Source organism: Saccoglossus kowalevskii, chromosome 7, assembly GCF_978046115.1.
Source record: "Saccoglossus kowalevskii chromosome 7, keSacKowa6.1, whole genome shotgun sequence".
Classification (NCBI taxonomy): Eukaryota; Metazoa; Hemichordata; class Enteropneusta; family Harrimaniidae; genus Saccoglossus; species Saccoglossus kowalevskii.
The window spans coordinates 4,427,398-4,715,755 of NC_140647.1; the positions used below are offsets into that span (position 1 = coordinate 4,427,398).

The following is a 288,358-nucleotide window of genomic DNA, read 5'->3' on the forward strand; positions in this document are numbered from 1 at the left end:
AGCGACGATTCAACGTAACTAATGTAATTGTCCGGGATTTGGCACTGTCTCTATCAGTAGTACAAATCTTGAAGTTAATTGTACAGAGAAAATAAAACTACTACATTTCGTACAATAGGATGTTTATTTTTTTATTGATATGTTTTTACTTCAAATCCAACATTCAACATCTCCACCGTGTGAAAAGGTTGCGACTTAAATGCCATTAGCAGCTATATTTTTGGTGTTTTAAGTATATTTTTGTCCAAAAGTGCTGTGTGGTTTAAAGGGAAGGTCAATGTTGCGAATTTTTATAGTTGCCTAATAATATGTGTATGTGTTTTAATTAAAATGTATTTGTTGTTAGAAATTGTGTGTGTGTCGAATTCCAAGGGTTTTAATACATGCCTCCCAAAGGCTACGTACATTGCCATTGTTCTAAATGAAAACGCCCTCACGGGTCTATGACTGACAATTTAAGTGTAGCTCCGTGGCGTAATATCGTCTGATTAATATATGACAACATAACAGGTATTTTTTCACTAGTTCACTAGGCTCATTTAGTTCTCCATTGTCACACCATGTTAATCTTTCTCGGCAATAACTGCTTGTTTATTCCAATAAATACACACTGCACGTTAGATACAGTCTAATGTTCTTGTACAAGTAACAATTTAGGTAAAAGCCAAAACAGCCTTACTTGGGATGCTTATTCAACTACCTAGCAAAACACCCATAATTGATACTTTTGGAAGTCTCTGACATAAGCCTCGTCTTCTAAAATTACACTAACCAATTACATATCATTGACTCATAATGTTTGAATATTTGTTCAATTATATACACTTAACAATTAACATATCATGTCATCTCTGAGGTTCTAAAAGATCTAGTATCGTTATTTAACTCTAATGACATTGTCTGTAATGTATAATAGTGAGACACGTTAGAAGTTACAGTTGGTGCATCACTGGAATAACTTTTTCAAAAACTTAATAAGTGTAATTTATCATATTACTATTTCTTTTTTGCTTATTGTTTTGTAAGTTATTTATATGGACCTTGTCTACAATAAAATAAATACTGATAAATTACAACTGTTTGCTCAGTAAAGGTTCACGTATCTTCGGTTTTTAAATAACCCACACGTGGAAACGTTATTCTTAGTAATGAGCTACTAAATTATAATAAGTTCACAGGATTATCACGAATTTAGCGTAATCTGACGACAGCGCTAATCGAACCTTACTGTTAAGTCAATTGACACAGATATTGTTCATATACATGCAATTGCTTCATCAAAGTGTTGTGACAATCGACGAAACATCTTCAAACTGTGTTTCTATGTGTGAAAAATAAAACGAATGTGGCTTTGACAAGTAACAGGCATGCGAGAATTACCACACAGAGTATTATAATTATCAATAATAATAGTACTTCAATAAATTATATACTTAAATATTAATCATAAGCGCGATAAATTACATTACTGTGAATACAACCAATACTACCATACATTAAACACATCAAAATGCATTGAATATGATTTCTTAAAAACTTATGTGTTTAGGTAAACCGTAAAGTATTCTATAATCTGTGACCAACCACGGTTACAACACTCTACATGGATTATTCGGCATAAATAGCTCCCGCAAATATTGAGGAGCCATTGAATGGGGCGCCTTCTTTATTGCCAATGTCTTAAATATGATGTTGTGTTGTCAAATGTATAAAGGATTAAAATCGCTGCGAAATTCTGAATCCGATGTGGTTTATTCATTTGTATACTGGTTATAACATTAAAAAAAACGATCAATCAAGTATCAACATTTTAAAGGTTTCCGCGAATTCCCAATAGGCACTTTAGGTATATTGAACGTGTGTGGCTTCTCTGCGGTGCAGTTTAGTTGAGAGGGGCGTTAGTTTATTGTAATTACCAACCCCTAATGGCACACGTTTTCTGGTACGATATATTTTATATGCAATTTATCATCCATTTAAAAGCCTTTGAGATTGCTTGTCCCTTGGGATGTTATATAATAATATAATTTGTTGACTCCCGTGTGCGAAGCACAAAAGTTATGTATGTATGTATGTATGTATGTATGTATGTCACTTTTTTTGTTCCACCGTTATCTCAAGAACCGCTAATCAAATTTTGGTGAAACTTGATACATAGATGCTCTGGGATAATGCGCAGAGTTGATTAGGTTTTGGTAAAAATCTATGAATATTAATTACCTATTTTGCATGATAATTAGCTGATTTTTAGCTGTTCCAAGACTGTTCCACTGATATCTGAAGAACCACTCATTGGATTTTGATGAAACTTGGCACATGGATGCTCTGAACTAGTGCGCAGATTTGATTAGTTTTGGGTAAAAATCTATGAATATTAATTATTTAATTTGAATGATAATTAACTGATTTCAAGCTGTTCCATGACTGTTCCACTGATATTTGAAGAACCACTCATTGGTTTTTGATGAAACTTGGCACAGGGATGCTCTGAACCAATACGCAAATTTGATTAGTTTTGGGTAAAAATCTATAAATATTAATTACCTAATTTGCCTGATAATTAACTGATTTTAAGTTGTTCTATGACTGTTCCACTGATTTTTGAAGAACCACTCATTGGATTTCAATGAAACTTGGCACATGGATGCTCAGTGAACTAATGCGCAGATTTGATTAGTTTTGGGTAAAAATCTGTTAATATTATTAATTACCTAATTTACATAATGATTAATCAATTTTCGGCTTTTCCACTGATATCTCAAGTACTAATCATAACATTTCAATAAAACTTGGTACATAGATGTCATATGACACTGCACAGACCTGGTAGTGTTTAGGGTAATATCAGTACATATTAATTACCTAATTTGCATAATTAATTAATTTTCAGCTTTTGATATTTCGAGTAGTAATGATCACATTTCAATGAAACTTGGTACATAGTTACTTGAGGACTTGCAGAGACCTAATTAGTTTTTGGGTAAATATTTGTGCATATTAATCACCTTATTAGCATAATTAGTTAATTTTCAGCTTTTCACCTGATATCTCAATTACTAGTCATCACATTTCAATGAGACTTGCGACATTTTCTAGGACTATGCAGAGACCTGATTAATTTTGGGATAAATAATTGTGCCTATTAATTACCTAATTTGCATAATTAGTTATTTTTTTGCTGTTCTATGGCTGTTGCACTGATGTCTACAAACCACTCATTGGATTTCAATGAAACTTTTAAAGAGTACCCATCACATTTCAATGAACCTAGGACTATACACCATATTAGTTTTTGGTAAATATGTATGCTTCTTAATCACTTAATTAACATAATTAATTAATACTGATATCTCAAGTATTGATCATCACATTTGAATAAAACTTGGTGCATAAATGCTCTAGGACAATAGACAGCTTGATTAATTTTGGGTTAAAATCTGTTCCTGTTCATATTAACTCTCTAATTAGCATAATAATTAATATTTTTGGGGTTCTAATCACATTTCAATGAAACTTGGTACATTGTGCAGACCTTATTAGTTTTACACATAAATCTGTTCATATTAGTTACCTGATTTACATAATTAGTTTTCAGCTATTCCATCAATATCTCAAGTACAAGTAATTTTGAATTATATTTTAATGTGTCTTCAATACTCTCAACACACGGGAGTTCTTTCTAAGCTTTCTTTGATTTTCTGTATATTTTCAGCATCAATTTTGCTTTTGCAACACAGATAAGTTATACGAAACATTCTAGCATTTATTAAACTATTCTAGACTCTATGTACCATCCGGATGGTTATTAATCAAAGTCAAATTTTATTCATTTATAGAAAACAATCCTCTAAAAACAGGCATGGGAACAGGCCATCGTCCGATTTGCACACCTTTGCTAAAGACGCCCCAACTTATTAAAAATGCGCTTGGTGATTAGATAATGTTGAACTATCTGATCGATATTAATTAGAACTAATGGTGATACCGTAATAGTATTCTAACATATGCATTTTGATTCATAACAATATATATTTTTAAAACGCTTATAGGAAACGTCTTCTCGAACCTTATTTTTTACATCGAAATTTATTTGTTTAGCATTGAGTATGGTAAATTTGTCCACGCAGTTGTGTCAAAAACAATATTTCTGTAAGATTTGGTCATATTTACGTTAGTATACTAAAATTTTGAACACCAACAGTATTTGGGATTAGAATCACATACGTTGTAAAGTCAAATTACTCAATATAATGTGTATAACAGGTAAAGGAATATTTAGTGCCTTATTTCACAAAAATCAAATGATGATCAAGCAGGTTTTTCCAAAAAATTCTCTAGCCTAAATCGTTAAAACTAATGTATTTGCCTGAGATTCTACCTATACTATAATATTACAAACAACGCTGTACCAAAGATATCAGTGTGCTAGAATTTCTGATTGAAAACATATTTGTCTAGTTGAAAAAATAAATTGTTCAACAACGTATTGGTATACTTATATCAATGGGACCGAAATGTACTTCTTATTTATTTGTATGAAGAAAAATTTCTGAATATACTGTAAAATGACTAAGTTTCACTGGTTTTAATTTCACTAATTCAACATTTCAGGCTGCATAATCAGTGGCTTTAAATTCACGTGTTTATCATTTAGATAAAGTGTTCTATACACAATTTTACATACTCAGTGGTTTTTAATTTAGCTCATTTTAGATTTCAAATCCTTCAATTTTACATTCATTAAGTTGTTTTTGTACTTTACAACAAAAATCCTAAATTTATTCATTATATTCCAAAGATATATCGAGCTATACTCGAGATTGCGGGGGGGGGGGGCTATTTCTTCTTTTTCATACCTAGATCTACATGCGTTTTAAATTTGACTGTGAAGGACATGGTTGCTATTATACCAGACTGTATAATAGAAGGAGATGAATTAAATATTATTGTCATCAATGGTTTACATCTTCACCTCAATATCCCACTCTCTTCCACATATGTGACATACATTCTAGCTCGTTCTAGACCTATAGAACATACTGTAGTGCGGAGTCTTTAAAGTTGAACTGTCTGTTTTCGTTTAACATGTTTGTGATTAAATGTCACAATTGCAGTAGGGTGATCTGGCGCTTTTCGGAACACCTGACATCACCTGCTGTTTGAAAACCTTTGGATCCATGTACTGACTTGACAGGCTTCAGTATTTGATTATCTATCTATTTTGGTTGTAGTTCCTTTGTCAAATACGATGAACATAAACACGTTGAACAAGGCATTATCCTTTTTTCGGAACCCGATAACTATTGGGAGATAATTATTTTTTTGCAAGACGCTCATTTGCACATATCAATACATGTAAACAGCCATCACCTACTACGATTTGCATTCAAAAGATTCCCATGCAATGCACAGAAATCACACCTAGTCCAAATGCAGTGAATAGTTTTCTAACAATTTTCAAACTAGATGTAGTTCCATAAGATATGGAGATCAGTGAGATTAGTGCTGGTTTAGGATGCTAACTGTCGTGTTAGAAAGACAATAATCAACAAAGCAGATGATGAGATACTTTACTAAGACACTGGGAAGCTATTTTGGCAGTACAGCTACAACAAACCATAGTTCGCTTATGCAGGGTTCACACCGCATCCTCCTCCCTGGGAAAAGGCTATTTTAACTTTTTATGTGTTAAAAAGTGAATGTTCGACCTCAATTTGTAACAGTCAGTATAGTGTGAATAATGCAAAGTGCTATCAAGCCAGACAAGTCAACTGTGAAATGACATAATAATTCGATGTCAGTAACATTACAAAACATTGTTTCAGGCATAACAAAATATATCGAACAATTGCAACATTATATATAGTGTCTGTATACTTAAAATTGGGTTTTCATACTGAACGAGTAATATAGGGTTGTTTTACATTACAACATTATAATCTATGTTGTGGGGTTTTCATATCAAAAAGGAAGCAAATTATCAGTAGACGTTTTCACTAAGTAAGATGTCGTGCCATTAAGATTCAACAAATCCATTCTTATTTCGGTCTTGAATCTACAATTCATCTCACGACGCCAGTAATGAAAGTTTCTTTACACGATGACGCTATTCAAAATGTATTTTAATTCAAATTTATTTATTTTACATAAAAGTGTTTTTCTTTATACTTCAAAGCAACTACGATCATCAAGCAAGATATAATTCAGTAGCACAAACGAGCAGTATATGAATCTTTATCTGGAATCAGCATGTTCTTGAATATTGCTACAGCTTTTTTCACCTCACTAATGCCCGAGGAATGTACCGGGCTCATTGTTCTTGATCGAATCCATAGTTCAACTCAAAACTATGAAATTCTGTAGAGATGTACTCACTCGAAACTGATTCCGGCACACCGTGCCTTTCAAAATGATTAGAGAGTTTTGCCATTTCTATGAACTGCGAGAAATATTCAACGATAAGTAAACGATTGCTTCAGAGGTTCCATTGGGTTTCAGGTGATTCCACAGAAAACACAGTATTATTTACGAGGCCTTCAGTAAAATAGTCAGCCCTCATTAAAATAGACAAAACATTGTCGGGAGAGTTTTTCTTCACGCTAATGATCTGTTGCTGGAAATCCTTCTATGACGACATTTACATGAGCATCCAACTAAAGATACAGTTAAACTTGGGGCTCTTGACAGCACACAGCTCTTTATTCAAATGTCTTTAGGTGCATATGCACTCATTGAATATGCAGTGGTAGTTCAGTGTGTATCTTAGTTCCCAGTAATGCAATGAATATGTTTGTGATCACCTGGCCATTACAGAGTACATGGTATAACTTATAATGGCAGATGCCCTTAGGTTTAGTGACTTGCCAACCGTTCAACGTGGTTTTGCTCATCTGAAACACATTTTTGTAAAAGTCTTGAACTACTCACTGTCCATTTACAAAGTCTTCTTTGAAACCATACGCCCTCAGGCTATTAGCGGGTAGAGTAAAATGCGCCCATGTCGTGGCGTGATCCGATTACTAACTTGTCCGTATTTCATGTATTTGAAAATGAAAACTATAAAATATATATAATATAATGCATTGTTATTTATTTATTTATTTATTTATTTATTTGTTTATTTAGCCAAAAAATAAGTAATAAATGTTGGAGTTTCATGTTTAAATACACGTTTTATACACATGCTTGCAAACCTGTTTCGGGTATTATGTTAATCAGTAGTCTGTGTTGTCATGACACGTTGGAATACATGGAGATCACTATGTAATGAAATTAAATACCCTTCCTAAATTGGTTTTATGACGAACTTTGTCAATACTAAAATGACACGCAAATATGCCAGAGAGCACACGCAGGCAATAAATTAGGTATTGTGCTATGGTGTGTTTACGATGTTAATTACAGTTTATGCATGTAGATATGACTCTAAATAGTGAAGCATTGGATGGATAAATACATATCACAGGTGATAGGTATAATCTATCGATATCTTATATATAGTGTTGCTTAGTGATTGAATATTCTTTTTTCACGAAAAGTTGTGATATGCTGATGTTGGATCACTTCCCCTTCATGCCTTATCTCCTTATGGGTATTCCTACTTCCTGTAATAACAATTTAATAATTACGTCTATAATCTTTTATGAATCTACTGCAGAATATATTATCAAAATTATTTGTCTCTAATCCGCATAATCTGTTGCCCATATATAGAAAAGTGTGTTTATGGAAACATGGTACATTCACACTAGATCCAGTACTTCTTTGTTGAATATGTGATGAAATTACCAAGTCCATTTTTCAAATACAAATACCTGATTGTGTTGTGCGTGTTCCAATATAAGTATTTGGTGCAAATTGCTGTTCACCCTGTATCAAAAATTCATGAATGTGCAAGTAAAAAACTACTATGTATTATTTGCGGATGTCATACAGAAGCCTGGTACAATAAGATGATGACAGAAGCCAATAAGAGATATAATAGATGAGTAACGAACCATATTTAATTGTTTAACTCAACTTGTTCAGGTATACGATATATTTATATATATTTTCAACAAAGAATATTTCTTTGCTAATTTCAATATATGCGCAATATATAATGTATATTATAGTTCCCAATATGAAATTATCGCCGCCATTTTATATACTAAATCATGCAGGAAATATTTCTTTTAAATGACTAAACATGTTCCTTGTATGTAAATATATGGGTTTTTTTATGGTACCGAGGCTCGGATTAATTCATAATTAGAAAAAATGCCTGATAATGACAAATTGTCATCATGCAAAGTGTGTGGTCTCGGGAAACAAAATGCATCAGAACATATTGATTCGGCTCAAAAATCCCATTTTGCTGCCGGACTATATATGCAATTGACCTAACTAGACGACCACGGAAGGTGCAGTAATTAGCATAATATGATGTCAATAAAATCACTATAACCGGGAAATACATGTGTGCTTTATGATGTTCCGACTTTATTCATTCAGTTAGCAACATATCAGTACTATTCCAAGTAAATACATTAGTAAGTGACCTTAATATATTGTTTGTGTTATAACGGTCTGTAAGGGAATCAAAGGCGACGTGTCTCTAACGGAATGAAAATATTGTATGTTGAATTGAATAATTGAAATGTTTAAAACGATTTCAATACATTGTATTGCATATTATATTATACAGCTCGCATATCATATAAAGTAAATAAAATGACCTTAGTGGATTGATTGTGTTATAAGGGTCGTTGTTACTCGAGTTAAGTGACGTAATTGGCTTGGTATACTGTTGTCCCATATCTGTTGAGAGCATTACAAAGTAAGTGTACCATTAACTAGGCTCATCATCATGTTTGCTTTACGTGTTCACCTGTAAACTGTATTTGTAAAACATGCCTCCAAAGAGATCGCAAACAAAACAAAGTATTGACTAATTTTCCTGTAAAAATAAAATACAAATACAGAACAGCACGTTCTAAAATTATGGATCAGATTAACGACTAAAAGCCATTAATGGACATGTCAAAACTACTCGTCCTCTGCTCATCTAGTTTCTAAGCTTTCTAAATTCGCAATGATCATTTCTACGGAACAACAATGTCAAGTTTAATATAAAACTGGTTTAAATTTTTTACTCGAGCAGAGATGTAGGATACCGCAGTGGCGGTGGCATCAAAACGGGTAATCCTGCATCGTAAATACGATTGCTTTTAGCAGGAAGGTCTATATGTATGTATGATAATGAGCAGTGCAAGTTACCTTTGTACGGTGTGTCTACGCCCATGACGCTTACATCGAACATCCAAATTCGTCGTCAGTTCGTAACTAAAAGCATGGCATGACATGAAATGTATAACAGTAAAATATACTTCGTAATGTACAATGCACACGTGGGGTCTGACATGTGTCTCTTTCGGCGTGTTTTATAAAAACATGATAATCATCATATTTAAGTCCACAAGCGGCATCAGAGGGTTCCATGCTGAAGCAGGTTATTGTATGTGACATGTCAAGTGACATGTAGTTACTTGTTGTGTAGTGCCATCAATAATCCATCTCTGTACAAAGTTATTACATATAAGCATACCTCCAAATCTGGAGACCATAACACCTGACTGATCCAAATTATATTATTTGCCGTGTCCATACATGCTATATACAAAATATCATGCAGATTGGTTCAAACACTCAAACAAACAAACAAACAAACGCACACAATTTTTACCATTTTGCTGAATAATCAAGATGGCGGCAAAACACCAAGAGTATACCAAGACTGGTGTGATTTTTGTTCAGCTGTCTGAATGAATTCTATTTCAGAAATACAACGTGACAGATTTAAAAATAATCCCATACGTGTGGCATCAGTGACAAAACCTACATCCTATATAAAAGAAATCCAAAATGTTGGCCAAACCACGTGACAAACCTAACAAATACAACATAAATGTGTTTCATAGATGCTAAATTCCAGATCAATGTACTCGGTTGTTCTGAAGAAGATGCGTTTTTCAGAGAAAATTCCGAACAATTTGACCGCTGAAGTGTTTATTTATTGCATATAAGGTATATGTCATAACAAAATCATATCATCAAGACCCCCCAAAAGTGACCAAATAGCCACTTCTGGTTTGATTACCATTCAATGTGGCTGCCAAACCAGTAAACCAATCACAATTTCCTAATTAGCCCCTATTAGAACGAACAGCTGGAGAAGATTATATTCAGCGGTTTTCTCGACGAAAACGACAGAAGAAGAAAATCAGAACGATAATAATAGGGGTCAAAGCTCCGCTGGCTGGAACCCCGTATACTATGAAATGGCTGATAGAAGGAACTTCGTCGTATGCATGTTTGCAGCATAATCGATAATGGTATGTGTCATTTGTATTCTAAAAGGCATGTAACAAGTATTGATGCAGTAACTGCTAGCTCAATCACAAAGAAACAGAGGGCGCTGTTTTATAAATTATACAAAACGTATACACACCAATGTGGATATGTGCATGTCCTTCGTCAACTCATTCGGATCATGAGATTGCACAGACTCTTGTCATATGTTATGGTGTTAATTCCCACGCTAACACCTACAGCCTAAGTGTTGTTGTCTGAAGCTGTTGCGAATACTCCCCGGTATCTAGGCGACTACTAGTGAAAAGGAAATAATACAGCGTTACACTGTTAATACACTGTTGTTTTTTTCCTGGTGTGTTAATCCCATCAGCATGCGACGTGAACTCCAACTACAGTAGCAGATATGAGAGCCATATGCAAGGGGCTGACGTAAGTGACTTGATTCATTCATCTTTCTAAAATCAATCTTTCGACAATAATATAAGTTCTATGTCGTGCAGTGGAAAAGATACACGTATGCATTTTTTTGTAATTACTTGCACTTGAACTTTCCGTAAACATGTAGTATTTTCAGTTGCCGTTCTGAAGAGTGTGATCATATTGTGTGGGGACATATTAACAACATTGCTTTTGTATATTTCATCTCCAATGGCGTGTGTCGAGCACATCTTTGGGTAAGCCGCAGTCACGTCGAGGGATGCAAGTGGGGATGTTACCCCTTGTGGTTAATATTTCTTTAAAAGCAAACCTATATTTTTCTTTATATATTTATAACAAAAATAAATATGAAAACACAAATCATACTCCGATGTACATACAATAACTGAAATATATTACGCCATGGTATATTGCCTAGTCGTAGAATTTAGCTAAGGTAGAGCTACTCACATCAACGGCACATGGGCTGTGTAGCATGTTTTGCTATTTTTTATTGAGTGACATTCTATAGCATCAGAATGAGAACCAAAAGCTTCCAACCGTGAAATTAGTGAAGTTGCCCGCTATCCTTAACGTTCCCGTGATAGTTCTCCGCCGTGAATGTAAACAGACACAATGCACTAGAGAATATATTCTAAGGGATGAAATATTGCATGCTGCGATAGTGAGAGATACACCACGCTATACTGTCCATTACATAGCACCTATTCAATTGAATCTTTATATTACTCATGACTGGAGTTGAAAAATAGCGATACGTCGATTAATCCATATGTCCAATCTTATGAATATGTCAACTTATAATATATTGAAGAAATTTAATTTAATGATACAATAATCTTGTATCCGACAAACCAGTGTCGTTGTTTATCCATGCTCTCTCTCTCCAATCTAGTAATTTAAAAATAGCAAACCGTCACGCATGGTGACTATCAGGTTACTATAGAAACAAAAACAACAGAGATTATTATGCCATATTAGAATAGTTCCAATTCATTCAAGAACATAATATATCCACGACATGCTTGATGTCCCCGCAAAAATTGTGTCTTTTGAAGTGGGAGCATATATATCTTTAGCGGATTTAGCAACATTAGAACATATGTTATGCTAGAAAAACTAGTGAAATTAGTTAATTCATTATTAGTCAATAGTATGTCGATTTGTTGTTCACTGTTTAAGAAAATAATATAAATCACAAATATCAATGTTTTAACTTTAAACACCATAGAATTATTTGAGGCATTGTGTATCTCTCATTCATTTCCGCCTAAAAAATATATACATATTAATCCTTATAACATTACAAATGCCACATATGTAGAAATAACAAAAATACAAACAGTGATCGCACTGATTGACAGAAATTCTGCGGAGACGCCATACAAGTCACATCGGGATTGGGGTTCTATGGTTGTTGTTATTTTGGGAAAGTTATCTAAATGACATGGTATGAAATCTGAGACATAATGGGATATCTTATGAAGGAAATGGGAATTTGTGATAACTGGTCACATGAATATTGATACGCGATTACAATTTCAGGAAATAGTGTTACTGAGTTATTTAATATTTTTTCCGGTTGGTATAAGCTTATGGTCAAAAATGTAAATGTGAAAAATACTGTATGACACGCGTGTTTAACGCTTATCATTGCATATTTATAGATATGTCCACATAGTATGGGTACATACTGTTAAAAGTAAACATTCCCTGAAACTGTGCTGTAGAGTTTCACCTGGGAAAGTAATTGTATTCTAAAACAATTTACAGTATTGGGGTATGCAAGGGTGGGATATGCTATTACAATCTCACTCAAAATGTATGAAGTCGCGCGAATTACGAGATGATCATAAAAAACACAATCACATTTTTAGAAACATTTTTAATGCAATATATTCATGTTCATTTTATAAGTATCGGTTTTGATAGCGTCTTTGCTTATTTGTGAAGAGTATACTCGTGCGACTTGCGTTTATGAATGTGAAAATCGCGAGAGTTTGCTTTTTGTGAGATCATCGTAATTGTGTGTGAAAGATTTCAAACTTTTTTTTATATCAGCCATGTAATATTAGTTTGTTAGTGTCGGTTGTATATTACTGTAGGGTGCAAGCGTGTATGCACGGGATTTCCCGTCATTATACGTTTCTTTTGAGCCATATTTGACGCATAAGATCACAAATTATCAAGTTCAGTTTAACTTTATACCACAGACTACATATCGTGCTCAGTTATCTATAGTTTTCAAAAAATGTTCGATACAAAATATCAATAGATCGTACAATTGTTATTTTTCTAGTTAGTAGAATAATGTTTATATTTTATTTTGAATGGAGTTACCAGACGTTTATCTTGTATCATAGGATTAACATATTCTGTTATAATAATTTAAAAGCTATCACTGTGTGCATATAATATAATAATAAAACTGGTAATCCGTAAATACTACACAAGATAGTTGATAAATTCTACATACATTTCGTCTCATACGTTGATTATATCAACTTTTGTAAACCTTTCACATCAATGATTGACCTAAAAATAGCAAACTTCCACCCCTGCAAAGTAATCGACGTATGTCAGATCAGAGGTCTGATCAATATTCAGCATAACTAAATTTATTTCCTGATTATCCTGATTGTAACAGACCGCCCGGGGATACACGTGTCCCTATACTCTCCCTAGCTCAGTGGACGAAGGTCTTATTACAAAGTTTTCAAGACAACGCACTGATGGAAATACTTGCTGAAGTAAAATCACTTTCATAACATTTTTGTGGAACGTATGGCATAGGTAAACCACTGGAGAAAGTTTAGCATTATCGGACATATTGGAAGTGACCACCAGTATTCACATGCCTAGTTAGATACATACAACGAGTGTTGATTATCCGATCACCAGTGTTAGAACAGTGTGGACATGATCAGAATGAACGCCATGTTTTAGGTAAGATTGGGGGATATTGTAGTATCTATTTACAATAACCTGAAATCTGTAAAGTAACGGTATTTTCAACATGTATAAAGATGTTATGGCTAAAATATTCAGCAATACTAAATTTAGTGATTACATTTCAATATCGTCGACATTAACTTGAGATTAAGGAAAACAATTTTGTGTGTTCTTGGATATATAAATTCCCTATACGACTTTTGGTCGGTATGTTGGTTGGCTATGCTATTTCTACTTGCCTAGGGGTTTTATTTTACTGAGACTTAGTGGGAATGATGGTGGTTCTAATCAAATGCGCTCTGAGGGCTCTACTACAAAAAAATATTCTTACATATATTAATATTCCACTTCCACTTTACACTTACATTTTCATTTACTATGTCATTGCACATAGTCTTCTAATGTAGTACGTGGCATTTGGTATATTTTATTTTATTTTATACTGTCAAAATATTACCAGCTTGTGTTCATTTCAGGGCAATGGTCACCAGTTTAGTTCTAAATATTAAGTTATGGTGGATTATTGGTACATGTCGTATCTTGAACGAATGCTCGTTGACTGGAGAACATGTATGTGACTGTTTAACAAAGATGCATGTGATGAGTTCATCAATAATGAAGCCACGTATTACTTAGCCAGGCGATAGTAACGATTAACGTACGTAATAAAGGCTATGCCAGTCAGTGAATTGTTCATATATAGCTTGCTTTCCAGTCATACATCATAGGACCTATGGATTCGTGTTTTCAATTATACTTTGCATCAACTCCACTTCCAGGCGCGTTATCGATGTCTTATTTATTCACGTGTGAGGTTCACGGGAGAACGGTTTCATTCACCTGTAACGTCATCAGTTTTCTCCTCGGGAACCACCTCTCCAAAGTGACAAAATCAGTCTCATGGACCTTCTTTGGAGTAATTCTTTATCGCTAACTGTCAACATTCATAAAACGTAACTACCCACAGAAAAGCAAACTTGGCATTGTCATTTGAGTTTAATCCTCCACGGCTTAATTTTGTTCCTGAGCTAATGGCCTTTACTTCTACGTCGACATTGATCCATGTGTCAAGTGTTGAAATCAGAACTTTTCCCGTGAGAAATGTGGTGTTATTCTTCGCCCCTACGCGTGATTACAAAATTATTGCGGGAAGCAGATTTGCATATTTTGACAGTCCTATGCCCTTGTGCTAAGTTATTTCACCTCGGGTTTAACCACAGATTTTTAAATCGTGATTCCATCTTCTGGAATCCTCATTACACCCACCGTTGTAGCTGTTAAACCGGTGAAAAACATCTTTCAGGAGTTGCAATAAAGTCGGAGATTTTGGTAACTTTTAGCTAAACCTGTAGATTCATATCATATATAATGAATGTATATTTCTTATTGACAACGTACTTGTCGAGTAAAGAGAATATATTGTTCAACAAGTATCAACATTCTAATGGCTTTTATTCCAATTAAGGTGAATTTCCAAATGAACAAGTTGAAACCAAAAGCACCCAGAGTTTTCAAATTCAGATACACTGATTATATTATGTAATGATATTACAATTACATATTCAACTGGGATGTAATTCGCTTTTGTACTTCATACTTCATATTTGTGCCTTTAATTTGACTATACAAGCTAGCTTTTTACTGTATGTATGAATGATTTAAATTGTACCATCAACAATTGTCTATACCTTCTCAACAACATTCCAATTACTTTCACATATAGGGTATACATTCCCCAATTTATCTGTTATGCGGGTCTGTAGTATATTTATGCATTTTTTTAGAAAGACGTTGTTTCCTTTCGTCCAAATTAGTAAGCCAAAAGTGTTGTGAAGTTTGTGCTTAGATACAATAATACTGATCTCAAATGGCATCAATCTGATTAAAATCTGATGTAGTATACGGGCTTTAATTATTTTGGCTATGAACTTATTTTAATTTTATTTGTTATTACTTTTGTATTTTATTGTTTTACTTTGATTTTGATTTTGTATTTTTTTAATTTCGCCCTACAAACATCTGATCCGACGCCTATGTAAGGCCCGTTCAAATCTCGCGTAAGTAACAGCCAAACACAGCCCCCCTTTTATACGGGCCGTCGCCTGCTTACTTTCTTTCTGTACATTATATTTTGCCCACTTGACTATACCATTAATAGAAAATTGCTAGTATATTTTCATTTACAAAAGAAATTCCACAGCATTTTACAAGTTTTGTCATTACATTGAATATTTTGTTCACTTCCTGATACATGTTCGCCAGCCAAGGTTCGTTTATTCAGTCGTCGCTTCAATTTTACATCAAACACGGAGCACAATTATCTAGAATGTAAGCAAAAAAATAAGTAAATCGTAATGATTAGAACACTGTAAACAGCTACAGTAAACAATGCAAACTGATTTTAAATTGTATATCGGTCACCGGCCCACGGCATCGACGCAGAAAATTGGAGCAAATCAGCTCAATTACTTTAATCAAGAGTTATTGTATAATGTACAAAATGTTAATACATTTTGATGAATATTTACAGCTACGGCTTCAGTACCGTAGACGATTTTGGCCCGATCGTCAACAAACATCACCCGTCTCCAGGGCAAGCGACTGGAAAAAGACACCGGTGTTCGGTCGAACCGGTGGGAACAAAATCGTCACTTCCAGAATAACTATGCAAAATAACGATTTAAACTCGAACCATTCGAGCCACAATATAAACATAAAAAAATGACTTTCGTTGCATTTGACAGTGATAAACTTACCGAAAAGCCGTGTTTTTCTCGGTCGCTAACGTCGGTATAATCCGCCATATTTTATTTGAGTGTGTTTGCCACCTGACTCTGCCCGGTGACGTCACCATGTGCACTATAGAAGGAGGTCTGTGATTCGTTGACTAAAACCGTCGATAGTGGGTCTCGTTGAAATCTCGTTAAAAAAAATCACAAAATCAAAATCAAAGTAAAATAATATAATAAAAAGGCATTAATAACAAAAGTAATAACAAATTAAAATAAGTTTATAGCCAAAATAATTAAAGCCCGTCCACTACATCAGATTTTAATCAGATTGAAATGGCATCAACGTCTGATGTAAACATTGGGTTTTCACAGAAACCATATGATTATCAAAAAAGTATTAGAGTTTGATATATAGCGCAATCCAAATCATGAGGTCTCTTACTGATTTCACTATGTAGTTTGGTGTGTTCATCAGTCATCTGATTCGTGTTCGTTCTTTATACGACATGTATTCAATGTTCTACGGTTTGGTATGGTCATTTCATTCTACGTTTTCTTTACATCTACAAATAATCAGAGCATTGAACGTATGCAACATGTATTTATACCACTTTTTGTCACGTGGCCCATTGTCATGCGGTTGGCTAGTGCCTTCGTGCGATTTACATGACTCAAACTATGGGGATATACCTCACTGTCACGTGATTGTTTATATATACATATATTGTTACGTTGATTTCCAAAACTTGAAACCTACTTCTACATGTAACATATAAAACCATTCGTTTTATAAAGTGGCGGCGTCACAACTGAATCCAACAACTTTTCTACTAGAAGTTCTTCACTGACATTTTCATGTTATTCAACTGAGCACTAATTGAATATGACGGAATCTAAGGCTTTGTCGGCGTTCATGCCGTCATATGCCTGAACCCATAATAAGTATCAATGAATCTTACTTTTATCTCACGTGACGTTTCTTTTTATTAATCGTCTTAAAAATTGGGGAATAAATCCCATAGATTCCTCTAAATTTGGTCTAAGTATGTTTGATTGGTTTATTACACAGTGCGGTCTCGTTCATACTTCAAACAATGGCCCTGTAACGAGAAAACGATTCCCCGTTGTACCATTACTCTCCTTGTATATTTCACTCTAATTATCTAGGATATACAGTACAAGACCATAACATGATATCTTTGCCATAATTGCTGAATAGTTTTTATATCCTGTATTATGACATTACTGTTATTAACAGGACATCATTGGATCAACGATAATCACTGCAAATCCCGATAGGTAATCAATACCCTTGTGTCTAATGTATGGCGATTGGGAAATACGGTTTTTGAAATAGTTAGTCCTATATTTAAAAAAATTTCGATGCAAGTCATCCACAAAAAATGAACAATAATGGCGGCTTCGTTGCTAACTCTGAATGAAGCTTCAGAAAAAAAAAAAAAATATTGTGTGGCGTTATTTAACCTCAGGCATGCTTCATAGATAAAAAATTTGGCACTGTCGGATTCAAATACTGCTAAAGCCATCGATAATATCAGTTTGCACAGCTGTTGTATTTCAGAAACCCGTTTCCTGTGGTGAGTATAACTGGGACGTGTGTGTTCCGGTGATCGTTATAGTTATCTATCAAGCGGGACGATAGCAGTATTACTTCTTATACGGTGCATTGAATTATACGCGCCAACAGAACGACTCAGATAACAGATGATGTATATACATTAACACATTGTGATAGTATGCTGATTAATGTTCAGGGATTTCTCACACGTATCATCTTTTCCGATATCCAAATAGGGTTTTATTGTAATGAATTGCATTGTTGTGGTAACAACAAAGAACACAAATATAAGGTGCGTCTCCACCACTTCTGAGACATTATCAATATCGAATAAATATTGACATTCAAATACCCAGCATTGGTAATATAATTCGTCACGTGCTAGGAAATATGGAATTGTGTGTTCATTTTGTTATTATTTCCAATAATGCAACTGTCATGACAACCATTTTAACATGCCTTCATCTCCATGGTATTATGTTTTAGTGCATCTGTTTTTGCAAAACGTGGATAGGCCTCCCGTGACGCCAAAGACATGATTGTAATTCGTATTTATATATTAAAGTGGATTTTCACTTGTTCTGTTTGTTGATGGTGTTTTAATATTTCATTTATTCTCTAAGCGAATTCATTTTTTTCAACCAAATCAATTTGTTTTAAGATTAATTGTTTCGTTTGTTTGTTGTTGTCGTTGTAAAACAATTTTTAATTTTTGGGTCACCCAATAATTCACACTTTTGTCTCAATATCAAATTATAGTAAGTTGTTGACAGTGAAAGTAACATGACATGCTCCACTGTAGTTGACCTCTGACATTGCACGTTGCAGGCGGTGACCCTAAACTCGAATAGCTCAAACTACCTGTCAGTCATCTCCTTTCTCTAATGGTCTCAAGAAACGAGAGAGAAAATCCGCAAGTCTGCCTTCCCTCCGGCGATTATCGCCATCCATTAACAAAAAGAAGTTTGTGATGGCTCATTACCAATCCTTCTATCATTGCATTTATAAAATCCTCCATCAAAAAGGAAACTAGTCGGGCATAACAATTTAGTCTGTGAGGACACGTTTGTTCTATGTTCTTCTGTATCTTGAGTTGTTGTAAAAGGTACACAATAATTAAAACAAAACAGGCAATTACACGTTCACACTATCTACTACCTGAAATGTATTAATTGTGCGTTTCACAAAGGCAGTATCATCTACGCTTATGAATACAAATCAGACGGAAATATAAATATTATATTTATATATTCAGTGTTTTTCTCGTAACGTAAACCAGCGTGAGACTGAAATAAGCTCAATTACCTGTTTGTCATAACATTATCCAATTTGTTTAGTTCAAACCATTTGACTTACAGACGATCGTGTACTGCGTCAGAAATGTTTATCTTTGTTAGAAATTAGTGAAAGGTTAATCATGCGTATGCCAACCGACTATAAAATACATGTATGGAATAAACAAATACACAGTGCGCTACAAAGAGGATTCATGGCGCAGTAGTATAAAGCGACTCTCACGTTTTATACAAAGTTCACTTGTGACGTAGTGGCTTACAATATTTATATTTTATGTATAAATCAATATTAATTGTGGTTTCAAATGAAGGTTATGATGCCGCATATTCGGCAGACACTATTTCTAAATTTTACAACTTCGACTTCTCGCCTACGCACGCTGGTCCCCATTATTACTACAGTGGCTTTTCTGCTAACGGTAACGATTTTCGTTTCGGCGTTGAGTAGCTGCAAACCGGATATCCGGCGTCATGAATAGCATATTGAATTCATGACTTCATAAATTTATTAAACCCGTCATGTTATCGTGCCAGTATTTATATGACAACTGAAAAATTCAGTGATGGTGTGTCGTTATATCTGTGAATTCATCTATATATTGATACAATCTACTTTTTGGAAAATGATGAAAATATCTAAGTGATTATGAAAGATGATTATAAGATGACATGGTAATGAGATTCCCGGTAAATCACGGAACAATGCATCGGCGTTAAACTGCCCATTAACAACGATATATCTATAGATGGTGGCATTCGGGACTGCATGTTCGGAAGTAATAACTCGATGTATCGCTGATCTGATGTAGATCGTCAACTTCAAAAAAACATCTGTCGCTGTTTTCAAAATGTCCCTGCACTAGAGCGAAGTTTTATTAGATGAAATGAACCAAAACACACGTCCAATTTTGTTTTCAAATTAGATTCTAGATAAAAATTTATTATATGATTTGCTGTGTACAAGGCAGTATTCAATCATTCATGGTGTTCGAATTCCATCTCGTGTCGAATTCAAGGTCCCTGAACGACACCACAGATATACAACATAAGAATTTGTAGGCTATATCGTGTTATTATTTTGACCTAACGGAAATCTCGTTTCAGTTTATATTAAAAAATTCTTTTTTTAGATTCAAGTTTATTATCCCTGGTTGTCGCGGAGACTGAATTCTGTAATAAAGTGGAATTCGTGTATTCCTTCCACGATGGCGTACGTCATAAATATATTTCCGTCATTACCATTGTTTTGTTTTCGCTAATAAAATGTTTCGTTCGTCGGTGTCACGAGCTTTTCTATCGATGCAATTGATACAAATGTCCAAGTAAATAGCAGCTCAGACAAACTATGCTGTGCGTACATGGTATGAATTTCGTTTTCGTTTTGCTACATGAAAATGCTAGATTAATTGTTTCTTTCAATTTGAAAGAACTACATACTTTAAATTATATTTTCAATAGATAGATTTTAAGTGATGTGTTCAAATCACATATATAAGTTTTTATATGGTGCTATTTTGGGAAACCATTAATCGATTCCATAAAAGCACAGGTGATAAACAGTAGTGACATATTGCGCAGCGGTGACTGTAAAAATAAGTTCCACAAATACCGCGGTGCCTGTTAAAATAAGTTCATCAGAGTTAATTAACGAGAATCTACGCTATTACATACTCAATTACGCGGATAATAAAAAAATTTAAGTATGTTTTTCAGAGGACAGTTCGACATAATGGCATTCTAGTAGCAATATTGCGCAGGAAGTAGAAACGTGTCGAATTTCAGTTTAGCGTGATTCGAAATACAATTAATAATAATAATTATTTCTTTTTAATTAATTAAAATTGAATAGGGCCCGACTTACCTGTTATCGACATTCTTAAAAATTATCAGTGAATATGATAATGGCAAACGTCGAAAAAAATACGGTACCAGGTTCCAGACAAAACGTACGAAGTAATACGTGATATTATTTTTTGGGGGGGGGGGTGACACAATATGTTTAAAAATTGAAATTAGTTCACGGACCATTTATAGTTGAAACTAACATGCCAAACTGTTTGAATGGCTGGGCTACCTTGCCATTGTCATTCCAGCAATATGAAACAGTCTTACAGCGTTCGGCTTATAGAGTATTTCATCTATTTTATTTGAACCATAGGTATTTATAATTATAGACGAGGCGGCAAGTTTTGAGTGCACACTTAAAGTGAACATCCTAGGGAATGTTCCAATTCGATCTATTCCTAGCAAAATTATTGAACACGGGCAAATTATTGGAACAATGCGGACTATTCTACTTGACATGTGTTGGCATATGTAATCACATGTCATCTGAAGTCGACACAATTGCACCAAAGAAACGACCAGCGAGCACTCTTAAACTTAATTAGTGTCATTAGTCCATGCTGTTCTGTTGGGTCAAATGTGTGACTTAATTAGTGTAATTCGTCCATGCTGTTCTGTTGGGTCAAATGATATGTGTTAGTATACGTTGTCAATCTACCAAAGCATCTCCAAGAAATGACCCGCGGAACTCAAAGCGGGAGATTTGTCACCTGCGCATGCGTCAGATGGCTATAGCATGTTATTATTTACAAACACAAACGTCTACTCATAAGCCTTTGCGTTTTTAGCGTGTGTTGTTATCGTCGATTGGGACTCAATTCCAGCGCGTGCGCAGGTGACGATCCTCCCGCTTTAACACATATGGCTGTCAATCAAGCCGTTTCAAAATTTCAAGTTCAAAACATAATGTCGTTAGAATGTTTGTTGTATCTGCATTGCCTTGTTTTAATTAAATCACCCGATATAACGACAGTGGTGTGTAAGAAAATTGGCTAAATCAATGCAATGTAGGCGACACGTTTGATGGGGCAATGCAATACAATGTCTACTGACATATTGCGATTCCTTCAAACTTATACACCTGACACTGAAAAAAATAGTATTCAACATTCCGTCAGTGTTACCTACGCGTTCGAAAGTGTTAATTATTTGGAAATTGTTCTTCAGGATTACGTCACATTCGAACACGTTTTTGTTTACCTCGGACAAAGAAGCGCTTTAGCGTGTTGCGGAAATGTAATGCTGTCACTGAACGCGAAAACAGTTTCTTATTGTCATTCTGTGCTGTTTTCTTTCATTGAATCAGTATTCCAAGCAAGAAAAGGTGTATGAAAATAAGTATATTTCGAGCATACTGACAAGTATGCACTCAGACAGTACCGTGACGTAAACGCCGCTAGGCATCGGTCGATACGATCGCCCTAGTGTCTCCGTGCATATTTTGCGGTATTCTCGTAATAACCTTCTATTATAAAAACGCAAAATGTTTACGATGATCATATGAGAACACGTGAAGTTTTTTTTTAGTTTACGATGAATCATGGTCAATATTGATCATCATCAAACCATGTTTCACAGGTAGGGGAGATTGCGGTGTTCGAATTCCATATATTTCTCACCATTCATTGAAACATACATTTCTGTTGTGTATTCCAACTGCGTACACTGTGCAAATGTCATTATATAAGCTAATAACATGTCGTTAGATCTAATTTACCCCAGAGGAGATCATTTTCTTTAACTGAATTATGTTTAGGTGGGTATAGGCGCTATATTGTCAGACGTGGCGATGGTTCTTGTATGTTATTTTAATTGTGTTAAATGATGCATAATATAGGCTAGTTCTGTTATCCTAAACTAGTGATTTGGTATTTTAAACAGATGGTGATACGATTCAATACAACTATAGGCCAAACTGATTACTACAATTGAATACAATATAACTATAGAGCAAATGCATTACAAAAATCTAATACGTTCTTTAATGTTGTGTGTGAGTAACCTATTAGATGTATATAGGTTCCGATCTCAATTGTAGAAAAAATGGATTGGGTCCGACGTAAGATCACTAGGGAAATAGCTACCTGATGTGGAATTAGCTTGTAGGACACAGTTAGATTGTTGATATGGGCTGTAGTTGTATTCATCAGTACTAAATGGCTATATGTCGAAGGGCTGCAATATCTATCGTCTTGGATTAAGTGAATACTGAGCGACTAGCATCAAATATGCGCCAGAAAAGGTATTTCTCGTCTATTATATATTTCATTTGTTGTTGTCATTTGTATCAAAATCAGGTTACTATTTCTTTTTCTCTTTGAAATTTCGTAAAAACTATGAGAGAGTCTGAGCTGCACAGTCACTGCCATTCTGTAAGGGTGACTATATGTACACTTCCACTTTAGCCTAATCTCACAACAAGTTTACTTTCTGGATTAAAATTACAATGGACAACAAAAGATAGATTAACTTTGTAAACAACATAAACAATAGTTTCCCATGATTTTTTGGTGCAATCCATGGGATTGAGCGGTTTCCCTTTAAAGGCACAGTGATTTGACACTAATGGAAGTCTCTCTAATCGCAAAAAAAACGCTGATTATAATCCGGCCACTGTGGCCTTAGAAGTGGCCTTAGCTGTATCTTTGTCTCTTCAACTTAAAAACGGGTGTTTGAAAGGGATCTTTGCGAGTTTACCACAAATAACGGAAGTGAAGAAGGCAATAATAACAAATTATATAATTATAAGCATACGTTTGTTATTCTCAAACCACATTACGATGTACACAGCAACTTTCCAACTCGGTGTTTCCAATGATGAATTACAAGACAGCAATTAAAATTATAAAATAGGATCAGTTTCACTTCTGACTATCAAACCGTAATTACGTTCCTGTCACGCGCACGATTATTTGATGGCGCTCTTTAAAGGCACTCCTCAAATTAACTCATAAAAACGGTCGTTCACTCAGATGTGATCAGTGTGCCATATTGCGAGTATATATACGTGTCATAGCATCATCGCCAGTCCCAGGGGTTCGTAATTTGTTTGAGCAATGTTTAGTTCCTGTGAGCCGAGCCATGTCAATGGATACGTACATCCCCGAAACAGTCCCGTTGTTTAATAACACCTGGCAAAACAAGAAAGGTAGACATCTTATGCAGACATTTAATAAGTATGTTCATATTTTATTTCAATACATTCCTTGCTCGGTAAAAGTAGTGTTTGTAATCTTATAACATTTATGAATATATCATGATGTCACGATTATTTTAGCGGTGAGGGTTTTTATTAATATAGTATTAAGTGACTTCACTATTACTTGAATCGCGGCGGTTGGTAATGATATATAATATAATATATAAGAATCGAGTATACTCGAATTATTTAATATTGCTTACAGTACGCGTCTCCGGTAATTGAAAGTCGCTTCAGGCAGACTGTAACCGACGACGAGTAGATTCATTCGCTGGTTGAAAATTCCTACAGACAACATATTTCGTAAACCTTGCACCTTTAGTAAATGTGAAATGCCTGAAATTGAAAACTACTGAAAACGTTGCCTAAGGACTGACTACACTATACATTTTTGTATTATTTGAATCATTTTAACACACGTTCAGCGCTGTGCACAGGCAATGCAACTGAAATATATATATTTTTGGTTACACTATGTGAGAGTAAAGTCTGCAGTCAATTGCGCGTTTTTCGTGTGTGTGATTATTTTCCAGGCGTTTTTTTTTTTTTTTTTAAATAATGCTTTCTGATGTATAAGACATTTCGTGTATACATGATGTACCTCTTTACTTCCACGCTGTACGCAAAAAAAAGTTAATTATGATGTCGTTTAAAACATGGCGGTTAACTATTCTAATTGCACCGTTCTGGTTGAACAGGAATACAAATGATACGTCTGTCTAGCTAATGACAGCGTCCACTTTAAGTCACGTACTCCTACTTTTCCCGCCACTTTGAAGTCGTAAAGGGTACATTGACTAAACAGATTATCATTGGTGCCTATGTGATGAATGTGTTTTTTAATACTCCAATTCAACTATGGGTAGAGCTTTTTCCCAAGCACCATCTGTCGAAGAGCGTCCTTCGAGTGCCTTTCAATCGCTAGTTTCAGACCTCTTTTGATCGGACGGGCACGAATAAGTGACATAACGGCAATCTGTTAATTGAATCGTATTTTCAATTACAGGTAAATTGAAATCCAACCAATGAGAGGAAATGCGTGCTGTCTTGCTGCTGAGTTAACAGAACTAACTCATAACGGTTGAACGTATCTTTGGAATCCAGTCAGTCGTCCAGCTTGAAGCGCTTTCACGCACGGCGGGATCGTTTGTCGACTTTCTAAGGTATAGCATATTAATTTTAATCATGTTTAGTGTGTTTCCTTGTTGTGCGTGGTACAATATTATAGACTCTTTGTCGCTGTCGTTCTGTGGCGCCACGTCTGAGGTGAAAGCGGCGTATTTAGTCTCTCAGGCAAAAAATTAGTGCGATGTGTAATATTGTTACAAAGATATGGGTTGTTAAGTTTAGCTACTTTTATTGTGTGTTTTAATTTAAATTAATAGTTAGATGAATTGTTTCATATTGCCGGTATACCATGCAATGAAATGTGATATTGCCACGTGATTGACTCGTTCATGAACCTACCCCGATACATGTGCCCGCAAATATGGAGGTCAAAGCAGATAGCGTGACTCGCACCCTACTAACCGGAGCGGACGGTTGATTTGAAACCTAACTTGAACAAGTACATGTATTTGCGTTCGTCTATTTCTTTTTATTTACCGCTTTGTTAATACCTACTGGTGTTCTTGATGAATAGCATTGTCCCCGGTAGAGGTTTATCGGTGACGCAGGTTGCATGTTTTGTACGTCCATTATACATTTTGTCTGTTATTGTCTCGGCATGTTTGTATCTGCGTAAGTACGTCACGCATTTACATTTTTACTAACAAAAAGACTATCACGAGAATCGAACGTGGAGAAAACGAATCGCTAAGTGCGATAACTGACTGTAATTGCAACATGGTGTTTACAGCGCCCCCAATACTAACAAGTCGATTTCAATTGTTTATGCTAGCAAGTTGAAGTGTTTCTGGTGTATACTATCGACCCAATAAACCCATTCTCTTTATTTTTATGAGTATTCAATAATTTCAATGGTAGTTGAATCCAAGCAGCCAACGATCGATTGCATAATAGTAATATCGTCATATCAAAATGTTATTCCATTAGCCAAAAAAGTACGCTTTTGTTCCGTTTGATACATTTACCAGTCAGCATTCGCCGCGACATGATAGCATTGGCATTCACCATTACATGATTGGCATTCACCACAGCATGATAAACATTCACCATTACATGATAGGCATTCACCATTACATGATAGGCATTCACCATTACATGCCAGGCATTCCTCATTACATGATAGGTATTCACCATTACATGCCAGGCATTCACCATTACATGATAGGCATTCACCATTACATGATTGGCATTCACCATTACATGCCAGGCATTCACCATTACATGATAGGCATTCACCATTACATGATAGGCATTCACCATTACATGATAGGCATTCACCATTACATGATATGCATTCACCATTACATGCCAGGCATTCACCATTACATGATAGGCATTCACCATTACATGATAGGCATTCACCATTACATGATAGGCATTCACCATTACATGATATGCATTCACCATTACATAATAGGCATTCTTCACGACGTGAAAGGCATTCGCAATTACATTATAGGCATTCGCCACAACATGATAGTCATTCACCATTACATGCCAGGCATTCACCATTACATGATAGGCATTCACCATTACATGATTGGCATTCACCATTACATGCCAGGCATTCACCATTACATGATAGGCATTCACCATTACATGCCAGGCATTCACCATTACATGATAGACATTCACCATTACATGATAGGTATTCACCATTACATGCCAGGCATTCACCATTACATGATAGGCATTCACCATTACATGATTGGCATTCACCATTACATGCCAGGCATTCACCATTACATGATAGGCATTCACCATTACATGATAGGTATTCACCATTACATGCCAGGCATTCACCATTACATGATAGGCATTCACCATTACATGATTGGCATTCACCATTACATGCCAGGCATTCACCATTACATGATAGGCATTCACCATTACATGATAGGCATTCACCATTACATAATAGGCATTCACCATTACATGATAGGCATTCACCATTACATGCCAGGCATTCACCATTACATGATAGGCATTCACCATTACATGATAGGCATTCACCATTACATGATTGGCATTCACCATTACATGCCAATCATTCACCATTACATGCCAGGCATTCACCATTACATGCTAGGCATTCACCATTACATGATTGGCATTCACCATTACATGCCAATCATTCACCATTACATGCCAGGCATTCACCATTACATGATAGGCATTCACCATTACATGATAGGCATTCACCATTACATGATTGGCATTCACCATTACATGATAGGCATTCTTCACGACATGAAAGGCATTCGCAATTACATTATAGGCATTCGCCACAATATGATAGCATTGGCATTCACCATTACATGATTGGCATTCACCACAGCATGATAAACATTCACCATAACATGACAGGCATTCCTCATTACATGATAGGTATTCACCATTACATGCCAGGCATTCACCATTACATGATAGGCATTCACCATTACACAATTGGCATTCACCATTACATGCCAATCATTCACCATTACATGACAGGCATTCACCATTACATGATAGGCATTCACCATTACATGATTGGCATTCACCATTACATGATTGGCATTCACCATTACATGCCAGGCATTCACCATTACATGATAGGCATTCACCATTACATGATAGGCATTCACCATTACATGATATGCATTCACCATTACATAATTGGCATTCTCCACGACATGAAAGGCATTCGCAATTACATTATAGGCATTCGCAATTACATTATAGGCATTCACCATCACATGATAGGCATTCACCACAACATGATAGGCATTCGCCATTACATGATAGGCATTCACCATAACATGATAGGCATTCACCATTACATGATAGGCATTCACCATTACATGATAGGCATTAACCATTACGTGATAGGCATTTGCCACAACATGATATGCATTCGCCATTACATGATATGCATTCACCATTACATGATTGGCATTCACCATTACATGATTGGCATTCACCATTACATGATAGGCATTAACCATTACATGATAGGCATTCACCATTACATGATAAGCATTCGGAAATTCTAGAATGCTCATTGATCAACTCAAGACAGGGGGTGGTACAAGCATATAAAATTTAATAAAACTAAACTATAAAACTATGTTCAGTATTAATTTGTTGAACATTTTTTTTTGTTTTATTTATATGTTTTTGCGCCAGGCAACAATTGCGGACTTTGAATGTAACTGTTGTCTTTCCTGACTTTTTTGTATGTGCAGATTTGTTGCAAATTTGTTAAAATCTGTTAAAATAAAAAAAAGAAAGTAAACTGTTCCTGGCACACAGACGTAAATAAACATTCATTGTTTTACAATTTGACTAGAGCGTTCGGGATTAGACAAGCCCGAGGCTGAAATCCGGACTAGCCTGGATTTCGTTATACTCTGCAGCGAAAATAGAATAACGAAATACTCACACAAAACACAGAATTTGTTGTGATGAATGCCAATCATGTAATGGTTAATGCCTATCATGTAATTATGAATGTCTTTCACGTTTTGATGAATGCCTATCATGTTGTGGTGAATGCCTATTATGTAATGGTGAATGCCTATCATGTATTGGTGAATACCTATCGTGTAATGGTGAATGCCTATCATGTAATGGCGAATGCCTATCACGTTGTGGTGAATGCCTATCATGTTGTAGTGAATGCCTATCATGTAATGGTTAATACCTATCAGGTAATGGTGAATGTCTATCATGTAATGGTTAATACCTATCATGTAATGGTTAATGCCTATCATGTAATGGTGAATGCCTATCATGTAATGGTGAATGCCTATCGTGTAATGGTGAATGCCTATCATGTAATGGCGAATGCCTATCACGTTGTGGTGAATGCCTATCATGTTGTAGTGAATGCCTATCATGTAATGGTTAATACCTATCAGGTAATGGTGAATGTCTATCATGTAATGGTTAATACCTATCATGTAATGGTTAATGCTTATCATGTAATGGTGAATGCCTATCATGTAATGGTGAATGCCTATCATGTAATGGTGAATGCCTATCATGTAATGGTGAATGTCTATCATGTAATGGTGAATGCCTATCATGTAATGGTTAATGTCCATCATATAATGGTGAATGCTTTATGTTATCATGCTGTGGTAAATGCCAATCATGTAATGACAACGAGTAGGATAAGACAGTCAAGGCTTTCCATACAAACGCCAGAATGTTTAACGCAGAGTTTTGCTTTGGTCGCAAGTGTATTCCGTTATATCTCGCTGTTATCATTTCCCATTTCAATATTCCACAGTTTCTCGTATTTTGAACCCAAGGCAAATGACTAAGAAACTGAATGTATAACAATACGGATGGCATTAGCAAGGTATCGATCTAAACTTTGAGGCGTATTCCAAAGGGTAATAACATAATTTCATTAGGCGGTTTACTGTAGTGGAGCGAACGGATAGCTTAACACACTGAAAGTTTGGTGGTGGGGCAATAGTCTAGCCAATAGCGTGATGCGCTGAATGTATCAGTCGGCGTTGTCATGGCCGAGCGGATAACGTGATGCACTGCAAGTTAGGGAATGTTGCCATGCGCATAGCGTGACGTACTGCACGTTGAGACGTCATTGCCATGGTACGCTGATATCGTGATGCACTGCACTTAATGATCGGTGTTGCCATAGTTAGCGGATAGCGTGATACATTGCAAGTTATAGGATGTTATGGTCGAGAGCGCATACCATGACGCTCGAGAAGTTATACGCGATGTTGCCACGGCCGAGCGGAGTGTGCGACGTCCCTTAATGTATTGCCATGTTTCCGTTGATAGCGTGACGCACTGCAAGTAACAGTCGGTGTTGCAATGGTTGAGAGGATAGCGTAATGCATTGCACGTAACATGCTGTGTTGGCATGGTCGAGCAAGTAGCGTGACGACCTAACAGTTAGGCGGCGTTTCTATGGTCGCGCGGATAGCGTGACGCACGGCAAGTTAGGCGGCATTACTATGGTTACGCCGATAGCGTGACGCACTGCAAGTAATTGTAGGTGTTGCAATGGTGAGCGAATAATGTGATGTACTGCAAGTGATTGGCGGTGTTGCAATGGTGAGCGGATAGTGTAATGGGCAGTTACCATAGTCGAGCAGAAAGCTTGATGTATTGTACATGGGCGGTGTTGGCATAGGGCATAGTCGAATGGATAGCGTGACGCACTGCAAGTTAAGTGATGTTGCCATGGTCAACACCCATTTTGAATTTATGAATGTTACGTAAATATTTATAAATTATACGCAACCCATATCAGTGGGTAATCTGAAATAAGTGTATCTGATGAATACTTGTTTAGAATTATATTATTACAAGTAGTTAATTAATTAATCTCGGCTGAAATATACGTGTGTTTTGATACGCTTAATGTCGATAAAAGTAAATACTACCAAACTCAACTAGACCGCACAAAGTAAGTTTGTATAGAGATAATGTTATATGAATTGTGTCATCAAGTCCATAGATTTATTAACTCGCGAACTAGTAATATGTTACTAATGTATCCGTAAATATCATGTCGATGGCTCCGAAAAAAATCTTTCCTAATCACATGACGGTAAACTGACGGTCTGTATGCCTGTGTTCATGGACGCTGATTATTTAATTGAGAATGCACGCTTGTACAATTTAATTGACTGTTTCTCGCCATACAATGACAATCAGGGAACAATCCACAGCGAATATAAATAATTGAGTATGCACGCGATGATTAATTGAAACGTTCAATATATTACACTATTAATTCAGGTCATATTCACTCAACGACAAATATTGATACATGTAATTAAACTTCCTAGTAAATGTTGTCCTTGTAATTTACACGTCTAATTAAATATACGATCATCACTATTTGACCTCAGTGTGGTATAGTGCCATGCTTCTGAAATTAGAACATTTAATATAACATGTTTTGAAAGGTGACTTGAAACAAGTCCGATAAACAGTTTAGCAGTTCGTCAGAAAACTGAGACTGGTGTGTATATAGAGACACGTCTTGTATATGTTTTTATTCACTACGAGGGTTGGGTTTCCTGAAAATTTGATAATACAGTCGTATGTTAATTTATGCTAATTATACGTGACGTCATAGTGCGTCTGCAGTTGCGATCGCAGCTGTGGATTGTCGACGAACGTTAAAATTATTATACATCTTTGCTATATATGCTCAAACTAAACTTTCAGTCGTCATAGTTACGAGTAAATGTAATTGTATCATGTGAATAATAGTTGTTATTTGTTTTAAAATCACCATACTGCTGCGATAAACACGGCACCATTACACGGCACATTCACTCAACCACTACCCACACTATACATCTACCCAACAACTGCCCACACTATACATCTACCCAACAACTGCCCACACTATACATTCACACAACCACTACCCACACTATACATCCATACAACCACTGCCCACACTATACATCTACCCAACAACTGCCCACATTATACATCTACCCAACCACTACCCACACTATACATTCACACAACCACTACCCACACTATACATCCATACAACCACTGCCCACACTATACATCCACTCAACCACTACCCACACTATATATTTACTCAATAACTGCCCACACTATACATCCACTCAACCACTACCCACACTATATATTTACTCAATAACTGCCCACACTATACATCCACTCAACCACTACCCACACTATATATTTACTCAATAACTGCCCACACTATACATCCACTCAACCACTACCCACACTATACATCTACCCAACAACTGCCCACACTATACATCCACCCAACAACTGCCCACACTATACATTCACACAACAACTACCCACACTATACATCCACACAACCACTGCCCACGCTATACATCCACTCAATAACTGCCCACACTATACATCCACCTAACAACTGCCCACATTATACATCTACCCAACAACTGCCCACACTATACATTCACACAACCACTACCCACACTATACATCCATACAACCACTGCCCACACTATACATCTAGCCAACAACTGCCCACACTATACATCTAGCCAACAACTGCCCATACTATACATCCAATAAATAACTGCCCACACTATACATTCACACAACCACTACCCACACTATACATCTACCCAACAACTGCCCACACTATACATCTACTCAATAACTGCCCACACTATACATCCACTCAACCACTACCCACACTATATATTCACTCAATAACTGCCCACACTATACATCTATCCAACAACTGCCCATACAATACATTCACTCAATAACTGTCCACACTATACATCTACCCAACAACTGGCCACACTATACATCTACTCAACAACTGCCCACACTATACATCTACCCAACAACTGCCCATACTATATATTCACTCAATAACTGCCCACACAATACATGCACTCAATAACTGCCCACACTATACATCTACCCAACAACTGCCCACACTATACATCCAATCAATAACTCCCCACACTATACATCTACCCAACAGCTGCCCACACTATACATTCACTCAACCACTGCCCACATTATACATCTACCCAACAACTGCCCACACTATACATTCACACATCTGCCCACACTATACATTCTCACAACTGCCCACACTATACATCTACCCAACAACTACCCACACTATACATTCACTCAACCACTGCCCACATTATACATCTACCCAACAACTGCCCACACTATACATTCACACAACATCTGCCCACACTATACATTCTCACAACTGCCCACACTATACATTCACTCAACATCTGCTCACACTATACGTTAACACAACTGCCCACACAATACATCCACCCTACAACTGCCCACACTATACGTTAACACAACTGCCCACACTATACATCCACCCTACAACTGCTCATACTAAACATCCACCCTACAACTGCCCACACTATACATCCACTCAACAACTGCCCACACTATACATCCACACAACTGCTCACACTATACATCCACGCTACAACTGCTCACACTAGACATCCACCCAACAACTGCCCACATTATAGATCTACCCAGCAACTACCCACACTATACATCTACCCAACAACTGCCCACACTATACATTCACACAACAACTACCCACACTATACATCCACACAACCACTGCCCACGCTATACATCCACTCAATAACTGCCCACACTATACATCCACCTAACAACTGCCCACATTATACATCTACCCAACAACTGCCCACACTATACATTCACACAACCACTACCCACACTATACATCCATACAACCACTGCCCACACTATACATCTAGCCAACAACTGCCCACACTATACATCTAGCCAACAACTGCCCATACTATACATCCAATAAATAACTGCCCACACTATACATTCACACAACCACTACCCACACTATACATCTACCCAACAACTGCCCACATTATACATCTACCCAACAACTGCCCACACTATACATTCACACAACCACTACCCACACTATACATCTACTCAATAACTGCTCACACTATACATCCACTCAACCACTACCCACACTATATATTCACTCAATAACTGCCCACACTATACATCTACCCAACAACTGCCCACACTATACATTCACACAACCACTACCCACACTATACATCCATACAACCACTGCCCACACTATACATCTAGCCAACAACTGCCCACACTATACATCTAGCCAACAACTGCCCATACTATACATCCAATAAATAACTGCCCACACTATACATTCACACAACCACTACCCACACTATACATCTACCCAACAACTGCCCACATTATACATCTACCCAACAACTGCCCACACTATACATTCACACAACCACTACCCACACTATACATCTACTCAATAACTGCCCACACTATACATCCACTCAACCACTACCCACACTATATATTCACTCAATAACTGCCCACACTATACATCTACCCAACAACTGCCCATACAATACATTCACTCAATAACTGTCCACACTATACATCTACCCAACAACTGCCCACACTATACATCTACCCAACAACTGCCCATACTATATATTCACTCAATAACTGCCCACACAATACATGCACTCAATAACTGCCCACACTATACATCTACCCAACAACTGCCCACACTATACATCCAATCAATAACTCCCCACACTATACATCTACCCAACAGCTGCCCACACTATACATTCACTCAACCACTGCCCACATTATACATCTACCCAACAACTGCCCACACTATACATTCACACATCTGCCCACACTATACATTCTCACAACTGCCCACACTATACATCTACCCAACAACTACCCACACTATACATTCACTCAACCACTGCCCACATTATACATCTACCCAACAACTGCCCACACTATACATTCACACAACATCTGCCCACACTATACATTCTCACAACTGCTCACACTATACATCCACGCTACAACTGCTCACACTAGACATCCACCCAACAACTGCCCACATTATAGATCTACCCAACAACTACCCACACTATACATCTACCCAACAACTGCCCACACTATACATTCACACAACTACTCACACTATACATCCACTCAATAACTGCCCACACTATACGTTTCCCCAACAAATGCCCACACTATACATTCACACAACCACTGCCAACATTATACATTCACTCAACCACTACCGACACTATACATCTACCCAACAACTGCCCACACTATACATTCACACAACCACTTCCCGCACTATACATTCACGCAACAACTGCCCACACCATACATTCACCTAACAACTGCCCACACTACACATCCACACAACCACTACCCACACTGTACATCAACTCAATAACTGCCATCACTATACATCTACCCAACAACTGCCCACACTATACATGCAATCAATAACTCCCCACACTATACATTCTCACAACTGCCCACACTATACATTCACACACAATCTGCTCACACAATACATTAACACAACTGCCCACACAATACATCCACCCTACAACTGCCCACACTATATATCCACTCTACAACTGCCCACACTATACATTCACTCAACATCTGCCCACACTATACATTCTCACAACTGCCCACACTATACATACACTCAACATCTGCTCACACTATACGTTAACACAACTGCCCACACTATACATCCACCCTACAACTGCTCATACTAAACATCCACCCTACAACTGCCCACACTATACATCCACTCAACAACTGCCCACACTATACATCCACACAACTGCTCACACTATACATCCACGCTACAACTGTTCACACTAGACATCCACCCAACAACTGCCCACATTATAGATCTACCCAACAACTACCCACACTATACATCTACCCAACAACTGCCCACACTATACATTCACACAACTACTCACACTATACATCCACTCAATAACTGCCCACACTATACGTTTCCCCAACAAATGCCCACACTATACATTCACACAACCACTGCCAACATTATACATTCACTCAACCACTACCGACACTATACATCTACCCAACAACTGCCCACACTATACATTCACACAACCACTTCCCACACTATACATTCACGCAACAACTGCCCACACCATACATTCACCTAACAAATGCCCACACTACACATCCACACAACCACTACCCACACTGTACATCCACTCAATAACTGCCATCACTATACATCTACCCAACAACTGCCCACACTATACATGCAATCAATAACTCCCCACACTATACATCTTCCCAACAGCTGCCCACACTATACATTCACACAACCATTGCCCACACTATACATTCACTCAACCACTACCCACATTATACATCTACCCAACAACTGCCCACACTATACATTCACACAACATCTGCCCACGCTATACATTCTCACAACTGCCCACACTATACATTCACTCAAAATCTGCTCACACTATACGTTAACACAACTGCCCACACTATACATCAACCCTACAACTGCCCACACTATATATCCACTCTACAACTGCCCACACTATACATCCACTCAACAACTGCTCACACTATACATCCACCCAGCAACTGCTCACACTATACATCCACACAACAACTGCCCACACTATACGTCCACCCAACAACTGCCAACTCTATACATTCACACAAATTCCCACACTATACATCCACCCTACAACTACCCACACTATACATTTACAAAACAACTGCCCACACTATACGTCCACCCAACAACTGCCCACACTATACATCCACCCTACAAGTGCCCACACTATACATTCACTCAACAACTGCCCATTCTATACATCCACCCTACAACTGCCCACACTATACATTCACACAACATCTGCCCACACTATACATCCACCCTACAACTGCCCACACTATACATTCACACAACTCCCCACACTATACATCCACCCAACAACTGCCAACTCTATACATTCACACAAATTCCCACACTATACATCCACCCTACAACTACCAACACTATACATTTACAAAACAACTGCCCACACTCTACGTCCACCCAACAACTGCCCACACTATACATCAACCCAACAACTGCCCACACTATACATCCACCCTACAAGTGCCCACACTATACATTCACACAACAACTGCCCACACTATACATTCACTCAACAACTGCCCATTCTATACATCCGCCCAACAACTGCCCACACTATACATCCACCCTACAACTGCCCACACTATACATTCACACAACAACTGCCAACACTATACGTTCACCCTACAACTGCCCACACTATACATTCACACAACATCTGCCCACACTATACATCCACCCTACAAATGCCCACACTATACATTCACACAACTCCCCACACTATACATCCACCCAACAACTGCCCACACTATACAGTCACACAAATGCCCACACTATACATCCACCCTACAACTGCCCACACTATACATTCACACAACCACTGCCAACATTATACATTCACTCAACCACTACCGACACTATACATCTACCCAACAACTGCCCACACTATACATTCACACAACCACTTCCCACACTATACATTCACGCAACAACTGCCCACACATTACATTCACCTATCAACTGCCCACACTATACATTCGCACAGCCACTACACACACTATACATCCACACAACAACTGCCCACACTATACATTCACACAGCCACTACACACACTATACATTCACACAGCCACTACACACACTATACATCCACACAACAACTGCCCACACTATACATCCACTCAACAACTGCTCACACTATACATCCACCCTACAACTGCCTACTCTATACATTCACACAGCCACTACCCACACTATACATCCACCCTACAACTGCCCACACTATACATTCACACAGCCACTACCCACACTATACATTCACACAGCCACTACCCACACTATACATTCACACAGACACTACCCACACTATACATCCACTCAACAACTACCCACACTATACATTCACACAGCCACTACCCACACTATACATTCACACAGCCACTACACACACTATACATCCACACAGCCACTACCCACACTATACATTCACACAGCCACTACCCACACTATACATCCACTCAACAACTACCCACACTATACATTCACACAGCCACTACCCACACTATATATTCATACAGCCACTACACACACTATACATTCACACAGCCACTACACACACTATACATTCACACAGCCACTACACACACTATACATTCACACAGCCACTACCCACACTATACATTCACACAGCCACTACCCGCACTATACATCCACTCAACAACTACCCACACTATACATTCACACAACCACTACCCACACTATACATTCACAACCACTACCCACACTATACATTCACACAGCCACTACCCACACTATACATTCACACAGCCACTACACACACTATACATCCACACAACAACTGCCCATGCTATACATCCACTCAACAACTGCCCACACTATACATCCACTCAACAACTGCCCACACTATACATTCACACAGCCACTACACACACTATACATTCACACAGCCACTACACACACTATACATTCACACAACCACTACCCACACTATACATTCACACAACCACTACCCACACTATGCATTCACACAGCCACTACCCGCACTATACATTCACACAGCCACGACCCACGCTATACATTCACACAGCCACTACACACACTATACATTCACACAACCACTACCCGCACTATACATTCACACAGCCACTACCCACACTATACATTCACACAGCCACTACCCACACTATACATTCACACAACCACTACCCACACTATACATTCACACAGCCACTGCCCACACTATACATTCACACAACCACTACCCACACTATACATTCACACAACCACTGCCCACACTATACATTCACACAACCACTATCCACACTATACATTCACACAACCACTACCCACACTATACATTCACACAACCACTACACACACTATACATTCACACAGCCACTACCCACGCTATACATTCACACAACCACTTCCCTTACTACGCACCCTGAATACTTCGCCATTCTACTCCGACGAACACTATACCCATTAACAACATTACATGTGCCTCTGTCCCCATTTAAACTACCCCATATCTCTCAACTTTGCCAAGCCCACCAACCTCTCACCCACCCACAGTAAACCATGTATGTTTTATTCTTCATCACTATCTTTTGCCAAGCACAAATAAATTGCCATGCTGCAGGGACTGCATCTACTAGTCAGAATTTATTGGAACTAAAGCTTTCTCTTTTATACATTCATTTCACTGAATAGTTTAAAGCCCAGATTATCTCCAAAGTTTTCTTCTATTTATTTTCTGCCTATTCTATTTTAATCTCGCATTTGATAAGGTGTAATAATAATTGTTGGTAGATTTAACAGATTGTCTTTGTAGCTCCGTATGTGCAGTCGCGGATGCTGAATTATTCGAGTTACGGACATCAAATGCTGAACATCGAGTTACGAAAACATCAAGTTACATAAATAACCATGCCCACATTTTCGTAACCACTTTTGCAAAACTACGCCCAAATTATAATTCGAACTTGAATTAACAATTAACCGAACTTTGAGTTACGGGCAACAAAGTCATTTGTTGTTCATAACTCAAAGTTCATTCAACTGTTAATCATTACATTTACTAAATGTGGACGTCCAACCAAAAACAAACAATGTATATTGCTCGTAACTCGAACTTTTTAACTGGTTATTTAACATCGAGATACAGTTTGATCGTGGTTTTGAAAAAGTAGGCGTGGTTTTGAAAATATGGACGTGGACATTTTTGTAACTCGATGTTCGTAACTCGATGTTCGTAACTCGATGCCGTAACTCGAACAATTCAGCATCTCGTGCATGCGTATGGCATTAAAGTTCATAAAGTTTCAAGCAGTATACATCAACCCAACAACTGCAGAGTTTAGTTTATTCATTAGTTTTCAATTGGCCTTCACATTGGTCGCTTTCCTGATATCACCGTCAGCTGGCGCATGCGCCAGGTACCACTGTCGATTAAATACGAAGGGGTCACTAAGTCCAATTCATTTAGCACATACATCAAATGATGATTACACCATGGTGATGTCCAGCTGGGGATCTGGTGATGTCATTGTGCCTCTAAATTTAGGTTTCGTGCTATTCGAATGTGTCGTGTTGGTGTGCACGTAGCAAGCAGACACTCTTGAACAAGTTGTTGTCACCGTGTCAGGGCTGAACAGACATATGTATACTGGCGGGAATTTTATGACACTTGTCCTTTAAGTTCAGGTTGTAGTTCAATGCTGTGCATCAAAGCAATGCTTGCATAGATTATCTCACATTTTACCATATGGTAGTAATTTGTAACGTCAACTTGACACTCGTTTGTCTCCTAGATATAATTCGTGTTGTGTATATATAGAATATTCTTTGCAAAAAAAACAAAATAGCAAATATGAAACACATGCTCAGCATTGTGTTCCCATTCCTAGTAAATATGGCTGATAGGAACCATTTTGTTCCCAATCCTAGTAAATATGGCTGATAGGAACCATTTTGTTCCCAATCCTAGTAAATATGGCTGATAGGAACCATTTTGTTCCCAATCCTAGTAAATATGGCTGATAGGAACCATTTTGTTCCCAATCCTAGTAAATATGACTGATAGGAACCATTTTGTTCCCAATCCTAGTAAATATGGCTGATAGGAACCATTTTGTTCCCAATCCTAGTAAATATGGCTGATAGGAACCATTTTGTTCCCAATCCTAGTAAATATGGCTGATAGGAACCATTTTGTTCCCAATCCTAGTAAATATGGCTGATAGGAACCATTTTGTTCCCAATCCCAGTAAATATGGCTGATAGGAACCATTTTGTTCCCAATCCTAGTAAATATGGCTGATAGGAACCATTTTTATCCCAATCCTAGTAAATATGGCTGATAGGAACCATTTTGTTCCCAATCCTAGCAAATATGGCTGATATGAACCATTTTGTTCCCAATCCTAGTAAATATGGCTGATAGGAACCATTTTGTTCCCAATCCTAGTAAATATGGCTGATAGGAACCATTTTGTTCCCAATTCCAACAAATATGCCTGATATGAACCATTTTGTTCCCAATCCTAGTAAATATGGCTGATAGGAACCATTTTGTTCCCAATCCCAGTAAATATGGCTGATAGGAACCATTTTGTTCCCAATCCTAGTAAATATGGCTGATAGGAACCATTTTGTTCCCAATCCCAGTAAATATGGCTGATAGGAACCATTTTGTTCCCAATCCTAGTAAATATGGCTGATATGAACCATTTTGTTCCCAATCCTAGTAAATATGGCTCATAGGAACCATTTTGTTCCCAATCCCAGTAAATATGGCTGATAGGAACCATTTTTATCCCAATCCTAGTAAATATGGCTGATAGGAACCATTTTGTTCCCAATCCTAGCAAATATGGCTGATATGAACCATTTTGTTCCCAATCCTAGTAAATATGGCTAATAGGAACCATTTTGTTCCCAATCCTAGTAAATATGGCTGATAGGAACCATTTTGTTCCCAATTCCAACAAATATGCCTGATATGAACCATTTTGTTCCCAATCCTAGTAAATATGGCTGATATGAACCATTTTGTTCCCAATCCTAGTAAATATGGCTGATAGGAACCATTTTGTTCCCAATCCTAGCAAATATGGCTGATAGGAATCAGTTTGTTCCCAATCCTAGTAAATATGGCTGATAGGAACCATTTTGTTCCCAATCCTAGTAAATATGGCTGATAGGAACCATTTTGTTCCCAATCCTAGTAAATATGGCTGATAGGAATCATTTTGTTCCCAATCCTAGCAAATATGGCTGATATGAACCATTTTGTTCCCAATCCTAGTAAATATGGCTGATAGGAATCAGTTTGTTCCCAATCCTAGTAAATATGGCTGATAGGAACCATTTTGTTCCCAATCCTAGTAAATATGGCTGATAGGAACCATTTTGTTCCCAATCCTAGTAAATATGGCTGATAGGAATCATTTTGTTCCCAATCCTAGTAAATGTGGCTGATAGGAACCATTATGTTCCCAATCCTAGTAAATATGGCTGATAGGAACCATTTTGTTTCCAATCCTAATAAATATGGCTGATAGGAACCATTTTGTTCCCAATCCTAGTAAATATGGCTGATAGGAACCATTTTGTTCCCTTTCCTAGTAAATATGGCTGATAGGAACCATTTTGTTCCCAATCCTAGTAAATATGGCTGATAGGAACCATTTTGTTCCCAATCCTAGTAAATATGGCTGATAGGAACCATTTTGTTCCCAATCCTAGTAAATATGGCTGATAGGAACCATTTTGTTCCCAATCCTAGTAAATATGGCTGATAGGAACCATTTTGATCCCAATCCTAGTAAATGTGGCTGATAGGGACAATTTTGTTCCCAATCCTAGTAAATATGGCTGATAGGAACCATTTTGTTCCCAATCCTAGTAAATATGGCTGATATGAACCATTTTGTTCCCAATCCTAGTAAATATGGCTGATAGGAATCATTTTGTTCCCAATCCTAGTAAATATGGCTGATATGAACCATTTTGTTCCCAATCCTAGTAAATATGGCTGATAGGAATCATTTTGTTCCCAATCCTAGTAAATATGGCTGATAGGAACCATTTTGTTCCCAATCCTAGTAAATATGGCTGATAGGAACCATTTTGTTCCCAATCCTAGTAAATATGGCTGATAGGAACCATTTTGTTCCCAATCCTAGTAAATATGGCTGATAGGAATCATTTTGTTCCCAATCCCAGTAAATATGGCTGATAGGAACCATTTTGTTCCCTATCCTAGTAAATATGGCTGATAGGAACCATTTTGTTCCCAATCCTAGTAAATATGGCTGATAGGAACCATTTTGTTCCCAATCCTAGTAAATATGGCTGATAGGAACCATTTTGTTCCCAATTCCAACAAATATGCCTGATATGAACCATTTTGTTCCCAATCCTAGTAAATATGGCTGATAGGAACCATTTTGTTCCCAATCCCAGTAAATATGGCTGATAGGAACCATTTTGTTCCCAATCCTAGTAAATATGGCTGATAGGAACCATTTTGTTCCCAATCCCGGTAAATATGGCTGATAGGAACCATTTTGTTCCCAATCCTAGTAAATATGGCTGATATGAACCATTTTGTTCCCAATCCTAGTAAATATGGCTGATAGGAAACATTTTGTTCCCAATCCCAGTAAATATGGCTGATAGGAACCATTTTTATCCCAATCCTAGTAAATATGGCTGATAGGAACCATTTTGTTCCCAATCCTAGAAAATATGGCTGATATGAACCATTTTGTTCCCAATCCTAGTAAATATGGCTGATAGGAACCATTTTGTTCCCAATCCTAGTAAATATGGCTGATAGGAACCATTTTGTTCCCAATTCCAACAAATATGCCTGATATGAACCATTTTGTTCCCAATCCTAGTAAATATGGCTGATATGAACCATTTTGTTCCCAATCCTAGTAAATATGGCTGATAGGAACCATTTTGTTCCCAATCCTAGCAAATATGGCTGATAGGAATCAGTTTGTTCCCAATCCTAGTAAATATGGCTGATAGGAACCATTTTGTTCCCAATCCTAGTAAATATGGCTGATAGGAACCATTTTGTTCCCAATCCTAGTAAATATGGCTGATAGGAATCATTTTGTTCCCAATCCTAGCAAATATGGCTGATATGAACCATTTTGTTCCCAATCCTAGTAAATATGGCTTATAGGAATCAGTTTGTTCCCAATCCTAGTAAATATGGCTGATAGGAACCATTTTGTTCCCAATCCTAGTAAATATGGCTGATAGGAACCATTTTGTTCCCAATCCTAGTAAATATGGCTGATAGGAATCATTTTGTTCCCAATCCTAGTAAATGTGGCTGATAGGAACCATTATGTTCCCAATCCTAGTAAATATGGCTGATAGGAACCATTTTGTTTCCAATCCTAATAAATATGGCTGATAGGAACCATTTTGTTCCCAATCCTAGTAAATATGGCTGATAGGAACCATTTTGTTCCCTATCCTAGTAAATATGGCTGATAGGAACCATTTTGTTCCCAATCCTAGTAAATATGGCTGATAGGAACCATTTTGTTCCCAATCCTAGTAAATATGGCTGATAGGAACCATTTTGTTCCCAATCCTAGTAAATATGGCTGATAGGAACCATTTTGTTCCCAATCCTAGTAAATATGGCTGATAGGAACCATTTTGATCCCAATCCTAGTAAATGTGGCTGATAGGGACAATTTTGTTCCCAATCCTAGTAAATATGGCTGATAGGAACCATTTTGTTCCCAATCCTAGTAAATATGGCTGATAGGAACCATTTTGTTCCCAATCCTAGTAAATATGGCTGATAGGAATCATTTTGTTCCCAATCCTAGTAAATATGGCTGATATGAACCATTTTGTTCCCAATCCTAGTAAATATGGCTGATAGGAATCATTTTGTTCCCAATCCTAGTAAATATGGCTGATATGAACCATTTTGTTCCCAATCCTAGTAAATATGGCTGATAGGAATCATTTTGTTCCCAATCCTAGTAAATATGGCTGATAGGAACTATTTTGTTCCCAATCCTAGTAAATATGGCTGATAGGAACCATTTTGTTCCCAATTCCAACAAATATGCCTGATATGAACCATTTTGTTCCCAATCCTAGTAAATATGGCTGATATGAACCATTTTGTTCCCAATCCTAGTAAATATGGCTGATAGGAACCATTTTGTTCCCAATCCTAGCAAATATGGCTGATAGGAATCAGTTTGTTCCCAATCCTAGTAAATATGGCTGATAGGAACCATTTTGTTCCCAATCCTAGTAAATATGGCTGATAGGAACCATTTTGTTCCCAATCCTAGTAAATATGGCTGATAGGAATCATTTTGTTCCCAATCCTAGCAAATATGGCTGATATGAACCATTTTGTTCCCAATCCTAGTAAATATGGCTTATAGGAATCAGTTTGTTCCCAATCCTAGTAAATATGGCTGATAGGAACCATTTTGTTCCCAATCCTAGTAAATATGGCTGATAGGAACCATTTTGTTCCCAATCCTAGTAAATATGGCTGATAGGAATCATTTTGTTCCCAATCCTAGTAAATGTGGCTGATAGGAACCATTATGTTCCCAATCCTAGTAAATATGGCTGATAGGAACCATTTTGTTTCCAATCCTAATAAATATGGCTGATAGGAACCATTTTGTTCCCAATCCTAGTAAATATGGCTGATAGGAACCATTTTGTTCCCTATCCTAGTAAATATGGCTGATAGGAACCATTTTGTTCCCAATCCTAGTAAATATGGCTGATAGGAACCATTTTGTTCCCAATCCTAGTAAATATGGCTGATAGGAACCATTTTGTTCCCAATCCTAGTAAATATGGCTGATAGGAACCATTTTGTTCCCAATCCTAGTAAATATGGCTGATAGGAACCATTTTGATCCCAATCCTAGTAAATGTGGCTGATAGGGACAATTTTGTTCCCAATCCTAGTAAATATGGCTGATAGGAACCATTTTGTTCCCAATCCTAGTAAATATGGCTGATAGGAACCATTTTGTTCCCAATCCTAGTAAATATGGCTGATAGGAATCATTTTGTTCCCAATCCTAGTAAATATGGCTGATATGAACCATTTTGTTCCCAATCCTAGTAAATATGGCTGATAGGAATCATTTTGTTCCCAATCCTAGTAAATATGGCTGATATGAACCATTTTGTTCCCAATCCTAGTAAATATGGCTGATAGGAATCATTTTGTTCCCAATCCTAGTAAATATGGCTGATAGGAACCATTTTGTTCCCAATCCTAGTAAATATGGCTGATAGGAACCATTTTGTTCCCAATCCTAGTAAATATGGCTGATAGGAACCATTTTGTTCCCAATCCTAGTAAATATGGCTGATAGGAATCATTTTGTTCCCAATCCCAGTAAATATGGCTGATAGGAACCATTTTGTTCCCTATCCTAGTAAATATGGCTGATAGGAACCATTTTGTTCCCAATCCTAGTAAATATGGCTGATAGGAACCATTTTGTTCCCAATCCTAGTAAATATGGCTGATAGGAACCATTTTGTTCCCAATCCTAGTAAATATGGCTGATAGGAACCATTTTGTTCCCAATCCTAGTAAATATGGCTGATAGGAACCATTTTGATCCCAATCCTAGTAAATGTGGCTGATAGGGACAATTTTTATCCCAATCCTAGTAAATATGGCTGATAGGAACCATTTTGTTCCCAATCCTAGCAAATATGGCTGATATGAACCATTTTGTTCCCAATCCTAGTAAATATGGCTGATAGGAACCATTTTGTTCCCAATCCTAGTAAATATGGCTGATAGGAACCATTTTGTTCCCAATTCCAACAAATATGCCTGATATGAACCATTTTGTTCCCAATCCTAGTAAATATGGCTGATAGGAACCATTTTGTTCCCAATCCCAGTAAATATGGCTGATAGGAACCATTTTGTTCCCAATCCTAGTAAATATGGCTGATAGGAACCATTTTGTTCCCAATCCCAGTAAATATGGCTGATAGGAACCATTTTGTTCCCAATCCTAGTAAATATGGCAGATAGGAACCATTTTGTTCCCAATCCTAGTAAATATGGCTGATAGGAACCATTTTGTTCCCAATCCCAGTAAATATGGCTGATAGGAACCATTTTTATCCCAATCCTAGTAAATATGGCTGATAGGAACCATTTTGTTCCCAATCCTAGCAAATATGGCTGATATGAACCATTTTGTTCCCAATCCTAGTAAATATGGCTGATAGGAACCATTTTGTTCCCAATCCTAGTAAATATGGCTGATAGGAACCATTTTGTTCCCAATTCCAACAAATATGCCTGATATGAACCATTTTGTTCCCAATCCTAGTAAATATGGCTGATATGAACCATTTTGTTCCCAATCCTAGTAAATATGGCTGATAGGAACCATTTTGTTCCCAATCCTAGCAAATATGGCTGATAGGAATCAGTTTGTTCCCAATCCTAGTAAATATGGCTGATAGGAACCGTTTTGTTCCCAATCCTAGTAAATATGGCTGATAGGAACCATTTTGTTCCCAATCCTAGTAAATATGGCTGATAGGAATCATTTTGTTCCCAATCCTAGCAAATATGGCTGATATGAACCATTTTGTTCCCAATCCTAGTAAATATGGCTGATAGGAATCAGTTTGTTCCCAATCCTAGTAAATATGGCTGATAGGAACCATTTTGTTCCCAATCCTAGTAAATATGGCTGATAGGAACCATTTTGTTCCCAATCCTAGTAAATATGGCTGATAGGAATCATTTTGTTCCCAATCCTAGTAAATGTGGCTGATAGGAACCATTATGTTCCCAATCCTAGTAAATATGGCTGATAGGAACCATTTTGTTTCCAATCCTAATAAATATGGCTGATAGGAACCATTTTGTTCCCAATCCTAGTAAATATGGCTGATAGGAACCATTTTGTTCCCTATCCTAGTAAATATGGCTGATAGGAACCATTTTGTTCCCAATCCTAGTAAATATGGCTGATAGGAACCATTTTGTTCCCAATCCTAGTAAATATGGCTGATAGGAACCATTTTGTTCCCAATCCTAGTAAATATGGCTGATAGGAACCATTTTGTTCCCAATCCTAGTAAATATGGCTGATAGGAACCATTTTGATCCCAATCCTAGTAAATGTGGCTGATAGGGACAATTTTGTTCCCAATCCTAGTAAATATGGCTGATAGGAACCATTTTGTTCCCAATCCTACTAAATATGGCTGATATGAACCATTTTGTTCCCAATCCTAGTAAATATGGCTGATAGGAACCATTTTGTTCCCAATCCTAGTAAATATGGCTGATAGGAATCATTTTGTTCCCAATCCTAGTAAATATGGCTGATATGAACCATTTTGTTCCCAATCCTAGTAAATATGGCTGATAGGAATCATTTTGTTCCCAATCCTAGTAAATATGGCTGATAGGAACCATTTTGTTCCCAATCCTAGTAAATATGGCTGATAGGAACCATTTTGTTCCCAATCCTAGTAAATATGGCTGATAGGAACCATTTTGTTCCCAATCCTAGTAAATATGGCTGATAGGAATCATTTTGTTCCCAATCCCAGTAAATATGGCTGATAGGAACCATTTTGTTCCCAATCCTAGTAAATATGGCTGATAGGAACCATTTTGTTCCCAATCCTAGTAAATATGGCTGATAGGAATCATTTTGTTCCCAATCCTAGTAAATGTGGCTGATAGGAACCATTATGTTCCCAATCCTAGTAAATATGGCTGATAGGAACCATTTTGTTTCCAATCCTAATAAATATGGCTGATAGGAACCATTTTGTTCCCAATCCTAGTAAATATGGCTGATAGGAACCATTTTGTTCCATATCCTAGTAAATATGGCTGATAGGAACCATTTTGTTCCCAATCATAGTAAATATGGCTGATAGGAACCATTTTGATCCCAATCCTAGTAAATGTGGCTGATAGGGACAATTTTGTTCCCAATCCTAGTAAATATGGCTGATAGGAACCATTTTGTTCCCAATCCTAGTAAATATGGCTGATATGAACCATTTTGTTCCCAATCCTAGTAAATATGGCTGATAGGAACCATTTTGTTCCCAATCCTAGTAAATATGGCTGATAGGAATCATTTTGTTCTCAATCCTAGTAAATATGGCTGATATGAACCATTTTGTTCCCAATCCTAGTAAATATGGCTGATAGGAATCATTTTGTTCCCAATCCTAGTAAATATGGCTGATAGGAACCATTTTGTTCCCAATCCTAGTAAATATGGCTGATAGGAACCATTTTGATCCCAATCCTAGTAAATATGGCTGATAGGAACCATTTTGATCCCAATCCTACTAAATATGGCTGATAGGAACCATTTTGTTCCCAATCCTAGTAAATATGGCTGATAAGAACCATTTTGTTCCCAATCCTAGTAAATATGGCTGATAAGAACCATTTTGTTCCCAATCCTAGTAAATATGGCTGATAGAAACAATTTTGTTCCCAATCCTAGTAAATGTGGCTGATAGGAACCATTTTGTTCCCAATCCTATTAAATATGGCTGATAGGAACCATTTAGTTCCCAAAAAAATGTACGTGGCATCTAAAACATGTGTTCAAGTTGTTTATTGAAACTTTGAAGAGTGCGCATGCGTATCATTTTGTTTCACGACACTAATCCAAATGGCCGAATATCAGCTATTTTATTTCAAATATATTATTTTCTTCACTAAGCGAAGTTGTCCAAAGATTAAGACAAGATTGATAGGCCTGTGCATTTATGTGTTTTCTGATCGTGATTCTGGTCATCGCGCAGCGCGTGTTCGAATTTCATGTAAACAATGTATTTACACGCGTTGTGTACGTTGCCATAAATCTCATATCGAGCACGACGTGGCGCGAAGACCACCGACTTTTAACTATTATAATAGGCTAATTTGTGTGACTATGTATTTGTCACATGACAGCTTTTATTCAAACTTCTATGTCTTTCTTCATTACCGTTTCCATGTTCTTTTTGCGATTAAAACATAATAGAAATTTGTGTTTAATTGAGCTACTTATTAAAATTGCTGTGTTATCGACTTCATATGCATTTACGCTTACATGTTTTCAAATTAAATTGGATTGACAATCAATATCCTATTTCGGTTCAATATACAATTATTGATTTTTTTTAGTATTTAAAATATAGTTTTATTTATTCGTGTTAATAATAGTAACACAGTGGTTTAAATGTTATTTGTAGATTGTATAGGTTTAGGTTAATTAGGTCCAAATTTAGTTTACAAAATTAATTAGCCATAACACTAGAATGTAATATAAAAAACAACGACGATTATAGTAAAAAACATACTGTCATTTGTTAGGTGTAATATGACGAATGAAACACCTTCGTTGGCATCTGAGTGAGCGTGATATCTGATGGTTTGGGTTGATGTTCAGTTGGTCATTAAGCTCATTAAACGACACGTCGTGACTTAAATAATCGGCTTACGTGGTGATTAACAGAAGCGTGCTCGTGTTGGGATCCAGATAGAACACTTTTATAGTGCGTCGTTAATTGTTTTACTCGTGACACCCGGCCTCATGTCGTCCGTGTGTTTGTCAGTGCAGGTTTTGCCACTAGCTGAACTCATTGAAGTAGCAACGCTAAAATTAGACTCCTGGGAGATAGATTTATCGCACATAAAGTCAATGATTCAGATATGGACCTTATCTTCTCGGTAACCTCTCGCCTCGTTGAAAATATGCGTATGTAAAATGACCAAATGTGTGGCCGTTTTTTCTAATATTACTCAATGACGAACGTCTGTTAGCATAGGTTGTTAACTTACATGTCACGAAGTGGCCGCCGCATTTCATATTTAGCATTCGTAGTCGCATGACCCTTCAGTTCACGGGTCATGCTTGGTCTATTTTTAGATGTAACTACCGTTTGGACCTGCCATGGTTTATTTGTTCCTTGATTGCATCGCGGGGTTAACTGTTGGTGTAACAGCGTCCAATAGAGAAAGAAACGTCTCGAATTTTCCCGAATTTGACAGATTCGTCATCGACGTCAACAGGTAATGTCTCTCCCAGCTTGTTCTTTAAAATTGGGCTTATGCCTTAATTCGTCGAGTGCGTAATGATGACAACCTCAAATACTCGGTCTTGTTGTTACGGTGACTGTGCTCAGGAGCCAAAAATCATATCGGAATCAATCAAATCGGTATTACAAAACCTATATGCTTTCTTTTATCGTGATCTATTGTATTTTATCTGCATAAGAATAATGATTCATTATACCCAAGGGTATCCATATCTTGCCAAATGTCCCGTTTGACCATCATAAGACCGCCATAAAAAATGCCTGTAAAATAAGTTAAAAATAAATCGGGTGCTACCTGAAATTATATATCTTTTTCCCGCTGTGCTATGTTAACTATTGTCGTTCCTTTACCCAGCTTTCGTAGTCGCTAGAGGCGCTCACGTGAGCTTATGATGTAGGTCGGAGTCGCTCAAACAGTTATCTAATTGTTTCAACGGCAAATTGGACTTATGTGTCAGGAATAGTTTGTAGAACCCTGACATGTCTACGACATACCGCAGCGTACTGGGCATTCCGAGACTATCTGGCTTGTATTTGTCGGATATGCCGACCATGCTCGGTGTTTTGTCTTGGTTATCCAGATATTACGTAAAAGTAAGTTGGAATCACAGTGAAGTCATGGTAGCGACTGTATCTAGAACATTATGTCAATGGAAAGAGAGTCACAGAGCAAAGGAAATTGCCACTCATGTCAGCCGTTTACTGTTCACGGTTCCCTGGGAATCGTGGGATTTCGATATCACCACACATCCAGCACCGGGTAAAGTAAACACCCGGCGAAATCATCGATTTAGAAAGACAATGATTAAATTTGTTTATTCTGCCGAGGGTCGTTATAAATTTGGTTTCTAAAAAAGTTGTTTCAAATCACGTCAGCTACGAACATACGTCTTACATTACATCCAACCTGTGTTGGGTGTGATATACTTTCGTTGTGCCACGAAGGTTCCCCAAAACCCGAACATATAAACGAAGTCCCTCATGTTGAAGACTGTGATATAAAGCAGTCATGACACTTTGCTGATACCAGAGGATTGACTCACTTCATATCACGAGTAGCCCTCTGGTCACTGTCGTCCTTCTGATGCCGATTTTAAAATGTTGTTTTTATTCAAACGCAGCTCTTCCTCATGAACAACTGAAAGGAAGTCTGAGGGGGCGTTTGTTCTTTCTCGGAGATGACATGTGGTTACAATATCAAATAAGTTCATTTCTTTTGCGTACCGACCAAGTACGCATGACGACAAAGCAATGACACGCCAGTGCATCAACATGTTGAAAGATGGTCGATTTAAAAACTATACGTTGCCAGTTCGGTTGATTTTTGTATAAATTAGTATCGGTTTGTCATAACGGTGTAAGAGTGTGATAAATACAACTAATTACATTAAATTAAAGTAAATATATTTTTTAATAAACTGGTTGAATTTAAATTGACCAATCCAGGAACGATATGACAACATATTCGCGAGTTCTATTTAATAATAATGAGCTTATTCAGCATCATCCAATCAGCAAGCCCTTTCTTTTGAATGGGGAGGTCTTAGTTGCCATGTCACTTGAAGGCTTGCTCGCACATCATAGACGTAGAGCTCAATCATTTGAATTTCAATGAAAGCGGAAGTTTGGTGTTTACAAATTGCTATAAATATAAACGAAACTAAAGTACGGATTTCTGTATTTCACTGTATTCACAATGAGACAACTTTATAAATCCAGTCAATATTAAAATGACGTTGCTACCAAGGCTTGAGACATTCAATAAAATATCCTTAAATGTGTTTCTAGGCACTCGTCCTGGCTCCAGCCCAGATTCATTTTTTACGAGTATGTATTTATCGTAAGTTATCGATGCAGGCGGTATTTATACTGTTTGTTTTAGGTGTGTTGGTTTTATTACCGTTGTAAATTTAAATAACCAAAAGCAGGGACGTGTGCAGCACAGTCAGCTGGCGCACACGTGATAATAAAATAAATACGATATTTACTACATGGGGGCCGCCATTTTGAATGACGCATAAAATTAAATACTAGTAAGAGACAAGTTGTGAAACGCGTTTTTCAGATTCCTACAAATCAGGACAAAAATACCAATCTTTCACAAAAATACGATCCATTGGGGTTATATTAAGCCAACCGATAACAAAATTCGACCTAATTCGTCGTTTTTGTGTGGTAAAGTCCCTTGCATACGAACACCTAATTACACGAAGAACCTAGAACACTTTCCTGGGGTATTTAAAACTAAAAATTTGCATTCCAGCTCAGCAGCCAATCAGCGACGGCCTAACGCTTAGATGACAATTTCGGTTTCAAATACCCCGGCTTAGTGTTCTTGGTTCTTCGCGTAATTAAGTGTTCGTATGCAAGGGATTTTTCCACACAAAAACGACGAATTAGGTCGAATTTTGTTATCGGTTGGCTTAATATAACCCCAATGGATCGTATTTTTGTGAAAGATTGGTATTTTTGTCCTGATTTGTAGGAATCTGAAAAACGCGTTTCACAACTTGTCTCTTATTTAGTTTTATGCGTCATTCAAGATGGCGGCCTCCATGTAGTAAATATCGTATTTATTTTATTATCACGTGTGCGCCAGCTGACTGTGGTGTGCAGGATGTGGTTTACAGTGACGTGTTTATCAAATTGCATTATGGGATGTGTGTGGGAGAGGAACGATGAGGTGCCCTCTCTTAATCAGCCACTTGAAAGATGTGTGCCGAAATAATGTCGGTGGTAGAATATTGTCAGATGCATTCGCATATTAATTATATCTAGGGGCGTTGCCGTGACGAAACGACATGCCCCCCCCCCCTGAAACTAATGGTTTAGTAGATTTCCGTTGATGGGGAATGAGTTATATGTTCTTTACAGTGACACAGACATATACAGAGTTCTCACTAAAAATTTTACGTCGGCATAAATAGCGTTCGGTAATTAAACCGAAAGATATCATAATCTTGCGTTCACAACAAAAAATTTTACTAGAGGCGTAAACGTGGTGGTCATATGGCGATACGCACGGTGACACTGACTCGTAGATAAGCAATATTCGTTGAAAACATATTTCTGTCGTTTATGTAATTCGAGTTTAACAATGTATACGGGCTAATATAACAATATAAACTGCTGTATGAACTTAAATACAGTGGCACTCAATTTCATTTTAAGATGCCAATGCGCTCACAACATCCTTTCCGAATTGTCGCCGGTGTTACCTCTACCATACTATACACCGACGTAACTATTACGTAATAGTTTGCGCTTTCTTATAGCCTTCTCGTCATAGTATAGTCCGTATAGTGAAGAAGCGTGCACAATTGTGTTTCATGATTCGGAAATTTCAAGACTCAATCCCGAACTTCGACTGAGGGAGATAAAGCGTCAATATGCCTGGCATATTCCTTGAATTTATAGCACATTAATATTAAGTTTGGAAATAAAAAAAACAACACATGGCTGTGGTCTCATGAAAATGATTTGTTACACATTAATTCCGTAAAAAAAAAGATGCGGAGGGTCACTGACCACATGCTCTGATTATACATTTCGTGATAAAGAAAGTCAGACTGTAAATAACTCTTTATATTCTTATGAGCCTGAGTACCAAAATAGCATTATCATCAGACGCGGTTAGCGCATTTAATGGCTAGGGGTATGTTGTCAACTCTTTTTAAAGTTTTGAAGCATGTGAGTGTTCTCAGGAACTTCATATGATGTCTCAAGCATGTCAGCCATCAATCGGCGCTGCTAAAACACTGTGTGGAACTCCGATTTTATGTCAGACAAACGGGACTAGACAGTGCCTCGAGGGAACGATGCGTTTAAAATTGCAAACTATGTGTACGCCTAGAAACCAGTTAGAGTGCATAGCTTGATAGTCGTGTACGATTCGCTGTAATGCAATACTATGACCTTTCTGACGGTGCAGTGATTCTATGACATGCACTTATCTTACGTACGTGTAAATAGCCAGATTCAACGTATAAATGTGCAATCAATATTATATTCTCTTTCCATGCCCCACAAACCACAAACGTTTGCAGTGTACTTTGTCAAAGCAAGATTTAAGTTCCGGATGTAGCTATGTTAAAAACTTCTAGAAAACTACACCACATCACTGTTCCTATGTTGTCTTCATTCACGGTCAGTCTTGGTAGTGCTTCATTTCCATTCCATATGGCCGCGTACCCATATCTGTCAGTCTCTTTACCGATTTTGTTATCTAGTAAACATTTTCTACATAAATTGGTAGCTTATATTGGCAATTGGTTTGCAATATAATCGTTTTTCTCATTCTTTGAGAAATATAGTTTCAATGCGAACGAGGAAGTCTAGTTTTCGTGATTAGAACATTTATTAGACATATGGTGCTGAATTCTGTTATTATTTCGTGTGCGTTCAAGAAAAAAAATAAAAACATTTTGACAGCAAAGAAAACAATATCATTCAACGCTTTTAACACCAGAGTCAACTTTTGTCTTATTTCACAAAATATTACTGGAGTTAAAAATATGTGAACAAAGTCAATTGAACACGCGAATTTTGAGTTCTGCTCAAGCTATGTAAATATACACTTTGTCAATACAACTATCTAATTAGTTCCGCCCTCTAGCGACTAAACGCATCGATGACGTAATACGCAAATAACACAAATGTCGTTCAAAGTGTCGATATCGATTTGAACGGCGTTGCTTGCACTCGTATACGCGTATATGTCTCGCGGAAGCGCTCCACCACTTGAGGGCGCGACATTTAGGAATATACAGTCGTATACCACACTTTGGAAGAAATCATTGTTGTAGGCAACGCAAACCTGTCTATATAGTGGATTTCCATATTTCAGACCAACCTATGACAGTTCCTCGTACTAGATTTCTGAATTGAAATCAATCTTTTCTTCACTGATCTTTCTGTTGTTAAATTACTCTCATTTTCCGGTAGTTCGTGGCGAGAGCTATGTTACAATAATTAAATATATATAAATACAAGTAACAGCTATTAGATTCAAGTGTTGGTAATCCCCAAAAGCTGACAACGCAATTGTTAAAATAATATATAATAAGTCGTACTTAATAATGATAAAAACTACGAAATAATAAAGAAATATATATTAAGCAAATAAAAAAAAATATATAAAATTTAAAAAATACACGCCGTGCTATGTATCAGGTTTTAGTCAGATGAGAGTAGGAAGCAGTACATAAAGGGACATTCACAACCACGCACATGATTCGTGGCTTCAGTTGTCTAGCTGAGGAACATTAAACCGGTATCACCATGCAATCATTTCATTAGCTGAAAAATCATTTCGATTTATATACAATCACTTCTCAGACCTGTGGGCTCAAACTGTTTCATTGACAAACGTCTTGAGCTCAAATACTGACGTAAGTACTAGTACTCAAATACTCAAAGAAGTGTGTAATTTATCGACGTAGTTTGCGCTATTTATTCTTAGTCTTCTTAGTCTGTCCTGTCAGCCTGTTTATGAAAAGGTTGTGGATGTTATCTTTTTTGTTTCTCGACATATCTTTTGAATTAAAAAGTCTACAATGATTAATTTGAACGTGACCGGCATTGCTGGTGTGGGAAAGGAGTCTTAATCGAAATGTCATGCGTTACCAACCTACACTTATCGGGGAACCCACATTCCTTGAACCAGTATGCTCTGTTCTTAACGGTTAGTGACCAATCTTAGGGTTTTGATAACAGATGGCCTTGATGATAATAAGAGTAAACTACTTGAACTGGACTTTCAACCTGAAAAAAAAAACTATCATGTATTTGTTATCATCATCTGCTGTATGTAAGTGCCGTGTGTATGTCTTTCTAAACGTCTACACACGTCATAACTTATATATTGCTCACAACTGGGATACAGCTCCGGGTGAGAGATGTATCAATTTCTCAAGACGGTAACACACTTTATGACACGACAATGAGGTCGAAACAACATATATAATTTGTGAATTATACCATATGTTTTACATAATAAAAAGCATATGGACCCTTAAAGTTTCGTGCACACATGTCCCTGCGTGACCCACGGTGACTCTATACGTACAATAATTTGTTTTGCAGAATAGATATGTAATCTCACTTAACTTTAAAAGGCGGCTTATGTTTCGTGGGACTGTTAAGGATTTTAAAATTGAACACACTATTCCAAGGTTTGTGTCTGGTTAGATTCATGTCCCACAATGCATCAGGTTTTGTCGAGATTTGGTGCCATCGCCCTCTAATACAATCAACTACCACACAAAGCCGCAGATTCCTGACGACGACCATGGCTTCACAAGTATCTCCGGAATCAATTCATACATTATAGCTTGATATAATAATAGGCTTAACTATAATACAACTATGCTTGATTAATAGGTTTCGTGAACGTGGGTGGGTTTGAAGTGGACGCGCAGGCAGTTTTCACACGAACACAGGTTCTTGCGCCCACAGGGCAAAATACTTGAACTGACATATTTTCAAAAAAGTCCGTTACCTAGTCCTGTATTTTCATTTTTAATTTAAAAAGTTCGATAACCAAGGCTGGAAGCAGGGTCATGTATTACTTTTTCCGCATAGAATTTCATGCATTAACTCGGCAATCCGATTAAAGTAATATCACAAAAATGGTTTCCTTGACCTACAGTATTTTACATATTTCCTTTTATATACTAGTAAACAGGCAATTTATTCGCAAAGTGTGAAATTTTTTATCTTAATGGCGTTGTTGTTCTTTGTAATAAACACCGATCAGCTTTGGTGACTGTATGGCTTGTTGGTTTTTTTAGTTGTGATTGAAGTGGCAAAAAAATCGTATGTTTTTACGGATGTGTAGACCTGGGACTAGCATTATTTCTCGGACGAGTGACTGCCCATTCCGTACGTGGTGGGCATTAGTAATTAAACCGCCAAACATACATTCATTAGGCCCAGTCGCTCGTATCAAGGCCGAGGTTTATAATTACATTATAGCCACACACTGGCTGATAGATAGTGGATGATAGCTGTCGTATTTATATGCCCGGACTCATGCTCTCTCGAATATATATTTCTTTTTAATTGAATAGATTAGCTGGTATCTGTGTCAACATTATATAATCCATCCCTTTAAGCGCTTCAGTCCTCGCGCCACGCCGTGTTCGATTGTTTGTTTACATATCGCGCAAGTTGTGCCGGGAGTTTGTTCGAAACTTCGAACGTTTCGAAGTCAGTCGTCGGTTAGCACGTATTATACGGATATATGAAATCGTTTCATGGGCCTGTTTATTAAATAATGATAAATGAAACTTAGAAAACTTGTAAGAACAAACTGGGCCCAAATTGCGCAAGTTGCAATAAGTTTACGCTACTAGTGTATGGTTCGGAAGGCGTTCTACGCGTGAATTTATCGCGTTCAAGGACGTTCTATTTTCGAACTAGTTGAAACCGGAAATAACGCAACTACTTTCGAACTTCAAACACAAATTTGATTATCGTTATTATGTGTTAGTTTCTGTTGTTTCAAAGATTGAATTATGTATGACAATAATATTTCACTCTATAAAGTAACAATGTTTCACTAAAATATGTGATTCAAAGGCAACCCAAATTGTAAAAAGCAATATCAAGTTCCGCGTATAAACACTGTTGTAAAGAGGCGGCGGAGCGGAATTGTAGCCAAAATCGGCTAGTAAGGCGTCATATGACACAGCATCCAGTGTAACAAGGGTCACGCGCCATTCTCCGTGGGACCGATGGTAGAAAATGATGACACAGGTCTGTGCTGGAACAGCGCTTCCTGTGACGACACAACGCCATCGCTTTTTAAATAATCTGGGTTTAAAGCGGGGGAGTCGCCACCTCCGTATGCGTCAGATCGCCATAGCGTGTCAATATTTACAAACAAGCGTTTACCCATGAGCCTTTGCGTTTTAGCGTACTAGTATGTTGTTATCATCGCTTGGGACTCAATTCCCGCGTGTGCACAGGTGACGACCCTCCCGCTTTAATCATAAACTCTATTATGTTTACAGTTCCTTGAAGTTACCCCCCCCCCCAGCAGAGTATGAAGGTTCGCACTTAACTTATGCATACATGTTTGTTTAACAAATAGTAAATTTGACCTCCTATAAACTGCAGTGAACTCCACAGTCCCGGGTATCATTAACAAATATGCCTTGTAACTGAGAACGGTTTTTAAAATTGAGTTATTTGGTTATTATGTATTAGTTACTCTCTTTTGTGATGCCATATTTTCAGCTAGATTCACACAGGCATAGGACCGTGAGATCGCTCTAACGACATGGCTGGCAGACCATTGGAGCTCGTCAGAATGTGATTGCAATCTTTCGCAGTGACATCTTTATTTGATTTCACATGGCTTCCAGCGATTCACCTTGATGGTCTGCATCAATTTTATCTACTTATGCTTCAATAATGACTCGTCATTTGTTGAATCACGATGTGTGTGTTTTTAACTCTGCTGGGGTTCCAGTTAATTGAGGTCACGGAGATCGCAGGCCTTACAGCATTCTAGTAATTCTAGAGAAATTTCTTAAGGGAGGTATTTACATTGGAATTGTCGAGTTTTGTGTAGTTTCCCCGTCACACAGATAGGCGTTTGGTTATTAGAGATGACTGAACAAAATTATTTATATATTTGATGCTTTATCGTGTGACATCGGTATGTTGTTCTGTTCGCGGTGGGGATGCCTTATCCAGTTGGAGAGGGTGGGGCAAGCCGTAGTACAGATTGAGTTCAGATACATACGTATGTTGGCATTTCAGTACAACACCAGGTGGAAATATCTACATTCTCTTTAACAAATCTATGCAAGACGTAGAAAACATGAAACAGGGACCAGCGTGTGAGAGGGTGCATGACATGGGACTTACGGCCGGCAGTTTGACAATGATTTGTTCGAACCATTGAACATTCTTACCATTGTATTTGCATCATCCCATTGTAGAGCAATGTTGATTCGACTGAACCCAGCGGTTATACGTTGGGTTAGAATGGGTCGAAAAATTTGGAAAATCGTCAATGTATTCACTTCCATACTACCGCATTAGGTATATACGTGTGCAATCAGGGAATGCTCAATAAGCACTAAGTCGCTGACACAATTGCCAGAAAACCTGGTATTCTTCACCAAATTTATGCCAAAATTTTGTTTTCTGACAAATCTGACGCCGTTCATAGCAGTCATACAAAGCTACCCCGACTTGCTGTACAGCTTGCCTGGTATAGTATTCCATCCTGTCTTCTCCCTCGTCTGGTATCCCCAACAATATTATCCCCACGCTGTCGACTTCCTTGACTGGAATCCCCAACAATAGTATCCCCACTCTGCTGACTCCCCTGCCTGGAATTCCCAGCCATAGTATCCTATCCATCCTGACTTCATTGTCTGGTATCCCCAACAATAGTATCCCCACTCTGCTGACTCCCCTGCCTGGCATTCACAGCTATAGTATCCCAACCACCCTGACTTCCTTGTCTGGAATCCCTAACAATAGTATCCCCACTCTGCTGACTCCCCTGCCTGGCATTCCCAGCCATAGTATCCCTTCCATCGTGACTTCATTGTCTGGAATCCCCAACAATAGTATCCCCACTCTGCTGACGCCCCTGCCTGGCATTCCCAGCCATAGTATCCCTTCCATCATGACTTCATTGTCTGGAATCCCCAACAATAGTATCCCCACTCTGCTGACTCCCCTGCCTGGCATTCCCAGCCATGGTATTCCTTCCATCATGACTTCATTGTCTGGAATCCCCAACAATAGTATCCCCACTCTGCTGACTCCTCTGCCTGGCATTCCCAGCCATAGTATCCCATCCATCCTGACTTCATTGCCTGGTATCCCCAACAATAGTATCCCCACTCTGCTGACTCTCCTGCCTGGCATTCCCAGCCATTGTATTCCTTCCATCATGACTTCATTGTCTGGAATCCCCAACAATAGTATCCCCACTCAGCTGACTCCTCTGCCTGGCATTCCCAGCCATAGTATCCCATCCATCCTGACTTCATTGCCTGGTATCCCCAACAATAGTATCCCCACTCTGCTGACTCTCATGCCTGGCATTCCCAGCCATAGTATTCCTTCCATCATGACTTCATTGTCTGGAATCCCCAACAATAGTATCCCCACTCTGCTGACTCCCCTGCCTGCCATTCCTGGCCATAGTATCCCAACCACCCTGACTTCATTGTTGGTATCCCCAACAATAGTATCCCCACTCTGCTGACTCCCCTGCCTGGCATTCCCATCCATAGTATCCCTTCCATCATGACTACATTGTCTGGAATCCCCAACAATAGTATCCCCACTCTGCTGACTCCCCTGCCTGGCATTCCCAGCCATAGTATCCCAACCACCCTGACTTCCTTGTCTGGAATCCCCAACAATAGTATCCACACTCTGCTGACTCCCCTGTCTGGCATTCCCAGCCATAGTATCCCAACCACCCTGACTTCCTTGTCTGGAATCCCCAACAATATTATCCCCACTCTGCTGACTCCCTTGCCTGGCATTCCCAGCCATAGTATCCTATCCATCCTGACTTCATTGTCTGGTATCCCCAACAATAGTATCCCCACTCTGCTGACTCCCTTGCCTAGCATTCCCAACCATAGTATCCCAACCACCCTGACTTCCTTGTCTGGAATCCCCAACAATAGTATCCCCACTCTGCTGGCTCCCCTGCCTGGCATTCACAGCCATAGTATCCCTTCCATCATGACTTCATTGTCTGGAATTCCCAACAATAGTATCCCCACTCTGCTGACGCCCCTGCCTGGCATTCCCAGCCATTGTATCCCTTCCATCATGACTTCATTGTCTTGAATCCCCAACAATAGTATCCCCACTCTGCTGACTCCCCTGCCTGGCATTCCCATCCATAGTATACCAACCACCCTCACTTCCTTGTCTGGAATCCCCAACAATAGTATCCCCACTCTGCTGACTCCCTTGCCTGGCATTCCCAGCCATAGTATCCCAACCACCCTGACTTCATTGTCTGGTATCCCCAACAATAGTATCCCCACTCTGCTGACTCCCCTGCCTGGCATTCCCAGCCATAGTATCCCTTCCATCATGACTTCATTGTCTGGAATCTCCAACAATAGTATCCCCACTCTGCTGACTCCCCTGCCTGGCATTCCCAGCCATAGTATCCCAAACACCCTCACTTCCTTGTCTGGAATTCCCAACAATAGTATCTCCACTCTGCTGATGCCCCTGCCTGGCATTCCCAGTCATAGTATCCCAACCACCCTGACTTCATTGTCTGGTATCCCCAACAATAGTATCCCCACTCTGCTGACTCTCCTGCCTGGCATTCACAGCCATAGTATCCCAACCACCCTGACTTCATTGTCTGGAATCCCCAACAATAGTATCCCCACTCTGCTGACGCCCCTGCCTGGCATTCCCAGCCATAGTATCCCTTCCATCATGACTTCATTGTCTGGAATCCCCAACAATAGTATCCCCACTCTGCTGACTCCCCTGCCTGGCATTCCCAGCCATAGTATCCCAAACACCCTCACTTCCTTGTCTGGAATTCCCAACAATAGTATCTCCACTCTGCTGATGCCCCTGCCTGGCATTCCCAGCCATAGTATCCCAACCACCCTGACTTCATTGTCTGGTATCCCCAACAATAGTATCCCCACTCTACTGACACCCCTGCCTGGCATTCCCAGCCATAGTATCCCAACCACCCTGACTTCATTGTCTGGTATCCCCAACAATATTATCCCCACTCTGCTGACTCCCCTGCTTGGCATTCCCAGCCATAGTATCCCAACCACCCTGACTTCATTGTCTGGTATCCCCAACAATAGTATCCCCACTCTGCTGACTCCCCTGCCTGGCATTCCCAGCCTTAGTATTCCTTCCATCATGACTTCATTGTCTGGTATCCCCAACAATAGTATCCCCACTCTGCTGACTCCCCTGCCTTGCATTCCCAGCCATAGTATTCCTTCCATCATGACTTCATTGTCTGGTATCCCCAACAATAGTATCCCCACTCTGCTGACTCCCCTGCCTGGCATTCCCAGCCATAGTATCCCATCCATCCTGATTTCATTGTCTGGTATCCCCAACAATAGTATCCCCACTCTGCTGACACCCCTGCCTGGCATTCCCAGCCATAGTATCCCAACCACCCTGACTTCATTGTCTGGAATCCCCAACAATAGTATCCCCACTCTGCTGACACCCCTGCCTGGCATTCCCAGCCATAGTATCCCATCCATCCTGACTTCATTGTCTGGAATCCCCAACAATAGTATCCCCACTCTGCTGACTCCCCTGCCTGGCATTCCCAGCCATAGTATTCCTTCTATCATGACTTCATTGTCTGGAATCCCCAACAATAGTATCCCCACTCTGCTGACTCCCCTGCCTGGCATCCCCAGCCATAGTATCCCTTCCATCATGACTTCATTGTCTGGTATCCCCAACAATAGTATCCCCACTCTGCTGACTCCTCTGCCTGGCATTCCCAGCCATAGTATCCCAACCACCCTGGCTTCATTGTCTGGCATCCCCAACAATAGTATCACCACTCTGCTGACTCCCCTGCCAGGCATTCCCAGCCATAGTATCCCATCCATCCTGACTTCATTGCCTGGTATCCCCAACAATAGTATCCCCACTCTGCTGACTCCTGTGCCTGGCATTCCCAGCCATAGTATCCCATCCATCTTGACTTCATTGTCTGGTATCCCCTACAATAGTATCCCCACTCTGCTGACGCCCCTGCCTGGCATTCCCAGCCATAGTATCCCAACCACCCTGACTTCATTGTCTGGTATCCCCAACAATATTATCCCCACTCTGCTGACTCCCCTGCCTGGCATTCCTGGCCATAGTATCCCAACCACCCTGACTTCCTTGTCTGGATTCCCTAACAATAGTATCGCCACTCTGCTGACGCCCCTGCCTGGCATTCCCAGACATAGTATCCCATCCATCCTGACTTCATTGTCTGGAATCCCCAACAATAGTATCCCCACTCTGCTGATTCCCCTGCCTGGCATTCCTAGCCATAGTATCCCATCCATCTTGACTTCATTGTCTGGAATCCCCAACAATAGTATCCCCACTCTGCTGACTCCGCTGCCTGGCATTCCCAGCCATAGTATTCCTTCCATCATGACTTCATTGTCTGGTATCCCCAACAATAGTATCCCCACTCTGCTGACTCCTCTGCCTGGAATTCCCAGCCATAGTATCCCAACCACCCTGGCTTCATTGTCTGGCATCCCCAACAATAGCATCACCACTCTGCTGACTCCCCTGCCTGGCATTCCCAGCCATAGTATCCCATCCATCCTGACTTCATTGTCTGGTATCCCCAACAATAGTATCCCCACTCTGCTGACTCCTCTGCCTGGCATTCCCAGCCATAGTATCCTATCCATCCTGACTTCATTGTCTGGTATCCCCAATGATAGTATCCCCACTCTGCTGACTCCCCTGCCTGGCATTCCCAGCCATAGTATCATATCCATCCTGACTTCAATGTCTTGTATCCCCAACAATAGTATCTCCACTCTGCTGACTCCTCTGCCTGGCATTCCCAGCCATAGTATCCCATCCATCCTGACTTCATTGTCTGGTATCCCCAACAATAGTATCCCCACTCTGCTGACTCCCCTGCCTGGCATTACCAGCCATTGTATCCCAACAACCCTAAATTCATTGTCTGGTATCCGTATCCCTACCCTGCCGAACACCAAATATCGGTACACCCGCCCTAAATAGTACTTCACATTTTATTTATCTCTTGCATGGAATCCCCCATACAAGTATCCCCACTCTGCTAACTCCCTTCTCAAACAACATTATACCCGTCCTAAAAACTACCCCCACATTATATTCCTTTTTAATTTTACACAATTGTATATTCGTATAAACCCCAGAGTATAGATGTAACCTTGCTCTACACAGTCTGTGATTCGAGCAGACGTTGCCCACTTTCACCACAATGCAGTTATTTACATGATACGCCAACTTCCCAAAATAGTTCATTGGTGTTATCTACACCTTGCCACTATTGAGTAACAGGAAAACAACGCCCTTCGGACTTTGCATTAGGCCTTCAATGAATCGCCAACAAATTCTGCAAGCACGGTTATTTATACAGAGGCAGAATGGTTGCATTCATATCGTGAAACCATACAACTTTAAATTGGCGTGTGCGTTTTACTTATACGGAACTGATTTCAACGCCGAGTTATATACAAAGAAAAGGACGGTTGAAGTATATAAATGAAGTAGCTATTGTATAGTTTACGTAAAATTCGCACATTATCTCTCCGAAGACGGTTTGAAATATTTTAATAATGAGTTAACATACAAACACGGTCGCGTATGTGACGCGCAAGGTATGTATGCTTGCTATTATGTCTAGACGTGATAATCCAAACATGTTGCCCATAGGCGATGCTTTACCGAGCCCCGACACGTAAAGCGTGTTTTAAGTGATTCGACCGTGCGGGCTAACATCCATCCCCTCATATATATATATATATGTATATATATATATATATATATATATATATCTTGGGATAGAGTTAGCAGTGAACTTCCAGAGAGGCTATGATAGTCTCCTCATGAATATTCGCTTAAAGCGGGGGAGTCGTCACCTGCGCATGCGTCAGATGGCCATAGCGTGTCATTATTCACAAACAAGCGTCTACCCATGAGCCTTTGCGTTTCTATCGTGTGTTGTTATCGTCGCTTGGGACTCCATTCACGCGCGTGCGCAGCTGACGACCTCCCGGTTTAAAATCAGTTGATTATTCCAAATGTACCAAGGGTAATCGATGAACCGGCCAGAATATACATATAATATATATGGGTCGATGACATACAAAAGCAACCGTATTTCTAATTAGATAAACAGCTCTTAGATTTATTCTGCGTGTCTTCATTTAACCTCTTTATCTGTTGAATCAATTATATTCTTTATTTTTTTATCTTTGGACATGTACCTGAATAACTAATAGTAATAGGAAATATAGTGTTCAAGTTGTTACTGTGACAGCTTTACCCACTGTGTGTGCGTTGCTAAGGTGATGTATGAAACTGGTAAATAACACGAATTACGTAACACATTGGCAATAGCTTCAAAATATTTACAATAAGAGAGAGAGAGTGTGTGATTATATAAATGTTTAGTTGTTGTCAAAATCCGAATAAATCCTCTGAGGATTAATGCGAGATAAATCAGACTCCGATTGGATAATCGCTAATTTCATTCATCAGATTAGTGGAGTAGTAGTAGAGTAGTAGAGCCATTTTCAATGGATATATACAGATTGTCTGTAAGGCTATTGTACAAAATAATGCACCAATTGTATGTATAGCTTTTGGAATGTTTACCTACACTGCGTCCATACATAATTCATCCACATATCTATAACTCAGTGTGACGACGTGTTGTGATATGCATCTATGTATACACAGCCAGATAACTAGAATCCCTTTTTTAATTGCCCTGTTTCCGTCCCTGTTGCCATGCCAACCACCCGGCGCACGAATCCATTACGTCGTATTTTTTTCCATTAACCTGTGTTTAATTAGTATCGAGATGGACATCGGAATTTGTGAAACATGTCTGCAAAAACCAACAACTAATTGTGAATTTCAAAATAGATCTAGGCCACATCACGGTGAAGTATAACATAATGATACTATCGTAGCCTTTCCCACATGGCGGACTATTTGTTATAACATGACGAATCCATACATGAAGCATACATACTTTTTAATTAGAGCAAATTGTGATGTACTTGAAATATATTGAAAAATTCCGCCAAATAACCAATGATCACACGGCCCAATAACATGCATATGCATATGCGCGCGCAGTATATATCAACGTGTGAACCAACGTGTTTATAATTTGAGTGAAAAAATAATTAGCAACATTGTACAAACTAAATGTTGCAAGTTTCTTACCCGTCACTTGTCAAGTGTATGTTATTAATAATGGTGCACTTTTAAATAATCCCATAGTACATCGCGTGTTAAACATATTACCATAACACATGTTACTAACTTGATTTTATACACCGGCAAAATGATTGACAGCGCGAGTATCCAATTAGAGACGGCGTTGCAGGCGGGGATTTCCAACAATAAGGTGGGGTGACGTTACTATCTATAAGTCTTCGATGTAAACTTTAAAGATTGACACTACTGGTAAACACTATAGCTATTATTTTGTACGCATCAATATTTATATCCTGTGGGGATCATGTTCATGATAACGTGCACCCAGCAGTAAAACGAAATACACAGAAACGGTTGTTTCACCACTAAAAAGGGTAAAATGTAAAATATGTAAGGCATGCTGGGAAATGTTGTGGTCTCTACTGTCAATCATTTTTCGTAAGTACGCATGGCCAAGACTGCAATTGACCCAAAATAAAGTCACTTAAATTTAAAAGTCATAATGTTCCCCTATGTAGAAATACGAAGTGAACGCATTGTTGGTTGACGGAGCCGACGATTCAGATGGCGAGGACAGACGCTGCTCTCCGTCGTATCCTCATATTTCCTAGTATTACACCCTGGCATTGAATATTTCAAATACAGTGAGGGATAATAAAAGTGATCTGAAAATGTATGAACTGCAAGACTGATTACCCACGTGCTACGAAGCGTTAATGACATACTCTGTATATTTTATATATGTATTATATTGTTATGCATCAGTCTGCTTTATACTGCACAATATTCCTTTCAAGTAGACTAGAATTGCGTAATAATTATATGGCCCAACTAATAGTATTTCCCGCTTCCTTTTCTTTGTCGAGGGTCATCAGTTTTAATTAAGTCTTAATAAAACTATTAGTCATCTGAAATTAAATTTTGAGCTGCCCATGTGTGAATAACACGTGACTAAAACCTATAAGGGTATATTTTATGTATTACGCGTTGTGTAATTCGATTCGGTATACTCGATGTATTTTGTCTCAAAAGAACTACTTCCACAGTTTGTCGTGGTGTGAGTCTGTCTATAAATTAGAGCATTTCGCCCGTGATTAGAAACCATTCAAAAAACTAAACTGCACGTACCGATATAAGATTAACTAATTAGTGGTTGGCATGGAAACACGTGAGTATCAAATAAAGTCCGACTTACAGCTCACTGGTAATGGACTAAAAGCAAGTGTAATTTCTATCTGGTCTCTTCCAATAAACGTTCAAGAAATGTAGAGCAAGTCACAGTGGAGATTCATTCATCGTCGTGACAGTACGGTATTCCATAGCCTTCTTTATCCAATTCAATACAACGTTTTAAAAACTACTTTTTTAAAAAAAAAAATAGGTAGATAAACAAAACAAATATTCATTATAATGACAAAACAGCATTTCCGTGTATTCGTGCTGTATTTGGCTTACCAGCCAAAACAAAATGGGTTTCTCCGCTGAGATGATAGAAGGTAATCGCGAGGGTGGTTCACGTGACCTTCAGTCTGAGATTTTGACTTCGCAGATACATCATCGTAGTTCGATTTGCATTATTACTCTAATCAATGAATATAACAGCTTTCGAAATACAGTTATTTGAAATCTGATATTTTACATTAAATATATTGGCAAACTATGATTATGATAACTAAAGTCAGTGCCACGTCACATCCGCCAGCAGGCATATTTCTATTTCAATACCACTTGAAATCAAACTTACCTATATATTACAATGAAAGGTCAAACCAATTAAATTGATCGACTCACACATACTTCAACTTCGTTCAAAAAAAGAGGATGAGTATTGTTGTGCCACGCAAACTACACAGCATTCAGCTTTATTAAGCACGGGTGTATTCTGTGGAAATAATTCAATGACAAAATATTTGTTTTCAACACTTTAATTGCGAAAGAACAGTAATATAGGACAGACAAATTAATTACGAGCGCACCCTGCGATTAACGCGTACACACAATGACAGTCACCCCAGGGGATGACATCTTCCTTGTTGTAGCGCAGCCGTATATAGATAATTTGCGAATAGCTATGACAGACTTTGTGTGATTTAAACTTCCTTACACTTCTTTTAGGTGTATTTACTAGTAGTATTCCTGACACATTACTTATGTGGTGTGATTGGAGGTATTTTTCTTGCCAGTGTGTTCATAGTCCCGTTTCACAGACAACAGGTCAACTGGCGCTAAAGGTGAAATGCTGTACATACATATATGTATAATGTACAGGCAGGTGTAAACAAAACAACATACATTATTCTTTAAAACACGTGATTAATGGTAATTTAGTATTCACTGGTGATTCCAAACTGCGAAATGTCGTTTGGTTTTCCCACTTAAATAAACTATGCAGTGACCCGAATCGGGTATGGTCAGATATGGTAGAATTGTCAAAGTTCGGGTACGGGTGTAAATCACCACTGTGTTATTATTTGCGGGATTTCTGTGGACTGGAAAATGTATTTGTGTACTGGGAAATGTACCTGTATGATGGGAAATGTACCTATGCAATAGGAAATGTGCCTGTGGAAAAGAAAATGTACATGAGGTATTAGAAAAAAAACGATAAATAGCTGGGAAATGTACTTGTGTAATGGAATGTGGACCTGTAGAATGGGAAATGTGCCTGTGGAAAAGAAAGTGCGCCTATGGAATACGTAATGTGAAATAGACCCGTAGATTGGGAAATATACATGTGGAATGGTAAATATACCTGTGGAATGGGAAATGCCCATGTGGAAAAGGAATTGTATATGTGGAATAGGAAATATACACGTGAAATTCGAAATGTTTCTACGGAATTGGAACTGTTCCTGTGGAATGGGAAATGTACATGTGCAATGGGAAATGCACATATGAAAAAATAATTGTATATATGGAATGGGAATTATACATGAGGAATAAGAAATAGATCTGTATATTGGGAAATTGGCCTGTAAAATATGAAATGTACCTGTGGAAAAGATAAAGGACCTGTGAGGTAGGAAAAGAACTATGGGGTTGGATATGTACTTACTGGATTGGTTAAATATTCTGTGAAATAATAAATTGACCTCTGAGTTTATAGTATGGCCCGTGGAGAGTAAACTCGTCTGTGGATTGGTGAACTGTACTTTTGATCGGTAAATTTACCTTTGGTGTGTAGTTTGCTAGAGCGGTTTCAAACCATCAGTGCAGACACCAATTCGCCTTGCCAAAAAATCAGGTACACTATTCCGCTCGGTCATCCTCATATCCCCCACAATTTTAGGCTAACAAAGCATCTTTGGATTGGTTAATTAAACATTGGATTGATAAACTGACCTGTGGATTAATAAATTGACCTGCGGATTGGTCAATTGACCTGAGGAATGGTCAATTGATATGACGAATTGTCAATCGATCTGAGGATTGATAAATTGACCTGAGGAATGGTCAATTGACCTAAGGAATGGTCAGCTGACCTGTGAATTGATAAATTGGCCTGAGGAATGGTCAATTGACCTGCGGAATGGTCATCTGACCTGTGGTTGAGACAACTGACTTAAGGATTAGTCAACTGGCTTGTGAGTTGGTAAATTGACCATGACAATTATCTATTGATTTGCATGAATCTAAAATGGAAGATATGACGCACGGAATGATGTGTACATCCTGGACAATGCAAATTCAAATTATAATTATAATATTGGTTAAATAATCAAATTAGTCCAATTTAAAAAAAATCGGGATGTTAGGTCCACAGAAAGTCTGTCTAAATTGTTAACTGACCTGAGTCATGCTGACTTTACCTCTGCAGGAAATCAAAAGGACGTACTAGTATATCATAGTAGATGCCATAACTGAATTCATACAAATGTTGAAGAGAAGATATACCAAGAGGACACTGACATGTGACCTCAGAATGACAATCTCTTTCTGAAATATGCATGACCGAATATACTGAACCGCCTGCAACTGGTGAATAGAGACAAAGAGTGGTCCATAGAACGGTATTTTAACTAAAGTGGAGGAGTTATTCTCCTATACATATACACTTATATAGTATATGGAACCACAATAATTACGGATTTGCAACCTTAAACCTTTGGTGGTTCATTGTCACTCTAGTGACAAAGAGCGATGTTAACGATAACCTAAACATTCATTTATTTTATATTTTGCAACAGGTACTCGGACCAGACCTCAGCCGAATTGTTTACTTTGTGCAAAAATGTGTGAACAATAGTCAATTTTAAACGCGTACATTGAAAGTATAATGGTATTGTCCAAACCCTGGGTATGCGCTCCGTTTTTAATAGTGTATTGTCATATCGTTGGCACGGTAGTTTATAGCTGAGTACATTGTGTACTAGATTCCGCCATTGTACGATTTAGTCTGTGTGGGTGTGGCATATCTACAATTACGTCCTAAATTCTGTGTTAACTATGGCTATTAATATGTGTATAACACAACTTCGTCGTATGTGTCTTCGGCGACTTTTCCGTCGATCGACCCTCAATCTGACTAGTGTGCCCGCTCATATAGAAAGAAAACCTAGGCTACTGGTACTACTACTGTTTTATTTCGTGCATGATTGAGTCGAATCTCTGAGCTGTAACCTCGCTCTGTGGCATTTCTTTTCTTTTTCTCTCCTTGTCTCTTTTCCAACTCAAGCTAGTGATTATTGGTGTTATTGTTGGTAATGGAATTTCAGTGACCTGTGTACTGAGATTTGAAGCTTTCCGGTCAACAACCTCGTTTTCGCTGTTGAAATGCGTGACATCATAGTTACGCGGGCGCCCCTTTGCTAGTTTCTATCAATGATTCACAGTCACATAACAGTACTGTGTCAATACTACAACACTTTAGGTCCACGGGTGAATTCTGTTGTCTGGTCTACCGTTTTACCTGTCTGATGTTTTTATTCTGACGTGTAGGTGTACTTACTCGGGGACGCTAAGTGTGCATTAGAAGGTAAGAGCTAACACAGTACACGGATCGCACTTTGCCCATGCACTTCGGCGTTCGTTTTCAATGACCACCGCCGATGCGACGCACAATAACCACGGCTTTTTATCCGTCTATTGTCAGATTACACTCGATCTCTTGCAGGTATGAATGCTACGCTGAGTGATTTCACCGTTTCGATTGTTTGATGCTTTCAATTTTTCACTTCGATTTAACTAAATTTCAATTGTCAGTTCCATTTGTCCTTGGTACGGCTTGAATTTGCAATAGGACATATTAGAACACCGAGAACTAGTAGCCTTGTAAGGGTTCAATTGCCGTGACCTGTGCTCGCTATCTATCAAGAGAGGTTCGTTTCTGTTTGCGCTGTACTCTGGCTGCTGTATGTATTTACCTTTCTGAAAGCTACCAGAAGAACAGTTACCCCTAAAACAAACACGGTGTTCCTGTAGTACTCGGCCTGCTCGTAACTGTACCAGCTTGTCGTGCTATGCTTGAACATCCGCTAGAATTTAGTAAGTACCTTATTTTTATGGAATCATTAACGAGAAACACGTAACCCGTTGTTTGCTAATCGAATTATCGCTGTCCGGCGCCTAAAGCGACCTGGGTTAATAGTTAAACGGAAGTTTGTAATTGTCATAACGAGCAACCGCGAAGTTATTAAAAGCTGTCATTTCCGACCAGGACTCAGCACTTGACAATTGCAGCGAAGGTGCGAAAGTAAAGGTACTGCAGAAAATACTTTGGCTCTCGCCGATCTTCTGTGCGAGCCGGCATCTCTATCTTGCTTCTATTTTGGTCCGTGGATCCGTTTCTACAGCTCTAATCGCCTATCTTCTTCAGTCACCGTAGCTCACCCTTTTTTATATACAACTTCAATAAGACCGGCAGAGATGACATGTTGCAACAATAAGGCCGACAATGTTATTTTTATTGCGGTCGCGTAATAACATGATTTACGATTTTTATTATCCCCTCTTCCCACCATCGCTGTTTACCGCAATGGTTCGGCGTGGGCAGCTGTGTTTTCTCACTGCCTCGTTGCACCATTCTTCGTTAAGTTGGCAACTGATCGCTGGTGTGACACTCACTCGACAGCATGTTATGACGCATGTTTCATTTCAGAAGACGAAAGCCTTACTATGTTGTGACGTCACCGTTTCTATGAAGTGGAACTTTTGCATACATTTTGCAGGGCAATTCATTTGTCTTTTTAAAAAAAGTTCGCTGGCGTTATAACACCGTGACACTGACGCGACAGGTGTGACACATGTTTTCATTTCTGAGGCCTCACTGAAAAGTCTGGTCACCGTTTCTATGAAGGGGAACTATTTTGCAGGGCAATTCATTTGTCTTTTTTTTCAAAAAGGTCTTGTATTCAGCGTTCGTCGAAGTGAAACTCGGCATTTATTCAGAAAGCAGTTCCTCAAAGCCATAACTTGTCTTCCAGTATCATGTGTCTGACCCGGATATTGGCCTATTTCTATGTAAGGGACCAACAAGAACACAAAAAATTCAAAAAACTCTAACTGATTTGTTTATCTATGGCAAATTTCAGATTCTATATAACAAACTAATTTGCTGTAGTTATCGCTGCTGATACGAATACCAGCGGAGAAAACTTTTCTCTAAGAAGTCATTGATTTGTTATGGTTATTGGAGAACAATAATTATTAGGATGTGTTTTGAAAAACAAGTTCATCCAATCATGTTTTCATTTGTAAATTATAACGATTTTATCTAGAAAGTAGTTTTTGCATTATATTTGATACCATTTTCCGCTTCAGCCGTAAAAAGCACATGTGTTAATAATTTGGGAAAAGTGAATTCTTCTATCACAATGTTTGCACAAGTGTGATTAATGGGTTAATAAATTTTGAAGTAAGCGACCCTTCTCTGGTCATAAAATCTGCTTGGTTCTAGAAAACATATGTCTGAGTTGATTGTTCAATGTAGATACTTACATATGATTTAGAATAAAGAAAATGTCTGAAAATTGACTGAAGTTTATACGACTTCTTGGACAACTCAGGCATCGACAAGTGTTTGACGACGATTAAAACGGGAGAAATCACAATAAAAAATTACGCACATAATGATGGACTTTGAAAGACAGTCTTTTACTTTGTTATCAGAACGCCAAAGAATATGAAGAACGTGTAATTTTAACATGTGACCTAAATATAGAAGAAGGAAAAACACTATTTAGTTTTTGCCAATACCACATTTAGCCACGAATCAAGAAGAATTAAAATATCGTTTAAACAATAAAGACGAATAATTAAATTATCTAAATACATATAATAAGGAAGAACAAATAAAAACACCGAAGTTGGCCACCTCGAATGAAGGTCATCGTGCAGCATCCATGCATTAGTAAACTGAATTATATTACACAAAATATTGCTCAATTACATGTATTTTTAAACGTATTTTTAAATGTCATTCACATATATGTGTTGCATTTTATTCGACATCCTAAAAAATTAAAATTACGAAACTGGAGATTCGTTGGTCGTATTCTGTGTTCGGAAAAATCAATACGCATAACTAAAACAACACCACGGCCAAGTTGGATTTGGCACGACTCGAATCTATACTTATACTCAAGTAAGTAATGGTGAGAAATTCATAGTAATATTTACCGATTTATCAAAACATCTTGATAGATTCAGTTTCAGCGCCCGGTACTGATTTTTTTGTAAAGAATTCACGTGTTTCACAATATATCATATGAAAATTGGTGCTTACAAGTCTTAGTAGGGGATTTGGATTATAACACGATCTAAATCCAACGTTAAGCCTATAAACGTTCCATTGTTTTTAGTGCCAAACCCCTTTGTTAAGTACAACAACAAATATTTCGTTGGTGTTTGTGAGCTCTTGTGTGATTGGTCAATGCATGGACAGCTCTTCAACTTCCGTGTTTTACTCCCTATCAATTTGGGCCCTGTTTAACCATAGACAGTATTGTAGTATAGTAACACCAATGTCAAACGCCGTATGCCTAACGTAAGCTGGGCTAGAATATTATGATGAGCAAGTAAACAATGACGTCATATTTACTTCGATGCGATGTCACTACTTTCGTATCGAACTACAAGTATCTTTCCCGAAACGAGTCGTTTTCTTTCCGCAATACGCATCTTCCGAAGACACAATATTTATCAGATGTTCTCGTGAACGTGGTTCACTAGTAAAAAAAATATGACTTTTAATATATATGTTCCTGTTTAATTGAATACAATTTAGTTTCAGACGGCAGTAATGTTTCCGTACATGCTATATTCAGTCTGTACCCCGTTTTCGACAAAATATTTGAATATTTTTGTTTTCACGATGCATGAATCTTATTATGTTATTGTTTACCGACTATGCTCGTTTTTTATTTTTCTCTGCCACGCATTTGTTTTTCAAACAGACTTTGAATCCGTATGTTCTCTCGTCTTTCACCATCTTGACTATAGCGCACACTCTTTCAACTGGAATTCATGTCTAAGGTTGTACCCCGTTTCGACAAAATACTCGAATATTTTAGTTTTCATGATGCATGAATCTTCTTATTATGCTATTTTCCACCGACTGTGCTCATTTTTTGCTGTTCTCTGTCTTGCACTTATTTTGAAATTAACTTTCAATCCGTCCGTTTTCATGTCTGTCGTCATCTTGACTACCTAGTCACACTCCTTCAAGCGGACTGCATGTGTAAGTTTGTACCCCGTATTCGACAAAATACGCGAATATTATTGTTTTCATGATGCATAATTCTTCAAATTTTGTTATTTTCACCGACTACACTTGGTTTTTGTTGTTCTCTGTCTCGCATTATTTTTAATAGACTTTCATTCCGTCACAGTCCCTCTATCACAGAGATAGAGGGACTGTGGATAAACACATGGTCGTTTTACCGGTCGGAAATTAAGCGATATGCTGTTGATTAAAATGTTATGAAAGCGAAATATTGGGCGAAATGAGTATTGATGCCCATTTATAGCTTGACATGCGTCACGAAATGGCGACATGGTTAGAGTTGCTAGTACCATGGAAGGCACTAATCCATGGTATTACCAGTACTAGTATATACGGGGAGGGAGTCCAGAGAGGGAACAGCCAGCATCCCTTTTACGGGAAAACGTGAAATCTCGACGGATTTGTTTCGTTCTCACATGTAATATTAGGTTTTGCGTTCTTCTGAGTTCAAAGAAGATGACTAAATCAGCCAAAAAGCAAGCGTTTAGAGACATACCTATGCAGAAGTTGGTTTGCCAGTGCTTAATCCATTTTTAACACCTAGGCTACTCTATTGACATTGGTTGTTTATTTCATGGATTTGGCACTTGAGGTGGCTGATAAGCCGCGTCGAAAACGTGCACAGAATGGTCGTTTTGTGCACGTTTTCGACACGGATTAAAAACCAGTTGTAAGCACAAATTTTCATATGATGTGTATTAAGTGTGGTTAGTCACGTTTCATAATTGTTATTACCATTCTTTTGTAAGATTTGCTTATACATGATAATTCAGTATTTAATTCACTTGAGTTTCGAGTCGTGTGAGTATAATTTGGAAAACAAAGTGGCTTTGAAATTCTCGATGCGGTAATTTTTTTGGATATTATTTCAATGTCAACCCTAATGCTTATTAGACATGTTTTTTTTAATTTGAGCAATTTTCAACTGATCAGACTCCAATTGTGATATGATTATTAATTTGAAATAGTCTGTAACTACAAGTGCATCTGAAAAGGTATTCTGAGCCAACCATACTCAACTTGTAATGAATCGTATATGACCGATTGTATTTTTATTTATATTGGGGTCATCAAGAGTTGAATGTAATCATGTGATGATAATATCTCTCATTAAAATTCTGACTACATATTTTTTCAAAACTCATATAAAACTGCTAGTTGTATTGCTTGACTGTTTGGTATTCATAGCGGTAACGTTGGCTTTCGGTGAGCGTTGCTTGCACGTGTACGTGTGTGTTATGCCCTCCATTTTGCCCTTGCTTAGGCTTGTAAAAGAATAATATAAAACCCGGCTTTGTTTCCGTGATCTTATTCACATGCATACCTGTCTAATTATGGCATTAGGAATTAGGTAGACAAGCAAGGCTTAGTTTGTTTTTCTATGTTTTACTACAGTGAAAACTATTCATTGAATTGCCCTAAACTTCGTTTGCGCCAATTTTGATAATTATCATTTAGAGTTAATTAGACGGGCAATGCTGAGATAGATTATCTATATACAATACCGGATCGTTAAAACTTGTATGCGCGTACACCGCGATTCTCTCTCATATCCATCCCTGCATTGGGCTCTGCAGTTATATTTGGAATCACATTTCGACAAACCCTATATCGTAACTATGCCTGAGGTGGTACTAGTATTGTTTTCATTGACAAAGCGTCAACATAAATATTATTATTGTCGTTCCTGTTTTCATTTAGCGCCGGTCGATTTAATTTCGCCGCAAAACTATTGTGACTTCTCTGCTGATTGTTGAACACTCTACTTCCACCGCCCGCCCGGGGCAAGCATGCCATTGTTGTGCATCGCGTTTGCTCTCTTATTGTCGTGTAATCATATAGGCCATTTTAAACTGAACATTCTCTGTATCCAAAACAACACCGTTAAGCCGGTTAAACGATCATTCGGCTATTCAGGTGGAAATCATTTTCGTCATATTGCTGTTCGAATGCAATTACTACAGTTTAAAACTGTGTTAATTATTATTTTCAGGGTTTATTCGCATCGTTTCGTGGTTTATCGTATACTTAAAGGGGCGGTCTTACCATATTACATTGCAATGTTGCTTTACACGAGCTGGTTTCAAAGCAATGCGTACTCTGTATTGTATGCGCGTATAGCCCGATATTGGATTTCCCCCATTGTGGTCACGTGCCAAAATATGCTAGACTAAACAGTTATTTATCATGTCTCCCCCATCAACTGTTAAAACACGCTACATTTACACAATTTCATGTTTTGGCAGATAGATTGACCGCATGACCGCAGTAATTTGTGTTTGTCGTGTGGATGGTACAATCAGCCAAACAACAGGTTCAGTCATATTAAGTTCACGCTGAATATATCAGACTAAAGATCGGGATAAGCGTGGAATGATCCGACGAGCAAGATTGCATAACATCGGGCCTCCACATGACGATATTCATGATATAAGATGCAATCTAAAACTAATCGGCGTTTCTGATAAATCGGCACGTACTCCGTATAAATTCACTGTAAATACTAACGTATTATGCATGACCTACAATATAAACCATTGTATCGACTGCTGTGAAAGTCCTGTTTTCGTTTAAATATGTCCAATAGAGGAGCGAGAGTGATAGCGCGTTTTCTCTGTATCCCATCGTTAATTTCCAATTTGTATGCTTATTTGCTACTGCCTTGTATAATACAATTCCGTCAGAAATTATGCTATTGACACGCGACTGTGACGATAAATGCTCTCCAAGTCTGTAATTGGCGTATCAATTCCAGTGTCACTCAACTGGTCCAATAAAAACATTGCGTCATTTGTGTTCCATCATTACTCAAAACCCAGTTCACGCGCGATCTCCTTACACAGTTCCATTTGGTGCGTTTTTAATAATATATACTCTAAGATTGAATAAGTGGTGAGATACATTTTAAATTTTAATTTGTTAATTTCGAAACTTAGAATGTTGTTCATCATATCAGATATGGAATCCTTGTCGCAAGCACAATTTCCTCTCGACTAAGGGTTGTGTATTTCATGTCAAAGGTGGATCTTTTCTCCGGTCTATGGAACTCAGATTGCCTGTTTACATTTTTTCTTCATTATTATATAGTCATCTTGTAATCCATTTATGTATAAGTGTGGTTTATTTTAATGCTGGGAGCAAATCAGTGGCGGGTCTAGGTTTTGACTTTGAAAACTGCCTTAGACGAATTATTCGCCATGTCATCGAATTATGCTATATTTTTACCATGGTTAGAAGTAGTTGGCAAATCTGACTACAGCGGTGGGCGTGTGCCTGGATTAGCCAATGTAAATGCTATCTTCATTCGTGTCACGTGTTGGTGAAAATGACATTCACTCTACTTTCTTTACACTATTTCTGTCACTATATACTATGGTATATATGTAGGGTCAATGAACCGACACTGTAATAATTTGAGCATCATATGTAAATGAGATTTATCACATGTCACCGCAGTGTTACATGATTTATGTGCAACAAGTCAAAGATATTGTGTAGCAGAGAGAAACATAGCCATATGATGTCGTGTGTTGTTGACCGTGTTGTAAGGTCAACATACTCGGGTCGCGCTTATCCCATTAACGCACGTGTGCACGCAGTGTAGGGGTGGTACAGTTGTCCGAAGTCCAGTCATAATTAGAACTCAAAACATGTGTCCATTTCCAACCAGAGTAGGATAGCATGTTAAAGGCCGTATCTAAACCAGGACTAATAAAGCATGGTGGAGTGTTATTGCCCTGATACAAAGTAAAGTATGCTAACAGATGATAATGCCATGGAAGGGGAAATTCTCACAAAATTGTAATCTAGACATTCAATGCCAACATGATCAAAGTCTGGGATTTATCATCGCAAATATATTTATAGTTCTGTTGATAGATGTGTGACATCGTGATTGTAGAGATTTAGTATTTTTTTTTATACAAGTTTGATATATGTTTTGGTGGCCTTTAATTTGATACAGCAAAACACAGTATAGCACAGCAATGCACAGTGCAGTACAGCAATGCACAGTGCAGTACAGCAATGTACGCATAAAGTACAATACCGTGCACAGAAAAGTACAGCAAAACACAGTATAGCGCAGCAAAACACAGTATAGCGCAGCAATGTACGCATAAAGTACAATACCGTGCACAGAAAAGTACATCAAAACACAGTATAGCGCAGCAATGCACAGTGCAGTACAGCAATGTACGCATAAAGTACAATACCGTGCACAGAAAAGTACAGCAAAACACAGTATAGCGCAGCAATGCACAGTGCAGTACAGCAATGTACGCATAAAGTACAATACCGTGCACAGAAAAGTACAGCAAAACACAGTATAGCGCAGCAAAACACAGTATAGCGCAGCAATGTACGCATAAAGTACAATACCGTGCACAGAAAAGTACAGCAAAACACAGTATAGCGCAGCAATGCACAGTATAGCGCAGCAATGTACGCATAAAGTACAATACCGTGCACAGAAAAGTACATCAAAACACAGTATAGCGCAGCAATGCACAGTATAGCGCAGCAATGTACGCATAAAGTACAATATCGTGCACAGAAAAGTACATCAAAACACAGTATAGCGCAGCAATGCACAGTGCAGTACAGCAATGCACAGTGCAGTACAGCAATGTACGCATAAAGTACAATACCGTGCACAGAAAAGTACAGCAAAACACAGTATAGCGCAGCAATGCACAGTATAGCGCAGCAATGTACGCATAAAGTACAATACCGTGCACAGAAAAGTACATCAAAACACAGTATAGCGCAGCAATGCACAGTGCAGTACAGCAATGCACAGTGCAGTACAGCAATGTACGCATAAAGTACAATACCGTGCACAGAAAAGTACATCAAAATACAGCGAAGCACAATGCACACAGCAACGCATATTATAAACTATAATTAGGTGCACAGAAAAGCAGAGCAATGCACAGCGCAGTACAGTACAGCACGCATAAGGTACATTACTGTACACAGAGAAGCACAGCAAAATACAGCGCAGCGCAAAACATAAACCACAATAAGGTAAACAGTAAAAAAAAAGCACAGTACACCAGAGCCATAGCAAAATACAACTCAGCGCAGTGCAGTAAAGCACAGCGCAGCATAGCACATACAAAGTACAATAATGTATACAGCACAGTACTGTACAGTACCAGTGCTTTCTATTTTTTTCCACATTTGTATTATTCTATAATTGCCGATACACGTTCATTTGCCTATATGATTCTTAAAGTAATGTATTGTAGGGGCTTTTCTTTACGGACTTGAGTAGATACAGAATCTCATTACAGAAACAAAATTTCCCAATTACAGTCAGAGTAAAGTGGTCTCCTGTCGACCACCGTGTCTTGTATTTCATGGAGAACGCTCGTAAACGACCAGAGCCTACGCGCCAACATGCCACACAGGTCAAAATCTTGAGTATTTTGTTGCTTTTTCCGGCTTACCTCTACAAAGTAGTAGAATACTGATATTTCCCTTGTGATACCGTTGTTTTGTCCCCTTTCAGTGATATGCAAGGCAAATTAGTTTCATTAGACGGACGTGACGTCATCTATTTGCGTTTCTGTTATTGGTTGTATCTGTAGTGGCCATTCAATTCCCTCGTTTGATAACATGATGTTCCAAAAGCAGTTCGTTTATACCCTATGGAAACTATCAACTATTTCGAGAATAACTTGTTATTCTATGGGAACTGTCAATCAAACCTATTCCACGTGACTAATCCCACGTGAGCTTCGCATTATTTTGTATCAAGTGTCTATCAAACTTGTATCAAGTGATTATTTCAAGAGTATTGCTATGTACCATAGTCATCTCTTGTCTGTTGCTAACCACTTTAAATTTGGTTTTTCATCCTTGCCCTGAAGTTAATGTTATTGCGATTGGTGGAGATTGGTGGAGCTCGTCGACGCACAATCAGATGATTCGTTTAAGACACTCTGGAAATGTTCCAGGAAAGCTGAAAACTGCAGATCGATAAGAATAAAAATTCAAATATGCGGATTTATACGAGATAAATCCGCATATTTGAATTTTTATATTTACCATACACTTAAACATGTGTACATGTACTATTTTCCGTTTAGAGCATCTGTTACAGTAATCCATTTTTGGCGCACGTTCATTTTTCCCTAATATTATATAGTTATGAAAATAATATTTAGCCCGATGGTTGAATTGTAATCTGGAACTCATTTATGACAGAAAGAAAGAAATTGTAAAGAAAAGTAGGCTGAACGATAACCGAATATGCATCACTGTGAATGCACATAAGATGGTTGGCTTTAACCTAAATGAGGCGAATATTATATGCCATTAAAGTCACGTATTGAATGTTGCCATTTGCGTGATTCCAATGAAACACCGTGGATTCTATAAAATTCAATTCCAATCAATAATATATGGTCATTGAATTTGTCCGTTTTGACTTCATGGTCATGATAAGCCCGGATGAACACGTTAACAAAGTCCAATTAGTAAATACATTGAAAATCACCACCGACAAACAGAACCAACGTTCTCGGTTTTCCTGCTGATTGCACACTGAAATGAGTCTCAGCGCATGAACTAGTACACCGACTAATTCTAATGAGTTTAGTAACACATCCCTTTTAATAGCCAGAAGGGTTTTGTGGCACAAATATGATTGGTATCACGATAGCCTAGTGAATCATGCGTGTGTCATCATTATCGTTATTATCCGCCGCTGAGGTATTGCATAACAACGGCAGGTTGGTGCGGACTACGGTATTGCATAACAACGGCAGGTTGGTGCGGACTACGGTATTCATAACAACGGCAGGTTGGTGCGGACTACGGTATTCATAACAACGGCAGGTTGGTGCGGACTACGGTATTCATAACAACGGCAGGTTGGTGCGGACTACGGTATTCATAACAACGGCAGGTTGGTGCGGACTACGGTATTGCATAACAACGGCAGGTTGGTGCGGACTACGGTATTGCATAACAACGGCAGGTTGGTGCGGACTACGGTATTCATAACAACGGCAGGTTGGTGCGGACTACGGTATTCATAACAACGGCAGGTTGGTGCGGACTACGGTATTGCATAACAACGGCAGGTTGGTGCGGACTACGGTATTCATAACAACGGCAGGTTGGTGCGGACTACGGTATTCATAACAACGGCAGGTTGGTGCGGACTACGGTATTGCATAACAACGGCAGGTTGGTGCGGACTACGGTATTGCATAACAACGGCAGGTTGGTGCGGACTACGGTATTGCATAACAACGGCAGGTTGGTGCGGACTACGGTATTGCATAACAACGGCAGGTTGGTGCGGACTACGGTATTCATAACAACGGCAGGTTGGTGCGGACTACGGTATTCATAACAACGGCAGGTTGGTGCGGACTACGGTATTCATAACAACGGCAGGTTGGTGCGGACTACGGTATTGCATAACAACGGCAGGTTGGTGCGGACTACGGTATTCATAACAACGGCAGGTTGGTGCGGACTACGGTATTCATAACAACGGCAGGTTGGTGCGGACTACGGTATTGCATAACAACGGCAGGTTGGTGCGGACTACGGTATTCATAACAACGGCAGGTTGGTGCGGACTACGGTATTCATAACAACGGCAGGTTGGTGCGGACTACGGTATTGCATAACAACGGCAGGTTGGTGCGGACTACGGTATTCATAACAACGGCAGGTTGGTGCGGACTACGGTATTCATAACAACGGCAGGTTGGTGCGGACTACGGTATTCATAACAACGGCAGGTTGGTGCGGACTACGGTATTCATAACAACGGCAGGTTGGTGCGGACTACGGTATTCATAACAACGGCAGGTTGGTGCGGACTACGGTATTCATAACAACGGCAGGTTGGTGCGGACTACGGTATTCATAACAACGGCAGGTTGGTGCGGACTACGGTATTCATAACAACGGCAGGTTGGTGCGGACTACGGTATTCATAACAACGGCAGGTTGGTGCGGACTACGGTATTCATAACAACGGCAGGTTGGTGCGGACTACGGTATTCATAACAACGGCAGGTTGGTGCGGACTACGGTATTCATAACAACGGCAGGTTGGTGCGGACTACGGTATTGCATAACAACGGCAGGTTGGTGCGGACTACGGTATTCATAACAACGGCAGGTTGGTGCGGACTACGGTATTGCATAACAACGGCAGGTTGGTGCGGACTACGGTATTGCATAACAACGGCAGGTTGGTGCGGACTACGGTATTCATAACAACGGCAGGTTGGTGCGGACTACGGTATTCATAACAACGGCAGGTTGGTGCGGACTACGGTATTCATAACAACGGCAGGTTGGTGCGGACTACGGTATTCATAACAACGGCAGGTTGGTGCGGACTACGGTATTCATAACAACGGCAGGTTGGTGCGGACTACGGTATTCATAACAACGGCAGGTTGGTGCGGACTACGGTATTCATAACAACGGCAGGTTGGTGCGGACTACGGTATTCATAACAACGGCAGGTTGGTGCGGACTACGGTATTCATAACAACGGCAGGTTGGTGCGGACTACGGTATTCATAACAACGGCAGGTTGGTGCGGACTACGGTATTCATAACAACGGCAGGTTGGTGCGGACTACGGTATTCATAACAACGGCAGGTTGGTGCGGACTACGGTATTCATAACAACGGCAGGTTGGTGCGGACTACGGTATTGCATAACAACGGCAGGTTGGTGCGGACTACGGTATTCATAACAACGGCAGGTTGGTGCGGACTACGGTATTCATAACAACGGCAGGTTGGTGCGGACTACGGTATTCATAACAACGGCAGGTTGGTGCGGACTACGGTATTGCATAACAACGGCAGGTTGGTGCGGACTACGGTATTCATAACAACGGCAGGTTGGTGCGGACTACGGTATTCATAACAACGGCAGGTTGGTGCGGACTACGGTATTCATAACAACGGCAGGTTGGTGCGGACTACGGTATTCATAACCACGGCAGGTTGGTGCGGACTACGGTATTCATAACAACGGCAGGTTGGTGCGGACTACGGTATTCATAACAACGGCAGGTTGGTGCGGACTACGGTATTCATAACAACGGCAGGTTGGTGCGGACTACGGTATTCATAACAACGGCAGGTTGGTGCGGACTACGGTATTCATAACAACGGCAGGTTGGTGCGGACTACGGTATTCATAACAACGGCAGGTTGGTGCGGACTACGGTATTCATAACAACGGCAGGTTGGTGCGGACTACGGTATTCATAACAACGGCAGGTTGGTGCGGACTACGGTATGCATAACAACGACAGGTTGGTGCGGACTACGGTATTCATAACAACGGCAGGTTGGTGCGGACTACGGTATTCATAACAACGGCAGGTTGGTGCGGACTACGGTATGCATAACAACGACAGGTTGGTGCGGACTACGGTATTCATAACAACGGCAGGTTGGTGCGGACTACGGTATGCATAACAACGACAGGTTGGTGCGGACTACGGTATGCATAACAACGACAGGTTGGTGCGGACTACGGTATTCATAACAACGGCAGGTTGGTGCGGACTACGGTATGCATAACAACGACAGGTTGGTGCGGACTACGGTATTCATAACAACGGCAGGTTGGTGCGGACTACGGTATGCATAACAACGACAGGTTGGTGCGGACTACGGTATTCATAACAACGGCAGGTTGGTGCGGACTACGGTATTCATAACAACGGCAGGTTGGTGCGGACTACGGTATGCATAACAACGACAGGTTGGTGCGGACTACGGTATTCATAACAACGGCAGGTTGGTGCGGACTACGGTATGCATAACAACGACAGGTTGGTGCGGACTACGGTATTCATAACAACGGCAGGTTGGTGCGGACTACGGTATTCATAACAACGGCAGGTTGGTGCGGACTACGGTATTCATAACAACGGCAGGTTGGTGCGGACTACGGTATTCATAACAACGGCAGGTTGGTGCGGACTACGGTATTCATAACAACGGCAGGTTGGTGCGGACTACGGTATTCATAACAACGACGTCTTTCACTTAACATGTATTGCGATTCCGTATGATTGCTTTTCAAGTAGGTACGAAACTTTAAATTCAAGTGCGGTTGTTTCCTGTTACATGGTTCGTATCGTCATTAGATAGTACTCTAAGAATCGCTCAGTTCCCTAGAGGTATTACCTTGCCTTCATTCCTCTTAATGTGGGGTTTCGAGAGGTAGAAAGCATCAGTCGTGACGGAGTATTTGGTCTCTTGGAAAATGCAAAGGAAGCCGCACGCAAATGAACGGAGTGGGTCGTTTTTTTTCTTTATTTTTCCCGGAAATTTCAGATAATTCGAGTAGTTGCCATGGTTTTCTGAAATTCTGTTCTGAATCAGTAGTCTAGACACACTACTAACATTAAGAGAGTGCGTACACAAACTGCAACGTCACAGGAACGACAAAGCATTTTGTAATTTCTTGAGGGCAGGAGAATATTTTTTGTAGCTTTAAATGGGTATGTGTTGTATTTTGTACAGGACGGGGAACATATCGAGGTCAGGTGTTATAAATGCAATACGGTGAAAGGTAACAATGCCAGTCTCCAGAAAAGGGGATATAGTGAGACAGACGGAGGGCACAGATAGGAAGCCTGGTTGGAGGGTCATCAAATGTTGTGTTTGAGTATGGGAAATTCCTTAGTTCCATGATATGAAGAAAATTCAACTAGCAAATCAAGCACATTGTTCGTAACCAATTATCATATTTGAAAAAAAAAATGTTTGGTTGCTGCACCTGGTTAAGCCGATTAAAGGCACTGCCGTCCAATCTGATTAAATGCACTGTCATCCAATTTGATTTACGGCTCTGCCGTACAATCTGTCATTGACGGACCAGGCGCTGGTCAACAGTACGGTGGAAAGAACTTTTTACAGCCAAGGAAGTTACGTCCACCATTTGTCAACAGATTTGTTTATTTCATGATGATATCAGCGTGCCGTAATTTTGCGGTGTTGCACTGGGTATTTTCATCGTACCATATTAGAAAACGCTAATTCCAAATATGGAACGATTACGCGCGTAAGCGTCCTCTAATAATAAAAAAACATGGCTGCCCCAGGGGTTGACTGGACCCAACACAAAGAAGTTTTCTGAATCTGTTCTGAACGTTTTGGATTTCGGCATACCCATGATATATCCTTGGGGGGAAAGATGTATAATAATAAGGTTATTAGAAGGAAACCGAAAAGTAAAACAGTACGCCGTCGCATCGACCTCAGCTGGTTTGTAATACACCAGTTTAATAAATCTGATATTTGAGGGTTGCAAATTTGATATTTTGTTTATCCCATGTATCCATTTCGCAGCTTCTAAAAACTAATAACCATAGAAGAGATCGTAATTTGTGAGTGCGTAGTCAAGACCTCGTAGAGCGTTCTGGTTCGATTTCATAACCTATCGCCCTATTGCTATAGTTGTTTTTTGAAATCATCACAATATATAAATATATATGCAGTTAAGGGAATAAAGCTAGGGTCGTTATAAATATTTTATAAATATGAATTTTTATAAATCGAAACGGATGATAGTATGCAAATTGACCAATCTAGAAATGGTATCGTGACCGCATTGTTAGTTCTAGTTAATATATTTCATTGTTGTTGTTTTTTGTGTTATTTTTTACTACGGAGTTCAATATCATCGAATTACCAATGTATAGCTCTCGAGTCAATCACTATTACATGTTATAATCTGAATGAGAAGATCAGTATTTACATTTTTTTATAAATACGTTTATGAGGTGTAACGGCAAGAAGTCAATCGATAATCATGTGGGTGGGCGAAACTTTCTACATTCCAACAGAACAGGCGAGTGGAACCAGATCATAGTATACCAGTACAGCTTACCAGTATTATTACGGCCAGTGAAGTCATTCACACAGTCAATTTGTCAGTACCTAGACAATTATTTCTAATTTTCCAATTTAATTGGTCTTTAGAATTTTCTTCTCTCTACTGATTAATTACCTGACTATTAGACTGAGTACAATGAATATGGGTTGTGACAAGTATTCAGTTTGTTAGGAGTGCGTGAAGTTGAACATGTGTGACTACGGATGAGTCCACAAATTCAGGAGGCTGTCACGAAACTGACACGTAATGAGAGGTCGGTAGGCTCTTCAAATCACCCGCCACCGCCTGTTGTTCACTGCCGCGAACCAATTGTAGACCGTAATTAACTGCGGTAAACACATGGACCACAAACACTAGCAAACATGTCTTTTGTATCTCGTAAAATGTGTCACCTGCGTGAAACGTCAGAGAATCATTTCAGATCGTAATGCTCCCATAACGACTATTTACACTAGTACTACTCACGTTAGTTCGACTCGATTGATTCGTCAACAATCATCGTGCTGTCTTCCTTAACCAACGGGTTCGATTAGATGCTGAAAACACATGAACGATATTTGTAATGCATGTTTTCTGCAATGATCGATCAACTCTACAAAACTGTTTAAGAGAATAACAAACGATCACATCACCATTGATGTTAACTTGAACACAAAATGATATTTCATATAGGAAATCTTGAATGAATTATTGAACGTTATAGACACGAATGATCAATCGGCATCGGCACTTCGACTACTTAAATATGTACGTTGTAGAGCCCATTTCCACTTTTTTACTGTCTGTAATCTTAGCATTGTTGTCATTTTCAATAATACGGTGTCATTTGTGAAATGTTGGGTTTTGGTGACATGTACTTTTCATAATTGAATATTGGTGATGACTGTAATCGCGACGGCGGGTCATGGTCTCTTCTCTAATTCCGACATACATGTCCTCGTTTAAGAGTCCGTGACTCATTCGATATGCATCTTCACATGCTTATTTTTCAAATGTTTCGGGTAAAATGTTTCAAATCTAAACCTTGCAACAAGCGTATGTAAATGTTTGAGTTGCGATTTAAACAAATTGATATGGTAACGCCACTGGCTTGCCAAGTCCGCACTCCGTGGAGGTAATTTGTTAACATCCACCCATTCACATTTAATCAGTGAACCCCTTGCTGGTCCACGTAACACTGTGCATAATTTTTATTTATTTTCGTGTCATTAACCTTGTTTTTTATCAGAGTAAGACGTCATATAAGCAGATTACACTACTCGTGCAATGCTGTTTCTATATGCTCATGATACAGATCATAATGCATATAAGTCAAATAACGCACAGTCCCCTTAGCAGCCGTCAACATATGACGTCACTATTCCCCTACGTTGGTGTATTGATGTATTATAGGTCGTATTTTATGAGCTGTTTCCGAACACATTCCCTTCTAACAAGTTTAGTATTCCAAACAAAACGTTTCCCTTCTATTAAATCTTTAGCACTTGTATACCGATTTTGAAATAAAAAAAAACAATTCGTCGAAATGCTCAGTCGCCTGAAGCAGTGGTAAAATAAGAATTACGGAATAAACGATAAATCATCGTCAATGATTGTGTTTTATGGTCATTTAAATGGTTGAGGCTTGATCTACATAGTTACTCACATGTTATAGTTCATCCCTCCGGTCCCGTATAAATGCCGTACACTAGCGCACATGTGCTAGGCTCTCCCGCAACACGGGGTCGTAAAGGTTATAGCTGCATGTAGCATTACTGATGTCCATTTTAATTTGTATCGACAGAATTCCTACAATAGCATATCAATTGCTCGATGGTAAAGTTAAATTATCAAGCAAAAATTATTTCGTGAAGATTGAGGTAGTTGGCAACGAGAATATTCGATTCTCCTGACGTTTACAAACTTTCATTAATAGTATTTTTTTTTACTTTTAATAATGCTTTTGCAAGTGTATAGCATGACTCTAGAAAAAAGCTAATAAATATATATATTTAATTAATTAATAGTGGGACATTGGTGTAAATTAGTTTTTCAATTACATATGACCCACGTTATAATAATTTAGGATTAGGCAATACTAGGGTAGAATTAGAGCTAGAGATGGGAGTAGGTTAGGTGTCCGTATTGTGCAAAGCTTATTGTGAGCTTGAAAAACATTGTTAAAAGAATACCTATAGAAAAAAATATATTAAAAATGGTGGTTATGCACAACTTTAAACAAATAGTCATTGCAGTGTATGTAATTTCATCTTGGATTAGTTAAACAGTAATTGGTTGATTTATTGATTCGTGAATTACCCGAACCCAAATTCTCCCTTATGTATATTATCAAATGTCCATGAATGACCTTACTTGTCGGCATGTGTCTGAAATATCAATTAAGACAACGTGGCACACGCGCAGCAATGTCGGTTGCATTCTATCAATACCAATTACTGCCAATAATTACGTTTTACGTATGTAATTATAATTTTACCCGTGGGCACTGAAATATTGTCATTTATCAGCACAAAACAAAACTGGCCCTAACGTGATTCTTTTCACATGTCTGTATATCAATCAACTTTCACTCATTTCAGCAAGTTAATTTAAATTGCGTTTTTATTCACGTGTTATTCAAATATGATAACATCTTACATAAGTTATTGTTATCATTGAGTACTTCATAGTATTAATGTGGAATTCTTGTTACTGACATAATATTGTATATGTAGTATTTATATCAGTAAGTACACAGAAAGCTATTAAGTTGTTAAGGCATCAATTCTGTTCACTTCTTGGTCAAAATTTAAATATATATTAAACCACTGCTATAATTTAAGCAAGCCTCTTTTGACGTGGTGTGTTTTACCAAGTACAAAAAAATCCATCTTACCATTTCAAATTATGTTTATAACTGAATATAGATATAGACATTCACCTTTCACCTTGATCATTGCACCGTAACAGTTGGGGGCATCAAACTTAGCCTGTCGTTAATTGAAATATAACTCAATAGCCAGCTTAGCTCTGATAGACGTGTATCAAATTGTAGTAAACGTGCCTAGTCGTAGTAGAATGCGTCAAAATACCCTATTATTCAAAAAAATATGAAGTGTGTTCATAACATCCTTTCATGCTATATAATCTTCACCATTTCGTCACTTATCTAGCTGTTCTTCTGTTGTAAAACAAAAGACTAGCATTATATTAATTAAAATCTCTGAAGTTCAGGTTTAATTGAATATTTTTAATTGATGTTATATTTTTTGGGGAGGGGGCAATCATGCTTGCATAACTGTGTCTTATACATTTTTCGATCTGAATGTACTAAAGTTTCACAAACAAAATTCCGAATAATCCACCAATTTAACCTACGTGATGCAATTAGATATATATATATCTAGTAACTTAAACATTGTGAATGATATGCAACGATCTGTTACTGTTTGTACATTGATAAACTAATTTGCATATACATTTCACCTGCACGAAGGAGTGTCATTGATTTCCATTTTCGTGGATGTAACTACTACCTTCGACACGTCACTGTCAATCCTTAACATCGACTTTATATTTTTAATAACAGTACAAAAAGGAAAATGATAATTAATAACACGTACTATGTCACGAATCAAAATGTAGTCTTTTAAAAATGACCCTTTGCCCCTGTCCGTGTATTTCAGTAAATAAGTGAAATAGGCGTTGACAACAGGATTACTGCTGGCAGCAAAGTGTATAAAAAAATAATGATTAATGTCGTCGAAATTAATAGGATCAGCACTGGTTATTCATTCCAAAATTGCAAAAACATGACTTCCCGTCAGCTGTCAACGCGCTAATGGTTTTCTCCATAGTACTGTATTTGCTTACGACGGTAGATGAAATCTTATAGACTCAATAATATTAACATACATTATGCTGGGCTCTACACTTCACTTCATCTGTGGACATCAACTGATCATATTCGTCATGGCGACGATTCGTCAATACATACTAGGTAAAAATATAATATTTTACAGTGTTCGAGTGCGACTGACTAGTGTGAACCGTTGAACATTTCAAATCACCTGTAAAGTAGAGAGAGTGTCGGGTTTGTATGACTTGCCTTCACTCGAGGCGTTTACTCTGTTCTTATAGTGTTACCTGTCAATGCAGTTGACGTATAGACAAGAAACAAGAAACGCATATGCCATGTAGTATAAGTGAGTCGCGTTTCATGTTTAGTATGCATCCTACATGTAGTCATTTCAACTTCTGGCGATGTTGTTGAATTACATAATTTCCCATGCTATACATTAATTGTTGCGATGTTAAACTTTGTATATAGGGAATAATTAGGAAATGATTCATTAATTGTGTCAAGGTGTGTTACGATTTCTGTTATATCATCTAAAAACATGACAGCTCCTCATTCGTTTATGCGTGGAACTATGCGTTATTTGTATGAGGTATTCCCAAGACCCTTGCATCATTGTTTTTGTCAGCAATTGTGAAATACTGCGCTATGTTCGCTATTTTTAATTTCACTTATCCATTTTACAGTATGTTGGTGATCATAACGAAACTCCCGTTTATTCTTGTAATTACAAGTGTCCGTGTAACATTATCAGGTGTATCGATAGCTATTAGCGAATGCAGGTGATGACGGGCGGCTACCATCGATTTATCGCCATATATATCATTAGTAATTACAACTCCTGTCTTTAAACAATACACACATCACGTTTCCACTAGATGTACGACATTCATTGACATTTCCAAACCGGAGCTCCTATTATATGCGCGTCGCCGGGTTTGCGTCCACTCAGCGAACCGTTCGCTTATTCGTATAGTGATGTTCACAGTGGAGTTGACGAGTACAATGCGTGCGTGATAAACGGCCCATATTTCTTAAGTTGCAACTCAGCGATTCTGAAGACTTCCGAGGTCCATTTAAATTGCCAGTCAAAGTACACGCAATATTTTTACCAATTAAGTGAAATCTGCGATATTTAATGATATATATATATATTAATATTTTAGCTTTAATTTCCTATACAAAATATCATATTTGTTCACAATGAGCATTTGTTGACAGGTAATTTAACCTAGCAGTGCATTACTGCCGAGTTTTCATTACTTTCGACTATACGAGATAACCGAGTCCGGCTAATATTCCAGCTAATAATGTAAGCCGTATCTTAATTAGCTCTACTTTCCCTCTTAATATTGACATTTTCCCTCTTTTTGAAAAAAACAACAACTTTGACGGCTTCACTCTATTTTTCAGGTTATTTGCGAGTGATCACGAAATGAAATGTGTTTTTTTATTACTCTATAAATTTGCTGGGAATCTAGCCTGAGTAACGTATTAATCTACGCGTCACATAACAAATCACATATGATAGTCGTTTCGGTTAGTTTCTCAAGATAGAATGCTTGCACAGAAATCATCTTATCAGAATTTTTTCATCGAAAGCTCGTTACTTGGAGGAGCTCAATATTTGCCCAATGCATTGTGATCTGTTACAGGACGTCGTGATCGATATGTGTAATTGGAGATGAAATTTGAATTGATTAGCTAAGCTAACACGTGACATCGTATGAGTGACAATATTACTTAGTACTGTTATTTCACTATGAAATTTGAATTATCTAGACTAGCCCAAACGGCGCGCTGTGCCAAGGTCTGTGGGCAACGCATGCCAGTAATGAAACCCGAGGATATTGCATTAATGCAGTATAAAAATAATTCCTAGTTTGATTAAATGAGTTTTAAATATGAAATTACACTGTGTAATATTACTACGTACTATCACGTATGCATGGCCACAATTTTTAAAAAATACGGTGCAAGGAATTTATGTCAAAGAAAGTTGATCGCGTCCGGCATAAAGAGTGCATCTTAGGGGGACCATTGACCGTACTACATTTAAGAGTATCTTTTTATATTTTGATTGTTAGATTGATCATGTTCTCTCGTGCCCTCTAATGCCCTCAACATTAATATTTTTATTGATACTTTTGTGCAAATATGCAACTTTCACTCGGCTGTCAGACAAACCTAGACACAGATTATTTAGAACGAGGCGAGAAAGCCATGAGACTTGGTTTTGTCCCTCAAATAGTGGTCCCTTTTCCTGTCTTCGCGTCTGCTGTTCTTAATACCATGGTTACATCAGTAACGGACGCAATGACTGGAAAATTGGAACTCTATATGAGGAAAGAAACAAACAAGTCCCATTGCTCTCTCGTTCTCAACGAGATCTAGACGACTATTTGTCTATTGGCCGAAGCCGAATGCCTCGGCCAATAACATTCACTTGGGGACGATAATCATTGATATAGACTTATTCACTATTAACTTATTAACTAGTTTATTTTTCCGGAAAAGACCAAATCGTAAACTTTCTGAGTTGAAATCAAAATTGATATTAGCCCCTAGCAGTGTCATCTATCTTTTTATTGATTGTCTGATTTATTTGAAATTGTGGAAAGACAATCTAGGCGACAAATCGAAATAGCTTATCATGCATGCCTTCTTATTGTACATAGTTAAGTCGAATATACGTCACACGCACGTTCACTGTCGTGTTGTGGGCGTTCTCATCCGAGACGGAAGGCAAGTATGACAATCTGTTGCATACAGTGTACAATGTAATTTTAGAAACTCTCCCGCAAGCGTAATTTGACTCCTACACGCACCGGAATCATGATACATTTCTCGTTTCACTCGCGGTTTATATTAAGAAGCATAACTCATCAATCAGCTTTAACAAGCATTTTCACACAACGCGTAGCCTGCTCAATTAATAGGAAAAACATCTTCTTTCAGTCAAACTCGTTATTCTATCTGTTCAATAGTCAACATGGCTTAAAGGATGTGGCATGTAATCTAGATACCGATTTACTCTGCTTTCGGATCATAAATGGCACGGTTATTTTTTATATATAGCATAAGCAAAAAATAAATTTGACATTAATAGCAATGCATAGTACCAGGTGTCTGGCACATCACACGCAATGTATATCTCCCATCAAGAGTCATGCAGCGTGTACAGTATCATTTTGAAACGTGGCCTACAATTTCCACTAATGACCGCGCCGTCATCGATCGTTTAATAAGTTGAGTGAGTTTACTTTTAGTGATAGATGTGTCCGCAGAGATTATTCGCATATATTGAGCAATATTGGACAAGTGTTGCTGCCAAATAACTTCACGTCGTTCGAATTCCTCGTGTTGTAATTGTTTCTCAATTTATCGTCATCATTATTACATTTTGTATACGAAGTAAATTTTCGCATGTCAACACTCGTGGCCTACACTCTAGCATTCTTTTTATAGGTCAACGGTGACAGCGCTTTCAAGCCGATAAATGTTACCCTCCATGTCACCAGTGTAGAGTATATATGAGGTAGTTACCCCATGTGTGTTCATTACTGCGTCTATATTCATATGGTGTTGTTAATGGCATATGTATTTTGCAGCACAGTATAGAGTTCCGGAAATGGTGCAGTATTCAAATGCGCATGCACAAATTATTAGTACGTACAAATGATCCACAGCGCATGCGCAGTTGCGTGGAATATAACCAGACATATTAGTTTGCATAATCCACTGTTCTATATATCAGCGTAAAATAACAATATTATTTATTTATCCTGGATAATCTATTAGACAATACTGCCTTTCTACCAGAGGGTCAAACAAGAAGTGTGACACTGTTGTTATTTGTGACAGATTTTTGGAATTGCATTAACACACTGTCATTATCCATATCTATGAAATGCCCAGATATGTCGTAATTTCATGTATATAAATGTGATGTAACAAACCGTAATATTTTCGTATACCTCGCTATTATGTAATACTGTTTTAATTATTAGAGAATTGCTCAAATCGAAATGAAATACGAATGTATACAAATATGATCCCCACAGACAGGTCATGGAGGGGCATTACATGGCGCGATCGTGTTTCAATTTGAATTTGTGAATCATTCTTACAAACACGTGTTTGCAAGCTGTTATGTCGTGTCGATTCTACGGGAAGTGGGTTAATCATATATAGCCAATCTCCAGAATTCAACTCAGAGAATAACGTCACGATCGGAGCAATGCCACTCGGGTGCGACGCGAGTGTTGTGTGTCATGCAATTCCCAGTACATTTGGGGAACCTTGGAAATGTGTTCAAATTCAAAATCTCAAAATTATAATATGCAAAACAGCTACATTGCTTGGATGCGTCGTGACATACCATCGCACCGTCAACTACAGGGATATTTCCCAGGAGGCTTAGCGACGAGATCGGTTCCATTGCCTACCCGACATCAGCTCCCTTGGTGTGTTGCCAACATTGCAATTTTAGCTGTATACTAGTAGTAATAATTTTTAAATTGGATATCACGATCAAACGAGATTGAAATATATTATTTAATTTGACAAGCTTTCAATAGTCTTTTCCCGTGAATGTTTAAGCATTACGGTGTAGCGTTGTTTAATTCATCAGACCGAGTGTCCGCTGATTTGTATGATGTATGATTTATATGATACGGTTGGCACAGCGGAAGCTCTTATTGGACAACATATTCTCCGAAAAATACCATGTAGAAAAATATTCTAATTCGACATTTGGTCTGAATTGTGCAAACTATCTAATTATATCTAATGTATACTTGCTTGTATTTGATTATCCTTCGTGAAATTGTAATAATTAAATATATCCTCTTCTATGAGAAATGTTGACAGTTGACAATTAGTTCGACCACGGTAAGAACGACTCCCGTGATATTGGCCATTATTATTAAGATCTGTTCTTGTTGTGTTTTATTCTGATCACCCGTGGCCAGCCGACACGTCGTGGGAGTATTGTCCAAGACATTTACCCAAATAAATAAAATTCATTACCCGAGGCACTCTCGGAAATTGTGTATACCGCGACCCCCGAATATAAAATAACATTCAACGAAAATAAAACTCCTTGCACTGCTAGATCAGTTTCACGTGAACTCAGTCACTGAACACGTGTCATATGATATTATGAGTTGTATTTATCTATTAGTATTTTTTACACCAGTTTAGTGGTTTTGTTTATTTTAAACAAAACCTGGCATCCAAACCGTGAAATAATTCGAGTCAGAGATATACAATTCGGTTAGGGCCGTAGTGTCAATCGCCATGTTCACAATAGAAAAAGTTACGCCGGCGTAATCAAACAATAATAACTGGCAATTTTGAGCCATGTAAATGTTTTGAAAGTGTATCACCAATCAGCATACAGGTCAATATAACAACTTAAATAAATTACCTTAAAATGTGACACACATTGCCAGCCTTTTGAAATAAAATAAACATAAATACAGTTGTCTGTTTTGCTCACATTCAATCACTCTTTGCAAATGTTCACCGGTATTACCTCCTTATCACGTTGGTGTGTTCTCATCTGTGTTTAGCAGGCAAAACTATTGCGCAATATTTACTTACGTTGTAATAAAATAAACATAAATACAGTTGTCTGTTAACGTTGTGCTCACATTCAATCACTCTTTGCAAATGTTCACCGGTATTACCTCCTTATCACGTTGGTGTGTTCTCATCTGTGTTTAGCAGGCAAAACTATTGCGCAATAGTTACTTACGTTGGTACTGATACCTCCTCCTTCAAGGGAATTTAAACTCTGACAATTTTAAACGCCTTTAATTCGGCGTAACTTTTTACATCTGGTTTTCTTCCCTTACGTCAATGTAAGTTGTGTCGGCGTAAGTTGACACAAAAACAGATGTGAACACGGTATATAACATAGAAAAGTACCCCCAGTAAAGCCTAATCTCATATCAATTTCACTTATTAGATCAAAAATACTGTGGAAAACAGATTAACAGCTGTAAATAACATACAGAATGATGTCCCATGTCCCCCTGGTATTGACAGTTGAAAGTCAAGCGTATACAATGTAGTTGGTTCCCAGTGTTGGTTCAAATACTGGAATTACATGTAAACGTACGAGAGTGCCCACCAGACTAGCACCACTGGTTAAATGCTAAACCAGCAGTTAACAAACTATGGTGTTTAGGAATGTCTACTAGAACTATTAAAAACAACGTTCATTACTGCGTTAATTGAGGCACACAATCTACCTAGCTATTTTTAGATGTTGGTTTATAAATATTAGTGAAACGCTAATTATAAATATCTTATTAACGATAGCTACTTCAATTACTCATATGATCAGAGGAGATTTCCGTTAACACACTCCGTCATATGTTTTATGCATGTTCTTGTTAATATAAAAATTAATAAGATTTGTCTTACTATTCTTAATAAAATGTTGGCAAATGATATTAGGTCGCACGTCGAAATTTCCCGTACTAACTCCGATTAAGTTTCCAAGAGGCATAATGTATGCAAAGACATACGTCGAACTTATAATATTATTGATATTAATACGGGAAAGGTCACCCATTCAGTGTACAACCTCCTCTTCCGCCCACACTAAATGGAGAGGTCATATTGAATATAAACTCATGTTATCATCTATTTTTTACAGACTCGCTGCAATTATTTGAATGCCTAGAATACTGCCTGCAGTGCATGAATCGGGGATTGATAACTCGCTGGTGACGTGCAACTAAGCTTTGGCTTCAACGTACGCCAGTGTTGAGGACTATATATCTCAGGTGAGTGGTTGTTATTTCGCATACGATATCTGGAAATCGTACACGTTTCACTTTGACTAGGATTACTTGTTAATGTTGTGTCTTGTGATTCCATAATTTTAACGATCGAGAATACAGGAATACATTTAAATACACCCAAACACAAATAATATTTGCATCTACTATGATTTCGTTTTAATCTCATGCCATTAGTTTATTTTACAACGTTGTTAGAAGGGCGTAAATCGATGTATTTCATGACAAAATGTTGGATAGATAGTCGCATAATTATTATTATTATTACCGATAACATAATCTACAATGGCAAATTGCCAGTGCGATCTGTAGAGATTATGTTGGCCATGGCCATGCAAATACATGATTTGTGGCAAACTAAAGGAAAAAAAACACCTAATATAACCCAAGCCCATAACTACCCATATTGTGTCTCGAGATTTGAGCAGTTGCAATAGTTTGTTTTGATCGGACAAAACATTCCTTGTTAGACATGTTTATTTTTGGCGGGAGAATAGTCACCTACAGGTGATCTTTAGCATTGTACTCTGTAGTGTTGTTTGTTTGTTTGCTGGGAGGGGTGGAATCGTCAACATGCATGGTACACGGAGTTAACGTCACATTTCAATGATCATGTCTGGATATTTCCACTCGGACTTGGTCTTTGCCACAAGTTTAAATTCAGTGCGATTCAGAACACATCCTGAGTATACTCTATAACAGCGTCGGCAGCTATTGTCGCTAGCTGCAAACACCATAAACGTGTCAGCCTGTCATTAGGACTCAACACGAAATACCAATGTGTCGCGTTTCACCGTATTTACCCAACACCCAGGAGATAAGCAAAATAGTTCGCCATATCACAATGCATATTTGTGTAACTAGATTTGCATGTTTCTATTTTTAGATCGTGTTTATACCATAATAACTCTCGCGACGTGACTAGAAGTCCACAGCCGGTAATGAGTACAAGAACGGCTCTACCCTTTGTTGCTTCGTGGCAATTTACATATAATTTTCGTGATGTAATTTCACGTCAAAGTGATCAGTGATCCATTGTAAAAGACACGGAATCTTGTTTGCGCTACCTATGATACTAAACTCGCCGGTCCACCTCAATGTGCGGGTACACTATTATTGAAATCTATTTTTTTAATATTTTCGACATAAATCTGGCCAAATCTATGTGACCGTACCAGCCAAATTGCGTTCACTGGCCCACAAACTTAATCTTCAACTTTTCAGGACAACGAGTTGATGCCTGCAGGAGTCCTGGTATGAGCATGGAAGGTACTAACTACCGTTAGTACCTTCCATGGTATGAGCGGCTCTTTGTCACGTGACATATAAAATGCCATGCAGGGAATCTCCTCATGTGCGATACTATTAAATTAGCTTGGAGCGTCGCAGGTACGCTATTAAATGCATTTAAATTAGACACGCCAGTCCCAGGATATAACGCCATGCTGTTTGATATTATAAAACACATAAAACGCAACATGTTCTCCACAATCAGGGAGGATTGACAAGAGTTTGTGAGCATGACGTCACCACTGAGCTCGTATCATAACGTTGAATTATCCTGTAGTTTAAATAAGAGGCAAAATGCTATTATAACGAGTTGTTTTTAAATTCAATTCTGTTTACGTCCGATTCGATTTACTTTGTTAAGATCCTAGTCAGTAGAAGAGGGTGAATACAAATATTTTCTTGTTATTAGGTTGCACTGCCTACTATTTGATACTCTGCACCATAAGACTGTCCTGTCGGCATCCTGGATATAAGCATATATATTTGAATCTCGGAATAGTGCGTTGATAGTGGTTCGTCGGTTCACTCTACACTCTACTGGCTGACTTATATCTGTGTCTGTACTGTGTAAGCGGCGCAACGTTCACCATAGTTAATCTGTGTCGCTTCGATGGACCTGATCATCGACGTTGTGACGTATCTGATGCAGTATTAACGTTGTCCGCAGTGGATGGAGTAAGTGACACTGTTACACACTGTTACCGCTTCTGAGAGGTAAACCCGTCAAATGTGACAAAATACGCCGGGGTATCCACTCTGCGGCGAAGTGTTTAATTGTGAACACAACTGATTCAGTTCGGTGGTTAGTACTGTGATTGCGGCGAACCGATTGTGTTTATTTTTTAAACAGCCATTTACTACAGTTTTACGAAGCCACAGCGACACCGTGTCAATTAAGACGTTACAAAAAAACTAATCTAACGACCGGTCTCGTGTATATTGTGCCTGGGTGTCTGCCTCTGCGTGTGTGTATAAACCAATCTACTCTGTCGTCGCCGTCATGTATCTCTATCTGTGAGGTGTACAGGTAAGCAATGCTTTTTATTATTATTCACCACCGTATATTCTTGCCATGTGTCCATTTTGCGGCGATCCGGATGGCGGACGCGAGGAACGCATATCTTGAAGTAACAGAAAGCAATATGCAATGGATATAGACAATAAACGGTTTCACTTGCTGTTTCATTGCGGTGCGGGCGATTGATAATACATTTGGTTATATGGCCCAACCACCGAGTTTATCTTCGTATGATCATTCGAGCAAACCGTGAAGGTAATACAATTGCGTTCTGATTCGACTCGACGGGGTGTTTTGGCTCGACAGTGATAGTTTCAAAATCAGATTATCGCTATCTTAGTTGAAACCGTGCGTCTGCCCCATTGCTAGCATAATAACCAATCATCGTTTATAGATACACCACCATTTTAATTTCCGCTTAAATTGACCCATGCTACCTTTCTGTGTCGGTGTACAAGGGTTGTAACATGGTATTTTTTTATACCAGTCTCACGCTTGACGTTGTATTTTCTGCTTGACCGTGACACATTAACTTGGATGAACTAATACATGTACTCTTATATACGAAATATGTAATATATATTTTGTGTTGAGTTCTAATGACACGTTCTAATGACACGTTTATCATGATGACATTGGCTGCCGATGCGACGTTCTTATAGACTATACTCAGGATGTGTTCTGAAAATATATATATAAAACATTAAATTAAATGCATTGTTTTTCGCGAGAGATAGCCGAGGGCGCTGTTTGCATAGACAACCCAGTCATTTGATGCGGTCTCTGGTTGGGGATGGCTAATCACTTGTACAAGACGTGGACTCGCTCTCGTCACGTCACAAACTTGTGAAATTATGACATTAGATCGTTTTGCTTTAACCAATTTGCTCTATTATAGTATATAATTTGTGCTTACGCAAATAACAAAGTCAAAGTAAGTCACGTGAGCGAAAAAAATGTACTTATTTAGTAGCGAAAATGTCAAAGATTGGCCTGAATTATGCCATGTTAACAGAGTGTGGTCGTGTCAAAATTTATTTAATTTCATTGTCGACCCATCGGTAAAAAAAAAACTTAATTTAGCTTTGATCCTAACTTAAAATTTACACGCACAATCAGAATGTGTTAGTCAATGTGTTTGGACATAATTCCACAATTGCTGTACTCTGTTATAATGTAGTGCGCGTTGTTACGTAATGTCTATTAATGATTGCCATGAATGCCTCCCCAGCTTTAATTCAAACTGAAACCCATTCACCATGAACAGGTGTACAAGCGTTGCTGAAAACATTAATTTGTTCGTATGGTCTATGTGCAACACTGCGTGTCCGGACCAATCAATTAAAATATGTGCTGGTGTCGCCCGTAGCTTAAACTCATTCCGTCGTAATAATGTTTATGTTTCTGCTTGTGGAACTGACACCCATGACAAAACTGAAATTTTCACAACTACATGGGCTAGGTGGATAACATGACACTTTCCCATCGGCATACAAACGCATTTCGCGATGTGTGTTTATTAAAGGTTGACTCAGTGAGCAGTTACACCACTGATACACCACCATCAAAAGACGTTGTTGTGTCAATCAAGAGACACGCGAGATAATCACGATCGGTATATTAACTAGTTTCTGTGCTGATCATTGACTGTAATTTCATTCCAAACTGTGAATGTTTAATGATCAACATTCATAATATAAAAGTACTTCTTCTTTAATAAAAAAAAGTAATAAACTAAATAAACTGTACATAATATTGCTCTTGAAATGATAATAATTTTATTTATCTCGATAGAGTTTAAGAGAAAGATTTTCCATAGAAAGTGCTAATAATTTCATATAAATCACTTTTTTTATATTAATAAGTCGTTCTGTAAACCAGTGTCTCCGCCCGTAGAGACTTACAATGACACAAATGAATGAATCAATAAGTATCTCAGTTTTTGTAATAAACAATATCATTTTATTTTGATAATATTAATAACACATGTATTGTTTAAAATGTTAAATCTCTTGAGTCTTAGAAATCGAGTCTCATAATGTTTAATGAATTCTGATTTCATATATTACTTTCTTATTAATGTACGTGACTGCAATGAAAATCGTTTTTATTTCTGCACACTATATAACGAGACTAACCAAATAAAATGAACGTCGTGTATGATATGTTTCCCTATTAACATATACATTTGGCATCGTAACTTTTATTTTTCCCGTATTCGGTGTGTTAGCTTTTTCACTGCCATTCCCAGACTATACACGACATTCTTTGCCAATCATCTACGGTGTTATTACAGGGCGCGCTCGGGATCGAAGAAATAGTCAGATCCGAAGAAATAATTGCTTTTTAAACCCCAGTAGGGATCACGAAGTAGATTTCCGACAAGATAGCTTGCATAATATCCAATCACCTGTAAAGAACTGGACAAACCGCGTCTCTATCCGTCATAGTCTTTGAGTGAATATCCTTGCCTGTGCGAATCGCCGTAGGCGTTTACATACTTTATGAAGCGATGCTACCAGATGTCGGTGGTTTAGTGTAGCTGTGTATATTCAAATCACGCACTAGTCTGGTAATAATAATTTGGTTAAAATTCCTCACAAAACAATATTTATTTGTGCACACAATTTGCAGCTGCGCTGTGGGGTCCAATTCCGAAACAAGGCAGGATTGGCTACGTCATCCATGGACCAGCACGCCTAACGCGGAGGCGGTTCTGTCTATTTGCCAATAAACGGGTATACCAACTGTGTCTGTTCTTGGACACTCACAATGGTCTTACGCTTACTGGTCGAATTCTAAAATCTATGGAGACGCGATATTTTTAGTGAATCTCCATAAATTGCACTCAGCAAGAATGAGTAAAAGACCTCTGATTGGTTAATGAAAGTCGCGAACTTTGACCTTTCCCCTGATTCATCAACCAATCCGGTATGATATCGAAGCTGACACTGGATCGTGTCTTTATCGACTTGTAGACTGTAGTAATATCCACCGCCACGATGTTTATCTTTGAATCTGCGGCTGTTTTTTGTCCTTTCAGCTTTTTTTCATTCTAATTTCGATTTTAGTTAAGATATTTATGATTGCAATTACATTGAATATTATCAAGTTACAGTGATTGGTGGCGCCCATATCGATTGCGTTGCACGTCATTTTATATTACAGTCACGTACTGCTTAGTCTCACAACGCGTGTGACAGAGAGTTACAAAGATAATATCGAGATAACAACTAATTTGTTCGGTTGGCTATTAGAGACTTTAGGGTGCTAATTTTTTTGTGAACAGATACTTATCCTACATTGAAAACGACAGAAAAAAATGTATTAATTAAACAAATTGCGCATCGACAACGCAACATCGTCTGTCTCTAAAATAATTGAAGTAAAAAATCATTTCCTCATATTTCCTACCATCTTCGGTCACATGCTGGAGCTGATAACGGTCTACTCTAAACGCTAATATCAGGCGCCAAACCCCTGATCCCGAGTGACGACATTCCTTTGAACGTCCGTACATTGTTTTTGTCTTCATGGCCGATTACTTAAACCTTTTGCTCAGAACATTAATTCGCGAATTGCGGTTTTGTAAACACCTTTTAAGTATACGTTTTCCCATGGCAAAAAATAAATACTTCCTATCTTACAAAAAAAACAAATGTACACTGAGGCAGTGCAACCTTTGCACAGTTGTATACATGCGACCACGTATTTTGACGTCTTGTGGTGGTCTGACTATTACTCAGTGCGCCCCTGTTCTTCAAGCAGAGTCACGAGTGAATGTGTCTGAAAAGATGTGTTCGCAAAGACCAATTGAATAGGGATGCTTGCTTCGTGAGTGTGATGCATTAAAGTGGGATGGTCGTCACCTGCGCACGCGCGGAAATTGAGTCCCAAGCGACGATAACAACACACGCTAAAAACGCAGAGACTCATAGGTAGACGCTTGTTTGTAAACAATGACGCACTATGGTCATCTGACGCATGCGCAGGTGACGACTCCCCCGCTTTAATATGCGACAGAGCGGACAATACCGTGACGAGTTTGCTCGCGTTTTCGATCTTAATTCACCACACTGACACATTAATGATTGACGTATAGAGACGGATATTAGAAAACTGACATATATTCTAAAGCTAATATTCTAAAGTGCACAGCACTGCTAATAGATGATAGGTAAATGATGTCGGCACTCAGCAAAATTTTGCTCACTGAATCATCTTGTCGTAAACGGTAGTTAACATTTCTAACTTAAAAAAATAAATTGGAGTATGTAGAATATCGGTTGCTCACATTTATATTTAAAAGTCAGAAAGTTCAACTCTTAATCTGTTTTGCAGGAGAAAGTTTCGCTCTCACCGAATTCCGCTCACCACTCATCCACCTCGTAGTAGTGTGTTAGATTTTAGTAGTTAGTAGTAGCTCTTTATTATTCCACGCGCATGCTACGTTATCTGTGCATTCGTCGATGATATCTCGTCATTATCGTGTCCTGCGATCGCTGTGTTTAACGAGCCTATGCAATTCCCTCAAGCCAAGGGCGAACACACTGTATACCTTCTCGTTCACGTATGATCGTTGGTTTACAAACGTATCAGCATAAAAAAAACATAGTTTCTATACCCCATACCAACTGACTTTCTTAGAAATATTCATATAAGTATCTTTTGATACGTGAATGCTTTTATATGATGGTGCCCCATTTTAAATTACTAGTAGTGTACTTTGTGAATTTTAGACTTGGAAATCTTGCGTAGAATACCGCGCAGTGTACGCATCATTTCGTGAATTCAAGAGTCAATCAGGATCTGAAGTACTTCATCTCGACTAAATTCAAATGTTGCACTCATGGGCATGCGTGTTACTGCACTTATATGCAATGCATTGTGGTGGAGATAACCTTCTATTGGAAAATTCATAATTATCGCTCTGGAAACTCATGTAATTATTTTGAAATATTTTCACAATATTATGATTCATATCGATAATAATATATTACCTTTTCAAAAATTGATATATATATGAAGAAATAATCTTACTATAGAAACCATTGTAAAAATGCCAGTTTTGACCATTTGTCATGATATTTTTCACTTATGTATCTCGAAAATTGGTATAAACTCGTAACAAATAAAAATGTATATGAAGTATAATGAACATGACATGGTATAATATTCATTTTAGTTCGAACCTGCTTAACAGTGTTTCTCTGAAGTGGCTACCTGCTTTGCCGTTATAAGTATATAAAATACTGTTGTTTGCCAGTGTTTGAGTGTAAAATATACTTAGGGGGTTTCCTTCCTCTCTGTTGCTAAGTAAAGTGTTTAGCTTGTGTGACAGTGTTTTCATTTCACCTGTAACTACCGTAGAAAGAAATGACGCCCCTATACGCACAATACCCTAGTTATCGGCTTGTCTCCGAGTCGTGACAGTTTAAGTCGACATTTGAAAAGGACGTTACTCGTGTTGGAGACTTTTCGGATTATCCTATTATGCCACATTTATTCCGATTCAATTAGTCGGACACATTTCATGGGCAACAAAATCATCATGTCTGTCGTCGATATTATTCGAGACGTATCCTCGATTCAGAAAACATGTGAGAATCAAGATGTTGCAGGAAGAGGATTCGACAACGTAACATGAGATTGACATATGTGATTACTTCACGATGTGATCAGAATTTATATCTTACGCTTATATATTACAGTAAGCGCTCTGTCTGTTGATATTTATTTATTTATTTATTTATTTGTTTGTTTGTTTGTTTGTTTGTTTGTTTGTTTGTTTGTTTGTTTGTTTGTTTGTTTGTTTGTTTGTTTGTTTGTTTGTTTGTTTGTTTGTTTGTTTATTTATTTATTTATTTATTTATTTATTTATTTATTTATTTATTTATTTATTTATTTATTTATGTATTTATATATTTATTTATTTATTTATTTATTTATTATCGTTCGTTCATTCATTCGTTCGTTCATTCATTCATTCATTCATTGAGTTCATGGCTGACATGTAGCATGATTATTGCAAACAATCAAATTCAATCTAATACAATCTTGAAAGCCAATAAAATGTCACTAGCAAAATCCATACCCTTTGTCTAAATCGTGACGAGATTTACATCGGTTTTCTGTGAATTGAGTTCAATTTCTTTCATCAATTATTCATTCATTAAATGAAACACGGAAAATGCTTTTATCGTGAGGTAGTGAATCGCGGTGTTGTCGCTGGTGGCGCAATTCAACTCAATCCGTCTTGCCAATGAATCGAATAATCTGTGATAGACCACGTCTTATCACGAATCCGATAGCCGTAAAGCGTCTGGGTGGTTCGAGTAATATGCTGCCCTGTAAAGCGCTTTCTCTAAGCGTTTTAAGTTATAGTCAATAACTTGTTGATTTTATTATCACTAAACTAGGGGCACAGTCACTGTCTTCTGATATAGCCAGCCATATGTCCTGTCTCAAAGGCCTTATTAATTAAATTATTTGTTAAATTTTGCTAAAAAGGGTATAGCACGGCACAGGCTTCTCAAAATCACGTAATAAAATGATGTTGTATAGCTCTGTGTATAGTTTACTACACCATCTCAAATTTCCGAAGAAACTTAACACGTAATTATCGTGGCCTCAATTACGTCATGGATGCAGAGATTACTGAGCCGTCGCAGGGAAGTGATTCTCGTTGATAGTATAGTAGCGATGGTGAGTATCGGTAGGCAGCTATCTACATCAATAATGTTCGGATAATTGTATCTAATCAGAAACAAAAATTGCATTCCTTTTGAGCGTAAATGATAGTTGATATCACTGACACGCTAACTGAATACACCACCTGACACGTGTCGGTGCAAGTCTATTATTCTCGATCGAGCAACTGAAGGGTCCCTTTCAACGTTTTCTCGCCTAAATCTCGATGAAACATTTTTTTTCTATTTTTTGCTATCATTATATCTGATTGCTTAGCTCAAATAGGTAGATTGTGTTAGTCGCCTATGATTGAAAATGTACCGGAACAAAGCACATTATAACCTTTAACCTCAATAAGTTGGACAGCAAGGAGGATTAACACTACGTCATCATTGCGTCACTATGTATGCTTTAAACCAACAGCTTTCTAGAAAGCCTTCAATCTTGATATTCCAGTTGAGGTTTGGCTTGTCTCTGTTCGGGAATAAACACACTGACTGCTGGGTGAGGTCATAGAACTCTGTATTTCAAATACATACACCATGAAGCTAAAAATAGATGCATACACTAACGAATTTAGGAATGTGAAGCTAATTTCCAGGATTGTCTCCAAAAAAAATCTGAAACAAGTTTGATTACTATTTGATACCCAAACGACATTCAGACTAAGTTGTCACGCTAGCTTATCTCAAAACACATAATAGCAGTGTCTTCGTGGAAATCACAATCTATAGAAAAGATTACTGACCAAAATATACTAAAGAACGACTGTAGTGTTATGAGCGCCCACAGAACGTAAGTTGAAGTAAGTTGAAGTTTTAGTTGTATAATAAATTTTCCCGTTAGGTGGTTGATAAAATTTAAAGTTCATAAATGCGATGTAGTTACAAATTATTATTTTCACCAATAATCTGTATGTTAGTTATGGAATTTAGACCATAAATAATTGATTGTAGACCGAAAAACGACTCCCACGTGAGATTGCCTTAGACACCTACTCGAAAACGCTTCAGTATAAAGTCATACATAATTGTCTAGCAACAAATTATTGGTTAGCAATTATTGGTTAACAAATTATTGGTAAACAAAGTATTGGTTAGCAAATTAGGAAATTCAAAAACAGTGATACATGGTCTTCTGGTCAAATTTCGCAAAAAGTATGAAGTAGACATTAACCAATAATGTAACCCGTTTACGTTCTATGCAATTGAAATACTAGTACTAAATTATCCATGAATTACTGTAACACAGTTCATACTCCGCTACAAAACGAATGGGAAATAGTTACCTTATTGTCTATTCATTTAAAGAACGCAAACAATATATCAAATGAAGATCAATCAATCAATCCCCATTTCCTTATCTTTATTTTGAATGATTAGTAGCACATTGCATATACCATTTAATGATTAACAGCTTTTTTCTGAACGTACTTCCTTTGTTGTTGTGAAAATAAAAATAACTGTATCGCTACAATCTTCACACATTGCCTGCAGTGCTGTGTGCGTATAATATACGTAATTGACCACGCTTGTGAATGTCTAGGCGTAGTAATTGCTGTGTTCCCAGTACATATATATCACAACCATGTCCTGGTGTCCAGCAAATTCACAAGTACCGTGTTGACACCTGTATGGTGATAAGTGAGTGAGTCATATTATCATCAATCACTCACTTACGATGTTTGATAGAAATTGACGTGTTTAGGTTTAAAATTGTTTAGCTTTTTTGTCAACCAAATCTTTACAGTATTTTAATAGTAAAATTTACTCCACCGTACTCATCAATCTGATTAAAATCTGATGTAGTGTACGAGCTTTAATTATTTTGGCTATAAAATTGTTTTAATTTTATTTTGTATTACTTTTGTTATTAATGCCCTTTTATTTTATTATTTTACTTTGATTTTGATTTTTTTTAATTCCGCCCTACCTACATCTGATCCGACGCCTATGTAAGTCCCGTTCAAATCTCGCGTAAGTAACAGCCAATCACAGTCCCCCTTTTATACAGGCTGTTGGTTGCTTACTTTTCAGTGTATACGGGCAATCATTCTGTACATTTATATTTTGCCCACTTGAATAAACCATTAATAGAAAATTGCTAGTATATTTTTATTTGCAAAAGAAATTCCACAGCATTTTACAATTTGTGTCATTTCATTGAATATTTTTTTCACTTCCAACAAATGTGTACACTTCCAGATACATCTTCGCCAGCCAAGGTTCGTTCATTCAGTCATCGCTTCAATTTTACATCACTGAGCATAATTATCTAGAATGGAAGCACAAAAAAAAGTAAATCGTAATGATTAGAACACTGTAAACAGCTATAGTAAACAATGCAAACTGATTTTAAATTGTATAGCGGTCACCGGCCCACGGCATCGACGCAGACAATTGGAGCAAACAAATATTTCCTGATCAATTGCGATGTGTTCCAAATAAAAAATATTTTATTCCAGTCTAAATCAGCTCAATTACTTTAATAAAGTGTTATTGTATAATGTACAAAATGTTGATACAATTTGATGAATATTTACAGCTACGGCTTCAATACCGTAGACGATTTTGGCCCGATCGTCAACAAAACATCACCCGTCTCCAGGGCAGGCGACTGGAAAAAGACACTGGTGTTCTGTCGAACCGGTGGAAACAAAATCGTCACTCCCAGAATAACTATGCAAAATAACGATCTAAAGTCGAACCATTCGAGCCACAATATTAACATAAAAATGACTTTCGTTGCATTTGACAATGATAAACTTACCGAAAAGCCGTGTTTTTCTCTGTCGGTATAATCCGCCATTTTATTTGAGTGTGTTTGCCATCAGACTCTGCCCGGTGACGTCATCATGTGCGCTATAGAAGGAGGTCTGTGATTCGTTTACTAAAATCGTCGATAGTGGATCTCGTTGAAATCTCGTTACATAGGCATCGGTTCAGATGTAGATAGGGCGGAATTAAAAAAAATCACAAAATCAAAATCAAAGTAAAATAATAAAATAAAAGGGCATTAATAACAAAAGTAATACAAAATAAAATTAAAATAAGTTTATAGCCAAAATAATTAAAGCCCGTACACTACATCAGATTTTAATCAGATTGCGTACTCATTAACCGAAAATTAACTAAAACCAACATACAAATGACGAACATGCCGATAGATTTGTCAGAGAGTGCTGCTATGTTGATTTGTATGCGTTGTCACGGCAGCAAAATTAGCATTCATAAAAATACATTCTTTATATGTAGCCGGGGATCGTTTAGCGTTCGATCACATCTTGGGATATCTGTAATATATAGTAAAGGAAGTTGGGGAATTTGAGAAACGTCATTTAATTCTGATGAAATAACGGGCAATTGTCGTCTCTACTCTTGGGATGGCTATATCTCGCGATACTGACCGACAGTCGTTATGACGAAAACTCTCTGTAGCAACTTTATGTTGCGACAAGCAAGTACAAGATATAGTTGTCTGCGAAGTTCCTTCTGTCGTATGTCGCACAAGTTTGCGACCAGAACAACAACTATCTGCCAAACATGTCTCGATATTATCTTTTTACTCAGGCATTTGAGTAGAATTTATATTCAAATTATAATATGCTCCTTTTATTTTTGCCTGATGGAGTGCCCCCCCCCCCCCACAGGATTCATGCACCTTTGACGTTTCAATTAGAGTGTCCGTACTAACTCGGCATGGGAAGCTCGTCCACTTAACACGCTGCTCTAAAATTGATTACCGGTCAACGACCCCCATGACGGACGCCATCTGTTACGTCACAAATGACAAATAAATCAATCCGCGTTACTCAAAGTGCGGCTTACGATTGACATCTGTGGGAAACGAAACACCGAGGCGTCAACAATTCACGGCCCCGTCCCACCACTGCGTTGCAGCTCTGTCATATGCGTGGTACTTTTGCCTAGAGTTGCGTGCGACTCGGTGAAGATTAATAATGAATGACGACAAAACTCCATATGTATATGACAGATGGCGATTTCAATACTGGAGGAGCTACAAATAAGCTAACATAATTTCTCATTCAGAATTCTCACCTATTACTCAATTGCTGTCTAAATGAATGTTACCAATGGAATGTTCACCACTAAGTATGTTGCACCTCGGCGGCAGTTTGACAATGTAGAGAGATATAACACAGTCACATATCTAGGGAAGAAGTACCCTCGGTGAACAGTTTTACACGGATGTCCCGATAAATCTTTCATTTCAGACACACTCGGGAGGTCGTTCAACACAGCAAATCTGGGACGACTCTTCGCCACCCAGCCACCATATAGTACCATGGAGGTAGTAATCTCTTTTCTACCTCCATGATAGTACGTAGGCTGTTCAGCACAGCAGTTGAGTTATTCATTCACCACCCAAGCCATTAAACTGCCTCGGTTCAACACATAAGTTGAATCACTCATCCGCCGTCCCATCCGCCACAGTGTCAGCAAGGCAGTTGAATTATGCTTGAATTGTTCAACTGCCGTCTCATGCAGCCACCATTGTGTAATGTGGCTCAAAGGGGAATTTCGGGGATTACTCGCTTCTACAGTGTAGGGATACCATAAGACCTTATAACGGAACACTGAAGTCATTCACACACCCATGTAGTCAGACACAGTCAGTTTCTGGAGTTGAGCTTCGATGTTCTTTAATATTAAGACACGTGAGACACCCCTTGCTAGGTTATCGTAACAATCCGTCAAGACCTGCACCTGGTATGACGTCCCAACGTCCCTCCTATTCCCTTTACCCTCTCCCCATTTAAGCCTTGGCGAGAAGTCAGTTCACACCTGCTGGCACATGAATTCACACTACGTGGACAAATAGTAATGCAGGAACAAAGAAATTTGAGTCGGCGTGGGTTCCCACGCCTGCTCCCATTTTTGCAGTGTGGTGTTAAAATTCCAGCATGATGCAAACATGACAATTGTGTCTAGGTCGTTCAACACAGCAGTTTGAATGATCCATCTACCGTCCGAGCCGCCATACTGCCTAGGTCGTTCAGCAGAGCAGTTTGAATTACTCATCTACTCCACAGCAACTATGAATGACTTGAGCTTAGAATATTGCGTCATACGTGCATTTCAAATATTTAAACATTGAGCAATCATACAAAATACAATTTTATTTCCGAAACAAAACAACGTCACACATAAAGGTTTTCGTGCCACAGCATGTCGTCGCCATCGGACAAGGTGTGGTCTTTTCGACTGTAATACCACGTAATATTACAGATTTGGAATGAAGTAGGAATGATGGACCATTTGTAAATTGACGCACACATACACATTTTCGTATATATTGGATTGTTGTTATTGAGATGTTCATGCGTTTCGTATTTCCTGTTTGCATTCTCCGTAATTGGTTTGCTTTAGGGCCAGTGATTACTCCTCGAATAAATGCTACGCCATTCGATCGTGCATCGGTTCACTCTAATTTACTCAAAGGCCTCTAGATTTCCATGTTTGCCAATGTCCGTCGTACGTGCCTCGTGGCATGGTTAATATCCAGGGGTGTTAGTATCTAATAGGGGAATATGAAGTAAGGCTAGAAGAAGAAAACATAATGTTGATGGTGTACATTGCATTGCATTAATTCACCGTCTGCAAGCAAGGGTTATCGACAACGATGAACGCTGACAAGATTGATAATTAGCTGTCTCCAATTTTCCGTAATCTATACCAAATTACTGCAAATTGAAATACAGCAATTTATATTGCGCGTAATTCCCTTGGTTCTCCTCAGTAAAGTGGGCGCTGTAGGAGCGAGCGCAGCGTTTTCTGTATCGTGTCGAGATTTTCGTAATACCAAGTACGCGGAATTCGGTGCATTGAAAGACGGATATTTATTATCGTTGCTGTGTTAGGTGAGTAGATTGTAGGCGATGATGGCTTCCGTCACGATAACCGCATCGCATGGCGCTACCTTCAAATATATAATATGTTTTTTATTAGACGAGTATAATATATCACATCGAAAACTACATTGGCCAACGACTGACGACTGCTGCGACCGAGACTAATAGTGACGTTTGATATTAGACCAAGCTGTTTGATCCCAATAGAAATGTTTATTTTCGGCGCCCATTTGTCAATTGCGTGATATGGCTCTGGGCCAATACAATGCTTGACATTTGAAAATATTTTTAAAGTCACGACTATATTTTTTTGAATTTATCTACTACGTGCTTCGACATATTTTACTACAATAAAATGACGTCATAAATAGGAACAAACAATATCCACTTGCCTCTAGGGGGTTGATATAAAACGACAGGAGTATCAGCAGAATATAAGTACCATCATCACACAATGTTATCTCGTGAATTATTCAATCAAATAATTTAATATTCTTGTTATATTGACGATATATACTACTAAATACAACATATTTACTGACCAGATTATCTAGCGAGCTCACAGTGAGCCGAGCTGTACAATATTGCGAAACAGCTTTTTTTTCTGTAAATATTTAAATATGCACTTTTTAATGGACACTTGCCATGGGAACAATTGTTAAGTAATTTATACGATCGCTTGGACTGGGGAGCTTAGAAATTAAAATTTCAGCAACTCAGGCCTCCACTGTTCTTTATTGCGAACGGATTGCCTGAATACTACATCTGGTGTCGAGTTCCATCGAAATAGAGTACAAAGCAGAGCACGGGGGAAATTAGTATATGAAATGGAATCTCTTGTTTCCTACCACGGGCTACACGATACCTGTAAACACGCTTTCATTTATAAACATGTCACGTAAAACGTACTGAATAGACCACCATGTCACTTGACATTGTTGTCCGAGTACACCATCACCTCTGCCATTTTGTTCATACCTAAAATATTGTTGTCACGTGACATTGGTGTTCGAGTACACCATCACCTCTGCCCTTTTGATCATACCTAAAATATTGTTGTTACGTGACATTGGTGTTCGAGTACACCATCACCTCTGCCAATTTGTTCATACCTAAAATAGTGTTGTCACGTGACATTGGTGTCCGAGTACACCATCACCTCTGCCATTTTGTACATACTTTTATCAACATTACTTGACTGATGAAAAAATAATGTTTACATGATCAGAATTATCTCATCAAATTAATCCCGTCAGAATAATTTTGGTGAAATTTAACAAATCTGAACTGACATATTCTGCGGTTTACATGATGCGATTTATCTGAACAAAATATTCTGATCATTTAAACCGATCTTTAGATGAGCGTGGGAGTATCGGGAAACACTTTGTGATTTTTGGTAGAACAAGTAACTTTCTGAAAAAAATCCGTAAAGAGTCTATTAAAATAACAGCTTGTTTTATCATAATTCTGTGCAAAGAATGTTCCAAATATGCATCTGTTGTTAGACCCTGGTTGCCATGGTGGTCGATGTCTAGATTTTAAACTGCGACTGTCCGTTTCTGAATCATCACGTGTGTAAAGTGGTAATAACTGCCCATATTGTAAACGACTTGGGTCATGCATCGTCTGTCATGTTTCGATCAATCTCAAGTATGTACTCAGCACTATGCCACGTTCAACGAGAAAAAGTTCCTAACCGCAACAACATCATGTTGCTTAGTAACCGTTACAATAGCAAAACTGCAATTACCAAAGTGGATCCACTACATTGTTCATTTCCTATGACATGATTCGCTTGAACATGCTAATGTCCGGTGCTGCTGGCTATCACACTATACAGGTGTTCTGTTTACCATTGTCAATGGCATTGTCGAGTAAAAGGTGCGTGGAGCTAACTTCTCGTACGTATGCGGTATAAGTTAACTCGCTTGGATTGTAAATATAGTCCACTATGAAGACACGCTCTGTACCTCACTATCGTATAATTTCAATGTATACAGTGCGTGGTACGCGCATTGTAAGTAAGATCAAGCAATGAACAAGATAATAATTAAAAATTAGTATGTGCAGATACGCAGTTCTAACGACAGTCACTGCGTCACATTAAAAATGGAATCTTGTATTTGTATTTTTGGTTCACTTTTTTGTTGGTGTGGGGTTATATTCCCCTTATCGTGGTTATTAATCACTATAAGCCCGAATTTCAAAAATATATCCATCTAAAATGTATAGTAAAAATCATGCCGATGTTTTATGGTTGCATGAGCGTTCTAATATTATTATTTTGTAATATCAATATATTGTATCTGGTTGAAATAGATAATCTAACTGCGTTAGTTGTATCTCGAATTTCAGAAAAATGATCGCACTGTTTTTAATAATGCAAAGAATACGAACAAAAACACGAACACTCTACGTGTTGTGTGGCTATATAGAAATAATTTAGCAGTATGGTTCCAAGGCACTGAATAATTTAACCGACCAGATTTAGATGTGGTTAGTCCGAGTTAAATATGTCAACTACTGCTGTTGCCGTAACGTTTGTCGTTAAAGATGAATTTCTGATAAAACCCCGTCTTTTGTACATTCTATCCCGGGCAGGACTGTCTAATACAAAAAGGTGAAGCTCGGTATACACACACAAGTGGTTTCGGTGGCCAGTATATTATATTTCAGACTAACTGGAAATGAGTCTAACCAAGCTTAGTTTCTACGTCCAATGCAGTTACCTTGCTGCAACACGATTAATGAAGAGTCACTAACCGAACGTTGGCATGACAAATGCGGCTGTTGCCTGGTAACTACAGATTTAGGACAGTGACTGATGTCAATCTGAGTTACCATGCTGAGACATGAATGGACACTCTAATTGGAAAACAGCACAGGTGTATGACAAATCTTTCAAACATGCAACAGCAAGGGAGTGCGTTACTGAGAAAGTCTTCAGTCGGTTTTAGTTTAGCCGAGAAAAAAAACAGTGACGCTTTATTGGAACAATTATACTAACAGTGACGCTATAAATGCCGAGTATTTGCTCTGTCCGCCACGTTTGTCAGTCAGGCCCTTGTGGACACGTCACGCCGGGCGGTTAGGGCAAATGTTCAGTCGTGAACAAATATAATATAAGATTTTTTTGAATCGTTACTACATGTATAGGTCCCCTCTCTAAATAGAGTTGGCGTGTGGGCGGTGTGGGCGTCTCAGAGAAGCGAAATCATCAATAGTTAATAATAAGCAGCAACTTAAGGGATTTCAGTAGGCATCTCTGTGCATGGATCTGCGTATAAATGAAAGAGTGAGTGCGATGTGGACCAGCTCTATTACCATGTACATGTTACATAACAAGATATTAATACGTAATATGAAGAAGATCGCCGTATTATACTTCTTGGGACGTTGTATGTTATTGTAAATTCATACCCTATTGTTTAGTAATACTGAATAGATGTTTGCAGTATTCAAGTTCCACGACAACGTATTCGAGAGAAAGGTTCAACATTCAGTGTAGTGTTTGTGAAAAATATTCAACAAGTACGGCCGTATATATGGCGCGTAATTCTGTTTAAAGTGATATCGACTGATAATGACTCTAATTTTAATACGCAAATTTCATTGCTATAGTTCTGACCCACAATACAAGTTAATACAACTCGTCTCACCGCTAATAAAGAAACGTTAATGACCATAATGACGTCACTGACAGCTAGCATGAGAACAGTGGATTTGAAATCATGCTACTCGAAATTAGCAATTGTGTGAATATTTTTAGTAAGTGCTGCTTTCCTCTCCACATCCCAACAATTAGGATCGTGGTGGGAGCGTTTTCAACGTTCATACGATTTGGATATTACTAAACCTCACACTTACAGTGCTTGGCAGTAAAGCTCAGTTGATATTGGATTTAGTTTATTGCATTTTGTTTTCAACTTGTTCTTATTTCCATAGCAATGCTAAACCAAATGAATAAACATTGGAGGCAATTTAGGATGAAAGATGCTATCAGCATCAAAATGGTGTTTACTCAGTCGTTTCGGCTTTATCATCTTAAATTATTTAAAAAAAGGAAAACACTGATCAAAACTCAATCTAGTTCTTTCGACCAAAACCAAAATCAAATTTCCAATCTTTAAAAACAAAAACGAAACATTCAAAACAACCCCGGTTTAATACCCGTATTTCTTTTTCTGTTGTTTTTAATTTGTTGTGTGATTATGTTTCATCTGACTGTCCCAAATCTACGTCGTAATTGGGACGTACGAGCAATTACCTGTAGTTTTCATTGGCGTGTTTGTTCACGTTTTCCATAATTAATGAGGTCTTTGGTATATTATTAATTGACCGGTGATTTCATTGGAATTCAATAAACATTTGTGAAATTTTGTTTTGTGAAGTTAGTTTCGGTTATACGTCAATAAATCCATAACCCATTTTTTATGATTGACCAAACTATTTACTTTGTAGTTGTTGACATGCCACACTTTATCAACACACCTTTCCTAAAAATTGCGCCCTCAGGCGTCTAAGAGATTCTGTAGCGTCAACATGGCGCTGAAGTGTGAAAGCAATGGCTTTCAAATCGACATTTTTGTAGTCGCTCATTGCTTAGTGTATATCAATTAATATAAATAAGTATTAATAAAATAGTAATTAGTAGTAAATCTCTCAAAATAAGTGTCCATAAATGATAACAAATGGGTTTAATGCCGGTTATATCTAAGAATGCGCCATGTATACCATTCTATTACTCTGCTGGAATCTGATCTGGGTGTTAAAAATGTATAGTTATTTTTGCTGCAAATATTTGACAACAATCCATACAAAACTGAGATGCTCAGAATTGCTCTCTAATTATATCCTTTGTCGGTTTCAACGTTGTTGTTTACGACTGGATTGCACAAACTAAACTTACATAATTATTTTTTATCAAGCCATGCAGATAATTGAGCGTTGTGACGATTCGGTCCAAAATTAACGGAGCACTAAATACTGAATTCAGCCACCGGCACAGTGACATTTTCTTCGCGTGTAGTACTATTCAATATGAGAATATATTCAGTTATTTATCCCCGAGACGATTAACTCAACCGATATATATATATAGAAAGAGACATTGATTGATATTCCTCTAAAGAAAAGTGATAGTAAACGATATTAAAAGACCTTTGATCAATTACGATAAAAAATGATGATTGTTTCATTATTGATTTCCACTGATGTATGTATATGATTCATGTTTTCTATTAATGATACACCCGAACATATTGCTGTTTTATAGCCGTCTTATTGATTCTATGGCAAACCAGTTTGTAGTAGTGAGGCATACACACGTTTTATTCCGGTGACGGGTTTTATGGTGCCATCGTTATTACATATGAATAAAGAGTAATTGTGATATGTAATATTTATTTGATGTGTCTCTGCGGGTAAATTACTTTCTAAATAGCCAAAGATGGGTACAAAATATTGTTGTTCAGCAATGTATTAATAATGTATAAGGACTAAATATTGGATAGTATTCCGTGATTATTATATTCCTAAATATTTCTAAACCATATTCAATATTCTGTGACAGATAATACGTAATTATAACCATCATCAAATATGTAGACGCAAATTATTTTTTTTTATTATTTATATAAAGACGTTATTGTATAAATATAATTATTATTTTCACAAAAAGAACTTTTTCCTTATTGACTTTACCACATCGTGTTACCCTTATCAACTCTTTCGTGTGCATACTCATCAATCAGACTAACACCACCGCACTTAGGGACTATTCATTCCCGTAACTAACACGACCAAATCTCCCATGATCACATGTGCAGCTTTCAGCATGACACTTTAATATTAACCCGTCATATGTAATCCGCAATTACAATGTGCACACTGGTTACGTCATTCCTACCGAAAAATTCAAAATACATACTAGTAGATAATAAACAAATACAGCGTCAAAAGTTAACACTTCTGTACAGGAATGTTAGATTATGTGTTGCTCGTGTATTTGTCAATTCGGCATTGCTTCGCTTATCAAAATACGCTCTTTCCAATCGACACGTTTGTGTTTAACTCCAGACAAGGTTAAATGTGCGACCATAGAGATTCAAGACTCATTGCTCATAAAATACATGCGATTCTCGTCCAAGACGTTGGCTTTCTTTCGGTTGCGTCGCCTTGATGGTCTGCGCATGCTCGGCTCTTAGTGCCGCCCTATTTCTCCCTATGTTATGAATTAGAGGCTCTGCGTCCAGCATTTGCACGTACTACGTTCAACGCGTTCAGTCTGAGCGTATGTCTTGGAATATCACGGACTGTTTTCAACAGTGCTTACATTCACTGTATATGTCACCTCTCCTGCCTGCCTGTCACGTTATTTACAGCTTCAAGTCTCGGTCGTTCTTTGCAGGAATACCGTACCGTTGCCCGGACACCGCGTTTGCTGATCAGGAGATGGATGCCAGGATATCACCGAGAGTGGTACTTTTCGTGATTTGCTTAGCCCAGGTAAGGTGGACTCTTTTCAAAACATTGTATCGAAGCAAATTTGCAATTATTGGTCAAACCGTTGTTCAAATTAACATCATCATCAATATCATCACCATCAGCAACATTATCATCTTCATTGCTGCTGTTATTATTATTGTTATTATTGTTATTATTATTGTCATCATCATCATCATGATCATCGTACGATTGCGGTTGTCGTGTTTCAGTTTCCAGAAAAATTTAGAAATCGATACAGTATAGCATATACTTAGTGCCCATCATCACTTGATATAGTAATAACCGTAAATTTCTTTTATTCCAGTTATATGTATATTGAAGATTTAAAAATATGTTTTTTTTAATGCATTTTGATCCTTTGTTTTATTCCCTTTATCAACGATTTCCTTTCCTTTCGAAGGATACCGGGCAAGCCTATTTGTTTCTTTATAATACTATCTAAAAGTAGTTAAATGCCTTGTAGATTATAAATATAAATATCCGATATACATATATATCGATGCTAACTTATTATATTTGCTAACGTATCTAAATCGTGTATGTTTCTATCACTCCTATTTTGCCATTTCCAAATGTTTGCTTTTCCCAATCATTCCCTTATTCAGATAGTTGGATTGTGTGATGGAGGGGAGAACGACTCATACGTGTTTGAGTACTATGATAACCCCTGGTCACAGGTAACAAACACCCTGGTGATTTTATACCAGCCTTTTCGGGCATTTTTTTCTTCTCATTCATATTTATCATGTTTACTGTGTTGTTGGTATTCTGTCGTGCAATTCCCAGCATGCACTTCTTCACTTCTGCTCTGTTCATATTTCTAACACACTAAATTCTCATTCCCTTCATCCCGCCATTTTGTGCTGCGTCGACATTGTGGCAAAACGTCGGATACGTGTGAAACCGAAATAAACAACTCCCACGTGTGAAGGCTCGGCCGTTTCAAAATAGGCACGTGTGCCGCATAGTACCAGTGCGGGTTGGAGGTATTCACGATCCAGAATAAACTATACGCTGTTCTTATCGGAAATGAATGAGCTAGAAGGGTTGATAAAGTCATATTCACCACTGTATCTATTCTTCTAGCTTGTCTACTTTTACATTAGTTTTGGTTCAAGCCACACGTTTTTAGACGATCACAATAAATATAAAACTAACACATCAAGTGTGGTGCTCTCTGGATCTATGATTAGATACATCCCTAGAAACTCTAGAAAACATTTTACTAACCACAATGGCACACAATTAATAGTGTTCGGCGTCATGTTGTTGTGCTTATTACTAATGGGGAGGGCGGTGAACTAATAATTATAATAACGGACAAAAAAAGTGTTGCAGGCATTAAAAGTTTTAAAACCAAATAACCAAGATCATAACGTTTGAATATTTATTTTGGAGTGGTGTTCTGTGATAATTTAAAAACAGTTTTAGCGTAAACTGCACTGTCCTTCTTTTTCGGGTGTTACTAGCAAAAAATGTGTTTATATATTGTTATTGCATTGTGAATTGTGTGTGAAAATTGTGAATGATTACACCAGTGAGCACATTCCTAACATATCCCTGGTAATGTGGACGTATCTGTGTATTTCCCAGTCTAAGCACCCGATGTAGGTATGTTCTTCGTATTTGTAGGGCACGTTGATACTTGTAGATTGACAGACCACAAACGCATGTCAAATAAAGGCGGCCGTCACGCATGGTAACAAATTGTCGAGGTGTAGCACTTGTGTCCTGTTGTGGTGCACTTACTTGTGCATGTGTAGTCACATGCCAACTTGTTGAGCCGACAAATGTCATCCCCTTCTCCCTACGCATATCTCATATATACTGCACTTCATACATTTCAGCGAGGACACGGTTATACCTATACAAGTTTCACTCACTCACTCACTCACTGCGCATTATATACCCACATCAGTATCCAACAAACATCTAATTGTTGGTATTCTAACCACGCTTTTATCTTCTCTTTATATCTTTATACATTCACGTTGGTAATACGACGCATGTCTCATTACCATGCATGGTCACTTTCAATTTTACCATCCCACATAGATAGATTCCCTTCCCCTCACCCCTTTACTAATTTGCCGATATGTACCTATGCTTACCATAGTAACAATCTTTGGATATTTGTTTTCGCACGTAGGGTTTCTGGTTTGGAGACACATTTGTTGAGCTGACTGAAAAACAACAGGCTCAACTAGCACACGAGCGCGAGCTCTGTGTGGAAAGAATGATGACCGATCCTTTTCCGACGGATGGCGGTGAGTCCTGTCTGATAATTAGTATGTAATTTGATGCCCGGCGTCGGCGAATTTAATTCTTCTGTATATTGAATATCACGAAAAAACCGGGACATTTACATGGATCATTGAACTATATTTATTTCAGATAAAACAGCTCTGTTGTTTATCGAGGGCATAGAACGAGAGGCACTTGTATCATATTTTGTTGGTGTTTGATTCTGCATGATATCGCTTGAAATATGCATATATCCTGTCATCCATGACTTTTGGTCGTCGCGATGTTTGACATGGTGCCATTTGATTTTGTTAATGTATAAGATAACTGTAAAACACAGATCACATGTATTATATCACGCCAGGTGTTCACTCGAGACAAACTTTTATATTTTGTCACAAAAATTGGCACGTTTGAAAAAATGCCACGAATTTAACATTAACCACACGTGTCTGTTATATTATACGAGTCTGTTACATTCCAAATAGAGGTCAGATATATTGAGACGCGTGGTCTGTTACTTATGAGGATTCGTCCGTTTTGTGATATCCTCTGAAATAGTGTTCTTTATTGCTAGATTACATAGTATCCACCGTTACATACGTGCGAATAAACCCTGCTGTTTAAGTCGTACCTGGATTACCGCGGATTATGCAAGCTGATCTCCAGAATCGGTCATCATACTTATAAGAGGTTGATTGATCTTAATGGGGGAATTATCACTGCTGCGGTTGGCAATACGTTTACGATTTTGATTAAACGTGTGTAAAATGTTGGTTTACACTACGATCCAATCCTAGAGATAATAAATGATTTCGTTTGGGTTATAAACGAGTGAAAAACAGAGCAAGACTGAATGTTTGTTCAGTAAATGTACCTCGTTATCGTCAAGTATCTACTGAGTGTCGACCGTTAATGTGTACGCGCGTCAAACTGATTCCGGAAATCAATTTTTAAGAATATTTTTTTAATTATCGGCGTGTCAAGACTCGAATACGCAATTATAAAAAAAATGCTTTTATTGCTTTTACAGGACTTTACTGCAATCGAACGTTTGATGGATGGGGATGCTGGAATGATACCAAGGCTGGGCACACCGCCTTCATTAACTGCCCTTATTTCATTCCCAACTCCGTGCCAACAAGTAAGTCGCATCATGATATAATCTTAAAATTTACTATAAATGTGTGTGCCCGGTACGGTGACAAACAGTGTGGGTGTAGGGTGGTTCAGTGTAAGTATTCGGAGATGGTCTTCGAGTTATAAAAAATGATTTATGTAATACTGGAAAATACTTTATTTAAGCTGGGATTTATTTTCGCTGAAAAGCCTTTTTTTGGGTGTTCTGTAAGGAATTTATTTTCACTGGTTTTCGATGAACTGAATGTAAAATATAGGGAAAAGAATTTTTATTTCTACTGAATCATCGCTCAGCGAAAATAGCGAAATAAATTCCAAGGGAAAATAAAGTATTTTACAGTAATGCGTTCGATATAAAATTTTGGAGTTGAGACCGTTACTGGATTAACTGTGATTTATCTTGAATGCTGAATTGTTCACACAGAAAAAATAATATTTATTGTGGGTAAAATAATGCAGGACACAATGCGCAATGTATTTACTAATAACCTAACGTGCGTTTTAGTCAAATGACTACTGCTTCGTGTTTTGCGTAAATATTGTTCTTAGTTTGGTGCGAGATTTGATTTTCGAGGTATGACGTTTTTATAAGTATTTTGAAGAGGAAAAGCCCGCGCCTGTACCAAACGAATTATACAGTCATTGCATTGCTGTCCTAATTGTTCAGTCTGTGTTCCAGAAATAAAGCACTCCGCGCGTTAACAGCCACACATACGGCGTGCATGTATACTTCAATAAACATAAACCATCGGGTGATCAATAATACACGTAGTTGCAACTGTTATTTATTAGTCCCCGTTCGGACGAAGTCCGAAAACGGGGACTTATAATTCGGTCTCCGTCCGTCCGTGCGTCCGTCCGGAGTCATATCTCAGAATCCCTTGGACCGATTCCGTTCATTCTTTGCATGTGCCTAGTACTTTATGTGGGGCATATGCTCATCGATTCAAAAGGGCCGACTGGCAGCCATCTTGTTTTTTGAAAATGTTGTATTTTGTCAGTTTTCATTCAAACTTGGTACATAGATTATACATGTTAGGATACATGTCCATGACGATTTATTTCACAATTGGATAAAAGATGGCCGACTGGCAGCTATCTTGTTTTTTGAAAATGTCGTATTTTGGACATGCTTTGTCAGTTTTCATTCAAATTTAGTACATAGATCATACATGTTAGGATACATGTCCCCGACCGTCCGTGAGTTCCTGAGTCTGTCCGTCCGTCCGTCCGTGTGTCCGTCCGTCCGTGCTTCAGTCTGTCCAGAGTCATATTTCAGACTCCTGTGGACCAATTCCGTTCATTATTTGCATGTGCCTAGTACCTCGTGTGGGACATATGCACATGCAGTGGTTTAGCGATTCGATTCAAAATGGCCGACTGGCAGTCATCTTGTTTTTTGAAAATGTTGTATTTTGGACATGCTTTGTCAGTTGTCATTCAAACTTGGTACATAGATTATACATGTTAGGATACATGTTCATGACGATTTATTTCGCAATTGGATCAGAGATGGTAGACTTGCAGGCATCTTGTTTTTTTGTTTTTTTACGCGATATCTTGGACGTGCTCTGTCAGTTTTCGTTCAAATTTGGCACATACATGTACTTTATACATGTTAGGATGCATGTCCATGACAATTAGTTTCAAAATCTGGTCAAAGTTGGCCGATTGACAGCCATCTGACTTTTTGGACTTACTACTATATTTCCACGATTTATGTACCATTTTCATTCGTATTTGGCACATACATCATACATGTCACTTTTTTATAATCAAATCAAAGATGGCCGAATAAAGGCTGTTTTTATTTTTGGCCATATTACTACTACACGGAACACGTGATGTAAATAAACAATCTGTTGTATACGCCTCTTGGAACTCAAGTTTCAAGGACACGCTCGCGACAACCCCTCCGCTTTAATATGACGAATACAAAGAGAACTTTCCTAAAATTAACGGGGGCTGTGTCGTTTTCAATGACTTGTTTATTTTTAGTTCGTGGATATCAAAGCCATTGAACTTAAGCAATCCCTCATTTATGCAAATTAAACTTTCTATAAAATAATGTGATATACTGAGACACAATATTTAGAGATGTCAGTCAGACAGAAAACTCAGTATGACGACTTACTGTCCCACTTAAATTCCAATCATTATGGATGTTCTAAGACATCCCTGTGTCGCAAATCTAGTGGGATTACCTTGGCTTCCTGCGATATATACGCATTGATTTACGAGTCGCGTGCCCTGAACCCGTGTTATTAGCCGACTAGTTTATTGGATTCGGAGAGTAAGTATCGACATGCACATGAATTCTTGAATGTTTCAAGCTCAGTATTATTTCTTATCGTGCCGTGTTTGTTATCGCATTCGAATAATTCACCGCAATCAAATTGTAAACCCTGTCTGACGACACTTAGAGGATTAATCAATATTTTTTGTGGGATAATATTTGACGTTTCGCTGTTATCTTCAACGGAACCATTGATATGGAAGACGGCGGTATTTCAGTTCATATGCTTGATTCAGTTCTTCGTAATAAGGAACGCATCCTTCTTTCTTCCGTGCATACGATTGTAGAGGAAAACTACAATCATTTTTGCATAACGTAGCATGTTAATGAATATACAGAAACACTGTCTCGTTGGCCATATTGCTTGGCGGTTCTAAATACCATGGTGTTTTAATTTCAGGCGTTTTGTTTTTCATGGGAAGTATAAATTATAGCATTGCAGTGTTGATTGTAACATTCCTTTTATTGTACAAATTTAGGCATAATGTTTATATGTCTACACGCTACGACTGAAATATACAATGAAGTGTAAGGTCAACTTATTTTTCTAATTAGCAGCATATTGATAAAGCACCGTGGTCGTAATAACGCCTCTCTTCTTACATGTACAATTTATTGCTATGAAAAATAATATAATTGTTACATCATTTACAGCGAGGTACATAAAATGATGACATCGATTCCATATTTCTCGCCCACGATTGTAGAGGAAAACTACAATCATTTTTGCATAACGTAGCATGTTAATGAATATACAGAAACACTGTCTCGTTGGCCATATTGCTTGGCGGTTCTAAATACCATGGTGTTTTAATTTCAGGCGTTTTGTTTTTCATGGGAAGTATAAATTATAGCATTGCAGTGTTGATTGTAACATTCCTTTTATTGTACAAATTTAGGCATAATGTTTATATGTCTACACGCTACGACTGAAATATACAATGAAGTGTAAGGTCAACTTATTTTTCTAATTAGCAGCATATTGATAAAGCACCGTGGTCGTAATAACGCCTCTCTTCTTACATGTACAATTTATTGCTATGAAAAATAATATAATTGTTACATCATTTACAGCGAGGTACATAAAATGATGACATCGATTCCATATTTCTCGCCCACGATTGTAGAGGAAAACTACAATCATTTTTGCATAACGTAGCATGTTAATGAATATACAGAAACACTGTCTCGTTGGCCATATTGCTTGGCGGTTCTAAATACCATGGTGTTTTAATTTCAGGCGTTTTGTTTTTCATGGGAAGTATAAATTATAGCATTGCAGTGTTGATTGTAACATTCCTTTTATTGTACAAATTTAGGCATAATGTTTATATGTCTACACGCTACGACTGAAATATACAATGAAGTGTAAGGTCAACTTATTTTTCTAATTAGCAGCATATTGATAAAGCACCGTGGTCGTAATAACGCCTCTCTTCTTACATGTACAATTTATTGCTATGAAAAATAATATAATTGTTACATCATTTACAGCGAGGTACATAAAATGATGACATCGATTCCATATTTCTCGCCCATAAACATAAATGAGAGGTACCATGGTACTCAAAGCATACTATATATCGGCATCGCTTATGAACTAAAACGTATTACAACATTGACTGTTAAGACAGGATAATACGGCTTTATGACTGCAAATCAGCATTCGGTTGTTATCGGCTGTAAATTACTTCATTCATGAATTCTGAATGGTAATATGTTATGTCTTGTTAATCAGACTGACTTGCTGTACTAGTGGCAGCAAGACTCGTGCGTGTTGCAGCATGAATTCCTATGTTATTCATTATCCAATCTCATTTTGAATTTTACATCTCGCCCCTGGCTGTATAATTATTTTTCTCTCGTTGTGGTGAATAGTTATACAGCTTTATTTCGCATAATGACTTGTCAAATTTAAGCCTCTTGTGTGTTTCGTGACTGTATCTTTTATGATAATAATATTCAAATTAGTATGCAAATTAAGCGATCTGACGGATGTACACAACATAATTGGTGAAATTTACCACCATTTGATAGTAATCCACGTAACCCCACGATCATATCGGAATTGGCATGGCTCTGACCTTCAATCAATTGTTTTATGCAATTTGAAGTTAAACAACCGTGGCATAGGCCAAGTTGTTTTCTCTTTAACTTTGGCGCGCCGAGAGAATACTTTTGACCTGTCGCCATGGGTTACGCCGGTCTTTAAGAATTAGCTACTTTGCGTGCAAATGAAGATGTCTCCTTTGTTACATTTCCTCAATTCTGAGGGGAGGCCATTAATTTAAACTTGATTAGAATGTGTCCCATGGTTTTTGACTCGTTTCATCTTGGCATTAATTGGTGATTGGTAATCAGAACGACCCTTCTGTCATCGACACACAACTCTTGTCGTAAACGGTCGTCTCTCATTTATCGCGTATATTCATCTGTTCGGTTTGTTCTGCGTAAACAGTTGAGATGAGTTGCTCATGTTACTCCGCGTATCAAATTTAAAAATCTGGAATACAATATGTATATACGAAATCTCAATTCTCATGCTTTTCAGACTTATGTACATTGAAAGTTGTAATATGTTTTAAAATATAAACTAAATTAGGTCATGGGCAGACACACAAACATCGCAGACGCATCTTAAACCCGATGTTTCATATCAAATTATCATTCAGGGTGCCAATCGGAAAACACATCCTTTAAAAGCTGATATTTTGCTCTCGTATTTTTAGGGTTAGCTCACAGAGTATGCATGCCGGATGGAACGTGGTTTATTCACCCGGAAACGAATAATACATGGTCTAATTATACAAACTGTGGTACTACCGAGTCTGAGGTACGTTTCGTTTACGCCGCGGGCCAAGCCGCTTTAGTCAAGGTTCTCATATGGATTGGTGTGAGAGGAGACCTCATGCCTTCACGTAATAGTTCCACGCCTATTTATGCCCATTTCCTCAAAAAACGAATTTATTTTGATCTTGAAGATGTTTTCTCCAGTCCTGGATAATGTCCAAATCAGTGATATTAAGTTCTATGATTAAACATGTGTAGTTGCAATATGCAGATTTACAGATATTAGAGGCAAATGACATGCGATATACCTCGTTGCAGCAAGAAAGTCACGAGACTTGTTTTTCAAATGGCCGCCGAGAACTCGCCAAAGTGAGAGAACCACGAGATTAATTTTGTCCCTCAAATATTGTTTCACTCTCTCCCACCATCACTGCCACCTTTCATGTGACTTATACATAGTATTTCGAACAGCGGACGCGATTGCTGGCTCTCCCACTCTTGGTGAGTTCTCGGCGACCATTTGTGGCATAGATTTATTAGTACGATTTTCGCTAAGAATGAGCTCGAGTAATTTAATGCACTATAGTTTTATCATTCTCTCGGGCAATATTAGAAAATATAATCCGAACGCATTGAGATGAGTATTATTATATTATTGTTGTTATGCTAAATCCCTCTCTTCGGACATTATGAAAAAGAAGTAATAATCAAATCCCAGGTCGTCGGATATTGCCTCATCACATTGCCGACAAACAAAATAACATCGATTTTCCAATCTCGTACTTTTATTATATAAGGTTTCCCAACATGTTATTGCCATAGCAACATACGGTTATGATTGATATGTAGGAGCGATTTCCAGAAAGTTAGATTTTCTTTTTATTGATGAGCTTTGGCGTGCCCTTTGAACAGTTATTCTATGTCTTTGTCACATGTGCATATATGTTTATATTATATTCTTGTTTTCATTTCTTGTTTTTACAGGGCAAGCCTTTAGGTGGCCTTATAGTGTGGTATACCGGGTACAGCATTTCTATAGTATCGTTAACGGTTTCCTTGGTGATTTTTTTTTACTTTAAGTACGTATGTGACATGTATGTTCTCTTCGTTCAATAATTATATTGGGATTCATAGTTGTTCGGTCATTTCTCTTGTGATATTGTAATTCAGTCCGAAATATCTCATAATATAATTGGCATGCTCTATTGTGCAAAACTCCATACACGCGAAGGACATTGAGTACTTGGTCCCACTCAATCGTAATACAGATCAATCGTAATAGTAGTCCCCTCAAACGCAACTAATCTCCAGATATGTATGTAAAAGGATTGGTAACCATCACTGATTATAATGTTCACTGATCTCGTTGACAAGTATTAATGCGTACGTGATATATTACTCTTCTAATATTATTGATACCGATTATTATTTGTATTCCACGTAATAGAAACCTGTCGTGTCCCCGAATCACCTTGCACAAGAATCTGTTTTTTTCATTCATCTTCAACTGTATATGCTGGACTCTATGGTTTGCTATTGTGGCTGAACATCCGTACATACTCGAAAGTGATAACGAGGCAAGTATGGCATATACATAATAGAATCAATAAAAATAACAAAATAGGAGCCCTAAGTGACTGGGAAAGATTAAACGGGGAAGGAGCCAAATTAACAGATGTTATTTTGGTCCGACCTCTTATATATGACTGCTGCAGCATACATTCCGAACACAAAAGGCATAGCTTAGGATACAATAGGAAGAGGGTAATTTTTAAATATCAAGCTTAAACTCGTCGTTCAGAAGTTTATCTGTCTGTCTGTGTGACTGTATTTATAATTGTACAAACAGTCAGTTAGGCAAGATGGTTCTACTTGCCATGATCAACTGCGTTGCGGTGTGTATGACAAAATGGACTTTAATGATCGTTTGTTTTCAATTCACATACTAGTATTGTAACTTGCTACTTCAGTGAGTTTAAGTTACACCGCCAAGATAATTCTGCGTCGAGTTTAATCATGCCAGTTCGATTCCCAGATGGTTCGTGAATAATTAGCAACTGTTGGAGAAAAACGTCGCATACTTTGTCTGTAATACGTGGTTGTTGAATCATTGGCTGTTATTGTCGCCACTCATCAACCGTGTCTTGTCTACGTACAGCCATACATTATATAGTATTGGTAACACTAGTTTTAAGTGGGTACAATTATGTGAAAGTTCTCCCTATTTTGAACTGAAATCACACTTTCTAGAAGTATTGTTCATCGATTCCGAACGATCAGTCACGTATTTCACTCGCTCCAGGAGACGCCGCAAGGGTGTTGAGCGAGACTCGACGTGTTCACAGACCGTAATAGCTCCGGATGTCGGAATCATCGGGAAAAACTTACAGTTATCGTGAGTGAATCATTCGGTTTACTGCGCACTGTTTCTCACCAATGATGTTTTATTCATTCGCATTTATGTTTGTTTGTTTGTTTGTTTGTTTGTTTGTCGGCGAACAGAAATATACTCAGTACCTTGCACAGTCTCAGACATTGCAAACCCCTGAACTCTGAAAAGTCATTATCAAATACATGAACAACCATTTCCATAATAGCATCACGAGTCGCATGCACATGGGAATAACAGGTCTCCTATAAGATTTATGCCGAGATTTAACTTACGATCAAATGATAGCATGTAATACATATTCCCCTGACTCCGTGACCATTCACTCAAAACCAATCAACCACAGAATCAAACGTCACGTACAACGGTGGGTAATTAGGCCTGCGAGGTTTGAATTGCTAGCTCAGAGATTTTTGCGGATTGAACGAGTGAGACGTCATACCTGCCGCCTGTCTTGTTCCTTTGGTTTCATGCTTGTATGAACCGTATTCACACGTTGCGTTTGAGTGAGTGTTAATTCGCCGACTACTGATTGCGGTGTCTCAAGTGGCTGTATTAAAAAAATTAGATTGTCTAAGGTCGTGGCCGATTATAGTCGAGCGTAATGCAATATTGGGGCACGGCGTCTCTTGTGAACAATGCAGTACTATATCATTGACTTATGCAGTATGTTTTAAAATTGCCGATAGGTATGAACAATTCTTCACATGACATAACGTCGATAATATTTAAGCCATGGTATCCACGCAATGCTGTATAGTTCTAACTATAGACAACACAGAAGAATTCTAAGAGGGAGGAATTTGTCTTAATATTTCCCTTCTCCACTTACAATCAACACACATTTTATAATTACAGTGAACATTCCGAGGTATTTTTTTTTATCCAGGTCATTTTGTTAGACGTGCTCACAACATTAATAGCTAGCGTTTGCGAATAGTTTGAGGAAAATGCATGAAACAAGTATTGTTGTCGCTTCTGATGTGATGTTATTGATTAAGAACAGTAACAGGTTGACTATTTGGTAGTCACGTAAATGCCTAAAGGCGGCTATTTGGAATGCCTTTACCGTATTGTTGATCCAACTCCTCTAAGTCTTCTCGTATAACCAGAATAACACAGCTTGTACATCTGTTCGAGTAATTATATTCTCATTTGGCCAAACTGAAACTCGAGTGTATTCTAGTGTTCGAATACCAGGTCGTTTTAATTGAATGTTGTCAAAGGTCTGATACAATTTCATTCACAGGACAAGTGTATTCTATTTACTTAAATATGTCTGACATTGGTGAGTGCAATTACACGTTTCGAGTTTGGTAACATCGATTATATTATTTTGTTTCATTATTTGTTCAGGGTACCCAAGTTTCATGCAAAATACTTAATGTGATGATGCAATATTTCTGGACGTCAAACTATTACTGGATGTTGTGTGAAGGCATCTATCTGCACACTCTTATCGTAGTAGCTGTGTTCTCCGATAGGAATAGACTCATATGGTACTATCTGCTCGGATGGGGTAAGATCTATAACAATGTCCTGAATGTGTGTCAGTGAGATTCTGACCCGTCGTGAGTTTATCTATGTGTATAAATTATTATATATGTAACTTGTGCAGGAATCCTAGCACCTTCATTCTAGACACCCGAATGTGTCTGTAAAACATTGAGCTGATAGAGAAACAGTCTGGAGGAAAGTGGTTTATTCCTGGCTTGTTCGGTGTATGTTACTGTTGTTAAATATTTCATCAAATATTACCACCCTCGGGTTGTGCAAATGCACACGTGCTTTCTATCTATACAACTCTGTCGTGTTATCACTGAAATGTGACCGATATAAATGTGTTCTGCCCTGTAGCCATTAAGAATCGGTAGAGAGTTTGACTAAATAATGCACTTAGGTGTGTTCTGACTAGCAGAACACACATTTCCAGCGAGCGTGTTAAAATAAATACCATGTTTTGTGCTGCCAATCAATACATGGATACGCAATCAATAACTCAATTATTGACAACTTTAATTAAATAATTCCTTATTGAGAATAAAATTGACTGGCTGTAAACATAATGTTTGTTTGCAGTGGCCGTGTGTGGGAAGCAACTCGACACCGCACTTCTTCTAGTCAATATATTTAATCATATGTGGGATTATCCGAACTAATATTATAATCTTATCCTGCAAAAGATTAGGTTAAAGCGCGTGATCTTTTGCGGGTGTCTCATTTCTCATTCAAAACTATTCAAGGCGCGTAGACGCCTGTATAATTGGTGATTACGTTCATAATTAATACAAAATTACATCTTCTGTAACTTTGTTTTTCCAGGGTGTCCATGTTTTATATTTCACCAAGTATATACCGTAATTGTATTGATTTCTTTGCAGTTGTGCCGTTTATTCCTGTAACTATTTACACTATTCTGCGAGCAGTTGAAGGGCACGGAGAGTAAGTTTTACGTCACATTACCGTTAATGTCTTTGAACAAAACTGGAAATTGTGATTTAGCTTACCCTGTGCCTATCCAACCCAGTCAAATAAACAACGCCATAAAAAAACCTAATAGCCTCATATTTTAATCAACTGTATCAAGTATATGGTTGTTATGGTTATTCATATAAATCCCCAAACATGCTGAATCATTCATTTCATTATATATCATCTAATGTGTAGTGTATATTTCTATCCAGGTGCTGGTTCTTTGGTACTGACTATGAGTTTATTATTGCTGGGCCAATCATTGCTGTTCTAGTAGTAAGTATTTGCAATATATACCCCCCCCCCCACACACACACACATTCCAAGTGAGTTTGTTGTATACTTTCACCATGCTAACTGCTGTTTACATGATAGTCGTCCAATTGATTTATATTTTCTTTTCGTCTGTGTAGATCAACTTTGTACTATTGCTGAATATAGTAAGAGTCCTGGTCACAAAACTCAGAGCCACGCATACACCGGATACTCACAATTATAAGTAAGTATGAATTTCAAGTCACATACAAACTCTCTCTCTTTGGATTGTAGCGCACCCGCGTTACGCGGCGTGTGCGCCATGGTATGCCGCGTTGACGAGGTAGCAAAGACCTGCCAAGACCCTATGTAGAGTTATTGAAGAATGACTGTGTTGTGTGTAACGCCTTGGCCAATCAGCGCCGAGCAAGGTGTCTACCATTCCCTGTCTACATACATGAATATCAGATAATGATACCGCATGTGCCTGTTATTTATATATATATTATGGGATGATCACTTCATTTTAGTACTTTTCAACAGTATTCACTCCATCAATGATGCATATTAAACGACATTATTATACGTAAAGAGTGGCGTTTAAAAAAAAAAACGTCATGTAAATATCGTGTTGCATTCATTATCATCCTGTGCTTTCGTAAAGCCCTCTTCTTATGAGATTTAAAACACACAAGGAAATTGAGTTTTATGTTCAAATATACCAACTGATTGGTTTCATTCAATATAGTCATGGGTTTATTTATTGAAAATCGATCAATTCAGTATTCTTCAACAGATTATCTCCGGTGTTGTGTTACTGATCACTGCTTTTCATGTGGTATCTTTCAGGAAAGCTGTGCGCGCTACTCTCATTTTATTACCTTTATTGGGATTGCACTACATAATCATGCCATTTCAGCCAGCAAAGACTGGTATGGCCAAACAAATATACGATCTCATTATTGCTATTTTGATCGCGTTTCAGGTGAGTGTTAATAACTACAATGTAATACATTTAAATATACTGGATTCTTATTCCATTTCACTGTTCTAAAACCATGGTTTTACACAAAACTGTTTAGAGTTGAATAAAACGCCAGTTGCATCGAACTGACTATTTTTTTTAAAAAAGGTAAAATAAGATAACTAATGGAACTAGAATAATGTCAAATAACTATTCTGCCTATTATTGTTTCCCAGTAAAAAATAATTTAGAACAACGAAATAAATCTCTAGCAGTATATATTCTATTCTTATCAGTATATGAAATGAATACTGTACATACAACCAATGAAACATTGGATTCATGACAGGCTTCGAGTGCCATCTGTTAGTATAGGCAGTCGCCCTAACTTTCCCCTTTTCAGTGCTAGGGCATTAACCATCATACCCTACCTCCGAGTTTCTAATGTTTCAATCCCTCCCTTAGCATTACAAGAATCTATATCGATCGCCAACGATTGCAACATATACTGTCGGTGATGTATTACTCTGAAAAAGCGTCTCCAGTAGTGTGTTACTCAGATTTATGTCATTTGAGAGACAGCCCGATGGGTGTTTTAGTGTACATTTGAAGCGAAGTACTGTACGCCCCTCACCAGCTATCGTATTGTCATAGATTTGTTTCGTTTTATTTGTCGTTGCCTTTCGTGTTGCCTGGATACTTCATGCGTGTGTTTGTCAACAACAATTGTCCCAATGTTTGTTAATACTCACATAATTTTTTCCGGTTTTTTATTGCAGGGATTCTTTGTGGCATGTATCTTCTGCTTTTTCAACGGCGAGGTAATGGATACCCTCTATAGATACATACGGAATTTTCTTTTGACACACCCCCTGTCCAATTCATCATCATCTGCGCATGCTTCCAAAAAGTCATCCGCCTACAAAAAGAAAGCCACTTCAACTACATCTGCATGACACCTTCAAAGTTAGTTGGCTTTTTCTATAGTTTGTCTACAGTATCTCCCGTTATTTTACTCCTATGATGTGTATTTCTTTTCACTTTATGTAAGGGAAATAGTGAGAGTTTCGTGGTCCAGCAAAAGCTTTTGTACAAGTAAATGTCAGGTGTTTACTATTGATGTTTACCTTACTAGTTTGAGACAAGGTTTTTTGATGATTTTTTCTCACTCGCATTTTAGTTATTTGTTACCCCACAAAACAATTTCGCTTATTCGTGGATTAGATTTCAAGTTTAAGTACAAGCATTATTACAAGTATAGTTACCCAGATAGACACAAAATTCAAGATTACTGTACATGTATTGACAAGTTTCCTCAAGGTAGTTTTATGGTAATCAGTAGCTATGTAACGTACGTCGTCTGATATGGATTTGTATTCGCACATTCCCACTGCACCGCACTGCATACGGATTTCGGAAGTGTCTCTCAAAAACATCAATGCGTCTAACCATTTTTTGTGCTTCTTCGACTGGCTCTTTTTGCCGTGTGAAACACATAATAAAAATGCTAAATAAATGTTAAAGCAAAAATTTAGACATACCAAATTTAAGTCCGGACCCCCGTCTTTGTTTTGCTATTATTGATAATGATTATCGTGTCGTTCTTTATTCCCCTATCGCTTCACTTGAAAGTGACCGAGTTTACAGATTTCAACATCAGAACATTAACCTTGCTAGCAGACTTACATACTCGTTAGTGATTTTTTTAAATAAAATAAAATATTATGGGAATGTTTATATGGCGAAATCCTGGTTACCGCGAAAGAAATGTTGCTTTTTCCGCGGCCATTTATACACTTTCTTGAAATTTTATTGAAAAAAAACACCAAATAAAATAGACAATGGACTGTTGGCAAGTCTACCTTGCTGGTCGAAAAATAGCATTATCAATTCGAAACACACTCATCACAAATGAAGGCGCACTACACCTTACTGCAGTATATTTATTTTTATTTCACGCTTCAATCAAGGGTTTCTATACACATTTCAACTTTCTATTTTGGAACACAGTGTATAGAAATAAACGTGACCAGAAACTAATTCTCAAGGAACTAGGGTTCGTGTTTTTCACGCGTATTTACTACAGCTATTGAGTTTTAGTGTTGGCATACTCGCTGTTTTCAACATCTGTGTTGACGTCACTGAGCTGTCTCGGGGTACTCACGTATTTATTGATGTAGATAGCATGTTACAACGCAGTGGGTTGTTTTAAACAGCAATATCTTCGTCTCCGTCGAGTAAATAGTACTGCTATTTTCCTGCTTAACACCCTCCTCACGCCGATTTGCACCAGTCTTGTATTTTTGTTTCCTTAAGGTATGTGTGATTGTTATTTATTAACTAGCACACCTCGCCATGCCGTAGATAATTTGACCTGTTGTAGACAGATTCGTAGTTGTCGATGCAGACTGTACGTATGGAAGGCAAACAAACAATTATTCCGTGCAATAATGTACCAAGATTTATGTAAATGTCCCATCTAACCCGTTAAAGCTTTCTGCCATCTTGCGTTCTCAAGATATGATACCCATTCCTACATTGGATGACACCAGGGGGTGAGTCAAAATTGTGTCCGTTTCACGTACTTGATTAAGCATGGTAATAATACATCCACGGGCTTGCTACTTACTCCATCATCTGCAGACCGGATTGTACCACTCCGAGCTACAATTCTCACTCACCTCTAAACTAACTATTGCTAACTGCTCATTTACATTTACGTGCGTGGCTGCGGCGTATAAACGGCACGCCCTCTGCGGCTCCGTGCGCGCGCGCTGTGTAAATACACATTCAATGAATTAATATGTGTCATTTAGATATCCATAATAATAAACAGTCTAAAATTCAGGTGTAGTGGTATCATGGGGGCGCTATAACGCCGATTAATACATACAGATAGCATAACTTGACTAACGTGCTTTACATAATTTAAATGATAATGTTTTTCAATGCTTTTTTCATTTGCCCCCTCGTAAGTGTATTTTCCCATGATCCTTTTCAGATCCGGGCGCAGATAGCAAGGAAGTATAGGAGCTACAAGTATGTAAGGAGGGGTAGTGATTTCCGTACGAGGGCGAGGTCCCTCTATTACACGACGACCACGGAGGTAATACAAACACAAGGAGATTCTCCTGAACAAAACCGGAAGCATGTCCCTGATGATAGTCCTAGCGCTCGTACCAAACTTAAAAACGAAAAGCGAAACGGATTTCAGCGTGATAGCAACGCGAACTCCAAAAACTCCTTACTCCGGGAAGAATACTGCCGGCGGAACTCCGACAATAATGACGTCAGTACGTCGCTTGTGTAGTGATTTTTGAATTTCGTCGGGGCGCTTTGTGAATTAACGAACCAATGAACGTGCAATGCGTGGTCAGTCCCAGGAACGCTATACGACTGACTGTCGATGTTGGTGCGAACGAGGCTGTTTTTACTGGCGGATTTTGAAACAAACTATGGAACAGAATTGGAACACAAAACATCAATAATAGTTATGTAATTTTCTGATTTTGAACATCTAACCTTGAAAACGGATGGTGGGCTGTCAATTGAATCGTGGCAACGTTGCTGGCTATATATGGCCTAGAATTACCGTAAGTTATGGACTCGGAGACAGCCTAGCAGCACGAGTCCAGGCAAAAATCGCAACATACCAGCAAAGGTACGCAGCTGTAAACAATAAATGTTGAAAAAAAGAAGAAATAACCGACACGCTGACAACTTGGTGTTCTCGCGTGACGTTGGTATATTTCGCGTGAATTTTGAAGATCGCGTGTCTTAGTATTTCAACGCGTTAAGGTTGTGGTATGACGTCATGTGTCGTTGACCAATTGTATTTTTATTCAAGTTGAAGATACCCAGGAGGCCGTTACCGAGTAACGAACTTTTTGTTGAATGAGTAGCACATTAATTAATTACAAATGGTTTAAAACTAGAGTTCCTTGTGCCAATATATAAATATGTGAGTAATATGTAATTTAACCCTTGGTATCCTGCTAGCTCCATGTACTTTTGCATTGACTTGACCAGATTAGGGAACAGAAATGGGTTTATGACGGAAACCTGACGATCTTTTTTTATTTATATCAGTAGATATTTATATATATATAAATGATGATAGTTCGAGTTCATCCCAAATCAGTTGCCCAAATCTGTCAGGTTAATTCACATTACGAATCGATTCGGAGGATGATGTACATTATACGTTGCAATGAAATGTCCTCTTTATTATCTGATTACGACCCCTAGATCGCCTGTAGTTGATTTATATTTCTGAAATCCTTTAGCGTCCTTTTAAATAATTCAATAACTTCAGTGTATACTTTTTATTCGATTGTACAGAAAGTTATTTTACACGATGAAGAGTATTTGCATAAATAAGGCGTGATCGTTGGATGTCACGTGTTAAGATATATAGGGCTACATTCGTTGATTTAATGGTGTTGAATGTTGAATGGGCCTGGGATGCATTATTATTACGCGTGCCGAACGGAAAAGTGCCAGTTTGTTGCAGTGTTAAGGTTGCGTAATAGACCACTTTCCCGGAAGTCGAAGATACGCAGTTTCACATGCGCGCGCATGCCGGATATGAGGTGTAACGTAAACATCAGTGGCGGATCCAGAGGGGGGACAGGGGGGCCATGCCCCCCCCCCCCCAAACGCATGACGATTCATATCATCTGGATTACGCATAGCTTCTCTGCGATTTACGCTCCGTATATTTTAAGCGTAGCTTGGACCCCTCCAATACATTTTGCTGGATCCGCCACTGGTAAACATGCACACGTGATGTTGTGCTCCTTGGTGTACCAGTCGACGACACGAAAATAAAATTCTCTTCTATCAGCATCAATATCAGTAAACTGACAATTTTGCAATATCCGCCATGACAAAACAAGCGTATCATTTCTGCACCCCAGCCTCGCTACTTCTGGCGGCGCCGTATTGTTGTCCTGATTCGGAATAATAATTGGCACGGTTTACGAGATACTGAACTGTTCGAGTTACGGACATCGAGTTACGAGCATCGAGTTACGAAAACATCGAGTTACAAAACTGACCATGCCCACATTTCGGAAACCACTCTCACTTTTGCGAAACCACGCCCAAATTGTAACTCGATGTTCAATTAACAGTTTACATAATTTCGAGTTACGGGCAGGCGACATATATTTTTATTATAACTCAAACTTTAACTATCAGTTAACCGAACTTCGAGTTTCGGAAAATATACAACGTTAAATAAAACCAAAATTCTATGTTGCCCGTAAATCGAAGTTCGGGTAACTGTATCTTCGTGACTCAATGTCCGTAACTCGATCACTTCAGCATCTCCAATTGAACAATCTTACTAATGTGTAATATTCGATTGGTTAGGCAGTTCATCACCCCTGGGTTCTCCAACTGATTATTTGATCATTCATACCGAAAGTGGTATTTGTTCGTAGCATATTGAATGCTCTAAATCACTGGCTGGCAGACATCTCTCCTCCTTTGCCGGGTTCCCTGTCACTTTTTCTGGAGCAGTGCCCTCTTGCGGCCAAATACGATTTTTTTTAAATGAGTACCAAATAACAGCATATTTTGCTTTCGCTTAGTAAATTCTCGGTGAATACCCTTCTGTAGCTAGGAATACATTGCGTTGGCAAAATGTCAATACTATGTTAAAGGGCGGTGGTCGTCGCGCCGCGTCCTGTTCGATATGGGTCTCATAGCAACGTACAAACACATGTAAAATTGTTTTACATGAATTTCAAACATGCGCTGCGAGACGACCACCACCCTTTAATTTATTCTTAACATTCATTTGGCCGTATACAATTATACTCTTTACCATTATATGTAATTTTACTTCTCGCTGTGTATCACGAAAGTGAAGATATCAGACGTGGACACAATGGCTTCAAACAGTGGGCTCACATGAACCATAGACCTTATTTATGCATGAACTACGGCACAGATTCCATGCCTGGCTAACTATTTTTTTTCCCTATTACCGATTTCAGCACATATACTTAATCACAATAAAAATGTAATCAAACTGAGACTCGCGAATTCCGTAAACTTAGAGCATAAACGCTTTAAACCACTTTACCGATTCTGTCAACCGTCACTTTGTACTGTGGGTCTATTTATGAAGGGGCTTTTGCGATCACGAGTAATCAATTGCTGCAACTCACCGCTGCAATCTATCAGTGAAAGGACTGGCATCATTATGCAATCAGAGTAGATGAACTGTACTACTATATCTCGGTTTAGGACCGAACATGTCTATATTCATGGCATGTAATATACAGTGTCACCCATGTGCAATCATGATGTTCACCTGATGATTGGTAATATTACAGTGTTCTTAGATATTATCGTAAAACCATTTATTTTCCCTGGCATTTAACTATTTTGAGCATATTCACTGGGTTTTAAGTTCAAGAACTTGCCAGTAAAAGTAATATCTAAGTTCACGTGAATTTAATTGAGCGGATTTTTCTTATCAGCAAGAATACTGACATTAATGCATTTACAGTATCGTATATCCACTATCAATCATTCATCACTAAATTTGGTGGTGTCATAGACAGTCCTCCTCCCTCTCTTATCAGATCCCACGGTTAAAACAATACACCTTTCTCACTGAAAAAAATCCCAGACCCAACAATCTCTTCTCATACTTTGCCGGAAAAAAACAACCCTGCTTTTCCGTGCTTTCGAGAATTATAGAATATTTCTATAGCTCTGTTGACTCTCAGACTAATAATACAATTTTATTACTAGTCTGAGGTTGACTGCACCTTGCGGTCGACGTGCAAGCATAAATACGTTTGTTGAAGGGGGGTGTGTTGCTGATCATTGCTTTACAACACCAATGGTGAACGATTATTGAATTTAAGATTCGTGCAGGTCATTATAAATGAGTTCGCAATGTCACGTGTCAATGTATTGATCTTCCGGCATTCTTAAAGTACAAAATAAAATACTCACCTGCTCTCAGTCTTTCCTCAACAAATTTGAAATATTTGCTTATCATTGTCGATTCTCATAAAATCGGTATTAAAGCCAGACAAATGCAATGCACCGATATGCCTTACGACTTATAAAAGGTCACACATGCTGGTACTTTCTAGAGGTAAAAAACAATAAATTTCTTAATTTTCCCGCTATTCACTGTGAAATGCAAGCGTCTGCCATTAAAGTACAAAATCATAACAAATATTGGAAAATAATTTTAGAAATTATTGCTGTTATATGCAAAAAATACCCCCCCCCCCAATAGTACCAGGATGTGTAACTTTTCCGGGTGACTCGTAAGCCCTCAAATGAGTAAAGTGTTGCATCGCATTCTCACGTGATATTGATTTTACGGATTATGTCATTGAAGCTTTATTAAACTTATTTGAAGTAAAATGGGCCATAATTAGGAATCAGCAGTCACGGCATTCGCGAGTTATGGGTGTTAGAACCTGACTGATTTGTTATATATCTATAGTCCCGACAACGCTAAATACAACTCAGAAAGTATAAAATGGTCCATGTTTCCTGTTTGCTTGTCAGTGGATGCTTTGACAAAAATCTCATATAACAGGCATACATTTAGAAAGAAAGGGACAGAACAACTTGAAAAGTGGGTATTCATGAAATAAATCCTCCGACTTCAGTTGGTTCTTATCAATTTTTAATATTTAGAACCATTGCATGATGCATTGGAGCGTGTTCGGATGTTTGCTAACAATTTCTGAACCAGATATCTTGCGAATTCCGTAATTGCTGCATTTATTAATTGCATTATTATACTTGATACGTCAACTGGTACAAACAAAATATATCGGATACTACAACGTCAAATGTGTTTCAATTAGTAAGTCGTAGGGATCTTTCTACAATTGTTCCCAAAGTATCGCCTATTACACGTGACCTGATCCTCTGGCGATTGTAGTTGCCATAGTCATGGTACTGAAAGTGGATACCATGAACCTACAAGTTGGTGACGTAATGCAACAGAACATTACGCGAGATTTCCCGATATATTTTCATCCCATTAAATAAATTTTCGCTCGCATTAATGCGGCATGTACAGTTGTTGTTAATGTAGGTACCAACATAGAATTATTATTTATCATTGTTTTATCGAACCAATATTTAGCTCAAACAAGTTTTAAGTTTAATGTAAATCATAATCCAATGTAAAACAGTGTCAAAGAGCAGATTAAAAAAAATGTCTTACCCGTATTGCATCATTTATAAAATGTATTCAACAAGGTGTAAGTCATCATACATATTGTTTTAGCAACTCACGACTGAAGAGGGCGTTACAAGGTTGTTAGTCATGTGATGGTACACTCAGTGGGTTAAGATTTATGTCGCGATTGATGGTGATGAAAAAAACGCCATTGCGCATGCGTTTTTAATTATTTGATACGTACAATAAATTGAAAAGTGAACACTTAATCGATTTCGGAAAAAATAAAAATAAAAACTTGAGATAATGAAAATGTTTAAATGTTTTTATAATAACTTGGGCTTTATATACTTAATAAGGCTTTATATACTAAAATACACAAGGAATTGTATTATATAATCGTCTTGCCAGATTTTCACACTAAAATGTCATTTTACAACACTTGTATTTATATTTATATTGTTATTACCATTTTGTTTCACTGTAGAGTAAATTTGAAGATGTGCCACATGTAACTACGGAGAAAATCTTCGTTTTTATGAACCCGGAAGTGTATTTTTGTGAACTGAATTTTTGGCTCAGAACCAGCTGAATCATGCTTCTGTTTATCATTTTAATGAAAAACAGATTATGTTGTTAGCACGATGTACCAACTTTACAGATGTATTTTTCAGGGAATTAAATTCACACTTCATACAGTAGAAAATGTCACGGTACCCCAGGGTACTTCTGTATTGTGCGCAGAGGTTTTTGCGCAGTGCTGAGATGTCTTCTGAGTCATATTTATGTTATCGTCTTTATCAGTCATACATTGGATGTACGCAAAATGACTGAATATTTATACATCACTGGTTATCAATCCATGGTTGACACATAATGACATAATAAGACTGTCACACATACTATCAAGATATAGCTAGGTAATCAATACGACGTCATATCATGTAATGTAATTGTATTGTTACTTTTGACATATTTATCATGTAAATAATAAATATGATATTATCTTTAACCTTCGCATGTATGTGTGTCTTTAGTACAACCCTTCTTCACTGACTACTTCAAAGTTGGAATGCCACTGCTTTCTTCGACTCTCAGCTATCGGGTAGTATCTAAACAGAGCGCCCTCGCTTTGTTGTGATGCTTCACTACTAAGCAAATTCGATTTGTCGCATCAGATTGAGGGCGCTGTTAAATTGCGGTAAATGACCCATACAGCATGTGTGAAGTGAAGCATTATATTGCGTGACACTAAAACACATTTCCTCTTATCCCAAAACATTTTCATGTCTCATCAAACCGAGTGTATGTTGACATGATGTGTTAATGCCGTCACTACGGCCCGGCGAGTGCCAAAACATGCCACACACAAAAAATAATGCAAATTATTTTTATGGAAATTATTTATTTGCAAACTATACTGCAACATATCATAGATGAAAAAAAGAAGAAAATAAACGGCTATTGCGCGGATCATTCTGCGCAATGTGCTTTCTAACTGAGAATGATTGCGCAGTGTGCCAGAGGACACCGTCTTTACCGATCAAAACCTAGGTCATAGTTCAATTTTTACCACACGCGCACTTCGTTCCACACAGTCACCTCGTTCAAGGTCACTTAGTATCACATATGTTAGCGAATATTAGAAATGTGATTTCGAAGGAAATTACACTTCAAAATGTTTAAGTCAATATAACATTAGAGACCGTTTAATACAAAGTGACATGTTACGAAGTGGTTATGATACGAGGTGACTGTACTTTGTCCTGCTACACCATGTAACACGTGATAGGCAACGCACAATAAACTTTACCTGTAAGTTACGCCCTTTAGCGCCACGGAGTTTCTGTGAAAGCAATGTCGAACAAAGCGACAATTACGTTTACTTTGTAGTCCGTTGTCATGTATAGTATAGTAAATCTCTCAAAAAATATTTGACATTGACGGACTACATCACTGGAGCTATGAGCGGCCTTCTTTTCACCCATTTACGCCATAAAAGCGCTTTGCCGCTAGAGGGCGCGATTTATATGAATACTGTATTGGTATCCCACGCATAATTATATCAAACCCATTTTTAAATTCAGAATTTAAAATGTGTTATAACACTGACAATTGATATGTACAAATAGACCAAATAACAATATAAGATGACAAACCTAAGTAGTTGAACTACTTAACAAAAAAAAAGTGTAATCTGAAATTTGGCAGTCTGATGGCTATTTCATGGAACTCGGAGTCGATAATCGACATTTCACGATATTCAACAGCGCCCTCTCGAGAATGTACTGAGGTCACACACAAAATGTCAAGTTTGTCAAAATTGATTTTGAGTTGGCGTTTAAACAAATTGTGAATGTATATACATGTGTTATTCAATGATACACATTTTGTACCATCAAATTTATATTCAATATTTACACAATTCAAGAAAGCAACAACCGAAGCAGATATTATGTTAAGATAAGCGAACATAGAATACGCATAATTATATACACATGTTCTTATCCTTAATTTTAAAAAAAAAACACGATCACTGAATTCACCGTTTTCTTCCATTTAAATTTGAAAAAAAACGTGAATACTAGTATATATATATATTTACAATGACCAGTGACATCTCTTTTCTTTGTCGTACTTCTTCCCATAGTACATTTGTGATGCAATGCGCATGACTAGGAATAACAACGCATGCGCACAGCATATGATGAACACATGTGCAAATGAGTGTTGTGGAACTGCATTGCATTGTGTGTCAATAGTTTCGGAGAAGTAGCAACAATAATCTGGTATTAAACATTCGGCAAATCCATCCTATCCGAACACACATCATTGGCAGTATTAATGCGGTATACACTCTCAATACCAAATGCAAAGGAGGGCAGAATAGTGTTTCTGTTGCATGTAGTGTACGCCGCGAGTCCGGGACGTGTTCATCGCACAGCATTAATACTGTGTTTTGTTTTATTCGCCGCCATGTTTCATTCATACGAATTACTGCGAACAAAGTAATTGCCTTACTGTGTTGTCCTCCGTTGTAGTAAACGGGGAAATTTGGTGTCATAAAAGTTCGTTTGACGGCTGTGAACCAGAAAGAGTGGGTCAGTAAGTAATAAACACATGGTCAGAATTCACGGTCACGTGTGCCCGAAGTGATACGTCACGCTGTCCAGAGTATATAACACGTCACTTAAATTGTTGTCGGCATCAAAAATTATAAACTGGCAGAGAATAATTCTATTACTACTCTTCACGGTCACGTGATACAACTATACGATTCAGCAATTAGCGTCGTCAACGTGTCTAGTTGTAATTAGCTGTTGTGTGACTTTTTCGTGGCGACATTGCATCAAAACTGTCGAGAAAGCCTTTCAAGCCATATACGGTTGAATTCTTATTGTGTGTTATTATACATTCGGGCAACCGCGCGGGCACATGTTGTTAATTTGATCTTGATGTTGTGGCGCTTCAGTTAAAAAAGCCAGCGCCCGATATATACGTGACTTTTTTGTTTAAACTTGGGTGGGTTCAACTCCATCCAGGGTCCCATTGCCAGTAACTTGCGAAACCACTTCAATTTCGGTTTTCGATTCCTTAGAATATTTCCGTCGCGAATCGCGGAATATGTTCAACGTAAGACCTTGTTTTGAAGCAGAACTTGCAATGGATGTATTCCTCGACCCTGGTCTTCGTTGTCGTATTGATTGACGATCTCGCCACCGGTTGAATTTCCTCCTTATTACTGACCTAACCTGAAAGATAAAAAAAATGATAACAGAAAAATGTAAAGTTTAGCCAAGCAGTAAATTATGCTCGCCTAGTGACCGGGCGCATTGTGTTGGTCCCGCAACATCCCGGCAAGTAATGAGGGCAACCACGAACTAGGAAATCCGTATCAAGTACAACATGCATATACATTACATTGCAGTGTAAAACTTCGGGCACATGTGTGAGTCTCTTGTGATAAGATATGCACTGGTTTAATCGAAGCGCCAACGCAGAATCACTGCATTGCCAGGGCCCTTGTTTTTTTCTGGTAAGAAACTAGAAGATATCTCTGTCTTAGTTTTCTCGCCTTCTCTATACTAATTTTGTTATCGTGAAAAGCAGAAATCAACCCATCTTGTTATGAAACAATCTTGCGTATAACTAACCTCTCCGTTGAGGAAGACGTAGATGACTGCTACTGATAATCCTTGCGTTGATTGCAAAAGTGTGTTGAAATATAAAAAGAGCAGCCGTGCTGTGGTGCTGTCCTGTGCGGGATTCATGAAGAAGAGCATGTACGTCAGCCCTAGTAATGGTAGAAGAACCACCGTGGCTTTGACAGCTTTTCTGTAGAAACAAAAACCGTATCACAAAATGCTAAATGGTGATTTTTCATAGATGTGTTGCTACTCATATCTGCAGACATGCAATCCGTATTGTGATGGTCGTAATGTAATGTAATGTAATGCAATGTAATGTAATGTAATGATGCTATCGTCACGGAGCTGATGGTCGCTACTCACATCTGCAGACATGCAATCCGTATTGTGATGGCCGTACTATGATGGTGCATGTCAAGTTTATCTTATGCACTTGAACTGCGCAAATGCGTGGTAAATTTAGCTCACTTCCCTGAACTATACAAATACGTAAGTTTAGGTTGCTCCCTTGTACCTGAACTAAACAAATACGTAAGTTTAGGTCGCTCCCTTGTACCATACAAATTGTCACACGCAACGTAATATTACCGTAATTGGTATAGTACAGGTGTGATGGTTCAAATACCAAAATGGCAACAGTAACAGAAAAACTTCCCTGGCGGCGATGATAAAATACGAACACGGAGCCAACATATGAGGTTTCAACTGGTACTGGTATTATTATACTCTGCAAACATCAAGTACAATAACGCGGTAAAACTCCACCACTCCAATAACTAGATACTTAAACTCCAATACAATTCAACGAGATCTCCGATCTGAACTCAGTGCTGAACAACTCCCCTATATATACCCCCACTGTCTATAAATAGACCATTACATCAGCTTACATAATGAGTCTGGAACTTACTACAAATTTCTAAAATGTTCCATTACCTTCTATTACCTCCTACAGTGTTCTATTACCTATTCAACCATTTCTAAAAAAAAATATAGAATATTCCACCCAGACACAGTACGGTTCTAGAACATTCTCAGTGACACGGAAGTGGTAAATAAGTCGTATGCGACACAAATACATGATCAGTTTAGCTCACTCACCTGTACTGTTGCGTTTCTAAAGAATTTGACGCCCTCAGCTTCGTGATGAGTACACGCACAATATTGAACAAGAAGATAAAGTTTAACTGAAACGTAAAAAATAAATTATCTATCAGCGACGCAATGACCATTCTCGACGACTCGACTGACAATCACATCGAGTTATCGAGGATTTAACCATTCAGTGTACTATGATTTAAACGGGCTATTCAGAATAGTGTACAATCTTTATTGTGTTTCGTTGTATTTTGAAAGAAAATTCACAAACCTACTTTTGTGTTGAATGTTACGTTTTTCAACTCTTGAATCATTGGGGCAATTTTTAGGATTTTCCTACTATAATATTGACTGAGAAATGAAGAATGCGACACTCACCAAGAGAACTACTAATATCGGTCCTTGGTATATATAGTCATACAAACTGGCTTCTTTTGGTGGTAGCCAGCACCTGTAGAATATATCGACAAATTCAACACTATGAAAACTAATAACAACAACTTCATGTTTACAAGCTCATATGTCACGATTCGAGCTCATTTACATAAACCGGGCATACGATGGCCGATGCTATATCCCCCAATCACAAATATGAAATTATATTCATGATATAGTCACAAGATTTTACATTACACAAGCAGCGGTTAATAGACATAGTGCGCGCTTAATTTGCATACAGCGATGTTGGGAGAATTAGAAATAGTGAGTTGAGTCTAAAATACATATATACGCTCAATCTATGCAGTGTTATATTTATCTTATTATTATTATTATAAAAATAATAAATTAAAAAATATTATAATAATAAACTAATATAACAGTGCATAGATTGAATGTTTACATGGCTCGGATTACTTTACACTCCAAATTAAGCGTCTCCAAAAAGTCGCCAATTCAGCTGCCGACTACGACTTAAAGGGCGGTAGTCGTCGCGCCACGCATACGCGTGATATATTGGTCTCATATAAACAAAGATGCACAGATCAACGTGTACAAACTGAGACATTTCCAAGCTTTAATTAGATAATTTCTAGCTGATTGGAAGGTATCCAAGGAGTCACCGGCGGTATTCAGTGCCTCATACTTGTGATTTCCATTTTTAAAGCGCATTGGATTGTGGGGAAAATCAATTTTTATGAACACAAATTTCGCACATGCGCAGCACGACGACCACCGCGCTTTAATATAATACTGGTTAATGTACGCCTTTCTCTGATGGAAATGTTATGATATATATATACTCACTCTTCGTTTTCGTACACATATTTAACTGTGGCCCATACAAAGGTGAAGATCAGTGGAAGACCTGGAAAGAGAATCTGTATTTAACATATGCATTTTTTGTCTCAATAGACAGTTTGTTTTTTTCGCCAGACCGATATGTCCATAGAAACGCGTCGATGATTTGAGTTCGGGTGGCAGACCGATTTTTTTTAGTATCTTTCCGGCAGATAAATTTAGGTCATATTTACACAGTATACACACAGATATTAACGACACTAAAGTGTTTGTCGTTAGGAACATACAAGTCGATCGTACATGTTAGCCAAGTGAATGAATAGTACATTGAATGTGACAGTTATATTACGTATAATGACTATGTGAACAGAAACCACCAACACGGGTTTTGGAAATTTAATACAAGCACTCTCAACCTAGGTGACATATGGCAACATGTAAACATTCAACCTAGGGGACATATAGCAACATGTAAACATTCAACCTAGGTGGCATATAGCAACACATAAACATTCAACCTAGGTGGCATATAGCAACACATAAACATTCAATCTAGGTGGCATATAGCAACACGTACATAATTTGACTGCAGTTCTGTCATCCTATTGAAACAATGGGACGCCGGGAACGAATCAACAGCCTCGTTTCAAATGCAATTTTAAAATGTAGAAATAACATCCTACACATTCTACATCCCGATGATGTAATTTGATCAAAATGGCCGCCATGGCACGGCGTATTGCTATGCACACAAAATCATTATTTAAATGGATATAACCCTTTTATTACCTGAGAAAGTATTTTACTTGATATACGTTTCACCTTGTTAAAAATCAAGTATGTGTAACAAATTTTCAATATAGTTTGTTTATATAAATGTAAAGCGCCATCAACGTGTCGTGTTCGAGGGTCCCATGCGACCCATGTAAAATACAGTTTATTTACATACACTTCGAACGCTCGACGCTCACTGAGGTATTTTACAACTTTTGTTATAGCGTCTTGAATTACTCGGTGGACAAGGCTGTCTGATATAATATTTCAGCAGCAATAGATTAAATCTGATGGAAACACGATTTTTATTTTTTTTCCAGATTTCATTTGTGTACATTTTCCAAAGATGTTACGTGCTGGGTAGTCGCGATGTCACATCTCCCATTCTATTCAATGTGGGGATGTGTACAACAATTATATTAGTGAGTTTGTGATCGTATGTAAATGTCATTACATGGCGCCCGTCAACTCAATTTGCATGTCTGTGAGAAACGTAATTTCATGAAACTGTCGTTGATTAATTTATTCTGATAATCATCAATAACGTACATCATTTGCTGGGTACAAAGCGATGGCAGCTCCAGAAATTTATTCCTAAGCAGATCAAGTGGGAACGTCTTTTTTGACTAATGTTCTGCTAAACTAGAGCGACCAACCAACTATTGACTTGGGCTACCATTATATATTCATAGAACTGTTCTCAAAAACAACATTGGCGAAATCCCCAATGATACAAATGATGCGTAGTTGTTAACCTGGACTAAAAGCCTATACAGTGAACAACAATACATCACATCTATCAATCAGTGGAAAAGTATCCTGTGAACGAGGATGCATTACAACTGCCACTGGCTAAAAGATTAGACTGTGAACAAGAATAAATTCAACTACCACTTACTAAAAAGCTGGGCCGTAAACGAGATCCCCTAAATTGTGAACGAGGATATATCACATCTACCACTCACTAGAAAGCTAGACTGTGAATAAGGACACCTCACAGATACTACAGCTTCTACTCACAAGAAATCGCGATTGTGAACGAGGATATATCACATCTACCACTCACAAGAAATCGCGATTGTGAACGAGGATATATCACATCTACCACGCACAAGAAATCGCGACTGTGAACGAGGATATATCACATCTACCACTCACAAGAAATCGCGATTGTGAACGAGGATATATCACATCTACCACGCACAAGAAATCGCGACTGTGAACGAGGATATATCACATCTACCACTCACTAGAATACTGTACTGTGAACGAGGATGGATTACAACTACCTCTAGCTAAAATACTAGACTGTGAACAAGAATAAATTCAACTACCACTTACTAAAAGGCTGGGCCGTAAACGAGATCCCCTAAATTGTGAACGAGGATATATCACATCTACCACTCACTAGAAAGCTAGACTGTGAATAAGGATACCTCACAGGTACCACAGCTTCTACTCACAAGAAATCGCGATTGTGAACGAGGATATATCACATCTACCACTCACAAGAAATCGCGACTGTAAACGAGGATATATCACATCTACCACTCACTAGAAAGCTAGACTGTGAATAAGGATACCTCACAGGTACTACAGCTTCCACTCACAAGAAATCGCGATTGTGAACGAGGATATATCACATCTACCACGCACAAGAAATCGCGACTGTGAACGAGGATATATCACATCTACCACGCACAAGAAATCGCGATTGTTAACGAGGTTATATCACATCTACCACGCACAAGAAATCGCGACTGTGAACGAGGATATATCACATCTACCACTCACAAGAAATCGCGATTGTGAACGAGGATATATCACATCTACTACTCACAAGAAATCGCGACAGTGAACGAGAATATATCACATCTATCACTCAGTAGAAGGCTGAGCCGTAAACAAGATTCCCTAAATTGTGAACGAGGACATATCACGTCTACCACTCATGATCACTAGAAAGCTAGACTGTGAATAAGGACACCTCACATGTACCACAGCTTCTACTCAGAAGTAATCGCGCTGTGAACGAGGATATATCACATCTACCACTCACTAGAGACTAGACTGTGAATAAGGACACCTCACAGGTACCAGTTTCTACTCAGAAGAAATCGCGCTGTGAACGAGGATATATCACATCTACCACTCACTAAAGACTAGACTGTGAATAAGGACACTTCACAGGTACCACAGCTTCCACTCAGAAGTAATCGCGCTGTGAACGAGGATATATCACATCTACCACTCACTAGAGACTAGACTGTGAATAAGGACACCTCACAGGTACCAGTTTCTACTCAGAAGAAATCGCGCTGTGAACGAGGATATATCACATCTACCACTCACTAGAGACTAGACTGTGAATAAGGACACCTCACAGGTACCACAGCTTCTACTCACAAGAAATCGCGATGTGAACGAGGATATATCACATCTACCACTCTCTAGAGACTAGACTGTGAATAAGGACACCTCACAGGTACCAGTTTCTACTCAGAAGAAATCGCGCTGTGAACGAGGATATATCACATCTACCACTCACTAGAGACTAGACTGTGAATAAGGACACCTCACAGGTACCAGTTTCTACTCACAAGAAATCGCGATTGTGAACGAGGATATATCACATCTACCACTCACTAGAGACTAGACTGAATAAGGACACCTCACAGGTACCAGTTTCTACTCAGAAGAAATCGCGCTGTGAACGAGGATATATCACATCTACCACTCACTAGAGACTAGACTGTGAATAAGGACACCTCACAGGTACCACAGCTTCCACTCACAAGGAAACTCGACTGTATACAAAATACCTCACAAGGATCGCAGTTTCCTCTAACGAGAAGGGTGTGAACAAAGAGAGCGGACAAGTATTGATTCTTTCAACAATAGTTATTTGCGATCGGCGATTATTGAACACGCTGGTGAACGCGCTTTAAATGTCAGCTATGTAATACTTGGAAAGGTAGTTGTAGTTATGAAGGTAGGATGATAAGCACGTTTATGAGAACGGTGGAAATTGTGATTTCCCTGTAGTATTTACTTTACATTGGTAGGGTGATTTATATTCAGCTGATGGCACGACTCGACTGTGAACGATGTAAACTGGATCGTTTTGTGCAATGATTCTCTGATATATTGACTAAAAATGTGTCTATAAGTAGCTATGGGACTGAGTATTTAAACCTTCAGCCCAATGAGGATTCATTGCAGTCCATGATAATCCAGTGTGCCAAGCATTTTCTCCGGACTACCTGCTCCCATAGGCCCAATTAACACCATGGACAGTCATGCTAAACAAATCAACCCAGCCCTTTATCTTATGTGGGCACAACCACTTTGAGATGCGTTCCATGGTTCCTCTTGCTTGCTCTGTTACCTTGGATATATTGCACTATCAACGTACATTTCTCACATAAGATGCTCTCCGCAATGGACAATTACTATAAAAATACCCTTATAAATATCTATTTATTAGATTATTATGTATAGTTGAATTTCTTTTCAATGAGATTCATCATATACATTGTTTCTCTCCTAGTGTTGCTCTCATGCCGATGTTTAATTTGAACTACCGAATACGAGCCAACCACTATGCTATTGGATGGTGTGCGGAAACTTAAAAATGCCCGGTCCCAACATTAACACTAAAAAACTACAACTAAACAACTAAAAACTGTATGTACTTACACCATCCAATTACCATGAATATCCAGAATCTGACTTTCTCGGCTTGGAATGCCATGACGATCACCGTATGCAAATAAAGGCCTTCAACGAACATCCAAAAGAAATTGGTTTGTTGAAAATAGTTATAGACTGTGATGAGAAATCGACAAGGCCACTGAAGACAAAAAGAATATTATAATCAAATGAATGATATGGTAAGTATGGTTAAATATTATCCATGTGTAATAACATTAGAGAGGCAGGTTTACTCAGTTAGCAGATGAAATAAAACAAGCGTCAACACGTGATTTGAATTGAATTCAATGTGACCCTCGGATCTTAGCTGCACATAAATCAAATGGGGTGTCAGTCACATTTTGTATCAGTTACTTACTATTCATGTAACCGTTGTGCTATTGAACACTGCAATGTGTTTCTAAGTTGAATTTCTGCAACGTCCCACTTTGCGAAGCTTTCAAAAATTCATACCGACGTTGTTTCAAAATTAATTGAACATCACAACTAAATCAAAGACCAAAGATTACTTACCCCGTTGTCCTGCTTCGTCTGTAAATCGATGGTGTCATATGTAACAAGGTAGACCACATTCCGCAGAATGAATGTCGATAAAAGGTTCCAATGAATGTTGTTTCGAACACAACGAAGACTCCTGACAATGAAAAAACAATATAAATCGGAATTTTAAAAAAAAATCGAAAAGCCCTGTGAAGTAAAAACTAGTTATTCTGACAAACAAGATTGAGTATTCGCCTGTATCTAAGCTTTCAGGTGGTGTACATACTATTGTTATTGTAGCTTGCTTATTAGCTTTTAAAGAATGTCTGAATCACATATACATTGTTAACTCTTTTCCCCTCACATCAGATACAAATAATATTCGCCGCAATATTTCCAAATATTTATTATCGTCTCTTACTTGAATACCGCAAAAATGAAGAATGCGACGGCGAGCGCCACCAATGAAACCCCACATCCAAACACCATGATAGATGATATGACATCATAATGTACTTGGTCTATGTCCTGAAAATTTAATAAAAGACACAAACGCTAAACTAATAACGTAAACGGAAAGAGCGATGCATTCTTGGATGCGGATGCAAACTATCAGTGGGGCGAGTTCTGTGAAGATTTTAGTGCAGATTAAATCTGCCACGGGAGTGCAAATGGAATTGGTTTTAATTTCTGGGTAACTCAGTGTCAGTGCGTGTAATTGTGCATGTGTGCACGCCGTTTGTAAGATAAGTTACAATGAAGCATGTATTTCTCGTCTACAATCTATTGGTCTAGTATTACTTGACAGCCATTTCACTGCAGTAATTCGAATAACAATCACGTACTCGTCGACAACACGTTTACATCGCGTAAAGTGTGACTACTACAATCGTGTTTTTTATTTGTTGATACCTGAATGTTAAACGGACTCTTAAAAGGGGATATTTGTTTTACCTTGTTTGAAAATAATGATTAAGAAGTTGGGAGGTAGGAAATGCTTGTCTCTGTCGTTATTATTTACAAATATAACTGAAATATGACGGTAGTTTTCAAGGTTAGATGACAAGTTTATAATTATTTTGAGATGTAATACATACAAGTCTTAATTCTTGTCTCCAGCATTTAAAGCGAATATACTCTTGCAATGAGTGCACATTTATTTTCACTCCAGTAAATGTCATTTTTTGAGCTCATGTGTCATGTGACAGTTTAATAAATCATATTTTTATGTATAGTAATTTCAAAAAACTAAGTCTCGCATAAATCCAAGGCATACACGAAGAATGATGTCAGGTATTTCATAACGAGTGTACGTAATATTTCACATATAAATACTCAACAGGAATAATGTCTACATATAATGTCAAATATACATAATTATAGTTGTACTTGTTATTAGTGTACTGGCAGGGGCCTGGCCCAAATTATTTCTTTCCGGTCATCTCAATTTGGATTTTCGCTATTTAAACAATATGAAATGTTATTACTATATCGTCAATCACTCCGTGTATTACATGCTGGCCCTTTGCAAATTGAAAATACGCTGCATGCTCGAAAAATAAATTATCCTTAATCATACATATAAATTCATATCAGTACCTAGTAAATAGCTCATAGCTACGTCATTATGCTATAGTTCATAATGGTTTGAAAATGTAACAGCGGTGATCCTCGTTCATGTTAAATTGCCGCAAAAATTGATGCGGATCCTATGGTTTGTTTTTCAAGATGCCCCCAATTCATTGAAATACAGACCCATTAAGTATGTCCGCGCTTCCAGGTCGAATTTAAATGAGCGAAATCCTATCACGCCTACCGGATTGCCTTTGTTCGTTGCACTCTTCTCTGCGGGTTCACCGACACACTAAGGGCCTGTTCAAGCGATGTTTTATATAAATTGTGTAATATGGGTTACCAGTAAATTCGATAGTCGGTGAATGAGTGAATATGTTATGCGACAGGTATGCGGTGTGTGTTTAAGTCTACCAACTTTTCCCCATAACACGCATATGTTTTACAGATCGCCTCAGCTTGCGATGTGTCTGGACATTATAGTCCATAAATTGTGTAGTTCGTAAAGGCGACCAACTTGACGACCGTTTTAATCAATCAGCGAAAATAAGTAAGATCGCAGTAAATTATTTTGTTGTGATTCATTATTTCTTGCACTTCGATTACAATTATTCCCTTAAGTATACTGTATCAGGAGAAACAAGATGAAAAATGAAATGAATCCGGGGTAATTAGGAAGATATAAGTTTCAAACATTTTGCGTTGCTATAGCAACGCAAATACGCTATAGTGCCATGAAAGTAGTCTACTGTAGGTTGTTATCACTGATATAATACTTCCGGCATGACGTATTGCTATTATGCAACACAGTATCTGTGGTGTAAAAATCTTCTTCGTTAAAGCGGGGGAGTCGTCACCTGTGCATGCGTCAGATAGCCATAGCGTGTCGCTGTTTACAAACAAGCGTCTACCCATGAGCCTTTGCGTTTAGCGTGTGTTGTTATCGTCGCTTGGGACTCAATTTCCGCTCCGTGAATCCATAGCATAATATAAATCTGCAGTTTTAACTAATTGCTATGTCGCGCGTCTGTTATACATTAACGTCTCCAACACGTTATGGTAATAATCACCTAACTGCTTGAGTAATGATTGATATTTTGAAGTGTTTTTATAATAGTGTTTTCACTAAAGAATAGCGACAATCTAATTTATTATTCAGTAACTTCAGTACTCGATGTACCAGCACCAGTATTCTCTATTACAGTTCTCTTTATTTTTGTTAAGGTGTGTGATTACACGCGGATCACGTGCATCTCTCGCGTGACCTAACTGCTACTAACTTTCGAAACTAGCCATTAATGAAGATAACCACGTTTTATATTACCACATCATATATAAAACTGCTTACGTATACAGCGTATATATTATTAATCACTTGATAACTTAGTTGGCGTTTAGAGTGAATTATTGGACTAGGTTAAATAGAAATAACCACAAAAAACACGCCTAATACTTACATCGTCACCCAGGTCATAGTCGTAAATATTTTCCGCTAATTGACAATATGAGTAGTCTGACTTGTTGCTCCACGTACCGTCTTCGTAGCACCATCTTGTTACGTTGACTGTTAACAAAACAACGATACAACATAATATAGGTATTTTTAAATGATACCATGGGTTACGATGTGTTTTCAAAATAATCAGTTGCTAAAATACGTCACTGCTATTCGATTAGTGGTACAAGTAGCTACTTTAAGCTGCCACACACATACACGAGTAACTAAATAGAATGTCGACCGAACTGTAAGAAAACTCAGAGTACGGATAAATTTGAGCTTTATGTTTATCTGTCGGTGTTGGGTTTGTAAAAACTGGATAAGGTAACTCCACACGCAGTCGACAAAAAAATATTTGTTGAATGAATTTATGTTCGGTTCGATATAGTAGATACTTTAATTAATGGTACGTAACAACAATATAAGGCACAATTGTCTAATTAATTACTCCCTCAATCGAATAGTAATATTCGCGTGAATATAACAACTTTCTGTGTCTATAATAATTCATAATCCATGGTTATCTATTAAAGATTCGGTGACAAACGAAAATATTTACAATTATGAAAATATCTCCAGTTGACGGACTTACACGATGTATCGTATTTTAGATTATTTACTTCCAGTGGACAGGAAACAGATACCAATCCTGGTCGACTTGTTGGCCAACAGGTCAGGCGATCATGAGTTGTATTGCAGAACTTGCCTACAAGATACAAAGATACAAGATACAAAGATGGTAAAAAAAAAACATTTTCTGGTTCACTGGGACTGGAAGAATTTTTTCTCCAATTTGTTTTATTCAAACATTTCCTGTGTCGGTTGTTGCCAAAATGTGGACAGTGAAAACATAGCATATGGCATAGGCTATATACCGACGTTGTATATTAAACCACTTGACAAAAGTGAACAAGCAGCCTCTCGGCTGAGATAGCTCCCCTATTAGCAATGTACATCTCAATTAGAGAATTAAAGATCATCACGAGGAATCATGATGAACAAATCCATGAGAGGTCTACCCAAAGCACATATACACCAAGTGTCAAAATAATAAGACTTGTATACTATAAGAAGAAGTCAAAAAACAAAAAAGTTGACGCGGGCGACGACGAACAATCACAATATAATAAGTTCCGCTCGACAAGCTCGACAGCGGAACTAAAAAGATGTACGCGGGGATGCGTCAGGTCCAGATCTCAAGTGAGTGCCATCAATGAAAATCCCGTTTTGTCAAGCGAACCCCCGGGATTACAAGATGACAACTTACCGGGGCCATGCGCGAAATGTCAAATACGTCACCAGCTTGAGAGGTTAAATCTATATCTGTCGGCTTCCAAAATGGCGTCTATTCGATTATAGGTTTTCCCATCGCATTTTATGTGACGTTAGCATTGTGTAGGGCCACTTTTTCCATGCAATTGTGTCTAAAATAATATTTTGGTAAGATATGACCATCTTTACGTGGTTATATTTAAACAAACAAATTGTATGATATTCTTAAAGCGACAATTTACTACGCTCAGTATTGAATTGACTATAAAGAATGTGCACTGTAAAATATTTTCGTAGATTGTATTTCTGCTTCCAGTATTCTTTCTTGTTCAACCAACGAATAACAAATAACCAAACAGGACGCTTGTCAGTCTAGCAGCGCATATTAGGTGTGTTTGAATTGTAATCACAACTTCTGTTTTCAAAGTTAGAAACTAAGAACTTACTAATTTCACGACGATGACACGTATTTGAGCGTGTCACGATCTTCCGGCGGCGACGAAATCGTTGATCATAAAAACACTGTCACGCGTAAATGCGACGGAATACAACCCGGTATTTATCTTATCGTACAGTAACCTTGAGTTGTTCGCACGAAGCGTGTCAAATCATAACATGCCCCGACCTATGATTAATCAGATATACGGAGATTCTGGGATTAGATGCATGTTTCATCTGATTTACGAACACAGTTTCCAGCAGGATGTTTATCTACAGTACGTCTCATGCATAATTCCGCTCTACGATAACCATTGGTGCGAAGCAAGTACGGTGTGTATTTGTATCTCCTAAGGCATGATGGGAGCAAACTAATTAGGATATAATGAATGCCGTAAGGGGACGCAATAATCTCCCGACTATCAGAACAACTGAGGCATGGCCAGGGGAGCTAGGCAGAAACTCGCAATTCTTAGAACTAATTAGACGATGACAACTGGATTTCATTCTCTACTACACCCATATTGATGTGATGCACAATCGCTATGTATTACTCCCTACAGAAAACTATTGTAATACCCGAAGCGTTGTAATTGGACATAGTCACATTCTATCTGACGTTACAAAACGGGCAAGGATGTTGTAAACCATTAGGTCAATTTGAACATACTTGCGGCGTTTCAATTTCGTGACGTAAATCAGTTGCGCCCACGCGCTGTTCCATGTCCCGCAGTGCAATGAAATACAAATCTTCGTGGCAAAAAAAAAAGATTACTGGAACATTTATTTTTCTCGTGGCAGATGTCAATGAGAGAAGGTCACGACATGGTTGTGAAATTACAGAAAATGGGGCGGGTATTAATATTGTCCTATGTGATGTTCAGTTTATTTTTCACATCGTATTCGTACTCTCACCAGATGCCGTTTCACGAACGCATAGAATCGTCGAAAAATATGAATCAAAAAAGCTTAGACAGAACTCCCGTGTGCATTGGAGACATATAAAAAAATAATTCAAATTTTAAGATTAGCCTTTCGAACACGAAGCTTGGCAACTAATATTTGTCTGCTATTTTAGATGCACAATGTGAAAACAATGTGTTCCACGTATTGTCAGTCTAATTTGTTCCAGAGCACCCGTCTACTACAAGTTCAATTTAAATTCGATTTTTTGGGATATCAGAAATTGACTAATAATAATTAAATAATCAATATGCATATTTTTTCAACAATAAACTAATCACGACTGTGAATTATCCCCAGAGCATTACGAGCAGATACGTGTTGTCTCTCTTGGAACTACTAGTATGTGAATTACGTGCTACATTACTGGGAGTTACGTTATATTATTGGAAGCTATGCGTGGTATTACTCAAAGCTACACGTTACATTATATGGAACTCTGTGTATTATATATAAATGTGTAATTGAAGGCAACTATATTGTACATTCCAGTAAATTTCTATTCAGAGGTTAAATCAATTCTGAAATCACCCTTTCTGCAATTTTCTCGTACGTCTAGTCTAATGTTTCACTAATAGACAGAACATCCTAAATTTGTAAACAGATTGTATGTAATCCCTTTTCTTTTTTGAATTCCAAATTATTTAACTAATTCGTGGTCTTACTGACTGATGGCACTAGGCAACATAGTCAAAATTGTTGGTATCTTGTATGCATGGCAACCACATTCCAATGAAAAATTGGAAATTAGGCCATAAGTATGCTCACATTTCAATCCAAAACTGGTCAGGTTTTATAGAATTGTTCCCAGTTATTTACCAAATCTTATAGAAATGTAATAATTGATTTTTGAGATATAGGTAGAAAATTGGGTAATTATTGTGCAATTAACAATTATTATGTGCAGATTTAAACCAAAACTAGTTATATCTGTGTATTGTTCCAGGGCACATTATATCTGTGTATTGTTCCAGGGCACATTATATCTGTGTATTGTTCCAGGGCACATATGTTTCATTATACTGTCACAGTGATGAATAATCCTTTTAAATAGTCGTTGGGAAGCCGAACAATAAATTATTATGCAAATTAGATAATTATTGTGAATTTCTATAAACCAAAAACTGATTAGATCGTCGCATTGTCACTAAAATGTGTTGATAAGTACTTAAGATATCAGTGGAAAAACCAAAAGTTTTCTAATTATACTAATTAGGTGAATAATATGCATGGATTTAAACCCAAATCAAATCAAATATTTGTATTAGTCACGGGCATCTATGTACAAAGTTTCATCAAAATCCAATGAGTGGTTCTTTAGACTTCTAGTTAGTTTGCTAATTATCATGTAAATTATGTTATTAATATGTACGTGGTTCAAAAGTTAATCAAATCTGCACATTGACAGATATGGTTCTTGAGGTATCAGTGGAACAGACAGACAGACACACTTAACTGCAAAGACTCTCATTCGCACACTGGATTTAAAAATGGAGATGGTACTTGAAGATACATTTAGTAGACAAAGTTCGTCATGATGTTTGACGCTGAAGTGGAGACAACGCTATATACAATGCAGTAAAACACAGGGGACATAGACAAATCGGATGTATTGTATGGCGTGTATTTTTTTATTTTTTTCATAGATTCCATTTTATAAAGCCCAAATAAGGACCTCATTTTTATCAGATAAGGGTATAAACATAATATAATTGACATTCGGATTTCCAATCGAAATAAATGAATAATAATCTTTCCACGATTCGGAAAATTTATAAATGGAATAGCCACTTTGTCTCGATTGCTGAAGATGTAGTCATAGTTGCCAGTGACAATCTGATATATTACGAGCTCTTCTCGATCATATAATTTGAAAACCTTGACATTCTGCTACAGATAAAATGAATGTATAGTAGTTGCGTTTGCACAGGTGATGGGTATCCTGCATGGGGATATAAATACTGGCATGGTAATACAAACATATAAGCACGCAAGATTCGAACTCACGACCATGACAGACCACCTCGTATTTGAAAGCAGACGCGAATCTAATATTTAATTTAATTCTTACTAATTTCAGAATTTTGAGCATTGAGGGAAATTGCTGATGATAACTGTTTATTCAACATTTACATGATCAGTAATTACCGTCGCACAAAAATACGTATTCCAAGAAAACATACTATATTATATGCATTCAGTGTTCATGCTCCCTCCATGTACACATACACACACACACACACACCTCCTCGAGTCACAACGAATTACTGTAAACCTGAAGTACTTGATTTGATCGTTATCAACGTTGATGTCGACATCGATGCTCGAAATGCAAAGTTCAAGTGATGTATGTATCAATTCACTGAAGTTGAATAAGAGTCACAAAAACGAATTCTTACTTTCAGAATATTTTTGATGACGGCAGGTTGGGTCATTTAAATTGCCGTTTGAGAATGATTTGGTAATGTTACAAAGAAAATTCAGGGCCAAACTACAATTGAAATGCGATGAAAAGTGTAATAATATTAATATTATGCCAAACTCCCAATTATCCAACTAGAAGTCCGTAGTTAAGATGTATTCAGACAATTTAAGCTAGGTTATTGACTGATTTTGCAATGCATTATATCTCATATATATATAAAAATGTGTGAGGGCGCTGTTTTGCTGCTGCCAACTTGGATAAGTACAGTCCAGTTTTACTACGTTTTACGGATTTTATGGTTTTGTGTGATTATCTTCATTGGATTCCTCGTTTATGTTAAGTATTAGTGCAACTTCTTGGTTTGTTGATGTTCGTCTATATATTTGTGTTGCCGTGAATTCTGTCCAAAACGTTTTTCACATGACGCCCATGCTGAAATCGCCACATTGTCCATTACTCATTACTCATTACCATATGAATAGAAGCAAGTTTTTCCGCGTACCACCTGTTGCAGATAATTGTTTCTGACACTGCTTGATAAATTGCAACTCTGGACATGTCGTCACGAATCGTTTATAACACACTACAGTTACTAAAACTACGCAAGCAACATTTCGCAAATCTAACACACCATGTTATACAAACCACTAAAGATAATTCCATCTGGAGACAACGTTGTCGACGAGCGGGATCGCATATTAGACACCCAATTACTGTTCACTTGACTATACGTCCGATTTCGGACAACCGAGTTATTGTTGTTCCTAGATTATCTGCATTAGTTCAACTATCTGGGTTTAATACCACTGTACATGAGCCATATGATGCTAATATTATTCCTGTTATTTACAACGTTTTTTCTGCTGAACATTATCGTTATCGTCGCAAATCTGGAAATTTCGGAGTGGACTCTACCAATTTGACCTCTATTGACCTACAGCACACATCCCGATCGAAGTTTATGTCAGAGTTAAAATGTGGATTATTAAATTCTCGTTCAGTTAGGAATAAATCGTGTGCATTAAATGAGATGATCTTATATCATGATTTGGATTATTTATTTCTCACGGAAACATGGCTGAAAGGTGATGTCAGTGACGGACCTGTCGTCGTTGAGTTGACTCCAAGTGGCTTTAAGTGTAGACAGTTTCCTCGTCTTACAGGTGCTGGAGGTGGTATCGCCATCGTTCATAAAACTACCGCAAAAGTAAATACATCGTGCTCGCAAACATTTTCATCGTTTGAGTGGTTAGAGATCACTGTTGATTCAAAACATGGACGTATTAGGTACATTCTCATGTACCGCCCGCCTCCCAGTTTTTCTAATAAACTGACATTTAATGGATTTTTATCGGATTTCTCGGATCTTCTAGACATTTACGTTTTGGATACTACACCAATCGTCTACCTTGGAGATTTTAACATTCATTTTAATAAGCCAGACAATCGTGACACCTGCAGATTTCTGGAACTTTTAAAAATGCATGATTTAGTGCAGCTAGTAGACAAACCTACTCATCGTTCTGGTAACATTTTGGATTTAATTATTACCCGTGAGAATATTGTGTTATCATTGGAAGTGAACCAGGCCGCAGCAATCTCTGATCACTATCCCATTTTCTTTAGTTTGTCAAATCATCATGATAATACATCAAATCGTACCAAAATTACTTATCGCTGCTTCAAGAACTTTGATAGGGATAATTTCGCATCTGATCTACTCGAATCTGGGTGTACTAGAACAGTTGACCAGGTAGATTCTACAGCTAAGTTACGTATTTTCAACACTGCTGTATCGGAAACGCTTGACAAACATGCCCCCATGACTGAGAAGACTGTTCACGTTCGTGTGGCCGAGCCGTGGATAAATGTTGATATTTACCACGCCCGCACTGAACGCCGTAAAGCTGAACGGACGTGGCGGCGAACTGGTTTAACTGTCCATCGCCAAATCTACAAATCTAAACGAAATAAAGTTAATGATCTTATTGATGTATCACGTAGGAGTTATTTCGCTGATAAGATCGCGGATTGTAATGGTGACCAAAGAAAACTGTTTTCCATCGTAAATGGTCTTCTAGGCTCGACAAATAATTTGAATGCGTTGCCGATTCACGATAACAAAATAAATTTAGCGAATCGTTTTAGCATGTTTTTCGTGGATAAGATTAAGAAAATCAATCAAGGACTAAATCTAAATTTATTGAATGGAAACCGTTTTAACGAACTGCACAAGTTCTCTGGTGATGAATTGAAATGTTTTGAACCAGCCACGGAGGATGAAATAATTAAAATTATAAAAAAATCGTCGTCGGTTTCGTGCGATTTGGACTGTTTACCCACTAATATATTAAAAGATGAAAAGATCCTTTCTATCCTGGTTTCACCTATAACAGATATCATAAATGAATCACTTCGCACTGGAAGTGTTCCTGAGAAATTGAAATGTGCGCTGATTAAACCTCTGCTCAAGAAAGCATCGTTGGATTCAAACATGCTGAAAAATTATCGACCGATTTCTAATTTGTCTTTTATATCTAAAGTCCTTGAACGTGTCGTTGCATCCAGAGTGAAACAACATTTAGAGAATTATTCGTTGTATGAAGAGTTTCAATCAGCGTATCGGACCGCACATAGCACTGAAACGGCTCTTTTGCGGGTCGCTAACGATGTACTATGCAGTATTGATAATTCTAAGAATTCAGTTGCTCTCGTACTTTTGGATCTTTCAGCCGCTTTTGATACTGTGAATCACAGGATTCTCATCGATAGGTTGAGATCAAATTTTGGTTTAAATGGTCTCATCATCAAATGGTTTGAGTCGTATTTGAGTAACCGCATTCAAAAAGTGAAAATTGGAAATGTATTTTCTGATATGACGTCTATATTAGAAACCGGTGTTCCACAGGGCTCCGTCTTAGGGCCATTATTGTTCTCAATGTACATGCGTCCATTGGGCGAGTTATTGCGACGTCACGGCGTAAAATATCATTTTTACGCCGATGACACACAGATTTATTTATCGGTTTCTGAAGATGATCAAATTCGCGCCCGGGTGATACTTCAGACATGTATTCAAGACGTTAGCGATTGGATGTCTTGTAATTTCCTACTTTTGAATGTGTCGAAAACTGAATTTGTGTGCATGTCGTCTCGGAGATTCTCACAAGACTCGTGTCCTTTGTCTAGTATCGCAATTGGTGAAGAATTGGTTAGTGCTTCGTCAAGTGCTAGAAACTTAGGTGTCTTGTTTGATTCGCAGCTATCTATGGAAACACACATTTCTACTATTTGTAGATCTGGATATTCCCATCTAAGAAATATTAATCGTATTCGTAAATCATTATCCCAATCTGATACTGAAAAGTTGGTACATGCATTCATATCTTCTCGCTTAGACAGCTGTAATTCATTATTGTCTGGTCTCCCTGTAACTAAGATAAAACCTCTTATTCGTGTACAAAATGCAGCAGCCCGCCTTGTCACTCGTGCTCGAAAATATGACCACATTACAGACATTTTTATTAAACTTCATTGGTTACCAGTTGTACAAAGAATCAATTTCAAATTACTTTTACTAGTGTATAAATCTTTGTATGGTTTTGCCCCAAATTATCTATGTGAATTAATCGAATTTTATGTACCTAGTCGTAGTTTAAGATCTGAATCAAAGTTTCTTATTAAAACTCGTCAGGTGTGTAGTAAAAAGTCCAAGGTGTTATACAAAGACCGTGCTTTTGAAAATTTAGGTCCTAAACTTTTTAATGAATTACCTCTGTCTGTTCGTTCTAGTCCTTCAGTAGACATTTTTAAATCCAGACTGAAAACGCACTTATTTAAATGTGCTTTTAATATTTGACTGATTGTTTATTGTATCAGCGCCTTTGATCTTCATATGTTGGAATTGTTGCGCTTAATTAAATAAAGTTATTATTATTATTTATTATTATTATGTATTCACTATACTATATCGTATAAATCGAGTCCATACTATAATAGCCAGCCCGCATGTTTTGTCAATCATAAAAAATTGTAGACTATAAAAAACGAATGATCAAAACAACGCGCATATATAAGCACACAATATTATTGAACTTTGTATGAATACATGATTAAGGCTCTTGGGGAATATAGCTCCGTAATTGAGATATAGGTATATCACGTTGGTACAGGAAACAATTACTAGTATATTTTAAATACAATCTCAACAGTTGCGTAGGAATACTCCTAATGGTTACCTATTGTCTGTACAACATTGTAATATTGCTTGATATAGCTTTATTGAGTTGCGTTGCGTTGCGTTGCGTAAAAACGGAGAGGTAACGATAGTGTACAATGTTGAGATTGTATTCAGTGATACACAAATGTTGAATATAAGGAGCATTAATGATTAATGAGCTTGGTATCATTTCCGGATTCGATATGTGAAATTCGTTATTGTAATAATGTGACATAAATATGAATTACGCAAACACGTGATGCGCCAATTATCGGGTTTAGATACGCATGATCTTCACGTGATATTCATAACCTGCACGTGATATTCATAACCTGCACGAGATATTCATGACCTTCACGTGATATTCATGACCTGCACGTGATATTCATATCCTGTACGTGATATTCATATCCTGTACGTGATATTCATGACCTGTACGTGATATCCATGACCTGCACGTGATATTCATGACCTGCACGTGATATTCGTGACCTGCACGTGATATTCATATTCTGTACGTGATGATCATGACCTGCACGTGATATCCATGACCTGTACGTGATATCCATGACCTGCACGTGATATTCATGACCTGCACGTGATATTCGTGACCTGCACGTGATATTCATATTCTGTACGTGATGTTCATGACCTGCACGTGATATTCATGACCTGTACGTGATATCCATGACCTGCACGTGATATTCATATCCTGTACGTGATATTCATGACCTGCACGTGATATTCGTGACCTGCACGTGATATTCATATTCTGTACGTGATATTCATGACCTGCACGTGATATTCATATTCTGTACGTGATATTCATGACCTACACGTGATATTCTTGACCTGCACGTGATATTCGTGACCTGCACGTGATATTCGTGACCTGTACGTGATAGTCATGACCTACACATGATATTCATGACCTGCACGTGATATTCATATCCTGTACGTGATATTCATGACCTGCATGTGATATTCATATCCTGTACGTGATATTTATATCCTGCACGTGATATTCGTGACCTGTACGTGATAGTCATGACCTACACATGATATTCATGACCTGCACGTGATATTCATATCCTGTACGTGATATTCATGACCTGCACGTGATATTCATATCCTGTACGTGATATTTATATCCTGCACGTGATATTCGTGACCTGTACGTGATAGTCATGACCTACACATGATATTCATGACCTGCACGTGATATTCATATCCTGTACGTGATATTCATGACCTGCACGTGATATTCATATCCTGTACGTGATATTTATATCCTGCACGTGATATTCGTGACCTGTACGTGATATTCATGACCTGCACGTGATATTCATATCCTGTACGTGATATTCATATCCTGTACGTGATAGTCATGACCTGCACGTGATATTCATGACCTGTACGTGATATTCATGACCTGCACGTGATATTCATATCTTGTACGTGATAGTCATGACCTGCACCTGATATTCATGACCTGTACATGATATTCATGACCTACACATGATATTCATGACCTGCACGTGATATTCATATCCTGTACGTGATAGTCATATCCTGTACGTGATAGTCATGACCTGCATGTGATATTCGTGACCTGCACGTGATATTCATGACCTTCACGTGATAATCATGACCTGTACGTGATATTCATGACCTGCACGTGATATGCATGCCCTGCACGTGATATTCACGACCCGCACGTGATATTATTGACCTGCACGTGATATTCATATCATGTACGTGATATTCATGACCTGTACGTGATATCCATGACCTGTACGTGATATCCATGACCTGCACGTGATATTCATGACCTGCACGTGATATTCGTGACCTGCACGTGATATTCATATTCTGTACGTGATGTTCATGATCTGCACGTGATATTCATGACCTGTACGTGATATCCATGACCTGCACGTGATATTCATATCCTGTACGTGATATTCATGACTTGCATGTGATATTCGTGACCTGCACGTGATATTCATGACCTGCACGTGATATGCATGCCCTGCACGTGATATTAACGACCCGCACGTGATATTCTTGACCTGCACGTGATATTCATATCATGTACGTGATATTCATGACCTGTACGTGATATCCATGACCTGTACGTGATATCCATGACCTGTACGTGATATCCATGACCTGCACGTGATATTCATGACCTGCTCGTGATATTCATGACCTGCACGTGATATTCATATTCTGTACGTGATATTTATCACCTGCAAGTGATATCCATGACCTGTACATGATAGTCATGACCTGCACGTGATATTCATGACCAGCACGTGATATTCATGACCTGCACGTGATATTCTTGATCTGCACGTGATAGTCATATCCTGTACGTGATATTCGTGACCTGCACGTGATATTCATGACCTGCACGTGATATTTATGACTTGCACGTGATAATCATGACCTGTACGTGATAGTCATGACCTGCACGTGATATTCTTGATCTGCACGTGATAGTCATATCCTGTACGTGATATTCATATCCTGCACGTGATATTCATGACCTGTACGTGATATTCATGACCTGCACGTGATAATCATGACCTGTACGTGATATTCATGACCTGTACGTGATATGCATGCCCTGCACGTGATATTCACGACCTGCGAGTGATATTCTTGACCTGCACGTGATATTCATATCTAGTACGTGATATTCATGACCTCTACGTGATATCCATGACCTGTACGTGATATCCATAACCTGTACGTGATATCCATGACCTGCACGTGATATTCATGACCTTCACGTGATATTCATATTCTGTACGTGATATTTATCACCTGCAAGTGATATCCATGACCTGTACATGACAGTCATGACTTGCACGTGATATTCATGACCTGTACGTGATATTCATGACCAGCACGTGATATTCATGACCTGCACGTGATATTCATGACCTGCACGTGATATCCATGATCTGTACATGATAGTCATGACCTGCACGTGATATTCATGACCTGCACGTGATATCCATGATCTGTACATGATAGTCATGACCTGCACGTGATATTCATGACCTGCACGTGATATCCATGATCTGTACATGATAGTCATGTCATGTCCGTGATATTCATGAACTATACGTGATATTCATGACGTGTACGTGATATTCATGACCAGCACGTGATATTCATGACCTTCACGTGATATTCATGTCATGTACATGATATTTATATCCTGCATGTGATATTCATGACCTGTACGTGATATTCATGACCTGTACGTGATATTCATGACATGCACGTGATATTTATGACCTGTACGTGATAGCCATGACCTGTACGTGATATTCATGACCTGTACGTGATATCCATGACCTGTATGTAATATTAATGACCTGCACGTGATATTCATGAATTTCACGTGATATTCATGTCATGTACGTGATATTTATATCCTGTACGTGATATTCATGACCTGCACGTGATATTCATGACCTGCACGTGATATTCATGACCTGCACGTGATATCCAATACCTGCACTTTATATTCATGACCTACACGTTCACTGTATTGAGCAATGAATTTCGAATTTAACAGGATGTTACACAGTTAACTGCCTAGCAGTGAGATAAGCAGAATGGTGGATCTGGTGACATACATATCACATGACACTCGTAAACGGTATATCGTGTCCAGGCTGTTTAAAATATATGCCTGCTATATATTTTTATAAACACGTGACGCGGGGCAATTATATCACGTGACCCGGGGCTATCATGTATGTACAACATGTATATTAACTGCTTTCCATGCCTCAGGTCGGATTTCAAAGAAGCTAGGTGCGCCTGTCACGAAATACATCGATCTTGACATTACGAGTCTAGTAAACCTACACGCTAAAGACAAAAATGTGTTTACCATGACTATACGAGAGCACATTCACATGTATTTTACATTAATAACAGGCAACAAAATCATGTATCTACACAATGTTTTATTTAGTATTACTTTGCACAATAATGTTAACTGAAATAATTAAAATAGTAACGTTTAATCTCTGTCCATTTATAGTTAGGTCTCTTGATTAAGATCACGTGAAACCAATAACCTCATCACGCTGATTACCAAACGCTTCAGCGTGGTATTAAGAGTTTGTTTTCAGGGGTGGGTGATACCAAGGTGGGAAATGGATGCACATATGGGGTTAATTCCTTGAATTGCAATATAGAGGGTTCAGGCTGAAATACAATATATAGTGTTTTCATGTTTCGTCTGATATTTCTGTGGTATTCTGCTGCTGTAAATAATGCACGATTTGTTCCGAAATTCAGTATATTGTGTGTATTCCAGGGTTATTCGTTTTTTGCTGAAAACACCCCTATTTTTTAGTGGCAGAGTCGAATAGTCTCACTCCCACTGGGAAATCTGCATTGTTGCTTGAATGTGAGTTAATTAAACACATTTTCCAGACCGGCGAAAGAGTATGCAACAGCCAATTTTAACAGCCTGTCACATGATTTTACTCTGAATGTCAACATGAAAGAGGCTAGTCCATTTTACGCAGGAGTAATTGGGAGTAGAATATGTGAGGGATAGTATCAACAGAGATGTGTATAGTGAAAAGTAATATCTATCCTTCATTTGCATCTCTGAGCATTTCTGTTTACCAAACGCTTCAGCGTGGTATTAAGAGTTTGTTTTCAGGGGTGGGTGATACCAAGGTGGGAAATGGATGCACATATGGGGTTAATTCCTTGAATTGCAATATAGAGGGTTCAGGCTGAAATACAATATATAGTGTTTTCATGTTTCGTCTGATATTTCTGTGGTATTCTGCTGCTGTAAGTAATGCACGATTTGTTCCGAAATTCAGTATATTGTGTGTATTCCAGGGTTATTCGTTTTTTGCTGAAAACACCCCTATTTTTTAGTGGCAGAGTTTGAATAGTCTCACTCCCACTGGGAAATCTGCATTGTTGCTTGAATGTGAGTTAATTAAACACATTTTCCAGACCGGCGAAAGAGTATGCAACAGCCAATTTTAACAGCCTGTCACGTGATTTTAGTCTGAATGTCAACATGAAGAGGCTAGTCCATTTTACGCAGGAGTAATTGGGAGTAGAATATGTGAGGAATAGTATCAACAGAGATGTGTATAGTGAAAAGTAATATCTATCCTTCATTTACATCTCTGAGCATTTCTGTTTTAGTATATTGGTTTGAAAATGTTGAACTTGCATGATTTGCAATGTGTTTTTTTAATGGGACTCCCCTATTGATCGAATCCCGGGTTTGAACGAGAACGGCACACCACGTGATTCGTTTGAATACAATGCTGATGGCAAACATGCCGTGTTACTGCGTTACTCCACTGACGGGATGACTTACTGCATGCTACAACTTCGCTTGTGATGTTGCTTGTTAGCCATGGATTACATGAATCTTGATTACCAGTCAAATGTTGCTCATTTGACGTTGGTAATCTTTATTTGGAACTGAGTAACTTCCTGGTACTTCGTACTATGATAAAAATCAGTCAACATACATCAAGTTCTCTCAATCGTAGTATTCCATGTGAAGTACACTTAATATGCCAAAAATGTTGCTGAACGATTTGAACTGAATAAAAATAGCAGACGAAAATTTGTTTACAAAATAAAAATACTTCGGTTGCCAATGAAAACCGGTAAAAAACAAGCAATATGTTTTCGGCTGTTATCATGGAAGGGACATGAACGTGAAGCTAACGTCTGTTTATAACTAAAACCGGGCACCTTATACGAGGTTTGCAAAATAACATGGCAGTCATTAGAAGTCACTTTATTTTATTGTTAGGACGTATTCAGCCGTTAAATGTATAATTTCCAATCGTTTTGCGATAGTATTTTCTAGATTGGAAGCAGCATTTACATTTTATTCAAAGTTCAAAGCTGCGTTGGGATTCCGTTGACAGTGGTAACAATGTCGGCGCCGGTGATCTCTTACCAGTGCGCAACGTAGCCAAAATAAAAGGCATGATCATTTGGGCACTGCTATTACAAGACTTTGTCTGTTGCCATGATAGCGGTGGGTCAGGATTGTTTTTCCAACTAGTGATGGTACGACCTGCCTGTCAAGTATGAACCGTGACAAAATCAGCCAAGCCAAAAAAAAATCACAGAAGAGTTAAAAAGCCATTCCTGCTGAACAGTTACTCTAACTTCGGGGTCAACTTTCTCATTAATGAAAAAAGATATCAAAAATTCAAATAGTAACTTTTTGCTCACACTCCAGCCGAGTACAATGAGCTATGTCTGAGGTGTTGTATCACAGGGAGTTGGACAAACTTGTGTATTTTAATAAATTATTGAATAATAAAATGTTATATAACTTTTCTTTTACCCCCCTCCCCTTCCTGGTATCTATTTCAAGTATTTTTGTCAGGTTCAAATCGTTCACCAGCATTTTTGGCATGTTAGATGTACATCACATAGAATACTAGGATTGGGAGAACTTAATGTTTGTTGACCACCTCGAATCTGAGTTTTATAAATCTTGAAGGGCTCTCGGAAGATCCACCCGCTGCCTGGACCCGCAGTAAAATCTCCGATTAATATGGAGCCGCAACCATCAACATCGATATACCATGAGGTTTCTGCTGGCGACGTTGCGGCGTTACTCAGTTCCAAATAAAGATTACCAACGCCAAATTAGCAAAATTTAACCGGTAACCAAGACTCAGTCTATCCACGACAAGCAAGCAACATCACAAACGAGGTTGTAGTGTGCAGCTCACGAGTCAGCGACGACCGATTTCAACGAAAGTCATTCCGTCAGTGGAGTACCGCAGTTGCACGGCATGTTTGCCAATGCACAGATCTGTGGAGGAACTTTTAACTTCAACATCAACGGTGTATCGTAGTCGCCCAGTTTAAGTTCTGGTTCTGTCGTGGTCCCAACTAAAGGGCGACAGTCGTCGTGTCGCGTCCTGTTCGATATGGGACTCACAGCGACGTATACAACGCGTGTAAAATGCATTGTTTATTTACATGAAATTCGAACACGCGTTGTGCTACGACCACCGCGCTTAAACATCCACGAGTTATTTATTCGGACAATGACTTAAATTAGACGTCTGATTATTTTATTTTCACATGTACAGCGACACGCGTTCTACACTGACAAGCGTTGCTAGGTCGCAGCACTGTCTTGGAGCATATTAATGGGCAGTTGGGTTCCCCGATCTAAATTTCTATCCCGGTTTGTTGCACGTTCTTTTTTTAATATAAAATAATCAAATATGGGACATGTGTATAATAACAGAACCCCACACCCTCCCCGTGGCTTCGCTCGTGAAAGTACGGCAGCAGGATACACCGCATCACTCGTGAAAATAACTTCCATACGCAATGAAAGCCACGGGGAGGGTATCTGTCATAATACTTCATTATCACTGAAAACATTTTTCCCCTGAAATAAATTCCAGTGAATATGCCATTTCCCTCATACTATATTGAGACACAGCGCAGTGAAAATTAGATTCACATGTAATGCTTGAAAACATGTCAGCAAAAATAAATTAAGTGAAATTCTACGTGACTTCATAATAGTTGGAAATGAACACATTACACCCGACCCTACCACTCCATATACAATGTAAACTACACCCCAAAACATCCTTTCACCCACAGTTACTATCGTGTTTCACCAGTGTATTCTATTTGACGTCAGGAGAAATTGAAATAAACAATAATTTCAGCCTCTAGTTTACCACTGATTAAATAAACTACCTCGTCTTTATGTCAACTTGCAGTTATTCGTTGCCTACATCAGTGACTTCAAAATATATGTTTCAATCCCAGGAATTTCACTCGCTGTTAATTGCATGGGAGTGGCAGTCTTTAATGAATTTCTATTGTCATGTCAATTTCTTGCGATTACTCGAACATTAAGCTGTAACCACATACCGCCTAGGTGCTGTAATTAAATCCTGGTGTAAGCACCATATGAACTATGAACAATGCATGTGAAGCCAGCTGTGGGGTATATTCAATCCTATAGATTTCTCATTGTTTGGTAACTATTTGCTGCAAATGCAACAAAAATCAATATAAAAAATATTACCCACACAGTATTCTACAGGTTACTTGTTCTATTTAGTTCTTGTTTTGCGGAATCAAGAAACCTTCCAATAGTCTGATGAACCGTGGTACTCAATCCCGATTGTTGAAAAATGCTCTTTATTGACAGCATACCTACTTTAGAAAGACGGGTATCCCTTGGATGTGGTATATTGTGACGATGGGGATGCCATACACGTGTTATCATGATCTCAGTCAATCTTTTGTGACACATAGTTGATTGAACGTTCATCTCCGATCTTGATTAATTACTATGATTAGGATGTTATGATGTTGTTTGTTGACACATTCACGGACCCATATATGTCAGATTATCTCTGTTTACGAAAAAAGTGTGTGCAATATCCTGCAATAACGTGGTTTTCAATTATCGAATAATTTATTTAATTCATTCCCGAATCCTAAAAGGAATTACTGATATTCATATAATTGTATACATAATTATGTATTTCTGCTCAAGTATTTCTCTGTTACTCCTTGGTATGCACACTATGTATTTATATAGTGTATTTAACAGTATTTGAATCTGAGATTCATATAAGCCAATTACGCAATGGCCTACACGCGAATATTAACTATTCTCTGCTGTATAGACACATTCGATGCGACTTTTTTTTCATAATATTGTCTAGCTGTGTATTACCGTACCCTTAATTATTATTTCTCTAATTATTTCATCTAATGGATGAAAAGTCGATGGACATATATTCTTGCAAAAACACTATCGCGCATAACAATGATGCCGAATCCGATACGCTTCACTAATTTTAGTTAATTTTTGTTTTAAGATCACACTGGAATATTGGGGAAGAAACATTGTGTTGAATATCTGTGCAGAGATATGCTGACGACAAATTAAACCCAGAAACAGCGGAAACATGTCCACGTACAGCGCATTGTTTTGTTTTGTTTTATATTACACCCCCCCCCCTCTACATGGCTCATTAGCTATTCAGACACGAGCATTCGCAAGTCAATAAAATTACCTTTTAATTGCCTGAACGGTCGGGAACGTTTTTTGCACCTGCGCAGACCTCGCTAATGGCGAACACCAGCTGCTATATGTCAGTTTCGCGATGGATTTACCGCGAATTAATATCCAATAATATGAACATAACTAACAAGTGCTACATTCAATGTTGACAAAGGCGTCGTACGTGTCTTTGTAGTGATCCACATAAGTACGTGTAATCATAGACGGTCTATGGTGTAATCTGGAAATATTCAGTGAACAGTTCGACAATAAACTGCATCTGGGTTCCTGTAGCGGATTCTTTGATATTGCTTTAGTGCTTCTACGTATTTCAGCAAGGCCATTTCACTCTTTCTGTGTCGCACATATATGATAGAATCAAACTATTCCATCTAAAACCTGGCCCTGGTTTTTTGTCTACGTCATACTTGTGAACATTATGTCGTATTCTGAAAGTTGTATAGAATAATAATTGCAATGAAGTACCAGCATAAATTTTGGTGTATTCAGAAACTTCTAGATGCTGTCATTCAGAACTGTGGCACAATATACCATGCAATGTTGTCTAGACATACAACACTTATATTAAAATGCCATTACGTTAATGCATCGGGACATATATCAGTTTTACTTCATTACACTTAATTGATAGTATCACAGATACAAGTTAGTTAGGTAGAAGCCAATGGGAGGAGGGTATTTATTGAGTTTCATTATCACGATGTGAATAATATAATTTGATATTGATAGAATCGGTATACATCATCCAGGTGAATGGAATTGTATGCAAATGAATTCTGACGATAATCAGTAAGAGTGTATTATGTCATATATATACCGAATATGGTCAATTCACACATGTAACAATTCTAGATATAATTTTACGTGTACTGCTAATCGCAATTATTGTGTATTACGGCAGAAAATCTGTGGCGGTGATATACTAATTTATGGTGTAACTAGCTATACGTTATAACCGAAGGTGATAATAGCATCGAATTGCATTGGCTGCAAGAATAATAATCTAAGTGCATTCACAGCTGTCGGTGGTTATAGATAACAGTGGGCTTCACAGACCTCACATTTCGATGGTTGTATCCGATGTATATACATTTTAAGTAAGAGTTGCAAGTTCGAAAGTGAAAACAATCTGCATAAGAGTTTGTAAAATTTCAGTCTATTTGCCGACGTGCCTTCCAGCAAAAGTACGCGTTATAGTAATTGACGTCATTCATTATATTATATCGAATGCCAAAGGAGACCGTCACAAAGCATTGAATGAATTTACAGACCACGCATGGTCACTTCAAATACGACTATTGAATACGATGTTCTGTGTTACTCTCTGTACAGTCATTAACAACACAAAATACGACAGTATTTTACAGCGATGCACTGCAGGAAATTAGACACGAAGCTAATGGTAAATAACAGTAATTGCCAGGATAACGACTAAAAGGCCCTCTCTATCCGTCACTTACATGGCTGTATTAATCTGTCTCAATCATATTTTGTTAAGAATCATGGAAAATGCGAAGTCTTAGTTGATAGTGTCGGCTGTTAATGATGTATACTGATATTCCAAAATATTGGTGGGTATACCTAACATACGCTTCACGTGATAGTGGCACGCATTGTTGAGTACGGGTTAAGAAACTCGGCCTTAACGTCATTTATAGGAAAACCGCCAAAATCCCGTAAAGAGCGAGAGTCACGTGACATGTTTTGTTTCCCAAATATAATTTCCTTTCCATAGGTCTCATGCACCGCAGAACGTAAAATAACGATCAAACTATTTATTAAAGCGGGGAGGGGGTAGTCACCTGCGCACGCGAGGAAATTGAGTCCCGAGCGATGATAACAACACTTGCTAAAAACGCAAAGGGTCATGGGTACACGCTTGTTTGAAAACAATGACACGCTATGCCCATCTGACGCATGCGCAGGTGACGACTCTCCCGCTTTAATGTCTGACATCTGTTGAAACGTGAATAAAAACAATATTACAGGATATTATGTTGTTCGAGGTAACGTTACTGAAGTGAAATGTCGCACGTGATACACTAAAACTAAAAAAGAAACATTTTTTTGTTTCAGAGAGGGAAACGTTGAACATAATTAAATATACTGAGATTAACTGTCATTCAATTTCCGTTTGTCTAGTTTTCTCGGGGATATGAATGCTATTTCTGGCTTAAACGGTTTCGAATGTTCGCCATCTAAAAGCCATAAAACGCAAATAACCTTGCCGGTTTATAAGTTAGTCATTTATTGTATAATACAATGTCGTGACAATTTTGAGAATACTGCACTTTTCTAACGCAAATATGCATATTTTTCCAATAAGCCGAATATTTCATTCAGATTTAGGTCATAAAATTGTATTATTATACTAATTAATGTTAGCGGGTGACTTTAACACGAATGTGTTAACCGACAGTGACTTGTAGTTCGAACATATTTGAATATGCAAATGAGTGGTATGCAAATCTACCTTGTCCGGTGATGATAAATAACGCGTATCGAACTGTTCGGAGTTCGTCCTAAATAATGTTCCATTCTCTGTCGTCATCGCATCTACTGCTCACTGTTCAACTCGTATATGTAACCTCGGTTTTTAAAAAAAGTGGGCGCGATGGCGGTGGAGGAACACAATACGGGAGGCAAAAACAAGTCTTGTTGTTCTAAGCGAGGTATTGCTGGTTATATACGAATAAGGTCTATTGAAGATTGATAATATGAGATTATTACGAGGATACCTCAAAGTATGCACATAGACAGTACAGCGCGAGTATCGACCAATGCGCAGCATCTTTGCCTTCCAAGGATACATCCTGGGAATGCCGAAATCCAAAAAGATTAGAACAGAATCAGCAAACTTTATTATATGGAGTCCGGTCAAACCCTGGTGGCAGCCATGTTTGTTTTGATTATTAGAGGTTGCTTACGCGCATAATCATTCCATATTTGGAATTCGCATTAACACATCACCCTATACTCATGAAGGAGAAAGAAAAACTAAATAGAATGTATATTCTTCTTCGCCGGACTCTTTATAGTTAGTCGATTCGATCTCATGCGGCTTACTAGTCTTCATTTCACGTGTATTTCACAGAATCACGGAAATGTAAATGCATTTTTTTAAATAACAATCATTGTACAAGCGAGTCATATTTGAAATCTAGAGCAGATCACTAATATCGCTTGTCAAAAGAGTTACGTGAATATATTTGAAGATAATGTGTATGCTATTGGGCTGACATCTGTTGATGACACTCTTTGGTTTTTGGTATGTTCAACCGGGTGCACTAAAACAATTAACGCCTGCTGATCAATCGGCTTTTCGGAGAGAGACATGCCAGCCGAAGTCAGAGTAACATCGAATGTTTAAAACCAAGTAGTTTGGATATGTGCAATACACAATATATGTATTGTAAGGACGATATATGAGATTAGTGTTACGTGAAATGACTGCTGAGTTGCGCCTTTCAGACCCGTTGTCAATAGTGTGTAATTCAATGTATGTACAACAATACTACGAAATACTCATCTCGTACACGACTATGAACGAGTCTGTGTTTAATGAATAGTACCTCCGTTGCCCATGCCAGCGTCATAGAGCTTAGTCTCACTCGCACCAGTGAATAAAACATTACAGTCGAGTTGCGATGTTAACAAGACATTGTTAAAAATACAAATCTCACGGTCTTGGAAACACTTCCGGTTGGTTAAGCATAAATTTATCTTCGTTATGATTGAGCTAGTATCTATTTGAAGAGGTCATGCGTTATGTTTTGCGCACCACCGATTCCAACTATCCATAACATTAGTTGTCAATGTTCTCGATGGTGGTATGATTTGAGTATCTCTACGAATTGCGTTTCAAAAATTATTGTAAATTCGCGCACATACACATACAAAAAATCCAGCCGGCATTCGACAGCATTTTAATTGGTTGCCGTGTACAAGTATAACTGGGCAAATGAAGGTAATACGACATTTGATCTTTTCAAAGATGCAGCAAAATAGCCACATGCATTCGACTTAAACAAATTGACGAGCAACTGACAACACAGATCTATACAATCCCTCAGGGGCGGTTACACAATATATAAATCAAAAGAATCACAACGGACGATCAAACTGGTAAATGCAAATGTTGTAATATTTCTACGTCGTCTTTGCATATGATTACACGAAGTGCTTTGATTGATGGGTGCCGTGTCGTAAACGTGTCGAACAGGTTGTTTGATTTGAATTACCGTCGTGAACGAGTTTTGATGATAAAATCAATGTTCACCGTCACCGTAACAAACGGTTGTGAGGCAATTGATATGTGGGTTTTAGATTACCTGAAATCTCTGAGGAATATATTCCGTGGCATCATGAATCATCGCAGATTCAATTCTGTTTTATATTGTTATGATTGTTAATAAGTATTTCTTCCTCGAGCTAAAATGGTGAATATGAAAACAGGCACGTTTAGAAGAAGAATCCGATAGGCTCAACTCAATCACCTAAGTACAATACATAGTAAACTGTCGTGATTATATCGTTTACTGTTTGATTTCAAAACTAGACAAACCACTCTTTGTTTAATATTTGGGTACGCCACTAAGCGGCACGTATGTGAAACAGCCCTGCTTTTTAAGTTGCCTTCGATGTGAGTTTATCTGTAGTGGAGACATAAATCTGTTAAAAGATTCTGAGTGGATGGATCATATTTAGACACCTCATTCACTGGATTAAAATCTGTTAAAAAGATTCTGAGTGGATGGATCATATTTAGACACCTCATTCACTGGATTAAAATCTAACACAGTATGTCCGTAGTAGGTGGTGATATATGTAATTGATAGTAATAATGAGCAACCTCTCCAATATGTAAAGCAAGAAATAATTTTAGAAGAAAATTGTGAAAAAAAAAAAACAGTTATTGTAATAGATGCTTACCAGACGAGAAGTTGAATTTCCGCACACTGGCATCGTCGCACGTAAAGTTCACGTTAATGGGAATATAACTGATTTCCTGCAGTTCGGAAACGTTAAACATTGAGAGAATGTCGTTTGCAGATTCGATATGTACTAACGACGATTCTGGTGAGGAAGTGAACGTCGGAGGAGACGGGGACGCTGTCAAATGAACGGACGGAAAGCAAACTACTGCGACCAGGTATACAGCAATATAGTAAACCATTGTAGAGTTGTGTACTGAACTATTTAATACTGCCGGCGTACTTCAGTTAAAGATGCTGCAGGGTCGACAGGGTAGATTGTATGTCGCCGTTATCGAATCTTGCATAACGTGTCACAGGACAGTGAATGATCGATGTCTGGCTTCTCTGTCCGACTGAAATAGTCAACAATTTGGTAAGCCTTATTTATGTGATCTGATCAGACAGCGACGCGTGCGTCCTCGAGCTCAGTTGGCCACTCGTACTTAGCCACTAACAGGTAGATACGTTTCAAGCTTCAGACAGCTGTTTCACGGCAACCACTTCGCGTTCAGCCTCGATGAACTTACATGAAACCTAACTTCCAATTTAACTCTAGCAATACGATATGCGTTACAACTCGGGTTTTTAAAATGTAATGTGAATTATTAGAACCACAATTTAATGAGCCGATATTTGGTGGAACGGTTTGTGTATCTATATAGAACCAATCGTTGAACATCACAAAAAAGCATCCCTAGCTCACTTATTATAAAAACGATTTAACAAAAACACAAGTTAGTACCAAGTATTTAAAAAACAGTGTTATTTGATAGATCGAAACTAACATCAAAATACTAAAATAAAAGAGCAAAGTAAACAGCTAAACTTATATGAAAAATGTGTCACCTTCATTACTGTGATAAGGAAATGGACATGATAATGTGATACATATATTGTATTATATAATATATTATTATATATTGTACATTATTTGTTTACATTTAAATTTCAAAGAGGTGCATTCTGGGGAATTATATATGTTCGGTTATTTGTTTTTCTAACTACAAAAACAAACTGTCAAAATACTAGTATACGAATTGAATCGGTCAATGGGGCAATCACACAATCATCATGATGGCACAATGATTGTTTTCTATGCGATCTGTCGGTATATCTTAGAAACATTAATGCATTCAAAATCACGCATTTATTTGCAATATCACAGTCACGTGAAAACCAGACTCAAGCAAGGTATATATCTTAAATAGTCCCATTAAATATAGAATGGTTTAGGTTAGATTTGATTGCACATCAAACATAAAAATAAGGCACAGACTATTTAGTTACGCTTACGTCATCCGGCAATTAGAACACATTACAGACGAGAGGAAATGCAAGTCGAGTTAGGCGTGCAATTTGTTCATACCTTTGGGGTATCCAAACTTTCTGTAAGAAGGATTTCAATGTATGACGCACACAACACTGCTCAAGTGTTTCCGTTGTACTTGTGTTACTAGGATGTTCTTAGTCGATTCTTTTTGTTTAAGACCAGGATTGTGCAGAACGTTACTGCAACAGAGGTTGGACGTTCACCTACATTGAAGTCATTAAGTTGGTTTCAAGATATTAAGTAGTCATGAGGGCGGTAGCATACGCCTATTAGTTCTTTGGGGGATTTTGAGTCGTACAAAACGCAGTATATCTCCCGAAGCCGTCCGCCGAGGGAAATATATTGTTTCCATGAGGTAGAAGGAACCTACATTTTATTCAGTAATACATGGAATAAAACATTGCCAAAAACGCAACTCATTCCCTTTGCGCATGTCCACCAGGTCACCGTAACCCGTTTTTTATTACACATTATTTACAGCCGTCTTTTTTAAACTATTACTGCGGCCTCGGCTTACAATGGCGAGGAGATTGTTGTGGTCGTGAATTAGAATCGCGTCACGGCAGTGCCGTATTAATATATTCTTAATGTACCTAATTAATTGCAAATATGTATAGGTTGTTTTGCAAAAAAAATATAATAAAACTGTTGTGCAGACGTCATGGGCCTGGGTCTTAATTATTAACCGGCTATTCAAACGACCGGAAGTGTATTCACTAGTCTAATAGTGGTGTAACGAAGTGTGTGATTACTCTCGGTCAATTTACACGTTATTCATTCAAGTTATACACTCTGGGATATCAATATAAAAATTAAGGAAACAAACAAATATGCAATCTGGGGCAACAATGTATCTATAGTGACAAACGAATAAGTGTCAAGAATTGGTTCTATCTAGGAAAGTGATATGATATCATCATTCTTTCCAATCAAAATCAAGTGAAGAGAAATTACAATTAGACAACTGACAACCATTATTACAACGTCAAACATGTGAGAATGATACATGAATTACAGTATTGATGCCATAAAGTAAATAACAAATATATTTGTAGGTACATATTTGCGAATGGACATATAAGATTACCCGTGTAATTAAACAGAACTGTGATCATTTTCTAATGTTCGAGGACACTACATTATACATGTACATGGGTTACACGACTGTAATTATGTTATTATTCAGACAGAATAAGATCTTTAAAGAAGACCACACAAAAATTATAGAGAGAGCTAAAAAGAGAGAACATTATTGTAAATGAACCACATGCCGCTAGAATTAAGAAGCAACAACTGGAAAGCACCTGGAATGGTTGGCATAGCCAACTTTTGGATAAAAAACCTAACATCTATTCACACAGACATAAGTAAAGCCTACTCAGACGTAGTAAAAAAAACAGAAAAATGCCCTGAATGGTTAACGAAAGGAGCAACAGACCCATAACTTGCCTTCCAACAATGTACAATATAAGTTAACATCAATAATAACTGAAAGAACTTACGCGTTTCGAGACCAAAACCAACTGTTACCAGTAGAGCAGAAAGGATGTAGAAAAATGAGTTATGGTTGCAAGGACCAACTCCCCATCAACAAAATGGTCTTGGAGGACACAAAAACGTAAAAGAAAGAACCTATCAACAGCATTTGACAGTTTTTGACATTTGACAAAAACGCATTTGACAGTCTGCCTCACATCTGGATAACCAAGACACATGAAATGTACAGAATATGCCCTACATTTATAAAGTTCATCTCTGAGAGCATGAAGACATTGAACCACCTTACACTTGAATCATGCTGACGGGTCACTGGGATCACGTTCAGTAAACATCACAAGCAGAATATTCCAAAGTGACTCATTATCACCCCTGCTCTTCTACCTTGCCCCTGCTCCCCTGAGTTCAAAACCTTTGCTAAAGACAACAATCAACAAACCGGGTTCCTCCACATAGTTAAGACTTTCAGTGATGACATCATAATGGAGTTCGGTCTAGAAAAGTGTGCCAAAGCAACTTTCAAACGAAGGAGATTGACCCAAACCGACAGCATAACTATTTGCACTGACACAACAATCAAAGATCTAGAACAGGAAAGAACCTATATGTATCTAGGGATCAATGAAGGATATGGCATACAACATTCTGTCATGAACGAAACAGTCAGCAAAGAATATTACAGAAAGAATATTACAGACGGATTAGGATGATTTTAAAGAGTGAACTCAATGCTACAAACAGACTTGAAGCTATAAACACCCTAGTTTAATCGACCTTAGATGACTGATAAGAACTCGAAAACTAACTGACGATGTTCTTTATACAACCGATATGCTGGATATACAAGTGTTTCATCTTACTGATTAATGACGTCAGCACAACAAGTATAATGTATTGATTATCGACTGAGAATTGTGTTGATTGGCTGCCTGAATATACAGAGTAATCCTGGCTTCATTTTCAACTACATACAATCTTTCATACGGACCATCGACCAGCACCAATGTGATTGATTGCCATTACTTGTTTTCAGTTCCGGTTCCGGCATAAAATGAGAAGATTTTGACTTCCATGGACTGTTCTTAGAAAAGGTACTCACTAAAGTGTCATATACACAATGAGTGATCGACGATTGTTTTATTGCAAAGAATCACAGGAATTCATGCGTGTCAGTCTAAACAATATAATCAGCCCTGCACGCACACCTTTCACGCGCATGCGCAAGTTTGTATTGCGAAGTTCTGTGATTGGAAATTTCTAGCAAGTAACGTTTTATTATTGTGACGGGTTCATACATAATTATGGTGTCGTGGAATAGCCCATATCACAATTCCAAATAATAATGAATTGAAGGATAGTTTTGACTGAATCGAACCAATGACAATGTGCGTCACCTCATACAAACTGGCAATCCCACAGTGAACTATATCTTGGAAATGATGTACGCTATGCGTCAGGTAGTCATAGATCTTTACTAACGGTTATTGCATTTGATGCAATTCTTAGAATTGATGAAAACAGTGCCATGAATGTATATTGCTTCCTCTTTTCCAAGCTTTGAATGACACAAACAAATTACATGTGATATTTGCACATGGGATAATCTGCAGGGGTGATCACCATATCTAGGAATTACTTCTAACTCCTAGGTTTCATTCTCAAAAGATTACTTCTACCTATTTGATTTGATGTAACTCTTTAATCCATATATAGTTATAAATTAGAATGTAACACGTATAGAACTAATTCGGTAATCTGTATTTTGGTCGACTGAACAGTCGAATTTAAACTGTGCTGACTATCCTAAAAATCACTCACTACCTACGATTATTTAAACACGATTATTTCTGACCATGAAGTATGGTGTACACAAAGTGTTGATATTCACGGCGTTAAATATACGATTTGCGGGGTTCCGTCACGCGTGATCTCTTCGATTGCGGGGTTCCGTCACGCGTGATCTCTTCGATTACGTCAGAGTAACTTTCCAGGCTCGTTCGACGTCCGTGCTCGACGAGCACTGTCAATGCCTCGTACCCTAATCTCGTAACAATGTTGATCAATTGAAGATACACTACTCATAATTTGTCAATGTTACGACGATGTGGTGTAAACATTCCCATTCTAGATATTGGACAATTAAGACATTAATAAGATTTTAGGAACCTTTAAATTAGTGTGATTATATATATCATGGTGCTTCTCATAGTAGTGTCAAATAATTTGCGTGAATTGACAGTGGTATAGTCATTATCACGTGTATGCTGACAATAATATTTTAAGTGCTCTGCAAAAAACTATACACTAATGTCGCAGGATACTGATTTGAAATGTCCAGATAGTTCTTTTTATGGTAAAATGCACAGGAAGATGAAACAACACTTAGTTTACCCGCTCATTATTTGTACAATATTTGTCTTCAAGGTATTTGACCGAAGAAAGCGAGCGAAACTTGTTTTTCTTCGGTAATCAAACCCAATTAACAAGAAAATCCTGAAAGGGCCATGTTCAGTCTTCGTATGGAGGTTTATTTACAAAGTGTTCGAAGTAAAAAAAAAAAAACCCGTAAAGCAGTATACAAATGTAAACTAAGCCGACCTTCAACAGCTCTGGACCGCCTAGTGTTCGTGACTTATTCGCATTAGACAAATTCTCTGGTATTACACTGAATCATTTTTAGACGAAAAACATGGGAAGGATAGTTGAATGTGCAATGTATAAGAATGAAATATCTAAAATGAAGCAGATACAATTTGGTCTGATTTTGAGGGCTTGGTATTTCAATAATAGTCAGGATGCATTTCTTTTTTAACCACATAGTGAGAATATCAATTCAATTAAATAGCAATGAAAGGATTCAATGAAACAACTACATATGTAGAGAACCAAACGGAAACAATTATGACCTGTAGCTTATGACGTTGTACGGTTTGTGAAAAAAGATAGAAAATGAAGGTTTGAATAATGAACACCTTATTCATCGATTTGTGACCAAATAAATGCAGGTACAGGTTTATAAGTAGATGGCTATAATCTGAACAATAAAATACCATCATGATTGCTCAGTGATTTTTCAAAGAGTGTATGTTTTACAAGGCCGTATATGATTGGTTGCACGTGCATGAAAAATACTTAATAGGCCAATGAGGGAAGTTTTTGTTTACTCTTCCTAATGGAAGACTTGTGAAATTATAAGAAAATCTGTCTAATTGATAACATCAGGTTTAGTAAGGCGGAAGTGATATGATTCAAAATAGACATGTTTAAAATACTAGTAAACTGCTCCACAATATAATGCGGCGATCACAAATCGCGATATATCTGATTCCATTTACTGCATGTATTTAATATAACGCTTCATCTATTTGACATTATGAGGGTCAGGGGGTCTTTTCAACGCAAAGATTTGCCTAGATTCTACAGATATTGGGCAACTCTTAATAAGAGGATGTGTCGTGGTATTATGTACAAATGGCCCTTAACGTTACTATCTGTGACATACTTTTATGCTATTTAAGTATTATTGCGTGGATGAGAGACGAAACGTTGTATATATAACAGAAAACAATAGAAGTACTTATTAAATTTGATGTAACATATGGGGCTTGCGTAATAAAAATTTGTATTTTGTCCAAAAATCTGTGTTAAATTGACTTAGCGGGATCGTGTTCCTCGAATATGGAAAGGTTATAGAATGACACGCGCTTTATATATGCTTTAGCGTGTATGACTTCAAACCCATGTGTACTAGGGCGAGTCATTTTATAACCGACTTCAACGTGACAATAAGTTAAGTTACGACCTCCAATGACAAGTTGCCAACGAGGCTTCCCCGTCGCCCCTACCTAAATGGTGTGAGTATGCTGTGAGTATTGATCATTGAATGAAAATGAAAACTTACTAGTAAAATCGCTGGCCGAACAATTAACACTGAATTAAATATGTACACGGAGACGTTTATAGACGTATATAAGGTAGCAGTCGCAACAATAGGTTTCTTTAAACCCGCCGTGATTTCATTCCTAGGCAAATGTCAGTTCCCGACATCGCATGACCAATTGGAATAAATAAACCGTACAGGATCTTAATATCAAACCAATGTTCGATAGCGCCGGCAGCCGATGAGCTACGAACCAGTATTTTACGACAATATTTGACGCCGGTGACCCGTGATTATTCATTTTAAGAATGAATTTGAAAAATTAAATCTCTGGTTTTTTAGTAATTCCGAATCAGAACCAGATATTGTGTAAATCCATTTTGCTTAGCAAAAAATAGTACTAGAAAACAATAAAATCGCTACGATTGGGCCATTAGCTACTTACCTATCAATCACATGGCGTCATGGTAGGAATGTAGCAGCGCTGTACAAACGCATTGTATTGCAATTTATTTAGCAGTGTTTTTTCTGCGACCCCATGTCAATCATGATGTTTGGGTTTATACATGGAGGTCCTGGCTTGTATAAAATACCTCTGCGTTCTAATTACATGTACACTACTACAGTAAATGATGAGTACATAGCGAAAGCGTATTACCGTTCCCTCTCTCTTCTCGGCAACCTTTAAACAATGTTATCGATAGTTGACCCTATTTGATAGTTTCATGTTTGGGCCATCAATATATATCAAATACATTAATTTTGCTAACATGTTTACTAAAATGCAAAAATCTAATTCCGTTGCCATATTCCATGAATCGCCAAGAAGACATAATATGTGCCAGTATCTGAACTATAGAGATTACATTTATTTTCAATCAATTTTTCAAAAATATTGAAAGATCACGCCGATAACGTCAAACGTCCAAATTACTGAGATGTTATCACATGCTACAGAAATAATCACCTGCATATCTCAGAACGAACTGTCAATATATATATATATGATAACTTAATATATGATGAACATTAACCTGTTTTGTTGTAGCGCATTTGTCGTGATATGATCATGCTATTGGCGGGAATGTCTCCAATAAAATCCTTGTCTGTCCTTTTTCGAAATAACATAATAGAATATACTTACACCATCATGTACTGTGTATCACGCAATTATATCTGTTTGACCTGATAATATATGTGATTAATATAACAAACATACTCTATATATGTATCTATTTACTCATTTTTGTGTTGTGTCCATTATGCTAAACGTTGTATTTTTTACCATAGATAATTGATATTACATACATGATTTAGTGTTACATAAAATATTTATTTATCACTGACTGGTGCATTCCATGATACACCATATGCCTCACCGGGTGACAAATAGGTTCATTTGTAATTTTTGTGTGAACGAGACAACAATTCCTGATAATGTTGAGCTGGTTTTCACAACCATTAACTAGTATTTATTTGTTGTGTCATGATTGGTCAATATGTGGTGACATGCGGTTATATAGAATTACGCTTTTACTCACACATGATGAACACATGATGAACATTCGACGCCGCGCATGCGTGTGCGCTGATATTCTTTGCTTACAAATGGCGGCCTTGGATACGGACATCTAAAGCGAATCAGGAGAAGAAATTCCACATTTTCAACTTTGCCAGGCAGGAAATCGTATCAGACCTATCTAATAATGATTCACAAAAGACTAAGAACATTAGTAAATATCTTATACTGTAACGAAGTTGGCAGCCCCGTGGAAAGCCCTAAGCCGTATAAACTCGGCCCGAGTTGCGTGCATTACGTAGCTTATGTTCCGAATACAGAATACGGGCGACTAATATTGTGATTTCAAATGTACGTTCATCGCCAATTAAGTGGATGAAATATGTGGATTTTTGTTATTCTAAGTAATGCGTTTCGTCTTGTCAAGTTGAAAATAAGAATCTGGATATGATGTGTTCACTTATTCTTTTCCCCAGAGTTCCTTGTGACCACACACCGCCATTTTGTGGTGAAACGCCACAAGACTATTACTACGCGTATTCTAGTCGTGATTTTGTTATTGTAGGGGTCTCGTGTTGATTTCTTTTTACTGGTAAACTAGTTTTACAATATGTTATTGATAGTTGGTAATGATCTTTCCGTAAACGCAAATAAAAAGGTGAAATAGTTATAATTTACAAAGAAATAATTTTATCGCGGAATAACGCGGTTACCATGGTGTTACCCGGTTCAACCGTCCTGCAGATTGTGGCAGGCGAAAAAATACAACAAAAGCTCTTTGTGACATTGACGGCTACGGAAAGTAAAACAAATAGTTTCTCACTTTGAAAACAGACAGAATCTACAAACATCGCGTACGCATTCATCGGGTTCGAAAATCGAACATCACCCTGACATTGTTTTGGCGGACATTTTGAAAAGTAGTACCACTGTGATACATCGATTAGGTTTTACAGTTAACGATTTGTAAGGCCATAGCTAACAGGTGTTACCGATATGCTCTCTTCAACCCACTCCAACCTACAATGTTGTAAGTTAAAAAGCAAGACCAATAATGGTCATGTTCTCAATCTCCATACTAAAGTAGCTTTCGCTTGAGAGCCATGGTTTGTCTAAGGTACAATTTCAACAAAGCCTATGCAAACTTTCGTTTTTCTACGGGACCGTTTGAAAAAAGTCTCTAATAAGCACATATGGACCAGAATATTAAATATGAATCTGTTATTGCAAACTGATCCCAAATTCACGTGGACGAAGACATTTGTATCCATACTTAATTCCGAACCGACAACATATGCATGTCCATTTCATAAGCCTGAAATACCTCGCTAGCGAATATAAAACAACGATGGCGCCTTCCATGTTTGACACAGACTGCCTTTTCCAGACACCTGCCATTCATTCGACAATATAAATAATTTAAAAATATTCATCCTTCTCTCTGTAAATTAAACGCTTTCAAAAACTCCCAAGAAAGCGACACATATATATGGTGTATCATCACGGGATGTTACTCACTCATTATCACTCCGCTGGGCCGCATCACATTCTGAAGACTACCAACCAATACAACATTATTGTTCCTTGGAGATTACACTCTGTCATAGGAGAGTGACAGATTGCATTTCTTATAATGACAATTTCTTTCCGCAACGACTCACATTTGTAGCCGAATAGAGTTGAATTATATAACGGCAGCAATAGAGTTTTCTATTTCTCCCCATCCCGTGCCATGGACTTGCTGATTACATGACAGTTGCATTTTGTGTTAATTCTCAGTAACCTCAAATACAAAACGCGCGCGTCTTTGGAACGTTTTCTTTGTATTTCACGCAATGCATCACGGGAAAGGTCAACATATATTGAAATATTTGATTACAAATGTTAATCTTATTAACCTTATATAGAGCTCCACTCGGTGTAGCCGCTGGAAAACGTGACATACAATTAGGCTCACCACAGTATTAAGACATAATAGTCGCATATTAAGTTAACGCATTTTAAGTGGACAGAAAAATAAATGGGAATGATCTGAATTTGGTCCCATAAATTTTGATGAGTTGGTGTGTTCCAGTGACGTGTTAAATTTATACAAAATAAACTTGAATAGAGATGACATATTTAACGTCAAAAAGACGTTGAAAACTGCCTTTCTATAATTGTACTCAGTGAAAATATACAGCACACGGGATAGCAGTCATGACTTTACTACTATGATGGCTAAACTGGCAGTTTATTGCATTTTATTTTGCCATTCTGCGCAAAAAACATTGTGCACTACGTGTGGTTTGTACTGTAGAGCACAAAACCTGTCGATCCCGGAAGATTAAAAGTAACGTGGTTGCTGCCAAATCGAACAGATGCACTGTATTTGAGATACTGAGAATTGCCACTATACTAAAAATCCAAGCAACAATACCCAACTCTACTACTAAATATCACAACAAATAATGACAATTTCAAATGTGGTAAATAATTCTAAATTTCATCACACTACTTTTCAATGGCTGCCATTACTGTTACATATAACATTACTCAAATATGCCATTTTATTGAAGCAAACAAAAGAATGGAATTTATTGTAATTATTTATAATGCTCGTAAATATGATTAGATTTCATCATGGTATATAGGCACTTGATATATATATACCAAGGTTCGAGGTGGATGTGCTCAGTTTTTTAATCATTAAGTAAGATGAATTAATGACTGGTATAAGTACTTTTGTCGAGATTTGGATGGTGTAATTATATCATATTATATTTTATATATAGTCACGTGAACAATTTGCAAGAATGTGTAATTGCCCAATGGCGCCACCATAACATGAAATGCTATGCTAGTCAATTCTTATTATTCTAACTTTAATGTAAGTGTTACTTTACACTCGTGTGTCGCTTTGAAACAGCCTGTCTTAAATACAAAATCAGTCACCTTCAAAACAGTCTAAAATATTAGACCCATATTTCACTATTTTCTCCCAACGCCAATTCGCCATGGTTACCAAATTCCCTAGTCTCGTCCGTGACATGATATGATACACAATGTATTGCTCATAAAATATTAATGCTACAATTACACACAGAAACTCACGTGATTTCACGAGGCATTAAATATTTCATTAAAAATAACCATCTACTGGATCGGAAAGCTGAATTGGTCATCAACTTAAGCTTGTCGTTGCAGTTTTCCAATAGAACAAATACAGAAATATCATTGTATCAATATCCAAATTCATGAACGATAAGGTGGTTATTAACAAGATAATCCAAAGTACAGAACAATAAGCAACAAACTATAGACTGGCTGACATTATGTAACTAAGGATTGTTGTGACAGCACTGATTGGCTTTTATGGCTTTTAAGATCAAAACCTGGTTATGAGAAATGGGTACGTAACACAAAAATGGGAATAACACAAAATGGCAACCAATTGACTGTATTAAATTTAATTTAAAATCAAATCACATTGAACAATCGGCGAGAGACGCAATATATCATTATAAATCGAGGTCAAAAAGCGATTCTAGCTAAGAAAAGTGACATTGACACCTTCCGAAAACATTTCACCACATTTGGCCATCAGCTCATCGTAAGTTCGACTATTCAGTCAATTTTCAATTCACCAAGATAAAAAGCTCTTAAAATCAAACAAGACATTATATTATTCATTATTTTGTGGACTTGGAACTCCACTAGTCTTGCTAATCTGCAATGAGATTTCAACCGCGTCCCAATGAATATGCACATGGCATGTAAATCTGACAACTCGATTTAAAAAACAAATTTATTTTTGTTATTATTTATCCTAATTTTCAAGTTATAAATAATCTAAATCCTAAAAGCGGACGATATTATAAAAAAGCTTAATATAAATTGTCATATTATGTCAAGCAAATGTGTTTGAAAGCAGCGTGTGTTGAGGGTTGATTAAATATGTCACAGATACCGCAATGTTATTAATGTGACGATGGCGTATCAGGAAGTTAGTGGCAGTTGTTCAAATCTAATCAGTGCTTCATTTCATGGTGTATTTTATATCGCTGTATTTCTACACTAAATTGAACGTGTCCGAATGCTGACTATGCTCGCAAACGATTCATCGATGTGCAAATAATGTGCAATACCGGGCGAATGACTGATGCATGGTTTAGATTATGGAAAACTACGCATTTGTAACAGATGTTAAAATTCGAAATTCGACATTTAACAACGTAAACATATGTAGTCATTCAAGAACATATGTTTATTCCTCGTCTATTGTGGTTGCCCTGGTAACAGTAGTAGTAATATCATACCGCGCCCCATCATGCCTGGCAATTCAGTACTGAAGCTCGGCTTATTTACTTGAGTATCTTAATACATTTAATGATCTGGACACTATCATAGTCGTAAGTGTCGTATACAGATCGTGATTGTGACAATGAACCTTAATGGATGTGTCACGACCATAAATCTCATTTCTCATGCAATGTAAAAAGTGTAAATACATTGTGAAATAATTTAACTATATGGTCATTGCAAATGCCGGATTTAAGGGAACCCACGCCCCACCCGAAGTCCGTGGTTACTCATACGCATATATTCCACAATGCACTCCGGGAATGACGTCATTGTAAAATATGTCCATTCTAACTGATGTGATTCGAAATTTAAACATATTCTAATATATAATCATAATCGACTATTATTCTATAAAATTTCATATACCAACTAGATTAATGTGTAAATATAAACTACAATTTGAATCACACGGTGCCGATAACAATAAGCAGATAATACAAATCATATTGCTGAGTAAACTAATCACATAATACTGACTTGCTGAGGTCGCCATCCATGAAATCATCATGTCACTCTTTAAATCGTGTCCTTTGTTCAATCCCTCATATTTAATTATTACTTGTTATTACCTTGATCAAATGTGTTTTGCTAAAACTCAGGCAAGCCATTATGTCAAATTAATTACAGTCATATTACGCCAATACACAATTCATAGGGCCCAGTGCTTGTGAATTTCGTAATCGGGCATTCACGTTCCAGGACGGTGTGATTCCAGTCCCACAACATAATGTTGAGGGACTGTGGTGTGATGTATAGTTATTAGAGGACTAGTTACAAGAATGATGAAAAAATGAACGATTCGATGAAGTACTCAGACTCGTATTAGTCTATGACGTGCATTGGCCAATATATATAGAAAATATAGGCCAGTCCTTTTATATCGTGTAACAAATACTGCATATATCATGTATACGTGTGCTCTAACTTACAGCACAGACTAAATGATGTATAATTGACAATCACATTATACGAATACTATCAATACTATCATACTACAAGTAATACATGTTAATGTATCATAATACCCCTTTTTTACTATCACTGTATTAACATATGAAAGATACATGACGTTTAATTACAGAATTCGTTAAGCTTGAGAGATGTCACGTTTGTACTAGTTTTGTTGCCCTAAGGCACGATGTAGCATTTTGTAATTACAATGAAATTGCCATACTGATAAAGGCAAATGGCCTGTAGAAATCATGGACATTCGCAACACAAATGATCAATGTTTGCAGCTGTGAAGCAAGCTATATGTGAAATACATGCAGTTATCAGACATGGACTAACCGACAATGTACAGCCATACAGTGTGCAGCCATACAGTGTACAGCCATACAGTGTACAGCCATACAGTGTACAGCCACACAGTGTACAGCCATACAATGTACAGCCATACAGTGTACAGCCATACAATGTACAGAGATACAATCTACAGCCATACAATGTACAGCCATACAGTGTACAGCCATACAGTGTGCAGTCATACAGTGTACAGCCATACAGTGTACAGCCATACAGTGTACAGCCATACAGTGTACAGTCATACAGTGTACAGCCATACAATGTACAGCCATACAATGTACAACCATACAGTGTACAGCCATACAGTGTACCGCCATACAGTGTATAGCCATACAGTGTACAGTCATACAGTGTACAGCCATACAATGTACAGCCATACAGTGTACAGCCATACAGTGTGCAGCCATACAGTGTGCAGCCATACAGTGTACAGCCATACAGTGTGTAGCCATACAGTGTACAGCCAATGTACAGCCATACAGTGTACCGCCATACAGTGTACCGCCATACATTGTGCAGCCATACAGTGTACAGCCATATAGTGTACAGCCATACAGTGTACAGCCATACAGTGTACAGCCATACAGTGTACAGCCATACAGTCATACAGTGTACAGCCATACAGTGTACAGCCATACAGTGTACAGCCAATGTACAGCCATACAGTGTACAGCCAGTGTACAGCCATACAGTGTACAGCCATACAGTCATACAGTGTACAGCCATACAATGTACAGCCAATGTACAGCCATACAGTGTACAGCCATACAGTGTGCAGCCATACAGTGTGCAGCCATACAGTGTACAGCCATACAGTGTGTAGCCATACAGTGTACAGCCAATGTACAGCCATACAGTGTACCGCCATACAGTGTACCGCCATACATTGTGCAGCCATACAGTGTACAGCCATATAGTGTACAGCCATACAGTGTACAGCCATACAGTGTACAGCCATACAGTGTACAGCCATACAGTCATACAGTGTACAGCCATACAGTGTACAGCCATACAGTGTACAGCCAATGTACAGCCATACAGTGTACAGCCAGTGTACAGCCATACAGTGTACAGCCATACAGTCATACAGTGTACAGCCATACAGTGTACAGCCAATGTACAGCCATACAGTGTACAGCCAGTGTACAGCCATACAATCTACAGCCATACAGTGTACAACCATACAGTGTACAGCCATACAGTGTACAACCATACAGTGTACAGTCACACAGTGTACAACCATACAGTGTACAGCCATAAAGTGTACAGCCATACAGTGTACAGCCATACAGTGTACAACCATACAGTGTACAGTCACACAGTGTACAGCCATACAGTGTACAGCCATACAATCTACAGCCATACAGTGTACAACCATACAGTGTACAGCCATACAGTGTACAACCATACAGTGTACAGCCATAAAGTGTACAGCCATACAGTGTACAGCCATACAGTGTACAACCATACAGTGTACAGTCACACAGTGTACAGCCATACAGTGTACAGCCAGTGTACAGCCATACAGTGTACAGCCAGTGTACAGCCATACAATGTACAGCCATACAGTGTACAGCCATACAGTGTACAGCCATACAGTGTACAACCATACAGTGTACAGCCATAAAGTGTACAGCCATACAGTGTACAGCCATACAGTGTACAACCATACAGTGTACAGTCACACAGTGTACAGCCATACAGTGTACAGCCAGTGTACAGCCATACAGTGTACAGCCAGTGTACAGCCATACAATGTACAGCCATATAGTGTACAACCATACAGTGTACAGCCATACAGTGTACAACCATACAGTGTACAGCCATAAAGTGTACAGCCATACAGTGTACAGCCATACAGTGTACAACCATACAGTGTACAGTCACACAGTGTACAGCCATACAGTGTACAGCCAGTGTACAGTCACACAGTGTACAGCCATACAGTGTACAGCCAGTGTACAGCCATACAATCTACAGCCATACAGTGTACAACCATACAGTGTACAGCCATACAGTGTACAACCATACAGTGTACAGCCATAAAGTGTACAGCCATACAGTGTACAGCCATACAGTGTACAACCATACAGTGTACAGTCACACAGTGTACAGCCATACAGTGTACAGCCAGTGTACAGCCATACAGTGTACAGCCAGTGTACAGCCATACAATGTACAGCCATATAGTGTACAGTCACACAGTGTACAGCCAGTGTACAGCCAGTGTACCGCCATACAGTGTACAGCCATACAGTGTACCGCCATACAGTGTACAGCCAGTGTACAGCCATACAGTGTACAGCCATATAGTGTACAGCCATACAGTGTACAGTCACACAGTGTACAACCATACAGTGTACAGCCATATAGTGTACCGCCATACAGTGTACAACCATATAGTGTACAGCCATACAGTGTACAGTCACACAGTGTACAACCATACAGTGTACAGCCATACACTGCACAGCCATACAGTGTGCAGCCAATGTACAGCCATACAGTGTACAGCCATACAGTGTGCAGCCATACACTGTGCAGCCATACAGTGTGCAGCCATACAGTGTACAGTCACACAGTGTACAGCCAATGTACAGCCACACAATGTACAGCCAGTGTACAGCCATACAGTGTACAACCATAGAGTGTACAGCCATACAGTGTACAACCATACAGTGTACAGCCAATGTACAGCCATAAAGTGTACAGCCATACAGTGTACAGCCATACAGTGTACAGCCATACAGTGTACAGCCATACAGTGTACAGTCACACAGTGTACAGCCATACAGTGTACAGCCAGTGTACAGCCATACAGTGTACAGCCACACAGTGTACAACCATACAGTGTACAGCCATACAGTGCACAGCCATACAATGTACAGCCATACAGTGTACAGCCATACAGTGTGCAGTCATACAGTGTACAGCCATACAGTGTACAGCCATACAGTGTACAGCCATACAGTGTACAGCCATACAGTGTACAGCCATACAGTGTACAGCCATACAGTGTACAGCCATACAGTGTATAGTCATATAGTGTACAGCCATACAATGTACAGCCATACAATGTACAACCATACAGTGTAAGCGATACAGTGGACCGCCATACAGTGTACAGCCATACAGTGTACAGTCATACAGTGTACAGCCATACAGTGTAGAGCCATACAGTGTGCAGCCATACAGTGTGCAGCCATACAGTGTACAGCCATACAGTGTGCAGCCATACAGTGTACAACCATACAGTGTACAGTCACACAGTGTACAGCCATACAGTGTACAGCCAGTGTACAGCCATACAGTGTACAGCCAGTGTACAGCCATACAATGTACAGCCATACAGTGTACAGCCATACAGTGTACAGCCATACAGTGTACAACCATACAGTGTACAGCCATAAAGTGTACAGCCATACAGTGTACAGCCATACAGTGTACAACCATACAGTGTACAGTCACACAGTGTACAGCCATACAGTGTACAGCCAGTGTACAGCCATACAGTGTACAGCCAGTGTACAGCCATACAATGTACAGCCATATAGTGTACAACCATACAGTGTACAGCCATACAGTGTACAACCATACAGTGTACAGCCATAAAGTGTACAGCCATACAGTGTACAGCCATACAGTGTACAACCATACAGTGTACAGTCACACAGTGTACAGCCATACAGTGTACAGCCAGTGTACAGTCACACAGTGTACAGCCATACAGTGTACAGCCAGTGTACAGCCATACAATCTACAGCCATACAGTGTACAACCATACAGTGTACAGCCATACAGTGTACAACCATACAGTGTACAGCCATAAAGTGTACAGCCATACAGTGTACAGCCATACAGTGTACAACCATACAGTGTACAGTCACACAGTGTACAGCCATACAGTGTACAGCCAGTGTACAGCCATACAGTGTACAGCCAGTGTACAGCCATACAATGTACAGCCATATAGTGTACAGTCACACAGTGTACAGCCAGTGTACAGCCAGTGTACCGCCATACAGTGTACAGCCATACAGTGTACCGCCATACAGTGTACAGCCAGTGTACAGCCATACAGTGTACAGCCACACAGTGTACAACCATACAGTGTACAGCCATAAAGTGCACAGCCATACAGTGTACAGCCATACAGTGTACAGCCATATAGTGTACAGCCATACAGTGTACAGTCACACAGTGTACAACCATACAGTGTACAGCCATATAGTGTACCGCCATACAGTGTACAACCATATAGTGTACAGCCATACAGTGTACAGTCACACAGTGTACAACCATACAGTGTACAGCCATACACTGCACAGCCATACAGTGTGCAGCCAATGTACAGCCATACAGTGTACAGCCATACAGTGTGCAGCCATACACTGTGCAGCCATACAGTGTGCAGCCATACAGTGTACAGTCACACAGTGTACAGCCAATGTACAGCCACACAATGTACAGCCAGTGTACAGCCATACAGTGTACAACCATAGAGTGTACAGCCATACAGTGTACAACCATACAGTGTACAGCCAATGTACAGCCATAAAGTGTACAGCCATACAGTGTACAGCCATACAGTGTACAGCCATACAGTGTACAGCCATACAGTGTACAGCCATACAGTGTACAGTCACACAGTGTACAGCCATACAGTGTACAGCCAGTGTACAGCCATACAGTGTACAGCCACACAGTGTACAACCATACAGTGTACAGCCATACAGTGCACAGCCATACAATGTACAGCCATACAGTGTACAGCCATACAGTGTGCAGTCATACAGTGTACAGCCATACAGTGTACAGCCATACAGTGTACAGCCATACAGTGTACAGCCATACAGTGTACAGCCATACAGTGTACAGCCATACAGTGTACAGCCACACAGTGTATAGTCATATAGTGTACAGCCATACAATGTACAGCCATACAATGTACAACCATACAGTGTAAGCGATACAGTGGACCGCCATACAGTGTACAGCCATACAGTGTACAGTCATACAGTGTACAGCCATACAGTGTAGAGCCATACAGTGTGCAGCCATACAGTGTGCAGCCATACAGTGTACAGCCATACAGTGTGCAGCCATACAGTGTACAGCCAATGTACAGTCATACAGTGTACCGCCATACAATGTGCAGCCATACACTGTGCAGCCATACAGTGTACAGCCATACAGTGTTCAGCCATACAGTGTACAGCCATACAGTGTACAGCCATACAGTCATACAGTGTACAGCCATACAGTGTACAGCCAATGTACAGCCATACAGTGTACAGCCAGTGTACAGCCATACAGTGCACAGCCATACAGTCATACAGTGTACAGCCGTACAATGTACAGCCATACAGTGTACAACCATACAGTGTACAGCCATACAGTGTACAACCATACAGTGTACAACCATACAGTGTACAGCCATACAGTGTACAGCCATACAGTGTACAGCCATACAGTGTACAGCCATACAGTGTACAGGCATACAGTGTACAGTCACACAGTGTACAGCCATACAGTGTACAGCCAGTGTACAGCCATACAGTGTACAGCCACACAGTGTACAACCATACAGTGTACAGCCATACAGTGCACAGCCATACAGTGTACAGCCATACAGTGTACAGCCATATACTGTACCGCCATACAGTGTACAACCATATAGTGTACAGCCATACAGTGTAAGTCACACAGTGTACAGCCACACAGTGTACAACCATACAGTGTACAGCCATACAATGTACAGCCATACAGTGTGCAGCCAATGTACAGCCATACAATGTACAGCCATACAGTGTGCAGCCATACACTGTGCAGCCATACAATGTACAGCCATACAGTGTACAGTCACACAGTGTACAGCCAATGTACAGTCATACAATGTACAGCCATAGAGTGTGCAGCCATACACTGTGCAGCCATACACTGTGCAGCCATACAGTGTACAGCCAATGTACAGCCATACAATGTACAGCCAGTGTACAGCCATACAGTGTTCAACCATACAGTGTACAGCCATACAGTGTACAACCATACAGTGTACAGCCATAAAGTGTACAGCCATACAGTGCACAGCCATACAGTGTACAGCCATACAGTGTACCGCCATACAGTGTACAACCATATAGTGTACAGCCATACAGTGTACAGTCACACAGTGTACAGCCATACAGTGTGCAGCCATACAGTGTGCAGCCAATGTACAGCCATACAGTGTACGGCCACACATTGTACAGCCATACAGTGTACAGCCATACAGTGTACAGTCACACAGTGTACAGCCATACAGTGTACAGCCATACATTGTACAGCCAATGTACAGCCATACAATGTACAGCCATACAATGTACAGCCATACAGTGTACAGTCACACAGTGTACAGCCAATGTACAGCCATACAATGTACAGCCATACAGTGTGCAGCCATACAATGTACAGCCATACAGTGTGCAGCCATACACTGTGCAGCCACACAGTGTGCAGCCATACAGTGTACAGCCAATGTACAGCCATACAATGTACAGCCAGTGTACAACCATACAGTGTACAACCATACAGTGTACAGCCATACAGTGTACAGCCATACAGTGTACAGCCATACAGTGTACAGCCATACAGTGTACCGCCATACACTGTGCAGCCATACACTGTGCAGCCATACACTGTGCAGCCATACAGTGTACAGCCATACAGTGTACAACCATACAGTGCACAGCCATACAGTGTACAGCCAGTGTACAACCATACAGTGTACAGTCATACAGTGTACAGCCATACAGTGTACAGCCATACAGTGCACAGCCATACAGTCTACAACCAGTGTAGAGCCATACAGTGTACAGCCACACAGTGTACAGCCATACAGTGCACAGCCATACAGTGTACAACCAGTGTACAGCCATACAGTGTACAACCATACAGTGTACAGCCATACAGTGTACAGTCACACAGTGTACAGCCACACAGTGCACAGCCATACAGTGCACAGCCATACAGTGTACAGCCAGTGTACAGCCATACAGTGTACAGCCATACAGCCATATAATGTACAGCCATACAGTGCACAGCCATACAGTTTACAGCCATACAGTTTACAGCCATACAGTGTACAGCCATACAGTGTACGGCCATACAGTGTACAGCCATACAGTGTACAGCCATACAGTGTACAACCATACAGTGTACAGCCATACAGTGTGCAGCCAGTGTACAGCGAATGTACAGCCATACAGTGCACAGCCATACAGTGTATCGCCATACACTGTGCAGCCATACAGTGTACAGCCATACAATGTACAGCCATATAGTGTACAGCCAATGTACAGCCATACAGTGTACAACCATACAGTGTACAGCCATACAGTGTACAACCATACAGTGTACAGCCATACAGTGTACAGTCATACAGTGTACCGCCATACAATGTACAGCCATACAGTGTACAGCCAATGTACAGCCATACAGTGTACAGCCAGTGTACAGCCATACAATATACAGCCATACAGTGTACAAGCATACAGTGTACAGCCATACAGTGTACAACCATACAGTGCACAACCATGCAGTGTACAGCCATAAAGTGTACAGCCATACAGTGTACAGCCATACAGTGTACAGCCATACAGTGTACAGCCATACAGTGTACAGTCACACAGTGTACAGCCATACAGTGTACAGCCAGTGTACAGCCATACAGTGTACAGCCACACAGTGTACAACCATTCAGTGTACAGCCAGTGTACAGCCATACAATGTACAGCCATACAGTGTACAACCATGCAGTGTACAGCCATACAGTGTACAGCCATACAGTGCACAGCCATACAGTGTACAGCCATACAGTGTACAGCCATATAGTGTATCGCCATACAGTGTACAACCATATAGTGTACAGCCATACAGTGTAAGTCACACAGTGTTCAGCCACACAGTGTACAACCATACAGTGTACAGCCATACAGTGTACAGCCATACAGTGTGCAGCCAATGTACAGCCATACAATGTACAGCCATACAGTGTGCAGCCATACACTGTGCAGCCATACAGTGCGCAGCCATTGTACAGTCACACAGTGTACAGCCAATGTACAGTCATACAATGTACAGCCATATAGTGTGTAGCCATACAGTGTGCAGCCATACAGTGTGCAGCCATACAGTGTACAGCCAATGTACAGCCATACAATGTACAGCCATACAGTGTACAGCCATACAATGTACAGCCATACAGTGTACAGCCATATAGTGTACCGCCATACAGTGTACAACCATACAGTGTACAGCCATACAGTGTACAGCCATACAGTGTACAGTCACACTGTGTACAGCCATACAGTGTACAGCCATACAGTGCACAGCCATACAGTGTACAGCCATACAGTGTACCGCCATACAGTGCACAACCATATAGTGTACAGCCATACAGTGTACAGTCACACAGTGTACAGCCATACAGTGTACAGCCATACAGTGTACAGCCATACAGTGTACAGCCATACAGTGCACAGCCATACAGTGTACAGCCATACAGTGTACAGCCATACAGTGTACAGCCATACAGTGCACAGCCATACAGTGTACAGTCACACAGTGTACAGCCATACAGTGCACAGCCATACAGTGTACAGCCATACAGTGTACAGCCATACAGTGCACAGCCATACAGTGTACAGCCATACAGTGTACCGCCATACAGTGTACAGCCATACAGTGTACAGTCACATAGTGTAGAGCCATACAGTGTACAGCCATACAGTGTACAGCCAATGTACAGCCATACAATGTACAGCCATACAGTGTGCAGCCATACACTGTGCAGCCATACTGTGTGCAGCCATACAGTGTACAGCCAATGTACAGCCATACAATGTACAGCCAGTGTACAGCCATACAGTGTACAACCATATAGTGTACAGCCATACAGTGTACAGCCATACAGTGTACATCCATACAGTGTACATCCATACAGTGTACAGCCATACAGTGTACCGCCATACACTGTGCAGCCATACACTGTGCAGCCATACAGTGTACAGCCATACAGCCATATAATGTACAGCCATACAGTGCACAGCCATACAGTTTACAGCCATACAGTTTACAGCCATACAGTGTACAGCCATACAGTGTACGGCCATACAGTGTACAGCCATACAGTGTACAGCCATACAGTGTACAACCATACAGTGTACAGCCATACAGTGTGCAGCCAGTGTACAGCGAATGTACAGCCATACAGTGCACAGCCATACAGTGTATCGCCATACACTGTGCAGCCATACAGTGTACAGCCATACAATGTACAGCCATATAGTGTACAGCCAATGTACAGCCATACAGTGTACAACCATACAGTGTACAGCCATACAGTGTACAACCATACAGTGTACAGCCATACAGTGTACAGTCATACAGTGTACCGCCATACAATGTACAGCCATACAGTGTACAGCCAATGTACAGCCATACAGTGTACAGCCATACAATGTACAGCCATACAGTGTACAGCCATACAATGTACAGCCATACAGTGTACAGCCAATGTACAGCCATACAGTGTACAGCCAGTGTACAGCCATACAATATACAGCCATACAGTGTACAACCATACAGTGTACAGCCATACAGTGTACAACCATACAGTGTACAACCATACAGTGTACAGCCATACAGTGTACAGCCATAAAGTGTACAGCCATACAGTGTACAGCCATACAGTGTACAGCCATACAGTGTACAGCCATACAGTGTACAGTCACACAGTGTACAGCCATACAGTGTACAGCCAGTGTACAGCCATACAGTGTACAGCCACACAGTGTACAACCATTCAGTGTACAGCCAGTGTACAGCCATACAATGTACAGCCATACAGTGTACAACCATACAGTGTACAGCCATACAGTGTACAACCATACAGTGCACAACCATGCAGTGTACAGCCATACAGTGTACAGCCATACAGTGTACAGCCATACAGTGTACAGCCATATAGTGTATCGCCATACAGTGTACAACCATATAGTGTACAGCCATACAGTGTAAGTCACACAGTGTTCAGCCACACAGTGTACAACCATACAGTGTACAGCCATACAGTGTACAGCCATACAGTGTGCAGCCAATGTACAGCCATACAATGTACAGCCATACAGTGTGCAGCCATACACTGTGCAGCCATACAGTGCGCAGCCAGTGTACAGTCACACAGTGTACAGCCAATGTACAGCCATACAATGTACAGCCATACAGTCACACAGTGTACAGCCAATGTACAGTCATACAATGTACAGCCATATAGTGTGTAGCCATACACTGTGCAGCCATACAGTGTGCAGCCATACAGTGTACAGCCAATGTACAGCCATACAATGTACAGCCAGTGTACAGCCATACATTGTACAACCATACAGTGTACAGCCATACAGTGTACAGCCATACAGTGTACAGCCATACAGTGTACAGCCATACAATGTACAGCCATACAGTGTACAGCCATATAGTGTACCGCCATACAGTGTACAACCATACAGTGTACAGCCATACAGTGTACAGCCATACAGTGTACAGTCACACTGTGTACAGCCATACAGTGTACAGCCATACAGTGCACAGCCATACAGTGTACAGCCATACAGTGTACCGCCATACAGTGCACAACCATATAGTGTACAGCCATACAGTGTACAGTCACACAGTGTACAGCCATACAGTGTACAGCCATACAGTCATACAGTGTACAGCCATACAGTGCACAGCCATACAGTGCACAGCCATACAGTGTACAGCCATACAGTGTACAGCCATACAGTGTACAGCCATACAGTGCACAGCCATACAGTGTACAGTCACACAGTGTACAGCCATACAGTGCACAGCCATACAGTGCACAGCCATACAGTGTACAGCCATACAGTGTACCGCCATACAGTGCACAGCCATACAGTGTACAGTCACATAGTGTAGAGCCATACAGTGTACAGCCATACAGTGCACAGCCATACAGTGTACAGCCATACAGTGTACCGCCATACAGTGTACAGCCATACAGTGTACAGTCACATAGTGTAGAGCCATACAGTGTACAGCCATACAGTGTACAGCCAATGTACAGCCATACAATGTACAGCCATACAGTGTGCAGCCATACACTGTGCAGCCATACTGTGTGCAGCCATACAGTGTACAGCCAATGTACAGCCATACAATGTACAGCCAGTGTACAGCCATACAGTGTACAACCATACAGTGTACAGCCATACAGTGTACAGCCATACAGTGTACATCCATACAGTGTACATCCATACAGTGTACAGCCATACAGTGTACCGCCATACACTGTGCAGCCATACACTGTGCAGCCATACAGTGTACAGCCATACAGTGTACAACCATACAGTGCACAGCCATACAGTGTACAGCCAGTGTACAACCATACAGTGTGCAGTCATACAGTGTACAGCCATACAGTGTACAGCCATACAGTGTACAGCCACACAGTGTACAGCCATACAGTGCACAGCCATACAGTGTACAACCAGTGTACAGCCATACAGTGTACAGCCATACAGTGTACAGCCATACAGTGTACAGTCACACAGTGTACAGCCACACAGTGTACAGCCATACAGTGCACAGCCATACAGTGTACAGCCAGTGTACAGCCATACAGTGTACAGCCATACAGCCATACAATGTACAGCCATACAGTGCACAGCCATACAGTGTACAGCCATACAGTGTACCGCCATACAGTGTACTGCCATACAGTGTACAGCCATACAGTGTACAGTCACACAGTGTACCGCCACACAGTGTACGGCCATACAGTGTACGGCCATACAGTGTACAGCCATACAGTGTACAGCCATACAGTGTACAGCCATACAGTGTACAACCATACAGTGTACAGCCATACAATGTGCAGCCAGTGTACAGCCAATGTACAGCCATACAGTGTATAGCCATACAGTGTACCGCCATACACTGTGCAGCCATACAGTGTACAGCCATACAATGTACAGCCATACAGTGTACAGCCAATGTACAGCCATACAGTGTACAGCCAGTGTACAGCCATACAGTGTACAGCCAGTGTACAGCCATACAATGTACAGCCATACAGTGTACAACCATATAGTGTACAGCCATACAGTGTACAACCATACAGTGTACAGCCATACAGTGTACAGCCATACAGTGTACAGCCATACAGTCATACAGTGTACAGCCATACAGTGTACAGCCAATGTACAGCCATACAGTGTACAGCCAGTGTACAGCCATACAGTGTACAGCCATACAATGTACACCCATACAGTGTACAGCCATACAGTGCACAGCCATACAGTGTACAGCCATACAGTGTACAGCCATAGTGTACAGCCATACAGTGTACAGCCATACAGTGTACAGCCATACAGTCATACAGTGTACAGTCATACAGTGTACAGCCATACAGTGTACAGCCATACAGTGTACAGCCAGTGTACAGCCATACAGTGTACAGCCATACAATGTACACCCATACAGTGTACAGCCATACAGTGCACAGCCATACAGTGTACAGCCATACAGTGTACAACCATACAGTGTACAGCCATACAGTGTACAGCCATAGTGTACAGCCAATGTACACCCATATAGTGTACAGCCATACAATGTACAGCCATAGTGTACAGCCAATGTACAGCCATACAGTGTACAGCCACACAGTGTACAACCATACAGTGTACAGCCATACAGTGCACAGCCATACAGTGTACAGCCATACAGTGTACAGCCATACAGTGTACAGCCATATAGTGTACTGCCATACAGTGTACAACCATATAGTGTACAGCCATACAGTGTACAACCATACAGTGTACAGCCATACAGTGTGCAGCCAGTGTACAGCCAATGTACAGCCATACAGTGTACAGCCATACAGTGTACCGCCATACACTGTGCAGCCATACAGTATACAGCCATACAATGTACAGCCAGTGTACAGCCATACACTGTACAGCCATACAGTGTACAGCCATACAGTGTACAGCCATACAGTGTACAGCCAGTGTACAGCCATACAGTGTACAACCATACAGTGTACAGCCATACAGTGCACAGCCATACAGTGTACAGCCATACAGTGTACAGCCATATAGTGTACCGCCATACAGTGTACAACCATATAGTGTACAGCCATACAGTGTACAACCATACAGTGTTCAGCCATACAGTGTGCAGCCAGTGTAAAGCCAATGTACAGCCATACAGTGTACAGCCATACAGTGTACCGCCATACACTGTGCAGCCATACAGTGTACAGCCATACAATGTACAGCCAGTGTACAGCCATACAGTGTACAACCATACAGTGTACAGCCATACAGTGTACAGCCATACAGTGTACCGCCAAACACTGTGCAGCCATACACTGTGCAGCCATACAGTGTACAGCCATACAGTATACAACCATACAGTGCACAGCCATACAGTGTACAGCCAGTGTACAACCATACAGTGTACAGCCATACAGTGTACAGCCATAAAGTGTACAGCCATACAGTGTGCAGTCATACAGTGTACAGTATACAGCCATACAGTGTACAGCCATACAGTGCACAGCCATACAGTGTACAACCAGTGTACAGCCATACAGTGTACAGCCACACAGTGTACAGCCATACAGTGCACAGCCATACAGTGTACAACCAGTGTACAGCCATACAGTGTACGACCATACAGTGTACAGCCATACAGTGTACAGTCACACAGTGTACAGCCATACAGTGCACAGCCATACAGTGCACAGCCAGTGTACAGCCATACAGTGTACAGCCATACAGCCATACAATGTACAGCCATACAGTGCACAGCCATACAGTGCACAGCCATACAGTGTACCGCCATACAGTGTACCGCCATACAGTGTACAGCCATACAGTGTACAGTCACACAGTGTACAGCCACACAGTGTACCGCCACACAGTGTACGGCCATACAGTGTACGGCCATACAGTGCATAGTAAATAAACATATGACGATAAAATGCTAGTATGGTTTCTAGTTTTCGACGATTAATCGATTGAATGATTTGCTGGTTGTCTAATTTATTAAGCAACTGACTGGTAGCCCGACTTACTTACTGACCGTTCGATTATTTTATTGTCTTGCAACAAAATTTGTAGTCATAATTATATAGTTATTCTAAGAACAATTATATATTCATACAAACCATGTAGACATTAATACTTCTACTATAAAATTAAATATCGTCGGAGTAACATTCTGGAAATTCAATAGTATGTTTAACATATGTGTCATGTGCCCCTCTAATTAACCCTAAATACATTTTAACAATTTGGTTAATTACAATATGTTTGAGGTATTGAAGATTTCCACATAGACTTTTGCCAACTGTCGTGGAATGCCTCTATACTGTATGTTTAGGTTTCACAAGACCAAGGTAAAATATAGTTTAACAATTATTTGTGTTAGCGAAGTGCTGTTATTTGTATAAACAGCCAATGTTTATACTTACATTCTACGTTCCCGTGACGGGATCTCGGAATGTGCCGAAAATTTTAATCTTTCATGTTTGTAGAGGGGTTACAGCAGTTGCGTTCACGTCAGTCGGGTCCCACATCGGGACCCACTCGGTTCGTCCCGAAATCACGCCCTCACATCATCGATCTGTTATTTGACCCACACATGGAAAACTATACGCAGACGATGATAATATTAATTGTTTTATTCAAATTATACACATTTGTTCACGTCGATGTAGCATTGCAAGAAAATAAAACAGTTGCAGCAGTATATAAATATGCGTCACTGACGACGGTTTGTATTCATTACTACAGCATCCGACCATATACAGCTGCACTTCCCTCCACCGTCCTGTCGTACTATAGTGTGAATTAGTATATGTTCTATTAAATTCACCACCGAGGGCGTGATTTCGGTTCGTGCTGAGCGTTCAGGCAGTAAATCCCGGCACATGCCGAATTTCGGTTCCAAACATTTATCGGGACCGAGATCAAGTTTTTTTCGGCACGTGCCGACTCGATCCGATCGTCCACACACACGTTTCGGCACGTACCGACTCGGCCCGAGTCTCGAAACGAGCCGAGATCTCTAACGTGAACGCCACTACGTGTCCAAGCATTGATGTTGGTGCAAATATATACACTATTAGACACCAATTGTCGGACTTTAAAATAAAGCGTTAGAAATATACATGATGTATAAACACTAACGATCAATGTCACCATACGTCACGTATACTACATCCGAATAATAATGATTACAATATTCTTAAGGTATTAATGACAATGTGAATGCACGTCAAATAATTGAGTCGCGTATCAAATACATACTTTTCAAATACAGAAGTTATTAAAATCAAAATTACCTCTTTTCACAATTGTTATTAGCTCATTATTCTGGACGTGCTATATTTGCTTCTTAATATCGCAAAAGCAGATTTTCCATAATGATTGGTGCGTTATCTGTATCTTATCTTTGTTGTAAATTACAGTATCAATTGAAGATCAATGCGATATAATTATAGTTTGAATAATTTAATAAAATAATCTAATATCTACGAACTACCTTAAGAATTCTGTCAAACAGTACAAATAAGCAATAAATATGTGAATATACAACCAGTTTGGTATCTAGGTTCGTTCGATGTTACGGGAGTATGAGTAAAAAAAGTATGAATCCTACACTCTTACACAATCGTAAGACTCGTTCTTAGCCGTCGTATAATGATCCAAATCGATAGTGCCGTCCATCAAACAAACACAAATCTGCTAGGCATTCGCCGGAGGGCTGACACTTTTAACAGCCTGAGTATACTTTCCACTTAGATAGAATATTATATTACAGTACGCGACTAAAGACTCTAAACGTTGTGAACGATAACATTTGATTATTCAAAATGGCTACCCAACAATTGTCTGAATATTAATATAAATAAATTGACAAATATATCAATATTGGCAATTTCCTGTGAATGCCAAGTCTCACTCATATTACTCAGGATGAATAACTTTTTAACATCTGAGACCCTAGTGCGCCTTGTTTTGTTCACGAATTATTCAATACGATAAAGAGTAATGTGGCATGTTTTAGGTAGCTTGAAATGGCACGCAATTTTAGCTTAGCCTAGTTATTTAAGCCACGTTTAACCATAGACAGTATAGTAGGATCAGAGAAGTTGCTTGTCCTTCCTACTATATTGTCTATGGTTTAACAGTATGTAAAAAATGGGAAACTTTCCACAATCTCATACAATGACACTGTTATTTGGAGCTTCGACAAAAACACTGAGAAATGTTCTACATGCAAGATTTTGTAAATGCTTATAATATGTTAAAATTTCTTGAAACCACAGACTTCAGATCCGTAAATTAGGATTGAAAAGATCGTGGTGTCAAATAATTTAAATAGGGCTCTCTCAAATTAGTGACTTTCAAGGGCGGTGGTCGTCGCGACACGCATGCGCGATGTATGGGACTCAAAAGAACAACTATGGCGACCTTGACTGTTGCGCAGAGTACAAATTGAGACGTTACCGAGCAGTCCGAGCTTTAACTATGTAATTTCTGTGGTGTTGAAAGGTATCAAAGGAGTCGCCGGCGGTAATTAGTGTACATTGCACCTTTGTTAAAACACGTACTTGTGATTTCCAGGGTACTTTTGCCGTAATTTAGAGAGGCAACTCTGACATGCATTCGGACATGCATTATGGCGGTGTACTGCACATCAAGCCAATGAAACGGAATAAACTGAATCGACTTCGACTTGCAGTTTACATGTGCTCAGATATTCGCAATCTTTGTGAAACACGAAACATAATTCCCATAACCACTTTGCGTTTCCGCTAAATCAACGTGTGAGTAGACGACACATTGCTTAATTTGCATACTTGCTATGAGTATTCGGATTACATAGTTTGATATAGTGAAAACCCCCACCAATAAGCTGACATGACAATAAGCTGTACCCCATCAATATGCGCGCTCGACGTCAGTTTGGGCATATTCGATATTCGGACTACACAGTATAAAATGATAAAACGTAACCACTGATATACTGACAAATATTATGTTGGATTCCCGCCAATTTATCTGAACAACATATTGATCAATTCGCAAATTTTCTATTCGAACTGCAAAGTGTACGAACAAACAAATGACTTACTTCCGTTTGCGTCCTCGGGATACGATTCCAAATAAAAGCTCAACAGACATACGTGCGCTGCGTCACTAAGGTTAAAACCCAACATTTCGTAGAATTTGTAAGCCTCCTCGTCGACTATGTTGACGTCCTCGTTCTCCATTGTCACCGTGCCAGCAACTACTACAACAACCACAGCAAATAGTACCTGCATGTGCAAAAAATACGACTCAGTCACAGAAAAAAAATATCAAGTTCGTCAATATCATCAATACCAAAATATGAGCACGGCACAGCAGCGACCATGTGCGCAGCAACCATCTAAAATATGATTCTTCAGCAGACGGCCCTACGTCACAGGCGATAATGATTGTTGTTCACAATTCGCCTCATTGCGAGCTTATTATAATAACGACGTGTTAAATTAAATATTTTGATATGGGTATGATATTTTTCTGATCGAAGAGAGTAAAAACTGTAGCTCTGGTAGATTGTGTCACGCCACATTGTACCTAGGATTAAATCGGTAGACGTAACCTAGAAACTAATTCCCAAATAAACATATCTCATGATATAATATATATTTATATCTCCTATATTTTAAGATAAAAATGTTCTCCAATTGTTTCTGGGAATGGACATATGTACTTAAAATCGAGAAATGTTTGCGCCCAGCTTTTTTTTAAATTGTTCTATTATCAATTACAAAAAATATCAATAACTGCGAATTATTAACGCTAGCTTACACCTTGACAATAATTGCAAACTAATTCCAATTATCTCCGACCACTCCATGGAACCCAGCACTACACACCGAATTAAGACAATCCGGGAAAACAATGACGTTATTTTTTTTAACTCGAACCGAAACCTTCACTGAAATGTAGCCGTTATTTGCGTAGCAATCCGCCATGCAAAACTAATTTGCCGTAAAATTCAGCTATAAAACTTTATACAGAGATTGTTAATATTGTTATGTGGTCCCTGCAAAAAAATCGTTCGTGTGGTGATTATTTTTATGAAGAAATGATCTAGATAGCGAAAGTTTAATGACCCAGCTTTGTATATTGGAAGATCCTAATTTCATTGTAGATTAAGATTATTGTATATTATATGTATATCTTATTTGCAACTCATTGGTCTGAGTGCAGATCCTAATTTACATCTCCCTTAATTATTTATAATGTCGCAAATTACTTTTATAAATTTGAAATGTTCGATATAAATCTTACTACCATAATGTAGTTCCGATGCGCACGTGGAACACGCATCAACCAATTACAGTACTTTATCTAAATTTGAATAATACATAGGGTCATACATATGACTATACTAATGTTCTGTACACTGTCCTCTATTAAATCGTAAACTACTTTTATAAATTCGAAGCTTTCGATAGTCATTAAACACCAAATTGTCCGGTTACTGAGTGTTGACGCGCATTGGGAATGAATTTGTTTGAGAGATATCCACGTTCCCATCTGTGAACCATTGAGTCGTCTTGATTGGATAAAAGTAATTCTCGTAAACAGTTTTGGAAACTGGCACTGTTCTAAAAGACTAAATATTATGTATCCTTCCGAGAAAAACAATATAGTTTGCCCGTACTTATCATTGCTCTTATTAGAATGCATGTTATACTTCTCTGAAGTAAAACTAGACTATTTTATAACTTGTTTGCCATTCCTGTATAATCATAATATGATTATGGGATGCATAATTTCCACACTAGTTTAGGTCAGAAAATATCGTATGCTAGTCAAATGTGCGGATCCCCAGCTTCTTGAAAGGCTCGTCTCTCCGAACCAATTTCCTGTATTCGCTAAATGTGTTTCTACTGCCGTACCGCTTTCACCTATCGTACAAGTGTGACACAGGATGTTGTCAAAATAGCTTGTCGTCACTCGGTATTTCACAAAATTGAGCTGCCACTAAGGGTTACATGCAAATAATCAATAGAACAAGAGAACTCTAGAACATGATCTATTCGGAAAGACATTCAAAACTAGAAATTCGAAACCAAAATTTCAGTACCTACATGAATGTGTTATGTTTTTCGCTAACATGTTGTAATCAGCACTGGCAATTCGAACCTCACATTTCATCATATTGGATAAAAACCTCGGCGTAATTTTACATCAATCTCTACACAAGCTCAACAGCTGTACAAACAGGTGCACACATACATTGTAATGCAGTATTGTAAGCTATGCTTAGGGTGAATAACACGAACAGCGAGAATTGCAAGGCCTTGCTGCTCAAAATATAGCAAAGTTGGATTTGTGTTCAACCTAAAACTGTTGCAGTTGATCTGTGAATCAAAATATTTGTAGTAACTTCACCGAGAGGGTTCAATGTCACGTGATTGTTTGATCCTAGTACGTCATCAAGTACGCCATCTTGTTCAGCCGAGTTCGTAACTAGGCTCTTATGTTTTACTTATAAGTCAGGTCCTCTAAATATTGATCTATTTTCTATGCTGAAGTCTCGCAAAATTCAAACAGTTTTTGTCACCTAATCAAAGTTTAAGTAAACATGCTAATGACAACGAACGTCGCGAACCAACTATACTAACCTACAAATAACAGGTGTTACAGTACAAAGGTAACCTAGAAATTATCCATTATATTCCCTAACACGTATACTATATGAGTAAAACCTCTTCCTAATGATCCTGAGAAGACAACTACAATAAATGATAGCATATTTCCGCTTACGAGATGTTTGAAGAACTCGAGTGTCAGAGTGTAGAAAACACACACAAGTGATAAATTGAATTGTACGTTTTATTTTTCATGTACCAATAAACCATTGTTCATGTGTCTGTAATGCAATAATAATAAGATTGCGACAGTGATGTTGTATTTTTCTACAAATCAGTATCGTTGCTATCAACAATCTCCATCGCCATTATTATCTACTATCATCGCGTCGCACCCCATTAACCTAATGACAACTCAATTTTAATCTACTTTCATGTTCATACATTTCCATCTTTCTGCTCTGTTTGTAAGTGTAAATGTCTATTAAATGCGTTAAAAATAAAAACAAAATAAATACTAGTTAAAAACCAAAATGCTATAGATGCATACAGTTTGAATAATATCAAGGGAAATCACAGGAGATAACATCGTAGCGAATGCAGCTGATAACCCAATATAATGAGAGCTGTCATTAAGATGCAACAGAACACTGAAATGGAATACTAAATCTTCATCGCCTATAATATATTCTAAGTATGGTGCGACTCATTTTAGGATTCAAAACCAGTTTCTATTATAAATACCGGCATAGTATATACAATAATAGAGACAGCGTCCAATTTTCTGGCGTGAAAGTAAGAAATTAATTCGGGTCGCCCAAAATTGTTGGAAATTATCGTCTATTTCGTCATTGCGGTTCAGCAGACGATGATCACTTTCGAGAATTACACTTTCTGAAACGAGACTGAAATAGCAAGGAATGACGAGTTGAATGAATTGTTCTGTTATGTTATGTTCTTATCGCTTGGCAACTGGGAAAAGATATCTACTTTTTATGCGAAGCTTTTCGGAACCACTCCAATGTAGACATGTGGCAGGTCTTTCGAATAGTCTGAAAGGTTATGAGACATTACAGCAGTTCAAACCCTCTCGAACCAGACAGTCTGTGAGACAACCTCATCCGGCAGCTCTTGAGCCTACTATCTGCCAAAGAATGACACAGTCGTGTCATACGAAACCTCTTAGGACCGTGAAACCGGTTATAGAATCTGCTAGTTCGACATTTAAGTGATATACTAGTAATTCTTTTAGAGTTGTACTGTTGATACGAGGTAGCTGCACTTATAGAATTTCTTTAAGTGGTTATGAAATACTACAGCTGGTTTGAATGTAGCCCTGCGTACATGGGCTGTGTCGGGGGGGGGGGCTTAGCATCACACTACGGGCAGACGATTCCCCAGACCACAGCCACGCAGAGTGATCATAAGAATGCGTTCGATCTCCGCAGTCACTTTGGAGGTGGCGGGATATCAACATTTACTTATAGTGTCTTCACAATAAATAAACTAGGATCGATCGACAAAAATTTGATTTTTACCATTCCGTGCTGTCTCGAAGCTGTATTTCTTTAACAAATAACATGCTACATTATCGACAGAAAATGATCTTCAACGACAATGTCGCCATTTTGATAACGCGAGACTTTAGTGCGCATCAGCTGATCAGTCACGTGATAACTTCCAGCCTGTTTATTTAAAAAAGAACACGGCCTCATGCGAACAACAAGAATACACATTGGATTATGAAATGTCAATTTGTACGAGTATATGTAATTTATGAGTGTTTTTTTAATGTGAGCGGAGTTAACATTATTTGAATGCTAATAACTTCAATTCTTATAACAAAATATTTTTGAAATATTTACTAATTCTCATGTTATAGCTGGAAGTTTAGACACGTGAAGCATTCTGGGTATAGGGAAGAAAAGTGTTAATTCCATATTTGATTTTGCAATAGAGCCCCATGTTAAAATCAGCTTTAAACCTCTCCTGTTTTCAAGCAACGCGTAAGATTTTTTTATATATATATATTGTTGGACTTTCAATTAATTTTACTGGGATGATTGTTTTGAAGATTTTTTTTTACACACTTTTTACAAATTATCGTAAACATTGTTATCTAGCAATATTTTCGAGTTATATCTTGTTCACTTCTACAGTATACATATATGAGATATATAAACATTTACTTCAAACTTAAAACCTTCCACGCCGAACCACGCCACACAGCGTAGGCAGACATTGGGGCAAGGAACCTCAGATAAGTCTGTACAGATAATGTAACTTATGAAAGTAACAGTAAATACATAATTCCCGTGTTCATTAAAATATACATCGATTGTATAACATAAAGTAACCAAGGTGTCTTCAACAAATTATATCGTCTTACAAAATATATTATCCAATACATATGTCGTGTTTTTTTTTCATGAGTTGAATGTGATACAGTATTTATAAATAGATACATCGCCAGACGGTCGATTATTGAACATTTCAAATAACGTATTCAATATGGTTGGTTACAAGAAATGTTCATTTGTATCATATTGCAATATATCAATAATATTAATAACTCAGATATACCGATTCAGTACGACATGAATGCAGTAAATTATAAAAATCCAGAAATAAAAGTGAATCTATGTAGACACAATTGGATAGCGTATACAGGAACGTACTTCATTACCGGTTTTCATATTAATCCATTTAGCGTCAATTTTTCTTTGCGTCAAATTGTTGATGAACATTTTGTAAATATTTTATCTACGATGTATTTGACTATAGGGGTGATTTTAGCGAAAATCAATATAATTGACCGTTGCCTACAAGTCGTGATCCAAATTTGTGAAACAAATGTGTAATGCGCAATGTTACAAACAGTACCAAACACTGCACAAGGCCTAGCGACCGGGCATGTTTAACATCAGACAACACCTATTTTAATCAAGTAGAAACCATGTTTCGCGAAGAACATGACAATTATAACCTTGTCTTCAGATAGCATGCATCTTGAATTATAGTAAAATTAAGCAACGTCAGGAAGTACCGGAAATGACTTCACAATTGCAAGATAAACGATGTTTGCAATTGTGCCATCTTAAAAAAATCGATGATTGGTGGCTGTAACAAATCAAATTAGGATATTTTTACGATTTAGCAATTATAAATTTTCCGGAACTTGATGAACGTCAGTGGTGATAATTATTGTAATTATCGCATTTGCATAATGTTTTGACAAAAGGTCAGGTTATTTTTTGTTGTACAAAATTGAAATTTGATTCAAGCACAATGATTGTCTCCAGTTTGTTTGATTTGGTTTGTTTGTTTGTTTGTTTGTTATGGGAGTATTTTGGGGGTCATCAGTCAAACTAGGATAATTAGTACCTAAATATTGTCATGGTTTGTATAATTGCAGATGCTAATGTGGATATAGTATGATATTATTGCGAGGATGCCGCAAAGTATACACGAAGGCAGCATAGAGTATCAACCGACGTGCAGCGGAGTTCGACACGATCATGTAGATACTAAAAGTAAAATGTTGAAATGAACTAAGGACCTGATATGATTCAATTTTGGCATTTGTTATTTTTGAATGGTACTTCTAAAACAAGAGTATTGGGCAGTATGTAATTTACATTTAATAGATTTTCTAGTTGTGTTGCACGCCAATATGTCGGCATGACTGGCGCCGGAATTGAGTTGAGTTCACCAGCTGTCCGGGCTCGGCAAAATCCAATACAAAAAGCTGGTCCAGTCTCCTCTCGGCGGCAGACAATACACTTCCGTCAAGGTTAAAGGCGCCTCTTCGTACCAAGGAGCCCAGCACGCGTCTCAAAATGCAAAGATTCCGATTACGATAATGAAAAAAATATTTATTTGAAATTTATAATTGTTCGGGTATATTGGTTTTGATTTCACAAGGTGGTTGAGTAGATGAAAAATTAGTCAATTGATGTGAATATGCGGTTTGTTGGGAATAGATACTGTAAATGTATTGACTAATCACTGGGTTTTAATTTCGCTATTTTCACTGATAAGTAAAATCCACTAAATTAATTGTACGTGAACATGTAAAATAACAATAAACCTCACTGTTTCTGTGATAAATATGTGAAATTAGAATACAGTGAATATGCAAAAAACATGGAAATAGTGGGATTAAATGTCAGTGAAAACAAATGGTTTTACAGTATAGTAATTACCATGCCGATTAGTAGTCGTCGCTGTATAGCAATATCTCAGGCAATATTGCACAGGCGAATTTGATTGTTAAAAAAACATATTACTGCTGCTTCCGTTTGAGGTTTGAAGCTTTATTGATTTTTCTTTTGTTTCATTTGTTTGCTATTGTTCATTGTGCAGGTCTAATACACGTTTATTTGTTTAATTTCAATAATGAATTTTAAGAACACATAATAATTGTGTCCCGTGAATTGAAACTCAGCCATCACGATATAGTCATAAATATGATTTAATAGGGAAACATGGTTTTCATAAACTGCACGTAGTTGTGGAGATGCAAGATCATTCCTCGTGGATGATGGTTTCACGAATGTTCCTAGTTTGCACTACGAAAGATCGGTCAGAGTCCCGAGGTAACTCTTAGCAGTGGTTTAACACTAGAGGGACTGCGATTGGCCTGGAATACACCCGAATAAGTGAAGCCACTTGTGTAATTTAAGCCCATGTATAAGGGGGTCCGCGGTGTTAAGATTTTAAATTTAATATTAACTTAGCTTTACGTGTGTGTGTATACCGCCCCCTCCATCCCTTTTCACAACCCTCGTTGCGCACACTTAAATATATTTAAAGTTCCATTTCCTTAAATTTAGCTTAATGAAACTTAATTAAAACGCAGCCCAATCTATATTGAGTTTATTCAAACTTCAATTAAATGGAACATACAGTAATTTAAGTTAAAGATGCAGGTTAGTGGGCACTTGGAGTGAATTTTCATTTTTTTGTTTGTATTTTATTACCCAGACAGTCTTGACTATATACTTATGGCCTCACTCTTTGCATGGGGAGTCTGTACGCGTGTGTCCACCGTAGATTCAATGCGGAGGCCAACGCCGCTAACGTACGTGTGTCTTTCCATAATGCCATCAAGAACAAGAACTATGATTGTTGTGGCCAATCTGTTCTGAGAGTGTCAAAAGCTCCCAGTAAGTCCATAAACCCTTGTGGATACGTTAATTTATGAGCTATGATTCCAATTGACAGAGACAGCTTAAGTAGAAAGAGGCACACGTTTTCTGACGTATGTAGTCGTGTGAAAATACGTAGTGAAAGAAAACTGTCACACTCCAGTGGTGGTGACGCAAACCTGATAATTGTTCTGACTACTAGTATAATGGCGTTCTAAGTTCCGGTCTGCACAACACAACGTTTAAGTGAACTTCCGAAAGAGTGCGGCATCGTATATAGTATTAATTGGCATCAAAGCGCTTGGCAAGGACAGCAAATCATACCATGCATCATGCTATGTACATCATCAAGAATTTATAAGATAAGTTTATGCAACTCTCATACCAATGTACGGTGTTATGCGAGATTTCGTGCTGCTTGATTTCCATACTCATGAACTGTGTACATTATACACAACAGCATCATAAAACGCCACGAGCGCCTGTAAAATGAGCCATGTTGTCGCAATTCTCTAAAACGGCGGGGAAAAAACATGAAGAAACCCACAAAAAAATCCCGTGACGATCACTATCCGGTTCTTTTGCAACCAAGCACATTTCCATTACTATTTTCTAGAAATGTACATGTTTGTTTTACGATTGGAGGATCTCGTTAATCGCGTGACTTCAATATGTTATCTTTATCGAATATCACACCCTGATATTACACAAATTCTTGAAATTGAATATATGCCGAATTGAACAAAGTGCATTTTTTGTGTACGCACAAAATGCATTACTGCATATTTGAATTTTTGAACAAGCACGGTTAGATGATACGGACCGGTAATTCGACATCAGGAACTTAGCACATAACAGCACTTTAATGTCTGAAAACATGAAACTGATTTAACCACGTGGCAACGTATTAACTCGTAAGCGCCTCATGAGTTCCTATCACAAATCCTGGTGGGATTGTACATCCCTCCGCACTCACAAATCTAAGGCTTTGTTATTTTTTACATTATATTTATTCATTAAACAAGTTTGAAATAAAACTTGAAGCAAAGCATCCCTTGCCGAAAGTGTATTATGATAATCGATGGTATATGGCTAGGAGTGATTGTAGGTCAAGTCACTCGCAAGCAATATTACGTCCATTCGAAAATTATGTTTCACGTGAGCGTGAAACTCCCTGGTGGTACCGAATGTACTATATATCATGAATTCCATCATAAGAGAGAAAGATCCACACTAAATAACAATATTTTTATTATATTAGACCGATTAAATAATCACTATGATATAATGGGATAAATGTTTCGTTGCACCGATGAAAAAACAGTTATCATTCAATTGGTTTGTTAGATGTGAGTATTATTCATCTCAAAAAATGTATGTGAATTTTAACAATTAGTATAGACAGTGTTAACCATCATGCAAACATCGCAATCCGAGCTACTCACCCCTGAATCCAAGTGATGTGTTTTCAGCATACTTATCCAATACAGTGTTAAACGTTTTTCATCGTGTACAATTGAAGGTCATTTAAATACAGATTCGGAACTGGAATCACTTGAATCCCAAGACAAAAATAACACAACCCCGTTCACCGTATTCAACTCTACCGGGGGTGGCCGAAGAATGATGTTACGTGCGCCGGGGTTAGTAAACCCGTGATGCATCTGTATTTGTGAGACGTATCCGTATTCGAGGATGCTACGTCGGCTACGAGCAGAAGACAACTTAACAGCTGACATCTAACATATGCTAATCATAGCAAGTCCATTGTTGAATACGAGACCGTTTTTTTTCATAAAACTTAACGTTATTATTTCGTCGCGAATATACTTTAATTGGGACTGTGATTATGATAAATAGTCCAGACGTTGCACATGTGGCTGGAAATATGTGCGCATTAGAGTTATTGGTCTCTCCTGAGGCCGATATCAAGAATTATTGTCCCAAAGTGGCAGTTATTGGCCGAAGCTGACAATTATTGTTATTGGCCGAAACCAAGGACAATATAGGTGTTTTATTACCCTCCAAAACAGACAGTAAGCGAAGTCATGCAGTGAGCCAAAACGCAAACTTTCAGAGTTAAAATCAAAATTGGCCAGTGAAGAAAAATATTCGAAAATGTCAACCCATTCTTTTAACGTCTGCAACAATCCAAGTGTCCCGGATGTTAATACTAAAGGCCAGAAGCGGACAAAATGGACGCCAGCAGCAAGATATACGCTTGGAGAAACCAGTATCAACATTTATCAAACGATCACTTGACCGGTTTTTGACAATAGCAATGACTGGATAATATTTCATGGTGCTGTTCAGTTGGTTATTGTATTTTATAATTTAGTTGCCAGTTTATCAAACACTCTAGATGCATATCAATATTGCAAATACTCCCGGGACAACGAACCCGGACACCGATGACTCCAACGACATTCACACCGACCTGAATGTATCACGATCATTATATTATGTAATATATTGCCTGGCGGGAATCATAATTGTTAACAAAATGACCTAGCAGCACTTTTACAGGTGCTCATTTAGTGTTTCTTAGTATTTTTTGTATTATCATATAACTGCAGTCAGCTCAATTTGACACTAGCGGGCAAATTCCCGAGTAGAACCTGTAGTATTATTAGACAATTAGACAGGCAGGGTATTAAGCAAACAAATCTTTCTTGTCTCAAGGTGCCAAAGCAATAGTGCTTTTGTGGGGGTATTTTTTCTTTCAGTTTGCTTGTCATACTTTGGAATACCCCCCCCCCCCAATGTGACGCGTACTGTTCAAACTGACGCGCGCGCTGATCAGAAACAAAACCATGGGGGGGGGGGTCCTCGTGATACATATTTGCATAATATGCAGACGTATTTGACTTACACATTTATGAAAATCTTAGAGCCTTGTAACCATGGAAACCTGGTGATATGGTTTGTGAAAATAAACACGTTAATGGGAAGCATATCAGTTGTGTGACCATGGTTACAAATTTATCCAACATAAATAATAATAATAAATTAACATTCTTACGTAAGGGGCAGTGCGCTAACCGAAGTGACACAAGCTGTGTTTTTAAAGAACTATTTTTAACTAGTTGCGTCATCTATGCAGTACAAGTAGAATAAACATTTTCTGAATTACTAGTTTCAGTTTTTATCATTTGCTGTAAAAAAAACTTAATCTTTTTATCATCGTATAACAAATCATGCGGATAATCGTGTCATATGAAACGGTCAATAAACCGCGTATAATTGTGCAACACAAATCGCATAAAACTAATAACGCCCCTTCCCAGGGGATACAACAGACAATACAAATGAAAAATTTATGACTATCGTATTTAATAATAGCGCACAGTGAATCATATCATTTGCAAGATGGTCGCCAGCCGATATGAAGGCGAGCCAAATTTGTGATTGCTGCATTCGACATCGTTGATGCTTTAAGTGAAAACAGCAAGTACTTTATTTATGGTGATGTATCTCTCAGATGTCATGTGACCTGTCTATTAACTGGCTACAATAATCGAAACCGGCAGCTTTATGGTTAGCAATCTTGAACTTCGATTCGTAGGTGCTAAAAAAATTGATTGAATTCGAGTCAAATGTAATCAAAGTGCTGTCTCGTGATCTATATAATACAGTGGTTAGTGAGACAGCTTTCAACAGAAAACAGACCAGATTCATTCATATAATTGCAAAATGTAATCTTTTTCGGTGTTTGTAAGTACAAGTACTTTCATAAAAACACATTTTTGACCCACTATTTAGGTCATACATCCTAGTACTCAGTCATGACCCCACACTAAAGGAAATATATTCTGGTAATTTCAGGGATGACACATCTACTAGCTATTTTAAATAAGAAACGTGGACTAAAATTAAACTTGATAAAACGTTTTCGCCAGGCAAACTCAAGGCTCAATATTACAAAAGCCGTGTTCACAAATATTATTGTTTCAATGCTTGTATTTACCTCAGTTCATATGTCCCTAATCTATATAAAATATATTTTGTAGTCAGTATGTGTACTATCCTGCTCACCTGATTTTGACCTTAACCAATGCCTTACAGAGAAAATGCACCTATAAGATGTTAATTGATTACTTGTTTTGGCTCGATTTCTTTTCCGTTTCAAAATTGAATACAAAGAGCGAAATCGATCCAAACACAATTAATGCCCGGGGGATATTTTGGTACTAAGAAGTTTTATAGTGTGTGTGTTTTTGAAAGTACGAATAACACAGATTCATTTAAATGAATATGAGACATTTGTTTTGCTACAGCCCGAATGCATTCGCTGTGCGTGTTGTTTTTTTATGACATTTCAATTTTCTTGAGATTACACTCGATTGTGCAGCAATGCTTGCTGCTGTGTGAGTTTCTAATGATACACTCTTCGAACAGACTGATACACAGTTAAGTTTCCCGTCATATGGTACAATTGTCAAGCTATTCAGAAGCATACACCAAGATGACATCATTTCTGTATTCAAAAAGGCTACAAAAGACGGCGCATGCGTTGTGATTACGGGTATGTACTACTAATTGATTTGCGTAGTTTGTTATTTTACTAAACACACTATAAAAATTTAGAATCTGCAGAAAAAAATACACCATGAAGGGGACATACACAAAATTCTACAAAATAACGTTTCTTGAAACAAACAAACAAAAAGGTTTCTTTCGAAGTTAAACCCAGCACTCCTATCTGAAACAATGGGCCGCCCGAAACGACAATATAATAATACTAGTAATGCATATTCCATCTGTTCGGGGTAAAAACCAAACACGGGGAAAATATAACCAAAGGGGATATTACATCAGTGATACGGCAGGTGAAAAACATAAAAAAAAACTGAAATTATTACCTCCATATAAACATGCTACCTCATTTGATGGTGTTTGTACGGCTCTAATAAACAATCATACATCTTACAAGACAGTTTCTCTTTAAAATTACGTCATCGATAGACACGTTTTTATTGGTGTGTATTTTTGACAAAATCGTGTAAATCATCTATCGACTTTCCGTTTGGTGAACAAGTCGGAGGTAACGGATTGAAGGGGTTGGCAACGAAAATGAAATATCCGAAATGAATTGTAAATATGTAAGTTATTCTATCAAATAATATAAAGCCCCCAGCCAGCCCAGACAATAAACTTAAAACCAATTAAAATAATGCAAATGATTTTGATTACTTATACTGCGTGGTTTATCCCCCTGTGTTACCACGATTACTAAACCCCTTTTCTGTAACCATGGTTTCAGGCATAGTCCGAACCGACTGGTTTCGCGAAATCGGTGTGAACATGACTTTGAACCATTGAGTAATTGTATCGAGAGGTTGTTCGTGGCTGGTCTTGGTAAAATATATACATGTGATTTGACGCGCCTCTAAAACATGCGCCCAATCAGAGTTGATGCAGCATTTGGCAACGGAAATAAAACAAAATGGCAGGAGGTCAAATTTTCCAAAGAGGGCGCACTTTGATACACAGTGGCAGAACAAGATCCCAGCGCCCCGCGGAGATGGCCGAACAAATGTTCAAACAAAGTCGAATATAAATCGTCAAATGTTAGAAGTTCAGGGGATATTGGAAATCAGATTATTTAGGGACTTTGAGGCAAATTCGTATTTTACACTACTGAACATTTTACATACATACAATGCATTGTGGGAAAGAACTTATAATAGACAAGTTTCAAGTTATAGCACCATCAGTCAGTTTCCGTGCGAGATTTAGAGGGTGTGATTTCCCGCGCGCGCAATTTATTCGCTGGTTACCCTGGTTAATGGCCTCTTGATGAACTATCGAACGTTTACGCGGCGAAATCAAAACTACTACGCAGACGAAATTAGAATGACAGTACCCAAAACTTGTCTATTGTAAATAATCACAATTATGGAAAAATACTGAACTAAAATGACAGGATTTATATCACCAATAATATCTGAACCTTTCATTCCCTGTCATCGAACAGTAATAAATAGGACGAAGAAATAATTACAGCATAGAATCTTAAATTTAAAGTTTTCCGTAACATTTCAATTTATTCGGTTTCTCTAAAAAGATGTTCGGTGACCCAGATTTTGTTTTCATTCGTGGTATCCTTGAATGTAGTAACCGTGGTCCAGGCTTGGGATAGAATGATATCGATCGTTCGGTGCGCATCACTGTGTGTATGTACTGATTTCAGGTCTGCGCATGCGTGCACGCACTTAGCCTGATTTTTTTTTTGATAAAAACAGTGAGACCAAGCAAAATGTATGCGCCTTTCTAACGAATGGAGTATTCTTGCCTCAACCTATAACCTTCTAGTGTGGTATTCATAGGTTAACTTTACAACCTCAATCGAAAAGTAACACATCACTCGGAGACCTCGTGCACCTCTAGATAAGACTGCTGAAATTAGACGACCAACAGATACAGATTTAGATAAGGATTTGATTATACCGCTTCGGTTGATTTTAGTCTCCTGAGGGCGTATCGCTTTCCATTCAATTCTCATCGTTGCCCCGAGGGATGAATGTAATATTTACAGCGCAACTATCTTCTAACAAGTGCTTCATGAATTTGAATTGAAATAACTGTTTTATCGTCATAGTGTATTGCACATCGCTCCACGGTGGATAACATTCACTGTCCTCTGGGATATCGGAAAGATTGTACTCAGTATCACGTAATGAGATTTGTCAAGAATCGCTCTGACGTAATACACTCGCCGTTATTGAAACTAGGCCTTAATAACACGCAGTATATTGCAATGTGTACGTTGGTTTATCCCATTTAGAAACATTGTCTTATTGGCCACGACCAGGCTTGGAGTGCTGGTACAAATATAATAAGTACTCGTTCACCGACGTCGCCGTCGTCCGAACTACTTGTATCTTCAGTATTACTCCTCGATTAGTCGCAGATGTATTATAACGCGTATACGTCAGAGAAAAAAGTAGCACGTGACACATAACCTTCACAATTACGGAAAACAGATGTAGATAAAATTGAAAGTCATTACTTACATTATTTTGAAAATGTCAAAGAGGGAAATCCGTAGAAAATGTACAATAAAGAGAAAGTGTTATGTTTGAATATTGATTTCTGTCGTATATAAATTACAAATTTTCATAAATTAATAATACATCTGTCATAAATCTGTAATGAACACGTTTTACTGTTTATGTTTATAAATTATTTAACTGAACAATGAGTATGTCCGTTCTAATTTGAAAATAAATGTGCGCAACTGTAGATAGTATCTGGTTTTTACAGAGAAAAAAAACGACATGTTAACAATGACATGTGCAGATTTTCTCTTAGATAATTGAAAATCAGATAACCATAACTCCGGGTTAATGACTCATGGACAACTACAATTTCAATTCTATTTTCAAACATCGTGAACGCACATGCTGCAGCCTTGGGTCACGCTTTCAATGCAATTTCAAAATTAATTAATTAAGGTGTTTATGTTTATCCATGAGCAAAACATATTATTCGCGTCAGTTGTGTTGAGGAGTCCTAGAAAAAAAACGGCTAAATACCACCTGCGTTTAAAAATAGAAGTTAATCACCGCTAAATGTTGAATGCTGAATAACGTTTTGTAAATAATTGTTGAGTTGAGATACACAATGCATGAGCTAAAGTAGTTAAACACACGTCTGTTACATGGCTGCATTGTTCGTTCCGTCGTTCCTAACTTAAATATCGGTAGTTGTTCTTTTAGACAATATTCCGTTCACTGCGAGATCCCGCGTTATGCGTGAAACCGAACGTAAAAACAGGACAAACAAAGATCATAGCGTTGTAGTGGCGACAAACATCGCGCGGGATTCGACAAACGCGAAAATATTTTGGGGGATATTTCCATGATTAATAATGTGCTGTGCACATTTCACGATGGTAAATTTCGGTGTAGTAAGTGTATTGAAATGCAATATTCCCCGGTCAAAGATTGGTGTTTCGATGTGAGCTACGCAATAATGCAATTCGAGTTCAAAATCAAATTGTTCGATTTCTGCGGCCGACGTTCGGCGCGCGTCTTTCACGCAACTCGTACGAAATCTTGCAGTTGAACGAAGAATCACCTATTAGAACTATGTTAGCAACTAACTGTATTTATATGCCATTACATTACACAATACATTATTGCAACACTAAAAAGTGCAATTGTAAAGACCATGCACATTTATACGTCATCACTACTCCAGTAATATTCCCGTTTCGTCTGTTGCGAATATGCTGAATATAAAGTCTGTGTGCAGTGATCACCCACCTGCTTACATTAAACCTAGATGAAACTTACTAAACCGAGAAACACCGATTTTTACACTGGCAACAGAGAGCATATATAATCACCGTTATTTATCACAAACTATTCGCAAAACAGTGTTCATGAAAAAATGTAAAATAGAGCAGCGCAACATGGGTATTTTTTTTTAGTTAACTGCGTACACAGTTCAATGCGATGAGTAGATAAGTCGCTTTAAAATAAAATCCCCATTCATCAACCCTTCAACATGAACTTCAACAATTCATAACACACATAATGCAAAGAACACACTTTCTTTCATAATTCCAATGCAAAATGTTATAGTTTGGGTATATTTGATTTCAGAATTTTAGGTGTTAATGGCTGTTAAAATGGGCCTTTCGTTTATGTTATTTGGTACAAATTGTATGATTCTACGTCCAATATTCTCAATACGGCCCTTTAATGTCAAAAGAACGCACATAATCCTTCGTACAGTGGGGCTCAGCATGAAACACTCAATGGCAATGAGAGTACAAAAAGACGTCAAAATCGTTTTCATTTAAAAAGTACAAGGACGCCGCGATTGTTTGCAATTGTATTTGTTGAGAATGAATGGCAGGCTGAATCGCAATGCACAGGGGGTAAAGTAAAAGGCATTGTATTGTCTGAAAATACCGGTACACTGAATCGAACCTTCACACACTGTCAACATACATGTACGAAGTTCACTACGCCGTCGCCATGGTTCAAGCTATATAAAATAACAATTCTCTCGGTAGATACTACGATTCTATTGTATTAATCACTGATTCATGCGGTTGACACATTAGCCAAACTCACAAAGAAAACGTTTCTGTGATTAAGGAATCTATAATGATTACAATTAAAACATCGACCTGACATCTCCCTAAGTACCTCCTGGTTACGCGCAAGTGTTCGTATTGTCGTTCATCAATGCTGTAAAAGTTTGTTTGATCATGTAGTCCACAAAAGACATATCATACTATCTGCACTTCTGTTAACGTCAAACAGGGTTCAATTTTAAAAGTGGTCATCACTTCGGTGGCTATGATGGGTTACTTACTTACTGTCACAGGGCCTATCAGTACAATGTTTATAGAAGTTTTCGTTGTTATTTATTTACCTTCAAGTTGATCAAAATTGTTGAAAAGGATGATAGGCAGGTTTATTTTGTGAAATATAACAAAAGTTCACTTCAAATGGTTAAACAAGCTGGTATTTAATAGACAGCTAAAATAATATAAATAATTTTCAATATTAATATTTGTTTAATTCATACAGATCACAGCGTAATATAATAATTTGTTCGATTGTGGCTTTATCCATACGTTTTCTAAAATTGTAAAACTTACTATGTTCGAAGAATAGTGTGTGTTGCATAAACAAAACTGACAATATCATGCAAATCAATAATCAATAATCAGCTGCTGTCAAATCTACTTATCGCTTCCAGTGTTCGCATCCAGTGTTGCGTGAGTTAATCTAATTAATCAATGCTATAGATGTAATTATGAATGACGTTTAAATTAACTATGACGAAATGTGCAGAATAATTAATAATTACAGCTTACGTAAACTCTAAATAAGACGTCAATCATGATTTTTGCTGTTTCAATATGTATCGTCATTTTAGATTGAGTTCGTTACTGGACAGTGGTACATCGCGAATATTTAATATTCTGTTTGCTCTGTTGTAATACAAAAGAGATGTTTTCCCCGAACAACAACTTGAATGATGGGGTGGAAATAACTTGGGTGTAGATTTTACATACATTTTGAAATAGAATATTTGCAAGAAAAATAACTATATTTATTTGATAGATATGTGATTATAAAAACGAATCATTACAACAGGAGACGAGTTAAATAGAGAAAGTTGCAATATTGTGGATATATTGTATGTGTGTAGGATCTTCACGGGGAAATGTTATGTGTAGAAACTGAGACGTGAGAGGAATAAGAGGCGTGGTTGATGTGAACAAAAAAGAGAGAAGGTTACAACAACGACTTAAAGATAGAAAATGGTAACGGAAACCGTCGGTAAGTGATACCGTGCCAAATAAGTAGGATATCACATAGACCGAATACAAAGACATGGATGTCGACTACCGTACTGGGTGGTAAAATGACGATGAATAGCAGGATGCTGCTCGATTAGTAGTGTAACGATGCTGTAACACGTGTGTGTTTTTCTCGGCAAGAAACAAGCGTAGTGATATCAAATTAAATTGAATTTATTTCGACTATCGATTGTTCTCGGGCTAAATCTGATAAAATACCTTATATCCAAACGCCAACGTCCTTGCGCCATTCGCTGGGAATTCCCATGGCATTTTATACAGAGGCTGCGGCGCGAAATCTTGCGTGGGGAGAAATCTGCTCACCAACTCTCGCGCCGAAGTCTCGAGTGGCACTAGGAGGTCCGAGGGCTTGCTCCCCTGGAAAAAATGAAATCTAGACCCTCTGAAACGCTATTTCCTGTATTTTGAAGGCCATATTTTGCAGTACATAGCGTTGGATTTAAGTAAAAAATACACAAAGGGTTTCAGCTTGATTGGGGTGGGGCGACGCCACCAACATTTTTTTCCAGGGGCGACCACCCCCTTCTTGCCACCGCCGCTGTTATAGAAAACACGGAACAAATTAAAGAAACACATTAAACCTGAGAACGTCAAACGTCGGCAGACTACTTTTTATTGTACGCGAATTTGAACGCAATAAATAGCAGTGTCAAGACACTGAAACAGCTCATGAAAGGATGTATTTCAAAAATGAATTCAAACAATGTGATACAAAACATTAGTATGCAAACTCGTGTACAATAATTTCCACTCAGTCGAAGCTTGAACATGTTGTCTTTGCCGACAGCTCTTGACTGAAAAAAACACCGTCAGCCTGAGCATCAACGCTTGCCATCGGTGACAGTGGACATACTACGAATGCCATTAAATACTGTTACGTAATAGTGAAGTTGTATTGAGTTATAACTAAATTTCGACATTAAATTAATTAAAAATAGAACGAGCTGAAAATGAAACACGAGATCTGTACACTATTCCCAATAAAAACAGAGTCAAAGCAATGAACGGGTAACATAATAAATACACAGGTAAAAAACAACTACGTCACGTGGACCTTTAAGTTCTCATTAGATGTAGATGTTACATTTAATGACAGGCCACTTAGCGACCAAAACAAACGATATCAATTATCTTTCAGAAGATTGGTACACTACTCTGTGACATGCATTTTTAAAAAGAGAAAATGTCGGAAGTGACTAAATAATGATAACAAAACCCACCTGTAGAAATCTGTTGAACATGTAGAACATTTGGGAAAACTGCCACGAGCGCCGATTCATGTTTACTGTTTGCTTCGCCCCTGACTTCTAATTGGTATATGATATACCACGCACAGTCGGTTTACTAGTCGGCCAAATGACGCAGTATAGACACCGCTGAATAAGTTTGGTTCACTTCACTCGTTATTTCCCACGCAACTGCATGTACTGGTACTTTCTGGGACGAAGATCGTCGGTATCCACAATTGGTCGATCGTATCCGTTCTATCGGCACTTCTGAAGGAATAGGTGTTGGCGCTGGTGTTGTTATAGACCGAAGCAAATACGGAGAAACATGCACGTCTGTGGATAAAATGGTAAAGCACGGATATGTCAAAACACTCTCTTCATTAAGCGAGTCTGTAAGTCGATGCGAGATTCGCACGATGTGGTCATCAATGCTGAGTGCTAGATCGTTATATGGCAGAGATAATCACACTAGACAACCCGCGATTTATTCGCTGTTGTCACTGAATATCATCAGCGTGCCGCTACGTTGCTTGCAGCACGAGTGTCAGAAACATTCACATGCTTCAGAATGTCAACTGTCTGTCGAAGCGATGCTTATGTCTAGAGTCTGCGCGCGCACTGTTGTAGACATACCCCCGCCTCCGACTTAATCAATTGACTTGTTAGGATACTTGTACATCACCCGTAAATGCTCAAGGTTTTACTTAAATGACACGCTCCGTTTCATAATCGCTTTTCATTTTGTCTTATTTCATATCATCCTGAGTCTGAAAATATTTTATGTTTGCTATATATTGATTCCGGGCTGGCGCTGAACATCTGCTCTTTCCGATTGGTTGACCGGGTCCGCCCCCGACGCTGAATTAAAAGGCCTCTTCCAGGCAGAGTTGACATTTAAAACAAGACAAAACAACCAAGAAAGCGGTAGGCATGTTTATCACCAAATGACCGACTTTCTATTGAGCGTTTGAACGGAAGTGGGAGTGAAAGAGGGCAAGGGGTGGCAAGGCATAGAAATGTTAACCACTGTTGCCCCGCTATGAACCCTATGGGTAATATATTCAATGCACAACAGAGAACGATAGCGTGAGAACTGAAGAACAGCTCCACACTTTGATGAAAGGACACTCCACAAAACAAAACTTGTTATTTAGTGGAGAGTAAACAGCTGTCACAGTCAACACCAATCCACCTTACCAATAGCGGTATTCCTGGCAATTTAATTGTTTTACTTGATGAAACACTAAACATTCTTATCATCGTCACTGAGCCAACGAATGTATAGACTGCCCTAGTCTCCGGCTCGGCAACGTTTCTGCAATATACACTGAAATATACTGCAATTAAACTTTAAACCAGTGCCACGTGGAACGGTAGATACATTGCTATTACGAGTAACTAAAGTATGTGCGAGGGTGTGGCATTGATTAAAATGTGAATAAATGAATAGACAGCACAACCTTCACCCCTGTATTATCCATCTCCATATTCTAGTTCAGAGTGAGGAATGGCGAGAGATATTACAAAACCCATTTGACAACCCAACCCCCCCCCCCTCGTCGAAACTGCTCGTAATATTACTTTTCTGATTACATTTTCGAGATTGTACATAACCATGTGGCGTAGACAATTGTATCGTCTACAGAGTACGTATTGGCATGCCGTCAGCGTATCTTTGTGTAAAGAACACTCTTGAGGTCAAATCTGAATCTATTGTCCTTGTCTGGTGATCCTACTCACAGCGTCCAGTCCCGAGATAAACAAACAATTCGCGCCACGCGACGAATGACTCGGACCAGACTAATGGTGGATTTTAAACAGCCGAGTCGTGGAACTGTGTTCCGCCATAGCGGGAGAAGAAAAATAACAAATTCATGATGTTTACAAAATAAAGACGTACACACATTTTTATTCCAGAAAATCTTTTTTTTTATATTATGGCGTTTAATTTGATTGCGCTTAATTGATTTGTTTTGTTTTTTTCATACACAGACGACTTAAGTTGTTTGTCATGCTTGATAGGTGGGTGTGTGTATAATAACTCAATAAATCTTATTCTCTAGACAGAGTCACTTTACGTGGCCGTGAATGAAGCATTTACATATTGCATTGACACGAAACATGCCGTTTCCAAGGTGACGAAGCTTAACTCCTGTTCTGGAACATGGTGTATATTTATATTCTGATAAAACAAGTCGAGCAATAATTGTCGTTATCTTTATGGCGTATGAAATCCCAGTGGAATAAAAGCTGATTGGTTCTTCAAAAAAGTTCAAACGTTTAACTTCAAATGCTTACTTTCTATGAAAGCGATGAAATGAAGATTGTTTGATGATTTGACCATAGATATGTTTTCTAAGGTCTTTGATTTAACACAATAATTTAATAATATGACAAATTGTATTTCTAGTAAGTTTCAGGTACCAGCTTACATCCCTCGAGGTCATTAACTCACTTGCACAATGGCTGGGAATGTCACATCTTTTTCAGATCCATGGTCGCATGCAACTCATGGCCATGAACTATCATGTTTGCACTGACATTTGACAGTGTCAAACTACGTTTTGATCAAAACAGGCATATTCTAGCTAGCATACAGAAGCGCGTTTTCCGAGGTTATATATCAGGGGGATCTTCTTCTTCTCTCGGGGTTCTCCACACGTGTCAGAGGGGAAACTCGTCTCGTCTCTCTATCTCGTCCCCTTGAGGTATGGGATCGGGAAAGTCACTTTAACTTTACAGTCAAATAAGGCACACACAACGAAATACGTTTCAACTCTCGTCTTAGTCGATCTTTTGGAGCACTCTATAAGACACAGCGCCCTGGGAAAAGTCCCCAAGACTCTCACAAGGCTGACCCAAGGCTAGCCCAAGACTGGACTGCCTCAAGGCTCGCCCCTGGACTGGACTCTCGACTCGACTCGACTACCTCTCTCTACTGCGTCTCTCGTAGAGTATTCGCCAAGACCAACTCAAACTCTCTTTATTTATTTTCAAAACTCTAACCAATTACAAAACAGTAAAAGACTCTAGGGCGTAACCTTCAATCATAAAGCCAATCACACTAAGTACTGAATACTTCATATCTTTTGATTAATCGTTCACTACATTAATAACTATGGATATAAACTGTCAGAATGGCGACGATTATCTGGTAATTAGTTCCAAACCACTGAGCCAAGTTCCGTCCAAAACTTCAAATAGACCTGAACGATGACAGACATAACACAGCAATTCGCTAATAATCAACTAATTAAGTCGGTTAACAGATACGCGAAAACAAATTCATGACATATAACTGACTCGCTATAGCGTATATGATTGTAAAACATGTCTTTTTCGAGAGCATGTCATTTTCGCGAATTTAGCGAGAGAACTGATTCGCTATTTCAAGATGTCGCTGATGACTTTATTTTCAATTCAAAATGGCCGCCAAACAAAGAAATCAACAATGACAAGAGAGATTTGCTAAATCAACTTTTCGCTAATACGTCATTTTACCACAATTCGCTAAAATTGCATGTCTCTTTTTCAACATGTTTTACAGTAGTTTATAAAACAACTCTGATTGGAACTTGTAGCGATATTTCTAATTCATTTATTACTCAATAAGTATTTCAGAGTATTGTAAAAAAAAGCGTCAGGCAGAAGAGGGATAAGAAAGTGAGGAATTTCCTTTGATGTCAGTGAATCTTGTAATTTGGAAATTTAACTTTTTATTTTGTGTCCACTTTTTATCTTTCACTGTTAATTATTTTTTTTCAGTTGTCTTGTAATTTTTAGTGACATTACTGCTGTACTTTCCAAATACATTGTTGAGTCAATAAATAAACGTACTAAGCTAATCGGAGCCAATAAAAATGTTATCCAAGTCGACAAAATGTCAAATGTGCAAATGTCTTGCATTTTGAGAGTCCCGCATGAATTGTTGCCCACAGATCATGGATCAAAGATTGACGTGATTACAATGAGAAAGTTTACACGTCATGTTTTTTATTATAGAAAAAGTACCATAAACAATATCTACACATTTTAGATTTCCTTATGACACGATTGTGTCATAGCTTTGTATGCCCATAACATTTGCAATGAAATGTTCAGACAGAAAGTTGACATTTACGAATATGCTTCTCTTCTTTGCAACTTATGTTAAAACCATAGCTATAAGATTTTATTGTCAGACCACCGTTCCCCAACACCAGGACGGTGGTTAGACCGTAGAGCTTTTTTTTTAGCTCCATGGTCAGACCCACTGTGTCAGCACTACACATAGTATTTCCTTTTAGCCCCCACCCGGACAAAATCCGTGAGGGGCTTGTAGTTTTGTCTTCGTCAGTCTGTCAGTCCGTCTGGAGTGATTTCTCGGAGATGGCTTGACCGATTTTGTTGAGACTTGTTACAAAGACAAAGGGATCACCCATACAGATGCACGTTGTTTTTCTTTTTTGAAATGATAAAATATGGCCGACTGGCAGCCATTTTGATTGTTAATCATGGCTTTTGTCTGCCCATTGATATTTCTCAGAGATGACTGATTTCAATGATACTAGGTACAAAGACACAGTGAGGAGGTATACACATACATGGATGTATTTCCTGATTTGATCTGGCGGCAATTTTCAATGTCAAAATCCTGTAAAATCCATTTTTTCGGTGTGTCCATCATCATTTCTCGGAGAAGCCTGGGCTGCCTGAAGCCTGCTGAGACTTGGTACAGAGTGACCACTAGTACAGATCACAGTCCCTCTATCCCTCTAGCGGGACTGTGTACAGATGCACATTGATTTATTTTTTCAAGAAATCAATTAATGAGCTCATTTGCATATTTAATTATTAATTTGAATTCTTGTTAATATCTTGTGAACTAATAGTTCAAATCAGACCAAACTTTGTGGAGACTTGATTTGTCAATATAAGATGTGTGCTATGCAATATTGACTTTCAACTTATTTAACAAGCTCATTTGCATATTTAATTAATTTTGAATTTTTCTTAAATAATATCTTGTGAACTAATTGACCGAATGAGCCCAAACTTGGTATAGACTTACTTGATCTGTCAATATAAGATGTGGGCTATGCAATATTGACTTTCAACTTAATTAATGAGCTAATTTGAATATTTAATTCATTTTGAATTTTTGTTAATATCTTGTGAACTAATGGTTCATATATTTGCTATTTAATATTGACTCAATTGAATTTCCATATTCAATTGATTGTGCATTTTTGTTAAAATTGATGCAAATTTCACCAAATTCAATAGAGATGTCCTAGCTGTTAACTTTGAGTAACATACTTTTGATTTACAACTTAATTTTCCTACCCGATTTTATACATATATATTCAAACTTTATAATTCATAGTCAACTATAATCACATTTGACAAGTGGGGCTTTGTCATCTTCAGATGACTTGTTTTGTTTAACCTCAGACCACTATTGGTCTGAGATTTAACCTAAGTTAATCTAACCATAAATTACAAGGTTTACAAGGTAGATAATACAGCAAACATTATGAATTATTGTTTGCCCCTGTTTCCTAATCTCCTGTCACGATTCCTATTTTATTTTTAGTAACCGTGCTTCTATAGAGTTTTTGCTGCAGCTCCGTTACGTGCATGTTACCGGCGATTGTTATCGTGGTTGCTGTGATGTTTATCACACCGTGGAAGGTAGTACCATCTATAATCTGATCGATCACAACTCGACTTTATGCAAATTTTAATCTTTGATTACACATCGTGAATGACCTCTATTACTATCAAAACATTTTTTTAGTTGCAGAGGTCGTCCAGAATACGTATTCAAGGATTAGAATTTGCATAAAATCTAGAGTCAACTACGATCGCTGATAACATAACAGAAGAGAAGAGAATTGAAGGAATACGCCTCAGAGAATACACCAAATACTAGTAGTTATAAATAATACATACTAGTATATTTATTTATTTTCTAACTGTACGTACGAGTTGATTGTTTTGCTGTGCGCGTAGTAAACAAACTATGTATTTCCCGTGACATGTATACGTCCTGAATCCGAGATACAACGCATATGGTCGGCATCGAATAAGATGCGTCACTACGCCTAATCAATAGATGCCGTTTTTTTTGCCTTTTATGCTCAAGCAAGCCAGATTTCTACTAAGAGGACATGCTCAAATATTATTTTAAAATACAGAGAACTGAGGCACGCTTAAGTGATTAATTAAAATATCTGTTTACATTGTTCTTTGATTGACAATTCACTGTTGATGTTTGTTATACTAGTATGCAAAGGTCGATGGCCGCAGCGCGTGCAGCAGTATGTGACTTCCTGTTTACTTCAAGTATTGATCAACCGTGGTCGAGGTTCGGACACGGTTAGTAATTGTGGTTCAGACTACAACCAACTATGGAACTACAAACCATGAAACACGAGTAAAAATGTAGACGCTTGCAGCATGCCTTGCGGAGAAAAAAGAAGACATCGGATCAAATGACAGAAAGAGTGAAACAAAATTGCATGACAGCGGTCCAGGGTCATATTACAATCAGTCGAATCAGTGATTTTCAGCTCTTCCGGGAGTGAACCTGGCTCTGTCGAATCGTTGTACAAATCAGGTGACGGTAATCTTCACTGGTTGTCACAAAAAACACCGTGTCACACAATGTATTGTTTATCGTAACACTACTTTTTGACTCTTGTTTTAACAGTCGGCTAACCTTTGATATCAGACTGGTTTTGTTCAGCATTACTAGGAAAGTACTCTTTCTCTGTTCCAAAAATTACCTGTTTACTAGTTTTTTTATTCTCAACAAACCCGTTTACTAGTAAATGACTATTTTAGAACGATCTTGTTCTCACATGATCAAAGTGGATAATACAACATTTTTCCACTTTTCAAAAATTGAACATTTTTGCCAGTGGAGTACCCTTATTCGAACCAACGATTTCCGGATGGACGAGATGTGTGGATGCATCGTCATTACAGAAGATATTAGGTATGTACGATGTGGTAACACAAAATCTGCCATGGGGCTGTAGAAAAACCATCGAAAAACCATCGTATTTACATCTTGGCTGATCGTATTGAGATCGTATTTACAGGTTCAGGCTGAGGTTTACAGCGCAATTTACTCCTTATATTTTTAAAAAGAAAGATTTCTTGAACTTGAACCCATATTTGATTAGCAGCATATACATTAATGGAGGCCACTGATGGATGGTATCTAAGAGTGGGTATATACAACTGAATCAAATCTCAGTCATTCATTCATAGATGGATTCTGTACATAGCTTAATGCACGCCTTTTTATTTTTCGGAGTTGGTTCAAAATGACAGACTGGTGTCCATTTTGTTTCCTGATCTATATATTCCAGATGCCTGGATCGGAACGATCAAGTTCAAACTTGACATATGCATCATTCATTATATAAGACAAACACATGTGTGCTTTTGCCACCATGTAATCCAAAACGGCTGACTGGCGGCCATCTTGTTTAAATAACCCTCACACATGCATCATACATACATCACGCATGAGGTCATAAATATATATTCCGCGTCTATAATTCAAACGGGGACTATGTCATTAAAAATGATAATTTAATATAATTTAGTTATAATTTTTTTTGAATTACGTTTTCAGCCAGCATAGTGACCATTTTCAACGATTGGTTGATTTTACTTAGCATGTCCCTTGCATATGCGTACGTATGAACTGGTCCTTTGTACATTTTGAGTCACCCATGAACGTATTGAAGTTCTGATAACACAGTCACGTCTTATCCAGAATCCGCACAAGAGAGTGAAAGTACGTTTATAGGAAACGCAATTTTATTCGACTCAATTACAATTGTATATATAGGAACGCAATTTAATTAAATTTAATTAAACTCAATTAAAATGTGGTCCTAATCAGGGTTACAATTTAATTAATTTAACTCTATAACATTGGAAAGCTGTATAGGAATGAAATTATATTTTAATTAAACTAAATTAAAATGCAATTCTATATAGGAATGGCAATTAATTAGCTATATTAAGAAGTATCTAGTTACATTAACTTAAATTCAATGAATACAAATTTAACTTGGTTAACGGGCTTTGACAGTAGCATTAGGGTAAAGTGATAGGTAGGTAGATGCTTATCCAGTATATCAACTTAATCCCCTGAATTTATTGCCAAGACACGTATTTATTATCAATTCGTTTCCGTACTATTTCTGATTATTTTATTATCTCCATGATTAGTGTACAAGTGTGTGTTTTTCCTTACGTATAAGGGGATCAGAAATCGCAAATAGCGGTGTAGTGGTGCCCTCCCCTCTCCATCATTGGCGATCGACCCCATGACAGATTTTACGCTCGGATACAACTTCACAATTTTCGCTCAATTCCTTCAAATTATAAATATTTTCTCTTATTTTTTTTCAATTGAAAATAAGTAAAATGTTTTCTAAAATTGATTCAAACTCAACCAAAACTTTGTGTGGACAAGATAGATAGATCCATGTTTATTTCAACTGTGACACGGAAAACCCCTAGAAAATGAGGGCATGCTCCCTGGCAGGTTGCCAACTTCAATTGTGGCTTGCATAAACTTTGCCACAGGAATGTTATTACTTATTCATGACCATTGTACAGCATAAACATGAACGTGAATAGAATGGAGTGACACAAATAACTCTGAAAATAAGAAAGTTACTGGTATCTTTATGTGCATTAATGATCCATGATAAAGTCAGGAGAAAAAATATCTCGTAAATGGAGATTATATTATGTTTGCACCATCTGCATTAACTTGCTTCGATTATAATGCCAAGCGAAAATACTTTATTGCAATTTGTGCGAACCTGCATCTAATAGTGACCCAGAGTGCCTGAGAACACCTTAGGCCCGTGTCCATTAAGAGAATTTGTGTAATAATTCGATATGTCGTGTGTGTTTTTTCAATTAACCATTAGAACCGCTGGAAGAGCCGGTGAATCACTGAACCACAGAAAAAAAACATTAAAAAAGCATTTGATAAAAATGTATTTTTCAGTCTTTCCAGTTGTCTGTGTTTAATCAATACAACCCACCATTTCAACGCGTTTTAAGCAAGCTCCGGTTCAAATTGCGCTGCGTTATATATGTATCTTTGTGAGCCTAAATTCCGCAAATTCAACAGCTATGTATAGGTATGTTCACAGTCCCTCTATGTTAGAGGTACTGTGGTATGTTATTAATTGATAACGTAGTACGTGTTTTCAACCAGCACCGCAGGTTTGCCACGCAACATTAACTCCCACAGTGCAGTACTGAAACCCTTCATTTCATCACGTATATGTTGTTTATGAGAAAACAACGATGGCCAGACAAATATTATGAGAAAAGTTTAGATCCTTACCTTATATATATATATGATAATGATAATGTCCATAAATAAACAATTACATGTATTAATACAACCAATGCATCATGGACCACTTTTGTAATTTGCTTACATTCTGCATTCAAACTCTATTCAATTGCGTTGACGAAAAGATATATGCTGAAAAGTTGTGAAAATAGAAACAGTAACAGACCGGTTAGTGTAAATGTAATTCTCAAGGGTATTGGAGGTAACAGACCGGTTAGTGTAAATGTAATTCTCGAGGGTATTGGAGGTAACAGACCGGTTAGTGTAAATGTAATACTCGAGGGTATTGGAGGTAACAGACTGGTTAGTGTAAATGTAATTCTCAAGGGTATTGGAGGTGACAGACCGGTTAGTGTAAATGTAATACTCGAGGGTATTGGAGGTAACAGACCGGTTAGTGTAAATGTAATACTTGAGGGTATTGGAGGTAACAGACCGGTTAGTGTAAATGTATACTCAAGGGTATTGGAGGTAACAGACCGGTTAGTGCAAATGTAATACTCAAGGGTATTGGAAGTGACAGACCGGTTAGTGTAAATGTAATACTCGAGGGTATTGGAGGTGACAGGCCGGTTAGTGTAAATGTAATACTCGAGGGTATTGGAGGTAACAGACCGGTTAGTGTAAATGTAATACTCGAGGGTATTGGAGGTGACAGACCGGTTAGTGTAAATGTAATACTCGAGGGTATTGGAGGTAACAGACTGGTTAGTGTAGATGTAATACTCGAGGGTATTGGAGGTGACAGACCGGTTAGTGTAAATGTAATACTCGAGGGTATTGGAGGTAACAGACCGGTTAGTGTAAATGTAATACTCGAGGGTATTAGAGGTGACATACCGGTTAGTGTAAATGTAATACTCGAGGGTATTGGAGGTGACAGACCGGTTAGTGTAAATGTAATACTCGAGGGTATTGGAGGTAACAGACCGGTTAGTGTAAATGTAATACTTGAGGGTATTGGAGGTAACAGACCGGTTAGTGTAAATGTAATACTCGAGGGTATTAGAGGTGACAGACCGGTTAGTGTAAATGTAATACTCGAGGGTATTGGAGGTAACAGACTGGTTAGTGTAGATGTAATACTCGAGGGTATTGGAGGTGACAGACCGGTTAGTGTAAATGTAATACTCGAGGGTATTGGAGGTAACAGACCGGTTAGTGTAAATGTAATACTCGAGGGTATTGGAGGTGACAGACCGGTTAGTGTAAATGTAATACTCGAGGGTATTGGAGGTAACAGACCGGTTAGTGTAAATGTAATACTTGAGGGTATTGGAGGTAACAGACCGGTTAGTGTAAATGTAATACTCGAGGGTATTGGAGGTAACAGACTGGTTAGTGTAAATGTAATACTCGAGGGTATTGGAGGTAACAGACCGGTTAGTGTAAATGTAATACTCGAGGGTATTGGAGATAACAGACCGGTTAGTGTAAATGTAATACTCGAGGGTATTGGAGGTAACAGACTGGTTAGTGTAAATGTAATACTCGAGGGTATTGGAGGTAACAGACCGGTTAGTGTAAATGTAATACTCGAGGGTATTGGAGGTAACAGACCGGTTAGTGTAAATGTAATACTCGAGGGTATTGGAGGTAACAGACCGGTTAGTGTAAATGTAATACTCGAGGGTATTGGAGGTAACAGACCGGTTAGTGTAAATGTAATACTCGAGGGTATTGGAGGTAACAGACCGGTTAGTGTAAATGTAATACTCGAGGGTATTGGAGGTGACAGACCGGTTAGTGTAAATGTAATACTCGAGGGTATTTTAGGTAACAGACCGGTTAGTGTAAATGTAATACTCGAGGGTATTGGAGGTAACAGACCGGTAAGTGTAAATGTAATACTCAAGGGTATTTTAGGTAACAGACCGGTTAGTGTAAATGTAATACTCGAGGGTATTGGAGGTAACAGACCGGTTAGTGTAAATGTAATACTCGAGGGTATTGGAGGTAACAGACTGGTTAGTGTAAATGTAATACTCGAGGGTATTGGAGGTAACAGACCGGTTAGTGTAAATGTAATACTCGAGGGTATTGGAGGTAACAGACTGGTTAGTGTAAATGTAATACTCGAGGGTATTGGAGGTAACAGACCGGTTAGTGTAAATGTAATACTCGAGGGTATTGGAGGTGACAGACCGGTTAGTGTAAATGTAATACTCGAGGGTATTGGAGGTAACAGACCGGTTAGTGTAAATGTAATACTCGAGGGTATTGGAGGTGACAGACCGGTAAGTGTAAATGTAATACTCAAGGGTATTTTAGGTAACAGACCGGTTAGTGTAAATGTAATACTCGAGGGTATTGGAGGTAACAGACCGGTTAGTGTAAATGTAGTACTCGAGGGTATTGGAGGTGACAGACCGGTTAGTGTAAATGTAATACTCAAGGGTATTGGAGGTAACAGACCGGTTAGTGTAAATGTAATACTCGAGGGTATTGGAGGTGACAGACCAGTTAGTGTAAATGTAATACTCGAGGGTATTTTAGGTAACAGACCGGTTAGTGTAAATGCAATACTCAAGGGTATTGGAGGTGACAGACCGGTTAGTGTAAATGTAATACTCGAGGGTATTGGAGGTAACAGACCGGTTAGTGTAAATGTAATACTCGAGGGTATTGGAGGTAACAGACCGGTTAGTGTAAATGTAATACTCGAGGGTATTGGAGGTAACAGACCGGTTAGTGTAAATGTAATACTCGAGGGTATTGGAGGTAACAGACTGGTTAGTGTAAATGTAATACTCGAGGGTATTGGAGGTAACAGACCGGTTAGTGTAAATGTAATACTCGAGGGTATTGGAGGTAACAGACCGGTTAGTGTAAATGTAATACTCGAGGGTATTGGAGGTAACAGACCGGTTAGTGTAAATGTAATACGCGAGGGTATTGGAGGTAACAGACCGGTTAGTGTAAATGTAATACTCGGGGGGTATTGGAGGTAACAGACCGGTTAGTGTAAATGTAATACTCGAGGGTATTGGAGGTAACAGACCGGTTAGTGTAAATGTAATACTCGAGGGTATTCGAGGTAACAGATCGGTTAGTGTAAATGTAATACTCGAGGGTATTCGAGGTAACAGACCGGTTAGTGTAAATGTAATACTCTAGGGTATTGGAGGTAACAGACCGGTTAGTGTAAATGTAATTCTCGAGGGTATTGGAGGTAGCAGACCGGTTAGTGTAAATGTAATACTCGAGGGTATTGGAGGTAACAGACCTGTTAGTGTAAATGTAATACTCGAGGGTATTGGAAGTAACAGACCGGTTAGTGTAAATGTAATACTCGAGGGTATTGGAGGTAACAGACCAGTTAGTGTAAATGTAATACTCAAGGGTATTGGAGGTAACAGACCGGTTAGTGTAAATGTAATACTCGAGGGTATTGGAGGTAACAGACCGGTTAGTGTAAATGTAATACTCGAGGGTATTGGAGGTAACAGACCGGTTAGTGTAAATGTAATACTCGAGGGTATTGGAGGTAACAGACCGGTTAGTGTAAATGTAATACTCGAGGGTATTGGAGGTAACAGACCGGTTAGTGTAAATGTAATACTCGAGGGTATTGGAGGTAACAGACCGGTTAGTGTAAATGTAATACTCGAGGGTATTGGAGGTGACAGACAGGTTAGTGTAAATGTAATACTCAAGGGTATTGGAGGTGACAGACCGGTTAGTGTAAATGTAATACTCGAGGGTATTGGAGGTAACAGACCGGTTAGTGTAAATGTAATACTCGAGGGTATTGGAGGTAACAGACCGGTTAGTGTAAATGTAATACTCGAGGGTATTGGAGGTGACAGACTGGTTAGTGTAAATGTAATACTCGAGGGTATTTTAGGTAACAGACCGGTTAGTGTAAATGTAATACTCGAGGGTATTGGAGGTAACAGACCGGTTAGTGTAAATGTAATACTCGAGGGTATTGGAGGTAACAGACCGGTTAGTGTAAATGTAATACTCGAGGGTATTGGAGGTAACAGACCGGTTAGTGTAAATGTAATACTCGAGGGTATTGGAGGTAACAGACCGGTTAGTGTAAATGTTATACTCGAGGGTATTGGAGGTAACAGACCGGTTAGTGTAAATGTAATACTCGAAGGTATTGGAGGTAACAGACCAGTTAGTGTAAATGTAATACTCGTGGTATTGGAGGTAACAGACCGGTTAGTGTAAATGTAATACTCGAGGGTATTGGAGGTAACAGACCGGTTAGTGTAAATGTAATACTCGAGGGTATTGGAGGTAACAGACCGGTTAGTGTAAATGTAATACTCGAGGGTATTGGAGGTAACAGACCGGTTAGTGTAAATGTAATACTCGAGGGTATTGGAGGTGACAGACCGGTTAGTGTAAATGTAATACTCGAGGGTATTGGAGGTAACAGACTGGTTAGTGTAAATGTAATACTCGAGGGTATTGGAGTAGACTGGCGCAGTCAGGGCGATTAATTTGTTTTTGTAGTTTAAATAAAATAAAAAAATTCGCCAAATGGAGGTGTTAGCGCGAAATCACCCCGACTGGTTTATTCTGCAGGAAATTCATTGCTATTAAATATTCATGAGCACATATTATAATGAAGTGGGCGCGGAAATACGTGCATAATGAGGTCAACTTGGTAACGGTCACACTGCAGACCCAACATGGCGGCACGTTGAAATTCGAGTTTGTCGTAGTCGTCGTTTCTTATTCATCACAATGTGTAAAAATGTAACTCGTACTGTCGTAGAATTGAAAAAAAATCGGCTGCTACAATCAGCCGACGTCTTCTCGGTCAGAGGTCAGTTGAAGAGACGTTGTGATTCGCTTAGATGATTGTCAATTAGAACACTCATTAACATAATTACCCGTTGAAAAATCGACGGGTTCCTGCAGTGTCGATAGAGGGCCATGCAGAATAAACCAGTCGGGGTGATTTCGCAGTTACAGGGGATTTCGCGCTAACACCTCCATTTCGCGAAATTTTTTATTTTATTTAAACTACAAAAACAAATTAATCGCCCCGACTGCGCCAGTCAAGTATTGGAGGTGATCACGGAAAGGATGTATTCAGAAGACAAATGTATCGATCTTGAGTTAAAAAATTTATTTATTTCTTTGCCGCCAGTAGTTTCTTATTTTTTCCTGACATGTTGCCGGAAATGGGCGAACATACTAGAATGGTTGGGTTTAACGAGAACATCGATAATTGATCACGAGTGCGGAGAATATTCCCACAGCCCATTCAATCTTCAGACTGTCTATTTGAATAATTTAATGCATGGCTCCCATGTGGCTATGAGACTAGAGCACGTGTGAAGGGTCATTGCCATCGAGCATTTGTTTCCCTTGCGGTCGGAAGAATGTTGTGATGGGATAAAATGATTGTTTATTTCATACAGAGATGGGAATAAAGATTATGGGGGCAGTTTCACACTTACGCCAGTTACAAATTACATACTATACTGAACTACACCTTCTAGAACTAATTATTTATGTTCATCCAGCCATACTACGTGAATAGGTACATGGAATTCAGTAAAATAACTTAAAGTGTTTGAAATGAGCAGATGGAGGTATTATACTACGTACGTCATTTCAAACTTTGTTTCTCGGATATAGAGGCGAAGACAACGCTCAGAATTAGACCCCATGACGCGACGTAAAATACGTAAATTACAAAATCATTAATAAGTTACCAGTTAAAGGCCATGGTAATATTTTGTTGTTCGCTGTATTTCTGACCCAAAGCAAGGTACATGTATACGATATCGGAAGATACAGTTTATTTTGTTTTGTTTTGTTTTTCAAAATAACTGAAATTTTATTCCTTTTCCAATCTGTCAGTAAAAGCGTTTTTTCTGCAAAAAGTTCACCACGACAATCAAACGTAGCGTTTACAAGTGGACAGGATCAGTGTTTATGAAGCGAGTCAAATAATAAGAAAATTGTTTACGTAAATCCAGATCGCCAATCGGCTGAATAATGAGATTGGTGGTTGAATTTATTGATTAGTTGATTGACTTCATGAAAGGACTCGCACTTGTACTGGGTACAACTTTACCCTGGGTTGTCCTAATTTGTACTTGTATTAGGCTACACCGGATTTCACTAGGTTGTACTGGGTACAACTTTACCCTGGGTTGTCCTAATTTGTACTTGTATTAGGCAACACCGGATTTCACTAGGTTGTACTGGGTACAACTTTACCCTGGGTTGTCCTAATTTGTACTTGTATTAGGCTACACCGGATCTCACTAGGTTGTACTGGGTACAACTTAACCCTGGGTTGTCCTAATTTGTACTTGTATTAGGCTACACCGGATCTCACTAGGTTGTACTGGGTACAACTTAACCCTGGGTTGTCCTAATTTGTACTTGTATTAGACTACACCGGATCTCACTAGGTTGTACTGGGTACAACTTTACCCTGGGTTGTCCTAATTTGTACTTGTATTAGGCTACACCGGATTTCACTAGGTTGTACTGGGTACAACTTTACCCTGGGTTGTCCTAATTTGTACTTGTATTAGGCTACACCAGATTTCACCAGCATGTACTGGGTACAACTTTACACTGGGTTGTCCTAATTTGTACTTGTATTAGGCTACACTGGATTTCATTAGGTTGTACATTAGGCTACACTGGTTATCACTCGGTTGTACTGAGTACAACTTGACACTGGGTTGTCCTAATTAGTACTTGTATTAGGCTACACTGGATTTCACTAGGTTGTACTGGGTACAACTTTACAATGAGTTGTCCTAATTTGTACTTGTATTAGGCTACACTGGATTTCACTAGGTTGTACTGGGTACAACTTTACACTGGGTTGTCCTAATTTGTACTTGTATTAGGCTACACTGGATTTCACTAGGTTGTACTGGGTACAACTTTACACTGGGTTGTCCTAATTTGTACTTGTATTAGGCTACACTGGATTTCACTAGGTTGTACCGGGTACAACTTTACACTGGGTTGTCCTAATTAGTACTTGTATTAGGCTACACTCGATTTCACTAGGTTGTATTGGACACAACTTTACAATGAGTTGTCCTAATTTGTACTTGTATTAGGCTACACTGGATTTCACTAGGTTGTACTGGGTACAACTTTACACTGGGTTGCCCTAATTTGTACGTGTATTGGGCTACACTTGATTTCACAAGGTTGTACTGAGTACAACTTTACACTGGGTTGTCCTAATTTGTACGTGTATTGGGCTACACTTGATTTCACTAGGTTGTACTGAGTACAACTTTACACTGGGTTGTCCTAATTTGTACTTGTATTAGGCTACACCGGATATCACGAGGTTGTACTGGGTACAATTATACACTTGGTTGTCCTAATGTGTACTTCTATTAGGCTACACTGGATTTCACTAGGTTGTACTGGGTACAATTTTACACTGGGTTGTCCTAATTTGTACGTGTATTAGGCTACACTACATTTCACTAGGTTGTACTGAGTACAATTTTACACTGGGTTGTCCTAATTTGTACTTGTATTAGGCTACACTGGATTTCACTAGGTTGTACTGGGTACAATTTTACACTGGGTTGTCCTAATTTGTTCTTGTATTAGGTTACACTGGATTTCACTAGGTTGTACTGTGTACAACTTTACACTGGGTTGTCCTAATATGTACGTGTATTAGGCTACACTAGATTTCACTAGGTTGTACTGGGTACAACTTTACACTGGGTTGTCCTAATTTGTACTTGTATTAGGCTAAACTACATTTCACTAGGTTGTAATGGAAACAATTTTACACTGGGTTGTCCTAATTTGTACGTGTGATAGGCTGCACTAGATTTCACTAGGTTGTACTGGGTACAATTTTATACTGGGTTGTCCTAATTTGTACTTGTATTAGGCTACACTGGATTTCACTAGGTTGTACTGGGTACAATTTTACACTGGGTTGTCCTAATTTGTACGTGTATTAGGCTACACTAGATTTCACTAGGTTGTACTGGGTACAACTTTACACTGGGTTGTCCTAATTTGTACTTCTATTAGGCTACACTGGATTTCACTAGGTTGTAATGGAAACAATTTTACACTGGGTTGTCCTAATTTGTACGTGTGATAGGCTGCACTAGATTTCACTAGGTTGTACTGGGTACAACTTTACACTGGGTTGTCTTAATTTGTTCTTCTATTTGGCTACACTACATTTCACTAGGTTGTACTGGGTACAACTTTACACTGGGTTGTCCTAATTTGTTCTTCTATTTGGCTACACTACATTTCACTAGGTTGTACCGGGTACAACTTTACACTGGGTTGTCCTAATTTGTTCTTCTATTTGGCTACACTACATTTCACTAGGTTGTACTGGGTACAACTTTACACTGGGTTGTCCTAATTTGTACTTCTAGTAGGCAACACTGGATTTCACTAGGTTGTACCGGGTACAACTTTACACTGGGTTGTCCTAATTTGTACGTGTATTAGACTACACTCGATTTCACTAGGTTGTACCGGGTACAACTTTACACTGGGTTGTCCTAAGTTGTACTTGTATTAGACTACACTAGATTTCACTAGGTTGTACCGGGTACAACTTTACACTGGGTTGTCCTAATTTGTTCTTCTATTTGGCTACACTACATTTCACTAGGTTGTACTGGGTACAACTTTACACTGGGTTGTCCTAATTTGTACTTCTAGTAGGCAACACTGGATTTCACTAGGTTGTACTGGGTACAACTTTACACTGGGTTGTCCTAATTTGTACGTGTATTAGACTACACTCGATTTCACTAGGTTGTACCGGGTACAACTTTACACTGGGTTGTCCTAATTTGTACGTGTATTAGACTACACTCGATTTCACTAGGTTGTACCGGGTACAACTTTACACTGGGTTGTGTTAATTTGTACTTGTATTAGGCTACACTGGATTGCACTAGGTTGTACTGAGTACAACATTACACTGTGTTGTCCTAATTTGTACTTGTATTAGGCAACACTGGATCTCACTAGGTTGTACTGGGTACAACTTTACACTGGGTTGTCCTAATTTGTACTTGTATTAGGCTACACTACATTTCACTAGGTTGTACTGGGTACAACTTTACACTGGGTTGTCCTAATATGTACGTGTATTGGTTACACTCGATTTCACTACATTGTACTGGGTACAACTTTACACTGGGTTGTTTTAATTTGCACTTCTATTAGGCTACACTAGATTTCACTAGGTTGTAATGGAAACAATTTTACACTGGGTTGTCCTAATTTGTACGTGTATTGGGCTACACTGGATTTCACTAGGTTGTACTGAGTACAACATTACACTGTGTTGTCCTAATTTGTACTTGTATTGGTAACACTCGATTTCACTACATTGTACTGGGTACAACTTTACACTGGGTTGTCCTAATTTGTACTTGTATTAGGCTACACTGGATTTCACTAGGTTGTACTGGGTACAATTGTACACTGGGTTGTCCTAATTTGTACTTCTATTAGGCTACACTGGATTTCACTAGGTTGTACTGAGTACAACTTTACACTGGGTTTTTCTAATTAGTTCTTGTATTAGGTTACACCGGATTTCACTAGGTTGTACTGGGTACAACTTTACACTGGGTTGTCCTAATTTGTACGTGTATTGGGCTACACTGGATTTCACTAGGTTGTACTGGGTACAACTTTACACTGGGTTGTTTTAATTTGCACTTCTATTAGGCTACACTCAATTTCACTAGGTTGTACTGGATACAACTTTACACTGGGTTGTCCTAATATGTACGTGTATTAGGCTACACTAGATTTCACTAGGGTGTACTGAGTACAACTTTACACTGGGTTGTCCTAATTTGTTCTTCTATTTGGCTACACTACATTTCACTAGGTTGTACCGGGTACAACTTTACACTGGGTTGTCCTAATTTGTACTTCTAGTAGGCAACACTGGATATCACTAGGTTTTACTGGGTACAACTTTACACTGGGTTGTCCTAATTTGTACGTGTATTAGACTACACTGGATTTCACTAGGATGTACCGGGTACAACTTTACGCTGGGTTGTCCTAATTTGTACTTGTATTAGGCTACACCGGATCTCACTAGATTGTACTGGGTACAACTTTACACCGGGTTGTCCTAATTTGTACTTGTATTAGGTTACACTCGATTTCACTAGGTTGTACTGGGTACAACTTTACACTGGGTTGTCTTAATTTGTACTTGTATTAGGCAACACTCGATTTCACTACATTGTACTGGGTACAACTTTACCCTGGGTTGTCCTAATTTGTACTTCTATTAGGCTACACTGGATATCACTAGATTGTAATGGGCACAACTTTACACTGGGTTGTCCTAATTAGTACTTGTATTAGGCTACACCGGATTTCACTAGGTTGTACTGGGTACAACTTTACACTGGGTTGTCCTAATTTGTACTTGTATTAGGCTACACTGGATTTCACTAGGTTGTACTGAGTACAACTTTACACTGGGTTGTCCTAATTTGTACTTGTATTAGGCTACACTCGATTTCACTAGGTTGCACTGTGTACAACTTTACACTGGGTTTTACTAATTAATACTTGTATTAGGTTACACCGGATTTCACTAGGTTGTACTGGGTTCAACTTTACACCGGGTTGTCCTAATTTGTACGTGTATTCGGCTACACTGGATTTCACTAGGTTGTACTGGGTACAACTTTACACTGGGTTGTTTTAATTTGCACTTCTATTAGGCTACACTGGATTTCACTAGGTTGTATTGGGTACAACTTTACACCGAGTTGTCCTAATTTGTACGTGTATTGGGCTACACTGGATTTCACTAGGTTGTACTGGGTACAACTTTACACTGGGTTGTTTTAATTTGCACTTCTATTAGGCTACACTGGATTTCACTAGGTTGTACTTGATAAAACTTTACAATGAGTTGTCCTAATTTGTACTTGTATTAGGTTACACCGGATTTCACTAGGTTGTACTGGGTACAACTTTACACTGGGTTGTCCTAATTTATACGTGTATTGCGCTACACTGGATTTCACTAGGTTGTACTGGGTACAACTTTACACTGGGTTGTTTTAATTTGCACTTCTATTAGGCTACACTCAATTTCACTAGGCTGTACTGGATACAACTTTACACTGGGTTGTCCTAATATGTACGTGTATTAGGCTACACTAGATTTCACTAGGGTGTACTGAGTACAACTTTACACTGGGTTGTCCTAATTTGTTCTTCTATTTGGCTACACCGGATCTCACTAGGTTGTACTGGGTACAACTTTACACCGGGTTGTCCTAATTTGTACTTGTATTAGGTTACACTCGATTTCACTAGGTTGTACTGGGTACAACTTTACACTGGGTTGTCCTAATTTGTACTTCTAGTAGGCAACACTGGATATCACTAGGTTGTACTGGGTACAACTTTACACTGGGTTGTCCTAATTTGTACGTGTATTAGACTACACTGGATTTCACTAGGTTGTACCGGGTACAACTTTACACTGGGTTGTCCTAATTTGTACTTGTATTAGGCTACACCGGATCTCACTAGGTTGTACTGGGTACAACTTTACACCGGGTTGTCCTAATTTGTACTTGTATTAGGTTACACTCGATTTCACTAGGTTGTACTGGGTACAACTTTACACTGGGTTGTCCTAATTTGTACTTCTAGTAGGCAACACTGGATATCACTAGGTTGTACTGGGTACAACTTTACACTGGGTTGTCCTAATTTGTACGTGTATTAGACTACACTGGATTTCACTAGGTTGTACCGGGTACAACTTTACACTGGGTTGTCCTAATTTGTACTTGTATTAGGTTACACTCGATTTCACTAGGTTGTACTGGGTACAACTTTACACTGGGTTGTCCTAATTTGTACTTCTAGTAGGCAACACTGGATATCACTAGGTTGTACTGGGTACAACTTTACACTGGGTTGTCCTAATTTGTACGTGTATTAGACTACACTGGATTTCACTAGGTTGTACCGGGTACAACTTTACACTGGGTTGTCCTAATTTGTACTTGTATTAGGCTACACCGGATCTCACTAGGTTGTACTGGGTACAACTTTACACCGGGTTGTCCTAATTTGTACTTGTATTAGGTTACACTCGATTTCACTAGGTTGTACTGGGTACAACTTTACACTGGGTTGTCCTAATTTGTACTTCTAGTAGGCAACACTGGATATCACTAGGTTGTACTGGGTACAACTTTACACTGGGTTGTCCTAATTTGTACGTGTATTAGACTACACTGGATTTCACTAGGTTGTACCGGGTACAACTTTACACTGGGTTGTCCTAATTTGTACTTGTATTAGGCTACACCGGATCTCACTAGGTTGTACTGAGTACAACTTTACACCGGGTTGTCCTAATTTGTACTTGTATTAGGTTACACTCGATTTCACTAGGTTGTACTGGGTACAACTTTACACTGGGTTGTCTTAATTTGTACTTGTATTAGGCAACACTCGATTTCACTACATTGTACTGGGTACAACTTTACCCTGGGTTGTCCTAATTTGTACTTCTATTAGGCTACACTGGATATCACTAGATTGTAATGGGCACAACTTTACACTGGATTGTCCTAATTAGTACTTGTATTAGGTTACACCGGATTTCACTAGGTTGTACTGGGTTCAACTTTACACCGGGTTGTCCTAATTTGTACGTGTATTGGGCTACACTGGATTTCACTAGGTTGTACTGGGTACAACTTTACACTGGGTTGTTTTAATTTGCACTTCTATTAGGGTACACTGGATTTCACTAGGTTGTATTGGGTACAACTTTACACCGGGTTGTCCTAATTTGTACGTGTATTGGGCTACACTGGATTTCACTAGGTTGTACTGGGTACAACTTTACACTGGGTTGTTTTAATTTGCACTTCTATTAGGCTACACTGGATTTCACTAGGTTGTACTTGATACAACTTTACAATGAGTTGTCCTAATTTGTACTTGTATTAGGCTACACTGGATTTCACTAGGTTGTAATGAGTACAACTTTACACTGGGTTTTCTTAATTAGTACTTGTATTAGGTTACACCGGATTTCACTAGGTTGTACTGGGTACAACTTTACACCGGGTTGTCCTAATTTGTACGTGTATTGGGCTACACTGGATTTCACTAGGTTGTACTGAGTACAACATTACACTGGGTTGTTTTAATTTGCACTTCTATTAGGCTACACTGGATTTCACTAGGTTGTACTGGGTACAATTTTACACTGGGTTGTCCGAATTTGTTCTTCTATTTGGCTACACTACATTTCACTAGGTTGTACCGGGTACAACTTTACACTGGGTTGTCCTAATTTGTACTCCTATTTGCCTACACTGGATTTCACTAGGTTGTACTGGGTACAACTTTACACTGGGTTGTCCTAATTTGTACGTGTATTAGACTACACTCGATTTCACTAGGTTGTACCGGGTACAACTTTACACTGGGTTGTCCTAATTTGTACTTGTATTAGGCTACACCGGATCTCACTAGGTTGTGCTGGGTACAACTTTACACTGGGTTGTCCTAATTTGTACTTGTATTAGGTTACACTCGATTTCACTAGGTTGTACTGGGTACAACTTTACACCGGGTTGTCCTAATTTGTACTTGTATTAGGTTACACTCGATTTCACTAGGTTGTACTGGGTACAACTTTACACTGGGTTGTCTTAATTTGTACTTGTATTAGGCAACACTCGATTTCACTACATTGTACTGGGTACAACTTTACCCTGGGTTGTCTTAATTTGTACTTCTATTAGGCTACACTGGATATCACTAGGTTGTACTGGGTACAACTTTACATCGGGTTGTCCTAATTTGTATGTGTATTGGGCTACACTGGATTTCACTAGGTTGTACTGGGTACAACTTTACACTGGGTTGTTTTAATTTGCACTTCTATTAGGCTACACTGGATTTCACTAGGTTGTACTGGATACAACTTTACAATGAGTTGTCCTAATTTGTACTTGTATTAGGCTACACTGGATTTCACTAGGTTGTGCTGAGTACAAATTTACACTGGGTTTTTCTAATTAGTACTTGTATTAGGTTACACCGGATTTTACTAGGTTGTACTGGGTACAACTTTACACCGGGTTTTCCTAATTTTTACTTGTATTAGGTTACACCGGATTTCACTAGGTTGTACTGTGTACAACTTTACACTGGGTTGTCATAATATGTACGTGTATTAGGCAACACTCGATTTCACTCGGTTGTACTGTGTACAACTTTACACTGGGTTGTCATAATATGTACGTGTATTGGGCTACACTGGATTTCACTAGGTTGTACTGGACACAACTTTTGCCTGAGTTGTCCTAATTTGTACTTCTATTAGGCTACACTGGATCTCACTAGGTTGTACTGGGTACAACTTTACACTAGGTTGTCCTAATTTGTACTTTTATTAGGAAACACTCGATTTCACTAGGTTGTACTGGGTACAACTTTACACTGGGTTGTCCTAATTTGTACTTTTATTAGGCAACACTCGATTTCACTAGGTTGTACTGGGTACAACTTTACACTGGGTTGTCCTAATTTGTGCTTGTATTAGGCTACACTAGATTTCACTAGGTTGCACTGGGCACAACTTTACACTGAGTTGTCCAAATTTGTACTTGTCTTCGGCTACACTGGATTTCACTAGGTTGTACTGGGTACAACTTTACACTGGGTTGTCCTAATTTGTACTTGTATTAGGCTACACTAGATTTCACTAGCTTTTACTCGGTACAACTTTACACTGATTTGTCCTAATTTATACTTGTATTAGGTTACACTAGATTTCACTGGGTTGTTATGGGTACAATTTTACACTGGGTTGTCCTAATTTGTACTTGTATTAGGTTACACTGGATTTCACTAGGTTTTACTGGGTACAGTTTTAACGGTGATGTGTGTCACCAGATATTTATGAAGATACAACACGGCCCACTCTCATCACACACATTATGATGAGATAATTTTCCTCGGAGGAAACAATGATTCATAATGAAAGGTTCAATGAACATTAGTGCAATATTTGAAAAAGTAAACGTGTTTGACAAATCTTTGCACAGCGAGTGTTCTCTTTCTTATAGTACAAAGGTCATTAAGCTTGCCACTTCCTGTATCAATTTTGCCAAAATACAACAGTGCTCCAAAAATTATCGTCGAACACTAAGCAAATGTACTTGTTGCTACGAGGAACAGTGCAAATGAGTCTGATGTGTTGTTTCGCCGATTAAATTGGCCAACTGTGGGCGTCATAACGAGTAATCTTTCAAAGTGACACAAAACCATTTATGCCAAACACCCAGACAGCACACTTAACGTTGTCATCTTTCATCGAATAAGTAATTAAAGTTAAGTGTAATCTGGAACAAGAATTCTAGAACATGTTGAGGAATCCCAGGTATCGGCTTTCCTTGAGTTTGACTTGTGTAATCTAGAGATTGTAATGATCGTATGTTCCTTTGTTTAAACTAAATATTGCATATATATTAGTATCAACAGGGACCCCCCCCCCCGTGAAGTTTAGTGTTACCCTCAGGGATTACCCAATTTGAAAACTGCGATGGATTTTATGGGAACGCATTTTGAGAAAATACCACCCCTGACAGTTTTTAAATGGGTAATCCCTAACCCAAACGCCACTCAGATTGGTAGCGGTACTCTGTATTTTTAGTATGCAATTTTGAATAGTATATACGAGTTCCGTTATGTGCACTGTAGCGTTTTATTACCGCGTGTTACTGTGTCTTGATGACAAAATCCAGACAAACCCAAATCGAGCAATAAATGTTAACCAAGGCTAGTAAATACAAGTCCGTTAATGCCTTCATGATTTGAGGAAATTGTGCAATGAACGACTTTGAAAACTACGTTTTTATTGCCTACTAAATGTTTAATCTCGTTCACTGACTGTGGACAAGAAGGTATCTCGCCCAGTTTATGGCTGTTTCTAGTCGTGTCATTTAGGAATATTTACATATTTGTTTATTTATATCCTTAGTCGACCGGTGAATTGCTTTCATGGTTCTTTGAAAAGTACAGCCGAATATACTTAATGTCACTAGCGAATTTCAAGATGGCGGCTAGGGCAACAAACTTTAGACGGTGAAAAATTATGTTTACCGGCATGTAAACTCATTTTATTATGTTAGTAACGGAGTTAGTAGTTCTCATAGAACCCGCAGGCAGAAGTCAGAACAGGTGGCTGTGACGTCATGGTGCACTGGGATTGAACTTGCAATCATGATCGCATCGTGGCGTAATGCGTTGTGTCTTTCTCAGAAGTCTCATAGGCTGATACCACTCATTCCGCGAAGCGCTCCCGTCGCGATCTTCTGTAATAATGCGTCAAATATAAACGTCACTACACTAGCTTCATAACTGTCGCTTAGAATTAATAACTATTTAGGCTTATAAATAATTATCACCGCAAAGTCACGTTCTTTATGATTTAGTTTTTCAAACGCGCATGGCTCTTTTCTGCTGCTGTCTTGTTTCAGGAACACTTAAGCTGGATCTACTCGCCTCACCTTTTAGTATATATACACACACTGACCTATGTAATGGCACGCCACCGCTCAACTACTCATGTGATTGATTGTGACAAGTAATCCGAGCCCGTAGTTCACCCCTGCATTAACCAATTCTACCAACAGCAAAAACGCATCAAGATACGCGCAACACGATTTCACCGCAGAAAAAATGAATAACCTCGTAATTTCTAATTCCCTTTTTACGTAATGGATTTTGACGCACTGGGGAAATACATATTTGCCAGTGCCTATGGGTTGCTTAGACGCGTTTCCTTTTTTTAGTATTGCCACGATAAGAAAAGTGTGCTAAGATACGAGTAAATGTGTGAACTACGATCCATGGTGGATTTCAATCTGCGTTCGCAGATGTTAGTATCATGTACTTTACCGCATATATTATTTCGTAAACACGTTTAACGACCACCAGCAATAAATTGTAAAATCGTCGATTCTCTTATTTGTATAACCGTGTGTGTGTGCCGATTGTGCGAAGTCGGTGAATTAGCTTCATCTCGAAAATCTCGGCAATGTATTCCAGAACACGCAGGATTCGTTGGATGAAAAGTCACAAACACTAAAATACGCATGTGCAGCTATGTCAGTGCACGTACCTAAACAGCCATATTAGAGAACTGAGTTGAGTTGAGTTGAGTTGAGTTGAGTTGAGTTGAGTTGAGTTTGTTTTAGTGACATTGACATTGACAGAATGCTAATCTTCATCGAACAATACTATGATGTAAGCTACCAGAAAAGATTTGCAGTTCATAATAAATCGTAGTCCAACCCAATATACAGTATAAAACAACAATATTCGAAAATTTTACATTCTAATTCATGTTGAATTTTCAACCACTCGATCAAAACCGTGACAGTGACGTGGCAGTGACGCGTAGGAGAATTAATATTAAGAGGCGTGATCATATACTGTAGGTGAACAAAAATAAATGGACTTGTTATTAACAACTTGACATCATTTTAGTGGCTTTTTTATTTTTTATGGTTATCTGTGCAATTTGCAGTTAAATTGACATTTTATGATTTAGACATTGTGACACGAAATAGTGTCAACGATATATGCGTTGAAAAATACATATCCAAAGCGTGTGAGTAGCACTCTAGAATGAGTTTGTCAGTCTTCTTTAATTTGGTATTACATTCTGAGTAAATTTTAAAAAACTGTTATCGTTCACTCATATTGCTCCTGATTCTGAGACCTGAAAACATAAATATGCAGTATTTATAGATATATATAAGAGCGTTGATATGGATTCATCAACCTACAAACTGAGTTTGATAAGTTAATGCCATTGCGCTCTCCCGGAAACACTAACGCGAGCACTATATATCATATGATGCATGTGTGCACGCAGGGGCTTCTGGGAAGTAGGGTGACTTATTTCTCGTACTGTGGCAGAGGTTAGACGGCAAAACAAACGTCATGACGCAGATCAGGAAAAATCATAGTACTAACAATTTAATACAACATGGCGAAAATCAGAGACAGTTCAAGGCGAATTGCGTATAACTATCACTCTGAAATCTCACTAAATTAAATGTTAATTTATTGAAATGTTTTAATAACATTATATGAAAGCCAGTACAAAAATGCAAATTCTGATCATTTCCCATGATATTTCGGACATGTCTCGTGACCATACTTTTTTATTTTCGGTATCGGGATTGCATTAACTTGTAACAATAAAGCATGAAAAAGATGTCTTAATTCCGCCAACATCTCTTTAGAAGTCACTGTCTATTTTCAGTGAAATCCGCAACGCAGCCAGTCGAATATTCATTTCACACGTGACCTTTGTCACATTCATCACCACCACAATATAAAATAAAAACACCTAAATTGTAAACTTGATTTTGCTTGGATATATATCTCATTCTTATGGCGACAACACATCGAAATTTGTTGGCAAATGATTCAGACTTGGGAAAGAAGGACAAACGTGAAACGTGAAAATGTCCGTTCATGATTGAATCGGGGCTATGAACTGGAGATCCTACATCTGTTAAGAACTGCGTGCAATTATAGTCCTTAGAATGACCGTAATACTAAACATTCAAATCGATTGTCTGTGACATTAGCGGTCTAAGTGACAATCTATTTAATATTTATAGGATAAACTCTTTCCTATTCGACTGGAATTCATTATACAGGTCATTAGGAAACATTACAACAAGTTCACAAACTATTTATGTCAGACTGGAAATAGCACTTGTTTAGCTCGAGTACAATAAAACTAAACTCGTTATACTTTATACATCTGTTAAAGTAACAATACTGGTATATGTACAGGATTCATTCAGTGTTTTGGAAATATTCACCTTATACACATGGATTGTCATTAATGCGCCATGTTATCGCGATAGGTTGTGAAATCTTGTCGATTTCGCAAACTTCACGAGAAGTGAAAATCGTTTAGATATTAACCGAAACGGTGGCCAAACCCAATTCGAGGTCAAATATCTGAAAGACGCACAGCACGAGTGCGTTATCTGTCTTAAAATAGGTCAGCTGCACCTGGAGTTTGCGCGGACCAATCACGTTCAACTGTGTTGGGAAAGTTGTACATGTGTATGTGTTCACAAAATGTTTACGTAATAACGTTATCGCAGATACGAAGGACGCGAGCAGTAACATTTGACTGAGTTATCACCAAGTCAGGGACATATTTGTATTAAGATCATAAGACCATGACCGTCTCTAAAATTGACAAGAATCGCGACTTTGTATGGAGATGGTTCGCGGGCAAACAGTATCTGAATGCCCAGCGAGAGCAAATAGTTAGATTACGTGCAGTGGCATTTCTTCCATTTGTGGCTTTCTGGCATTGGGTGCTAGTGGGCGCATCCCTATTATTTTCTCAAGGTAGTACCACCGCCCCTCAAGTACGAGTATTAAAATGCATACTAAATAATGCCAACACGAATATTCTAAAATCCCACATTCACACCATTCCAAACACACCCTAAAGTGATATATTTGTTCAAGAGGTCTCCAGATTGAGCATTCGTTGTATATCTCATGGAGTGCTTCATTTGCATGTTCTAGACCCAATTTACCCTTATCTTAATTCTCACTTAGACATCTATGCATAACATTGATAAGATCGATCGTTTTGTCCACAGGTGGTTGATTAAAGCTGTAAGTGTTGTCAATGCCAAACAGTGAACATTTTAATCATAGTAGAAAAAACAACATGGCTTCACCAATTACTCACTGGCTGCGTAGTGTTTTCAGGAGTTAAAAACAAGGTAGTCCGAGCTCTCTGCCGCTAAATTTCAGTACCACAATACATCCACCGATAACACCGGTGAATAAGCGATACTATACTTTTGTTACCCACGTCAAGACGTCAAGACGGCGGCATCGTTTCAATTCATGATGACCCCTTTTCTTGACCCTTGCTCATTTTGTACTTTTCCCAAACGTTTTCTTGCGTACATTGCATGACGAAGCGACGTTTTGATACAACAACGGTTTTAACAATCTAAACGACGTTTTGTACAGTTCTGGACAATATGGAGATTCATTTACTCAACACAAATGTGCAAACAAAACAATATTCTTTTTGATGACTTGCTCATTTTTTGGAAGCAGTTTGGGATTCATGGCTAGATTCACGGGCTCGATGGACAAATTTAATTTTGAAATTAGTGCAGAACTGTAGTCTATGGAAAGATAGAATGTAAACCAGGTAGATCCAATAATGAATAAATTTAACTATTATTGAACTCCACAATACTGATGATGTTTATGATGAGAACAGTTTTGTAATTAGCTTCGCAGTGACTCCACAAATGTATAGGCTTCTTCCCTAAGGTCATCGGTGATGGCGCCTAATATCGGTCCTATTTCCGAATCGTTCACACGAAAACTTTAGGTCGTGCTAGCTCTATCTATACCGCTGGATCATTTCTAAAGAGCATGTAATCACCACAAATGACACAGACAGAATTGACTCGTTGCCATGACAATAATCAATGTCATATTCATACACATGTAAGCGACTGAGCTTGTTAAAACACAAAGTGAGTATTTAGGTAAAATGTAACTACTCTAATCTTCTCATATTTTTCAATTTACTGCAAAAGTGACAGCTCTTATTTCCACCAAGCTCGTGGGCAAAAGATAAAAGCTGTAATTTCCTGTTTTGTTCTTGATTTAAGCAAAATGGATCTGTTAGGACGTTCATATTGCTACACTTTCCACAGATTCATGAAATAAATCTGTTCCATGAAATGAGTCTGAAAACACATGGTGTGTGTGACATCAATTTTTCGAGAATCAATTATCTATATATAGCATTTTATGATTGGACCCGCATCCCCCAAAGTCGTGAGGATGTGTAATCAATTTGAATCAATGCAAAGACGCATGCTTAGACCAATTCACACCACCTTAATCAATTAACACAGAAGCAAATGCTTGCCAGTGCAAAGCAACTCGAATTTGGGTAATCAATTTGTTTTGGTATTTCACATGTAATGCCAACATTTGTATAACACTTACGAATGTAAACCTCGCACAGTTTGACAACAGTAATGTCACTGAGAAAAAAGCCCCCTCGGGTACTAATGCGAACTGTGCTAGGGTTAGAAACATTACGTCAGGGAAAATCTCTTACCAGATACGTTGCATATTCTGTGACAGGGACTATATATCATTTCAATAAAAAACACATCAAATTATACATAAATGACAGCTTCCTCGTAAATAACATGTGTGGGTCTTAGATACTGTCTGGAATCACAGAAGATATGGAGCTTGATTTGATGCGTGGGAACTTGAAGTCGTTGCTTACCAACTGGCAGACTAATGCCACCAACAATGGCGTTACTAACGACCAATTATTCACGCGCTCGTTCCACGACTATAACGACCGGTTCGTTTTTTTACTGGAAATTGCAGAGGAAATAAACAAAACGCAATGTGCAAACTATCCTTGATTGTAGTTGCTATGGAAACAACACGGTACTCGAAATTAGGAGCTGAACCATTTACATCTGCAGTAAAAAAATCTTTCTTTATGAATAAATAGTTTAAAAGATGACTACATTTTGTTTGGCTAAGTGAAGTGGTTAAATAATATACGAGAAAAAAATTAAACGTCATTTGCAGATGGATACTTCGAATATACCAGACTTGAATTGTCATAGATGCTGACGGAGCTGCCGATTCCAGTTTCAGTAGTATTAGGTTATACAAGTAACCGATGGGATTATGTCATATAATAACAGATGGGCACGACAAACATAAAATAGAAAATCTCTCGAAATAGTAAGTTATATTGACGGAAGAACGAAGCAATAACGCGATGTGAACGATGTTTCTTGTGTTCATTTACATCGTCGAAACGCTTTGTCTTTAGACGGCGCCGACCTATAAGAACGGTGTTGTACAATTCTCTACAATTCTCACCGTGACACACACACAAGCACCACTTTCCGCTGACAACGGCAATTTGATTTGTTGGTATTCTGTTCTAATTTATATATATTTCGATATAATTTGTTCGCATGATGTCAATATGCAGATCCAAGAAAGAGTAAACGACATCCAGATGATGCTGGAAGTAAAGAAGAAGGAAAATATAAACGCATATCCCTTGCCTGACGCAAAATTGAAATCATTCATCTCGGAACCCGTGTATAGGGTTGCTTAGCAACGCACTTGTTGCTGACGCGTTTACACGCACTGTTCCAATTTATACTCGTCAATTTGTCGACTGATTATTTAATTTGTTCAGAGACGTAACCATGGTAATTTACGTCAATAATCGCCATTTGTTTTAACACTGTTAACTGGAAACCAGTTTGGACATCATATTTATTCTAAATTCTTCATTTTTCTGGTAAATGCTAGTCTGGTCGAAAATGATTATTTCTGAAAACATTTGCTTGAAACGGAAAACTCAGTCATGTGATTTAAAACTATCTGATGCTAAATAGTCGTGATCGATTTCATGTTTTGGTCGCATTAACATATCAAACCGCCCGTATCATAACAACTCATCATCACATTGTACAGCATCGAACCGAGAGCCGGGTCACACATTATACGTAATCACGTCACACGCCGTACCGCAAAGTATTGTTCAGCACTGCGTCACATCACACTACAATGCACCACACTGCCAGTACCACATCGAACCGCTCCACATCACATCACATCCCATTGCACCACACCGCTAGTATCACATCGAACTGCTTCACATCACATCCCATTGCACCACACCGCTAGTATCACATCGAACTGCTTCACATCACATCACATCCCATTGCACCACACCGCTAGTATCACATCGAACTGCTTCACAGCACATCACATCCCATTGCACCACACTGCTGGTATCACATCGAACTGCTTCACATTACATCTCATTGCACAACACCGCTAGTATCACATCAAACTGCTTCACATCACATCTCATTGCACAACACCGCTAGTATCACATCGAACTGCTTCACAGCACATCACATCTCATTGCACCACACCGCTAGTATCACATCGAACTGCTTCACAGCACATCACATCTCATTGCACAACACCGCTAGTATCACATCGAACTGCTTCACAGCACATCACATCTCATTGCACAACACCGCTAGTATCACATCGAACTGCTTCACAGCACATCACATCCCATTGCACCACACTGCTAGTATCACATCAAACTGCTTCACATCACATCTCATTGCACAACACCGCTAGTATCACATCAAACTGCTTCACATCACATCCCATTGCACCACACCGCTAGTATCACATCGAACTGCTTCACAGCACATCACATCCCATTGCACCACACCGCTAGTATCACATCGAACTGCTTCACATCACATCACATCTCATTGCACCACACCGCTAGTATCACATCAAACTGCTTCACATCACATCTCATTGCACAACACCGCTAGTATCACATCGAACTGCTTCACATCACATCACATCCCATTGCACCACACCGCTAGTATCACATCGAACTGCTTCACAGCACATCACATCCCATTGCACCACACCGCTAGTATCACATCGAACTGCTTCACATCACATCACATCTCATTGCACAACACCGCTAGTATCACATCAAACTGCTTCACATCACATCTCATTGCACAACACCGCTAGTATCACATCAAACTGCTTCACATCACATCCCATTGCACCACACCGCTAGTATCACATCGAACTGCTTCACAGCACATCACATCCCATTGCACCACACCGCTAGTATCACATCGAACTGCTCCACATCACATCACATCCCATTGCACCACACTGCTAGTATCACATCGAACTGCTTCACAGCACATCACATCCCATTGCACCACACTGCTAGTATCACATCGAACTGCTTCACATCACATCACATCCCATTGCACCACACCACTAGTATCACATCGAACTGCTTCACAGCACATCACATCCCATTGCACCACACTGCTAGTATCACATCGAACTGCTTCACATTACATCTCATTGCACAACACCGCTAGTATCACATCGAACTGCTTCACATCACATCACATCCCATTGCACCACACCGCTAGTATCACATCGAACTGCTTCACATCACATCACATCTCATTGCACAACACCGCTAGTATCACATCGAACTGCTTCACATTACATCACATCCCATTGCACCACACTGCTAGTATCACATCGAACTGCTTCACATTACATCTCATTGCACAACACCGCTAGTATCACATCGAACTGCTTCACATCACATCCCATTGCACAACACCGCTAGTATCACATCGAACTGCTTCACATCACATCTCATTGCACCACACCGCTGGTATCACATCGAACCGAGAGCCGGGTCACACATTATACGTAATCACACTACACAGGCTCCGCCCCGTCACACGCCGTACCGCAAAGTATTGTTCAGCACTGCGTCACATCACATTACATTGCACCACACCGCTAGTATCACATCGAAGTGCTTCACATCACATCACATCTCATTGCACCACACTGCTAGTATCACATCAAACCGCTCCACATCACGTCACATCTTGTTGCACCACACCGCTAGTATCACATCAAACCGCTCCACATAACATCACATTGCACCATACCGCTAGTATCACATCAAACCACTTCACATCACATCACATCCTATTGCACCACACCGCTAGTATCACAGCAAACCGCTCCACAAAACATCACATCTCATTGCACCACACCACTAGTATCACATCGAACCGCTCCACATCACATCACCTCACATCTCATTGCACCACACAACTAGTATCAAGGAGAACCGCTCCACATTACATCACATGTCATTGCACCACACTGCTAGTATCACATCAAACTGCTCCACATCACATCACATTGCACCATACCGCTAGTATCACATCAAACTGCTCCACATAACATCACATCACATCTCATTGCACCACACCACTAGTATCTCATCAAACCGCTCTACATCACATCACATCCCATTGCACCACACTGCTAGTATCACAGCGAACCGCTTCACATTACATCACATCTCATTGCACAACACCGCTAGTATCACATCAAACCGCTCCACATTACATCACATCTCATTGCACCACACCGCTAGTATCACATCGAATTGTTCCACATCACATCACATCTCATTGCACCACACCGCTAGTATCACATCAAACTGTTCCACATCACATCACATCACATCTCATTGCACCATACCACTAGTATCACATCAAACCACTCCACATCACATCACATCCCATTGCACCACACCACTAGTATCACTGCGAACCGCTCCACATTACATCACATCTCATTGCACCACACCGCTAGTATCACATCGAACCGCTCCACATCACATCACATCCCATTGCACCACACCGCTAGTATCACATCGAACTGCTTCACAGCACATCACATCCCATTGCACCACACCGCTAGTATCACATCGAACCAATCCACATCACATCACATCTCATTGCACCACACTGCTAGTATCACATCAAACCAATCCACATCACATCACATCCCATTGCACCACACCGCTAGTATCACATCTAACCGCTCGACATCACATCACTTCACATTACGCAACACGACACCACACATAACGCATAAAACAAATCGCACCACGCACCATCGCATCACATTATGTGGCTATGCAGCGTGTCGCATCACTTTTTCAAAGCAATCGCTTTTCATGACTTTCTCAAAATGTTTCTGTTCACGCGTTTTTAAAGTGTTTTTGCATTTATTATGTTTAGACCCTCGTGGCTTCAGGCTATTAAAATGTCATCGTTTCGCCGTTATTAGAATATACTATAAAAGAATTACTTAAATGTTTATTTCTAATGTTTTGTATAATTTGCAAAGCTGTACATAAAAAATCAACTGCACAATTCGACTGTTAACGTGGATACTGGAATCCTTGCGTAATTTGCTTTTAATATCAGGGGTAAAATACTTCTCTCTCTGGGTCTCCACACTTGTCAGGGGGGAAACTCGTCTCGTCTCTATATCTCGTCCCCTTGAGGTACGGGATCGGGAAAGGTCACTTTAACTTTAGAGTCAAATAAGACACACACAACGAAATACGTTTCAGCTCTCGTCTTAGTCGGTCAATCGAGCACTCTATAAGACACAGCGCCCTGGGGAAAAAATCCCCAAGACTCTCGCAAGGCTGACCCAAGACTCGCCCAAGACTGGACTGCCTCAAGGCTCTGTCGCCCCTGGACTCTCTCGGACTGGACTCGACTCTCCAGGACTGTCTTCTCTCTCTACTGCGTCTGTCGTGGAGTATTCGCCAAGACCAACTCAAACTCTTTTTATTCATTTTCAAAACTCTGACCAATTACAATGCAGTAAAAAGACTCTAGGGCGTAACCTTCAATCATAAAGCCAATCACACTAAGTACTGAATACGTCATATCTTTTGATTAATCGTTCACTACATTAATAACTATGGATGTCAGAATAGCGACGGTATCTTGTAATTAGTTCCAAACCACTGAGCCAAGTTCCGTCCAAAACTTCAAATAGGCCTACACGATGACAGACATAACACAGCAATTCGCTAATAATCAGTTAATTAAGTCGGTTAACAGATACGCAAAAACAAATTCATGACATTAATAACATTTTTCAAAATAGTGATTGTTCTGTTTATGTAAGAATTGTTTCCACTTTATTATTATTATATCATAGTGTGTGTGTGTAAAATTTGCACTGGGTGAAACTTTCACACTACGTTGGTGTCTTGACAATCTATTGAAAAGTTGGATTGTTGATAGTGTTTTTTGGGGGGGGTTCTCTCGTGAACAATGAACTTAGCAGGTGTTGGCCACGTAGTCAACACTTTTGATATCATTGTCTGAAAACAAAACAAAACAAAACAAAATGTATATAATTTGATATGATATGACTTGATGTTTTGATATGTTTTAATATCTTCTACTTGTAGCCAACACAAGCTAAAAAGAAAAAACAAATTGGAGCTCCGAGTGACCACGAACCTGCATGTATGCCTCTAGTAAGTAGAAGTAGTAAGAATAGAACTCGAACAGGTCTTGCAATCAATATCTCCAAGATTACCCAGTTGTACTTGCCCCGGAGAATAACCATATGTTTATACGTGTTTTTTGCATAAATAATTACTATAATACATGAACGCACACTTGACTTTTCCATTACTCTCGTTTTCGAGGGTTTCAAGTGGGTTTTTGGCGGCAATTATTTGAGGTTGTCATGTACATTTACGTTTTGAAGCTTATTCTTGAAAGCGACGAGGAAATTATGTTCAATTTTGTTCGAATAAGTGTTCTGCCGTCTGTCTACGAGTGTTAATTGGAGGTCTAATTTGGTTTTAAAATGAAAAATGTTTTATTTTCATATCATCTTAGGGATTTGTTGTCGTCATCGAATTAGACACCGTTTTTTTATTTACAAATCGCTCACAACTACTTTTCATATTTGTGACTTGGCACGTCATAATATTCAGGTCACAATACAGATCGTTGTTCAAGAAAAAATAAGGTAACTGTTTAGTCTATGTCATGTCTTATTTGTCATAAAAAAAAGATATGTAGTCAATTCCAGATTCCGTGGTATATTTCTAAATTGCCCGGATATATGTCCATTTCCAATGTGATGTTGGCTAACTTGGTCACTGTTAAATTGTATTCGCAATTAATTAAACGTGGTCAGCCTTTTTCATGTTCTAGTTTAGGGTTGTAGTGTAAAAAATAGATTTCCAATAATATGAAGAAAAAAATCCCCCCTCCCCCAGAATGTGAATGACGTAATAATCGAATTGTTCTCTAAAGTGAAACAGTTCATCTAGTAATAGTCGTCGTCCGAGTTGCACGTCGCAAACTCGATGTGAACATGCTCCTCCACGAAGGCGACAATGCATAGCTATTTACAAGATTGTGTCTCATTGGCTACCCAACCCTAACATTTAACAGTCGGACCAATCAGAGTGAAGCTTGTTTGTTAATTTTTTTAAATTCTGCCTTCTATAAATGGTTCGACTAATTGTGTACTAAGTGATGATCGAGGGTAGACAATTACAACCACAAAATGTAAATATGTTATCATAGAAAAGTGGTGATAATTTAGTGTTCACATGTGTATGTCTATTGCCTACGACTATGTTATACTTTAATTATTTTATTGTTTTTACCCGATATTGGATGAGACTCTTGTGTCTACTGACATGTTTGCGTAGCACAATGCATGTGCTGTCGGTAAAAAGTCATTGTAGACAGCGAATAAAAATAAAGCGTCCCCTTTCCAGGTGTGACCTATTTCGGCCGGCCTAAATATATAATTCCCTATTCACACACAAAATTTAGACTAGCCAAACATTTTGGTAAGCCTAAGACCTGACTTATTTTCAAATGTGAACCCGCCCTGTTACCAACAATCGCAATTTGCAATCTGCAGTGCAAATTATTAATTTTGCATGAATGGTCGTCTGGGATGTGTCACGTAACCATGTATGAGTATATATAAAATAATTATTGAAACGAGGTTTAAGTTGTCAGTCAACTGAACATAAGTTGTCTACACACGTTGTATTTGTCATTGCATTGGTCACTGAGTAATACGGAATATATGTTTCTTACTTGAATCGGTTCTCAAGGATAAATGGATTTTAATAGGTGTTTGTGAAGGCCCTGCATTAACCATAGAAGCAAATGGCCGCAGAGATCTCGCTAAGAGCGAGAACACCGCGAGACTCAAGTAGTTTTCCGTTTTCTCCAGTCATTACATCTTCTTCTCTAAATACCATGGTTACATAGGTCAGGGAAACAGTGGACGCGATGAATAGCTGTGTGGAGATCTCGCTCTCGACGAGAGCTCGGCTAATTTGCATTACAGGCTTTATTTGAACCAGGGAGTTCAGTTTCTCAAATAATTGAGCACACCCAGGTTAGTTATAATCTTAAATAACCAGAAAGATGGGCTATATTTCCGAGACTACATATAATGAATAGTTATTTTCCAGACTGACGTCACATGAACGAAGTTGTTTCAGGCTATATTATTTTCACCGCTTTTTAAAGATATGAAATGGGCGAAAACATATATCTGTTAATATCGTTGTTTTACAGCCCACACTGTAAATTCTAATATTATATTAATAAACAGTTTGAAAATACAAGCATGCCATTCCTTGCAAAAGGTTGTTTTCAAGCTACGTAGTGATAATTTATTAACACTCAAAACACGACAAAAGTGCAACACCAGAAACAAATACGATAAAAAAAGATAGTGTATGTCTTAATCATACATATTTGCTTTCAGCGGTCACAGTTCGGTTCGATTCACGTGAAATCTTAACCGTTGTTAAGGATATACTAGTATATTGTTAAGGACATCACATGATCTGCATAATGACGTCATCATAGTCGAATTAACCGACAATTATAAGGTCAACTTTAAAGTTGAGTCCCCATGGTTACATTGTAAAATGAAATAGTTATTACACAATTTAGATTTCCAAGTATTTCCAATAATTCTCGTAATACACAATATAAAAATAACCGGAAGATTCATGGAAATTGTTGGCAAGAAAACACAGTGCTACTTACATGCAGATGAAATAACAAAGTTCACCAAATCTATTGCAATTATGGTTTATTCAAGCAACAACACGATTTTCTCGTTCAATTTACCATTACATGTCATTTGGGGTTGTTAACATGAGGTAAACGGCACACGTCGAAGTCGGCCGTCATCATCATGTACGAATGACCGGGAAGAATGAATGTCAACGATATCTGACACACCGGCGCAGGTACCTATCATAGCAACATATTTATATACATGGATTGTATTATCAGCCCGATTCCGGTTACATAGTTTAACTTACATTTATGCAAAACTCAGAAACTGAAAAATTACACTGATTGGAAAACTAGGGTATCGCCATTTGTTTCAATGTCTGGTTAAGTACGTAAGCCGGTACATAAATCGTGACCGGGAATCTTCATGGTACCTGCTGTTAGTTCACTGCGTCCACGGGCAGTGAGAGGTTTGGGGGTTCAACTATAACAGACTATAACCCGGCTCTAAAAATAATACATTCATTCATCGTATATATGGCATCCCCCGTGATGCGTTTTCAGGAGTTTTCAAATCTGACCACAACGCAACACACTACATTACAGGTCAAAGGTCACTACAGTCAAATATATAGATATATATATATATATATAATTTTTTGTGTGATTTTTGTATTTATTCAGTATTTTGCCGACGAGTATATGATTCTGTACATATCACACATATTTAAATTCAGTATTCATTCACTCTACTATGATCTGTCGTTTCATATGAAGAAATGGACCCCTCTTCTTACGACGTCCAAACAAAATACAGTAACAATAAGCACATCAACAATGAGATCCAAAATAACATAGCAGTCTATAGAAGAATAAAGATAGGTATAATATTATTGAACTTAAATCGGTAATTTTCAATTTAAAAAAAAAGAAAACACGAAATAAATTATAATAATCATTCTAATAACGGTGATTTGCTATCTAATTTACAAACTGGTTTTACATAATGCTGGGAGGGGTGTTTTTTGTCCATCATAAAACAGGAGAGCATACTTACTACATATGCTGAAAATGTGAATAAAAAAACAAATTTCTTACAAAAATAAAACTATTGATTCCCACAAAGGGTAATTGGTGTATATTTGGCAGTCAACTGGTTAGCCGGGATTTTTACTCATCGTGTACTTTTTGAAATATATCCTGTAATATCTCAAGAAGCAGCTATTATTTTTCTCGCTACTATTTTTGGTAGATCGGCATCGTATGTGTTTCTTTGCAGTATTCGGTCTTCGGATCCAGTCATCTGCAACAGAACTACATCGTTGGTATATTCCCCGATGGCCACGGCGAATATCACAATGCCGTCTTCCCTCAGAGCGTCTGATGCCTCTTTGACCCCTGCTGTATTGAAACAAAAATATACGAGAAAAAATATATGTATATGTTGTATCAAGAAGCAACTAGCGCGCTAGCAGCGTTATCTACTGCGCCCTCACCGGTGAACTTTAACGGAAACACGTCGAAGAGGGCGTAATGCAAAGTCACGAGCGATGTATCGTGTAAAAAATGTGCCTCGATTCTTGGGCAGGCCCTTCCAACAGGAGTTTAGTTTCGAGTTAGAGTTGGGGTTAGGGTTATTTAACTCCAGTATATTACAGAAAGGTTATACAAATTCCGTATTGTGAACCGCTGTACACTCATCAAATATGGTTTCTGAATAATATTGTGACATGTTGTCAGTTAATACAGAAGAGTTGAATGTTTCTGAGTGCTATCGAGTGACTCGGCGTGAAAAAAAACTACTCTCTGAAAGCTCTACGACGTCATTTATCGCGAACAGTGACCCAGGTCAATTAGTCGAGAATGTTTCCTTCAGGGTTAGTTGTTTTTATATATAAATATAGGTGAACAAAGATATTTTGAACGATAATCTTCAAATTTTACAAACGATTCCTTTATAATGATTTCTCAACTCCTCCAAATTTGATGATGATACAAAATGTGGTTTTCTTGTTTGGCGTCTCTTTGACTATAGAGACGCACAGAAAAACATCACATGCGATTGATTTATCAGAGGTTTTAACGATAGTAAGTATAGGTGCCACGCGGCGTTCAATAACGTGATTTACGTTTGGCCCATCGAGATTGAATCTTTCTATTGTTTGATTTCCCCACTACAAATAACGTTTTTTTATTATGCCTGAAGACGATCTTTTTTTTAAAACGGACTAAGTAATAGGATAATAATGGTAAAATACTTGTTGTTGACAGCCCATCAGTAAGAGTCACTAGAATCTTCAGTACGTCATCTCTAGCGAATGAGAAGATGGATGCGTGTGTCTTCGTCAAAGCCCCAGACAAATCAGTCGTACCACCTACAGTATTAAACAAACATAGAACGTCAAAGGTATATACGCATGCGCTTTAAATTAGCTGTACGTACTTTTAATTCACATCGCATACGCATTCAAATTTGCGCTTCTATCGTTACTCGATGAAACAAATATTAGCATACATGTATTTCATTTTTAACTTTACCAAACTTCAAATTCGTTGCATTGACTAGTCCACTTGATTTTCGCCCATCATGTTTCGTCAGGTTGACATAATCCTTCATCATTTGTGATGCGATCACCTGAACAGTGGATGTGTTACTAACATGTTGTAACACTGACCTCTGAATATAGTTTCGTGTCACATTTAGCCTCCCCGAAAAAATACTGCACAGCCCCCTCTGTCGACGAATTATTTACACTTGTAAATTTATGCTTCGTTTGAATACATTTTCTCACTGCCCCATATATATTTTTGCGAGGCTCTATAATATTACATTTCAGGTTCATTACATACTTTTAGCATAATGCCGTTATTGTGTGTGACCACTCACCCCTGTATTGTATCTCATCCAGGGCGTCCTTTATCTCGTCTGCGTCGTAGTAAGTGTCGAGGTGAAAATGCACTTTAAAGTCTGTCGCGAACGAGGCTGCTGCAACATGGTCGCCATCTTCGGAAATACTGAGTTGATCGATGATGATTTTGACGAACTCCACCGAGTCGTCGTGGTGACCATGCCCCACACTGTTGGAACGGTCGAATAGGAAAGTGATGTCAGCGGTGCGTGATGGAGGGAAAGATACATCGGTTGTCGCTGGAATTATGGTCGGTACTGTGGTATCTATAATTTAGAGGCAAACAATACCAGTTTAATTTAAACATCCGGTGATGGAGTCTACTCTATATTGTGAGTTTTGGTGTACCTATAAAGCGCGCCCTCTGGTGTCATAAAAAGTCATTAAACGTTTTGATCTACGGCTCTTGACAAGAAACAAATATTTAAAAAATATTAATAAAAACCATAAATTATATGCATTTATCGTCTCTACATCCGATAGTAAGTCATTACAAAGATACTGCGTTGTATTATTTGTTGCGAATAAATATATTTATACTACAACAATAACAGCAACAAAAAGTACTACAGCAACACAATACCTATCGACCACAAAAGCAAATAAACAACGCTAAAAGAATACTAGTATATTACATGCATTTACTAACATTTTTTTTAAATGTTTGTTTTTTTTCAGTTTCAAGAGTTTTCAAGTTGATCTGTGGTTGTTCGTCGATACAAATGATTTTCAGAGATATTTGTTATCTAAATGACAAGTAACCACACCTCCAAACATAGTTGTCCAGCAACGTTTCTATTATTCAGTCGTCAATCGAATATCACATGTTCGTCACGTGTACACTAACACAATTCTGGCTTTTCAAACTTGTCTTCAACTGAGACATTTCTGAACTGTATTTAATATATGCAAATTATTTTCGTTCCAGGCACCATCATGACAATACTGTTGGCAATGGTTGGCAGGTAATAAGTATGCGACCCGAATGTGGTCGATATCAAGTTGTGCCAAATTGTCACCACCTCCTGGCAATATACTAGTAAACTCCCGATTTGTTCACGGACAGGTTTAGCAGAAACAAATAACTGAGTATTGTGTTCTAGGCTCTAGGCCATCGTCACGTATTATATCACTAATTCAATTCACAATGATCGATTTACTGTAGTTTACGTGTAACTTTTGTAAAATCTTCAAACACGTATTTGCGAATATATTTAATTTTTAAAACGAACAAATGACTGTAGCCTGCGCCTTATTTCGTAGCCGATAATGGAACTATTTGCCGTATAAGCTACTTCAGATATTCCAAAATAAAATATGGGTAACCAGCCTCATTTTTTACAGAATGACGCTATATTTTAAACGACGAAGGACTACACATAACCATATAGGGTTGTCTACGAGATTGCTTACACCTACGTTAGAGCACAGTTCTACCATACCTTCGCTACATGGCTGCGTATTGCATATTCCGGTATCCCGAGAATCTCCCGGAGGAAGGCAGTCGTCGCCACCGTTAGACGGCGGAGGATCATAGCATCCACGAAGGCGAAACCTAAGTCCAGTGCCACAGCTATGTGTACAGTCACTCCACGAACTCCAAGACGACCAACCACCATCGACTGAAACGAGATTACATTACGATTTAGTATTACACTGTTCCCATTTATGTTTGTCCCCCACTCCCAGTGGAATTAATAATTGTCGTTTGAAACTTGAAGAATAAACTCTGTTACGGAAGTATGTGTGATCACATATGTCATATTATGATTAAAGTCGTGTAACACCAGTTGCCGTATATTATGACTAGTGCTTCTACGACGACCACCGCGCTTTAAAGTGGCATTCAGCCTTCGTAATTTTGTCAGAGACTGCGAGATTGGCCGGAAATAAGGTGCAAGTAAGACGTTTTTTAGTTATAAAACTTGTCAGTCTGTTGATCTTATTTTTGTCACGTCGTGTTTACATCCTCAAGCACAGTGCCACGTCGTCTATATCCCTCCCGTATGCATGCACATGCGAAACGCGGCCGTATCTTCGACTTCGGGGATAGTGGCCTAGTAGCTGTCGGTAGGGGTGCAACTCAAACGACAGTACTAGTATCACATCAATGCGTCATCTCGCAAACAGGGGCGACTACATACTTTTTGAATGCTTTTGATAACTCAAGTTGTCAACGATTGGTATTAAAAGTTTACATCTCAAGTAATCAATGTAACATACGATATTTCTATTCGAAGCGTGATTAGAAGTAACCTACGTTTCGCCATTCGCCAACGTCTCCCAGACATGATGTCAACAGATTGAACAGCGCTAGAAAAACCTGAAATTATTTCGTAACTATTCACTGCATTGTCGATAGTGTGCAATTATTTGACATGCCGTAACACAATCATAACTATGGCTAAATTATAGTATAATATCGTCGCTATGTAATTGTGATTAATTTTCGGTACGTACCAGCTCAGCTCGTTCGACGGACTTGGGTGACCTGGGTCATAATTATCACGTGACAAAGAAACTTACACGCCGCATCGTAAACACGCTATATTTGTATAAATATATTTTGATCTTGGTATTTAAAGCGGGGGAGTCGTCACCTACGCATGCGTCAGGTGCCCATAGCGTGTCACTGTTTACAAACAAGCGTCTACCCATGTGCCTTTGCGTTCTTAGCGTGTGTTGTTATCATCGCCTGGGACTCAGTTCCCGCGCTTGCGCAGGTGACGACCCTCCCGCTTTAAACTAAGTTTGAGCGGCGTCACTAGTGCAAGTCGAAATTGAACAGTACAGACTATTTGGAACATAAACCTAACACGAACACGAACGATATTGACCGTGCATATATATACCCAAAGTACAGGGGATTTGCGGAAAGCATTGTTGTATTTGAAACTAAACTTGATTTATTTTGTTCGCTTGACAATGTGTTTTTAAATTTGTTACGTGGTGATCTCAGCGCTATTTGTTTCCAAAAAAACGCAATGAGCGACCAGCCATTATCGATTAAACGCCACCTAAGCAGCACAGCTGCAAGGACAGGATTTACATAGGAACAAGATATCGTTCTGGTCTCATATTTGAAATGTTTCGGTGACGCGCAGTGAAATTGTCACGTGTTCGTTATTTTCGGTCAAGAAGTAGTCTTCCTACTAGTATTGTTCCGTGAGTCCACGGGTTCTCTCCGCAATAGTCAGGCAATGTTGTGGAGACTTCACCTCCGCGGTCAGTGAGTAACCGTTACGTTGGCCGATAAATATAGCACGCTGATAATAGTTGCAACAGAGACGAAAGTGTGACCACCCCATTCTTAATGACGTTGGAATAAATTTACATGATTAATGAGCAACATTTTCAAAATATTATGGAGTGGGTTCACGAAACAATATGGAAATAACCAGGTTGGGCAAGATGGGATCTTATACTACAGTGTACATACTTTTCGGTAATCCGACTCTGAAGGAACTTGAACATGCAAACTATGGGATAATTTCTTCTAAATAAGAATCGTTTTGATTATATTGCTTTGTTGACACAGTCTTGAAATCCATTATAATGTATTCGCCCGCCTCCACACGTCACGTGATTGTCCCGCTGTTACGGTAATCAGTGATTGATGGCACAGGTTGTTTGGGAACAGTGTGTCATCGGTGTACACAACACGATCAATTGGCTTTAATGTATCACGTGGAAACGAAGCTGCAGCATCCTCAACAAATAGCAACCATAATCAGTTCCGGTACGACGTGAAACGGAATTTGAAAAGAATCAAATCTCCATCGGTCATGATTTGTGTTTGACGCTGGACCACATGTGGATGAATTGAGTGGTGATTACGTGACGAAAGGCGCCAGGCTTGTTGGTACCACTCACGTGTTCTACAATTTATCAAAAGTTGACTTATCTTTCTTCGCGGGTTTTCTTCTTTAACTGAAAAAACTAAGTATTCAAAACAATTCACCAGAACAGAAATAAATACCCAATTGTGCGTGATTACAGGTATTATAGAAAGTATGTTGTTCTTATCGTCATAACAGACTCCACATGTTTCATCAGTGATAGAGAGCTCCACCTATCAACAGTAGTTAAATTTAAGTGAAAACAATTCACTTCACCACAAATGTGTTTTCACGTTTTATTTTTTAATTCAATCTACTTCATTTGCATCACTCGTCATGATTATCGTGACGTCACATACGTACGTCATATATGAGTCTGCAGTACACTATATGCTACATTCGATTAATTTCTGACGTATTGACTATTGAACAAATAAATTTTCTGCAGTATTCTGCAATTAATTGCCGATATTTTCAGCGGTAGACTGAACTGGATGGTCGATATTGTCTTCTCAGCACACTACAGTATTGGCGACTTTCCGTGGTGCGAAAGTGAACCAAGCCCAATGGTTCAAGTTCACAGAAAGTTACGAGGCGACAAAAACAATCAGATTTCACAATAGCATATGAACTGCTCTGACGACACGAGATGTTGGACTTGTATTTATCAAATAAATACACAGAATGAGCCTACAGTGTTCCAAATTACATTACTAACTTTATAATGAACCACGTTCCAAACATGTAAGAGAGGTGTGCACGAAACTAAAAAGAAAACTCATCGCCCCACGACCAGACTCAAGTTGTTTCGAAAACAATGATACCATTTCACTCGAATTTAGCGGATTTTATAGTCCAAAGTTCTGGTGAAACAAACGAACGGCATGAACCATGTGTCTTTATTGGATCTACAAAAACGTCACTCGACGATCTCGGCGCTGAACATCTAACATTCGAATGGGCTACATGCGAATGATTTATTATACAAGAGATTTTTCGAAAAACCATACTCACTGGGTTAGCTATTATAGTAAAAGTGTGTGTAAGGATTTAAAACTGTGAAATCCAAATACTGTTACAGTTTCTGTGGATGTATGAGGTGATTGCAGTTGATATGAAGACGACACTGGACATCGGAATACCACGGTTTCTGATTTGTTTTCAATACAATTTTTTGGTGATAATATTGTATATACATGTTTTATGGCCTGCAATAATTTTATTTACAGATTACATCATCACCGTGACTCATAAAACACATTTTATCAATCATTGAACCAGACAGTATAGTACTGTCTATGATTAAATCACCCACTGTGATTTGAATACTAGTTCATCGTGATATTCGTATATATATTTTTTTTTTTCAATTAATAATGAAACTTTATTAGCAATTTAGTTTTTTTTAATCAAAAACCGCCGATGGTAAATGAATGCTGATTATACCAGAGTGTATTCAACATTATTGAGCGCAATGTTTGACGTCTACATGAGTGTTAGCTGGACCGCTCACACACGGCTGTCGCACTTGTTTTTTTCGCTAAGTAGAATGTGTCCGTGTTATTTTTTTTAAACATTTAAATACTAATTAGGAAGATGGAAATAGTGGAAGCTCACGACTGTACGCACGTGACTGACCGTAACCATGACCGACCGTATCAGTTAGATCCTATGGACTTATCCGAGTTGTATCAGAGGCTAAGACATAAACGGAGGAGGAAGAGGGGGAAGAAAGAAGAAGAAAGAGAATAAAGAGAGGTAAAGTGGAAGGAGGTGGTAGAAGAAAGATAGCGAGAGGATACGGGTTGAGGACGTTCAAATAGGCGTAGCTTTTTTATCGTGAGTAATGATAACTTACCCGGTTCTTGAGCCTCTAGTGGACAAATCGTCACCAACCCGACTAAAAAGACAAGCTTCCTCCAAAACGTAATCGAGCCCATATTAAAGTTTGGTAAAAACTGGAATCAGGCGCAAATCACTGTATCAGGACTGTCTGCAAATGACTAACACTGGGTCTCTGTGGACGCGTTGTAATGGACAGGCGACTGAACAGCTGTGTATTTATATGCGACAGGTTAAGTAGTTGGTAAACTAACGCCATTCAATAGTGCTTCTCATCATCCCACTTCCTCTGAGGGTTTTGGCAAACAACATGTCAAGTGGTTACTAGTCTGAATCGGATGCAACTAGTTCTATCACATTGTGATTCAGTCCGCGCCAATGCTGTCGGAAAGGTATTACTTAGATAATGCAAAAATATTTGCATAAATAATGTTATCTTTCTCGTTGTCCCTTAAATTGGAACTACACTGGTTTGATTCCCCATTTCTTCTTTTTTTCGTGCAACAATATGAACAGACAATTGCTTGTAGTGAATAAAATCGTTTAGTCAAAGCGGCATTGAATCAAACACATTTATTATTATTTGGGCTCATGAGTGTACAGTAATGTAGCTAGCCCCACACCATCACCAATACACATCATTTCGCTGTGACCTTGTACTTATCCAGTCCTTGTCATACCGATATCACACGGCACCACGCCTCTACTGACCTGCAAATAGTATGGAAGTATTCCTCGATGCCAAACTCATGATAGTAGATGATCAATTGAGCTTGGTACATACAGGTACTGGTAGCATAATTCTTTCGTTTTCTTATTCAGCATTTAAAAAATCTAAAATATCGAGTTGAGTAACGGTTGTAATAATTGTGAAATGTAATTCATGAGTTGAAAATCAGACTTACTTCCAATCATATACGGCGCCCACCCACCCCCCCCCCCCGAAAAAAAAAGTAGGGGAATGTATTCAATTTCTGCAAAGGTGTAAGGCGTGGGCACTATATGAACATGTACAGCAGATTGTAAGGTGCACGGTAATGTTTTGAAAGTTCTATTTGAGCATGATTACGTCATTGCTCTAATTACCAAAAGTTCAATACTAATAAACAGTAAAAGTGTTCCACCATTTTGAATCGTACGGACTGGTTGTTTGTCAACATATTACATGCACCATGACAGAAAGGACATACAGTGGGTCGATCTCGTGATTTCTGTGTTAGAATTAGCTCAATTCCTCGTAGTAGATTACAATAAAATAAACATCAGCACGTGCATTTTCCAGTACATTGTACTTTCACCAACAATTCATATTTGTTGATTGATTTCCTCATCAAACAGTTGTCTACATAACGACGGAAAAGCACGCGCGTACCCTCAGTGTTGTTCAAATTCCTACAACTCGGGAGAAAGGAATTACCTTCATAAACCATGCCGATAAAAGATGCCCTGTAAAAAAACACACTGATATGTATGATGTGTGTGCCAAATACGAATGAAAATGGTACAAAAATTGTGGAAATATAGTAAATATAGTAGTAAGGCCAAAAAGTCAGATGGCTGTCAATCGGCCATCCTTGACCAGATTTTGAAACGAATTGTCATGGACATGCATCCTAACATGTATAAAGTACATGTATGTGCCAAATTTGAATGAAAACTGACAGAGCACGTCCAAGATACTGCATAAAAAAACAAAAACAAGATGCCTGCCAGTCGACCATCTTTGATCCAATTGCAAAATAAATCGTCATGGACATGTATCCTAACATGTATAATCTATGTACCAAGTTTGAATGACAACTGACAAAGCATGTCCAAAATACAACATTTTCAAAAACAAGATGGCTGCCAGTCGGCCATTTTGAATTGAATCGCTAAACCACTGCATGTACATATGTCCCACATAAGGTACTAGGCACATGCAAAGACCGAACGGAATCGGTCCACAGGATTCTGAAATATGACGTTGGATAGACTGACACACGGACAGACGGACACACAGACGGTCGGACAGACAAACTCAGGAACTCACGGACGGTCGGGGGACATGTATCCTAACATGTATGATCTATGTACTAAATTTGAATGAAAACTGACAAAGCATGTCCAAAATACGACATTTTCAAAAAATAAGATGGCTGCCAGTCGGCCATCTTTGATCCAATTGTGAAATAAATCATCATGGACATGTATCTTAACGTGTATAATCTATGTACCAAGTTTGAATGAAAACTGACAAAGCATGTCCAAAATACAACATTTTCAAAAAACAAGATGGCTGCCAGTCGGCCATTTTGAATCGGATCGCTAAACCACTGCATGTGCATATGTCCCACATAAAGTACTAGGCACATGCAAAGAATGAACAGAATCGGTCCAAGGGATTTTGAGATATGACTCCGGACGGACGCACGGACGGACGGAGACCGAATTATAATTCGTCCGAACGGGGACTAATAAAATATTGCATACTTCAAATATAAGTGTTGTTATTCTGTGGGAGAGCGGGTGTGAGTGGTGTATGGTTAGATGTATTTGTGCATGGTGGATGTCTGCTCGGTGTGGTAAAATAAATAACACGTGGTCATTCGAACAATGTCACGATTTGTTGCCTGCCCAAGGGATGGTGGTCATGACCATAATATTGATGATGCCAGAGCCGTTGACATTGTAATGACGTCCTGTCCAACCCCTTTTCAGCCGGTTTTTCTGCATTCACAGCATATACTCTAGCACCTCTAGACATTCCGTCCATCATTCTTTGAATATTCGAATACATGTATTTGAATATACCTCTGACGCAATCTTGTGTAATGACAAGTATGAACATCCATAATTTCACACAGCACACGCAACCATAAACTAAATTTTCGTCTTTAGTGATTAATTTTTGTCAGCAGAATATTGCTGTCTGGTGAATGCTTTGCCATTTGGACATGCTGTAGGATTTTGTTCAGCCTAAATTACTCTTAATTAATTACTCTAATATTGTTGTACTATTTGGCATCTTTTATGCAATACACGTTACATAATTGTATTAGTGACCTTGAGATTAATAAAGTAAAAGTGACATTAAAACTATTTCTTATTTATTGAATACTGAACCAAGATGAATAACTGATTTTAAATCTCCCTATTGGTACTGTGATCTGATGCACATTTAGTAAATTTGTGCACTACAAATTATAACGATAATCATTGACCAAACAAATTACACTCTGTGCATATGGATCTTGTATATAATCTGCAGTTATGAAACCATTGTCTAAAATGGCGGCACTCTCTTCGACAACCATTAATTATGTTTACTGACTTTTTATTTTGCATTATTTTACCACGCAAATAGTTTTCTAACCTAGTTTATCAAATATTCTTGTGCCCTTCAATGGCAATTCTATGAGTAACATCAGCACAAATTTGATTACATGTAGTTGCAAGATTCAGTTGTGGACAGATTAAAAAAGGGCCATGGATTAAAATAGCATAGCATGTGCATAGCACAGACCCTGTTATCAAATTTAAGATATATAGTTATTTTTATAGTAATATAGTTGGAACATAAACAAGAAGTATGGATCCAGAAGATAATTTAAAACTGATATTGAACTGGGTTAGTGTCAGAGTGAATTTATCCATTATGAGCTGTACTAAAGTGCCGTTATTAATTTTATAACAATTTTAGGGGGGATGGGGTAAAAAAAATATAAATTGTCTCAGAAAAGCCAAATAACTTTATCAACATACAACGCTATGTGCACTTGTAAACAATTATTTGTCTCTATACCAACAAAACTGGGTGACACGTATCCGAGAAAAAAGCTGGTAACTGCTAGAAAAAGCTTGTTTTTTTTTTAGATTTTTTGATGACAAAAATGGCCACCAAGTAGTAAAATTATTCAATGCACTTGTAAACCCTTATTACCTGTCTTTGTACTAACTTTGAACTGAATTGGAAGACGCATGTCTGAGAAAACTTTTTTTTTTATAGATTTTTGTAGACAAAAATGGCCGCCAACCACTAAAAATTTATTCAATCAAAAATAACTTGATGTGCACCTGTACACCATCAATTCCTGTCTCTGTACCAACTCTGAATTGGATCACACGTGTGAGAAAAAGCTGGTAACGCATATTTGCACAGATACAAAAATGACTCAATTTATAAGCCCCCTCCGGATCCCAAATCCGGCGGGGCTAAAAATGATTGACATCTTGCATCTAATTGTCAAACAAGTACTTGTCCATATTGAGAAATATTGCTCTAGAACAGATTTAATTAAAACAAAATGGTCGTTCTTGAAAATCTATAACATGATGTAAAACGAATATATATAATTTGAACACAATCAGTCAAAGCATATTAGAGATGTGCCTCTCCAAGCCATTTACAATCCGATCTCAAGAATAAAATGATATGCATCAGGTACCCATAATCTCTAATGTATGTACCAAGTTTGAACAAAATCCGTCCATAAACCAAGATCCAGTTCTAGAATGCCAGAAATGCTTGATTTTTTAGCACAAAAAGGCTGCCATTTTGAATCAGAAAGTCAAACCAATATATCTATGTCATGATGTATCTGTGAAGTTTGATTGTGATTGATCCAGGCATGTCTAGAATACAGGTCCGGATGCAAGCACACACAGGTCAAAACACAAGTCCCCGTTTTCAGACTGCGTTCAAATGGGGCTAAAAAGTGAAATTTGCCAGAACCACCAATAACTTATTACTTTCACAACTTTGAATTTTAATTTTAATCATGGTTAATAAGTTTGAACACTAAGGAAAACTAGTGTTTTACCAAATAATAAATTCTTTATGATTGCCTGATTGTAAAATTAATTTAGCGTTAAATTATGCATGAATTTCAATCCCAAAACTTAGTTGGATCTCATTGTTTGCTTAACCACGAGAGCCAAAAATGTAGATTTACAACTCCCATTCCTTTTGAATGTGTGAAATACCTGCATAATGCAGGTGGACTTGGTTGATAGTAGTTGGCATAAAGGTGGGTTTATAAGAGTACCGGTAATAGTCTGTTGTTCTATATCAGTCCACTAATATTAAATAGAATTTTTGTTCAGAAAAACAATGTTCTTATAACCCCGAAGTAGAGATGTTTGAAAGCAGAATGTTTCCAAAATTGTCAATTTAGACTTGTTTCATGGCTGATTATCATTTGAAAAACTTCAACAAGATATTGGAGACAATTCAAATATACTTGACCTTTTAACTTTACCCTAGGTATGCTGTGTTGTCATCAACTCTAAATTGTAAAAGTATTAAACATGTGATATATGAAACCCATGTGAACGCCTGGATGATCTAACCACTAAGCTTAAATTTACATACTTTACAAAAAAAACATAAGAATTGAATTGAGGATACAAAAGCTCAGATCTCAGATCTTGCCACATATTTTTTTCTGGAAATAAACATTCATATCTGATGTCCTGTTTTGGTTCTTAGTTCTAGTAGTCCTTGTAGCCAACCTACCAGCACCAGGTAAAGATACATACATCACATTTTCACTGCAATATAAGTTCACAAGACTAGGAATTATTTTTTTATTCACCAAAAGTTGCCAAACATACTGAACTCATTCCAGGATTTGCAAATAATTACACAAGTAGCTGCAGCAGTCACACTTAACACTGCTGACCATAACTGTGGCAGTTACATCTGAAACATGGCCATGATTATAATATCACAATAAAAACATGAAATGAATGCATCACATGGATTCATAATCTACTTAGCCAGTCACCAAATTTGTTGTGATCAGTTCCAGATATAATAATAATGTTTCTGCATCTTCTGTAAGAAACAGCATTTTGATTCATCCATGTCATCAAAATTCTTGTTGCATATAAATATTGTGCAGGGCTTTTATTTGTTTTAAATTTATCATACAGCTGCATATGATTGTCAGTAACAATAAAAAAATCTCTTGTCTTGTCTATTGACCAATGGATGTTTTTCAAGTGAAGCAAGTAAGCCAGTGACAGAGTGGTCTGGGTAATCTTCAAAAATGTCACATCATCAGTGTTCTCCTCGTCATGAACCTGAAAATAAATGTAATACTATTATTCTGTATTGATAAACTAAGGATATGATCAGCTCTTCTGCTTTCACTACATATATCAGCTCTCCTTACAAAAGTACATAGCATACAATGACATTTTTCACTATAAATACTTACTGGATTTGCTTCATTTGATATTGCAGACTGCAATTCTTCCTCTGTAAAGATGGATGAATTTTCAACAATCTCAAAGTTGTAATACTCATTACCATCTCTCTTTGGCATTACCTTGCTAGTGATTACATCACTAATAAACTTCAGGAGCAGAATTGTTTGATATACAATTGGTAATTTAAACAAAATATAAATTGTATATAAAGTGCGAAGTTTGAACATGGACAATCTGCACTGTCCAATTATTAAAAAGTGAGGGAGACGGTGAAAAACTTGCTGTATTTAGACCCATCTGATCATGTTGAGTGCAGCTTATTGGATTTATCAGGAAACCAGATTTTAGTGCAGTCCCATCAGCTAGAATTTGTTGTGAATATGTAGCCATGCCTGCATATTTGTAAAATGTTAAAATAGAACCTAAAAATTTGATAATTTAGTTATTTTATTTTGAATAATCAGCAAATAATCAAGGCACAAGATGTATTTTGTCTAGAAATCGATTATCAATGATATCTCGCCATAGTGAGCACACGGATCTAAGTTTGATTGCCATTACCTCATCGGTTCCACAGGCCAATTTTAATATAAACAAGACCAGTTCAGTGCTTAGTTCATTCAAGCTCTATAGAAATAAACCAAGTCATTATTTGACTAATAATGTGTTATATATGTAACAACTCTAAATTGTTAGAATACAAAGATGTGGTCTAATAAATCCTTGAACAAATCTGATACAACCCAAGGTACCTTCTCATCAAATAGTAATTCATTTGGGGCAGCGTTTTGAAGTCAAAACAATTTTTTATATCAAGAATGATAGAAATACATGCCCCAAAACAGAGAAATGGACTAGACATCAAAACATGGAAAAATCTGATAATAGCATTATTTATCAAATGAACAGCATTTGACAGTGACTGATAGGATTTCAAAGTCAAAGATGAAACAGATGAACATTATTGGAGTCAATATGACCACAAGAAGACAATTACTGGGTAAGTGATATTATCACTGAACTGAAGATCATGTTAATAAAATATCCAAGCTTAAAAATGGTGGATAAAAAATATTTTAACCATCAGAAATAGTTTACGCTGGGACAGACATTTTCCTCTTGTACATTTCTCTTCAACTACAATTAGGGAAAGATGTATTAAACAAGCAGCCTATCGGCTGAGATAGCTCCGCTGTTAGCAATGCACATTTCAATTAAAGAACTCGGACTTACAGTTTTTAACAAGAAGTCGAAAATATCACTTTCTATCAAAAATGACCAAAATATTCACCAAAATTAGAGAATTGAAGATATCATCACGAAATGAACAAATCTGAGAAAGGTCTACATGTAGTATCTATATGTGTAATATCAAAGCAATTGAAGTTTTGGTTTTTAACAAGAAGTCAAAAATATCACTTTTTACCAAAAACAAGTCATTGTCAATGACACGTCCCCGTTCCGTTCAAATTTGAGTGACATATACATTCAAAGCAGATCATGACCGAAATGCACCTGCATATGTACAACACATTGTGCTAAATCTGAACAAAATCCATCCATGCATGACTGAGATCCGGTTCTGGAATTGTGAAAATATGTGATTTTGATGCATTTTCGGCCTTAAAATGGCCATCATTCCGCTATTGTTAAGCAGATCATGAAACAAATGCACATATCTATTTGTGACATGATGTACCATGTGTGTGTGAAGTTTGAACTTGATCAATCCAGACATGTCTTGGATACGGATCCAGAACTGAATTCTTTAACAAAATGACCGCCAGTCGGCCATTTCGAACTTGATCCGAAAAAAAAAAGACGTGCATCAAGGTCCTATTATGTTTAATGTATGTACCAAATTTGAACAAAATCCATCCATGCATAACTGAGATACGGGTCCGGAATGGTGAAAATGTGCGATTTCAATGCATTTTCGGCCTTAAAGCGGCCCCCATTTGGCTATCGTTAATGAGATCATGAAACAAATGCACATACATATTTGTGACATGATGTACCTTGTGTGTGTGAAGTTTGAACTTGATCAATCCAGACATGTCTCGGATACGGATCCAGAACTGAATTCTTTAAAACAAAATGGCCGCCAGTCGGCTATTTCGAACTTGATCCGAAAAAAAAATGACGTGCATCAAGGTCCTATTATGTTTAATGTATGTACCAAATTTGAACAAAATCCGTCCATGCATAACTGAGATCCGGGTCCGGAATGGTGAAAATGTGCGATTTTGATGCATTTTCGGCCTTAAAATGGCCGCTATTCGGCTATCGTTAATGAGATCATGAAACAAATGCACATACATATTTGTGACATGATGTACCTTGTGTGTGTGAAGTTTGAACTTGATCAATCCAGACATGTCTCGGATACGGATCCAGAACTGAATTCTTTAAAACAAAATGGCCGCCAGTCGGCTATTTCGAACTTGATCCGAAAAAAAAAATGACGTGCATCAAGGTCCTATTATGTTTAATGTATGTACCAAATTTGAATGAAATCCGTCCATGCATAACTGAGATCCGGGTCCGGAATGGTGAAAATGTGCGATTTCAATGCATTTTCGGCCTTAAAGCGGCCGCCATTTGGCTATCGTTAATGAGATCATGAAACAAATGCACATACATATTTGTGACATGATGTACCTTGTGTGTGTGAAGTTTGAACTTGATCAATCCAGACATGTCTCGGATACGGATCCAGAACTGAATTCTTTAAAACAAAATGGCCGCCAGTCGGCTATTTCGAACTTGATCCGAAAAAAAAATGACGTGCATCAAGGTCCTATTATGTTTAATGTATGTACCAAATTTGAACAAAATCCGTCCATGCATAACTGAGATCCGGGTCCGGAATGGTGAAAATGTGCGATTTTGATGCATTTTCGGCCTTAAAATGGCCGCTATTCGGCTATCGTTAATGAGATCATGAAACAAATGCACATACATATTTGTGACATGATGTACCTTGTGTGTGTGAAGTTTGAACTTGATCAATCCAGACATGTCTCGGATACGGATCCAGAACTGAATTCTTTAAAACAAAATGGCCGCCAGTCGGCTATTTCGAACTTGATCCGAAAAAAAAAATGACGTGCATCAAGGTCCTATTATGTTTAATGTATGTACCAAATTTGAATGAAATCCGTCCATGCATAACTGAGATCCGGGTCCGGAATGGTGAAAATGTGCGATTTCAATGCATTTTCGGCCTTAAAGCGGCCGCCATTTGGCTATCGTTAATGAGATCATGAAACAAATGCACATACATATTTGTGACATGATGTACCTTGTGTGTGTGAAGTTTGAACTCGATCAATCCAAGCATGTCTCAGATACGGATCCAGAACTGAATTCTTTAAAACAAAATGGCCGCCAGTCGGCCATTTCGAACCCGATCCAAAAAAAAAAAAAATGACGTGCATCAAGGTCCTATTATGTTTAATGTATGTATCAAATTTGAACAAAATCCGTCCATGCATAACTGAGATCCGGGTCCGGAATGGTGAAAATGTGCGATTTTGATGCATTTTCGGCCTTAAAATGGCCGCTATTCGGCTATCGTTAATCGGATCATGAAAAAAATGCATGTGCATATGTCCCATATAAGGTGTGATGTATGAGTGAAGTTTGAACTTAATCGGTCCATGCATGTTCGAGATACAGGTGATCACGGACGCACGGACGCACGGACGGACGGACGCACACAGGGCAAAACATAAGTCCCCGTTTTCGGACTGCGTCCGAACGGGGACTAATTACAAAAATATTCACCAAAATTAGAGAATTGAAGATATCATCACGAAATGAACAAATCTGAGAAAGGTCTACATGTAGTATCTAAATATGTAATATCAAAGCAATTGAACTATTGGTTTTTAATAAGAAGTCGAAAATATCACTTTTTACCAAAAATTACAAAAATATTCACCAAAATTAAAGAATTGAAGATATCATCACGAAATGAACAAATCTGAGAAAGGTCTACATGTAGTATCTAAATATGTAATATCAAAGCAATTGAACTATTGGTTTTTAATAAGAAGTCGAAAATATCACTTTTTACCAAAAATTACAAAAATATTCACCAAAATTAGAGAATTGAAGACATCATCACAAAATGAACAAATCTCAGAGAGGTCCACATGTAGTACCTATATATGTAATATCAAAGCAATCGGACTTGTGGTTTTTAACAAGAAGTCGAAAATATCACTTTTTACCAAAAATTACAAAAATATTCACCAAAATTAGAGAA

The 288,358-nt window shown here is 38.4% G+C and overlaps 3 protein-coding genes and 3 long non-coding RNA genes across 10 annotated transcripts; 2 read left to right on the forward strand and 4 right to left on the reverse strand.

Moving 5' to 3' along the window:
• Positions 1 to 15,905: 15,905 nt before the first annotated feature.
• LOC146740192 (uncharacterized) lies at positions 15,906 to 16,576 on the reverse strand. The gene is made up of 2 exons (XR_014929954.1): positions 16,500 to 16,576; positions 15,906 to 16,064 (listed from the first exon to the last, which is right to left on the reverse strand). It is a non-coding gene; the product is annotated as an uncharacterized LOC146740192 (long non-coding RNA).
• An 8,715-nt stretch (positions 16,577 to 25,291) lies between these two features.
• On the forward strand, positions 25,292 to 143,062 carry LOC100375825 (calcitonin gene-related peptide type 1 receptor-like). 4 transcript variants are annotated; one of them, XM_085500979.1, is made up of 17 exons: positions 25,292 to 25,556; positions 97,803 to 97,932; positions 99,647 to 100,264; positions 119,230 to 119,327; positions 119,933 to 120,004; positions 121,477 to 121,594; positions 122,605 to 122,715; positions 127,737 to 127,840; positions 128,782 to 128,876; positions 129,245 to 129,374; positions 131,543 to 131,705; positions 132,568 to 132,628; positions 132,871 to 132,934; positions 133,072 to 133,157; positions 133,763 to 133,898; positions 134,657 to 134,698; positions 136,879 to 143,062. In XM_085500979.1, the coding sequence occupies exons 4-17, from the start codon at positions 119,274 to 119,276 to the stop codon at positions 137,185 to 137,187; spliced, it is 1,545 nt and encodes a 514-aa protein (XP_085357105.1). In that variant the 5' UTR covers positions 25,292 to 25,556; positions 97,803 to 97,932; positions 99,647 to 100,264; positions 119,230 to 119,273; the 3' UTR covers positions 137,188 to 143,062. The 4 variants fall into 4 exon arrangements, with proteins under 4 accessions (XP_085357105.1, XP_085357104.1, XP_085357107.1 ...); XM_085500978.1 differs by lacking the exon at positions 25,292 to 25,556 and adding an exon at positions 71,482 to 71,639; XM_085500981.1 differs by lacking the exon at positions 25,292 to 25,556 and adding an exon at positions 71,482 to 71,639 and having other exon boundaries at positions 134,657 to 134,843; positions 136,879 to 137,075.
• Positions 109,046 to 110,567, reverse strand: LOC146740193 (uncharacterized). Its single transcript, XR_014929955.1, has 2 exons — positions 109,715 to 110,567; positions 109,046 to 109,219 (listed from the first exon to the last, which is right to left on the reverse strand). It is a non-coding gene; the product is annotated as an uncharacterized LOC146740193 (long non-coding RNA).
• A 376-nt stretch (positions 143,063 to 143,438) lies between the features above and the next one.
• Crhr (corticotropin-releasing hormone receptor) lies at positions 143,439 to 230,825 on the reverse strand. Its single transcript, NM_001168048.1, has 12 exons — positions 230,301 to 230,825; positions 211,062 to 211,245; positions 157,166 to 157,279; positions 156,533 to 156,639; positions 153,925 to 154,031; positions 153,537 to 153,657; positions 153,009 to 153,162; positions 148,542 to 148,602; positions 147,675 to 147,747; positions 147,300 to 147,385; positions 146,205 to 146,385; positions 143,439 to 145,802 (listed from the first exon to the last, which is right to left on the reverse strand). The coding sequence occupies exons 1-12, from the start codon at positions 230,358 to 230,360 to the stop codon at positions 145,563 to 145,565; spliced, it is 1,488 nt and encodes a 495-aa protein (NP_001161520.1). The 5' UTR covers positions 230,361 to 230,825; the 3' UTR covers positions 143,439 to 145,562.
• A 5,791-nt stretch (positions 230,826 to 236,616) lies between these two features.
• LOC146740194 (uncharacterized) lies at positions 236,617 to 273,997 on the forward strand. Of its 2 annotated transcripts, none has more exons than XR_014929880.1 (2): positions 236,617 to 237,291; positions 272,210 to 273,997. It is a non-coding gene; the product is annotated as an uncharacterized LOC146740194 (long non-coding RNA). The 2 variants fall into 2 exon arrangements; XR_014929881.1 differs by lacking the exon at positions 236,617 to 237,291 and adding an exon at positions 271,589 to 271,707.
• On the reverse strand, positions 269,357 to 278,062 carry LOC146740195 (cuticlin-6-like). Its single transcript, XM_085500982.1, has 5 exons — positions 277,907 to 278,062; positions 273,652 to 273,831; positions 272,188 to 272,475; positions 271,559 to 271,675; positions 269,357 to 270,701 (listed from the first exon to the last, which is right to left on the reverse strand). Exons 1-5 carry the CDS (start codon positions 277,986 to 277,988, stop codon positions 270,511 to 270,513), a joined length of 858 nt encoding a protein of 285 aa, XP_085357108.1. The 5' UTR covers positions 277,989 to 278,062; the 3' UTR covers positions 269,357 to 270,510.
• Positions 278,063 to 288,358: the final 10,296 nt, after the last annotated feature.

What these genes read in the sequence shown, in the direction of transcription:
- LOC100375825 (XM_085500979.1), top strand. Translation starts at nt 119,274, where the DNA reads ATGGATGCCAGGATATCACCGAGAGTGGTACTTTTCGTGATTTGCTTA. An exon ending in GTGGTACTACCGAGTCTGAG is followed by an intron (nt 127,841 to 128,781) that starts GTACGTTTCGTT and finishes TTGTTTTTACAG; the next exon opens with GGCAAGCCTTTAGGTGGCCT. An exon ending in CAATCATTGCTGTTCTAGTA is followed by an intron (nt 132,935 to 133,071) that starts GTAAGTATTTGC and finishes TCGTCTGTGTAG; the next exon opens with ATCAACTTTGTACTATTGCT.
- LOC146740195 (XM_085500982.1), bottom strand. Translation starts at nt 277,988, where the DNA reads ATGGGCTCGATTACGTTTTGGAGGAAGCTTGTCTTTTTAGTCGGGTTG. An exon ending in ACTAGAGGCTCAAGAACCGG is followed by an intron (nt 273,832 to 277,906) that starts GTAAGTTATCAT and finishes ATCTCGTTTCAG; the next exon opens with TCGATGGTGGTTGGTCGTCT. An exon ending in TACGCAGCCATGTAGCGAAG is followed by an intron (nt 272,476 to 273,651) that starts GTATGGTAGAAC and finishes TCTAAATTATAG; the next exon opens with ATACCACAGTACCGACCATA.
- Crhr (NM_001168048.1), bottom strand. Translation starts at nt 230,360, where the DNA reads ATGAATCGGCGCTCGTGGCAGTTTTCCCAAATGTTCTACATGTTCAAC. An exon ending in ATTCATGGTAATTGGATGGT is followed by an intron (nt 148,603 to 153,008) that starts GTAAGTACATAC and finishes TTCTCTTTCCAG; the next exon opens with GTCTTCCACTGATCTTCACC. An exon ending in CGATATTAGTAGTTCTCTTG is followed by an intron (nt 147,386 to 147,674) that starts GTGAGTGTCGCA and finishes TTTACGTTTCAG; the next exon opens with TTAAACTTTATCTTCTTGTT.